The sequence below is a fragment of the Plutella xylostella genome, chromosome 20 (genome assembly GCF_932276165.1).
Source record: "Plutella xylostella chromosome 20, ilPluXylo3.1, whole genome shotgun sequence".
NCBI classification, from domain to species: Eukaryota; Metazoa; Arthropoda; class Insecta; order Lepidoptera; family Plutellidae; genus Plutella; species Plutella xylostella.
The window spans coordinates 3,392,559-3,634,155 of record NC_064000.1 but is presented as its reverse complement, the minus strand read 5'-3'; the positions used below and the strand labels follow the sequence as shown (position 1 = coordinate 3,634,155).

Genomic DNA, 241,597 nt, shown 5'->3' with positions numbered 1-241,597 from the left:
ATGCCAACACAACCTACACCAGTTACGACTGTTAAGAATACTGAAGTTACTGACAATCCGAAAGCGGATAAACGTCCTGACGATGATTTCTCATGGATAATGAACTTCCTTGGTCATGACACAGTTACCATCCGCATCCGAATAAAGTTATAAAAGAATGGCGTCTTTTGATTGATATGTTAACTTCATAATTGAGTAGTCAGGGCAGGATAGAAGTGTGAAAAGTGGCCTAACGGATCAATGCCCATGTACCCGGACCGCCCACTTCGGTGATTTTTACACGTTTTGTCTGAGCTGTGGGATAGTATGTCTCCGTTGTAAATGAAATGAAAAAAATAAGACGAAAAGTGTCCCAGTACTATACTGTAAAAAAATGATTCCAAGTTTAAGAAAACTAACGGCTGAATTGAAAGATGATAACATCATACATTGCTGACAATGATCAATTGCCATAAGTACCATGCTGAACTGATTTTTATAATTGTAGTATTCACTTCCAGAAGTATTTGGCGCCACAATCATAACGTGTTTCCCATCAATGGCCCCAATGCAATGTGGAAAATTCCATCGTATTTCGAATTCACGACTTATTTGTTTCCATTCTTGTTCCGAACTTGGAACCTAAAAAATAAATTAATATATAAGATAATAATTAACAGGTAGATGAAAACAGTGAACTTGAAAGTGGTATGGAGTCAGAGCCATCTCAATCACCAAGGCCGAATGCCACAACATCTACATCTTCGAGGAAAAGAAATAAGACAGATGAATCAAATAATGAAATATCAGATTTTGAATTGTGAGGTTTTGAAAAGTGCTAAAAAAAGATGGATGAAAGGGAGAAGAAACTGAAATAAGGGAAATTGAGAGACAAGAAACAAATAGACTATAGCTTGTCAACGTCGTGCTGACCGCGCCCGCGGGGTGCGGGGGTAGACAGGGACGAGGTCAGACGGTCTCAGAGGGGGGGCATGCGGTATGGCGAGCGAGCCAACCAATTGGACGAAAATCAAAAGAAATTGTGTTCAATGTATATTATGTATTTTAAAGAGCGTAAAAAAGATGTTTCATCGCAAGAATACGAGAATAATACAGTTTTAAAACGGATACAGGTATACTGTCATAACCATGTCTACACTGTTTGGAGTTCGTAGATCGACGACTGACGCAAATAAGACTATAAGATTATTCAATAACCCTAAACAACGTATCTGCACTTGTGCTTCCATTAACCATATCACTGGTTTCTGCTCAGCGGATCATTTTTCACAGTCATTGTTGTCTCATCTCCCAGAGACAGCGGGTTTTGACTTAATTGCCGAGACCGGTGAAAATAGATCGATAACTCGGAAAGTCAACGCAAATTTTGGTGATAGTGTAGCTGCCTCAATAAGAAATGAGCATTGGGAAGAGAAGAAACATAAGCCAGCTAAGAAGCATGCTAAGGCTGGGACTCCCTCAGGTAGGGAGGTGGATCTACTTAAACTCTTTCTTGATAACATGGTTCTTAGGAGTGACCGTCCCAATTAAAGTGCAATCATATCCTTATCCTTATCAACGTGTCGCTTCTTTTAATCGAGCTGCGACAGTTAGCCCTGCATATTTCGAACGTGTTAATGACGATCACCGTTTTGAAGAATTTTCTCGAATGGAAGATGGAGCGGCATTTACGTGTGGATCCAGCCCTGGTACACCGACATATTTTTCAAATATGCAGATGGATAATCCAACTGAATCAGTTTGGCTTAATTTGCCTTTTCAAAAAATACTTACACTCCGGAACTACACTCGCGAGCAACCAAATCGACTCAAGCCTTGACGGCGCAAACATACATTAATACAAGTAAAATTATGAATAGAAATAATAAAAATGATATGTCATTTAAAAGCTTAAGATGTCAGCTTTAATTTGATATCATTATTATTGAAATCCATTCATCATTTTTGAAATAAATGATGTCTGAACGCAATTGTAGGAAAAACGGGAATTTAGGAAAAAAGGGTATGGGTATCGTATTATACAAATTAAACAAAAAATGTTAAGATAAAAATTTATTTATTTAAATCAATACTTTGTATTGCCCCCTCTTGCCCTAATTACAGCCTGCAGCCTGTTTCTCATAGACCTTATCAACTTTTTGACAGTTTCCTGAGGAATGCCGTCCCACTCCTCTAATAAAGCTGTCTTCAGCTCGTCCACGCTTGCAGGGACTGGATTCCTGGCCCGAACTCTTCTTTTGAGCTCGTCCCATAAGTGTTCGATGGGATTCAGGTCAGGACTGAGCGCAGGCCAGTCCATCGTGCGCAATTCCTTCTCTCTCAGAAACTGCCGACTGACTCGTGCCGTGTGGCAGCGGGCATTGTCGTGCATTAGCACGAAGTCTTCACCGACAAATTCTGCATAGGGCACAACATGACCGAGTAGAATGTCGGTGATGTACCGATCAGCTGTTAACCCGCCTCCTCGGCCGCCTCCAGGCACGAAAACAAGTGCGGTTTTTCCCTCTAGAGAAATACCAGCCCACATCATGCAGGAACCGCCGCCATATGCTACTGTTTCAGCGAAACAACATTGGGCAAATCGTTCCCCCGGACGCCGGTAGACCCGGCCTCTCCTGTCACTGCCATGCAGACACACTCTGCACTCATCAGTAAACAGGACCGACCGCCATTGCGCAATGCTCCAATCGAGATGCTCTCGAGCAAACTGAAGACGCGCTTGTCGGTGGCCTGCAGTCAATTTGGGGCCTGATGCAGGTCTTTTTGGTGTCAAGTTGGCTTCCTTCAAGCGTCTTCTCACTGTCCACTCGCTGACAGCCACTTGTCGTACACGTCTCAGTTCTTGCTGCACATCAACGCCCGTAAGGTGTCGATTGCGCAGCGAGGTTGAGACAATGAAGCGGTCGTCTCTCTCTGAAGTGCAGCGGTGGCGGCCCGTTCTTGGTCTTCGATTGAAGGCACCAGTCTCTTGGAACCGTCTGTATACTCGGGATACAGCAGACTGGCTCAAGTGGAGCTGGGCAGCGACTGCTCGCTGACTTAACCCTTGTTGCAGCAAGGCAACAACTTGAGCAGCTTCTTCTGGTGTGGTATCCATGGGTTTGCGAAAACAAGGAATACAATGCAACGAGATGTGTACCGGTCAACTTGCAACAAGCGACTGATAAGGTACACCGGATGTGGAAAGGTTTTATAGCGGGATCAGGTAGCGCAAGGCGTGGATTCCTAATGAGGTAATTAACACTGACGGGCAATTAAAATGCGTCATTAAATCTGCGCTTAGTTTTTTTTTATGGTATTGATCTTAATTGAAAGCCTAATTCTTCAGCTTTCGAATGACATATCACTTTTATATTTACCATTTATCGTTTTAGGAAAATCAATGTATATGTGCGCCGTGAAGGCTTGAGTCGATTTGGTTGCTCGCGAGTGTATATTCATCAGCGATAAAAGCGATTTCAGACTGGGGAAAACCATTTGGACGTCCAATGACGGTAATAGCTCCAACAGAGAGCTGCTTAGAACCAATTGACGAAAGAACTTACGCGCATGCTTATTACCCCAGGAGGGGAGAGATACATCTAAATGGTAATTTAAAATTTGAAGGGGCGCTTGGTGAGCGAGTATTGTTACACGAATTAGGACATTCATTAGGGTTGACTCATTCTGATAAAGTAGAGGATGTCATGTATCCTGTTATGCTAAATGGATATTCTGGATTATCTGATAATGATGTTAAACGGATATCTAATAAATATAAACATCTCGCCGAATTACATGAGCGGAAAACTCGACATCATACTAATATTTTAGATGAGCGGAAACGTAATATGCCAACACAACCTACACCAGTTACGACTGTTAAGAATACTGAAGTTACTGACAATCCGAAAGCGGATAAACGTCCTGACGATGATTTCTCATGGATAATGAACTTCCTTGGTCATGACACAGTTACCATCCGCATCCGAATAAAGTTATAAAAGAATGGCGTCTTTTGATTGATATGTTAACTTCATAATTGAGTAGTCAGGGCAGGATAGAAGTGTGAAAAGTGGCCTAACGGATCAATGCCCATGTACCCGGACCGCCCACTTCGGTGATTTTTACACGTTTTGTCTGAGCTGTGGGATAGTATGTCTCCGTTGTAAATGAAATGAAAAAAATAAGACGAAAAGTGTCCCAGTACTATACTGTAAAAAAATGATTCCAAGTTTAAGAAAACTAACGGCTGAATTGAAAGATGATAACATCATACATTGCTGACAATGATCAATTGCCATAAGTACCATGCTGAACTGATTTTTATAATTGTAGTATTCACTTCCAGAAGTATTTGGCGCCACAATCATAACGTGTTTCCCATCAATGGCCCCAATGCAATGTGGAAAATTCCATCGTATTTCGAATTCACGACTTATTTGTTTCCATTCTTGTTCCGAACTTGGAACCTAAAAAATAAATTAATATATAAGATAATAATTAACAGGTAGATGAAAACAGTGAACTTGAAAGTGGTATGGAGTCAGAGCCATCTCAATCACCAAGGCCGAATGCCACAACATCTACATCTTCGAGGAAAAGAAATAAGACAGATGAATCAAATAATGAAATATCAGATTTTGAATTGTGAGGTTTTGAAAAGTGCTAAAAAAAGATGGATGAAAGGGAGAAGAAACTGAAATAAGGGAAATTGAGAGACAAGAAACAAATAGACTATAGCTTGTCAACGTCGTGCTGACCGCGCCCGCGGGGTGCGGGGGTAGACAGGGACGAGGTCAGACGGTCTCAGAGGGGGGGCATGCGGTATGGCGAGCGAGCCAACCAATTGGACGAAAATCAAAAGAAATTGTGTTCAATGTATAAATTATGTATTTTAAAGAGCGTAAAAAAGATGTTTCATCGCAAGAATACGAGAATAATACAGTTTTAAAACGGATACAGGTATACTGTCATAACCATGTCTACACTGTTTGGAGTTCGTAGATCGACGACTGACGCAAATAAGACTATAAGATTATTCAATAACCCTAAACAACGTATCTGCACTTGTGCTTCCATTAACCATATCACTGGTTTCTGCTCAGCGGATCATTTTTCACAGTCATTGTTGTCTCATCTCCCAGAGACAGCGGGTTTTGACTTAATTGCCGAGACCGGTGAAAATAGATCGATAACTCGGAAAGTCAACGCAAATTTTGGTGATAGTGTAGCTGCCTCAATAAGAAATGAGCATTGGGAAGAGAAGAAACATAAGCCAGCTAAGAAGCATGCTAAGGCTGGGACTCCCTCAGGTAGGGAGGTGGATCTACTTAAACTCTTTCTTGATAACATGGTTCTTAGGAGTGACCGTCCCAATTAAAGTGCAATCATATCCTTATCCTTATCAACGTGTCGCTTCTTTTAATCGAGCTGCGACAGTTAGCCCTGCATATTTCGAACGTGTTAATGACGATCACCGTTTTGAAGAATTTTCTCGAATGGAAGATGGAGCGGCATTTACGTGTGGATCCAGCCCTGGTACACCGACATATTTTTCAAATATGCAGATGGATAATCCAACTGAATCAGTTTGGCTTAATTTGCCTTTTCAAAAAATACTTACACTCCGGAACTATATTCATCAGCGATAAAAGCGATTTCAGACTGGGGAAAACCATTTGGACGTCCAATGACGGTAATAGCTCCAACAGAGAGCTGCTTAGAACCAATTGACGAAAGAACTTACGCGCATGCTTATTACCCCAGGAGGGGAGAGATACATCTAAATGGTAATTTAAAATTTGAAGGGGCGCTTGGTGAGCGAGTATTGTTACACGAATTAGGACATTCATTAGGGTTGACTCATTCTGATAAAGTAGAGGATGTCATGTATCCTGTTATGCTAAATGGATATTCTGGATTATCTGATAATGATGTTAAACGGATATCTAATAAATATAAACATCTCGCCGAATTACATGAGCGGAAAACTCGACATCATACTAATATTTTAGATGAGCGGAAACGTAATATGCCAACACAACCTACACCAGTTACGACTGTTAAGAATACTGAAGTTACTGACAATCCGAAAGCGGATAAACGTCCTGACGATGATTTCTCATGGATAATGAACTTCCTTGGTCATGACACAGTTACCATCCGCATCCGAATAAAGTTATAAAAGAATGGCGTCTTTTGATTGATATGTTAACTTCATAATTGAGTAGTCAGGGCAGGATAGAAGTGTGAAAAGTGGCCTAACGGATCAATGCCCATGTACCCGGACCGCCCACTTCGGTGATTTTTACACGTTTTGTCTGAGCTGTGGGATAGTATGTCTCCGTTGTAAATGAAATGAAAAAAATAAGACGAAAAGTGTCCCAGTACTATACTGTAAAAAAATGATTCCAAGTTTAAGAAAACTAACGGCTGAATTGAAAGATGATAACATCATACATTGCTGACAATGATCAATTGCCATAAGTACCATGCTGAACTGATTTTTATAATTGTAGTATTCACTTCCAGAAGTATTTGGCGCCACAATCATAACGTGTTTCCCATCAATGGCCCCAATGCAATGTGGAAAATTCCATCGTATTTCGAATTCACGACTTATTTGTTTCCATTCTTGTTCCGAACTTGGAACCTAAAAAATAAATTAATATATAAGATAATAATTAACAGGTAGATGAAAACAGTGAACTTGAAAGTGGTATGGAGTCAGAGCCATCTCAATCACCAAGGCCGAATGCCACAACATCTACATCTTCGAGGAAAAGAAATAAGACAGATGAATCAAATAATGAAATATCAGATTTTGAATTGTGAGGTTTTGAAAAGTGCTAAAAAAAGATGGATGAAAGGGAGAAGAAACTGAAATAAGGGAAATTGAGAGACAAGAAACAAATAGACTATAGCTTGTCAACGTCGTGCTGACCGCGCCCGCGGGGTGCGGGGGTAGACAGGGACGAGGTCAGACGGTCTCAGAGGGGGGGCATGCGGTATGGCGAGCGAGCCAACCAATTGGACGAAAATCAAAAGAAATTGTGTTCAATGTATATTATGTATTTTAAAGAGCGTAAAAAAGATGTTTCATCGCAAGAATACGAGAATAATACAGTTTTAAAACGGATACAGGTATACTGTCATAACCATGTCTACACTGTTTGGAGTTCGTAGATCGACGACTGACGCAAATAAGACTATAAGATTATTCAATAACCCTAAACAACGTATCTGCACTTGTGCTTCCATTAACCATATCACTGGTTTCTGCTCAGCGGATCATTTTTCACAGTCATTGTTGTCTCATCTCCCAGAGACAGCGGGTTTTGACTTAATTGCCGAGACCGGTGAAAATAGATCGATAACTCGGAAAGTCAACGCAAATTTTGGTGATAGTGTAGCTGCCTCAATAAGAAATGAGCATTGGGAAGAGAAGAAACATAAGCCAGCTAAGAAGCATGCTAAGGCTGGGACTCCCTCAGGTAGGGAGGTGGATCTACTTAAACTCTTTCTTGATAACATGGTTCTTAGGAGTGACCGTCCCAATTAAAGTGCAATCATATCCTTATCCTTATCAACGTGTCGCTTCTTTTAATCGAGCTGCGACAGTTAGCCCTGCATATTTCGAACGTGTTAATGACGATCACCGTTTTGAAGAATTTTCTCGAATGGAAGATGGAGCGGCATTTACGTGTGGATCCAGCCCTGGTACACCGACATATTTTTCAAATATGCAGATGGATAATCCAACTGAATCAGTTTGGCTTAATTTGCCTTTTCGAAAAATACTTACACTCCGGAACTATATTCATCAGCGATAAAAGCGATTTCAGACTGGGGAAAACCATTTGGACGTCCAATGACGGTAATAGCTCCAACAGAGAGCTGCTTAGAACCAATTGACGAAAGAACTTACGCGCATGCTTATTACCCCAGGAGGGGAGAGATACATCTAAATGGTAATTTAAAATTTGAAGGGGCGCTTGGTGAGCGAGTATTGTTACACGAATTAGGACATTCATTAGGGTTGACTCATTCTGATAAAGTAGAGGATGTCATGTATCCTGTTATGCTAAATGGATATTCTGGATTATCTGATAATGATGTTAAACGGATATCTAATAAATATAAACATCTCGCCGAATTACATGAGCGGAAAACTCGACATCATACTAATATTTTAGATGAGCGGAAACGTAATATGCCAACACAACCTACACCAGTTACGACTGTTAAGAATACTGAAGTTACTGACAATCCGAAAGCGGATAAACGTCCTGACGATGATTTCTCATGGATAATGAACTTCCTTGGTCATGACACAGTTACCATCCGCATCCGAATAAAGTTATAAAAGAATGGCGTCTTTTGATTGATATGTTAACTTCATAATTGAGTAGTCAGGGCAGGATAGAAGTGTGAAAAGTGGCCTAACGGATCAATGCCCATGTACCCGGACCGCCCACTTCGGTGATTTTTACACGTTTTGTCTGAGCTGTGGGATAGTATGTCTCCGTTGTAAATGAAATGAAAAAAATAAGACGAAAAGTGTCCCAGTACTATACTGTAAAAAAATGATTCCAAGTTTAAGAAAACTAACGGCTGAATTGAAAGATGATAACATCATACATTGCTGACAATGATCAATTGCCATAAGTACCATGCTGAACTGATTTTTATAATTGTAGTATTCACTTCCAGAAGTATTTGGCGCCACAATCATAACGTGTTTCCCATCAATGGCCCCAATGCAATGTGGAAAATTCCATCGTATTTCGAATTCACGACTTATTTGTTTCCATTCTTGTTCCGAACTTGGAACCTAAAAAATAAATTAATATATAAGATAATAATTAACAGGTAGATGAAAACAGTGAACTTGAAAGTGGTATGGAGTCAGAGCCATCTCAATCACCAAGGCCGAATGCCACAACATCTACATCTTCGAGGAAAAGAAATAAGACAGATGAATCAAATAATGAAATATCAGATTTTGAATTGTGAGGTTTTGAAAAGTGCTAAAAAAAGATGGATGAAAGGGAGAAGAAACTGAAATAAGGGAAATTGAGAGACAAGAAACAAATAGACTATAGCTTGTCAACGTCGTGCTGACCGCGCCCGCGGGGTGCGGGGGTAGACAGGGACGAGGTCAGACGGTCTCAGAGGGGGGGCATGCGGTATGGCGAGCGAGCCAACCAATTGGACGAAAATCAAAAGAAATTGTGTTCAATGTATATTATGTATTTTAAAGAGCGTAAAAAAGATGTTTCATCGCAAGAATACGAGAATAATACAGTTTTAAAACGGATACAGGTATACTGTCATAACCATGTCTACACTGTTTGGAGTTCGTAGATCGACGACTGACGCAAATAAGACTATAAGATTATTCAATAACCCTAAACAACGTATCTGCACTTGTGCTTCCATTAACCATATCACTGGTTTCTGCTCAGCGGATCATTTTTCACAGTCATTGTTGTCTCATCTCCCAGAGACAGCGGGTTTTGACTTAATTGCCGAGACCGGTGAAAATAGATCGATAACTCGGAAAGTCAACGCAAATTTTGGTGATAGTGTAGCTGCCTCAATAAGAAATGAGCATTGGGAAGAGAAGAAACATAAGCCAGCTAAGAAGCATGCTAAGGCTGGGACTCCCTCAGATAGGGAGGTGGATCTACTTAAACTCTTTCTTGATAACATGGTTCTTAGGAGTGACCGTCCCAATTAAAGTGCAATCATATCCTTATCCTTATCAACGTGTCGCTTCTTTTAATCGAGCTGCGACAGTTAGCCCTGCATATTTCGAACGTGTTAATGACGATCACCGTTTTGAAGAATTTTCTCGAATGGAAGATGGAGCGGCATTTACGTGTGGATCCAGCCCTGGTACACCGACATATTTTTCAAATATGCAGATGGATAATCCAACTGAATCAGTTTGGCTTAATTTGCCTTTTCAAAAAATACTTACACTCCGGAACTATATTCATCAGCGATAAAAGCGATTTCAGACTGGGGAAAACCATTTGGACGTCCAATGACGGTAATAGCTCCAACAGAGAGCTGCTTAGAACCAATTGACGAAAGAACTTACGCGCATGCTTATTACCCCAGGAGGGGAGAGATACATCTAAATGGTAATTTAAAATTTGAAGGGGCGCTTGGTGAGCGAGTATTGTTACACGAATTAGGACATTCATTAGGGTTGACTCATTCTGATAAAGTAGAGGATGTCATGTATCCTGTTATGCTAAATGGATATTCTGGATTATCTGATAATGATGTTAAACGGATATCTAATAAATATAAACATCTCGCCGAATTACATGAGCGGAAAACTCGACATCATACTAATATTTTAGATGAGCGGAAACGTAATATGCCAACACAACCTACACCAGTTACGACTGTTAAGAATACTGAAGTTACTGACAATCCGAAAGCGGATAAACGTCCTGACGATGATTTCTCATGGATAATGAACTTCCTTGGTCATGACACAGTTACCATCCGCATCCGAATAAAGTTATAAAAGAATGGCGTCTTTTGATTGATATGTTAACTTCATAATTGAGTAGTCAGGGCAGGATAGAAGTGTGAAAAGTGGCCTAACGGATCAATGCCCATGTACCCGGACCGCCCACTTCGGTGATTTTTACACGTTTTGTCTGAGCTGTGGGATAGTATGTCTCCGTTGTAAATGAAATGAAAAAAATAAGACGAAAAGTGTCCCAGTACTATACTGTAAAAAAATGATTCCAAGTTTAAGAAAACTAACGGCTGAATTGAAAGATGATAACATCATACATTGCTGACAATGATCAATTGCCATAAGTACCATGCTGAACTGATTTTTATAATTGTAGTATTCACTTCCAGAAGTATTTGGCGCCACAATCATAACGTGTTTCCCATCAATGGCCCCAATGCAATGTGGAAAATTCCATCGTATTTCGAATTCACGACTTATTTGTTTCCATTCTTGTTCCGAACTTGGAACCTAAAAAATAAATTAATATATAAGATAATAATTAACAGGTAGATGAAAACAGTGAACTTGAAAGTGGTATGGAGTCAGAGCCATCTCAATCACCAAGGCCGAATGCCACAACATCTACATCTTCGAGGAAAAGAAATAAGACAGATGAATCAAATAATGAAATATCAGATTTTGAATTGTGAGGTTTTGAAAAGTGCTAAAAAAAGATGGATGAAAGGGAGAAGAAACTGAAATAAGGGAAATTGAGAGACAAGAAACAAATAGACTATAGCTTGTCAACGTCGTGCTGACCGCGCCCGCGGGGTGCGGGGGTAGACAGGGACGAGGTCAGACGGTCTCAGAGGGGGGGCATGCGGTATGGCGAGCGAGCCAACCAATTGGACGAAAATCAAAAGAAATTGTGTTCAATGTATATTATGTATTTTAAAGAGCGTAAAAAAGATGTTTCATCGCAAGAATACGAGAATAATACAGTTTTAAAACGGATACAGGTATACTGTCATAACCATGTCTACACTGTTTGGAGTTCGTAGATCGACGACTGACGCAAATAAGACTATAAGATTATTCAATAACCCTAAACAACGTATCTGCACTTGTGCTTCCATTAACCATATCACTGGTTTCTGCTCAGCGGATCATTTTTCACAGTCATTGTTGTCTCATCTCCCAGAGACAGCGGGTTTTGACTTAATTGCCGAGACCGGTGAAAATAGATCGATAACTCGGAAAGTCAACGCAAATTTTGGTGATAGTGTAGCTGCCTCAATAAGAAATGAGCATTGGGAAGAGAAGAAACATAAGCCAGCTAAGAAGCATGCTAAGGCTGGGACTCCCTCAGGTAGGGAGGTGGATCTACTTAAACTCTTTCTTGATAACATGGTTCTTAGGAGTGACCGTCCCAATTAAAGTGCAATCATATCCTTATCCTTATCAACGTGTCGCTTCTTTTAATCGAGCTGCGACAGTTAGCCCTGCATATTTCGAACGTGTTAATGACGATCACCGTTTTGAAGAATTTTCTCGAATGGAAGATGGAGCGGCATTTACGTGTGGATCCAGCCCTGGTACACCGACATATTTTTCAAATATGCAGATGGATAATCCAACTGAATCAGTTTGGCTTAATTTGCCTTTTCAAAAAATACTTACACTCCGGAACTATATTCATCAGCGATAAAAGCGATTTCAGACTGGGGAAAACCATTTGGACGTCCAATGACGGTAATAGCTCCAACAGAGAGCTGCTTAGAACCAATTGACGAAAGAACTTACGCGCATGCTTATTACCCCAGGAGGGGAGAGATACATCTAAATGGTAATTTAAAATTTGAAGGGGCGCTTGGTGAGCGAGTATTGTTACACGAATTAGGACATTCATTAGGGTTGACTCATTCTGATAAAGTAGAGGATGTCATGTATCCTGTTATGCTAAATGGATATTCTGGATTATCTGATAATGATGTTAAACGGATATCTAATAAATATAAACATCTCGCCGAATTACATGAGCGGAAAACTCGACATCATACTAATATTTTAGATGAGCGGAAACGTAATATGCCAACACAACCTACACCAGTTACGACTGTTAAGAATACTGAAGTTACTGACAATCCGAAAGCGGATAAACGTCCTGACGATGATTTCTCATGGATAATGAACTTCCTTGGTCATGACACAGTTACCATCCGCATCCGAATAAAGTTATAAAAGAATGGCGTCTTTTGATTGATATGTTAACTTCATAATTGAGTAGTCAGGGCAGGATAGAAGTGTGAAAAGTGGCCTAACGGATCAATGCCCATGTACCCGGACCGCCCACTTCGGTGATTTTTACACGTTTTGTCTGAGCTGTGGGATAGTATGTCTCCGTTGTAAATGAAATGAAAAAAATAAGACGAAAAGTGTCCCAGTACTATACTGTAAAAAAATGATTCCAAGTTTAAGAAAACTAACGGCTGAATTGAAAGATGATAACATCATACATTGCTGACAATGATCAATTGCCATAAGTACCATGCTGAACTGATTTTTATAATTGTAGTATTCACTTCCAGAAGTATTTGGCGCCACAATCATAACGTGTTTCCCATCAATGGCCCCAATGCAATGTGGAAAATTCCATCGTATTTCGAATTCACGACTTATTTGTTTCCATTCTTGTTCCGAACTTGGAACCTAAAAAATAAATTAATATATAAGATAATAATTAACAGGTAGATGAAAACAGTGAACTTGAAAGTGGTATGGAGTCAGAGCCATCTCAATCACCAAGGCCGAATGCCACAACATCTACATCTTCGAGGAAAAGAAATAAGACAGATGAATCAAATAATGAAATATCAGATTTTGAATTGTGAGGTTTTGAAAAGTGCTAAAAAAAGATGGATGAAAGGGAGAAGAAACTGAAATAAGGGAAATTGAGAGACAAGAAACAAATAGACTATAGCTTGTCAACGTCGTGCTGACCGCGCCCGCGGGGTGCGGGGGTAGACAGGGACGAGGTCAGACGGTCTCAGAGGGGGGGCATGCGGTATGGCGAGCGAGCCAACCAATTGGACGAAAATCAAAAGAAATTGTGTTCAATGTATATTATGTATTTTAAAGAGCGTAAAAAAGATGTTTCATCGCAAGAATACGAGAATAATACAGTTTTAAAACGGATACAGGTATACTGTCATAACCATGTCTACACTGTTTGGAGTTCGTAGATCGACGACTGACGCAAATAAGACTATAAGATTATTCAATAACCCTAAACAACGTATCTGCACTTGTGCTTCCATTAACCATATCACTGGTTTCTGCTCAGCGGATCATTTTTCACAGTCATTGTTGTCTCATCTCCCAGAGACAGCGGGTTTTGACTTAATTGCCGAGACCGGTGAAAATAGATCGATAACTCGGAAAGTCAACGCAAATTTTGGTGATAGTGTAGCTGCCTCAATAAGAAATGAGCATTGGGAAGAGAAGAAACATAAGCCAGCTAAGAAGCATGCTAAGGCTGGGACTCCCTCAGATAGGGAGGTGGATCTACTTAAACTCTTTCTTGATAACATGGTTCTTAGGAGTGACCGTCCCAATTAAAGTGCAATCATATCCTTATCCTTATCAACGTGTCGCTTCTTTTAATCGAGCTGCGACAGTTAGCCCTGCATATTTCGAACGTGTTAATGACGATCACCGTTTTGAAGAATTTTCTCGAATGGAAGATGGAGCGGCATTTACGTGTGGATCCAGCCCTGGTACACCGACATATTTTTCAAATATGCAGATGGATAATCCAACTGAATCAGTTTGGCTTAATTTGCCTTTTCAAAAAATACTTACACTCCGGAACTATATTCATCAGCGATAAAAGCGATTTCAGACTGGGGAAAACCATTTGGACGTCCAATGACGGTAATAGCTCCAACAGAGAGCTGCTTAGAACCAATTGACGAAAGAACTTACGCGCATGCTTATTACCCCAGGAGGGGAGAGATACATCTAAATGGTAATTTAAAATTTGAAGGGGCGCTTGGTGAGCGAGTATTGTTACACGAATTAGGACATTCATTAGGGTTGACTCATTCTGATAAAGTAGAGGATGTCATGTATCCTGTTATGCTAAATGGATATTCTGGATTATCTGATAATGATGTTAAACGGATATCTAATAAATATAAACATCTCGCCGAATTACATGAGCGGAAAACTCGACATCATACTAATATTTTAGATGAGCGGAAACGTAATATGCCAACACAACCTACACCAGTTACGACTGTTAAGAATACTGAAGTTACTGACAATCCGAAAGCGGATAAACGTCCTGACGATGATTTCTCATGGATAATGAACTTCCTTGGTCATGACACAGTTACCATCCGCATCCGAATAAAGTTATAAAAGAATGGCGTCTTTTGATTGATATGTTAACTTCATAATTGAGTAGTCAGGGCAGGATAGAAGTGTGAAAAGTGGCCTAACGGATCAATGCCCATGTACCCGGACCGCCCACTTCGGTGATTTTTACACGTTTTGTCTGAGCTGTGGGATAGTATGTCTCCGTTGTAAATGAAATGAAAAAAATAAGACGAAAAGTGTCCCAGTACTATACTGTAAAAAAATGATTCCAAGTTTAAGAAAACTAACGGCTGAATTGAAAGATGATAACATCATACATTGCTGACAATGATCAATTGCCATAAGTACCATGCTGAACTGATTTTTATAATTGTAGTATTCACTTCCAGAAGTATTTGGCGCCACAATCATAACGTGTTTCCCATCAATGGCCCCAATGCAATGTGGAAAATTCCATCGTATTTCGAATTCACGACTTATTTGTTTCCATTCTTGTTCCGAACTTGGAACCTAAAAAATAAATTAATATATAAGATAATAATTAACAGGTAGATGAAAACAGTGAACTTGAAAGTGGTATGGAGTCAGAGCCATCTCAATCACCAAGGCCGAATGCCACAACATCTACATCTTCGAGGAAAAGAAATAAGACAGATGAATCAAATAATGAAATATCAGATTTTGAATTGTGAGGTTTTGAAAAGTGCTAAAAAAAGATGGATGAAAGGGAGAAGAAACTGAAATAAGGGAAATTGAGAGACAAGAAACAAATAGACTATAGCTTGTCAACGTCGTGCTGACCGCGCCCGCGGGGTGCGGGGGTAGACAGGGACGAGGTCAGACGGTCTCAGAGGGGGGGCATGCGGTATGGCGAGCGAGCCAACCAATTGGACGAAAATCAAAAGAAATTGTGTTCAATGTATATTATGTATTTTAAAGAGCGTAAAAAAGATGTTTCATCGCAAGAATACGAGAATAATACAGTTTTAAAACGGATACAGGTATACTGTCATAACCATGTCTACACTGTTTGGAGTTCGTAGATCGACGACTGACGCAAATAAGACTATAAGATTATTCAATAACCCTAAACAACGTATCTGCACTTGTGCTTCCATTAACCATATCACTGGTTTCTGCTCAGCGGATCATTTTTCACAGTCATTGTTGTCTCATCTCCCAGAGACAGCGGGTTTTGACTTAATTGCCGAGACCGGTGAAAATAGATCGATAACTCGGAAAGTCAACGCAAATTTTGGTGATAGTGTAGCTGCCTCAATAAGAAATGAGCATTGGGAAGAGAAGAAACATAAGCCAGCTAAGAAGCATGCTAAGGCTGGGACTCCCTCAGGTAGGGAGGTGGATCTACTTAAACTCTTTCTTGATAACATGGTTCTTAGGAGTGACCGTCCCAATTAAAGTGCAATCATATCCTTATCCTTATCAACGTGTCGCTTCTTTTAATCGAGCTGCGACAGTTAGCCCTGCATATTTCGAACGTGTTAATGACGATCACCGTTTTGAAGAATTTTCTCGAATGGAAGATGGAGCGGCATTTACGTGTGGATCCAGCCCTGGTACACCGACATATTTTTCAAATATGCAGATGGATAATCCAACTGAATCAGTTTGGCTTAATTTGCCTTTTCAAAAAATACTTACACTCCGGAACTATATTCATCAGCGATAAAAGCGATTTCAGACTGGGGAAAACCATTTGGACGTCCAATGACGGTAATAGCTCCAACAGAGAGCTGCTTAGAACCAATTGACGAAAGAACTTACGCGCATGCTTATTACCCCAGGAGGGGAGAGATACATCTAAATGGTAATTTAAAATTTGAAGGGGCGCTTGGTGAGCGAGTATTGTTACACGAATTAGGACATTCATTAGGGTTGACTCATTCTGATAAAGTAGAGGATGTCATGTATCCTGTTATGCTAAATGGATATTCTGGATTATCTGATAATGATGTTAAACGGATATCTAATAAATATAAACATCTCGCCGAATTACATGAGCGGAAAACTCGACATCATACTAATATTTTAGATGAGCGGAAACGTAATATGCCAACACAACCTACACCAGTTACGACTGTTAAGAATACTGAAGTTACTGACAATCCGAAAGCGGATAAACGTCCTGACGATGATTTCTCATGGATAATGAACTTCCTTGGTCATGACACAGTTACCATCCGCATCCGAATAAAGTTATAAAAGAATGGCGTCTTTTGATTGATATGTTAACTTCATAATTGAGTAGTCAGGGCAGGATAGAAGTGTGAAAAGTGGCCTAACGGATCAATGCCCATGTACCCGGACCGCCCACTTCGGTGATTTTTACACGTTTTGTCTGAGCTGTGGGATAGTATGTCTCCGTTGTAAATGAAATGAAAAAAATAAGACGAAAAGTGTCCCAGTACTATACTGTAAAAAAATGATTCCAAGTTTAAGAAAACTAACGGCTGAATTGAAAGATGATAACATCATACATTGCTGACAATGATCAATTGCCATAAGTACCATGCTGAACTGATTTTTATAATTGTAGTATTCACTTCCAGAAGTATTTGGCGCCACAATCATAACGTGTTTCCCATCAATGGCCCCAATGCAATGTGGAAAATTCCATCGTATTTCGAATTCACGACTTATTTGTTTCCATTCTTGTTCCGAACTTGGAACCTAAAAAATAAATTAATATATAAGATAATAATTAACAGGTAGATGAAAACAGTGAACTTGAAAGTGGTATGGAGTCAGAGCCATCTCAATCACCAAGGCCGAATGCCACAACATCTACATCTTCGAGGAAAAGAAATAAGACAGATGAATCAAATAATGAAATATCAGATTTTGAATTGTGAGGTTTTGAAAAGTGCTAAAAAAAGATGGATGAAAGGGAGAAGAAACTGAAATAAGGGAAATTGAGAGACAAGAAACAAATAGACTATAGCTTGTCAACGTCGTGCTGACCGCGCCCGCGGGGTGCGGGGGTAGACAGGGACGAGGTCAGACGGTCTCAGAGGGGGGGCATGCGGTATGGCGAGCGAGCCAACCAATTGGACGAAAATCAAAAGAAATTGTGTTCAATGTATATTATGTATTTTAAAGAGCGTAAAAAAGATGTTTCATCGCAAGAATACGAGAATAATACAGTTTTAAAACGGATACAGGTATACTGTCATAACCATGTCTACACTGTTTGGAGTTCGTAGATCGACGACTGACGCAAATAAGACTATAAGATTATTCAATAACCCTAAACAACGTATCTGCACTTGTGCTTCCATTAACCATATCACTGGTTTCTGCTCAGCGGATCATTTTTCACAGTCATTGTTGTCTCATCTCCCAGAGACAGCGGGTTTTGACTTAATTGCCGAGACCGGTGAAAATAGATCGATAACTCGGAAAGTCAACGCAAATTTTGGTGATAGTGTAGCTGCCTCAATAAGAAATGAGCATTGGGAAGAGAAGAAACATAAGCCAGCTAAGAAGCATGCTAAGGCTGGGACTCCCTCAGGTAGGGAGGTGGATCTACTTAAACTCTTTCTTGATAACATGGTTCTTAGGAGTGACCGTCCCAATTAAAGTGCAATCATATCCTTATCCTTATCAACGTGTCGCTTCTTTTAATCGAGCTGCGACAGTTAGCCCTGCATATTTCGAACGTGTTAATGACGATCACCGTTTTGAAGAATTTTCTCGAATGGAAGATGGAGCGGCATTTACGTGTGGATCCAGCCCTGGTACACCGACATATTTTTCAAATATGCAGATGGATAATCCAACTGAATCAGTTTGGCTTAATTTGCCTTTTCAAAAAATACTTACACTCCGGAACTATATTCATCAGCGATAAAAGCGATTTCAGACTGGGGAAAACCATTTGGACGTCCAATGACGGTAATAGCTCCAACAGAGAGCTGCTTAGAACCAATTGACGAAAGAACTTACGCGCATGCTTATTACCCCAGGAGGGGAGAGATACATCTAAATGGTAATTTAAAATTTGAAGGGGCGCTTGGTGAGCGAGTATTGTTACACGAATTAGGACATTCATTAGGGTTGACTCATTCTGATAAAGTAGAGGATGTCATGTATCCTGTTATGCTAAATGGATATTCTGGATTATCTGATAATGATGTTAAACGGATATCTAATAAATATAAACATCTCGCCGAATTACATGAGCGGAAAACTCGACATCATACTAATATTTTAGATGAGCGGAAACGTAATATGCCAACACAACCTACACCAGTTACGACTGTTAAGAATACTGAAGTTACTGACAATCCGAAAGCGGATAAACGTCCTGACGATGATTTCTCATGGATAATGAACTTCCTTGGTCATGACACAGTTACCATCCGCATCCGAATAAAGTTATAAAAGAATGGCGTCTTTTGATTGATATGTTAACTTCATAATTGAGTAGTCAGGGCAGGATAGAAGTGTGAAAAGTGGCCTAACGGATCAATGCCCATGTACCCGGACCGCCCACTTCGGTGATTTTTACACGTTTTGTCTGAGCTGTGGGATAGTATGTCTCCGTTGTAAATGAAATGAAAAAAATAAGACGAAAAGTGTCCCAGTACTATACTGTAAAAAAATGATTCCAAGTTTAAGAAAACTAACGGCTGAATTGAAAGATGATAACATCATACATTGCTGACAATGATCAATTGCCATAAGTACCATGCTGAACTGATTTTTATAATTGTAGTATTCACTTCCAGAAGTATTTGGCGCCACAATCATAACGTGTTTCCCATCAATGGCCCCAATGCAATGTGGAAAATTCCATCGTATTTCGAATTCACGACTTATTTGTTTCCATTCTTGTTCCGAACTTGGAACCTAAAAAATAAATTAATATATAAGATAATAATTAACAGGTAGATGAAAACAGTGAACTTGAAAGTGGTATGGAGTCAGAGCCATCTCAATCACCAAGGCCGAATGCCACAACATCTACATCTTCGAGGAAAAGAAATAAGACAGATGAATCAAATAATGAAATATCAGATTTTGAATTGTGAGGTTTTGAAAAGTGCTAAAAAAAGATGGATGAAAGGGAGAAGAAACTGAAATAAGGGAAATTGAGAGACAAGAAACAAATAGACTATAGCTTGTCAACGTCGTGCTGACCGCGCCCGCGGGGTGCGGGGGTAGACAGGGACGAGGTCAGACGGTCTCAGAGGGGGGGCATGCGGTATGGCGAGCGAGCCAACCAATTGGACGAAAATCAAAAGAAATTGTGTTCAATGTATATTATGTATTTTAAAGAGCGTAAAAAAGATGTTTCATCGCAAGAATACGAGAATAATACAGTTTTAAAACGGATACAGGTATACTGTCATAACCATGTCTACACTGTTTGGAGTTCGTAGATCGACGACTGACGCAAATAAGACTATAAGATTATTCAATAACCCTAAACAACGTATCTGCACTTGTGCTTCCATTAACCATATCACTGGTTTCTGCTCAGCGGATCATTTTTCACAGTCATTGTTGTCTCATCTCCCAGAGACAGCGGGTTTTGACTTAATTGCCGAGACCGGTGAAAATAGATCGATAACTCGGAAAGTCAACGCAAATTTTGGTGATAGTGTAGCTGCCTCAATAAGAAATGAGCATTGGGAAGAGAAGAAACATAAGCCAGCTAAGAAGCATGCTAAGGCTGGGACTCCCTCAGGTAGGGAGGTGGATCTACTTAAACTCTTTCTTGATAACATGGTTCTTAGGAGTGACCGTCCCAATTAAAGTGCAATCATATCCTTATCCTTATCAACGTGTCGCTTCTTTTAATCGAGCTGCGACAGTTAGCCCTGCATATTTCGAACGTGTTAATGACGATCACCGTTTTGAAGAATTTTCTCGAATGGAAGATGGAGCGGCATTTACGTGTGGATCCAGCCCTGGTACACCGACATATTTTTCAAATATGCAGATGGATAATCCAACTGAATCAGTTTGGCTTAATTTGCCTTTTCGAAAAATACTTACACTCCGGAACTATATTCATCAGCGATAAAAGCGATTTCAGACTGGGGAAAACCATTTGGACGTCCAATGACGGTAATAGCTCCAACAGAGAGCTGCTTAGAACCAATTGACGAAAGAACTTACGCGCATGCTTATTACCCCAGGAGGGGAGAGATACATCTAAATGGTAATTTAAAATTTGAAGGGGCGCTTGGTGAGCGAGTATTGTTACACGAATTAGGACATTCATTAGGGTTGACTCATTCTGATAAAGTAGAGGATGTCATGTATCCTGTTATGCTAAATGGATATTCTGGATTATCTGATAATGATGTTAAACGGATATCTAATAAATATAAACATCTCGCCGAATTACATGAGCGGAAAACTCGACATCATACTAATATTTTAGATGAGCGGAAACGTAATATGCCAACACAACCTACACCAGTTACGACTGTTAAGAATACTGAAGTTACTGACAATCCGAAAGCGGATAAACGTCCTGACGATGATTTCTCATGGATAATGAACTTCCTTGGTCATGACACAGTTACCATCCGCATCCGAATAAAGTTATAAAAGAATGGCGTCTTTTGATTGATATGTTAACTTCATAATTGAGTAGTCAGGGCAGGATAGAAGTGTGAAAAGTGGCCTAACGGATCAATGCCCATGTACCCGGACCGCCCACTTCGGTGATTTTTACACGTTTTGTCTGAGCTGTGGGATAGTATGTCTCCGTTGTAAATGAAATGAAAAAAATAAGACGAAAAGTGTCCCAGTACTATACTGTAAAAAAATGATTCCAAGTTTAAGAAAACTAACGGCTGAATTGAAAGATGATAACATCATACATTGCTGACAATGATCAATTGCCATAAGTACCATGCTGAACTGATTTTTATAATTGTAGTATTCACTTCCAGAAGTATTTGGCGCCACAATCATAACGTGTTTCCCATCAATGGCCCCAATGCAATGTGGAAAATTCCATCGTATTTCGAATTCACGACTTATTTGTTTCCATTCTTGTTCCGAACTTGGAACCTAAAAAATAAATTAATATATAAGATAATAATTAACAGGTAGATGAAAACAGTGAACTTGAAAGTGGTATGGAGTCAGAGCCATCTCAATCACCAAGGCCGAATGCCACAACATCTACATCTTCGAGGAAAAGAAATAAGACAGATGAATCAAATAATGAAATATCAGATTTTGAATTGTGAGGTTTTGAAAAGTGCTAAAAAAAGATGGATGAAAGGGAGAAGAAACTGAAATAAGGGAAATTGAGAGACAAGAAACAAATAGACTATAGCTTGTCAACGTCGTGCTGACCGCGCCCGCGGGGTGCGGGGGTAGACAGGGACGAGGTCAGACGGTCTCAGAGGGGGGGCATGCGGTATGGCGAGCGAGCCAACCAATTGGACGAAAATCAAAAGAAATTGTGTTCAATGTATATTATGTATTTTAAAGAGCGTAAAAAAGATGTTTCATCGCAAGAATACGAGAATAATACAGTTTTAAAACGGATACAGGTATACTGTCATAACCATGTCTACACTGTTTGGAGTTCGTAGATCGACGACTGACGCAAATAAGACTATAAGATTATTCAATAACCCTAAACAACGTATCTGCACTTGTGCTTCCATTAACCATATCACTGGTTTCTGCTCAGCGGATCATTTTTCACAGTCATTGTTGTCTCATCTCCCAGAGACAGCGGGTTTTGACTTAATTGCCGAGACCGGTGAAAATAGATCGATAACTCGGAAAGTCAACGCAAATTTTGGTGATAGTGTAGCTGCCTCAATAAGAAATGAGCATTGGGAAGAGAAGAAACATAAGCCAGCTAAGAAGCATGCTAAGGCTGGGACTCCCTCAGGTAGGGAGGTGGATCTACTTAAACTCTTTCTTGATAACATGGTTCTTAGGAGTGACCGTCCCAATTAAAGTGCAATCATATCCTTATCCTTATCAACGTGTCGCTTCTTTTAATCGAGCTGCGACAGTTAGCCCTGCATATTTCGAACGTGTTAATGACGATCACCGTTTTGAAGAATTTTCTCGAATGGAAGATGGAGCGGCATTTACGTGTGGATCCAGCCCTGGTACACCGACATATTTTTCAAATATGCAGATGGATAATCCAACTGAATCAGTTTGGCTTAATTTGCCTTTTCAAAAAATACTTACACTCCGGAACTATATTCATCAGCGATAAAAGCGATTTCAGACTGGGGAAAACCATTTGGACGTCCAATGACGGTAATAGCTCCAACAGAGAGCTGCTTAGAACCAATTGACGAAAGAACTTACGCGCATGCTTATTACCCCAGGAGGGGAGAGATACATCTAAATGGTAATTTAAAATTTGAAGGGGCGCTTGGTGAGCGAGTATTGTTACACGAATTAGGACATTCATTAGGGTTGACTCATTCTGATAAAGTAGAGGATGTCATGTATCCTGTTATGCTAAATGGATATTCTGGATTATCTGATAATGATGTTAAACGGATATCTAATAAATATAAACATCTCGCCGAATTACATGAGCGGAAAACTCGACATCATACTAATATTTTAGATGAGCGGAAACGTAATATGCCAACACAACCTACACCAGTTACGACTGTTAAGAATACTGAAGTTACTGACAATCCGAAAGCGGATAAACGTCCTGACGATGATTTCTCATGGATAATGAACTTCCTTGGTCATGACACAGTTACCATCCGCATCCGAATAAAGTTATAAAAGAATGGCGTCTTTTGATTGATATGTTAACTTCATAATTGAGTAGTCAGGGCAGGATAGAAGTGTGAAAAGTGGCCTAACGGATCAATGCCCATGTACCCGGACCGCCCACTTCGGTGATTTTTACACGTTTTGTCTGAGCTGTGGGATAGTATGTCTCCGTTGTAAATGAAATGAAAAAAATAAGACGAAAAGTGTCCCAGTACTATACTGTAAAAAAATGATTCCAAGTTTAAGAAAACTAACGGCTGAATTGAAAGATGATAACATCATACATTGCTGACAATGATCAATTGCCATAAGTACCATGCTGAACTGATTTTTATAATTGTAGTATTCACTTCCAGAAGTATTTGGCGCCACAATCATAACGTGTTTCCCATCAATGGCCCCAATGCAATGTGGAAAATTCCATCGTATTTCGAATTCACGACTTATTTGTTTCCATTCTTGTTCCGAACTTGGAACCTAAAAAATAAATTAATATATAAGATAATAATTAACAGGTAGATGAAAACAGTGAACTTGAAAGTGGTATGGAGTCAGAGCCATCTCAATCACCAAGGCCGAATGCCACAACATCTACATCTTCGAGGAAAAGAAATAAGACAGATGAATCAAATAATGAAATATCAGATTTTGAATTGTGAGGTTTTGAAAAGTGCTAAAAAAAGATGGATGAAAGGGAGAAGAAACTGAAATAAGGGAAATTGAGAGACAAGAAACAAATAGACTATAGCTTGTCAACGTCGTGCTGACCGCGCCCGCGGGGTGCGGGGGTAGACAGGGACGAGGTCAGACGGTCTCAGAGGGGGGGCATGCGGTATGGCGAGCGAGCCAACCAATTGGACGAAAATCAAAAGAAATTGTGTTCAATGTATATTATGTATTTTAAAGAGCGTAAAAAAGATGTTTCATCGCAAGAATACGAGAATAATACAGTTTTAAAACGGATACAGGTATACTGTCATAACCATGTCTACACTGTTTGGAGTTCGTAGATCGACGACTGACGCAAATAAGACTATAAGATTATTCAATAACCCTAAACAACGTATCTGCACTTGTGCTTCCATTAACCATATCACTGGTTTCTGCTCAGCGGATCATTTTTCACAGTCATTGTTGTCTCATCTCCCAGAGACAGCGGGTTTTGACTTAATTGCCGAGACCGGTGAAAATAGATCGATAACTCGGAAAGTCAACGCAAATTTTGGTGATAGTGTAGCTGCCTCAATAAGAAATGAGCATTGGGAAGAGAAGAAACATAAGCCAGCTAAGAAGCATGCTAAGGCTGGGACTCCCTCAGGTAGGGAGGTGGATCTACTTAAACTCTTTCTTGATAACATGGTTCTTAGGAGTGACCGTCCCAATTAAAGTGCAATCATATCCTTATCCTTATCAACGTGTCGCTTCTTTTAATCGAGCTGCGACAGTTAGCCCTGCATATTTCGAACGTGTTAATGACGATCACCGTTTTGAAGAATTTTCTCGAATGGAAGATGGAGCGGCATTTACGTGTGGATCCAGCCCTGGTACACCGACATATTTTTCAAATATGCAGATGGATAATCCAACTGAATCAGTTTGGCTTAATTTGCCTTTTCAAAAAATACTTACACTCCGGAACTATATTCATCAGCGATAAAAGCGATTTCAGACTGGGGAAAACCATTTGGACGTCCAATGACGGTAATAGCTCCAACAGAGAGCTGCTTAGAACCAATTGACGAAAGAACTTACGCGCATGCTTATTACCCCAGGAGGGGAGAGATACATCTAAATGGTAATTTAAAATTTGAAGGGGCGCTTGGTGAGCGAGTATTGTTACACGAATTAGGACATTCATTAGGGTTGACTCATTCTGATAAAGTAGAGGATGTCATGTATCCTGTTATGCTAAATGGATATTCTGGATTATCTGATAATGATGTTAAACGGATATCTAATAAATATAAACATCTCGCCGAATTACATGAGCGGAAAACTCGACATCATACTAATATTTTAGATGAGCGGAAACGTAATATGCCAACACAACCTACACCAGTTACGACTGTTAAGAATACTGAAGTTACTGACAATCCGAAAGCGGATAAACGTCCTGACGATGATTTCTCATGGATAATGAACTTCCTTGGTCATGACACAGTTACCATCCGCATCCGAATAAAGTTATAAAAGAATGGCGTCTTTTGATTGATATGTTAACTTCATAATTGAGTAGTCAGGGCAGGATAGAAGTGTGAAAAGTGGCCTAACGGATCAATGCCCATGTACCCGGACCGCCCACTTCGGTGATTTTTACACGTTTTGTCTGAGCTGTGGGATAGTATGTCTCCGTTGTAAATGAAATGAAAAAAATAAGACGAAAAGTGTCCCAGTACTATACTGTAAAAAAATGATTCCAAGTTTAAGAAAACTAACGGCTGAATTGAAAGATGATAACATCATACATTGCTGACAATGATCAATTGCCATAAGTACCATGCTGAACTGATTTTTATAATTGTAGTATTCACTTCCAGAAGTATTTGGCGCCACAATCATAACGTGTTTCCCATCAATGGCCCCAATGCAATGTGGAAAATTCCATCGTATTTCGAATTCACGACTTATTTGTTTCCATTCTTGTTCCGAACTTGGAACCTAAAAAATAAATTAATATATAAGATAATAATTAACAGGTAGATGAAAACAGTGAACTTGAAAGTGGTATGGAGTCAGAGCCATCTCAATCACCAAGGCCGAATGCCACAACATCTACATCTTCGAGGAAAAGAAATAAGACAGATGAATCAAATAATGAAATATCAGATTTTGAATTGTGAGGTTTTGAAAAGTGCTAAAAAAAGATGGATGAAAGGGAGAAGAAACTGAAATAAGGGAAATTGAGAGACAAGAAACAAATAGACTATAGCTTGTCAACGTCGTGCTGACCGCGCCCGCGGGGTGCGGGGGTAGACAGGGACGAGGTCAGACGGTCTCAGAGGGGGGGCATGCGGTATGGCGAGCGAGCCAACCAATTGGACGAAAATCAAAAGAAATTGTGTTCAATGTATATTATGTATTTTAAAGAGCGTAAAAAAGATGTTTCATCGCAAGAATACGAGAATAATACAGTTTTAAAACGGATACAGGTATACTGTCATAACCATGTCTACACTGTTTGGAGTTCGTAGATCGACGACTGACGCAAATAAGACTATAAGATTATTCAATAACCCTAAACAACGTATCTGCACTTGTGCTTCCATTAACCATATCACTGGTTTCTGCTCAGCGGATCATTTTTCACAGTCATTGTTGTCTCATCTCCCAGAGACAGCGGGTTTTGACTTAATTGCCGAGACCGGTGAAAATAGATCGATAACTCGGAAAGTCAACGCAAATTTTGGTGATAGTGTAGCTGCCTCAATAAGAAATGAGCATTGGGAAGAGAAGAAACATAAGCCAGCTAAGAAGCATGCTAAGGCTGGGACTCCCTCAGGTAGGGAGGTGGATCTACTTAAACTCTTTCTTGATAACATGGTTCTTAGGAGTGACCGTCCCAATTAAAGTGCAATCATATCCTTATCCTTATCAACGTGTCGCTTCTTTTAATCGAGCTGCGACAGTTAGCCCTGCATATTTCGAACGTGTTAATGACGATCACCGTTTTGAAGAATTTTCTCGAATGGAAGATGGAGCGGCATTTACGTGTGGATCCAGCCCTGGTACACCGACATATTTTTCAAATATGCAGATGGATAATCCAACTGAATCAGTTTGGCTTAATTTGCCTTTTCAAAAAATACTTACACTCCGGAACTATATTCATCAGCGATAAAAGCGATTTCAGACTGGGGAAAACCATTTGGACGTCCAATGACGGTAATAGCTCCAACAGAGAGCTGCTTAGAACCAATTGACGAAAGAACTTACGCGCATGCTTATTACCCCAGGAGGGGAGAGATACATCTAAATGGTAATTTAAAATTTGAAGGGGCGCTTGGTGAGCGAGTATTGTTACACGAATTAGGACATTCATTAGGGTTGACTCATTCTGATAAAGTAGAGGATGTCATGTATCCTGTTATGCTAAATGGATATTCTGGATTATCTGATAATGATGTTAAACGGATATCTAATAAATATAAACATCTCGCCGAATTACATGAGCGGAAAACTCGACATCATACTAATATTTTAGATGAGCGGAAACGTAATATGCCAACACAACCTACACCAGTTACGACTGTTAAGAATACTGAAGTTACTGACAATCCGAAAGCGGATAAACGTCCTGACGATGATTTCTCATGGATAATGAACTTCCTTGGTCATGACACAGTTACCATCCGCATCCGAATAAAGTTATAAAAGAATGGCGTCTTTTGATTGATATGTTAACTTCATAATTGAGTAGTCAGGGCAGGATAGAAGTGTGAAAAGTGGCCTAACGGATCAATGCCCATGTACCCGGACCGCCCACTTCGGTGATTTTTACACCTTTTGTCTGAGCTGTGGGATAGTATGTCTCCGTTGTAAATGAAATGAAAAAAATAAGACGAAAAGTGTCCCAGTACTATACTGTAAAAAAATGATTCCAAGTTTAAGAAAACTAACGGCTGAATTGAAAGATGATAACATCATACATTGCTGACAATGATCAATTGCCATAAGTACCATGCTGAACTGATTTTTATAATTGTAGTATTCACTTCCAGAAGTATTTGGCGCCACAATCATAACGTGTTTCCCATCAATGGCCCCAATGCAATGTGGAAAATTCCATCGTATTTCGAATTCACGACTTATTTGTTTCCATTCTTGTTCCGAACTTGGAACCTAAAAAATAAATTAATATATAAGATAATAATTAACAGGTAGATGAAAACAGTGAACTTGAAAGTGGTATGGAGTCAGAGCCATCTCAATCACCAAGGCCGAATGCCACAACATCTACATCTTCGAGGAAAAGAAATAAGACAGATGAATCAAATAATGAAATATCAGATTTTGAATTGTGAGGTTTTGAAAAGTGCTAAAAAAAGATGGATGAAAGGGAGAAGAAACTGAAATAAGGGAAATTGAGAGACAAGAAACAAATAGACTATAGCTTGTCAACGTCGTGCTGACCGCGCCCGCGGGGTGCGGGGGTAGACAGGGACGAGGTCAGACGGTCTCAGAGGGGGGGCATGCGGTATGGCGAGCGAGCCAACCAATTGGACGAAAATCAAAAGAAATTGTGTTCAATGTATATTGGGTGAAATCGCCAAAATTTGTACATTTTTTGTCCATTTCTCTTGGTTGCACTAAAACCTACTAAATGAGAAAAATATAACAACTTCACATAGAAAATTTTGGTAAATCATATTAGTAGAATAAATAACGTATTAAATTATTTGTATTTTATCATATTTTGTGCAGTGGTTATTGAAATTTACATAAATTTAAATTTTAATAAAAATATCATATTTCTTTGTTATGCTCTTTGTAACAGTATTTTTTGTATAAAATAGTATTAAATCTAAATTATTTTACTGGCATCAACACGAGCAAAAGTTTTCTTAGAAGTGGCGTTAGTGTCGCGTCTCTGCCATTTTGTTTGTAGTCGTTATCGAAGTTATAGTGAACTCGGAAGAAAAAAGACTTTTCAGTGTTCCCCTTTGTAACAACCGACAAATTAAGTTAAAAGAAAGTATTTACAAAGTAATTCCTGCACGTAAAATGATAATTTCAGTCTGTTTACTATGCAGTTAGTCAAATTTTCGAAAAACTAAATCCACGTGTGTTAAAATATTTTTAGCTTATGAACGTAAGAATTTTTGCTCCATTTTGTTACAATTTTCTTTGTAACGTTACAAAAAGGAAAGCTAAGGGCACATTCAGACTGACAAGAATGTGATGACATTTTTTAAACTAATAAATTACAAAAACATATTAGTTGTACAGAAGTTTAATTTCAATTATCATAACTAGTGATACCTAATACCAAAATAATTAATAATTCAATTAATAAAAAAAAACCTCATATGTAGATACATATATTTTTTAAATATTTTTGTTCAAAAATTACGAATGTTTTAATTATTGAATAGGTACCGGTCAAAATCATAACTCTCCTTTTCGCTTCGCCGTAGAGCTGATTAAATAAAAATTGTTTTATTTATTCATAGTAGTGTGATCGAGTCCGTATAGTTCCTTTTTGTAACATTTTTGTAACGTTTCCTTTTTGTTACGTTTTTGTTACGTACAAATTTTGGCGATTTCACCCTATTATGTATTTTAAAGAGCGTAAAAAAGATGTTTCATCGCAAGAATACGAGAATAATACAGTTTTAAAACGGATACAGGTATACTGTCATAACCATGTCTACACTGTTTGGAGTTCGTAGATCGACGACTGACGCAAATAAGACTATAAGATTATTCAATAACCCTAAACAACGTATCTGCACTTGTGCTTCCATTAACCATATCACTGGTTTCTGCTCAGCGGATCATTTTTCACAGTCATTGTTGTCTCATCTCCCAGAGACAGCGGGTTTTGACTTAATTGCCGAGACCGGTGAAAATAGATCGATAACTCGGAAAGTCAACGCAAATTTTGGTGATAGTGTAGCTGCCTCAATAAGAAATGAGCATTGGGAAGAGAAGAAACATAAGCCAGCTAAGAAGCATGCTAAGGCTGGGACTCCCTCAGGTAGGGAGGTGGATCTACTTAAACTCTTTCTTGATAACATGGTTCTTAGGAGTGACCGTCCCAATTAAAGTGCAATCATATCCTTATCCTTATCAACGTGTCGCTTCTTTTAATCGAGCTGCGACAGTTAGCCCTGCATATTTCGAACGTGTTAATGACGATCACCGTTTTGAAGAATTTTCTCGAATGGAAGATGGAGCGGCATTTACGTGTGGATCCAGCCCTGGTACACCGACATATTTTTCAAATATGCAGATGGATAATCCAACTGAATCAGTTTGGCTTAATTTGCCTTTTCAAAAAATACTTACACTCCGGAACTATATTCATCAGCGATAAAAGCGATTTCAGACTGGGGAAAACCATTTGGACGTCCAATGACGGTAATAGCTCCAACAGAGAGCTGCTTAGAACCAATTGACGAAAGAACTTACGCGCATGCTTATTACCCCAGGAGGGGAGAGATACATCTAAATGGTAATTTAAAATTTGAAGGGGCGCTTGGTGAGCGAGTATTGTTACACGAATTAGGACATTCATTAGGGTTGACTCATTCTGATAAAGTAGAGGATGTCATGTATCCTGTTATGCTAAATGGATATTCTGGATTATCTGATAATGATGTTAAACGGATATCTAATAAATATAAACATCTCGCCGAATTACATGAGCGGAAAACTCGACATCATACTAATATTTTAGATGAGCGGAAACGTAATATGCCAACACAACCTACACCAGTTACGACTGTTAAGAATACTGAAGTTACTGACAATCCGAAAGCGGATAAACGTCCTGACGATGATTTCTCATGGATAATGAACTTCCTTGGTCATGACACAGTTACCATCCGCATCCGAATAAAGTTATAAAAGAATGGCGTCTTTTGATTGATATGTTAACTTCATAATTGAGTAGTCAGGGCAGGATAGAAGTGTGAAAAGTGGCCTAACGGATCAATGCCCATGTACCCGGACCGCCCACTTCGGTGATTTTTACACGTTTTGTCTGAGCTGTGGGATAGTATGTCTCCGTTGTAAATGAAATGAAAAAAATAAGACGAAAAGTGTCCCAGTACTATACTGTAAAAAAATGATTCCAAGTTTAAGAAAACTAACGGCTGAATTGAAAGATGATAACATCATACATTGCTGACAATGATCAATTGCCATAAGTACCATGCTGAACTGATTTTTATAATTGTAGTATTCACTTCCAGAAGTATTTGGCTCCACAATCATAACGTGTTTCCCATCAATGGCCCCAATGCAATGTGGAAAATTCCATCGTATTTCGAATTCACGACTTATTTGTTTCCATTCTTGTTCCGAACTTGGAACCTAAAAAATAAATTAATATATAAGATAATAATTAACAGGTAGATGAAAACAGTGAACTTGAAAGTGGTATGGAGTCAGAGCCATCTCAATCACCAAGGCCGAATGCCACAACATCTACATCTTCGAGGAAAAGAAATAAGACAGATGAATCAAATAATGAAATATCAGATTTTGAATTGTGAGGTTTTGAAAAGTGCTAAAAAAAGATGGATGAAAGGGAGAAGAAACTGAAATAAGGGAAATTGAGAGACAAGAAACAAATAGACTATAGCTTGTCAACGTCGTGCTGACCGCGCCCGCGGGGTGCGGGGGTAGACAGGGACGAGGTCAGACGGTCTCAGAGGGGGGGCATGCGGTATGGCGAGCGAGCCAACCAATTGGACGAAAATCAAAAGAAATTGTGTTCAATGTATATTATGTATTTTAAAGAGCGTAAAAAAGATGTTTCATCGCAAGAATACGAGAATAATACAGTTTTAAAACGGATACAGGTATACTGTCATAACCATGTCTACACTGTTTGGAGTTCGTAGATCGACGACTGACGCAAATAAGACTATAAGATTATTCAATAACCCTAAACAACGTATCTGCACTTGTGCTTCCATTAACCATATCACTGGTTTCTGCTCAGCGGATCATTTTTCACAGTCATTGTTGTCTCATCTCCCAGAGACAGCGGGTTTTGACTTAATTGCCGAGACCGGTGAAAATAGATCGATAACTCGGAAAGTCAACGCAAATTTTGGTGATAGTGTAGCTGCCTCAATAAGAAATGAGCATTGGGAAGAGAAGAAACATAAGCCAGCTAAGAAGCATGCTAAGGCTGGGACTCCCTCAGGTAGGGAGGTGGATCTACTTAAACTCTTTCTTGATAACATGGTTCTTAGGAGTGACCGTCCCAATTAAAGTGCAATCATATCCTTATCCTTATCAACGTGTCGCTTCTTTTAATCGAGCTGCGACAGTTAGCCCTGCATATTTCGAACGTGTTAATGACGATCACCGTTTTGAAGAATTTTCTCGAATGGAAGATGGAGCGGCATTTACGTGTGGATCCAGCCCTGGTACACCGACATATTTTTCAAATATGCAGATGGATAATCCAACTGAATCAGTTTGGCTTAATTTGCCTTTTCAAAAAATACTTACACTCCGGAACTATATTCATCAGCGATAAAAGCGATTTCAGACTGGGGAAAACCATTTGGACGTCCAATGACGGTAATAGCTCCAACAGAGAGCTGCTTAGAACCAATTGACGAAAGAACTTACGCGCATGCTTATTACCCCAGGAGGGGAGAGATACATCTAAATGGTAATTTAAAATTTGAAGGGGCGCTTGGTGAGCGAGTATTGTTACACGAATTAGGACATTCATTAGGGTTGACTCATTCTGATAAAGTAGAGGATGTCATGTATCCTGTTATGCTAAATGGATATTCTGGATTATCTGATAATGATGTTAAACGGATATCTAATAAATATAAACATCTCGCCGAATTACATGAGCGGAAAACTCGACATCATACTAATATTTTAGATGAGCGGAAACGTAATATGCCAACACAACCTACACCAGTTACGACTGTTAAGAATACTGAAGTTACTGACAATCCGAAAGCGGATAAACGTCCTGACGATGATTTCTCATGGATAATGAACTTCCTTGGTCATGACACAGTTACCATCCGCATCCGAATAAAGTTATAAAAGAATGGCGTCTTTTGATTGATATGTTAACTTCATAATTGAGTAGTCAGGGCAGGATAGAAGTGTGAAAAGTGGCCTAACGGATCAATGCCCATGTACCCGGACCGCCCACTTCGGTGATTTTTACACGTTTTGTCTGAGCTGTGGGATAGTATGTCTCCGTTGTAAATGAAATGAAAAAAATAAGACGAAAAGTGTCCCAGTACTATACTGTAAAAAAATGATTCCAAGTTTAAGAAAACTAACGGCTGAATTGAAAGATGATAACATCATACATTGCTGACAATGATCAATTGCCATAAGTACCATGCTGAACTGATTTTTATAATTGTAGTATTCACTTCCAGAAGTATTTGGCGCCACAATCATAACGTGTTTCCCATCAATGGCCCCAATGCAATGTGGAAAATTCCATCGTATTTCGAATTCACGACTTATTTGTTTCCATTCTTGTTCCGAACTTGGAACCTAAAAAATAAATTAATATATAAGATAATAATTAACAGGTAGATGAAAACAGTGAACTTGAAAGTGGTATGGAGTCAGAGCCATCTCAATCACCAAGGCCGAATGCCACAACATCTACATCTTCGAGGAAAAGAAATAAGACAGATGAATCAAATAATGAAATATCAGATTTTGAATTGTGAGGTTTTGAAAAGTGCTAAAAAAAGATGGATGAAAGGGAGAAGAAACTGAAATAAGGGAAATTGAGAGACAAGAAACAAATAGACTATAGCTTGTCAACGTCGTGCTGACCGCGCCCGCGGGGTGCGGGGGTAGACAGGGACGAGGTCAGACGGTCTCAGAGGGGGGGCATGCGGTATGGCGAGCGAGCCAACCAATTGGACGAAAATCAAAAGAAATTGTGTTCAATGTATATTATGTATTTTAAAGAGCGTAAAAAAGATGTTTCATCGCAAGAATACGAGAATAATACAGTTTTAAAACGGATACAGGTATACTGTCATAACCATGTCTACACTGTTTGGAGTTCGTAGATCGACGACTGACGCAAATAAGACTATAAGATTATTCAATAACCCTAAACAACGTATCTGCACTTGTGCTTCCATTAACCATATCACTGGTTTCTGCTCAGCGGATCATTTTTCACAGTCATTGTTGTCTCATCTCCCAGAGACAGCGGGTTTTGACTTAATTGCCGAGACCGGTGAAAATAGATCGATAACTCGGAAAGTCAACGCAAATTTTGGTGATAGTGTAGCTGCCTCAATAAGAAATGAGCATTGGGAAGAGAAGAAACATAAGCCAGCTAAGAAGCATGCTAAGGCTGGGACTCCCTCAGGTAGGGAGGTGGATCTACTTAAACTCTTTCTTGATAACATGGTTCTTAGGAGTGACCGTCCCAATTAAAGTGCAATCATATCCTTATCCTTATCAACGTGTCGCTTCTTTTAATCGAGCTGCGACAGTTAGCCCTGCATATTTCGAACGTGTTAATGACGATCACCGTTTTGAAGAATTTTCTCGAATGGAAGATGGAGCGGCATTTACGTGTGGATCCAGCCCTGGTACACCGACATATTTTTCAAATATGCAGATGGATAATCCAACTGAATCAGTTTGGCTTAATTTGCCTTTTCAAAAAATACTTACACTCCGGAACTATATTCATCAGCGATAAAAGCGATTTCAGACTGGGGAAAACCATTTGGACGTCCAATGACGGTAATAGCTCCAACAGAGAGCTGCTTAGAACCAATTGACGAAAGAACTTACGCGCATGCTTATTACCCCAGGAGGGGAGAGATACATCTAAATGGTAATTTAAAATTTGAAGGGGCGCTTGGTGAGCGAGTATTGTTACACGAATTAGGACATTCATTAGGGTTGACTCATTCTGATAAAGTAGAGGATGTCATGTATCCTGTTATGCTAAATGGATATTCTGGATTATCTGATAATGATGTTAAACGGATATCTAATAAATATAAACATCTCGCCGAATTACATGAGCGGAAAACTCGACATCATACTAATATTTTAGATGAGCGGAAACGTAATATGCCAACACAACCTACACCAGTTACGACTGTTAAGAATACTGAAGTTACTGACAATCCGAAAGCGGATAAACGTCCTGACGATGATTTCTCATGGATAATGAACTTCCTTGGTCATGACACAGTTACCATCCGCATCCGAATAAAGTTATAAAAGAATGGCGTCTTTTGATTGATATGTTAACTTCATAATTGAGTAGTCAGGGCAGGATAGAAGTGTGAAAAGTGGCCTAACGGATCAATGCCCATGTACCCGGACCGCCCACTTCGGTGATTTTTACACGTTTTGTCTGAGCTGTGGGATAGTATGTCTCCGTTGTAAATGAAATGAAAAAAATAAGACGAAAAGTGTCCCAGTACTATACTGTAAAAAAATGATTCCAAGTTTAAGAAAACTAACGGCTGAATTGAAAGATGATAACATCATACATTGCTGACAATGATCAATTGCCATAAGTACCATGCTGAACTGATTTTTATAATTGTAGTATTCACTTCCAGAAGTATTTGGCGCCACAATCATAACGTGTTTCCCATCAATGGCCCCAATGCAATGTGGAAAATTCCATCGTATTTCGAATTCACGACTTATTTGTTTCCATTCTTGTTCCGAACTTGGAACCTAAAAAATAAATTAATATATAAGATAATAATTAACAGGTAGATGAAAACAGTGAACTTGAAAGTGGTATGGAGTCAGAGCCATCTCAATCACCAAGGCCGAATGCCACAACATCTACATCTTCGAGGAAAAGAAATAAGACAGATGAATCAAATAATGAAATATCAGATTTTGAATTGTGAGGTTTTGAAAAGTGCTAAAAAAAGATGGATGAAAGGGAGAAGAAACTGAAATAAGGGAAATTGAGAGACAAGAAACAAATAGACTATAGCTTGTCAACGTCGTGCTGACCGCGCCCGCGGGGTGCGGGGGTAGACAGGGACGAGGTCAGACGGTCTCAGAGGGGGGGCATGCGGTATGGCGAGCGAGCCAACCAATTGGACGAAAATCAAAAGAAATTGTGTTCAATGTATATTATGTATTTTAAAGAGCGTAAAAAAGATGTTTCATCGCAAGAATACGAGAATAATACAGTTTTAAAACGGATACAGGTATACTGTCATAACCATGTCTACACTGTTTGGAGTTCGTAGATCGACGACTGACGCAAATAAGACTATAAGATTATTCAATAACCCTAAACAACGTATCTGCACTTGTGCTTCCATTAACCATATCACTGGTTTCTGCTCAGCGGATCATTTTTCACAGTCATTGTTGTCTCATCTCCCAGAGACAGCGGGTTTTGACTTAATTGCCGAGACCGGTGAAAATAGATCGATAACTCGGAAAGTCAACGCAAATTTTGGTGATAGTGTAGCTGCCTCAATAAGAAATGAGCATTGGGAAGAGAAGAAACATAAGCCAGCTAAGAAGCATGCTAAGGCTGGGACTCCCTCAGGTAGGGAGGTGGATCTACTTAAACTCTTTCTTGATAACATGGTTCTTAGGAGTGACCGTCCCAATTAAAGTGCAATCATATCCTTATCCTTATCAACGTGTCGCTTCTTTTAATCGAGCTGCGACAGTTAGCCCTGCATATTTCGAACGTGTTAATGACGATCACCGTTTTGAAGAATTTTCTCGAATGGAAGATGGAGCGGCATTTACGTGTGGATCCAGCCCTGGTACACCGACATATTTTTCAAATATGCAGATGGATAATCCAACTGAATCAGTTTGGCTTAATTTGCCTTTTCAAAAAATACTTACACTCCGGAACTATATTCATCAGCGATAAAAGCGATTTCAGACTGGGGAAAACCATTTGGACGTCCAATGACGGTAATAGCTCCAACAGAGAGCTGCTTAGAACCAATTGACGAAAGAACTTACGCGCATGCTTATTACCCCAGGAGGGGAGAGATACATCTAAATGGTAATTTAAAATTTGAAGGGGCGCTTGGTGAGCGAGTATTGTTACACGAATTAGGACATTCATTAGGGTTGACTCATTCTGATAAAGTAGAGGATGTCATGTATCCTGTTATGCTAAATGGATATTCTGGATTATCTGATAATGATGTTAAACGGATATCTAATAAATATAAACATCTCGCCGAATTACATGAGCGGAAAACTCGACATCATACTAATATTTTAGATGAGCGGAAACGTAATATGCCAACACAACCTACACCAGTTACGACTGTTAAGAATACTGAAGTTACTGACAATCCGAAAGCGGATAAACGTCCTGACGATGATTTCTCATGGATAATGAACTTCCTTGGTCATGACACAGTTACCATCCGCATCCGAATAAAGTTATAAAAGAATGGCGTCTTTTGATTGATATGTTAACTTCATAATTGAGTAGTCAGGGCAGGATAGAAGTGTGAAAAGTGGCCTAACGGATCAATGCCCATGTACCCGGACCGCCCACTTCGGTGATTTTTACACGTTTTGTCTGAGCTGTGGGATAGTATGTCTCCGTTGTAAATGAAATGAAAAAAATAAGACGAAAAGTGTCCCAGTACTATACTGTAAAAAAATGATTCCAAGTTTAAGAAAACTAACGGCTGAATTGAAAGATGATAACATCATACATTGCTGACAATGATCAATTGCCATAAGTACCATGCTGAACTGATTTTTATAATTGTAGTATTCACTTCCAGAAGTATTTGGCGCCACAATCATAACGTGTTTCCCATCAATGGCCCCAATGCAATGTGGAAAATTCCATCGTATTTCGAATTCACGACTTATTTGTTTCCATTCTTGTTCCGAACTTGGAACCTAAAAAATAAATTAATATATAAGATAATAATTAACAGGTAGATGAAAACAGTGAACTTGAAAGTGGTATGGAGTCAGAGCCATCTCAATCACCAAGGCCGAATGCCACAACATCTACATCTTCGAGGAAAAGAAATAAGACAGATGAATCAAATAATGAAATATCAGATTTTGAATTGTGAGGTTTTGAAAAGTGCTAAAAAAAGATGGATGAAAGGGAGAAGAAACTGAAATAAGGGAAATTGAGAGACAAGAAACAAATAGACTATAGCTTGTCAACGTCGTGCTGACCGCGCCCGCGGGGTGCGGGGGTAGACAGGGACGAGGTCAGACGGTCTCAGAGGGGGGGCATGCGGTATGGCGAGCGAGCCAACCAATTGGACGAAAATCAAAAGAAATTGTGTTCAATGTATATTGGGTGAAATCGCCAAAATTTGTACATTTTTTGTCCATTTCTCTTGGTTGCACTAAAACCTACTAAATGAGAAAAATATAACAACTTCACATAGAAAATTTTGGTAAATCATATTAGTAGAATAAATAACGTATTAAATTATTTGTATTTTATCATATTTTGTGCAGTGGTTATTGAAATTTACATAAATTTAAATTTTAATAAAAATATCATATTTCTTTGTTATGCTCTTTGTAACAGTATTTTTTGTATAAAATAGTATTAAATCTAAATTATTTTACTGGCATCAACACGAGCAAAAGTTTTCTTAGAAGTGGCGTTAGTGTCGCGTCTCTGCCATTTTGTTTGTAGTCGTTATCGAAGTTATAGTGAACTCGGAAGAAAAAAGACTTTTCAGTGTTCCCCTTTGTAACAACCGACAAATTAAGTTAAAAGAAAGTATTTACAAAGTAATTCCTGCACGTAAAATGATAATTTCAGTCTGTTTACTATGCAGTTAGTCAAATTTTCGAAAAACTAAATCCACGTGTGTTAAAATATTTTTAGCTTATGAACGTAAGAATTTTTGCTCCATTTTGTTACAATTTTCTTTGTAACGTTACAAAAAGGAAAGCTAAGGGCACATTCAGACTGACAAGAATGTGATGACATTTTTTAAACTAATAAATTACAAAAACATATTAGTTGTACAGAAGTTTAATTTCAATTATCATAACTAGTGATACCTAATACCAAAATAATTAATAATTCAATTAATAAAAAAAAACCTCATAGATACATATATTTTTTAAATATTTTTGTTCAAAAATTACGAATGTTTTAATTATTGAATAGGTACCGGTCAAAATCATAACTCTCCTTTTCGCTTCGCCGTAGAGCTGATTAAATAAAAATTGTTTTATTTATTCATAGTAGTGTGATCGAGTCCGTATAGTTCCTTTTTGTAACATTTTTGTAACGTTTCCTTTTTGTTACGTTTTTGTTACGTACAAATTTTGGCGATTTCACCCTATTATGTATTTTAAAGAGCGTAAAAAAGATGTTTCATCGCAAGAATACGAGAATAATACAGTTTTAAAACGGATACAGGTATACTGTCATAACCATGTCTACACTGTTTGGAGTTCGTAGATCGACGACTGACGCAAATAAGACTATAAGATTATTCAATAACCCTAAACAACGTATCTGCACTTGTGCTTCCATTAACCATATCACTGGTTTCTGCTCAGCGGATCATTTTTCACAGTCATTGTTGTCTCATCTCCCAGAGACAGCGGGTTTTGACTTAATTGCCGAGACCGGTGAAAATAGATCGATAACTCGGAAAGTCAACGCAAATTTTGGTGATAGTGTAGCTGCCTCAATAAGAAATGAGCATTGGGAAGAGAAGAAACATAAGCCAGCTAAGAAGCATGCTAAGGCTGGGACTCCCTCAGGTAGGGAGGTGGATCTACTTAAACTCTTTCTTGATAACATGGTTCTTAGGAGTGACCGTCCCAATTAAAGTGCAATCATATCCTTATCCTTATCAACGTGTCGCTTCTTTTAATCGAGCTGCGACAGTTAGCCCTGCATATTTCGAACGTGTTAATGACGATCACCGTTTTGAAGAATTTTCTCGAATGGAAGATGGAGCGGCATTTACGTGTGGATCCAGCCCTGGTACACCGACATATTTTTCAAATATGCAGATGGATAATCCAACTGAATCAGTTTGGCTTAATTTGCCTTTTCAAAAAATACTTACACTCCGGAACTATATTCATCAGCGATAAAAGCGATTTCAGACTGGGGAAAACCATTTGGACGTCCAATGACGGTAATAGCTCCAACAGAGAGCTGCTTAGAACCAATTGACGAAAGAACTTACGCGCATGCTTATTACCCCAGGAGGGGAGAGATACATCTAAATGGTAATTTAAAATTTGAAGGGGCGCTTGGTGAGCGAGTATTGTTACACGAATTAGGACATTCATTAGGGTTGACTCATTCTGATAAAGTAGAGGATGTCATGTATCCTGTTATGCTAAATGGATATTCTGGATTATCTGATAATGATGTTAAACGGATATCTAATAAATATAAACATCTCGCCGAATTACATGAGCGGAAAACTCGACATCATACTAATATTTTAGATGAGCGGAAACGTAATATGCCAACACAACCTACACCAGTTACGACTGTTAAGAATACTGAAGTTACTGACAATCCGAAAGCGGATAAACGTCCTGACGATGATTTCTCATGGATAATGAACTTCCTTGGTCATGACACAGTTACCATCCGCATCCGAATAAAGTTATAAAAGAATGGCGTCTTTTGATTGATATGTTAACTTCATAATTGAGTAGTCAGGGCAGGATAGAAGTGTGAAAAGTGGCCTAACGGATCAATGCCCATGTACCCGGACCGCCCACTTCGGTGATTTTTACACGTTTTGTCTGAGCTGTGGGATAGTATGTCTCCGTTGTAAATGAAATGAAAAAAATAAGACGAAAAGTGTCCCAGTACTATACTGTAAAAAAATGATTCCAAGTTTAAGAAAACTAACGGCTGAATTGAAAGATGATAACATCATACATTGCTGACAATGATCAATTGCCATAAGTACCATGCTGAACTGATTTTTATAATTGTAGTATTCACTTCCAGAAGTATTTGGCGCCACAATCATAACGTGTTTCCCATCAATGGCCCCAATGCAATGTGGAAAATTCCATCGTATTTCGAATTCACGACTTATTTGTTTCCATTCTTGTTCCGAACTTGGAACCTAAAAAATAAATTAATATATAAGATAATAATTAACAGGTAGATGAAAACAGTGAACTTGAAAGTGGTATGGAGTCAGAGCCATCTCAATCACCAAGGCCGAATGCCACAACATCTACATCTTCGAGGAAAAGAAATAAGACAGATGAATCAAATAATGAAATATCAGATTTTGAATTGTGAGGTTTTGAAAAGTGCTAAAAAAAGATGGATGAAAGGGAGAAGAAACTGAAATAAGGGAAATTGAGAGACAAGAAACAAATAGACTATAGCTTGTCAACGTCGTGCTGACCGCGCCCGCGGGGTGCGGGGGTAGACAGGGACGAGGTCAGACGGTCTCAGAGGGGGGGCATGCGGTATGGCGAGCGAGCCAACCAATTGGACGAAAATCAAAAGAAATTGTGTTCAATGTATATTATGTATTTTAAAGAGCGTAAAAAAGATGTTTCATCGCAAGAATACGAGAATAATACAGTTTTAAAACGGATACAGGTATACTGTCATAACCATGTCTACACTGTTTGGAGTTCGTAGATCGACGACTGACGCAAATAAGACTATAAGATTATTCAATAACCCTAAACAACGTATCTGCACTTGTGCTTCCATTAACCATATCACTGGTTTCTGCTCAGCGGATCATTTTTCACAGTCATTGTTGTCTCATCTCCCAGAGACAGCGGGTTTTGACTTAATTGCCGAGACCGGTGAAAATAGATCGATAACTCGGAAAGTCAACGCAAATTTTGGTGATAGTGTAGCTGCCTCAATAAGAAATGAGCATTGGGAAGAGAAGAAACATAAGCCAGCTAAGAAGCATGCTAAGGCTGGGACTCCCTCAGGTAGGGAGGTGGATCTACTTAAACTCTTTCTTGATAACATGGTTCTTAGGAGTGACCGTCCCAATTAAAGTGCAATCATATCCTTATCCTTATCAACGTGTCGCTTCTTTTAATCGAGCTGCGACAGTTAGCCCTGCATATTTCGAACGTGTTAATGACAATCACCGTTTTGAAGAATTTTCTCGAATGGAAGATGGAGCGGCATTTACGTGTGGATCCAGCCCTGGTACACCGACATATTTTTCAAATATGCAGATGGATAATCCAACTGAATCAGTTTGGCTTAATTGTCTTTAACTGTAGCCTTTTCAAAAAATACTTACACTCCGGAACTATATTAATCAGCGATAAAAGCGATTTCAGACTGGGGAAAACCATTTGGACGTCCAATGACGGTAATAGCTCCAACAGAGAGCTGCTTAGAACCAATTGACGAAAGAACTTACGCGCATGCTTATTACCCCAGGAGGGGAGAGATACATCTAAATGGTAATTTAAAATTTGAAGGGGCGCTTGGTGAGCGAGTATTGTTACACGAATTAGGACATTCATTAGGGTTGACTCATTCTGATAAAGTAGAGGATGTCATGTATCCTGTTATGCTAAATGGATATTCTGGATTATCTGATAATGATGTTAAACGGATATCTAATAAATATAAACATCTCGCCGAATTACATGAGCGGAAAACTCGACATCATACTAATATTTTAGATGAGCGGAAACGTAATATGCCAACACAACCTACACCAGTTACGACTGTTAAGAATACTGAAGTTACTGACAATCCGAAAGCGGATAAACGTCCTGACGATGATTTCTCATGGATAATGAACTTCCTTGGTCATGACACAGTTACCATCCGCATCCGAATAAAGTTATAAAAGAATGGCGTCGTTTGATTGATATGTTAACTTCATAATTGAGTAGTCAGGGCAGGATAGAAGTGTGAAAAGTGGCCTAACGGATCAATGCCCATGTACCCGGACCGCCCACTTCGGTGATTTTTACACGTTTTGTCTGAGCTGTGGGATAGTATGTCTCCGTTGTAAATGAAATGAAAAAAATAAGACGAAAAGTGTCCCAGTACTATACTGTAAAAAAATGATTCCAACTAACGGCTGAATTGAAAGATGATAACATCATACATTGCTCACATGAGTATTTAAGGAAGATTCTTCGTGACTTGGGATTTAAATTTCTAAGTTGCCAATCGAAAAGAAAAATGATAATCGAGCGACACGATATTATGGCCCTGAGGTGGAATTATATTCGTGATATAAAAAAATATCGATCCGAAGGAAGGCCAATAATTTTCTTGGATTAAACATATGTAAACCAGGCTCATAATGTTCGAAAATGTTGGCAATCCAAGGAAGAACGAGGTGCTACAAACGCCATCGGCAAGGGGCCTCGCCTGATCATAGTCCATGCTGGAGGCCGTGATGGATTTGTTGATAATGGCTTACTTATCTTCAAGTCACACTCGAAGACAGGGGACTACCACGGTGATAATTATGAATGCCGTGAACTTCCAAAAGTGGACCACCAAAAACCTTCTACCTAATATTCCTCAGAATTCGGTCGTTATAATGGATAATGCCGCATACCACAGCACCCAAATCGACAGGAAACCAACTATGAGCTCTCTTAAGATCCACATGCAGGAATGGTTGACGCGGAAAAATGTTCCATTTAACGAATCCGCACGCAAATGTGACCTCATGAACTTGATAAACCAGTAGAAGATTGAGAAGCAATACCGGATCGACGAAACGATTAAGGCAGCAGGACATACAGTTCTACGCCTTCCACCGTATCACCCGGACCTTAACCCCATAGAATTAGTGTGGGGAGACATCAAAGCTAAATTGGCTAGGACAGCCATTGATTCAAATTTAGATAAAAAGAAGGAAGTGCTAATTTCACTCTTCGCTAATGCCGACTGACAGCGCCCTACGCTCCCTCTCTATGTCTGCTCGTCAATTACTCGGCTGAAAAATGGTGTAAATGCGACGACCACGTCATAATACAATGTAAGAAAGAGTGAGCTGCTGGTGTTCCGGGCGGGACGACGAAGTCCTACATCTGTACCGCCCGTAACATTGTGTGGCTCCACAATGAAGAGAGTCACAGAATTTAGATATCTCGGTCACCTGGTGAACGAGGATCTTCATGACGATGCAGACATAGAGAGGGAGCGTAGGGCGCTGTCAGTTAGATGTAATATGGTAGCTTGCAGGTTTGCTCGGTGTAACAGAGAAGTCAAAGTGTCACTCTTCAAGGCATGCTGCCAAACATTTATACCTGCAGCCTGTGGGTGAAGAACACACAGAAAGCTTACAGCGCCCTGCGCGTGCAATACAATAACTCGTTCAGAATACTGTTGCGGCTCCCCAGGTTCTGTAGCGCGTCAGCGATGTTCGCCGACTCCCGCACGGACGGCTTCCACGCGATACTGCGCAAGAGAGCAGCATCCATGATGCAGCGTATCCGGTGCAGCTCCAACAGTATTCTGAACACACTCTGCAATCGTTATGATTCCCCGATATGGCAGCACTGGGTGGCCTTGCATGTTTAATTTAAGTTTCTACCTATGTTGTTTTTACCTTGTTTTAGTCATTTAATATTTGTTTGTTGTTTTTTGTTTTTGTACCTGTCTTACTAATATTTATATTTTAAGAAATTTATGTAACTAACTTTTTATGGACTTAAAGTCTGCAATAAATGATTTAATAATAATAAAGAATGAACAAGCATATTATGAGACGGACAGAATGTTTGACGACGAAGTTGACCGGTTGGTGTTTTTCTTCATTATCATTTTTATCATCAGCAGAGAGGATCAAGCGCCAAGAGTCACGATCATATAGGTAAGTAAGTACATATCAAATCGACCCCGACGAACGACGTGAATTCTAAGACCGCCTATCTGAAATGGGACTGGGCGGGGCACGTCTGTCGTATCCAGACAGATTGGTCTGTGGGCTAGCCACCGAATGGATACCCGATAACGGCCTCCGGCGCAGGGGCAAACCCAGAAGTTGACGGGGTGTCCTGCTAACCTAGCACAGGGCGCAAGAGGCGCATGCCAAGACATGATAAAAGTTTTCCGTGGCGCCTAATCACGAGGCCGCGCGATGTGAGTAAGCGCGATGCAAAACGTTTGTCACGTCTTGACTTACGCGTCTTGCGCCCCGTGCTAGCCCTAAAGCCATACATAATTATCATAGTCGGTTTCCAGACAGATAGGCAAATGCCTTGCCACCACTCGCGGCGCTTTCTCTAGGAATTGCTGGCTCCGCTGAGAACGAAGCATAATATACAGGGTGTTGCAAATAAGGTATACTATGCAGAAAGGGAGGGTTTTTTTTTCGTGTTTTTTTTAAACTAGAACAAAATTTGATTAGAATGACCCCCTGATTCACCCCTTTTCGGCCCTTTTGTAACATTCTGTATAATAGGTAGTTTATGAAAACAATAGCTCGACTTGGTGGGGGCACTACCGTGCCCCCAGATCAATATGCTTTATCAATACATAATAAATCAGTGAAATTATGCTTACATGATATTTAATTAACCTCCAAACACAAAACAATGAAATAATAATAAATTACTACAAATAATGTCAGATCATAAGGCATATCTTTGAAATTGCAACATTTATTTTGCATCAGGTAAAAGATGATCCCATCAGCATTATGAACATCATCACTGCATTACCACAAAAACTTAAAACATTGTTTAACAAGTGCTTAAAACGAAATTTGACAGATTAACTAGGCGTTTGACAGCGCTAAATCTGTTAAATACGTCTAAGTTTTTGTGGTAAGGCCCTCACGTCAGCGTCCAAAATTAAAATGGACTTGTTTCTGTTGCAAACTTATCGGATGTCGGACTCTAAATTGACAAATTCTGAACGGTTCATCAACAGTCGATTGTCCTGCCAATAGAATGATACGTCACTAAATCGCGGAACAATCGACTGAGATTGTATCTGAGATTGTAAAACAGACTTTAAGACAGGATCGTCTACCCAAAAAATATCAGTCTAAAATGCTATTTTGGTAAGAATAGATTGATAGCGAACATTACCATAAATTACTGGAATGAGACCATCATAAGGGGAATAATAGCCTTACACCTTTCGATGTGTTAGGACAATTTTTGTAAGGAGAGAACTTTTGAGGAGTTTTCCTGGGTGACCTTCTTGGACTATGGAGCAACTCTGTCTTAGATTCAAGTCTGGATAGTTCTTCTAATTCCTTATACGCTATTTCTAGAATCCTCTGTTTCCAGTCATTGTATGGTTCTATTAGCTGAGGTCCATCCTTGTTCTCGTTACATGCTACATCCATTTGTTCTTCGTTCGGTGCATCTGTGAAATTAGGCATTGTTAGTTATGGTTTGTATAGAAACACGGATCAGATAATAGTTACTATTACTGGAGATTGTTGGTTAAGTAATTCTTTATAATATGATAGTAAATTAAATTATGGCTCAGGCAAAGTATTGTAACCGTCTCCAATAGCATCACCATTTTGAAATGTGTACATTCTGCCTCGTGTATGATGATGATAATACAAAAAAAAAATATAGATACAGATAATTAAATCCATAGAGTGACATTACAGATCCTAAGTATTTCTTTTGAGAAAAAGCCATTATAGTTCATAGATGAGGAACATAAAATTGAATAGAATGAGTTCTTTTAGTGTGATTGAAGATTTGGTTGGCCCTGTGAGTCATAATAATATAGGCTATGCATGGCTATAATATGTATGATTAAAATTATTGTCGATCATACCTTCCACAGTAACATTCTTAGGTGGTCTTCCTCTCTTCTTTTTAGCAACACTGGCAAAGTGTTCGTCCACAAACTTTGTCCAATCACTATCCATTTTAGTCCACTGTCCAGGTTTTATCCTTGACTTTTCTATGACTTTACTCTTCAATACCTTTACTTTGTTCAGTCTGCATGCTTGATATACTGCCATACAAACATACTGAGGTAAATCTAAATCAAGTTCCTGAAAAAAAAATTATCATAATGTTATCAAAGTTTTGAATACTTTATCCCAGCATAACCTTTGACTTTCTGAACCATATTAAAACTTACCATCTTTGACTTAGCTTGATATTCTCTCAGTATGTCCTCCGCTGCGGCCTGAACACCACTGCACTGTAGTGTCAGGCATAAGGCAGGAACAGTGAGCCTCTCAGTATTCAGTTCTAGAAGATTCTCAACCATCTTCCGATTGTTCAGGTACGAAGGTGCCTTGAGGCCAGAATACTTGATTGCCATTTTCTGAATAGTAAAACACTTAAAATTAGATATTATCTGTACTACCACAAAAAACTTAGCAAGTGTTTAAAACGAAATTTTACACACTTTGTGTTTGACAGCCCTAAAATACTATCTTAGTTTTTGTGGTAAGGCCCTATGTGGCCATTGGCAATTACTTCTTCTATGTATTGTGTGATTGGGTTTTTGTCACTATTGTGAAGGCTGAAGTTCAGATAAGCATCAATCACCAATGTATATTGACATCAATGTAAATATGCAGTAGGTTATGGAGCTAATATCATAGCACCACTTTTAATAGTGGCATTTTATTAGATGAAATGAGATGCACAAAATAAGCATCTATCAAATAATAAAATTCAGTTTATGCAGTGAATAACAAAATGAGTAAAACCTACAATATGACTGAGTAAATTGAGGAGAATTGGGTGGCAACTGATATTAAATTTTCCATCCATGTGAGCTTTTGACAAGTTGAATATTGGGAATTTCAATATAGCTGTATAATGGAGCTATAAGGTAACAAACAAACCAAAAAAAATACACATGTACCCATTAGATATTCTGAAACAGTCAAGCTTATGGATAGTAACTTACCACATTCACATCTACGCCACACAATGAGGACGCCAGGTCGAGGCAAATAACTGCCTTGGCTGTATCAGTTATACTACTGCCCGCAACTGTTTTATTTAGTAACAACCGCTCCAGTTCTGCTGCTTTGCTGCAAAAGTAAATTAATATTAGATTTATAGTCAAAGCGGTTAGTAGAGGTAGTGGTAGAGGAGTCACTCTAGCTTCAATGATATATTATAATGAACATAAACAGCTCTTATACTTAACAATAATATAAAAAATTAAGTACGTCAAGGAAAAGTAGGTACAAAAAAATACCGGCAAAGGATTTAGATGTAGTATCGGTGAGGGTAGCCATCCTCTGGCTGGGAGAGCTTTACTGGTGGTACCCCACTGTAACAACACTGCTTTTGCTTACCTTACGACTTTCTCGTTTTCGCCTAAGTCCAGTTTTGCAGCCAGAAGTTGCATGGTTTTTTGGACTGCCATCTTGGTTTTTATGAGTTCACACTTAGTTCACGTCGCAGCCACAGGTGGTATCCAATATAACCAACCTGGATCAATACACGACAATTAGTTTTTCTTAATAATTTACTTATTGACCGGTAATCGGGTACAGCAGTGTTTGTTTTAAATGGTTTTAAATTAAATTAATAAAAAATGACGTCGAAACGAAATTAACGAATTCCGTGATATGAATGAATGAATATGAATGAAAAAATATGAATTGAATATTGAATGAATAAAAAAATAATCTGTGCTGCCAGAGATAATTTTGGAAAATCCCGCTATAAATTTTATTACTGTACGAAATAAGACTAACAATGGTTTTACTACAATTAATGGGCAATGTCCGAAAAAAATCGACAACGCTCATAATTTTTCTGATGATAGGAATAACCCTCCGTATCATCCTAAAAAAATCTCAGATTTTTTCTGTGCGTTAGTAATTTTATGAAAATAAAAACATTTAAAGTTAACAATGCTTCTGAGTGGGATCAGGTTTATCTGCCCCTTACTGTACGCTACTGCGATAAAACAGCGAGTGTAGCTGCGTTCGCATTCGCGCGCCGCGTACCCTTTGTCGCGGGCCAAAAAAAACGCCACTGGACGGGAAACAGCGCGAACCGCGAGCGCTACACTCGCGTTTTGCGTTTTCGCGGGCGTTCCTACCTACATATATCTACCTACCTACGTAAATTGTGACAAAATTCCACCCAAAGGGGGGAATTCACCCCGATCAGAAACACTGAAAATAAAATGAATGAACGAAAACTTTCAACAGTGTTGTACTTGAAACTCATCAAGAACAAGACATAATCGATCGATTCTTATTTTGTTCTTTCTAGTTTTACCTTATTTAGGGTGGGGTTTATGCGGCATATTGATGGCATGTCCCCACATATACACAGACATGTTTAACTCTTAACACCCCTTTTCCTCAAGGGGTTTAAAATTAGTTGTTAAAAATTATCCCTTCTTCCGAGGACGTAATAACGGCCAAAACTGTCAAAGACAGTCAAAGAATATTACTCTATGATTACAATTTGTCAACTGTCATATATCCGTCAAATTGAGGTCGAAACGTCGAATTTCGCTCACACAAGAGGTCTGAAAATCTTTGTTTAACGGCGCGGGGAACGTGTTTTATTTAAGAAGAATAACTTTGTAATAGTGTATTTGAAAGTATTAACTAAAACTCGGAACAGCTATGGAGGTTACTGATGAGAATTTGGCTACTCTTGCTAATTACTTGCAGCAAACTTTAAATCCCGATCCAAACATTCGAAGGCCCGGTAAGCGTTTTTTTGTAATAGTTTAATATTTATACTGAAGATCTGTACATAAGATCCACATTCCACCGATGCGCAGACGACACGAGCGGAGCGGGGATGTTTTTTTCAACAACCAACAATTACATTTAGGTTGTTGTATAGTTGTAGACCTAATGTTACCCCAAGTGTTCTTAGCTTTATTTTATCAAAATCGGTTCAGCCGTTCCAAACCTGCCCCCAAGATGACCCACTAACCAACGCATGCATGGCATTGGAGCACAGCACATCTCTGCTGGAGAAGCACCCTAGATAATATTGATAGAATTACAAGAACATATCACCCCAATAATCTGCATCATCATCATCAGCCAATAATCATCCACTGCTAGACATAGGGCTCTCCCGAGGAGCACCACAACATTTGGTCCTCGGCCTTCCTCATCCAACCACTACTGGCTACCCGGCAGATATGACCAGCCCACTGCCACTTCAGCTTGCATATTTTGACAGCGATCCAGCTGATTTGATTTTGATTTGATGATTGCTTCAGCGGAGAAGTTCCTGGAGGGGGTGGAAGTGAACCAGAACTACGCGATCCTGCTGCTGCACCTCATAGACAAGGATGCTGTGGACCAAACCATCCGCGTGGCGGCCGCCATCGTCTTCAAGAACTATATTAAAAGGAACTGGCCTGTAGTATGTATTGTTTATATGTTTAATCTTACAAATATGTAATAGTATATATTATTATTATAACCTCTAGTATTCATAGAACATAATATTTTGAATTTTGACTTCTTCATATTTGTGTTTCAAACTCTTTGTAATTTATATTTTTGTGAAATTAGGGGTTTGTATACTGTCTAGGGTGCCTAGGTGTACGTAGGTGGTCTGAAAAGTTTCTGACCTCAACGTGAAGATGGCAGCACACATCAATTAAAGTCAGGGAATGTAATGGTGCATCTTTAGACAGCAACACTTCAAAGTTTCAGCGATTTTTTACATGCGGTTTTTATTTGACAGTCGCTTGAGTGAGTCGATGTGAGTGGCCTCATTTGCAGAAAAAGAAAATTCTGTTTCACCAAAACAACGCCCCGTCTCACACCTCAACGGTTGCCATGACGAAAATTCATGAATTACGGTTTTCTTTCTCGGAGGACAAAGATTTTCGACTTCGAGATCGACTCACTCAAGCGACTGACAAATAAAAACCGCGCGTCAAAAATGGCTGAAACTTTGAAGTGTTGCTGTCAAAAGAGGCACCATTACATTCCCTGACTTTAATTGATGTGTACTGCCATCTTCACGTTGAGGTCGGAAACTTTTCAGACCACCCACGTATAAGTGTCTCATTACTGTTTCAAACATAGCTCCTTTTGTACACTCCATAGTGACTATTATGGCATGTATCTTTGCACTACTTGCAGCTAGCTTGATGACAACTGAGTGGTGTAGTGGTTAGTGACCCTGACTGATATGCTGAAGGGGTTCAATATCCTGCCAGGGCAGATATTTGTTTGAAAGACAGATATTTGTACTGGGGTCTTGGGATTTAATATTCATAATTTATGTGTATCTGTGTAGGTATATCAGCATTCTGATACCCATATTACACAGGGTCTGCCTAGTTTGGGGTGTGATTGCCATGTGAAGATATCCCATATTATATAATTATACTTTGCAGGATGAAGATGGCGTGGACCGCATTCACAGCTCCGACCGCGCCACCATCAAGACTCTCATTGTGACGCTGATGCTCAAGTCTCCTGAGTCCATACAGAGACAATTCAGCGATGCCGTCTCCATTATAGGAAAATGCGACTTCCCAGACAAGTGGCCATCTCTCATTCCTGAAATGGTTGAGAAGTTTAATACAGGTATTCTGAATGGGTAGTTTTTGTGCAATTCAAGTTTTCTGAAAGGTTATTAAGTACAAAAAGAGCTATATCATAAATGAATTACAAATAAATGGCTGTTTTAAGCCTTTTCTATTAATAGACTCTAGGTACTAACTACACTATATCCTCTTTAATATGCTTATTATATATAAGTAACGTGGTATGTATTTTATTATATATTAATATATATTTTAATATATTATATATTATGATGCTAGGTATATAAATTATATATGTAAATATATTGTAGGTAGTATGTATTGGTATATTAAATATTTATGGTATATTCTTTATTCCTAGTACACTTTACCCTTCTTTACATCTAAATATCCTTCCACCCAAAGGTTGTCTGGAAGAAATCGCTTTAAGCGATAAGACCGCCATTTGTACATATGTGTTAGATTAAGTTTTGTATTGTTGTCCATATTTTTGTGTGCAAATAAAGAATATCTTATCTTATCTTACTATTGGCATGTAGGTTCTAAAAACTAGAATTAGTTTGTCAAGATTTTAAACTGAGGTTATGTATTTTTTTAATTTAAGGCGCTAGTTATAGCCTTTAAACCAGTTAGCTGCTATTAACGCCCCTAACCATCCTATATTTGCTGCCTTTTAGATGGTCAATAAATGCATTTCTGAGACAGTCATAAGGCATTATTGTCACCACCTGATACATATACCTAGATATGAATACAAACAAAGGTTGGTTGGAAGAAATTGCTTCTTGGCAATAAGCCCGCCTCTGTATATACTTACTACTTTTAAGTCCATTTTTGTAACTGTTTTTATTATTATACAATAAAGTGTTTATAAATAAATAAATACTATGCTGTCACATAGGAGTGTTCTTAGCTCTTTCTACACTATTATAGTATTTTAGTTAGCCTTAACTATGGTCTGTTTTTTTATCTCAGATGCTAAAGTGACAGATTCTGAATGGTTCATCAACAGTCGACTGTCTTGCGATTAAGTTCTATTGGCGGGACAATCGACTGTTGATTCACCATTCAGAAGGGCTAGTATGGGGCGCATTTAGGACGTGACAAGAGTTTTGCATCGCGCTCACTCATATCGCGCAGCCTTAAGAGCGAGCACGACGGAGAACTTTTGTCACGTCTTAATAGCGTTGCGTGCTACAGGGCCAGAATCTGTCAATTTAGTATCTGAGATAAAGAAACAGACATTAGTTAAGGTTAACTAAGATTCTATAATGACGGTTAAGGTTAACTAAGATTCCACAATAGTATGTATGTATTGCACTAACCCCAGCCAGGAGTTACCCTGCATCCTGGATTACGCCAGGCCAACCAGGCAGCACATAGGTTTTTTAACTAAGATTCCACAGTAGGGTAAAAAATAATTTAAAAAAAACCCCGTCATGTCTTCCAGGAGACTTCCACGTGATCAACGGCGTGCTCCGCACGGCACACTCGCTGTTCAAGCGCTACCGGTACGAGTTCAAGTCGCAGCGCCTGTGGGAGGAGATCAAGCACGTGCTCGACAACTTCGCCAAGCCGCTCACCGACCTGTTTGTGGTATGGGAGCTATTGGATATACAATTTTATTTATACAGGGTGTTGCAAAAAGGGTATAGTAAGCCGAAACCTACCTGTGCAGCGTGGTATATCCAAGCACGAAAATGAAATCAAAATTTCAAAATTAGCGAAAAAAAAAACATTTTCCATAGAAACTATGTTGGTCACGTGACTTTCTACTTTCGGCTTACTACAACTTTTTTTCGGCTTTTTGCAACACCCTGTATACACTTTGTTGCACACAAAAACAAAATTTACGCAGAAGCATATGAAAACATATACTTACATAATTTGCGCACAAAGACGGACTTATTGCTAAAAAACCTTTTGTTTTCGTAAAAATTTACAATCTTAAAATAATAATTACAAACATAAATAAAATCCACTACAAGTTTCATCATTATTGGATTGTTCATGATACACTCACGAACACCGAAAAAGATCCACTTAGGTACAAAATATCAACACCAATTTTTTACTCGTAAAACATTTAATTTAGAATTTGATAAAAATATTTGTTTGTATGTTTTTACCAAAGCGACGTCTATAAATTCGTTTAATGTGCGTTCCACCAATTACAGCGCCGTATTTATAGCGAATCGCGATATTATCTACGGCGATAACGATCCCGTGCAGAGGCAAAAGGTATATAAGCTTCTGTCAATTAAAATATCTTACAAAGTATAGTAACTACCTACAGTAAGTCGACAAGTACAAAGTGCCATACCTTATCCACCTGTCTATTCCACAGGCCACCATAGACCTGGCTTCGAAGCACGCAGACAACCCGCAAGCGCTGCGAGTGATCTACGGCTCTCTGGTTCTCATCTGCAAAGTGTTCTACTCGCTGAACTGCCAGGATCTACCAGAGTTCTTTGAGGACAATATGGGCATCTGGATGCCGAACTTGCTGAACCTGCTGCAAGTCAAAGTGCCCTGTTTGGAGGATCCTGTAAGTGTGTTTGGTATTAGCAATATTATTGTAAGCATTTAGTGTCAGGCAACAAACATAAAATACATAGAAGATGAGGCTGTGTGGCTTATTGCACGATTATTATTCTGAAGATCCGAAATCAAAATGAGATGTCTCTACAACATCATCATCATGAGCGAATATTTATCCACTGCTGAACTTGCGTCGGCGTCTCCCAAGGAGCGCCACAACACTCGGTCCTCAGCCGTCCTCATCCAGCCACTACCGGGTACCCGCCTAAGGTTGTCGACAAGGCAGTAGGGCGTCCCACGCTGCGTTTACCTGTTTGTGGTCTCCAATCGAGAAATCTTCTACCCCAACGGTTATCAGTTCTTCGGCAGATACGACCAGCCCACTGCCACTTCAGCTCGCACATTTTTACACCTTAGTCCCCTGACGGAGAATCTCATTTTTGATACGTCGCCCCATATTCGTGACGGCACCGTAGCATAGGCGGTAGTGAAGCTGCTTCCGAAGCTTGGGGCCGCGGTTCGAATCCCGCCCAGGGCAAACATTCGTGTGATGAGCACTTGTGTTTGTCTTGTGTCTGGTTGTCGTTTATCGATTTAATATGTATCTATCTATGTATCTGTGTAGATATATCAGCTGTCCGACACCCATAACACAGGTTCTGCCTAGCTTGGGGTCGGATGGCCGTGTGTGAGATGTCCCCATATATTTATTTATCATTATTTGTGCAGCAAGAGGACGAGAAGCCCGGCGTGCTGGAACAACTTCGCACGGAGATCTGCGAGTGCTGCGCGCTGTATGCGCTCAAATACGAGGAGGAGTTCACTGCGCACGCGCCGCCCTTCGTGACGGCGGCGTGGGGCGTGCTGCTGGCCACCACGCCGCAGACCAAGTACGACGCGGTGAGTACAAGTGCGACGCGGTGAGTACAAGTGCTATGCGGTGAATAGGTACATTACCACCATCAGTAGGGTGATTCAGCCTAAATTCCGCCCGAGACGTTTTTAAAGTAACGATTTTTTTAAATATTTTTAAATTTAAAATTTAAGATAGTTTCCCTCTAGGCCTTGTCTAACTTATCTTCCTACTATTCTGTATACTACTTACATTCGAATTTTAATTTATATCTGTATTTTTTTTTTTTTTTTTTTTAAGATTTTATTATCACTCTACAGACTTTATGTCCGTGCCTTTTTGAGAGATCAATATATTGTGAGAGTTTGATTGTTTTTTGTCTTCATCTTTTAACTACTCACTACTCAATGTGGAAGCTTATAATATATATATTTTATCTTTTATATATATATATGTATACGTATATATTATTAATAATTTTTTTTTTTTGCACTCCTGGGGGAAAATCTACACAGACACCTGGGAAGGGGACCCAGGTAGTGTCGGCCTTTAACCGACTAAAAACCCCCAGTTGTGCATATCTTGTTTTTTTTTTTTTTTTTTTCTTTGTTTCACACAATCACACTTACAATTATAATGGCAACAAACATTTGAAGGGTAGGGCCAGTGTCAGCTGTCTTCAGAGAACTTAACAGACGCCTGTCAGTGGCCACACACTCCTTTTGTCATCGCTGTTGTTTTGCCTGGTGTTAATGTGTGACAGTGTTCTTAAAACTATCTTAATTTTATTGGTTAGTTCTTATACAGATAATATTAATTCATGATATACTATACAATACCTACATATCAAAACTATACAATACATGCTATATACTATACATAACAAAACTATAAAATACATGCAATACTGTTTGGCCGTCAATATAAAATTAAAATCAAAATTCTCCTATTCCGCTCCATTTTGCGTTGCCAAAAGCCTTGATTGCTGGGCAACGACCTCTTTGTCCCGATTTTTTATTGCCATCTTTAGGTTGTACTCGAGGATCCGTTTCTTCGGTGCTGTTATTGCCGTTTTAGCGAGGTTGCCGATAGCGTCCTCGGTGTCATCCGCATAGTAGGTGCAGGCGGAGGTGTGCCTCGACAGCGCCACTACTGCGTGAGGTATGCTATCGTGCAACTTTATTTTATCTTTTGTTTTTATGATAATGACGGATTCGTACGTCAATCCCTGTGCTTCGTGTATGGTTAAGACGCGTGATCCCGTTCCTTCTCCAAACCCTTGGCTGGTCAGGGTCTCTTTTTCTTCCTGTGTATGCGTCAGGAATATAGTGTTGGTTTGGGATTTTGGAATTGCTGCGTCTGTAAACCTTTTCAGCTGCAGAGATTGAATACGCGCTGTGGCTGCGTATATGCCTGAGTATACTTCTCTTAGGGCGTATGCAACATCCATGGGGTTTCTGTATGAGCACAACAGCTCCTGGGTGATGTTTGCTACCAGTGTTGGGCGACTGTACCTTAGTTCGAATAGGTTCTCTCTGTCTATGTACGGTAGCTGGTTGATGTCTCCGATTAGAGCAATATCACTGGCACGGGACAGGCGGGCGGCAATTACGATTGCCCCGAAATGGTTCATCAGGGCCTCGTCAATTATCAGGCGTTGGCATCCGACATGTTCTCTAAAGCCGTTTACTAGGACTGATGCCATCGTACGTACCCTAGTTCTAACCATGTCCCCGATCCTATGCGCTAGCCTGTTTCGTATATCGACGGCCGCCTCAGTTGTCGTGGTGATAATGGTGTCTTTGCTCACATCGAAGTTATTTACCACCCAGGTTGTCTTCCCACATCCAGGTACCCCGTTCACCCAAGCGATGGTGGGCATCGTCCAGCTATTCCAGGTAGCGTTAATGGTTTCCGCTTTTGCTAGGATTTTGTCCTCTAGCATAATCCTGGTACACTGAGCTACGACCACCATTTGGTTGTTGTGTGGGAGAGTGAGTTTCGGGATGTTGCGTTCCCAGGGCACGAATCCGCATTCCTCGCTATAAGCCGCCATATACGCTCCAGTCATTTTGCCTCTGAGGACTTGGCAACTACTGTTATCGTATATGCAGGCTTCGGCCTCCTCGAGTAAAACTTTTAGCCGGCTTTCGTTCTCTTGCCTGTAGGTCTGCATGATCGTTTTGCAGGACAAGAGATTTACCTGCTTTGTGGCGGTTGTAATTGCCATAAATTCGATGGCGGCATTCTCTAGATGGTCGTTTGAGGTGGTAGCTGTTTTCAGCTTCGGTGGGACCACCTGGCCCATATCCGCTCGAGTAATTTTCCTCTGGGCAAGCCTTATTCCAGTTTTAGGTTCTCTGGAGATTTGGCGCCTCTCGGGTATCCTCTGTGGTTTTCCTATAAGGCTTGAGGCAGCTGCTTTAAAAGCCTGGAGGAACCCTTGGACACGCCCTTGCGATGTTAAATTGTGCATCCTCCTTTCCATGTTCCGTTGTTCTGAAGCGGCGACAGCCCCAGCGGTCATCCTCTCCTGTAGGCGTTCAGATCCAGTGACCAAGTATTCGGCTTGTTGGTGGCAGTTGTCAATGCCCCTCGCAAGTATATGACCTTTGAGAAAGCTTAGATCTTCGCTCTGTCCTCGTACACCACTATTTCATGATGTTTTGAGGCTTTTAGGCAACCCAGCTGGTCAACAATTTCGCCTTTCCTATACTCGATCACCATTGCGTCTACGCTTATTATCCTGGGGACGTTACTGTCTAGCGCTATCTCTCCAAGCTTACTGAGCCATGAGCATGCCTGAACGAACGGGGTGTCGTCGGCCCACTCGAATAGTGCGATGGTCTTGTTACGCCATCGCACTAGTCTGCAGGGCTGATTTCCCACTAGGGTTACTGGCAATGCGTCGTAGGCTTTATTTATTTATTTATTTATTTATTTGATACTTTATTGCACAAATATGAAATATAAGTGTACAAAAGGTGGACTTAATGCTAAAAGCATTTTCTACCAGCCAACCTACAGGAGGTACAGAAAAACTAGTAGAAAGGTGCAACAAAAAAAAAAAAAAGTAGATATTAAATTTACGCTTCATGGTAGCCTTCGATGTGCTCCCATTTAGGAGAGAGGCTAGGCCGGGTGATATGGCCACGCTCTTTCGCGCCCCTGAGATACAGAAGCTGATGCCAAGTCTTTCACTGCTTCCGTCCATGAACAGAGCCACGCTTCGGAGTCTTAGTCTAGCTTCTCCTTTTTCTCCACAATCCAACAGCTGATGTGTTGCTGTTTCTTTAGGAGTTGCTTGTGGTGGTGCTGTGATGGTTGTGACTGAGGCTTGAAATACTGGTATTGATTGCGGGTCGGGGCGGGGTATGGTGCTGTTTCTCCTGGCTGCTACTCTGAAGACACGATCTGAATATGATAGAAAATGAGGTCTATGCTTGGTGTCTGCCAGAATATCGTTTAATTCTGACTCCACCAAATTCCTGTCTATCAATGTCTCCAGATCTTGTCTTGCAGCAAGGAAACGGGGGCAGTCGAGAATTATATGCCAGACCGATTCAATGATGTTGGGGTCGCATTCACATTCTGGGCTTTAAATTTATATCTGTATTTAAATTTAACCTTTTTATTTTACAGCTGGTATCAAATGGCTTGAACTTTTTGGCCAAAATAGCTGAGAAGAACATCTACAAGAACTTGTTCGAAGACCCGGCGACCCTCAGTAGTATCTGTGAGAAGGTTGTCATCCCAAACATCGAGTTTAGAGGTAAACATTATCATATATTTATTACATATAAATGATGATCTATGACAGTTTTTCATGGTTCTTAAAATGTGGATATTCTGGTCCTTAGCATAGGTAATCGTTTATAGTGAACTAACTTTCTTGAGAGGACTAAAATGTAAATGTAACAGTGGTCTTATCAGTTTGGAAGACTATTCTTCCTGTCTGATAAAACCGCCTTTGAAAACTGTCCCTCCAAATCACCTTTACATTCAATTTTACCGCACATCATTCGAAGTTATCACACCGCACATCATCAGTGTGTTCTTTTCTCTATGTTATCAGTCGTTAATCTAGAGTCTATGGAGGATTAGGGTTGGACCCCTACGCCTCCATAGATTCTAGATTAACGCCTACTCAACTAATCTATATATAAATAGAAAAGATGCTTAAACCAAACCATACCGCGATGTACAATCGAGACGACACCGCCATCTAGTGAAACGCATAGGTAAACAGTCGGGCGGGTTCGAATCCCGGCCAGGGCAAACATCCGTGTGATGATCACTTGTGTCTGGTTGTCGTGAATCTATTAATTATGTATCTATGTAGGTAGATATATCAGCTGTCCGACACCCATATCACAGGCTCTGCCTAGTTTGGCGTCGTACGGCCGTGTGTACGGTCTTCCAACATATTTATTTATATGCTGGCCTTGTGTGAGATGTTCTCACATATTTATTTATATTTATACATATTTATTAATACGCCATAAGAATGGCAGTAAATGATTTATTCATTCAACAGAGTCAGACATGGAGCTGTTCGAAGATAACCCCGAAGAGTACGTGAGGCGAGACATCGAGGGCTCTGACGTGGACACGCGCCGCCGCGCCGCCTGCGACCTCGTCAAGACACTGTCGGTGCACTTCGAGGCCAACATGATGGCCATATTCGGCCAGTATGTTCAGGTGAGGGCTTTACTAAATATAACTGATGCTGCTGATGTAGAGGTGATGAAGAATAATACTTGGTCTTTCTGGTATATTGCACATGTCTAACAGCGTTCCTCCTTCCTTTTGACGGTCGAATAGTGTTGTGGTTAGTGACCCTGACAGCTATGCTGAAGGTCCCAGGTTTGATTTGAAAATTATATATATATTTTTCGCGAATTTTGAAATTCTGACTTAATTTTTGGGCTTAGATATAACACTGCTGCACATGTAGGTTTCGGCTTAGCATACCCTTTTTGCAACATGTTTCCGTGTAGATATATTAGCTGTCCCATACCCATATACCTTTTTGACAAACTGGGGCGCTCTCGTGAGCCACCCCTTCACTTTACCCGAGGATCCCTTTATATGATAAAAGTACCCAAGCATAAAACTCAGGCATTCCGCGGAAGTTTTCGATATTTATCATCTAAATGCTGGAATAATTTACCTCCACCAATTAGACGAGCTAAAACCAAAAGTTCTTTTAAATATCTTCTTAAAAAATACCTTTTATCCCTTCAAAAACTTTGTAATACGTCACATTCCGCAACATATGCCAAGTCATATTTATTATTTTGAATTTGCTTGTACCCCGTCTAAAACTGTCGTTTAATAATTTGTAAACTGTATGTCTATTTATTTTTATATTGTTGTTATGCATTACTATTCTTTTGGTATGTTACTTAACTGTGTGTGTTTACCTAGTTGTGTTAAGCCATCCTGTTTATTCTAAAATATAAATTAAGTATTATAATATTTTTTTTTACACTGCACCGAGCACGACTCGCGGCCACCTGATGAAAATCAGCGTCACAGGCTTCTGTGACATTATGTTGAGACGGTGACCATTTTGTTTGAGACACTTTGTAACCTAGTGTATTTTTTTATTTGTTTTATTTATATGTTTTGTGTCTTGGACGAAATAAATGCCTTTTTCTTTCTTTCTTTCTTTCTTTCCATATTACAGGCTCTGCCTAGCTTGAGATCGGATGGCCGTGTGACATATTATTTACTAATTAATTCCCCGTCCACAGCTGATGCTGCAGAAGTACTCTGCGGAGGGCGCGGCCGCGTGGCGCTGCAAGGACACGGCCCTGTACCTGGTGACGTCGCTGGCGGCGCGCGGGGCCACGCAGGCGGCGGGCGTCACGCGCGCCTCGCCGCTCGTTGATCTGGCGCAGTTCGCGCAGACTAATGTGGTGACAGAGCTGCAGGGGGCAGGTAAGACATTATAGGGTTACTAAATAATTAAAATATACGTACTAGACGGTGTCTCACATACAAACACAAAGGTAAATGCTTTAAATCTAGTCTAATGGCAATAGATTGGACCCAAATAGCATCCTCTAATGATTTGGATATTATAATTAATAAATTTAACAGCACTATATTATCCCTTTTTGATTTTTATGCCCCTGAAAAATCTATAAAAATTCGAAAACCGAGTATTCCCTGGCTCACAAGTAACGTACGTTTTATTATGCGACTAAGAAACGAAGCACACGAAAAATACCATAAATTCAACTCTAATGAGCACAAAGAAGAATATAAAAAGCTGAAACACCTTGCCAATATTAGCATCCATTACGAAAAACAAGCGTACTTTAATCAACACATTAACAAAAATATAAATAACCCTAAACAACTATGGACTAACCTAAAAAATACTATAATACCTAATTTTAAAAATGAATCCGAACTACCGGAACATTTTGCGGACCCTGACATAATTAACAATAACTTTCTTGACATTCCCGGACATAACATAGTAGATCAATCTGAGCTACTCTTCTTTAATACACATACTTTCTCGCAAGCAAAATTCGACCTTAAACAGGTAACCGAAAGTGTCGTAGCAAAAATAATACTAGGTCTTAAATCAAATGCACAGGGTATAGATAAAATCAACTTAAACATGATTCTCATGACTCTCCCGTTTACCCTTACCATAATAACATTAATAATAAATAAGTCGATAGAGCTATCAGTTTACCCTACAGACTGGAAAATTGCTCTAGTGAGACCAATCCCTAAAATAAACAACCCTCATACTCCTAAAGACCTAAGACCTATTTCTATTCTCCCATACTTATCAAAAATTTTAGAAAAAGTGGTACTCGACCAGGTAAAAGAATACGTGGAAATAAATCAGATCTTGCCTAGTCTCCAGTCTGGATTCAGAAAGGGTCACAGTACAACGACAGCGTTAGCAGATGTGACCGATAATATCCTAACGTCTCGTGATGCTAACAAAGGTACCATTCTCACTCTTCTTGATTACTCAAGAGCGTTTGACTCGATAAATATGGAACTTTTAATTTCAAAGCTATCATATTACGGTTTTCAGCCACAAACTCTGACCTGGTTCCGCAGCTACCTAAACAATCGCTCTCAGAAAGTAGCGATAAGTAAGTCGGACGGATCGCTCCTTATCTCTACCACAAAACCTTTACAGAGAGGAGTGCCTCAGGGCGCTATTCTGGCACCTCTATTGTACTCACTGTATACAGCTGACCTACCGGGCTGTATTCAGAACTGTAGATATCATCTATACGCAGATGATTTGCAGCTGTACATCTCGGCCGAAATTAATGGCATCCCACAGGCTCTGTCAGACCTTAATGCCGATCTACAGCGAGTGTCTGAATGGTCTTATAGAAATTGTCTTACTCTCAATCCTAACAAGTCCAAGTTTATGCTTTTAGGAACATCAAAACAAGTTCAGAGTATGGCCAGACTGGACCCCATGATAATGGTGTCAGGCACTCCTATCGAATGTGTCAAAGAGGCTCGTAATCTTGGTCTAACTATGGACAGTGAGCTACGTTTTGAGAAGCATGTACTGGAACTTGTTAGAAATTGTTTCTACAGACTAAGAGTACTATATAATATCCGCAAATACTTAAGCGAGGAACTAAGAATTAGCCTCTGTGAGTCCTTAGTGCTGTCTAAACTCAATCACTGCATTTCGGTGTATGGGCCCTGCCTTCTAGAGAGGTCGCAACGACTCATCCAGCGAGTACAGAACGCATGTGCCCGGTTCTGCTTTAGCATTCCACCACGGACACATGTCTCTCCGTATCTCAAAAAAGCCGGAATCTTAAACATGAAGCAGAGACAAAAGCTTCACCTTGCAACATTGCTATTCGAAGTGGTACACAAAAAAACTCCTATCTATTTGTACGAAAAGCTCGACTGGCGATGTAGCCGAAATGCAGCAAGGTACCACACGCCACCTCTTGTATTGCCACAGAGTAAAACTGCAGCCTTCCGAGGCAGCTTTAAGTACCAGGCGACAAAGTGCTGGAACAATATTCCCCCTCCACTGCGCAAACTTAAGTCCAAGCACCTCTTTAAGATTAAACTCCGCCAGTACCTAACATGTATTTAAGCTTCCAGCACTTATCGCCTTATCCTGTATTTTATTTTAATTTTATACTATTTTTTATTGATTAAGCATCAACCTTTTATGTATATTTATACAAATCACACTTACCCTATTATATTATGATATGTATATATATTGTTTTAAACTATTAACACAAAGATTCTAATTTAAACATAAATCTTTCGGAGCAAACACAGCACGTTTATATCATATTATATTTTAGCCGCGTACCACCCTAACTCGCTGGTTCTGGCAGAATTACCAGCGCTGTATACTTTTTTGTACAGCACATGCTGAGTCAGAGCCATTTTACTGACATAATACACACCACAATTATTGTTATTCATTATGCCACTGTACCTACATTGTTGTTTTGTATTTGTGATGTGTATTTTGTGAGTGAATAAACGATGTGTCTATGTCTATGTCTATGTCTAAATACTGTTCGCATATTAAAAACAATACGAACTAGAGGCTGCATCACACACAAACGCAAAGCTAAATAATGACCGCGTTTTGTTTTTCGGTCGAACAGAGATAAACCAATAAATAAGTCACAAATCTCTCTCGGAAAGTGAGATGTTATTAGTCGAGACGTTTCTCTCACAACGACACTTCCCCTAGCTCGTATAAGACTGCGTCAACAGTAGGGTGACTTTCCGCGCGTGTGCTGGTGACGTCACTGGCGGCGCGCGGGGCCACGCAGGCGGCGTCACGCCGTTGTTACCTCTTCACGTCAAAACGGCTGAAATGACTTTAATTAAATTTGGCATGGAGTTAGCTGACACCCTGGATACCTGACACATATACTACTTTTTATCGCGGAATTCCCACTGGAACAGCTAGTGTATCATAAACCTTATATTAAAATGTATTTTTGTGTTAATCTCCAGAGACGCAGCTGCCAGTGATCCGCGCGGACGCCATGAAGTATCTCATGACGTTCCGCTCTCTGCTGCCGAAGGAGCTGCTGGTGTCCACCATCCCGCTACTCGTGAGTTATAAAGATAGATATATAGAATACACTTTATTGCACGCAAACAGGATTCACATTCGAATAATAGAAAATAAATAAATAGCACAGTTATCTAGATAAAGACTCCTTTCGCTGAGCCAACGGAGTAAATCAAACTCTGTAAGTAACTGTGTAAAGTGCAAAGTGGCAGTACCTCATGACGTTCCGCTCTCTGCTGCCGAAGGAGCTGCTGGTGTCCACCATTCCGCTTGTTGTGAGTTATACAGGGTGTTGATATTTATTGACTACCCTTAATCTTGGAAATTGTCGAGGAAGGCAAACTCTGTAACTGTTTTAGTGCATATCTAAAAAAAAAGAATAGAATAGAATATAATTATCTTTATTGAACACCACAAATGAAAACATACAAAGATTACTTATAAACTAGGAACAATGAACAATAGGCGACCTTATCGCTTAGAGCGATCTCTTACAGGTAACCTTAAACATAAAGAAATAAAAGTAAAGAAAAATTAAGTTGATATATACTCTATTTTTTTTTTCAACAAATGAATACTGAAACTGCGTTGCTATTGGTCCACGTAATTTATTACTGTGTTGCTATTGGTCCACGTAATTTATTACTGCGTTGCTAGTGGTCCTAACAATGACCCATCTCACTCTGTCAATATCGGAAATGTGCGAGAGACATACTCAGTAGTCAGTACTCGTTTGTAAAAAAATCAAAAATCGGCAAACAAAATACTTTTATCAATCAATTTAATATTCCCACAGATAAACCACATAAAGGTGCCGGGAGTGGTGTGCACGTACGCCGCGTGCACTATCGAGAAGCTGATTGGCGGAGGCGTGGCGACGCGCGAGCACATCGAGCCCCACGCCGCGTCGCTATTGGCCGAGCTGCTGCAGGCCATTGAGCCGACGCACAACGAATATGTCATGAAAGGTATGACGCAAATTGGTCGCTATTTTACTAACGTTAAAAATTATACGCATTATGGTGTAGATGTCGTAGGTGGATTTGATAACTCTAAAATACTAGGGATATTACGAAACCCCGTATAATAATACAATATTGATTATTTAAAGTATCTGTACATCTGTGTACTTATTTATCTGGTAGCTTGGTTCCTGAACGTTTAAAACCGATTTAAACTAAACCGATTTTTTTCCGGACCATCATATTGTTTCTCTATTTGTGGTAGCGTAGTGTAAGGCGGCCCTGTTCTACTCAATCAATTTAAAGGTAATATAAGTTGTGTGTTTTGCATAAAATTGTATTATAGCTACCTCACGACTCACGGCTGAACCGATTTACCTTGTTTTTCCGTGATCACATTCTTTCCTCACCCGCAGCCTTTCTCCGCACGGTGACGTGTCTGGGCGACGTGTCGCAGCATTCCTCACTTATGTAACCATTGTCATGTCATGACATGTCACAATTTTGTCATTGTTTCTTTATGTACGGGCGTTACACTAACCTCCCATAACTCCTATCCTAAACTATGTCTATCTATTTATCATTACAGCGTTTCTCCGCACGGTAAAGTGCCTCGGCGAAGATTCGCTGCATTCCTAACTTATATTTACTATCCCCCTCTTTTAAATAGGAGTGTTATAAGTTTAACGTGTCTGTGGTAGCGTAGCTTCCTCACGGCTGAACCGATTTCACGACTTCAACTAATCAAATCTTTCTTCACCCGCAGCGTTCCTCCGCACGGTGACTTGTCTCGGCGACGCATCTCTTCAATACCTGGGCGCGGCGCTGCCGGCGCTGGCGCGGCTGCTGGCGCAGGTGGCGAAGAACCCCAGCAAGCCGCACTTCAACCACTACCTGTTCGAGACCCTGTCGCTGAGCGTCAAGTCAGTACACACTAGCACAACATTTAAGACTGCAATAGATTTAAATACGTTTGAATATTTGGTGCAAGTCATCCATACACTACAAATAAGTTAATCGTAATGGGAGGGGAGGCGATATTTTAGATAGTAGGTACATACGGGTGTTTCCCCCGAAGATATATCTACATAGTAGTGACTTACTGCCAGTTTCTATATCTCTATCTATCCATAACTGGTAGTTACTTTCATACGATTTTGACATAATCAAAAGTAAAAATCTGTCAAAATCGTATGAAAACTATCAGTTATAGATAGATAGAGTTATAGAAACTGGCAGATAATCAAACAACTCGCCAGTAACGAACCACCTGCCTGTAAATTTAAATTATATGTATTATATCTTCATATCCTCGCAGGTTGGTGACGAAGGCCAACCCGAGCGCGGTGTCGGCGTTCGAAGACGCTCTGTTCCCTATCTTCCAAGAAATCCTTCAAAATGACGTCCAAGGTATGATTTCCTCTAGATTTTGTACTTAGCTACTTTTTGGCGCCAACACAATGAATGCGTTCGTAGTTTATTTCAAAGTAGAGTTTTAAAACCTAGTCCAAGTTACGAAACTAAATAATGAATATCCATATTTCCTAACTATTTTCTTCAAGTTTTTAGTGTCCGCTTTTACATTTAAAAAATTCATGTAGCCTATTTTCTCACACGTCTTAACATTCGTGTCTTGCGCCCCGCTAAACCTTCTGTTTATATCCCTTAACCAATAAATACATTTTTATTGCATGATGTGTTATGTACCTGTTGTGTGATGCCAATAAATAAATAAATCTCTCCCCCAGAATTCATGCCGTACGTGTTCCAAATGCTATCCCTGCTTCTCGAACTGGGCGGGGGCGCGGGGGCGTCGGGCGGGGCGTACCGCGCGCTGTGGGGCAGCGTGGTGGCGCCGCCGCTGTGGGAGCGCGCCGGCCACGTGCGCGCGCTCGTGCGCCTGCTGTGCGCACTGGTGGCGCACGACACGCAGGCTGTGCGCGAGAAGGGGAGGCTGGTAAGTGCGCAAAATAGGTGTTCGACACGGAAACACGAGACGAGTCGTCATTCGTCATCGATAAATACAGTGACGACCCACTCCTAATACACGATACGATATTACTTTAGTTAGCATGAATTTTAATAATAATGAACACTCAAAGAATATAACCTGGATGAAGAATCAAACCATACCGCGATGTACAAACGTGACGACACCGCCATCTAGTGACTCATATAGGAAATAGAATCAGCGTGGTGGCGCCGCCGCTGTGGGAGCGCACGGGCCATGTGCGCGCGCTCGTGCGCCTGCTGTGCGCACTGGTGGCGCACGACACGCAGGCTGTGCGCGAGAAGGGCAGATTGGTAAGTGCGCAAAATAGGTGTTCGACACGGAAACCACAAGACGACATCGCAAATTTAAGCGACGATCCACTCCTATTACACTATACTCACTCAAAGAATATACGCTGGATGAAGAATCAAACCATACCGCGATGTACAAACGGTGACGACACCGCCATCTAGTGACACACCTAGGAAATAGAATCAGCGTGGTGGCGCCGCCGCTGTGGGAGCGCACGGGCCACGTGCGCGCGCTCGTGCGCCTGCTGTGCGCACTGGTGGCGCACGACACGCAGGCTGTGCGCGAGACGGGGAGGCTGGTGAGTATCCGACGGTACAGATGTATGTCGATAGTAACTAAGGGCCAGTTTTTTGATCCCTAGTTAACTCAACCATTGGTCAAAAATGCCTACTATTAGTTAAAAACCAACAAAATTCGTATGCAGATGTCATGCTTGACACGTGACTTGACTAATGGTTAAAGATGACCACGGATCAAAAAACTGGGCCTAAGTCCGGCTAAGATGACTGAGTGCCTTTACGCCACAGATCACCCCCAATAGATTCCGCCTAATGCGACATTTGCACTGGCCCGAACTCACCAAATTTAGAGGAAGGAAGGGTGTGCGGGGAACAAACAAGCGGGCGTGTGATTGGCTAATTCAGAATCGCGCTAGAACGCATCCACGATCTAGTGATGCGACACCGAAATCACAGAGTTAGCAACTAATCGATAGATAGTCATAGCGAATCAATTCCAACGAAAGACCTGTGATTTTCCGAACTACAAATTTAAAGTCACAAAAATGATATAACAGTAAAGTAAGGTTAAATAATTTTTTTTTAAATTAGAAAATAAAAATGTTTTACTTGAGAAAATTATTTATTTACATAATCTTAATAATCTATATAATAAAAATGAATTGCTGTTCAATGGGTAGAAATTGTCTTCACTAAAATGCTTTGAGCAAATTACGCTGAACTTTGAGGGGAACCAAAGGTCGCCACGATGTGCTGCATCTATCCATTTGCTTTTTCTTTCAGGGCATTGCGGAAACCTAAAACAAACGATTACAATAATGTTCCGCATTAATCTTGCACTTTAAAAATAAGAAAATTTGCCGTGTAAAATCCCAACATCATTTTTATAAAAAACCCCCGACCCAATAAATATACTCTATAAACTAACAAGTTGTATTTTGAAGCTATAATTATTATTATTATCTTTACATGTTAATTGAAATATGTTAAAATGATCGATAAAAACTTGAGCGCGGAACTCGGCGCTACACAACACTAGTAGTGTCGCGTGATTTTGATAAAAAAGGACAGGTAATACTCATTACCGCAGGTGAGAAAGAGACATTTTCAAAAGACATCAACGCATAGCGTAAGTTCTATTATTAATAAACCATTATATATTGACCTTTGCTTCACTAACATAATAAAATATTTTTTTATGATTTCACTTACCGGTGGAAAGTAATTCCATCTTTTTGGAAGTTTGAAGTATTAGAAGACTTCCCACACCACTTTACACCACAAAACGGCATTAAAATGTCATATGTTTTCGTTGGAAAAGATTTTTAACAGTTTATTATTCCACACTACGCGCGGGTCTGAATCTTGGTCAGAACTGAAGGAGCGCTGTCAAGCTTTATTTGTATATTACTTATTGAGCTAATGCGTGGTGCGCGTCGCTTGCCTTGTAGGCGGAATCTATTGGGGGTGATCTGTGCTTTACGCAGTGTATACCATACCATATGAGCTCTCTGTCGCATGTAACCTGCTCCTCCGTCGTTTCAAAGATCATTTGGGCACGTCGTCGCCTCTGCTTATGCGTTGCCGTTTTGTAGTATGTTATTAATAAGTATCGACGACGGAGCTTCACCACTCAGTCGGCGCAGAGGTAACACAACACACACAACGACTGTGTGGCATTGTTCTAACATCAATAGGTCGTTTTCGCGGTACAGTTTCGTATTGATAAATTGCAATACATTACAATGAGCGCCGTGATCATAAGCCTGTATTGAACACAGCGTAATTGAATATTGAACATATAAAATAATAGAAATGTATGTTGGTTGCAGAGCGCGGTGCTGGGGGTGTTCCAGAAGCTGATCGCGTCCAAGACCAACGACCACGAGGGCTTCTACCTCGTGCAGACGCTGCTCTACAAGCTGGGAATGTAAGTTTCATTTACAAAGCTGCTTATAGCACTTTATTTTAATGACCATTTGAATCTACTATGCATTTTTTTTCAGACTCTTACCATCTTATTTATATAAAAGTTATAGGACGTTTTACCTATTGAACTGTTTTGTCCCTCTCTACCAAAGAATAAATTAAAACGTCCTATAACTTTTCTATGAACCAGGGGGTTACTGTGTCTCTTTTATTTTAAAACTTATACTGTGCTACCACAAAAGATTTAAACACTGTTTAACTAGTGTTTAAAACGAAACTTGACAGATTTTGTAGGCGTTTGACAGCGCTAAACACCAGTTAAATATTGTCTGTTTTTGTGGTAAGGCCCATAAATTCTAAAAGAAAGCCACATACAAACTGTATTTGCTTTTTAATTTTCGTTTTGACATCACTATAATCCTGTATTCTTACCGAATTTCTCTATTGTTTCAGGCAAGACCTGGAGCCTTACATAAAGCAAATAATGACGCTGCTATTCCAGAGGCTGTCTTCATCGAAAACTACCAAATACGTGAAGGGCTTGATCGCTTTCCTCGGGTTCTTTGCGGCGCACTTCGGGGCTGACAACCTTATCGAAATAGTCGAGTCAGTTCAACCAAAGTAAGTTGTTACATTTGTTAGTTAAACACCTTGTTTCATTATCCAAAAGCTCTAGTGCCTGAAAAGAGTGGTCCCGTCATTATGTTCAATATTTTACACCTTAGTAGGTACATAAAATATAAATTACATTAAAAAATTTATACTTTATGTATGTATTATATGATATGTATATTTACTAAATAACATATAAGCACAGTCTACGTATGTAACGTTTAGGTAATTAGGCGCTCTAATATCGGGAGGTGTTGCCTCCGTGGCGGCTACCGAACGACAGAGCGCCGGCCGCATCTGCGCTGGCTTTTTATAGGAAAAGTCGGTTTGCCACAACGTGCGCACTGACCAGTAGGGCGATCGCCATCGTTGTCGACTTAAGTCGATACAAATTCGATAGAAAAGTCAATGGAATTTGTATGCGTTTTACTAGTTTGTAACGTTACCGTCATGGGCGCTGGTCAATCAGGTTGTCATAAAATTGCTATCAAATTACGGTAGCGACTTGAGTCGACAGCACTTGTGATCGACCCGCAGTAGTTTCATGAATTAAACATGATATTAACCCTTTGTCACACTATACTCATAACATAACCTTTTTCAATTAATCCTTCGCCATTCATAACCTATTTTCCTGCCCCCCAGTATGTTCTCAATGTACGTGCAGCGCATCCTCATCCCGGACATACAGAAGGTGTCGGGCGCACTGGAGCGCAAGGCGGCGGCCGTGGGCTGCGTGAAGCTGCTGTGCGAGAGCGCCGCCTTCCGGGGCCCGCTGGCGCCGATGTGGACGCCGCTCATGCAGGTAGGGGGGCCACGCTGAGGTTATATGATGACGATATTTGTGTAGTCATGTTCTGGGGATCTATTGGTACAACTGACGAAAAACATATAGCCTCTGATTTGTCAGGACCTGACCTATCACATAATAACCTGACACGAAGGTGGAAATCAATTAAACCTTGATGTAGTGGTTGTTTTCATTTATAAGGCATTTGACAGCCTATTAAAGCAATTAGCATGTCTCGAAAGTTTTGGCATTTGGCATGTCTCTAATAGTGTTGCCACGAATAGTGAATTGGCCGAATACCGAATACCGAATATTCGGCGACGCTGCCGGCCGAAGCGCCGAATATTCGGCCGCCGAATATTCGGCGCTACAACCTGTTTTTTTTGTTCCTGGAACTGCTTTGAAGAAGTCGCTACAGATTATATGAGAAATGCTAATTATTAGGAGGCAGAATGCTGTGGAAAACGAGTTGAATTTTTATTTGATAATAGTTCGCCTAGATCGGATGGCCGATGGATGGTGGTTAGCAAACAAAAAACAATACCCGAACCTTTTGAAATTTGCAAAAACTTATCTTTCTTCACCTGGAAGTAGCGTTTATAGTGAGAGGTTATTTTCTGAGGATGGTTACAAAGAAAAGCGCAATCGTGGGCTACCAAAAAATGGTGAAATGCTCGTTTTTATCCAGCACCACTTACTACTGATTAATTTTAAGTACTAAAATGTTGTGATTTGGAAATAAATACACAATTTTGATTAAAATAACAAGTAATTTTTTACATGATTTCCTATTCGGTATTCGGCCCGAATAGTACGCACTATTCGGCCGAATACCGAATACTGAAAAAACTGGCCGAATAGGCCGAATACCGAATAGTTGCCGAATATTCGTGGCATCTCTAGTCTCTAAGTTTTGATGATAAGGCCCTAACGCTGAGTTGCAGAAAGGTACTTTAAGCTAATGTCGACCTTAAATGACTAGCTGCCCTGCTTTGACAGTATACGGACAGAAAGAGACAGACATATATTTAATGCCGACATTAGCTTAATGTCCCTTTCTGCAACTCAGCGTATATGTCTTGTTTGTATATTTAACATAAGGCTCAAATCTAAAGCCATGACTATAATTCTTCAATATTATCTACAAGCACAAACAACACCTTCTCCCCAGGCTTTGATCTCCGTGTTCGAGCTCCCCTGCGACGAGTCGTCCTTACCAGACGACCACTTCGTGGAGGTGGACGACGCGCCCGGCTACCAAGCCGCCTACAGCCAGCTGTCGTGCGCCAAGCCGCCCAGCCAGGACCCGCTAGAGAGTGTGTACCATTACTTATACAGGGTGTCCCAAAAGTCAACGTCATCCCTTAAAGGGCTGATAGGTCAGCTCATGAGAGGCCAGAATATCAGAATATGACCTTAGTAAAAACTCGATAATTTTCGAGATATTGACACTTTTATAAATTTGCTGAAAATCGACACCTTGGATCAGTTTTTTGCGTGTCGCCGGTACAAAAATCCATATTGTTAGAATTTGTTTGGTGTTGCATCACCCTGTATAGCCCTGCTATTGATCGCAGTCAAAAAAAATATCGAGTAATGCTGTATGTTTAAAAAAAACACGGTTTTCAAAGTCATAAAAGGTAATCGTATTTTTTTATAAACAACTTTGACTCTACATACTGTAAAAAAAATATACCACGCAAACCTGGCACCTTATTTGAAAAGATTGCTCATTTAATGCAGTTTCCAAAATGGTATGAAACGTTGCTATTGTTTCAATTAACAAAAAAGTTATTGCTATTTTAGTACAAAACGACCTCGATGTAAAATTGTTTGAAGGAAATTTATCTGACTGAATTTACTAAGGGTAAGTCATGTTGGAATGAGTAAATTAAAATAGGTGGTGTACCCGGGAGTGGGAAAAGAGACAACGTTGTCACAGAATTAAAAAAACGCATTTTGTGTATCTTTCTCGAAAAAAGTGGACTATAGCAACTCCACATTCCCCATAAATGTAGCGCATGGTAACGTACATTCCTGAGTAGTGCTAATGTGTGATATTGTACAAGTAAAACGTTTACACATGTACATTGTACACCCACAGTATCCAAAAAAGGGACAGATCAGTTTGTCATTAACATTACCTCTAATTACTTGTTATTTATTTTAAAGTTATTGTTAAACAAAACCAAACTCTCAAAATTATGATTATGACCATTAATGAGTATTATTTATTGCTGATTATGTACTAAATATAATAATGTGGTGTTATAATTTTGAGAAATAAAAATAAAAGTCAATAAATGTTTGTTTTTTTTAAATAAGGTGTAAAAAACACAAAATATGTTTTATAAGAGTTTGGTAAGATTTTTCTTAGCTATTTTTGCGTCATCTATGTTGCCACGGCTGACCCCACCACCTCTTTTACTTTTACTCATTCCAAAATGACTTACCCTTAATAAATTAAGTCAGATAAATTTCCTTCAAACAATTTTACATCGAGGTCGTTTTGAACTAAAATAGCAATAACTTTTTTGTTAATTGAAACAATAGCAACGTTTCATACCATTTTGGAAACTGCATTAAATGAGCAATCTTTTCAAATAAGGTGCCAGGTTTGCGTGGTATATTTTTTTACAGTATGTAGAGTCAAAGTTGTTTATAAAAAAATACGATTACCTTTTATGACTTTGAAAACCGTGTTTTTTTTAAATATACAGCATTACTCGATATTTTTTTTGACTGCGATCAATAGCAGGACTATACAGGGTGATGCAACACCAAACAAATTCTAACAATATGGATTTTTGTACCGGCGGCACGCAAAAAACTGATCCAAGGTGTTGATTTTCAGCAAATTTATAAAAGTGTCAATATCTCGAAAATTATCGAGTTTTTACTAAGGTCATATTGTGATATTCTGGCCTCTTATGAGCTGACCTATCAGCCCTTTAAGGGATGACGTTGACTTTTGGGACACCCTGTATATTACTAGCGTAAGGACAGGCCTAGCCGCTGCAGAAAATGTCACCCTCGCGTTGACCCTAAAATCTCATAAATCTGTCATAATTTGTATGAATTAGGGCCAACGCGCGGGTGTCATTTTCTTTAGCCAAAATGTTCTGACAGGCGCATCGTTCCTTTTAAAATCATTGGTGTGTACTTTATCTGCAATGTAATACACTTTATCACCACCAGAAACTCTGTAGACATCTCTGCTAGGCAAACCAGCGTGGTGGATAATGGCCCAAGCTTAGGAAGGCAGTTTAGCATTGGATATTCACAAAGGTTCCACTCCAGAGCGCGTATTGTATCTCTCCTGCTAGTTATACACTATAATACACTTTATCGACAGGAGAAATTCTGTAGTAATCTCTGATAGGCATAGGGATTATTTTCAGAGAGCTTTTATGTGGTAAGGGTATACAAATTATACAGTCACCGCAACCTTCCACTGTCGATGCCTTTCCCCAAGGACGAAACTTTAGGGTCGACTTTGTGTAATACGCCTCTGTCATGCTTTCATTCACTAACGTGTCCAAACCAAGGCTTAAATGGCCACCTATCTGTGGACTAAGTATCTATTCAACATAAATCACTCAAAACTTAACTTAATCTTGCCGAATAACAAAAGTATAACTTACATTACCCTTTCTCTTCTAGGCATATCGAGCCCCCAGCAGTACCTAGCCGAGAGCCTGGGGGCCATGGCGCGGTCGAACCCGGGACTCCTGCCGCAGAAGCTCTCGGAATTAGAGGAACCGCACCGCGCGGCGCTACAGATGTACCTCAACAAGTACTCTGTGCAAGTCTGTTGATAGTCGTCTAGGGATAAGGTTTGCGTGGGTTTACGGCCGGCCTAAAGTTTTAAAGAAAGAAAGTTAGTTAGAAATTGGTTAGGAATACACCATACTTTATGACCATTTGCTTCTGGCTTATCAATTAAGACGTGACAAGAGTTCTCCGTCGCGCTCGCTCTTGAGGCTGCGCGATGTGAGTGAGCGCGATGCAAAACTCTTGTCACGTCTTAAATGCGGCCGTACTAGCCCTTCTGGTCCTGTAAAAATACCATTTATTTCCCAACCTTACACAATCGATTTATTGTGAATTTTCTTTAAATTTACGATTAGTATCTAACTTGTATTTAGGTCGGGCGTAAACAGCGCAACTTCGTATGTGATCTGTTATGTGCTATATGAGTGAATCAATGTACCTACTATAAGGAAATCCCAGGACACTGCTACCGTGAAACCAGTAAAACGCACAAGTATAGGTAAACCGTTATTATTTCAAATACTTTGGCCAGAACTCAGACGTCTGTTCTCGTTGCGTGCTCCAAACAAAGTGAGCTGCCAGCCAATCGTTCAGCCTTTATATAGCAAACTCTTCGCCGTGCGATATTGCTGTTAGCTTTATTTTGTGAACAAATACAGATGCTTAAATGAAAAACAAAGTGTGAAATAGCCTAAAACCTAACATTCGACCATCCTGACGACATGCTTGTCCCCAAGCATGCTGACAGGCCTTGTCAACCTAACATTCAGTCACTCAATTAGTTGGATGCACGCAACAAGACTAACAAAATTGTATGTAAAAAAAAATCACAAACTTATGGTAACTTCCAATCTCAATAAAATAATAGAAGAGAGTAAAACAAATAAAAATAAATTGTTTCTTTAAATTACTAACAAAATATAGAAAAACCTCTATTAAACCTCTTTAACTCCTCTACATTATAAAAACTTCACTCTTACAAGATTATAACACCATTAATACATTAAATACAATATAGGTATATCACAATTCAATCATTTGCTCCGCTGATGCCTGCGAACCCTCCTTCTCACAGGCAACAACGAAACAATCTTGTGAACCCTCCTTCTCACAAGATTAAAATTATCATATAATAAATCAATCGATTCACCACAGTCAGTGAGCCTGTTTTGCTGATACCCATGAACCTTCCTTCTCACAGGTAACAGTCAAAACATATCCCGTGAACCCTCCTTCTCACAGGATTACTACACAATACTCATCATGAATCAACCGAACTACTAAAAATCGTCCTGCTGTCACCCATGAACCCTCCTTCTCACGGGTAACAACAAAACAATCTTGTGAACCCTCCTTCTCACAAGATTTCACACATATCAACGACTGCAGGCAGTGAACCCTCCTTCTCACTTGCCTACAATAATCAATATTTAGCCAAGAATCAAAATCACAAATTATCGTTTAAGTTATTGTAAGTAGGTAATCTGAGTGAAGTATATATAGATTAGTCTAATAAAACATCAGTACATTAGTATAAAGAATAAGTAAATCATCTGTTACATACTATTTACAATCAATCTTATTTCTCCTATCTTATCGTGGTTATTTCTACTAGGTTACTACATATAAAAATCATTTACTTATCACTTAAGTTATCATCCTGATCACTTTCCTCGCCACTCTCATTGACATTCAAAGCAGCCACATGTACCCAGGGCATCATTCGATCGGAGGCTACTGTAGTCTTGCGCTTGTTTTTGGTGCTGTTTAAGCCGGGTATAGCAGCAACCCTATACCGGTCGTTACCTAACGCTGACACTACCCTAAACGGCCCTATGTATGATGGAATGAGCTTTTTGCTCTTTCCATCGTTACTGAACGAAGTTCTAGTAATCTTCACGAGCTCTCCTTCGCTGTAAATGCGAGCAGGGCGCCGGTTTTTGTCATACCTTTGTTTTTGTTTGTGTTGGTCATCGTCAATTTTATCCTTAACGTTTTCACGAATAGTTGTTAAATTTTCGTCTTCCTGAGCCTCACGAACAACTTCATTAAGTATCGGTCTTATTTCTGAATTCATTTGTGGCCCAAACATGACTTCAGCCGGCGTCCTCCCCGTAGCTTTGTGGCAAGTATTATTAATACCCCATTGCACCCTGCCTACTTTATCATCCCAGTCTTTTTCATCAAAATTTAGGTTTTGCGCCGTTAAAGAGCTTAAAATTGTACGGTTATATCTCTCCACCTGTCCGTTAGCCCGTGGACAGGCGACCGCGTTTAGGACATGTCGTATACCCTTCTCCGAGCAAAAGTGCTTGAAGGTGTACGAAGTGAAACTTGTACCGCGGTCACTGATAATTCTATCAGGATTCCGGAAAGTATAAAATATGTCATCCAGTACTCTTATTGTCGTTTGGCTTTTTGTATTTCGGACTGGCTTAATGAAGGTGAACTTTGTAAACGAGTCTACTATGACCAACAAATAACAGTTTCCTCTCTTTGAGCGTACGAAGGGCCCAAGGTGGTCGATATGTAAGGTATTGAATGGTACTTCCACTTTGTTAATTGAGTGCAAAAGACCTTCGTTAGTACTACATTTCTTAGAGTAAGCGCACTCAAGACAAGCTTGAACGTACTTTTTGACGAACTTGGACATTTTTGCAAACCAGTATGTCTTTTTTATGCGTTCTAGGGTTTTCTCCACGCTAAAATGTCCAATTTCGTCATGATTCATGCGACAAATCTGCCACCTTGCACCCTTTGGTACAACCCAGCGTATATTATTTTTGTCACCATCCAAGTATCTGTATAATTTATCATCTTTAATAAGATAATTGTCTCTTATATACTTGAGACCTTCTGCATCCATATCATGGCTTAGAATGTCACGGATTCGGCTCAGTTCCGAATCTCCCAATTGTAATGTTTGTAGCCAGTCATCGCCACTAATGGTCATTACGCTGGGGTACGTGTCGCTAACCGCATCAGTGGTGGAATCGTCAACAGCAGGATTTCGTGACAGAGCGTCCACATGGGACATTATGGCACCGGCCCGATATTCTATCGTGCACTGATATTCCTGGAGGAGTAACCACCATCGTGCAATCCGTGGTATCAGGTCACGTTTGGAAAACGTTGAGCGCAGCGCGCTACAGTCCGTTACAACTTTGAAACTCTTGCCGAGGAGATACACTCTGAATTTCTTCAGAGAACTCACCACGGCGAGAGTCTCAAGTTCATACGCGTGGAAGTTCTTTTCTTCAGGCGATGTTTGTCGGCTGTAATAGGCGACGGGTCGAAATGTATCGTCACCATTACGTCGTTGCATCAGTATACCACCAACGCCAACTTTGCTGGCGTCGGTGTGCAACTCAGTCTCGGCTTCGGGATCATATATTGCCAATATTGGCCGACCAACTAGCTGGTCCTTCAGTGTCATGAACGATGTCTCTTGCTCATCCGTCCATGACCAATCAACATCTTTCTTTAAAAGTTTGTTTAGTGGAAAAGACAACGCAGCAAAATTTCTAATAAATTTTCTAAAATATCCGACCAATCCTAAAAATTGACGCACTGAATGTGGGTTAGTTGGGCGAGGGAAATTCACAACGGACTCAATCTTTTTGTCTCCAGGGCGAACACCAGCGACACTAATTTCATAGCCTAAATAATTTATTTGGCTTTGGAGAAAATCGCACTTGGCTAGATTTAGAGTGAGATTTGCCCGCTCTATTAATTTCAAGACATTCTCCAATCTTTCCAGGCACTCCTCAACGCTTTTCCCGTATATGAGGACATCGTCTATGTAAGCAGTCGCCTCGGTGAACCTGGAGGATCCGAGCACTTTGTTCATTAACCGCTGGAACACGGCCGGTGCGTTTGCCAATCCGAACGGCATACGGTTGAACTCATATTGACCGTCCGGAGTGACGAACGATGTAAGAGGCTTTGACTCTTCAGCAATAGGGACTTGGTAATATCCCGATGCCAGATCAAGAGTTATAAAGTAGGCTTGTCCTGAGAGTCGTGCAAGCTCATCCTCGATCACTGGCATAGGGTAACGTTCTTTAACGGTTACAGAATTCAAAAGCCGGTAGTCTACACAAAGTCTCTGTTTTCCGTCCTTTTTACGTACCAAAATTATAGGACTGGCGTACTCTGAGACTGACTCTCGGACAATCCCCGCGTCAAGCATGTCAGCCACCATTGTCCTAACTTGATCTCGCTCCTGGTGCGATAGCCTATATGGGCGGTAGACAACGGGGCGCTTGCTATTTAACTCTATATTCATTTCGGTTAGACTTGTACAGCCCAAATCTTTCAGGGACTCTGCAAAACAATGCTTGTATTTCGTCAACAACTCAAGAAGCCGTTGCTTTTGGTTACCATCAACCCCGTCACCTACATGTACCTTACTGGAGTCTATAGTAGACCCTTTATGCCCCGTCAAATCTGTAGGATCCGAGCAAATTCGTTTAACAACTTGAATTCTCGTTCCTCTACTCAATACATCGCCTTCGCCAATGACACAGGACTCAGTTAAGGGAGTGAGATGAACATACAACTGCCCTAGCTTAACCTGGTATACTCCACCAGTAAGGGCGAACTCATGATTGGGTTTTCCCACTACCCTGCCACTTAACAGTATGTGTCCGTCAATGGTGGTGCTGGCAGATGCTTTAACCATAGCGGGTCCGTATATCTTAGTTGTTGATATACTTGAAATGCTCACGTCAGGGTTATCTAAATCTTCACACCGTGCAAATGGTAAGTCATTGTTAACGCAATAGAATTTAAGATTGTCGGCGCTCTTTATGACAAGTATATGGGGTTGCTCGGTGAACGTTTGTCCAATTAGTAAGGGACAGTCCAGAAATTTATCTTCCACAACGTGACATATTATATCCGCATTTACGCCATCAACGCCCACAGTCACTTTTACACCGCCAAAAGAGCTGACAACGGTATTGCCAAAACCCTTTAATGGAGTTGGCGGTTGATCACAGACAAGCCCTAAAGACTTTGCGGTAGTATTCTGGATAAGTGAAACCTCACTTCCAAAATCTACGAAGGCTTTTGTCGGTACTTCATTAATCAGGCTCTCCTTAACAAATTTGGAATTAGATTCGGATGTCATTATACGCATGGTTTTAGGAGCATTACCTTTACCGTCACTCTCCTGCTTGTATGTACAAGTATCTACGTTATGGCCGATCCGGCGGCACTTGGTGCACATATTCAAGGGTTTTGGACACTTTAAATATGGGTGCCCTTTTTCTTTACAATTAAAGCAGAAGAGTTCTCGATTTGAATAAGGTGCGCTCCTATATTGTCTTTGATTTGTTTGGTTATTAGTGAACGATTCGACATTTTTGGATTTAAAATTAGAACGATCAAAATTTTGTGGCGCAGGAGTCTCCTTGTTTGTCATCAGAAAGTGAAGAAGTTGATCAGGTTGAGTACAACATAGAGCGTTAGCACTAGATCGCATAGTTTTATCATTTAACCCGTGGATAATACATTCCACAGCGCGCTTGCCTTCAATATCACACCGATTTAACAAAGCCAACTTTTCGTAGTAATAAATCTCTAGGGGTTCATTGAATTTACTTCTTCTCTTAAGCATGTCCTCCAGGGATTGGCCATAATTCTGCTCAAACGGGAAAGCGTTAAGTAATTTTTGTTGCCATTCGGCCCAGCTGAATAGTATAGAATTGAGGCTTTCATACCACAACTTAGCCAATCCTTGGAGCTTCTGCATTGAGAAATGTATGGTCGTTTTCTCATCCCAGCCATAGACAGTGGCACACTCATTTACTTTTTTAATCCAAATATCGATTCTTTGACCCTTTGACGAAGGGTCAAAATCAGGAAGGATATTTTGGTGATTGATATTATTTGAATGTGATGAAGTCGGCACGGTCAATGGCTGGGATTGCCTGAATGAATTAATTATGGACATAAGGTCCTTAGAGGTAAACGTTGGACTATCTGACCTGCCGCAGCCCTTCAGTCTTGGTGTGCGATGCTCGTCGCGCTGATCTTCTCGGGAGCGTTGGATCTCCGGTTCACGCTCGCGGAGGTTGCTTCTCTCGCGGACGCTGTTGACATGCCCTGCATCACGCTCACGATGACGCACTTCCTCACATCGGTGACGGCTGCGTGACTCTCTTTGCGTCACGCTTTCTCGGCGGTGACTGCGCTCTCGACGCAGCTCATCCTCGAGTGTGCGTACTCGTTCGCGCTGCAACTCCAGCTCTTGCAGTCGCCTCAGCTCAGGGGTACGCAGCCGGCTGCGACTTCGGTAGTCTTGGCTTGCCCGACGGGTGCGGCTGCGACTGCGCCTCTGGGACTCCCGGCTGGGACCCGCTTCTCTTCGGTCAGGCGTTGTTAGGCGCCTCCGCGAAGCATCGTCGCCTTCAGGCATCGTATTCGGCACTCGAAACAAAGAAAAACAAACGATATTGAGTAAAAAAAATAGGTTAATCACGCAAATTAGCAAAAGTGTGGGTATCTCGAAAACGGTGCGTTGTAGCTCAAAAATAATGAAATTTTTGCCCCCCTTTTGCAATCCCCCATATAGCAATCGTTACCATAGAATCTGTCATAAAAACTGTCAAATGTCAAATATTTAACAAAAGTGCGGGTATCTCGAAAACGGTGCGTCGTAGCTCAAAAATAATGAAATTTTTGTCCACCTTTTACTATCCCTTTCGTCATAAACCATATAATATGTCATAAAAACTGTCAAATGTCAAATAAACTGTCTATTAACTTCAAAGAATGGACCTTTCTCAGCTTTGCTCAACCACGTGTTTAATTTCGGTATATTGAATTGTCAAAACTAATAGAACTGTATTTTGCAAAAAGTGTAAAAACATAATAAAATAAACGTGTGTACTTACCACTTCTGAAGTATAAGGAAATCCCAGGACACTGCTACCGTGAAACCAGTAAAACGCACAAGTATAGGTAAACCGTTATTATTTCAAATACTTTGGCCAGAACTCAGACGTCTGTTCTCGTTGCGTGCTCCAAACAAAGTGAGCTGCCAGCCAATCGTTCAGCCTTTATATAGCAAACTCTTCGCCGTGCGATATTGCTGTTAGCTTTATTTTGTGAACAAATACAGATGCTTAAATGAAAAACAAAGTGTGAAATAGCCTAAAACCTAACACTACTTATATGTAGATAAAACTGTATGAAACTATACTAGTAAGTTTTATTTTTATATGAATGTTTGTTATTATAATTTTGAAATCATAGTATGTTTAACATAATTGCATTTATATTGAACTTACTTATGACCTCTCTGATCCACTCATTTAGTACAAAAACATTGTATAATAGGAAAATAATGGCTGTGTTGGATAAATCTTAAAGTTTTTTAAAAACTCGAGAATATCAACATTCAGCCTAGACTGCTAGGTATATTTCGCATATTTAGTATGTTATTTACCGCCTTTTATAATAGTAGTGATTCTGATGGCATTTGGTAAAAAATATTTTAACATTCATACTCATTTTCTTTGCAACTACTGGAAATAGGCCTCCACAACACTGCCCTCGGCCTTACTCATCCAGCCACTATCGGCCTCCTGTCTAAGGGTGCTTACATAGAGAATCGGGTTCCCTGTATCTACCTGTACCGGTAACCTGATTATGCGAAAGCGCTCACTCACGGAGCATTTCCCGGATTTTTAAATGTCATGAGCGCTTTCGCATAATCAGGTTACCGGTACAGGTAGATACAGGGAGCCCGATTCTCTATGTAAGCACCCTAAGGTAGTCGGCCCAGCGGGCCGGAGAGCGTCCCACGTTCGCTTGGCTGTTTGTGGTCTCCACTCAAGAACAGGCTTTGATATTGCTATAAGATTTCGATTTAGTGTCTTCAGAATCGCTACTATTGTGGAACAGGCTTTTACTGTAACTTGTGCCTCCAGAGTTAGTACCCAGTACAATAATGTAATTATAATGTTGTGTAAAATTATTGCATCCATCGTATTATTTGGAAGAAATCTAAAAAATGCCGTCAAAAAATGTTTTGCTATTTGCTGTAAAGTCTGTTGTAAGTTAGTAATTGTTAATATTTCCTATGTTATGTAATTGTTTTCCTTTGCTTTTCCTTTATGTTAACAATTATTTGTTCAGTTTTGACACCTTTTCCTGTTGTTAGGAAGTAAATGTTTGTACTGTAATTATTAAATAATAAAATAATCTTTGTACATAATAATGAGTATTTTACTCTAACTTTCGTGTCAAATTTTGCTGACGATAACATTTTTAAATGCCGAGATTCTCACCATACTGCAGGGCATGATAACTATTGATATAAGATAACTATGTATTTCGAAGGGAGCGTAAAGGATTAGACTAAAACAATTGTTAAATTCCAGAAATTTATTCAAAATTCAACTTTCTACGAACAATTTTTATTTTGCTAAATGCAACTAACGAATGAAGCTTTACTTTTGAAAACAATACTAGTCCAATACTAGGTAGTTACAAGACCAAAATGCGATACATCTTTAGGTAAGTATATGAGTCATATATTTAAATACACATAGGCAGTTTCTGTGACTACAATAAGGTAATTCAAAGTGTATGATAGCGTATAAATGATCTATATTTTTCTATTGGTGATGTTACTTATGCCTTAAAAGGACAAACTGTGATGAAAAAAAGCCAAAAACCACAAAATTCTGAGATTTTCAAAACGAAAGTTTAATTTACTAATAATATAGTAGGTACATCGCCTAAATAAGTACATTTTAGACAAAACTCGAACAAGATAAGTACAAACATAATCGTGAAACACGACCAAATTGCTATCAAAATAATAATAATAATACAAGATTGTTAAGACATTAATGATTATCTTTGTATAGAAAAAAAACTCTAAATTGACAAACAAAAACATATAATTTGTAAATATAAAAAGATTAAAATTTATGGATAGAATTCGGAATTCATTTTCACTCGATTTTAATACATTTATATCCCGAACACCTCGATATATTTCAAACAATGTTAGTACATTAGGAACCAGTGGAATCCAATATAATTACAATACAAACGTTAATTAACGCTACTAAAAGCGATATATGGTAACCAATTTTGAATTAATAGAAACTACATCACATGCAACATGTTATGTGGTACACAAGAGCAATGGAAATGGTTGATGCATGTACAATCAGCTGCATAAGTAGCTATACACTTTCGAACCTTGTCAATCTAACAAACCGCCTATCCATTCATTGAAGCATTGACGTTTCGTCAGTTTGACAAGATACAGAAGTGTATAACAACTTATGCAGCTGACCGTACATACCTTGATAATATATTTTTTGGTGATACATATTTCATATTTTTTACTCTATTATAAATAATAATCCGAAAACATGACTGGTTCTGTGATGGCACCACAGCGATTGTTTGAAAATGGCACTAAAAGCAAGTTTATTCATATAAGCCGAAGATATTGCTTTCAATACACAAAATTTTACAAGTAACCATCAATTTAAAATAATATTTATAAGCCTCAAAAAATCGACTCACCACAACTTCCACAAACAAAGTACAATATTTTTCCCGAAAAACTTCACGGTTAAACCGAAATTATAAATAAATCTCCACTGGCAAACCCAAATAAAATGATAATTCGATTGCATAAAGGGGGGGTAATGTGTTTTTCATACAATGTTCCAACTATGTTTTGGTGTCTTTGGTAATGTTGAACCTAACTCGACTATTACGAATTAGCGTCAGCGCACACCGAACTGCAAAATGCTCGCGCATGGTCGAGCAAAATGTAGAACGCATACTCGAACATTTACTAGAAAGCTCGAGCATGGTCGAGCATCAAGTTGGGACGTGTATTCAATTTTGAAATGTATGGAATTATCATAAGATTAATTTTTCAATGATTTCACAATATGCTCTGCTCTGCTCTGCTCTTGGTGTGCGCTGAGCCTTAGATGGATATAATACCCAATCAACCTTTCAGGGGGCTTTAGCATATTAGTTTAAGATGCATTAATGTTTCTTTGATACCCAGAAACATTCCAGCCATTTAAAATAATCCAGCACCCATATGATATAGCCATTTACTTTATATTAAATTGGATTCGAGTTACATTTATACAATTCACAGCCAGATATGTAATTGCTATAATAAATAAGGTATTCGTACTGGATTTAATTTATCTTTTCTAGATTTTCCAATTGATGTATGCTCGTCATTCGTCGTTCGTTCGTGAAAACCAGACACCGCAAACAATTTGTATGAAAAACTACATATTTAACCCGATTCTAAAGGCACATTTAACAAATATAGAGCTGGCAAAGACAAAAGCTTACGTAGAAACCTTGGCTTTGATAGCTTCATATTAGTAATAGGTAGAAATTTAAATCCACCACAGTCACACTATAGTGTCACTTGTTAGTAATTTACATAACTACTAAAAGCTCCACTTCTAGCTTGACAATTTTTTACGTAGTGGTTTCAATATCATCCAAGTTAACTAACGATATTAATTTATGGGTCAGTACGTTTGGCAACATTATTGCCTTTAGAATCGGTCACAGTCACAGATATAGATAGCACAGATTCCACAAGTGCTCCCAACTTGCGGCTAAACATAAGTGTATTGCCACAAGTCGATAGACGCAACTCTGGTTAGGCCAGTAAACGTAATGCTGCTACCCGTGGCTATTAGTATTTGCCTAAACTTTCATGTGTGGTCAGTAACTATACTTGGTATCCACCAACCCACACTAGGCCAGCATGGTGTACGCCTAAACCCTTCTTTCAATGTCCGGAGACCCGTAGATTGGACGTGATGGGTCGTAATAAAGTGAGGTAGCAGCATAAACATACACTCCTCAAAACAACTCGCGTAATCTGTGCAAACCTATACCTATGGTCTCCCCCCTTAACACACGGCTAGTGGTCACTTGAGCGCGCACTCGACGAACACGTCTTGGTGCGTCGGCGGCGGCGGCGACGGCGGCGGGGTGGCGGCGTCGGGGAGCTGCGGGCCGGTCAGCGGCGCCCCGTACATGAAGTGAGCCTCGGTTAGCGGCCAGAGGTCTTTGAGCAGCTTGCTGTGGAGGAGAGAGGTCAGGGTGAGTCGATGATTCTACAAGCTTGTATTTTATTCGGGAGCATTATAATTATGGTCTTATAGCAAGTAAAAAAATAATGTGTTTATAATAAAAGAGTGGGTATTTTTTTAACGGCTCTATCGATTTGGTTGATCATGCTGCATGACAAAGAACGGCGAGAAGCTTTTCTCTAGACAATGCTACTCGCAATAATCAAAGTTACGCTGGAGTCTTTTGCGACAACCCGACGCAACACAGCGCAATGGGGCCTCAGTGGCCGCACCCTTATCATGTCTAGACTGATAAGGATGAATGAAAGAACTAGCTGTTTTAGGGCGAAGCTCAATAGGTGCGTTGAGTCTTTTACAACAACGCAATGCAACGCAGTGCTTCGAACCAATGGGGCCTCGCCCTCAGCATGTCTAGACACCAGAGCCGGTCCAGGCGGCTACTTCACTCATGCATGTGTACCTACCAGTGAAAAACATTACAGTTGGGCTATAATAAGACACCATTCACGCGTGCTTATAATCGCCTGTAGCTAGTAACGCATTACAGCTGATTTATGCATTTAGTCACGATTTCGATCTTCTTAGCTTACCAGTGAAAAACACTACAGTTGGGCTGTAAAAAGACACCATTATGAAAGTATTACTTGATCCACTCACGCCTGCTTATAATAGACAGTAGCTATGAAAAACCCTCCAGTTGGGCTATATTAAGACACCATTATGTAAGCACTAGTAGCTAGTCCACTCACGCGTGTCTGTGGTCGAGGAGCGCGCGCACCCTCGGCAGCGGGAAGCCGTTGAAGGCGCTGGCCACGGGCAGCGTGTAGGCGCCCATGTCGCGGAACACGAGCCAGTCGCCGGCGCACAGCGGCGGCAGGCGCGCCGCCCCGCACACCAGGTCCAGCCCGTCGCACGACGGGCCCCAGATGGAGCAGGGGAGCGGTTTGGAGCCCGGGTATGTCTGCGGAGAGGGGAAAGAGTGGTGGTTAGTTGTGTTGCTAGTTTGTTTTTTTTTTTGGTGGGAAAAATATTTAGTGCCAACTAACCGACAGGGATTGATTTATAAATTAAACGTCATCTACATATAAAATTCATGACAGATGTGTCAAAAGTTAACCACTACTCCCTGGTTATGCTTTAACCGACAATGGAGAAATTGGCACTTAGTATAATGACTTATTAATTTAAATTACAATTTGATCTTATTACATCAAAATCGCCAATATTTAATTAGGTCAATAGGTTCATACAGATTATAACATTGAATTATGAAATCTTAATCGATTATAAATGTTAAATCTTATCTATAGAGCTTCCACTATGTTATTGTATTTTAGACGTTTCCTTATGTCTAGTAAGTAAAGTTGGTTTTCCTTTGCAGTCATCAAATATGTAGGTACAGTGCCACAAACTTATCTGTTCCGGTGAGAGCTCACGTAAATCTCTAATATTTCTTTATTCTTAAAGATTTTAAGTTGGTCCGTAGTAGTAATACATCCTTGCAGTTTTAATAAACCCATCTAATCTATATCAATATATAATTCATTTGTAAATAATGAGATATGGATCAACTTAGTTCGCTCTCACCGGAACAGATAAGTTTGTCACACTGTACGGGATTTCGACTGTCAAAAAAACAATAATATAATGGACAGAGTATAATTTATTTATATGTAGTAAAAGACAAGAAATCTTAATAACGTAGTAAACGAATGAACGAATTGAATGAATGGATGAATGAATACCTTGAGCGGCTCGGCGTCGACGATCCCTAGTGAATGAGTGAATTAATTAATAAACAATTGAATGAATGAATACCTTGAGCGGCTCGGCGTGCACGACCTGGTGGTCGTACAGCACGCAGTTGAACGAGCCGTACACGCCGTCGTTCACGAAGTACATCGTGTGCGACTCGCCCGACGACTCCTTCGGGATTATCTGAGAATAAAAAATATAGATAGATTTTATTTAATGCTAATTGTAGTACGTGCATGTCATAATTTTGGTACATGGCCGCCCTTTAATTTAATAATATACCATGTTTTGTCTGCTATAAACAATGTACTTTTGAAATTAAATGACAACAGTCGGAAACTGTGTGGGCATAGAACCGTGCAGTTATTTAGACCGGAGGTGACCGGAGCAAAACAATCACAATTAATTTTTTCACTTGAACATTTAGGCTAATTTCTGCGACGCCATAATGTGGGTAGGCTATGTAGCAGTCATCATGATCATCACGACAGGACCCATCAGTCCCCACTGCTGAGGCACGAGTGTCCTTCCAATGAAGGAAGGGTTTAGGATTAGGTAGCAGTAGGCATTGAACATTTTCTACTGATTGAAGTATCTGTTACGTAGTTACTACTACGCTAACTTGTAGTACAGGCACGTTACCTCTCTCTTAGCATGAACCATGACGGCTAGCGTGTAGGCGGCGGCGGCGAAGTACCGTCCCGGCTCCGCGATCACCTGCACCGACGGGTCCGGGAAGTGCTTCTGGAGAGCCGCGTTGATTATTGCGGCCACCTGAAGAGGAAAATGTAAGGGTGTGGAATATGGTTTGGGGTTTCTCTTTTCTTTTATTTAAGTTATTCATTCAGTATAACAAAAACAAGTAACAAAAAACAAAAACGCCAAACTGTACAACAGTTTACAACTTATTTCACCTAAGACAAAGAGCCGCTTATCAGAACGGACAGTAGTTTGTTAAAATTTACGTTCATCAGAAAATTTTATATTTATACGATGTATAAAAACATTTGACTTTGACTTATAACTGTTTGGTAAGGTAAGTGGAAGTGCTTCTGAAGCGCCGATCGAGGCCATTATTGCAGTAACCTGATGAGGATATTGCTGATTATTGATGTGGTTAGGGGTTTTGTAAGGTGGGAGTGCTTCTGAAGCGCGGAGGCCATTATTGGGGTCATATTGATGCTAAGAGTGTTGAATATCTATGCACCTCAGTAAGATCCGATCCAGAGTGTCCCGGGAACCCCCCGCCTATGTCCAGCAGGCGCATCCCTCTATGCCCCACGCAGCCGCCGAGGTCGAACAGCGCGCTCGCGAACTGGATCTGTCTCTCTCTCTCATATAGTATACAGTGAGACAGCTTGACGGTGGCGTATAGGTATATCATCGGGCATTTTTATAGAGCGTAGGGCGTATATATAGCGCGTCGGGCATATATATATTGCGTCGGGCTTGTATATAGAGCAACGGGCTTCTATATAAAGAGCGTCGGACGTATATATAGCTCGTCGGGTGCTAGTTTACCTCAATTTTTTGGCGTGGACTCAATTGGCTGTTAGAAATATCCTTCTATTTAGTCATAAACTGTTACGTACCTCAGTAAGATCCGAGCCAGAGTGTCCCGGGAACCCCCCGCCTATGTCCAGCAGGCGCATCCCTCTATGCCCCACGCAGCCGCCCAGGTCGAACAGCGCGGGGAACTGGATGTGTCTCTCTCTCTCTCTTATCTCGTGTCCGGTGAGACAGCGCGACTATATATAGTGCCACGGGTGTATATTTAGCGCGTCGGGCATACATATATTGCGTCGGGCTTGTATATAGAGCAACGGGCTTGTATATAAAGAGTGTCGGACGTATATATAGCTCGTTGGGTGCTAGTTTACCTCTATTTTTTATTATTGACTCGTTTGGCTGCAATAAACGGCTTTTTATCAACATACCTCGGTAAGATCCGAGCCAGAGTGTCCCGGGAACCCGCCGCCTATGTCCAGCAGGCGCATGCCTCTGTGCCCCACGCAGCCCCCCAGGTCGAACAGCGCGCGCGCGAACTGGATCTTTCTATCTCTCTCTCTCTCTTCTAGTATCCAGTGAGACAGCGTAACGGCGCCGCGACGGGCGTATATATAGTGCCACAGGCGTTTATATTGCGCTTCGGGCTTGTATACAGTGCGTTGGGCTTGTATATAGAGCAACGGGCTTGTATATAAAGAGCGTCGGACGTATATATAGCTCGTCGGGTGCTAGTTTACCTCTATTTTTTGGCGTGGACTCGTTTGTTATGGCTTTTTAAATTAACTATTACATACCTCAGTAAGATCCGACCCAGAGTGTCCCGGGAACCCCCCGCCTATGTCCAGCAGGCGCATGCCTCTATGCCCCACACACTCGCCCAGGTCGAAAAGCGCGCGCGCGAACTGGATCTGTCTCTCTCTCTCATCTAGTGTCTAGTGAGACAGTGCGACGGCGGCGTATAGGTATATCATCCGGCATTTTTATAGAGCGTAGGGCGTATATATAGTGCGATAGTGCGTCGAGCTTGTATATAGCGCTTCGGGCGTATATTTATAGAGCGTCCGTGGTATATATAGAGAGTCTGGCTAGTATATAGTACGTCGAGCTTGTATATAGCGCTTCTGGCGTATATTTATAGAGCGTCCGTGGTATATATAAAGCGTCTGGCTAGTCTGGCGTCGATGGTATACATAGCGCATCGGGCTTCTATACAGCCCGTCGGGCTTGTATACAGCGCATCGGACGTATATATAGCGCGTTAAGCAGACTTTTTATCAACATACCTCAGTAAGATCGGACCCAGAGTGTCCCGGGAACCCGCCGCCTATGTCCAGCAGGCGCATGCCTCTATGCCCCACGCAGCCGCCCAGGTCGAACAGCGCGCGCGCGAACTGGATCGCCTGCGCGTACACGGCGAAGTCTCGAGCTCCGGAGCCCACGTGGAAGGATACTCCTACTACCTGTGGAGGGAAAGGGGTTAATTTTATATACTTATAAACTTGTGTTAGCATAAGATTTTCATGATGTGTATACATACCTAGGTAGTTAATATAGTTCTTAGTTATATATATGAATACCTCTTCTCATGTTACGATTAATTGCTGTTTTGTGTACCATATTGTTCAATAAAATAAAATAAAATTTAAACAGGGATTAGAAGAGATTTCGATGTCACTTTTAGCGATAAGTTCGACTATAAATAATAGGTTTGTATGTTTTTATAAAGTTACATCAATGTATTTTAATATTTGAATTAGAATAATATGAACACTTTCAAACTGCATGGTATTTATGGATTGTGCTTGTGCAATTTATGTAGGTATTTAATTTACGAATGCAGTGTTGCTGTGATTAATATTTAAGAAGAAACCAGTCGGAAACGAATGTCATGGGCTATTGGAGTAAGTCGCAATGCTGGTCTACCTGTCTAATCCTTTCACCTTAGACCTTAGGCCTTACGTAGCTGGATCGCCTTTCATTTTCTTCTGTTTCGAGCTCGTTGACACAAGAAAAGATAGGCGATCCATTTACGTTACGCTTATATGTATGTGTCCCTAAGAATTGTTTATTGCTAATTTGCGGTGGTGGTACGGTAGCAGCTCTAGCCTCAGTGCAAGTATAGTGACTAGTATACTCACATCTAGCTGCAGCACGGCGGCCAGCTTGAGCAGGCGCGGCGCCTCGCTGGCGGGGTCGCAGCCGAACTTGATGCCGAGCGGGCACTGCGCCTCCGCCGCGTCGCACCGGATGCGGATCACCAGTCTAGAGACAAGAGGGGGTTATTATTAGAGAGAGCAATCATGACATCATCATCACGTCCCCACTGCTATACCTTGTTTCACGGGGAACGACATCGGACAGAACCCTTAATACATTCGAATAAGGGTAGTTTTTGTTTGTATCAGATGTCTTTCCCTGTGGAATGGAATATAGGGTATGGGTCTCCGTTCCAATGAAGGAAGGGTTTTATGCCTAGTCCAAGAGATGTAATAGATAGCAGGATACCGGACTATCGGCCCACCAAGTGGCCGGATGGCCAGATATCCAGCAGCCAGATATATCTGACACCGATATATCCTTCAGTCTACTTTTTGTTTCGGAATTCCACATATTTTTTAAAGGCTTTACGAAGCTCGCTACTTTCTATCCCGGAATTCCACAGCAAAAGGCTTTACGATTCTCGCGGTCTAAAGCTACTATGTACACACAACCAGCAACACATACTTGGCATTCGGCATGAGCTGCTTGATCTTGAGCAGCTCGGTCTCGGAGTCGAAGGTCATGGTGGTGACGCCCGCCGCCGCCGCGTGCCGGATGTGCGACGCCATCTTGGCCGGGTTCGCGAAGATTATGCGTCTGGAAGTAGGGTAGAAATAGTTGATATTAAAGATTATATGAAGACAGGGATACTCAATCATTGTTCGCGATTTATTTTGAAAAATAATTCGTGAGTCGACGTGTTATTCCCGCGCAACGCCGCCTCAAAGTGATGTATCTTGACATCCTAGATTAACATAGGCTTTTTTTAACCATGGAAAAGCTAGCAAGCTTCCTACAGTATGCATGGAAACGGACCAGCTAGCCTAGCCTAGGGCGCAAGACGCGCGCATAAAGAAGTTTATGAAATGTTTCACACTAGCTAGCCCCATGCTAGGTGTTCTGGCTTCTGTCAGAATACTCAGAATATGTTAACACACTAACGTAACCGGTCTATAACATTGTCTGTAGCTAGTTAACCCACTTGTTACGAGAAAAAAAAAGTTGTTTGTTTATTACAATTTTTATATATCGAGTTTATATACGAATATGAAACATAAGAAAAATATGAAAAAAAATGTAACTGTCCTGGAAAAGCGTAAAATGAGTGGTCCTTTAAAGGACCGCTAGTAATATCCACTACTATTAGGTATACTTATGCGGGTTTTATAAGAATTGCCATTTTACGTTGTTTGAGTAGAAATAAAACAAATATTATTGCAAATTTCACATGATTTATTAATTATCAATTTTATATATAAAAAAAACAGTAACATTATCCATCAATCATCACTAGTGTGGTATTTTTCGAAGCATGGGCATGCTACAATCGGTTGCGTTTTCCCAGTACATATATCTTCTAGGCATATTTACATAGCCACTCAACAGGAGAACTCCCAAAAAACATTTCAGTTCATTGATTGTTACGTTGCCAACGTTGTTTTTCGTAGCACAGTATAAATTGGTATACTTCAAAATTATGTTAGGGTATCCTCATCAAATAGGCAATCAAAATAATACAGTGGCGTATTTATATTTTGTGGTCCTTGCTTTTCAATCCAGGGTCTTTGAATAGGCCGTATATCACAACTGTGACATATACAACATATGTGGACATATAGCTTTTAGTCTTTGATACGACTGGTTTTTCAGGGATTGGTGAAGTTGGAATATTGGGCTGATTTTCCTGATCAGATGCTGCTATCTTCCTCCTCTTTGTTAGTTGAGTTGGTGGCTGGTGAGATGTACTGGGCATATTCAAAACATCCTGTTCTGCGCCAATCCGACGTAGTTTTGCTAGGTCTGCTAAGGACAAGGAATCCTCGTCATCATCAGATTCTGAAATGTCAGGCTCATTATAATGAACAATAGGGAATATGCATTAATTTTTTTTATTTTCTTATTCGATAGTTTTACATCGCTTTATTATAGTTAAAAAAAATTCAACGCCAAAAAAAGTAATTTAAGGTACTTTAAAGAAAGTTAAAAATTTATAACCGACACGTCCATTATAAACGGCCAAAACTTTGTGTGAAGAGTTGTGACGTCATAATTTAGTTTCACGGCTAGTAGAATAATGACGCTCACCAGTCGCGCCGACGCTCAGTTCTATGGGCATAGATTATTTTGAGATTGACATTATCGTCACATCCGCTCTAAGAAAATCCGTCACGTTTCAAAGATTTAAAGTTACCGAAGTTTTTTTGTACTTTTCAACAATTATTTACTCGCTCAAAAATGAATTATAATCAAAAATATTGATGGAGGCGTAATTCGGAAATAACAAAGTTTAATAAAAATTATATTAGACCTTTATTTGAATAAGACGCATATTCCCTATTGCTTGCACCCTTAGTTGTGACCCTGGCAGGTTCTTCTTCCTTTCTTCTTCCGAATCCTTCCGGAATTTTCTGGTGGTAGAATTGATATGAAGTCTGGTAATGGCTCATCCTCGGTACATTCTAGCTCCTCCAATATTTCATTTAACCTCAAATGTCTTTCGCGGCGCCTAAAAACAAAAAAAACATAATGCTATTATAGTACTACGACATGGTACTGGATATTACTAACGGTCCTCTAAAGACCCACAAAAGTTAATTATATAATTTGAATTCATAATATTGCTCATTCAATATAAATCTACGTTAGATAAATAGTACACAGTATGATCTTTATTATATAGATAGGAAGGAATACATTATTGTAAATAAACTAATATTACATACCTCTGTTTATCCATGCTAAAATATTCTCGAGTTTTCAGTATTCACTAAATATCACAACACCTCGTTAGGTCTCAACGAATTTAAAAAATAGCACACACTATCAACTGGTTACAAATAGAAACCAAAGAAAGAAAAACTACCCACATTTAAGAAATATTTTTTTTATCTGTTTGGGTCATTAAAGGACCGCTAGTAACAAGTGGGTTAAAGTGACTCACTCGGGGCGCACTCCAATGTTGGACACGAGCTCGATCTCGGCCTTCGATGCGCAGTCGAAGCCCGCGCCCAGCGCCGCCAGAGCTGTTACAAGCAGCTTGTCGTCGTTGCACTTCACCGCTGGAATAAACAACCATTTGTGAGCCATGAGCTTGGGAGAAGGTAGCAAGATGATGCCTGGGGTCGACTTTTTGGTATAAGAGGTATCTTTTCAGAGTGACTTATCGATTGTATCTAATAGAAGTCCAGCGCACCCTGGAAGGTCAGCGAATGACAACTAATCTGACTGGCTAATCGTTTCGGTACTGTGACAAATGCTGGTCCAGCTCTAGTGTTGGTCACCGACACGCTGATGATGATGATGATGATGGTCACCGACACGCTAAGAGATAGGCCAAGACGTTTCCATACTTGGTATCGTTCTATTAACTCCAATACCTAACGTTATTTGTGTTTAAAAAAGCGTCACTGAGTGTTATAACTGTTATAATACCATAACTTATGTCTAATAAATAGAAACCATCTCAACACTCACCATAAAACGGCTCAACTCGCGGCAGCAACTCCTTCCACTTGTTGTACCTCGCGATGACCTCCCCCAGGTCCATCACATAGAAGGGGTCCTCCTGAGTGCCGGTGTCCACGATCTCCTGGATCGCCCCCCACACGTCCCAGGACCCCTCCATCACTCGCACTCGGTCTTGTTCCTCTACTACCTTCATCCTGCTTGGTTTTGGTTTACTTAGCAGGTTCAGAGAAAAGTCTTTTGACAGTTGCTCTGTGTTGAATCTTTCGATTCAGTTTTCAATCTCTCGATTTAGCTTGCAATCTTTCGATTTATTTTGCAATCGATCGACTGAGTTCCCTGGTGAATCTGTCGATTTGGTTCGTTATCGATTCAGTTTTCCGTGAAGCGGGCTTCTTCGGGTCAGTGAGGGAGCGTGGTCGTCGGTGGCCCGTGTAGTCAGTTCCCGGCGGTGGAATGGGGAGCTAGGCGGCGGCGGCGCGCGCGGCCCGCTCGTCCGACGGCTGCTGTCAGGTGCCCGGTGTTAGGGGGCCACACGCGTTAGTCCACAGGTGTCAGCTGGAAATGAGAAAACTGGTTGAAAGGCGTGTTGATAGGAGATAAACGGTTTTGAGTCTTCGGAAGATTACGTTCAGAGGCTTCAATTAAATATTGAAGATTATTTCTTAGTCAGTATGGTTTTATCAAGCTCAGCCGTATATTTGCCAAAGTTAACCTCTATTAGGAGAGGATTATGTGAGTCACAGGGCTCTTTCAACGGCCTCTATCACTACAGGCTTCTTTCACAGGCCTCTATCACTAAGGCTTCTTTCACTCACGTGTGCGTAGTGTGATGGCAGCGGCCAAGCCAAGGCAGATCAGCTAAGCAATATAATTATTTCAGCCTCTACTTATTATCTATTACCACAGGCTTCTTTCACAGGCCTCTATCACCAAAGGATTCTTTCACAAGCCTCTTTTACTACAGGACTCTTTCACAGGCCTCTGTCACCACAGGATTCTTTCACAGGCCTCTATCACTACATGATTCTTTCTCAAGCTTCTTTGACTCACGTGTGCGTATTGTGATGTCAGCGGCCAAGCCAGGGCAGATCTACCTACTAAGCAATAGAATGCTTGTAGTGAACAAGCTTCTTTCAGAGGCCTCTTTCACCACAGGCCTCTTTCACAGGCCTCTTTCCCAAGCTTCTTTGACTCACGTGTCCGTAGTGTGATGTCAGCGGCCAAGCCAGGGCAGATCTACCTACTAAGCAATAGAATGCTTGTAGTGAACAAGCTTCTTTCAGAGGCCTCTTTCACCACAGGACTCTTTCCCAGGCCTCTATCACTACAGGATTCTTTCACTCACGTGTGCGTAGTGTGATGTCAGCGGCCAGCCCAGGGCGGGTCGACGTTGAGCGCTCGCCGCCAGCAGCGGGGCGCGGCGCGGGGGCGGGGCGCCGCGGGGGGCGCGCGCCGAGGGGAGCGTCGCCCGGCGCAGGGACCTGTCGCGCCGGACTCACCCGGTGCACCCTGGGGAGGGAAAGAGGTTGGTTAGGTATGGAAGGTTTGAAAAAGATTGGATAACTGTTATTGCTTCATAGTTAGATGAGGATGTGCTCGTCTCGTTAGAGCAGTAGTAATTTTCCTTGGATGTGCTACTATGACAGGTGTTTTTTTATAAATATATGTTATTATTCGACACCATACAACAGCTAAAACTGGGTAAGTACCTAACTTAGGTTTCCCAAATGGAGCGCCACTGTGTTCGTTACCTTCCAATTATTAAAGTGTATCTAATTGGATGTTTATTTAATAAGTGGCAACTTTATCGTCCAAAAATTATAATAATACGACATGATAAATTTTATCAACTGCTTATTTACAAAATAAAGATTGTGGTTCCAATACGTGACATCAATATTATACTTATTTAATTAGCATACAGTATATACAAATTCAGGATAGATTATAAATACACTATACACCTATAGTATCTATTATATGAAACTCAAATTCTTTATAATCAACTACGTCTAAATATCTGTAATAATCTGGATAAACATTTTATAATCTTAATTCAGTAAGATAATCGCTGTATAAATGTAACTATAGTAAGTTCCTATGTGCCTAGCCTTGAACCAGACGGTAAGATAATATTGTTATCTCTTACATGTACAGAGTTATCTCAAATAAAGTCCACTTGGATACAAGATAGATATAACAATATGATAAAGGTAGATATAGCGAAACATCTAGACAAACTGTGTCATAAAACTATCAACGGGACGTTTGTGTATTCGCAGATTAGCTAAGATTTATAATAAACTAGCTGTTCCTGCGCGCTTCGCTTCGCCTTAAAAAGATCTCCCGCGGGAATTCCGGGATAAAAAGTAGCCTATGTTCTTTCCCAGGGTCTAGACCGTATGTATACCAAATTTCATTCAAATCCGCTCTGTACTTTTGGTGTGAAAGAGTAACAGACAGACAGACAGACAGACAGACAAACAGACACAGTTACTTTCGCATGTATAATATTAGTTAGGATTAGGATAGAGAGAGAGAACTGAAGTCACCGACATAGCTCACCGAGTTAGTAAGCTTAAGTGGCAGTGGGCTGGTCACATCTGTCGAAGAACCGATGACCGATGTGGTAAACGTGTTCTGGAGTGGAGGCCGCGACTAGGCAAACGTAGGGAGGGACGCCCTCCGGCTAGATGGGGTGACGACTTGCGAAAGGTGGGGCTAGATATTATTGGATGCGGAAAGCTAAAGATCGCATCCAGTGGCGTGCTTTGGGAGTGGCCTACGTCCAGCAGTGGACTGCTATAGGCTGATGATGATGATTATGATAAATATGCTTGAGTCTTAATTAATTTAAAGATTCGGGAACAGCTAGTTAGAATATAAATCAGTGCCGATCCCTTTGAACGGATACATACATCACATATTTATAGTTCCTATATGTAAATGATCGGTCTCCTACATTCTTTCCAATCAAATCAATCAATTTGAGCATGGTGACGTCACGAGACGCCATGTTGTTATGTTGCGCCGGCGATCTGCGTGGAGGTCAATGTTACGCGCTCACTCAGGTAGGTAATCATGTGTGTAATGTTTGTGTTACAGATTTTCATAAAGTATTTATATGTGTTCTCCTAACTCCCTTTAAAATTGAGTTTAAAATATAATTGCTAACCTAAACAAATGTTTGTGTAGAAAACTACTCTAGCATGTTTTTGTTACATAGTTTTGGACTGTTATTTACATTAAGATCCACAAGCATGAATTTATAAGAATTTGTTAATAACAATCTGTTTTTGTAACTTATAAATAAATAAGTAGTAACTATGCGTAACGCTTTTTCTTTTGATTTTGTGTAACTATTGATTTTATTGTTATGTTATGTTGTGTGAGACTTGTAAGCAGGTATACTGAACGTAAAGGTATGTTTGTTATTATGTCTCAATATGAATGCTAATATAAGTTAGAATAAGTTTTTCTCTGTATATAAGCGGTTGAGTTTAGTACCCCTGTATGTAGTAGGGTATCCCTGTATGAGGCATATGTGATGCATCTAAAATAAGTACCTTTGTAGAAGTAAATAAATGCATTCATTCAAGTGACCAGAAGCTTTTTAATGAAACTGTGTTAAATTTCAAAGACTACACAAGTGCACATTAATAACTAAATTGTACTGAATGGCATGATGACATTTATGAGAGAACATGAATTTCTAACTTGAAAGATGCTTGAAAGTAATGGAAAGTTAGTTAACATGACTAATTATGACATCAGTATTTTGCACATTTTCCGTGATATGGTTATTTATAAAAATCTAACAACGTACCTATGACGCACTTAAATTTTCCACATATAGAAGTGAAAATTTACTTAACAATTGGAAATTTATGGACATAGTGACATTAATTGTTATCTATTGAAATAATTAGTCTATTTAATTTCTACTTCTTTCTATTGTTTTTCAAATTGTTTGACCTTCAAGGTTTTCACTTTCCTTGATCGTGACTTCTATCCATTGTCATGCATGATTATAATGGTAAGATAAATAGGTAAGAGATGCAATATATGATGTTCTAAATGGCAGTCTAGACTCTAGCTGTAAAGTAAGCTGGCAGATGTGAAGTGCTGAAGTAAGGTCCTAGGAGATGAGTGTGCAGTCTCCCATCCTACCGTTGGATGAATAAATAAATTATGGATTTGCATCTAGCGTACCCACTAAATAGTAGGTTGTAAAGGAGCTGTGAGCCGGTAACAGCTGCTAAAGCTACCGGCCCAGTATGCTGGGGTAACACGTCCTGGAGTTTAGACCAAATATAACTGTAGCAAGGAGCCGGCATTTGCTTAGGACGGGCAATGTCCAGCAGCGAACGGTTATGGACAGATGATGTTGAGTATTATGTGAAGTTAAAGCAGCCCTTCTGTCTAAGATTGAGATGCAGTATTCCACTAGTATACATGAGAGATTAAAACCAAGTTAGTTATTCCGGAGCCAAACCGTTGGATCCAATATAGAATAGGAAGACTTTATTCGACACAAAAACAACAACATGAACAGTAAAACAGGTTACAAAAATACGTAATTACTAGAAATAACAATGTTTTATTTCAGAAGAACTAAGTCATATACATATATAGTATAATAGGTAAGTAAGAAGTAAGGGATTTTTAACTCACCTTTAAGAGCGGAATTCTCAAAGCTTTTGGGCACTCCTAAGCAACAACCTCTTGGTTGTTGCTAAACGATCTCCTCTTAAACTGAACACGAAACTTAGCCACTGTGAAAGGCCGATCCAAAAATTATAATCAAGAGATGTTTTCTCAAAACAGAGAAAAAGATTCAAGCAAATGAGCTAGAAGACGAAGTTTAGAAATTCTGAACGCAGCGGAGCGAACTGTCACTGGAGCAGTAGGCGGCAAACTGATAAAAATGGCGCCTGATTCGAGACTTTATACAGCTCGTTATCAAGTAGGCCGAAGCTCAGATTCGCGGGATGCCATATACTCTCCTAATCTCCGTAGTTATCTTGAGAACATAATAATTTAGTAATGAGCAGGAAGGGGGCCGTGGGGAAGCCTGCGCCACCCTGTGCGGACTGCCGCGAACCGCTTTTTTATGACGCAAGAACACGAGAATTGTCCGCCATTTTGGATTAGCGATAAAGATGCTGTCAATAGCACGCGTACAGAGAAGTGGTTTCTTGCACGCGTGCCCTAAAGTAAATAGTACAAACTGTTGCTTGCTCAGGAAGATAAGTTGAGGAAACTAGACTTTGATTGGAGATTAAATTGTTCAAACAAATTTTGTACGAAGGCACGTTCCCTGTTGTTTACTGGCACGGGACTTGTCGGTAACCCTTGGTCTAGATTTCCTTCTGCGAGATAACCCAGGGTCCGTGCCGTCCGTCAGTGTCGCGAGGTATCAGTGTTTACTCGGCTTCTCGGCTGGGGGTAAGGTCAGCGCGACATGCCCTGTGGACTGCTGATTCTTGCGCTGATTAAATAGGCAATTGCTGCGTTTTCCTGTTATTTTTTAATTGGGGAGCGTCATTTATTCCAATTCCATCATCAGCCTATAGCAGACAAAGGTGTGTCTCCTCGATAGGATATGACTCTATCAACGGCCGGCAACGACAAAATTGTCTAGTTGCGGTGTCCACTCACGAATAAATAATGTTATCAATACACCTCTATCGGTGTAAAACTTATATTATAATAAAGTATCTATATTGTATACTCTTGTGCATAAGGGTGCTTTTCCACCAGAGATGTGCTATGCAGCTATGCTGCGAAGATGTGATATCTACGCTACGAAAATATGTGACCGTTTCCACCAATACTACGCTAGGTAGCTGTGCGAGGAAGATGCGCTACGAAGATGCGCCGCCGCAAAGTAGCTGATACAAAATAACTTTTTGCTTCCACGATGGCATGTCTACTTTCAGTGAAAAACGCGGGCAAACTGTAGGTCTGCTCTGCACATACATAGCTACACCACTCGCGATGGTCCATAGCACATATCCATAGCACGCATCCATAGCACACATCCATAGCACGCATCATTCCATACAAAAAACATATCTTAGTTGAATCCGTTTCCACCAGTGCTAAGCTATGTGCACCAATAATATGATTGGTGGATATCAAACGCATCCATAGCTTCGTAGCATAGCACATCTCTGGTGGAAAAGCACCCTAAAGCATTCATGATAGAATTTTAATAGCCTATTTTAAATTCTAAGCAAGCTTTTGGGATAATGCTGGTGCCTGAGTGTGAATTCTGATCCATTATTTATCACAAACATAACAGTAATCATTATTATGTGAATCTGATACGAAACCGAAACTTGAAGCACCCAAGATAAGTACACTACATGGCGACAAGCTTGTATATAGGTACGAATTATATAATGTTTGTATCAGTTTACTAAATGGCAATGAACTTCTACTATGACCCGACATTTCAGGTCATGCAAAATGTAAAACAAATTGGGTTGATAATATTGATAGTACCTGCTAACATTTTACGCGCTAATTAAACGCCTGTAAAGTTCTGTTTTTGTTTTGAATGTGTAAATAAGTACCTACTAATAAATCTCAAGAGATAGAAGGTTGAATCGAAGAAGAAAATCTAAGGGTGCTTTTCCACCAGAGATGTGCTATGCTACGATGCTATGGATGCGTTTGATATCCACCAATCATAATTATTGGTGCACATAGCTTAGCACTGGTGGAAACGGATTCAACTAAGATATGTTTTTTGTATGGAATGATGCGTGCTATGGATGTGTGCTATGGATGCGTGCTATGGATATGTGCTATGCTATGGACCATCGCGAGTGGTGTAGCTATGGCGCCGCCGCCCCCGTCGTTTCCCTACTATCGATACATAGCATAGCTCGAGATGCGCATCTTTCTCGCACAGCTACTTTGCGGCGGCGCATCTTCGTAGCGCATCTTCCTCGCACAGCTACCTAGCGTAGTATTGGTGGAAACGGTCACATATTTTCGTAGCGTAGATATCACATCTTCGCAGCATAGCTGCATAGCACATCTCTGGTGGAAAAGCACCCTAAGAATCAACTTCTAACAAAGCTATTTATATCTTCATAGCATGTTTCCATACACACCTACTACCCTACCCAGAATACATTTGGTAAGCAAAAGAAAAATAAATAAGTCCAAGAGAAGGTTCGAGCTTTTTAACCCCCGACGGAAAAAGAAGAGTGTTCCAAGTTTATCGTGTCTGTGACTCTATGTAAGTACCTATGTGTGTATCTGTCTGTGGTAGCGTAACTCCCAAACGGCTGAACTGATTTTCGTTTTGATTATAAGAATGATTTTCACTGCTCGATCGGTAAATCAAGCCCTACACTCTCTCAATGCCCTCTGTGCAGGAGATTTTTCATCTTCCCCTTGTTGGTATTCTATGAGCTGGCAAGATGTGTAGAACTTGGCAATCTTTAGACGTGCACTTCATCGATAAATAATTATGTAAGCGCAAATAATAAAAAAATACAGGTGATAATAATTACATAAGAACCAAAAGAACTCACTCAATTCACAGCTGGCTGGTAACTATAATGTTTAATTTTAGATATTTTTTTCGACACACATGTAGGATGTAGGACCTACTTCAGATACTCGCGATAATAACTGCCTCAAAGTCTGCATTATCAAAATCGGAGATCGATATCTCCACGACAATATTTTTATCAATTCTTGAATTTATATTTATTTACGAGGTAATTTCTACATTTCAGTAACATGAGTTATTTTTAAATCTTGTGTTTAGCTCTAATGTTTTGACCAACGGAGTCGGTAATTTCATACTTAGGTATTACTTTAAAGCACATTAATGCATCTAAGGTCTAAACATACTAAATATACTAATAAACAAAAAAAATAGTCTAAAAAAAAGTAGCTAGTAGACCTACTAATGTTTATTTTAGAGAAATTGTTTTTTCGCTACATCAGCAGATTTACTAGATTCTTATTTCTGCACCCAATTAGTCTTTGAAACTTGTAGCTACCCATACTAAATCAGATAAAGAAGTAGAGTAATTAATTGTGTCGTGCATGACGAATACACGTGAATTTACTCAAAGTGATAATTCCGAGTGAATTGCGCCCAATAAAACAAAATGATGCTCTCATCATTTACTCAGACGAATCTTATCCGGCAATATAAGTGACTAAATCATCACCCTCGCCATAATTCCAACAAGTTTAATTGTGAGTATATTAGATGTAGATAATCCATGTTTATTTTTCAGTTATCTAAGTATGAGAGTAGGTAGGTATTTTTGCAAATACCTACACTGAAATTTACCTTACGGAAAACCCCGAAAAATACTTATTAGTCAGGTAAAATACGCCATCTTGTTGATTTGGTCTTGATTTAGTGATCTAGGTACTAGTAGGTACAAACAAGCTAAAGATTAATTCGTGACATCAAAATTAAGGAAAGAGAATATTCTTTTCGAAGCGAATATTTTTTTTATTACCTGCACCTGGCTCACTCGAATGGGACTATTGTGCATAAGTATCCCTTATGTATAATCAAAGCTCCCTTTCTAAGGACACCTATTTCAGTAAAAAGTCACGTGAGGAGTTCTATACCAAACACTACACTTACCTACTCTAGTCTAGTCTTATTTTGCGGACATTATAATGACGTTTTGTGATAACCTGATAACCTTTGCTCTAGCGAGGGGTACGGATTACGGGACTGCAATTTAAAAAAAAAAAACACTGAAATAAACTATTAGCATAAATATTATTAATAACGTTGCTTGTAAAGACAACATATTATGCTAACCGTGAAAATAGTGACCTAACTTCTATCACTGATATTTTCCTTAGGAGGGCCTAGCCGGGAACATTCCGAACCGTAAGTCTAGTACAGAGTACAGCCCGTCTAGTAGAGGCGCCACTTTGTATGCTAGAAAACGTAAACTTGTATAGTTTCCGTCAATCTATAACATACCTCTACTGGTTTGATAGATTGACGAAAACTATAAAAGTTTCAGTTTTCTCGCATACAAAGTGGCGCCTCTAGCGGAAACTCATGAAACTTTTGACAGATAATGTATGCAGATGACAGAAGAAAAGCAAAACTTTTTTCGTTTACGTAAATTGCAAAACCCGTACTAGAGGCCCCGTTCGAGCATGAAAACGAAGTAACCGTGGTAGTGCAGAGCATCTACCGGCAGGTGGCGACTCTCTCGTACTTTACAAAATCGATTTTAACACCGCTCAACAGGTGCAAAAACTCGCACTTCGCATGCAGGTTCTCTAGACTCTCTAGACTAGAGGTTCATAGATACAGTCAGCAAAATACCTATATGCAAACTTACTGACAATCTCTCTATAGATGTTAAGTATTTTTATACCTTGTATGACACGTCTGTGGATGTGAAAATTAAATGTTTTAATGACTAGAGATACCTACATTATTTACGTACACCTCAAAGATTCTGATATATAGGTGTAGAGAAAGAAAAATCTATGAATCTTTTAAGCATATTTAATAGTGAGAAAAACAGTCATAAATGCAAGTTAAAACAATCAAAAACGGCACATGCCTGTCAAAGCTTTTCAACTTCTAAAGTTAAAAAAATAAATGCAACTTTACATTGACCAAAATAAGAAAAAAGCAATTTTAACCTAATCAGTTCTCAATTTTATTCATGCCTACAAGTCTTTAACTACAAGTTTATTTAGATTTCTGTATTTTCTCTAGCAGCAGTTCCATTCTTCCGGTCATGACTGGCTGTCCCTTCTTGGTCTTCTTACTCAACTTCTTGAATCGTTCTTGCTTCTTCTTCTTGTATTCATGCATCTTCTGCTTTTTCTCTTCTTTAGCCTTCTCAATCTCTTTTTGCTTATCAATTTTCTGTTGTTTTATTTTTTCGAATTGCTCCTTTGCTTTGGAATACGGATCTTTTTTGACTGGCTTAGTGCCATTGGTGGCCACATTTTCGGCGCTGCTGACTTTATTGATAGCATCAGGATGTCTTACGAATTTTCCTACTTCATTGCTGTCGACTTGGTCTTCATCAAAGTTAATTGGTTTGTAAGAGCCACTGGCGGGATCATTCTGGATTTCTTTGTAGTAGTTGTGCAGCAATTTCTTCTTACGCTGCTCCTCCCATTGGTCAAGCTTGTACTTCTTACTGTACTTTTTCAAGCGATAAGTCTTTTTATCAAATGGTTTTTTCACCTTTTCCTCTCCATTTTGCTCAAGACCCGGCCGGTTTTTGTTGAAGTTGTCTTGTCTTTTTTCCTTCTTGTAATTTTCTTGTGTTCCTTCCACTTTATTCTTCTTAAAGGTTCCTTTGTTTGCCTTGTCAGCCTTTTTCTTGTTGGACAAGAAGAATGAATCCCGTTTTCCCTCCATGATTTTAGTTTTAACCTCAGACCTATAATGAAATGAAAAAGCGTGTTTGAAATAAAAAGGAAGCCTTATTAAGATAATGATAAGTGTAACATGCAAATAAAAGAGATGAAGTATAAATAAAAAATGTAGAAAAAGAAATACAAAACACGCTTTTTCATTTTATTATGGCCACAAGGTACTCTACACTGTATCAGCTACAAAGCTGATAAGAGTAGAGAATATGTGTGGATATTCACTTTAGTGTAGTGGTAGACTTAGAACATAATTTTGTACCCTGATGAAATATTTGCATGAAACAGCAGCGACCACAGCTTTAGTGCAACGTATATGACAACATGTCTTAGTAAGTAGTTGCTTATAAAAGATTATCTTACATACATGATTTTCATTTCTGGTCCCTTTAATTTAGAACAATTATTGAAATAATCAATGCATATTATCTTGTAATGGGCAATCATTGAGTACACCAGAGTATACCCGAGTCTGCATTGTTCTAGTTATGTGGGCAAGCAATGTTTGAGTGTTGTTTCATAATATAATTACAATCAATGAGACATGTCATAAATAATCTTACTCAATAAACAGACAGCCTTGAACGCCACTGAAGCATTCCTGAATTTAGTTGGTTAAAATGAAATGGAATGCAATGGCTGTGTACTTAATAATAAGGGTAAATCTTGCAGTTGGTTTTTGTTTTTAGTAGCAAGATTGGCATCTAATTTCGTATAACACCTACATAGGTCGCTGTTGTCAAATTTATCCAGAAGTAATGGTGACGTAAAAATCGTCACCATGAAATAAAATGTATAGGCTCAGAGGCAATGGTCGGAACGGAAAACAACTAGAGCTGAATTTACACAGCTGTTTCTAGAATCTTAACCTTATTTTGAGTGTCTTTATAGCTCTCAGAACAGACGAATCCTCATACAGACGACGTAATAACCTGATGTTAACTAGCTAACATGGCCTGTGTTCATGATCAAATTTCACTTTGTTATGCAAATAATATGAACTTCGAAGGGGTAAAGCAGCTTCTCTAGGCCTTGAACAGGATTTATAGCGGTAAAATATGCAGTTTTAATGCGAAAAAAAGGTTAAGATCTCACCTGAACAAGCCACCCACTGGGTAGGCTTCGGTTTATCGACGGAATCTTGATAGCTTAGAAGCACTTGGCACGAAAAAACTTAATAACGTTAATAGATTCACGGGTTTTTAACAGAACAGCTGTACCGACCATGCCCTAACGCGGATTTTAGGATTAATTTTCACAAAAAATCGTCAGAGACGATTTGCAAAATGTCACGGTACGGGGCAGGTGAGGGGTGCGGGCGCGGGGGGAGGGAAGGAAATGTGGTTAGCTCAGCTGCGCCATCTGTGGCGAAATTACGCATTTACGGGATCAATAACTTTGCTCATGTGCAGTGCACTCTTCAGTGGATTTACAAATTACTATTTTCTAAGCCCCTATTATTGATAATTACGTACAATTCTGCAAGGTTGACTTCCTCCTCCATCCTACATACGTACTCGCCCATTCCAATACTTAATGCTTTTTTGCGTGTAAAGAAACATACGAACAAGTGCTGCCCTCTAGATTAAACTTTTCATGACAACTGATGACTACGAATTTGATTTCTGCATTTGATTGATTGATTAGAATGATTAAACAAACCTATACGAAACTTATAACGTGGGCTGGTCATATATCTATCGAGTTCCCTCCTGCCCGCTGGACTGACGACCTTAGGCGGGTAGCCGGTAGTGGTTGGATGAGGAAGGCCGAGGACCGAGTGTTGTGGCGCTCCTTGGGAGAGGCCTATGTCCAGCAGTGGATGATTATTGGCTGATGATGATACGAAACTTTGGCATGGCTTGATGTTAGTGTAGGTATTGAGATACTTTACTCTCATAACTATTGTAAAATCACCGCGACACTTCTGGGCAATAGTTCGAATAACTTTATGATAACAATACGGTATGGTATGGTAGTTAAACGTTACTATTACGGCAAACGTAATGCTTGACGGCTTAACTAAATTCGGAAACAGTACGTATTTCTTGTAAAAAAAATAACGAAAATTTAATATGCAACTCTGCGTAGGTAACTATTATTCTATATCTAAACATAATATTGAAATGCTTGTGGGTTACGTTAGCGTCAGGGGTTAATAGAAGCGGACATAGAAAGAAAATGTGGTTAACTGTCCCGTATCGCGAGCTAACGCAGTCTGCCGTCTTGCTACGCGTATTGAGTTACATGAATGTACAGACGGGAACAAAAATCCAGTGAAATTTTATTAAGTAACTAACACCCTCTTCTTTCTTACATTTTCAGACATGGAATTAAAATTCACGACCGAATGGCGTAGTGGTTAGTGACCTGACTACTGAGCCGATGGTCCCGGGTTCGATTCCCGGCTGGGGCAGATATTTGTTTAAACACAGATATTTGTTCTCGGGTCTTGGATGTGCCCGTAAAATGGCAATAGGCCCGCCCCCTATTACATTGGGACTAACATAACACTCTGGCGAAAAGTGGGTGCAGCAATGCACCTCTGCCTACCCCGCAAGGGAGTACATTAGTACAAGGCGTGAGTGCGTGTGTTTTTTAAAATTGGAACCTATTTAAGTTCGGCATACGTTAATATTAAGAATGCATATCAAGTGTGTGTAAGTGTGTTGTGTAAGTATATCTATCACCATCGATAGTACCTACTTAATCGAAAGTAAAGTGTGCACCTATATGTATAATGGTCTAGTTAGATACACCCTCTTTCTTTCTGTAAGTAAGAAATAGGTATTCAGCTGAACCAGTCAATAATATAAGAAATAAGGATCTCGCAGCCGCCACAGGGCCCCGTATGCACACGATTGCCAGTCTTAAAGCCCTTAAATTTAATAACTTTAGTCGCTAACTGTACTTACCGATGATATTATTAGGCCTATTACCGGACAGTACACTCGCCGACGGCTTATCCAACAGTCGATAGTTTGAACTACTTAACTACAATACAAAGCAAGAAACCAAATACGATACAGAACTTCAATGAACCACCCTTAAAATGTGCAGTGAATATAATATGTCTCGGCTAAATTCAATCTAGATGATTTAACTAATAAAAAAAAAATTGAGTGCAGTTTTATAAAATTTAAATTTAATAATAATGTGCTTTATAAAAATAAGAAAACTTTCTGCAGCTCTCTAAACTTTTTCCAAAACCTCTTTGCTGTCATAATTTAAAAATGAAACTCCCGCGTTTCGTCGATTCTTGGCAAGGCTTAGGCTCATCGGCTTTTAAGCCAACAAAATTGGTGACCCACCATGAACAGTATACTGTGGGGGAAACCACCGGTGGACTGAGTGTGTTATTTACCGTGCTATGTATCGTGGATTTATTCGGCGTCTTCCCCGTGGTAGCTCTGCCAAAGAGCATTATTTCTTGTGGTAAGTGTTTTCCACTCATCTAGTTCTGCTGTTTCAAAGATTAAGACCGGGCAGGTATGTACAGTCTTCGAAATATAATAGGCCTAACAACTGTAACTGCCTAGTTGCCCAAGTTCGAATCCCGACAGGGGCAGATCTGTGTTCAAGATTTCTTCATATTCCATACTCAACCATAATGTCGTCAACCAACCTCATTACACCGCATAAACCTTCTTATTCCACGGCCTACACAAAATCCCTTGCCAGGTCTCAGAATAATAACCACCTCTCTTCGCCGCAGGTATCTACGGGGTGCCGCTAGTGCTGGTGGTGTTCGGGCTGCAGATGTACACGGCCGTGCTGCTGGGCCGCAGCTGGCTGGTGGCGCAGCAGATCGCGCCGCAGATCGGGGAGAAGGACCGGTGGGTATATTATTATAGCGCAGGAATAGGGTAGTTTTAAATGTGGCGCCGTGTCATGGCTAGCCAAGAAATATAGCGGCAGCGTTGAGGTACAGGGGTGCATGGGCACGGGAATATCTATGAAATATCTGTGATAGGTAGCTGCGCTGCTGGGAAAGGCGAGCGTAGGGGTAGAAGCGGGGTATAAATGAAAGGTATGTGAAAGGAGGCGAGGGGAGAAACGATATATACTTACTGGAGATGACAGGAGTCCTTCAGGGGAAAACCCTTCTAAAGGGTGCTTACATAGAGAATCGGGTTCCATGTACCTACCTGTACCGGTATCCTGATTATGTAAAAGCGCTCATGACATAAAAAAATCCGGGAAATACGCCATTCTGCCCTTTTATAATTAGTACCTACTGCCTTCATTACAGGAGGTCCCCATACGCGGCGGTGGCTGAGCTGGCGTTCGGGCCGCGCGCCCGGCGGCTGGTGACTTTCCTGATCGACGCGACGGTCTTCGGGGCCGGAGTACCCAACCTGCTTGTCGGTATGTATAGGTAATAGATGATAGAATTCAGTAGTTTATAAGTAATTTCAGGAAAACCTGTCATTTCAATATATTGAAAGGTGTTTTGTCGATTTGCTTAAAAAAACACACGTTAAGTATATTATTAACGTTATAGTTGTGTATTCGTGTATTCACAAGAACACTAAAAGTATCTTTCACTTGTTGGTAAAGATACTGTTAACTAGATTATCTGCTCATTCAGCTTCTGTAACTGGCAGTCAGCAGTCTCAATGTAAATTAGAGCAGCTTGATTGGCCAATGGTTATTAGTTAATAAAGCATGCATCTCCGGATGCATAACTACGATATGCAATATTAATACATACCTACACATAGAATGTCTACTAGGTTCCCTATGATCAAGCCAATTGCTGCACTTTTAAAGTGATAGGACCTGTATACCTAAAAAAACTAGCGATTATAAAATGGTCAAGGAGTCTTCCACGCAGTCTTTAACCGTAAATGTACAATTTTATGATCACAGCGGCTCCTCTACTTTACAGTTAGAGGTAGGCCTAGACTGTATCTAGTTTCATGGTTTATTATCTGTAGGAAAGAAGGAAACCGCACAAGCGCGGTATCGTGTGTCCATGTCCAGGAGGGTCACTCTCTGAAAAACACAAATGCAACGCTAACCACGACTCTATTCCGTTCTACTTTAGCGTGCCGATTGATTGAGAATTCTCGTCCATCGTTCGTTGTTTCAGAGAGTGACCCCGCAGTCTGGTGAACCGTGAGGCAGTAGGCGGGTGTTAGGTTGAAACTGTTACCAAATACGAGCTCCGGTTACTGTTAGCTTGGTGCGAAGTGGAAATGGAAGGGTTTTAATTTACCGTATAATATAAAAGTAGGTACTTATAGCTTAGATTTAGCTTATGTACTTAGATAATTTTGCTTGCAAGGTACTAAAAGTGTGTAAGTATGTAGTACCTTAAGCTCCAATTTATCTATAGTCGGTTAGATTGTAACCAGCAGGGAAAGGTTGATCAAATACGTCAGTCATCTCCATATAAAATTCTTGACAGATGTGTCAAAACGCTAGCAATAATGGTTATGCTCTAACCCACTATGCAGAAATCGGCACTTAATGTGGTAAAATCGTACGGTACACGTGGCAAAAATAATATTATGAGAATATCGTGTAAATTTTCGACCCTCTCCCAAAAACCATACTTACATAATAATTATTTCATTCAGTTAATGTTTCCACCCCCCAGCGTCACAGAGCCTGCAGCTGTTCTGGTGGAAGATCACGGGCGGCGGCGTGGGCGTCTCCTACTGCGTGTGGATGCTGCTCATCGGGCTGCTGCTCTGCCCCGTCATGTGGCTCGGCTCGCCCAAGGACATGAAGTGAGTGTGGTGTTAGGTACTGAAGACTGTGTTAAAATCGGTTCAGCCAAACGGCACATACAAGTAAACTGAGAACGGAGTTTTTTGAAGCCGCAGCCAGTTAAAAAGTTGTATAGACTACACTACTAGGTTATATAAACATAAGTAGTTAAGTCTACACTACACTGAACTTTTGATTCTCGTTTATCGAATACAGTAGAGCTTTACAATCTTTACAATGAACCATTGATACCTATTAGTTTTTTACCTAGGTAGGTATACCCCTGATTACATAAAAGATAAAAGAATACTATGTAACTAAATGTTGCCTAGCTGTTTTTAAACACAACCTGAACACCAACCTCTGCTCAACTCCACCAAACCTATTAATCCTTCATACTCTCTTCTTCCAGACCTCTGGCCTTCTCCTCGGTCTTCATCGTGAGCACGGTGGCCATCTCGACGTGGACGTGCATTCTACTTGATGTGCAGTCCCCGCGCAGCCGCGGCGGCGTGCTTGACCACCAGCCCGGCACCCAGGACTTCCTTATAGCCTATGGGATTATCGCGTTTCAGGTGCGATTCATGGACTGTTATTATTCGGAGCGATTGCCCTGAGTATCCGACAGACTGAGCATTAAAATCGGGGAAAAAGTATGTTTATTGTAAGTCAGCCAGCAACAACTTGGTTAAAGGAGTCGATGGCAATCGCTATCATATTTTTTAAATCACATTTCACACTTAGCCCTTTACTTTATAACCATTCAAGCGCACTCACTCTAAATTCACTCCACCACGTTTCACTCTCCAGTTCAACATCCCCAAAAACTCTCTACATTTAAACCTCACTCTAAATTCATGTCACCACGTTTCACACCCCAGTTCGACATCCACCCGATGCTGCTGACCATACAAGTGGACATGAAGGACAGCACTAGGATCAACCGCGCCGTGTTCCTTGGCTTCTTCTTCACCGGCACCATGTTTGCCGTGACGACCGTGCTGGCCGCGTACAGATATGGACTCGATGTGGATTATAATATTTTACAAGGTATTTATCAATGTTTAATTATGAATTATGTAGTGAGTTAACAATGCTCCTGTGGTCCTCTACTGTTTTTTTATTACTGTCCCAACGATTTTCGTCCTCGTTATGACCCCAACTAATATACTTTTAAGTAGGTACTTACATGTATGATATGTTCGCGAGGGCATTAACTCATACATAATACGCTCACTCCTGACTCCCAGAGGGGTAGGCAGAGAATATGCCACGAACCTGTTGCCCGAGCACAGGATTCGAAACCTCCGTTTACGTTGCGTATCGTCAAATGTCACTGTCAAAATGTAAGGCAAATGTGTTAGTTCCAAAAGTGGCATTTGTTTTTTCCATGTTAAGTTGAATTTCACCAAACGCTAAACGTACTTAGTAGCCTGTCATACGTCTGTCAGTTAGTACAAAATGTATTTAAAATATGATTTAAATAGTTTAGCGTTTGGTATAAGCGACCCTTCGTGTAGATTCGAAAATAGTATCGAATCCTATGCTCGCGCCTCTGATATACTTCTTTCGCGTCCTCTATATTCACAAGTCTCTTCATAAACGCTCGCCGCTTTCAGACACCTCTACTTGAGTACATCGCCTATTTAGTCGACCTACATTGCCTAGGACGTCTCCTACCGACACAAACACAGGCAGTACTTTTAAGTACTGAACCAAGTATTGACCAATATGTATGTAATACGCCCACCTATCTATGTATTCCAGGTATACCAGCGTCGATCCCTCTCTACGTGGTATCATTGCTGGTGACACTCCAGCTGTGTCTGTCGAGCGCGGTCGGCAACTCGGCGCTGTTTCAACACGTCGAGGATCTACTGAAGATACCCAGACGTATGTTGCAGTGTTTTATTAATTTATAATTATAGATAGCTAGCTTATTTCGCTTGGTATTACTTACTGGTACCTACATTGTCTACGCTGCTGCCGCTACTCGGGTTCGTTACCGATGTGGATAAACTCGTTTAATGCCCGTTCCTCCAATCACAACGCCGTATTTATGGCGAATCGCGTTAGAGTGACGTTTATTAACGTCGGTATCGAACCAGTATAGTGGCAAGCTATGTTTTGCAAATTTCTCATTTCATTTCAGATTTCTGCGTCCAGCGCTGCATGCTACGGTCCGGTATCGTCGCCTTAGCGGTCTTCCTGGGCGAGGCCGTGCCGCGGTTCGACGTGGTCATGGGCCTGGTCGGGTCCACCCTCACCGGCCCGCTCATGTTCATATTCCCGCCCCTATTCTTCCTCAAACTCAGCTACATGAAGAACTATTTAGCCGAAAACGACCCCGACTTCCCTTTCAAACCGAAACTAATGTTGTCGTCGGAAACGGATGTGTACCAAAATGGCGACAACGAACTGTCACTGTCACTGTCAAAAGTCCCGCGCACGGTTAACGGTGCGTTCAAAAGTTATAAAACTTTTGGTGTGTACGAAGATTTGGACGTGGATTTTAGGGCTGAACGGATAAAATGGTACGAAGTTGCGTTGTCTGGTACGGTGATGGTTATGGGTATATCTGCGACGGTCGTGGCTACGTATGTGAGTTGGTCGGATGCGATACGGTATGCCACGTTTACGCCGCCATGTCTTGTTAATGTGACCGCCGCGGCGAGGTCGTTTTTGGAGGTTACGAAATCGTAAATTTATTATTGCATTTGTTACACTTATTCGTAAACTTAATGTTGAAGATATATTCAAATTGTATCGTAGCAACGAAAGCGTTTGCTGAAGAAATTACTTACTTGTATAGGTATTATTAGTCATTTAACATCCACTGCCGGATATTGCACTACAATAAATTATTATCTTTGCCAGAATAATATTTATTTATAACATATTATATATTTAAAAGTATGTATATATTTAAGTATATAAGTATGTTGTATGTAGTTTATATTACCTATTACTAGGTATAGATTAGGTATCATTTTATATAATTGTTAATTTTTCCTTTTATAAGTTATGTTTGTAATTTTTTGTACTTTCCCCTTTTCTTTTGTATAATTTCTCTCCTCCGAGGTAGTCTGGAAGAAATTACTCTTAGTAATAAGGCCGCCATTTGTACCGTCTATGTTGTGCATATTCTATTGTAATTTCTGTGTTTGTGTGCAATAAAGAATTATCTATCTATCTATCTATCTATTGCCTCTTTGTTCTCAAATATAAATAGTTGTAAGTTGGCTGTATTCATTAATAACTTTGTATTCAGTTAATGTTTAAAACTTAAGCGTACATTATACCTAACCTATGACACTAAATAAAATATTTGAGAAGTGAATGATATGTATTTTATTAACAAATATAAATTAGTATTAAGTATAACAACGAGAACATAATAACTATATTAACTGTTACGGCACAATGTGCGTTAAAATAAGGTTTGGTTCATTGTATGTACCTATTTACATTAATATAAATAATAAATGGAAGAGCATAACACAAATATTAAGTACCTAAGTACTTTAAGAAAAGTTCTATAGAATGTACTTTCCCAAAGATCTTCTAATAATTAGAAGACATTATAAGTACGATTTTCTATGCATGGCATGTGTGTTGGTCATTTTATAAAAATACAAGTAAACTATAGTGGCGCCATCTACGGCATAATATTCAATATTTTATCATAATTACTTGTACAGTCTGACTAGTTTATTAGAGTATTGGAAATTATATTCAAAAATAAACAAACATTTTCCACCTCCACCACCTCACTCCACAAAAGATAAATGCTTTCAGTCATATGTAAAAAAAACATACTTATTCATTAAAAATCCCAAAAACCCTGTTACAAAATCATCCAATTACCTACATCACTTACCTGCCCTTCTTCAAACCTAACTTATCCGCGTACTTTTGCCGGATCACCTTCTTATCCAACTTGCCCATCACATTCCTGGGCATCTGTTCTACCACCAACATCGTCTTAGGCAACTGGTATGGCGCTAGCTTCTTCCCCGTATGTCTCTTCAACTCACCCAACGTCAACGTCTCATTGGGCTTCAGTTGAACCACAGCTGAGACTATCTCCCCATACGCCGGGTCTTCGATACCCAGCGCCGCCGCATCAGCCACACTTGGGTGTTCCAAAATGGCCGACTCGACTTGCAGAGCAGAAACCTTATAACCTCCAGTCTTAATTATATCCATGGACGTTCTACCCATGATTTTGAATTTATTGTCTTCGAACGCAGCCGTATCGCCGGTTCTAAACCAGCCGTCAGGGGTGAAGTCTTTGGAGTTCAAAGATGGCGGCCTATTAAGATAGCGGGAGAATATGCCTGGTCCTTTCAGCAGTAATTCTCCCTGGTGAGTGCCGTCGGTGGAGGCAGTGTGTTCCGTGATGACGGGAGGTTTCCACTCGAAGTTGTCCGACTCTAGGGGAGGGTCGTTCGATGCGCCTAATCTTTGCAGGCAGATCTGGAAGAGGATGGTTAAATTTAGTAAGTTGGGAGGACACAGGTCATCAAACTTTTAACCCCGTAAATGCTATTGCGCCGGACGCTTAGTCAAAATGATATACAATTTGTGCTATGAAGATGTGGCTTCTTCGATACAAGTCATAAATCGTAAAAGCTTCGTCAAACAGAAATTAATTGCATACTGCTAGCGCTGGCGCTCTGTTAGACGGTATCTTGCTATAGTAGTACAACACATCTTAGCGTCATAGCGGCATCAAGTTAGCGCTCTAACGCGCGCTAGTAACGCGCTCTGTTTAAAAAAGCCTTTATTAGGGATATTGCTTACGGTGAACTGTCAATGCCAGGCGCTATAGCATTTTTCAAGGCTTAAATCTATAAACAATTCTTCTATTTTTAGGTTTAAAAATACAAACCTGTGTCTCACACATAGGCGTCTCAACCGTCAACAGCGGCTTCATCTCCCCGTCCACTTCAGTCGCCAGCCTGGCGGCTATGCCGGGCAGGGGGTGTCCCACGCTGGACACGGTGCGGCCCTCCACAGGCGTGTAGGGGTTAGACAGCGCCATGCCGGCTTCTGACATGCCGTAGCGCTCGAGGAGACGGATGCCGGTTATCTGTAGGGAAATTGTAATTGGAGTTTTCATAAGTTATTGTTTATTTATTAGCAGGGCAGTCAGCAACAGAAGCAAATCTGAAAAGCTATACCTTCCAGGTTCAGGTTTTTTCTCGCTAAACTTTTGTAGTAAAAAATAGCGTTTCAAAACAGAAATGTAGCTAATGTAGCCGATTATGACAAAATTTTATAACATTTAGAACTGACAAATATATTTCTTGGCCAACAAACAGTTAAATTAATTTCATGAATCAATTATTTCCAAGAGAAAATTTTGCAGTATAAGTTGTCGTAGAATCGGTCTCATTCATTAATTTACTAATCTATATTTACCTGCAAACAATAAAACCACAACACACACTCACCTCAAACCACGTCTCAGCCAACGTGGACGGCAGCGGCGCGGACCCGGCACACATCAGCCTGACCCTTCCCTCTAGCGTCCCCCTAACATAGAATAGAATAGAATATTACTTTATTGAACACCACATATGTCAAACATACAAAAACATACTTACACAGGGTATTGCAAAAAGGGTTAGTATATTAAGCCGAAACCTACTTGTGCAGCATGGTATATCTAAGCCCGAAACAGAAATCAGAAATAATAAAAAAATACATTCTCCATATTGGAAAGTCACGTGACCAACATAGATTCTATGGAAAATGATTATATTTTCGGGAATTTTGAATTTCTGGTTTCATTTGGCGGCCTCATCGCTGAGAGCGATCTCTTACAGGCAACCTTGTACGTATACCTGACATAATCCGTGGTCTTCCCATCCCCAAACATCTTCGTATGCGCGGCGACTAGTGCCGCATACATGGCAGGGACGCCGTGGAACACTGTGGGCTTGACGTCGTCGTTCATGGCCAGCAGGCGAGCCCAGACCGTGTGCGGGGCGAAGCGGGGTAGCATGTTGATTCTGGAAGTTTCGAGGAGGTTTAATATATGATTGCTCCTGTAGGTGGGTGGTAGAAAATGCTTTTTGAAGTCCACCATTTGTACTTTTGTTTTATAATATTTGTGCAACAAAGAATTGAATAAGTACCTAAGTTAGTAATAATAATAATTCGAATTCATTAATTTCATAAAAGTAGGTAACTCAACAACAGCCAGTTTTTTAATATTTTTTATTTAACTCTTTATTGTACAAATATTACAAAAGTACAAGGGGTGGACTTAATGCTAAAAGCATTTTCTGCCAGTGGAGGTACAGGAAAAATATGTAATAAGGTGTACAAAAAAAGAATTAAAAAAGGAAAAGAATATAAAAAACTAAATACAGGTAGATAAGGTACAGAAACACCCGTTTCTGCGTTATTCTATGGTACCTACTGGAACAAAATATACAGTACTATAAAGTTATACAGTTTGACTTAGCACATAAGGGGCTGGCGTGATAATGGCAGTTATTTATATTATAGGCGTCTCTAAGCGCATTATTCTAGGTATACATAGACATGTGGGCGCTTGAGAAGTGGGCGTGGTTGTTAAGACGCGACGGCAACGATAGACGACGGCCAAGATATGGTACACGTAGTAACTACTTTGTAATCAGTGATATGCTATGCTCCCAAGTGCGTCATAGTAAAAATGCTCTTGGGAAATCCCATAAATTTATCAATTTATCATAAACAACATTTTCGAAGAAGGTACACTGTTACGTAAATGATAAGGTAAATGAAATATTCCATTGATCGATTGCGTAGATCACTTGACATCAATCAATGATTTAATGATAAAATTAATATGACATCCATTTCGACAAGTAGGCATAAACAAAGTTAATACCAAATAAGCGTAGCACTTTCACCACACATAAACGTAACGTAAACGGATCGTCACTGTATCTTTCACCTGAGCTTGTCCTGAGGTCAGACGACTACGTTACGATTTCCATTAGTTTGCTTTGCTTATGAAACTCCCTACAGATTCATACAAAGAATACTGAATGGCTCGAGTTGATACGGTTACGATGACATTACGTTACGTTACGATACCTTAAATGACAAAAAATGAATCTGTATGTAACTACATCGGGTTTGAAGCAACAATAATAAACTATTAACAGCTTCACGCATTTTCATGCAGCAATGTAGCTAATGAACAGATCACACACATCCAAATTATAACACCCCATACCTTGCTCCGGAGGCTAAACTCGCGTTCAAAGAGTTCAGTTGTCCGTGTATATGATGCAGAGGCAGTGTGTGTAGAACGACGTCTTCTGCTGAGTAGCCCCAGGCCGTGTGTAGGGCTGCTATCTGCGTTTGGAGCATGGTGTGTGTGAATATCACTCCTGGGGAATAGAAATAAAATAATTATGTAACTATGGGTCTATTGCCTGAAATAAAGAAATTTTTATTTATTTATTTTTATTTTTATTGTATAGGCTGTAGTGTTAGCTTGACACGCTGAAGAAATTTCTATATAAATAATTTGAAGTGAAGAAGAAGAAGTCGAGCAGCAGAATGTGTATTGGTTGCAAAAGTGGTAAGTATATTAAACCGAAAGGCTTCAGCGGGCTCACACTCAAGTGGTCATCCTAAACAGCTTTTGGAAATATCACCAAAAAATATGCTTCTCCATAGAAACAAGGTCACATGATTTTTTACTATAAAAACTGGTTTTTTTCTCGAGAATTTTAAAAAGTCGTACTACAAAAGTTGTTCAGGGTGACCCCAGAGTCGTCTTGGTAGGTATGCCACTTTTGCAACAATACTGTAGAATACGAATGAAATTAAACCTTACAGGAATCAGTACCTAAAAACTTATTATATAAGTGCCTATTTCAACACAATACTAACCTTTAGGCTTACTAGTCGTCCCACTAGTATAAATAATGAGTGCGTCCTGGCCTCCATACCACATATTGGACCTCCCCAAATCCTCCAAGCTACTGGCCTCCTTCGTCTCGTTAGATTGGCAGACCTGCGCGGATACCTCCTTGTCTCTGGTCGATATCAAAAGAGGTTTGGACGCGTCTATAGCCACAGGTCGAAGGAGTTTTTCGAACTCTTGAGTGCATATTACGAGCTTTGAGTCGCTGTCTTCGAGGAAGTATTTGAGCATGTCAGCAGGGTGCAGCGGGGTCAAGGGTACAGCTGAAATATGAAATGGTTTTTTTGGAAATTTCTACACAGAGGGGTCTATCTATATATTATGATGAAAAAATAAGTTTACCAGCGCTGCTGCGCGAGCCACGACACTATGGCCCGGGTCTCCTATTTACGCCGTAGGTCGCGACCAGCGTCACGCCGTAGGCCGCGTCACGATGCTCATATATATAGAAATGTACTGATGCGGTCTCCCTCACACGCCGACGTTGGCGCGTAGACGTAGTGAGCATCGTGAGTCGTGACGCGGCCTACGGCGTAACGCTGAACGCGACCTACGGCGCCTAATAGGAGACCCGGGCCTATCTAGTTTTCATGTTGTACTAAACGTTGCGATTGCATGACAGCTCTCATTCGTTCGTTTTTCGTCAGTATAGAGTAACCCTCCAGTTGCATATTACACCTAACCCAAGAAGCGAGATACCTTTAAATTTATTTGACCGTAACATCACATTTTACAAGTCACATTGTCAAAACTTCTAAAAGGAATTCGAAATCTTGCTTTAGTGATGGCCTGAATCGTTCTGAGGACTCAATTCTATATAATTATATGTATTTAGTAATCAATGGTTACTCCACAATCCACAGGTCCTTTTATTTGAGTCTCTGTTTAATTAATTTTGTAATATTTGTACAATGAAACGTTAAATAAAATAAAAGCAAGAGCTCACCAATGTTCCCCGACATCCATATGGCCCACTGCACGGTGACGTGGGCGGCGTCGTTGCCGCACATGTAGGCTATGGTCCGCCCCGTGTCGCCGCCTGGAACCATAGACATTTAGACACACATTCCTAGTGCAGAAGACTAATGAATAATAATAATCTTTTTTGGAGTCAAACAGGGTAAATACAAAACAAGAAAATCCTGACTCCCATAACTACTATGTAGCCCTGTATGTTGGGAACCAATGACTTCCCAGTCATTGAACATTATTATGTAGGTAATAATTAATAGATTGAAATTGTTACTATACAGGGTGTTGCAAAAAGGGTATACTAAGCCGAAAGGGGGTGACTCTACTCTAGGGGTCATTCTGAACAACTTTTGTTCTACGAGTTTTGAAAATTACCGAAAAAAAAATTCGTTCTTCATAGTAAAAAGTCACGTGACCAACAAAGTTTCTATGAAAAGGATTTTTTTTCGTGAATTTCCAAAACTCGTAGAGCAAAAGTTGTTCTCACCCACTCACTCACCCCCTTTCGGCTTAGTATATCCTTTTTGCAACACCCTGTATAATAATATGCACATTTTGTACAATGCTGCTACCTCCGTTTCAGGCACACATACATTTATTTTGCCTTAAGGGCCTGAAGCGTCCGTGGTCGAGCGGGCCTCAGTGATCGTAACTGATCGCTGAGGTTAAGCAACAACTGACACGGTCAGCCATTGGATGGGTGACCAATTTCAAGTGGTGCTTTTCTGGACGCTTCCGTGCTTCGGACGGCACGTTAAGCCATGGGTCCCGGTTGCTGCTTCGGCAGCAGTCGTTAAGCCTAGTCAGAGGCCTTCGGGCGGCTTGAAAACATCTGACAGTCGGGTTTGCCCACTTACCCGACAACTTTCTCAGCACAAGCTTGCTTGTGTTGGGGTCCACCAACCCGCACTTGGCCAGTGTGGTGGACTAGGCCTAAACCCTTCCTTCATTGGAAGGAGACCCGTGCCCCAGCAGTGGGGACGTAATGGGTCGTGTTGAAGGGCACAACACTTACAATCCTGAAAGGCATTACTAGTTGGGATAACTATTGCTGAGAAAAAATAAACTTCTTGACTTTATATTTTATTCATTTTTAATCAGTAATCATTTAGATCATACCCATTTTATGCACCTGCATCAAGTAGGACATGTAAATAAGTACTTGTATTTACTTAATTACATAATATTATCAGTGTATGTGATGGCATAATTTATACAACATAAAATGATCTGTGGTAAACCAATATTATGATTATTTTATTATATGTATAATTTGTAACAACTAGTACAAATTATTATTCTCTCCTACTTTATTAACTTAAGCAGCCTTCCTCAAAATACTTTTTATTGGTTGTGTATTATGTACCTTAACTCAATGACAAAAGATTACATTCATATAGGTATCCTTTCGGTTAAATTCTAATTAAACTGTTTAAACTTACATAATTGGGCAGCAATTTCTTTGCTCAAGGAGGTGGCAGCGTGGTGCAGGGCAGCGTATGTGTAGACACCAACTTCATCCTGTAGAGCGATCCGGTTCGGGAACAGCAGGGCTCTTCGGAATACTGGCACTACTCCTCCTGAGGGATAACAGTTTAATGGACCAATTATAATACAGAAAAACAGAGTCGGTATAATTGGTTATCATAAATAACTAGCCAAGTTAAAATAAAGCTTATCTATTATGTATATGGCATAATCAAATAAACTAAAAATCTGTTGCAAAATGTGTTTTTAACTAAAATCTAGAGACAATTTGAACTATATGCTATTCAATAAGGGGAGGGGGGTTGCAGGGACAGCTAAAATAAAGTAATTTATAAGTATGGTATTGTGCATTGTGATAGTATGAATTAATTAAATATCATTCCATGTTTAAATACAGAATTTCTGCAATGGGCGATTATTGGCTGATGTGAAAGATGTATGAATGATGCATTTACAACTCAATGGATGTATGAAGGGAATTCTTACCAGCTTTTATGTCCTTATTATATGAGCTAACAAGCTCAGAGTTGCGTAATTCTTTGACCGCCGTGCCGGCAACATGTCTGTACGAGAATGTAACTGTAGGCCTCAAACAACGAGCCCAAGAAAACACCGGCCGCACAGCAAAAACCATTTTTAACTTTTCACACAAGTTTATCCTCTTAGCGAGGGACGTAAAAGACTAACAGTTACCCGCAGTATTATCTTTACTAGTTCACTGGAATTGAGTGATAATGGGCATTGATACTGTGTGATGTGATAACTGATAAAACTGTTTCTTTTATTTGCCAAAATATTGAAAAATATTTACTAACTTTTTGACGCATGACACGTGACGTATTTTGACATTTGCCGTTTGCCAGATTATTAATCATCAAGAATCAGCTGTTTTGGTTATAAAGAAAAAAGTGTCCCTTTTTTCTTGAATTTCTTCTCTATGGATATTTCTGCAGTGACCGGAAGCGGGTATTTTGAACTTTTGAACCCACCTATATTTTGAAGACGATTCTTTCTTCTATTTTACTGCAAAGATTCCACCATTTATTATTGTTCCACAGGAGAGCCAGGTGTAGAAATTTCGTCCCCTCTCAGAGCAGAATAGAACCCCCCTCAGGGGCCTCGGGGACTAGTCTCAAGATTCTAGCTAGACCATGTCTAGACTTAACACCATATCTACCTACATAGGCTTTTTCTAAAGGGCTCCGCTGTGCTAAAGGGTGTTCAGTCTACATATTGTCAGATCTGAGTCAGAACAACACACTATAAAGGTCTATGGGCATTGGGCAATACTTAAAGATATTACGTAATAAGTACATAATAATATATCGTTCTAGAGTCTAGACTATATCTAATTTCTATTCTAGTTTATATTATGTAAGTAATAAAACATATTATAGATTAAAAACAATAATTTATTCATATCTTTTATTATAAGTAATTAATGCAAATAAAATTACTAAAGCTAACATTGGTTTATTGGTTAAAGATCACAGTTTGGTTACAACACGTGGTTAACAACATTTCGCCATTCGTACTGCTTTCACACCCACATCATGAGAAACAAATAAATAAAATATTCATAAAATTTTAAAGCTTTTTACCATTGCAATTTTACCCTTTTACTGTATATTACCAATTCCTGAGAGTTGTAGTGCTATTGACACCATATCCGCCAACTTTTTCTGTCTTGAGCAAGTCATACATAAGCCTAGTCAAGGATATTGCTGAATGTAGCCTATCATTCTGATGCAGGCAATTATTTAACAGCTTTTGCAGCTTGGGGGTCGATTGCATTACTCGCTTTGGAATGGGTGTCAGTAGTGGATTGTCATCCCCAGCTATAATGTAGCATGCAGCCCAAAGGTTGTGATCGCTGAAGTGGTATTTGCAGATATTTTGTATGGAAAATGAGAATCCTGGTGTGTCCTCGTGGCTGTGACGTTTGGTCCAGTCCAACTTGCCAACCTTTGGTGATACATTCTTGTCCAGGACAATAACATCTTCCAAGTCAACAAAAGTGATGATATCTCGATGGTCAACTACTATGTTGTCAAGAGACCAGTCCATGAGGTAGAAACGGTATCTGAAATGACATAATAATAATAAGGTATACCCTTATTTATGAAAAGACAGGGTGTTACTAATAATAACATGTTAAAACTACAAGTAAGTACTGAAAATAAATTATGAAAAAAAACCTTTTATGTTTTAAAGTGAAGTCAATGCCAGCCTGTAGTATTTGTAAAGAATAATACAGCTTCCGATACCACTGCACATGGATCATGTCGCTGAGGGGCTTCCCCTCATATGTCACCACCTCCAAGCGGCCGCAGACACCTGCATAGCCTGGCACCAGCCAGCCTTTGCTTTTTCTTAATACCTAGAATTTAAATTTAAAAACATGAATCAAATGAAGAATACCATCAGATAGATCCATCCTAACTAACATTATAAATGTTAAAGTAACTGTGTCTGTCTGTTACTCTTTCACACCAAAACTACAGAACGGATTTGAATGAAATTTGGTACTTATACAGATGGTCTAGACCCTGAGAAAGGCAAACTTTTTAATGCGAAGCAAAGCTAACGGGAACAGCTATAGTAGTCCATAAATGTGATATTATTATAATGCTACTGTACCTTTAGAATAATAGGTTCTGGGTTAAGACTGAGCATCGTGTAAATATTCATCAGCTCAGCTTGATGGTTGCCATTCATAGAGAATACTGGTGCAATGAAATTAAAAATGCTGTCAGCATTAGGACACATTATGAGCCCTTTCCTCGGCTCTGACGGCGGTGACTCCACATTGTACTCAACAGACTTAAGGATCTTTTCTTCCACACCTACATTTAGCAACTTACTCGTGCATGGGGATTGCAAGTTGAACTGTCCACACAAAGCTCTGTCAAACTCTTTAAACTCACTATGATGAGCCAACTTTTTTAACACAAAGGAGCTGTTGAACCTCGTTGATCCGTAGAATACGTTTTTGGCGTTGAACCATTTGCGGTTCTTTGGGTCCAGCTGGATTAAGTTGGAATAAAGTTCAGGACAAACTGAGGTGCCGTAGCAGGCCGGACATGTGTTCAACTCGGCGAGGCGCCACAGGGAAACCGCATCACCATCGCCAAAGAACAGGAGAAAGCAAATGTACATGGCCAAAATAACTATTGCGGCTATAAACAAGGTGGGTCGGCTGTACCGTCGCCGTAAACGAACTAAAAATCTTCGGAAAGGGCTTTGAGACATTGTATAGTTTAATATGAATATATATTATGTTTTTTAAATAAAATAAGTAACTAGAAGTAGAAAAAGATGTAGATTTTCTGGATTTTTGAAATACTTCTAGACAGTTTGGTTTTTATTTATTTACAACATTGTTGTGTTGACATTGGTAAGGTAAAATGAATGTCTAAAATAAAATGTCACTGTCTGTCACAATTTTTGACATTTGTTCAGACTCATAAATTTAAGGCTTTCTCCTCACTCTTGTGGATAAATTTTTTTCTAAATTAGGTAGTTCATGGTATTAAAAATAGATATTGTATATTGTGCAATAAAATAATAAATAAATGACAATGGGCGTTTTGGGACCTATTTCCAATAAAGATGAGTCCTACATCGTTGGATAGCTCTTTTCAAGTAAGCAAAAATATATTTTAACGACAAATCCGTATATGTATAAGTCTCTCTTTCTCTTCTGACAGTTAAGGCGTAATGCACGTAAACACGTATTATTAAAAGGGTAGCAATAAAACGAGTGACTGTAAATTACCTACAGTTCTAAGTGTCAAAATTAATTAATTTGGGTTATAGAATTACTAAGTGAGCGACTGACTGCGAGTGACGAGAAATCAACAGAACAGCAACTTACAAACATTAATTTGAGTTACTTAAAATACAAAATGAGCAGCTTCATAATATTTGAGCGACCTAATATTTGTTTGAGTGTCAACGTTACGTCCTGCATTTTTTTCAATATTTGGCAAATGTATTTTTTATACTGAGCGGCATTTTATCTTAAATGAAGTGTTTCGAATACAAAAACCACTTTGAAAAATACACTAATGAGCAGAGTATAATGAGCTCACATTTAAAAAATAAAAATAAAATGAAATAACTATTTGAAGAAACACTATTCTATTAGTTGAGAAATTGTATTATTGAAATATAAGGGTAATTAAATAAAACAATGTACTCCATAAAAATAAAGTAATATGCATGCATTTATTTCAATAAAATGAACAAAAATTTAAATAAGACGCTTCAGTCAACTAAAAAAAAAACTTGTTATTAATACTAAGAAACATTGATAGGTATGAGGAGCCCACTACTCATCGTCACTGGTAAATAAGTGCGGGCTTGGACTTATTGGGCCGGCCTCGTTTTCTTTTTTGTCCAATGGGTATCATTTTGCTTCCAGTGGTGGTGTTGTTACCCTCAAATAGAATATCAGTATCCAATAATCATTAATAAAGCAGCATACAAAACTTTGCTCAAAGTGAACTTTTTAGTAGTTCACTAAGTATAACCTCACTTAGAAAAATCGAATATATCTTAATATTGAAGTTGCCCTCTCTGTATTTCCAGTCGCTCACTTAGTAATTAAGTCGCTCGGATAAAATTTTAATATCTGAAATGGATTTATCACAGTCCACTTTTTGTAAGCTCTTTCTGGATTTTATTATAAATCAATATTCGTCGTCAGTTTAGTTAATTTTTCGCTTACTCAAATTCAAGTTATTAAAACAGTATGTCATCATCAGTCGCAAAGTTTTTTTTTGTTCGCTCGTTTTATAATTCCCCTTATTAAAATTGTATAAATTACTTTCAACTGGTTTTATTTACTGAGATAATAAACAAATATTATATTATAATGAATGATGGTCATTTTGTTATAAAAATTCAAAATGAATGTGAAAAAATAACAAAAGCATTAAAATTACAAAAATTAAATATAAAAACTTTCAAGGTACGATTATTCTAATTGGACAGTAAATCAGGACTAACGCTTCCGTAATTTAAATTTTGCAAAAAAAAAACCTTTTCAACGACGTATCACTCATTTCTATTGGGGCTGGTCCCAGCTTCCATAGATTTGTGACCATCATCATTTAAGGTACTTACTTCACTGATAAAATTTCACAATGCCTAGGTGGACTGAGTGATGTGGGTAAATTTTATGAATCACACAACAGCATACAACATAAAACATGATCTAGATAAATTCTATTATGTAAACACTATAAGTTATACCATAACTATCTATGTAAGTACCTACCTACGTGGTTTAAATGTAGGGAGTAAGTCAAGTGTTTTCTTAAGTATATATTTTTATGAAATATGTACCTACTGCAATAATTTGCATAACATATCCTTAAGGATATAATGTACTATTCATACATATATAGTATGTATACTCACTTCCATAGTCAAAGATTATAAATATCATAATCAGAAGCGATAGTCGTAGGTAGTTACAATAGTTATTTTATAATCATACAGTCTACCATACTAAAACCACACATTACCTAAAATTATCAAAATGGACCATTGAAAGTGTTTTTATTTCAGTAGTTATTATGGTAAGACGGTAAGATCTAACTATTTACTTTTTTTTTAAAATTGGGAGATATACTCGGGATGCACGGATGGTAGTGCATTATTCATTTTCAAAGAAAGAACTAAGTATGCCAAAGTCTGCATCTTTCGTATTTAAGTACTATTAATCTATAGTGAATTGAACTTCTCTAGATTGCCCCAGCGAGAGCCAGCCTGCCTGACCAGTTTGTATTGGCATTAAGTGCAAAGTGGTTGTGTATCGAGACAACTTTTGTACTAGCTTTTTTCATCAATACCTATTGCTTGGATAAACATAATGGGTAAGTCAATATGACTGGAAAAAATGTGCTAACATAGTTAGTTACCTATGAAGTTTTTTAACTAAATCATTAATCATCATAACCACTGATAAATAACCGCAGTCTTGGTTGTTTTCCTTATAACTAGTACTGTGGTACTCCTGACATATTATATAGAATGTTGAAAAAGCGGTAGAGTAACCCAAAAAGCGTGACCCAGAGGGTCATCCTAAACAACTTTTATTCTATGACTTTAGAAAAGTGTCGGAAACGATTTTGTTTTCGCCATAGAACCTCTGAGACCTGCGACTTAAGAAAACCTTTAAGATTTTTTTTTAAATTTCCATTATCATTACTGCTACTGATAGCTATAGTTTGTGGTTGACAAGTTAAGAATGGGTAAAGTATTAATAGGTAATTATAATGTATTACTGTACCAAACATATAATAATATTATATAATATCATATGTAGAAACCGCTTGATTATTACATTTACGTATAGTTAGGTACTTACTTACTTGCCATTTTAGTGCCATTGATCTAACAATAACTACCTCGTTAAGCCATGGTATGGTAAGAACGATAAACATAGCCATTATCCAATTCTCAGGTCCATATAGGCCAGTATATCTATAGGAGAACTAGGTAGGTACTCTAGGTGTTTATCACAAGTGACTAGAGGAACTAGTTACCTGTATCTAGTTACATTGAACCGTGGTTACCATGATAGTTAGGTAGGCATAAGACGTCTACGACTTCCTTATTTATCACTTAAGTCTTTCATTCACCCAAAGGAGTAAAGTTTTTCAGAATAGTTTTTCGTCTGAGTCACCCCTTTTTGGCTTAGTATACCAGTTTTGCAACATCCTGTATAATTAGGTATTTCGTCCAACAGACACAGGTAGCTCAAATAAATAAATTGCCAACATCCTTCGTTTAACTATTGTTAAAATTTGGTAGTCAGTATAGATCTACCGATTCGTACCTACACTGCTTACCTTCACAACCATCACAGAAAGTAAGTGCTAAGATAAAATATTGCGCAAACATACACAATATCTCTCACTTTATAGCGTTTGGGTCAAGGATCACGCGCTGTAAATCACACAATATCCTTATTTACCTACTTACATACTAAGTAGGCAGGCCATTATTTATCGTGTGATTCATATCAAGTATTTGATTACCCCAACAATCAAATAGTTTCTTAGTGAATATTAAGCAACGACCATACCATTTCCTACCATGCCTACACCCCAAAGATCCCATGATTTAAGTACATATACTTACATATACATTTTTAAGATAAGTTCTACAAACCTTAATTTTATTTTTATTTCAGGCAAATACACTATGATAATCTTAGCGGCCATGGCTGTCGCTTTTATCTTCACTGAAACTGATGCAGGTGGGTACTGGGTATTTGAAATTACCAGTCATCAAAGTCATCATCATCCATCCTCGTATTTATAAGTTGTTCTAAATTCGAACTCTGCCTTTTTACATTCAGCTAATGTCGATTGGCAGATACCTAAGTCACTGGCCCAGATAACATCAAATCAGGCAATCATAGGCATAGGCCTCTTCTTAGACAAGTGTGGCGAAAGCCACCCTTGGTAGATTATGTAACCATGGTAGTTTTTAATACAATTCATCTGGCACACTTTGTGTCGCCCTGTGGCCACCCTAGGCACAGCGGGATACCCAAGGGCTCGCTCTCTTCCCGCGACATCACCGGCCCGATCGGACGTGCTCATTTTCACTTGTGCATGTAATTAGTGTTCAAATAAATGGACTTGATATAGTAACTACATAGTTTCAGTTACATCAAATAACTCCATATTGGTGACCCCGACGTGATCTAAACGCGATTAATTCAAAACATTAATTACCGCCAATTTTAGTGCAGTGAAAGTAAAAGTGAAGTGCCGAACTCTGCGTACGCGTCCCGCTATATCGCGCCATCCGTGTCTATATAGAATAGAATAGAATAGAATAGAAAACATTTATTCAACACATAAACAGCAACATTATCAACACACATTACAATTAAACACTTAATCTAAACCTAATCTACTGTTAGTAATTAAAATTTAGAAAATATTTAGTTTTAGGTTAGTAATAACGTGTACATTTAAAATTATATAAAAAATAAAAACAAGTAAACTAAACATAAAATATCCAAATAGTAAAAATGCAAGTTGCTGCGTAGTGTCGAAAAGGACTCCAGACTCAGCATGTGCTATAATCCAAGGATTATAGCGCTGGTTTTCAGCTGGAGCCTTTGCAGTGACATCACGAAGGGACTGGACAGGAAAGAGAGAAATAGGTAAGTAAATAACAAATAGATATTAAAACAATTACAAAATACATAGATACAACATACAACTTGTGTATGAAGTTTATATTAAATATCATTAATAATAATTTATAAACTGTTTAAGTGAGTAGTGGATAAAATAATATGAAATAGAATGATGATGACTATGACTTTGTGAATTTTATGTAATTTTTTATCCAGAAGATTTTTATTTTATTTTTTATGTACCTTAAGCTATTATTTTTAGTTTGATTTAGATCTTTGTTTTATAATATTTTATATGAATTAATTTGTAATTTAAATTATATTATATTATATTATAAATTATATTATATTATATTATGGCTGTAATTTTTGCAATGTGATCAAGTGTAACTTAAGTCTTTGCTTGAAGGTGCTGGCTTTTTTTAAGTCGCGAATAGGAGGAGGGAGATTATTCCAACATTTGCAGGAAGCGTAGCGAAAACTGCATCTAAAAGCTGCAGTACTGTGCTTAGGAGTAATTAATAGATAAGAGGAGGCCCTAGTATTGTGTTTATTAAATTGACGTGACCATGTGAGCTTCTTGAAAAGATACTCAGGGGTTTCGTTCCTAACGACACTGAATAATAAGGTAGCAAAGTGCAGCTTCCTTCTGCTTGATAGCTTCAGTAAGTTGGATTTATTGAGGAATGGGGTCACGTGTGCGCGAGGAGGGACATTGAAACAAAAACGTGCACAAGCGTTCTGGACTCTTTGAATAAGGCTCTGCGTTTTAGCATACAGACAAGGACCGTAGACAGTATCCGCGTAGTTTAGCCTGGATAATACCAGTGCTTCACATAGTTGAATGCGTAGCTCCTCATTAATGTAAGGCCTTATCTTGTATAGTACTTTAAGTTTGTAAAAGCAGCTTCTTACTACATTTAAAATGTGTTTCTCAAAGCGCAGGTTTCGTTCAAAGAGTACGCCAAGATTACGGGCCTCAGTAACCTCTTCCACGCTTGTACCGTTAACTTTTATGTCGGGGTTTAAATCTTTAATTCCCTGAATTTGATTTTTTGAGCCTAATATCATAAATTTTGATTTAGTGGGATTAAGTACCAGACAGTTTTTATTAGACCAATCCACTATTCGTTCCAAATCCTCATTAATCTTGTTTACTGTATCCACACAATCCTCCGGTGAACAATCAAGATATAATTGTAGGTCGTCAGCGTAGATGTGGTATTTGCAATACTTGATACATTTGATTATATCGGAAGAATACAAGATGAACAGGATAGGACCGAGAATTGACCCTTGAGGGACGCCTCTCGTCACAGGTAGCAAAGAAGAAGAGAGGGTTTTCCCATGAGTGCCTGTAAACACGACCTTTTGCGACCGATTAGTGAGGTAGCTTCTGAACCAGTTGATTGTCGAGACCTCAAATCCATAGTATGACAATTTTGCCAATAACAGGGAAACATTTATAGTGTCGAACGCACGGGAAAAATCAAGCAGCGTTAGCAGTGTTCCCATGCCTTTATCCTGAGAAGCAAGTATGTCGTCTACGACGCTCAGTAATGCAGTTGCTGTGCTTCTTCCCTTTCTGAACCCGGACTGAACCATTGGCAGGATTTTATTAATTTCAAGGTACTGTGTAAGTTGATTGTTAACAGCTTTTTCCAGAATCTTTGAAAGACAAGTCAGTAGAGTGATTGGTCGTAGCTCATTTTCGGATGCAGGATTCTCTTTTTTTGGAATAGGCCTAACGATACCAATTTTCCATAGATCCGGAAAAGTGCTAGTTTTTATTGAGACGTTTATAAGGAAAGTGATTATTTCTAACGTACGCGGTAAGGTTAAGACAATCATGTTTAACGCTATGTTGTCAGCTCCACGGGCGTTTGACTTAAGGTCGTTTATGATTTTGGTAACAGCTTCTTCATGGATAGTCAAAAGATTGAAGTGAGAGGCACCAAGTTTGTGCGATTCGTAGAAGTTGACGTCCGTTTCACTAACCGAGCTATTACCCGGTAGATCCACAAAGTGCTGGTTGATTTTGTCAGGGTTTTGTAGATGATTAGGAAGGCCTAGCTCTGTGTGACTGCGAAGGGCGGTGTTCTTTAGGTTTTTCCAGAGTGTGGCAGAGTTTTTAATATTTTTATTAATATTATGTTCAAAGTAGGCCCGCTTCTCATTATAAATTGCACAGTTAACCAGCCTTTTTAGATCTAAGTAGGATTGCTTTTGAGTATCCGATTTTGTGATTCGGGACTTTCTGTGCGCAGCGTCTCTTAGCTCCATCATATCTTTAACAGTGTCTGTTATCCACGGATGGCTGTTATTTTTTATAAGAACGCGTTTTTCTGGTGCGTGAAGGTCAAAGAGCCTAACAACAGAGTCATTAAATGTATCAACCATGCGATTTAAATTGTCAAGCGTTTTAATATCCTCCCAGTTAATGCTGTTCAGATCTGAGTCAAACTGAGTAATATCAATATCCTGAAGTGGACGATAAACAATCCATCGTGGTTTAGGCTTGGCTTTTTTAAGATTTAGTTCTACACAAATAAAAGCATGCCTGCCAAGGGGGGGAATATAGTCCACCGTAGTGCGACGCGTCTCAATATCCGTGCAGACGACATCTATCAGTGTCTCACTGTCATCATTGGCAAAATGAGTCGGCTCGGTGACCAACTGATTCAGGGAAAGGCTAGATACAAACTCATTGAAAGTTTGCGTGTAGCTATCATGATTCTGTATATCTACATTAAAATCTCCTAAAAGTATAATTTTATCGTAGCCAGCCAAAGAAGTTATTGTGTCAGTGATGACGTCGAGGAATGAGTTTAAATTTTGCCATGGTGGTCGGTAAGCTGTGCCCACGAGTAATTTTACAGAATTTATAGTGCACGTGAGCCACATCTGCTCAATATTAGCGGCCACGGGATGAGAGCGAACACGAACATTTACACCATCGCGGATGTAAAATCCTACTCCACCGCCTCGCTGGCGCTGCCCCGGAACACGCAGGCGCGGCGCGTGGCGCAACCGGTAGCCGGAGACCACGGGTGCGCGCTGATCTTCGCCCACGCTCAACCATGTCTCGTTAATAGAGACTATATCCGCACCGTAGCGCTCCATGACGGCTATGAACTCATCATGGCCGGTTCCCAAGGATCCCGCGTTAAAATGTCCAATTGTGAATGTTTTTGTCTTAACCATCAGTCATATATATAGGAGAAAAAAGTATATCATACGAAATAAATATTTGTATGTGCGGTGTAATTTTAAAAGCAAAATGTGGGGCAATATGTAATAGCTTGGGGCGACAAGGTAGAACAATGTAAACTATATAAAGGGAGTGATTTTTATTGATGCGCGTAGGTACCAAGCATAAGGTATGCGAGTAGGTACATATAGAATTTAAAATACGACACGGCCAGAGCGGCAGGACACTGAGCAACAACCAGCATAATACAAATGTAGTTGTTCGGACCAAACAAAATAACAACATTAGTTGCGCGCAGCGCAGATTCAACAACACATACAAAGAAAGTCTGTCGCCTTTCAGGCACGGTAATACGGTATAGAATAAAATGACATTAATTGCTATGAACATAAGTTTGCAGAGACGGTTATTAAGATAAGCTATAGGACTATGATAAATACACCGTGAATTTAAATTTGTTCTCACTTTAACAGTAAAATTAACGCTTAACATATTGAAATCACATATATTTTTTTGTTTAAAAATTAACATTAATTCCTTTGACACAGAGATGAGTATCAAAATAGAAATAAGCATAGTTAACCTATTTATTGATAGGGGGTTCGATAGCCGACCCGAAAACACGAGTCAAATCTGCTTCAGTGCGGATCCAGTGGGCAGCCTTATCCTGGGCCTGGCGCGCATAGACCCTGCCTTGTTTGGTCCATACGAATCGCCACGACAGTCGGCGTTGAGCTTCACGCGCCTTGTTAAACAAAAACCTGTTGTGTTTTGTTAGGCGTTCGTTGATGTAGAAAGGGCGTGGGGCGGCGGACAGACCCAGGTCGGCGGTGGTGGCCCCGCGGCGCACTCGCGCGCTCTTTGTCAGCTCATCCTTGAGCGCGCGCCGCGTCACACGCACTGCGAGAGGCCGAGGACGATCAGCCCCGCCCGCCCCCGCGCCCTCCGTGCCCCTGCCATGTCGTGAACCCACCCGCTCGGCGCTCACAATGTCGCGCTCCTCTAGTATCACACCAAGCTTGGCCGCGACTAACGTGACAAGATGGATGGGATTTTCTCCGAGCTCTTCTGGCAGATTAGATATATCTAAGTCATTTGAAAGCTCCCTTTGGTCCCTTTCCTGGAGTTCGAGTTTCAACTCGGCAACGGTACTCTCGAGTTGGCTGGTCTCAGGGGTATCTTCTACTTTTTTTTCCAATCTATCCACGCGAGAGACTACGCTTGCCAGCCGGTCATTAGTGTCAGTGAGAGACGATTTCAAGTCGAACATTTCCGCACGGAATTGTTGTATTTCGCCGCGCGCGGCTTGAAGATCCTCTCTCAGTTGACGGATCTCCAGTGTCAGTTCCAGCGTCATACTTTGGGCGGCGGGACTTGATGAAGAATCACCCGAGGTAATGAGAGATCCCTTAGCTGTGGCTTCGCTATCATCACCGCTAAGTAGGCTCTTCACCGGGGTCTCCGTGCGGTTGCCCCGCGGGACGAGCCGCTTGCAGGCATCGCACTCCCACGATGAGGAAACCGAGGCCTTGTTGGATGGTCCAAGACCCAAACAAGCGCGGTGGTAATGGGTGCTGCATTTGCTGCACTTAACGCCATCTGTGAGGGAGAGGAACTTCTTGCACGCGCCGCATGACTTGGTCATTGTAAGTTATTCCGTATCGTACAATTGAGTTCCGCAGAAAACCGTTAGATGGCGCGTGAAAAGTTGTATTTATGCGCTCACGAGATGTCACCAATGTGCCGATAATATATGGTGCACAAAGTGTAAGTGTCGGGTAAGTTTCACTCACCTCACCAAATATTTTATAAATTTGACCGCTTTTTCCGTAGATATTCACAAGATATAACGATAGGGGACGTTAGTTGTGCAACGAATAAACTTTAGGTAAACTTTGAGAACCGTAGGCGCTTTAGTTATTTGTTTACGATCGTAAATACGGACAGCTGATTCACTATCGCAGACGCTCGTGACGTCGATCCACTATCGCAGACGCTCGTGACGTCGATCATATATCGATATCTGCAGTGCTACCAGATTGTACATCTCATCACTTTCTCGTCGTTTTTCCGAACCGTGCTGTGTTAATTCATCAAATTCGTGGTCGCATAACTCTGAGACCACACACACTCCACCGCGTAATTTCGCGTCGCGTACCCACGCCGCCGCCACCGCCGCCGCCGCAGACCCCGTTGACGCCCTTGCGCAACATCTGGTCAAGTTCGCACCCAAGCCGACTGACCGACTACCTGCGCCGACCCAAGCCGACCCGCCGCTCCGACGCGACCCATTGAAACAATAGAACAGTGCAGTGCAAGTGTTTTAGCGGACTTTAAGTTACTTTGTCCTACTAACTAACTAGCTAACTACTCCTTTTACTGTTTTAATATGGAGTGTGCAAATGCTTTAAAAAGCCTTCTTGACAACTTCAAAAAGCTCATCAACATTGATGGTATAAAATTTGATGTCGATTTAAAAGCTCGGAAGGGCAGCTCTTTACCAAATCAAACCGCCATTCTGGCGACGTTGTAAATACCCCCAGTATAGCCGTTCAAACATCCCAAAGCAGCCTCTATGCCATGTCTTTTGACTTCCCTTCCGCATCTCATATCTCATTAGCCACCTGGAGTCAACCAGCCAGCGCCGGTTTCAAAGGGAATCATGACCATCAGCATGCAGCGAACGCGCATACCTGGTCACACCCTCGACCGACGTCACCTACTTGGTTCAGCACACTGCACTTCGACCGGTCAGCAAGTAGGGCTATCCTCTCCTGGTCGACGCAGCACCGAGCCACCATGCTGTACTGCAGTCTCCCGACTCACCGTGGACATCGCCACTGCAGCAGCATATTACCCCGACTCACTGGGGTTCTCTTGCCGTTTTCAGTCCCGACTCACTGTGGACTACGCGGCATCCTCTGGCTGGCACTTAAGACTCTTGGCTCTATTCATGAAACCTGAGATAGGAACGGACAGTATTTGCCCGCTTATTATTTGTTTATTTTATATTTTCCCTGATTCTGCTGCCATTTTTACCAGCAATCAGGCGCCTCCGGCTATACATACTGATAATTCATTCGTGCACTCCCATCTCCAACAGCCATTTTTTTTTCAAGTTTTATTAATACCTACGTATTATGGTAGGACAAATTAGGTTCAAAGACATTCTAGACCTAAGTATATTTTTTTTTTTATACAAACTATTTATCATTTTGTATCACAATACGAATTTCATATGTTTTATAGAACATGTTCATTTTATTGTGTTTATACAATTTGTTTATACTAATAAAGACGATAAATGCATGATAATTTTAAGATTTATCTCGTCTTCTTATCTAATTAACCAAAGTATGTGCCAACTCTGTTAATCTTTAAGGTGTAACTTTTACTTGAATGTTGTAACATTTTTTTTTGTAGCTCTTTAAATAACCTTTTTTTATTTGCTATGAATTTTTTTTTTTTTTGTTTACCTAAGTACCTATTTTACCCTTGCCATTGTTTAACGGTTTGTGCGCTATTTACTTTTGTACTTAATTTGATAACTTTTTCTGTCTGTATTTTCTTTTTGATATTTAACACATGTTAGAGTTAACATCTAGGCATTAGTTTGCATTTACTTAAACGTGCGACCTACTTAGACTTAGCGACAATTGTACCTACATAATCATATTTCAGTGTTCAATATACCGTTCACACAATACGACGTCTTTTCATTATCATACGTCACGCGGCGGTTCGGCACTCACCCTATCAAACTATCAATTATCAATTACTATCAACCCTGTTGTTGTGGGCATCAATCAACCCCAACATCGTTTTGGCCCTTCGAGCCTTCGGAACAGGCGGGATCAGTCGCGAGTGTCGTGAATCTTAGCATTTGTGCTTCGCGAGTGGTTTACCTATTGTTTTGCAAGGATTTATCATTTGGAGACCTGTGGAGTCAGGGAACCATCAAACTATCATCTTCAGCCAGCTTTATCAAGTAAGATCTTTCCTTTTTTTTTGCTTGCTCTCAACTTAAAAAATGGAAGTCAAGATGGAAGACATCCTAGCTACGCAACAGCAAATCATTGATGCTATGGAAAGTCTCTATATCAACTTTAAAAAAGACCCCAAGGATCGTAAATCAAAAACTGATTATTTCAAGCGGAAATTAGATGTGCTCAATAGTTATTGGGGCGAATTTCAAAGTAATCATATTAAGTTATGTGGATTTGACGACAAATCGCACGAATATTTCGTCAACAGCGTCTTTGAGGCAGTACGCGTTCGTTACGAATATATCATGAATCAAATTAAGGAATCAAAATCATCAGTATCAGCACCTTTTATGAAACCACCCGTCCTAAAATTGGGAACGGGAACAGCACAACAGCATGAGCACGTCGATGAGGCGTCAAGGATGCAGCAGCCGGCCTCAGCAGCACCTGGAACTAGTCGGGCGACGGATTCGGTACCTGTTGACAGCATGAAAGAGTCAGGAGCCGTACCTCGGGACACTTCAACATTGACCCCGGCACCTATCAAATTCAAAGTGAAGACTAGTTCACACGACGCCGATGACGATCCCTCAGAACAGATGCAGCCAGAGAGATGCTCTGAGAAACTTATCAAACAAAATAGCAATTTTCGAGCTTTAAACAGAACATTATCAAGCATTAATTTAGACGATTTATCAGAAAGATGGGAATTGGAAGATTGTCTTAAGACGCTGCAAATCAGGTGGCGAGCTATTGATTCTCTTCATTGGGAGTTGGATGGAGAATTGAACGGTCAGAATCTGGAGTATGAAGAAGCATTTTCTGAGTACGAGCAGTGTTACAATGAGATGAAAAAGCCATCAATAAGAAAATGTGGAGCACGCAGCATCGTGAGAAGTCTACACCAGTTCTGGACATTCCTCAATTCCACGGAAATTATCACTTATGGACCTCATTCAAAGATCTCTTCATGGAGGCCATACATAACAACTCATCGCTCTCTAATGCGCAGAAGATGCAGTTCCTGAAATCTAAAGTTAAAGGTGAGGCGGAGCGCCTTATACAACACCTCAAAGTAAGCAGCGATAACTACGGAGCGTGCTGGGAAATACTTAACAATAGATATAATAACCGGAAGCTCATCTTCTCAGCTCATATCAATATCATGTTAAATCTACCATCGATGCAAAATCAAGCTTCTATCAACCAGATCAAGCGACTTCATGACGTCACCATCGAGTGCCTGAACGCAGTCAAAAATCTAGGAATCGACACTGCCACTTGGGACCCATTACTAGTCCACATTTTGTCGCAAAAGCTAGATGCGAGTACAAATGAGGCATACATCGATTCTCTCCAAAAACCGTTTGAGTTACCCACCCTTGCGGAATTTTTATCATTTCTGGAAGGCAAATTCAGGAAAATGGAGTCAGCCTCCGGAAAAACTAAGATCGAGGAAAATATCACCCCACAAAAATCTAAAATATCATTTATCAAGCCAAAAAATTTCAACAAAAATTACCAGCAATCATTTACGTCATTGAATAAAAGTAGCGCACGTCCGGTCTACAATAAAAACAACAACTTCGCAAAAAGATGCCCGATTTGCGACACATTCGAACACGCGTTATTCTATTGCCCTCAATTCTTAGAAATGGACAATAAATCAAAATTAAACATCATCAATAAGCATGAGTTATGCAAAAATTGTCTGTATTGTCACTTTGGAAAGCCGTGTATATCAGAAAAACGCTGTCAAAAATGCAATTCAGATCATAACACCATCTTACATGACGCATTTTCGCAAGGCCATCAATATGGCCAAACAGCATCGCGACCGACATCATCGAACATCAAGTTTGAGCCAAATAGGAATAAAAATACTCACGTGTCACTACAACGTGATGTTCCACCCGAAGTACTGTTGGCCACAGCTATGCTAAAAGTAAAATCAGCGGATGGTACATATCATACATTAAGGGCACTTATAGATCAAGGATCACAAACATCATTAATCACAGAAAAGGCAGCGCAGGCATTGAGACTATCGAGAAGCAAATTCCACGGTATCATATCAGGAGTAGGTACTAAGGAAAGTACTTGTAAAGGTATCACCAAAATCTGTTGCTCATCAATGGACAACAATTATCAATTCGAGACCGAGGTGCTTATCATGAAATCTCTTATCAAAAATTTACCCAGTGTCTCATTTAATGAACCAGAATGGTCATTTTTAAACAATATCAAACTTGCTGATCCACAGTTTTATATAAGTCGGCCAGTCGATTTACTGCTCGGCGCTGATATATACTCTATCATTTTGTTGGAAGGAATATGCAAGCAACATGAGAACGTACCTATAGCCCAGCAAACACAGCTGGGTTGGATTTTGTGTGGTCATGTTAAAACATTACAATGCAACGTAACATTATGCGATATTGACGAAATAAAAAGGTTTTGGGAAATAGAAGATATCACCGACAAATCGCAACTATCATCATCAGAAGAACAAGTTATCAATTTTTATCAAAAAACAACCCGGAGATTAGAGGACGGCAGGTATGAAGTGAGGATACCAATGAAGGAAAACTTCGAGGACAAACTCGGGACCTCCAAAAATAAAGCTGTTGCTCAATTCCGTCAATTAGAGCGAAAATTCTGTAAAAATAAACAAATGGAATCTGATTACAAAGCATTCATTCATGAGTACCTATCGCTCGGTCACATGAAACTATCAACATATGACGGCAATATGAAACCTACCTTCTTTTTGCCGCATCATAGTGTCACACGCGAAGAATCAACAACTACTAAGACTAGAGTAGTATTTAATGGGTCAGCACCTACCTCAACAGGACATAGCCTTAATGACCTTATGGAATGCGGGCCCAATCTTCAACAAGACCTTCAAACGCTTATCATTAAATGGAGGCAATATCAAATCGCGTTCACAGCCGACATAGAAAAAATGTATAGGCAAATCTGGGTGCATGAAGAAGATCAGAACCTTCAAAAGATCATATGGAGAGATTCACCAGAGCATGTACTCCAGGAATATCAACTAAGATGTGTCACCTATGGACTCCGCTCATCACCGTTCCTTGCGATGATGACACTGCGGAGACTAGCGGCAGATGAAAAAGAAATCAACCCAAACAGCATTGCAGCAGATGTCATTGAGTCCTGCTTTTACATGGACGATCTCGTGCATGGCTGTCATACAGCAGAAGAAGCTGAAGAACTGGAAGAAAACCTTATGTCGGTGCTCCAGAGTGGAGGATTTAACCTGCGCAAGTGGAAATCAAATCATTTACCTATATCAACCACATCAGAATCAGAACAAACAGAATTTGACTTTAAGCAAGCAGAAACATCAAAAACTTTAGGGTTAAGTTGGAACCCCATTCAAGACTGTTTCACATTCCAATCAAAAATTGAAATATTTATTTATTTATTTATTTATTTATTTACAAAAAACTAACACTATTATTACAGTTACAACCAATTCAATAGTGTAGCTACTTAAAATAATTTTATATACTTAATAATAATTTAAGGTCTAGAGCTAGACCCACAAACAATAACATTTAAAAACAAACAATTAAAATAAATTAAAATACAGGAGCCTCCCTATCCGTAACAGATAACAAACAAAGCAACTTTCGTGAATTCACTCAGCGGACAATGATGAATGTCCGTCCTATCATCGATCCTGTTCAAGAGGTGTATCGCGCGGGTGACGGGCGCCTGCCGGAGCAGGGCGGTCCTGCCGCAGGGTGCAGCAAACGTGCGGGATTTACGCGATCTTAAAGAATTGCTAGGCACCGTCAGCCGCAGCTGCTGAAGTATACTGGGATTGCCAGTCTTTCCTCTCCATATCCTAAAAAGGTATGATGTCAACGCCAGATCACGACGAACTTCCAACCTATTGTAACCTACCATTCCTAGCACGAATAGAGTTGGGTACAACAGTGGGTATCCGGGATAGACTCCGTACAGTTTCATGTAGAGAAAACGTATGAATTTATTCTGAATCTTGTCAATCATGCTACTGTACTTCACTTCACTAGGAGCCCACACTACGGCGTTGAACTCTAGTTTGCTACGAACTAAAGCATTAAATAGAGCTTTAATGGCCGTGATATTTTTAAAACCTCTAACTGTTCTGAGCACAAAACCCAAAGTCTTAAACGCTTGTTTGCATACTCCCGTTATATGTTGCTTGAACGATAAATCCGAAGTCATTCGCACGCCGAGGTCCCGTACCGAGGTTACTCTCTCCATTGGGCTCCCCCCTAGAGTGTATTGATGTTGTACCGGATTTTTACTTCGACTGAAAGTAATTACGCAGCATTTGGAACCATTGAAAGACAGTTTATTCTCACGACTCCACTCCTCGACATTGTTAATGTCCTGCTGGAAGCGAATCTGATCATCTTGACATGAAATTGGGGCGAACAACTTGAGATCGTCTGCAAACAATAGACAACCCGAAGATTGTACGACTTCAGGCAGATCATTGATTAAAATGATAAACTGCAATGGCCCCAGGTTGCTTCCCTGACTTACTCCGGATAGCGTGCGGTAAGGGTCTGAGTAATGGTTTCCACATTGTACGTACTGTTTGCGATCTATTAAATAGCTCGCAAAGAATTCCAGCGTCTTCGGAGTGCATCCTGCTCTTGCCAATTTTAGAAGAAGCACGTCATTATCAACTAGGTCAAAGGCCTTACAAAAATCGAAGTAGGCCGCGTCGACCTGCACCCTCTGATCTACTTGTGGTGTTATGGCAGTGACAAAGTTCAGAAGATTCGAGGTAGTGCTACATCCTGAGCGGAAACCGTGCTGAGCATCACTCAGTTGTCCTTTAATCTCTGTATAAATAACCTTATATAGAGCGGATTCGAAGACCTTAGAAAATGTGGAAAGAATAGCCACCGGTCTATAGTCTTTGACGTCAGTTCCTCCGCTGCCCTTTGGCACCGGGATGACTCTAGTCAATTTCCAACAGTCTGGATACGTGGAACTCTCTAAACATATATTATAAATGTGACAGAGCGGGCCCACCAGCACCTCGCGGCAGTCTCTAACTAGGTATGGTGGAATGCCATCCGGTCCAACCGCTCGCTTGGGCGCGAGCGCCCGCAGAGCGTCGCTCACGGCGGCCGGCGCTAGCGCCTGCAAGTGCACTCGCGCCGCGCCCTCACTGCCGCCCGCGCGCGACGCCTGCGACGCTGATAATTCAGGCGCTCGATCACAGTAAACTGAGTGAAAGTACCGAGCGAACTCAGTAGCACACTCTTCGTCGTTTAAAGCCGTCCCATCCTTTTCAAGCCTAGATTTATTTGAACTTTTACTCCTAGATTTAACAAACCTCCAAAAGGACTTCGGTTCGCGTGCAAATTCACGTTGTAACTTATCTTGGTATGCGCTATAGTCCCTATGTATTTTTTCCTTAACTCTGGTTCTAACCTTTGCAAAAAGAAGATAATCTTCTTTACAACCGCTGGCCTTATATTCTTTGTGAAGTCTCCCCTTCATCTTAATATCCTTGATGAGGTCTGCTGTATACCAATCAGGGTAAATATATTTATTTTTGTATGCACCTAACCCTTTTTTGGGCACGAACTTATCTATTTCCTTGTTTAGCCTAGAATACAGAACATCAACCGCCTCATTAGCATCCCTTATAAGATATAGGTCAGACCAGTCAATATTAGCAATCGCAGAATACAGTGAACGGAAATCTGCTTTGTAAAAGTTCCAAGATTTACAAAAGGAGTCGCGGGAGGGGGCGAGAGGCGCGGCAGGCGCGGGAGGCGCGGGGCGCGCGGGCGGGCGCAGGCGCAGGCGCACTGCGAGCGGCGGGTGGTGCGCGTCCACCGGCACCAGCGGCTCCTCCGACAGACCCACCGTCACCGACGCAATACCCCCTGTACTTAAAACTAAATCTAAGCAACGGCCATTACTGTTACGAACAAAGTTATGCTGAGTGAATCCACAAAAGGATAAAAAGTACTCAAAATTATTCATTGTTTCTAAAGAGCAAGAACTCATATTAAAATCACCTATAAATATCATCAGAAGTGGTGACAAAGAGATCATTCCTATCAGACCTTTCGAAGATCTTCGATCCCATCGGATGGCTCTCCCCACTAACTACAAAATTAAAAATTATGTTCCAGCAAGTATTCATGTCACAGATTGGATGGGACGATCAACTACCAAAAGATTTAACCACAGAATGGATGGTGCTTAGAGAGGACATCATAAATATAAACTATTATCAAATACAACGATGGCTTGGCACTGTAAACGGCGACGAGATTGAGTTGCACGGCTTCTGCGACGCGTCTCTGAAAGCTTATGCGTGCGTCATCTACTGTAAAATCAAGAGAGGAGACCATGTATCAATCAACCAAGTAACTGGAAAGGCAAGACTAGTTCCAGCTAGCAGCACCAAAGAAGAAAAGGTATCATTACCTAGATTAGAGCTATGTGGCTCTCTTCTACTATCAGTTGTTATGGAGAAAGTCATACAATGTCTATCAGAAGACTATAAAATATCAGTTTACGGATGGTGCGATAGTAAAATAGTGCTAGGATGGCTGCAGGGTGAGCCAGCACGTTGGAAAACTTTCGTGGCCAATAGAGTATCAAAGGTGGTGAAGACCATCCCATCAGACTCATGGAGATATGTGGCATCAGCAGATAATCCGGCAGACTGTGCTAGCCGAGGACAATCAGCCACAGAACTCAAGAACAACGCCCTCTGGTGGTGCGGGCCGGAATGGCTTCGAGAGTTCGAAAAAACAACCGCTGAAAAGGAAACATATCAAACCGATCAAGAAATCAAAAAGATAAAACAAGTAAACGTCACGCAGCAAGACAACAATGACGTCATCAATAAGGTCATCAACCGTTTCAGCTCCCTGAAAAAAGTTGTACGTTCAATCGCATGGTTGAAGCGTTTCGTGCAATATTTATCAAACAAACATCACAAAAAACAGCAAATCTGGAAACCTTATCTGTCCATCAGCGAACTCAGAATCAGCAAAATCATAATAATAAAGCACACACAGCAGGCTGAGTATAGCAAGGAGATAGATAAATTACAATCAGGCCAGAGTATCAGCGGAAAGAGCAAACTGTTGTGTCTTACGCCCTTTTTAGACGAGGAAGGTATCCTCAGGGTAGGGGGTAGATTGAAACACGCTAACATGCACCCCGATATGAAGCACCCGATCATCATACCAGAAAAGTGCAGATTATCGGAACTTATCATAGATCAAACACATAAACTCACATTCCACGGTGGACCTAAAATGACTACAGGAGTAATCAGACAAAAGTACTGGATTATTGGTGGTTACCGTGTTGTAAAAAAGCAAATAAGATTGTGTGTTAAGTGCAGAAAGCACTCACCATCAAAACATCAACAACTAATGGGCGACCTACCGGAGCCAAGAATCAACACCGCTCGACCGTTTTATCATACAGGTGTCGATTACACCGGCCATCTTTATGTCAAAGCTAGTAAAGGTCGAGGCACCAAAACATCAAAAGGATATGTTGCGGTATTTGTATGTATGGTCACAAAAGCCGTGCATCTCGAATTAGTTTCGGATTTATCAACATCAGCGATGCTCGCAGCCCTAAAACGCCTATCAGCAAAAAGAGGGACACCTGGGCACCTGTACAGCGATTTTGGATCCTGCTTCATTGGCGCTGACCGAAAACTGAAAGAAGAATACGAACAGATCAAAGAAACATTCGGTACAGAGTTCATGAGCGAGATAGCTGATATGAATATCGAATGGCATTTCCAAGGACCATCATGGCCGTCAGCAGGAGGTTTGTGGGAGAGTCAGGTCAAACAACTGAAACATCACCTAAAGAGGGTTGTCGGCGATCAAAAACTGACATTTGAGGAGTACTCCACGTTACTCGCTCAGCTAGAAGCCTGTTTGAACAGTAGGCCCCTGTGCCCAATCACAGAAGACCCGAATGAGCTAGATTGTTTAACACCTTCGCACTTTTTGGCAAGCGGTCCTCCTCTAAACGTGATTGAAACGGAAGAAGATCATAGAAGTAGATGGTATCATACTCAAAAAATATTCAACGACATCTGGAGGCGATGGAGAAATGAATATCTGACGCAGTTATCCATCAAGGGTAAATGGCGTAGCCCTCAACCAAACTTCAAGGTCGGAGATATAGTTATCATAAATGACGCGAATTTGCCGGCTGGGAAGTGGCCAATGGGCCGAATCTTAGAGGTCCATCCGGGAAAGGACGGATACGTGAGGGTGGTAACTGTCAAAACGAAAAACGGCATAATAAAACGTCCTATCGTTAAATTATCAATACTGCCTGTAGAGCAAAATTATCAAACTATCAACAACCAAGCAGCAGAAAGCGATGACTCATCAAATGCTCAACGCAACTTGCCTCCCACTGAACAAAACAAAAGGCCAAAAAGAACAATCAAAAAGAAGAAACCATTCAACCTATCATTACTCGTATCAGCATTATTGTTCTTCTTCAGCCTAATATCAAACTCCGAATGTACCTACAACTATACAACGTTCAAAAACAATCAATCAGTCTATTTTGACAAAATATCAAACGCACAATTAATAAGAGATGAGTGGCGGCTTATCGTTTATTATGACATGAACCCATACCGAGACGGCTTGTCGACAATTACAGAGTACTTATATTACATAAACAAAATATGTACCAAGATAAGAAGTCAGTCACACTGTGAAGAGATCATGTTACAACTGCGACACGAGTTCGGAGAAATAAAGCACTACGATGGTGTACTATCAAATCAACAGACGGTGAGGCGCCGGCGCAGACGTGGCTTAGTCAACCTCGTGGGAAACGTAGCTAATACCTTATTTGGTGTACTAGACAGCCAGTTTGCAGAAAAATATGAGAATGACATCAACCTCATCAAGCAAAATCAAAATCATTTAGCAATGTTGTGGAAAAACCAGACATCGATAGTTGAAGCAGAGTTTAACTTTATCAAAAGATCTGAGGATATTATGGATAAACATCATAAGGCGATCAACAAGAGACTATTGAATTTAGAACAGAATCAGAATAATATTCAGAAAGACTTGAACAGCATATCATTAATCAATGACTTCACGATGTCTGCTGCTATAACCAGTAATTTAATATCAACATATAACACGAGCTCAATATCATATCATCTCATCTTACCAAGGACCTTACACTGCCTGGTGAAGACTCAAACTTAGCGAAAATTTATCATCTATTAAAAACTAGAGCAAAACTATCAAAAAACTATATCATCATTGAAATAACCATACCCTTAGTCACCAGAGACTACTACGAGATTTTAAAAATAATACCGATTCCCCATCAAATACAAAATCGTAAAGTCAGCATAGTTCCAGTAGCAAATTACATTGCTATCAACCTAAGAAAGGACACGATGATTCGAGTGTCTCAAAATGAATTACAGTTATGTATGGAGAGGGATCAGTCATCAATCATTTGCAACTTAAGGTCTCCAGTATATTCAATCAAAAGTGACGAAGATGTGTGTCAGAAGAAAAATGGGTCAAGTCTATGTAAAACAGCTGTCCAACTATGCGACAACGAATGGATAGAGCTGAGTCAAATAAATACATACTTTTATTTCTGTTGCGATAAATGCCCGATTAAATTATTATGCCCAGATCAGATTACATCATTACAATTACAATCAGCTGGCATGTTTGCTGTCGGAACCGATTGTGCTATAAAATCAAAAGAGTTTACATTATACTCACACAATCAGAAATCCAACAAATTAGTACTGCACTCAGAAATAGAACTACCAAAAATGGCTGCTATTAATCACATGTTTAATATAACGCTGCCATTAGAGAATATCACCACAGAATCAATATCAGACCAAGAGCACCAGCAACAATTATCAGAAGTTCAGAGACAACTGGATGACATGAAGCAGAGAGTACCTCTGGTATCAAGCAGTATGAGCAATCATGACATTCATCACTACGTGGCGGTGTACGGGATAGTAGCGACCCTGGCGATCGTCGGCGCGGCGGTGGCGTGGCGGCGAGCGTGCGGCGGCAGGCAGCGCGCCCGGGCGCCGGCGGCCCCGGCAGCCCGCCCAGTGGCCCCCCGCCCGGGCTCTCCGGTCCTGGTGGGCCACTCCAGTGTGTTGTGTAGTGACAACATTCGATTGCAAAATCTCTCTTATGAGTGCAGTGATAGTGGTCATAAAATACCAGTAGTATGTGCGCGTAAAAATAAGTACAATCGATCAATGTGATTGGACAAAATCATTTTCTAACTATCATTAGATTAACTGTTAACTTTAGATTAATTCTATTAATATTATAATTTTTGGAATAACTTCTATTTAAGAAATGTATCAATTTCAGATAATTTACTTAGTCATTACCTTATCAGTAGATCATGTATTCAATTTTATCATTTCGTTTCAATATTATCTTCTCTCGTCTCTGAGTGGGGAAGATGTTAGAGTTAACATCTAGGCATTAGTTTGCATTTACTTAAACGTGCGACCTACTTAGACTTAGCGACAATTGTACCTACATAATCATATTTCAGTGTTCAATATACCGTTCACACATTACGACGTCTTTTCATTATCATACGTCACGCGGCGGTTCGGCACTCACCCTATCAAACTATCAATTATCATTAACTATCAACCCCGTTGTTGTGGGCAGCAATCAACCCCAACAACACATTCTCTTATTTTTGTATAACTTTCTTTTCTCCGTAGGGGGGTGATGTGGCGAAAGCCACCCTTGGTAGATTATGTAACCATGGTAGTTTTTAATACAATTCATCTGGCACACTTTGTGTCGCCCTGTGGCCACCCTAGGCACAGCGGGATACCCAAGGGCTCGCTCTCTTCCCGCGACATCACCGGCCCGATCGGACGTGCTCATTTTCACTTGTGCATGTAATTAGTGTTCAAATAAATGGACTTCATATAGTAACTACATAGTTTCAGTTAGGTACATCAAATAACTCCATACAAGTAAACCACTATCTCTGGCCTCTTCCAATGACTCTGTCCTCGGCCTTGTTAATCCGAACACTTATGTCTATATCCCCGGTCTATCATCGTTACTATGTCTGTACGTCGCTAGCTAGCCTAGCACGGGGCATACGCGCCAAGACGACGTGACAAAAGTATTGCGTCGTCGCGCGGCTTCGATTGCTACCCCTTTTGGAGATTTTCCCTGTACTTACCTATTCAAAACACTCAAGTGATTCCCACACTGCTCCTCATTCCAGCGGGCAGCTGCCCCCTCCCGTCCAAGACGTTCAGCTGCAGTCCCAAATGCAAGGAGCAGTACGACTGCAGCCACGGCCGCCTGTGCTGCCCCAACTCCTGCAACGCCAAGTCGTGTGTGGAGCCGGCCGGGAACAGCGGGGCTGGCGGGAAGGATAAGTATTCTTGTGAGTGCAAGGCATACATAGATAGATAGATAGATAGAATATTCTTTATTTGTACACAAGAATAGATTATACAAAGCTTAAATATAAACACATAGGTACAAAAAAGGCGGTCTTATCACTAAAAGCGATTTTTTCAAGACAACCTTTACATGTGTAAGATTTTGTCTTGATCAGTAATCATCCAATGGGTGGTGCACGAAAGGAGCCTCGTTCAGTGAAGTATTGTGACTGGTACTAATCTGACTGGTCAATCTTTTCACTATTGTTTATTAACGACACGCTGCGGAAGGTCTTGCCGCTTTCGTATCGGATATAGCCACGAAAATGTTAGTCCCAAACACTCATGATCGAGATCGTCTTGCTGAACATAGGTACCTTCTTTGGAATAGCACAAAACTCTGTCCATGGTCTTTCTCATCTTAACACACCCGGCTCTTGTAAATGTTGGACTCGTATAGCTTGTCTTAAAAAAAGTCTCAAAAATAATAAAGACAAATGCAGATTATATACCTATTTCAAAAAGTGTTTCAGGATTTGTCACCCACTTTCGAGTTACAGCTTTTGCAACACCCTGTATTTGGTCTTAATAATTTACAATGCACTTTGTTCGCAGCCGGCGGTCCTGGCAGCTACTGTGACAACGTGAAATGCAACTCCTTCGAGGTCTGCAAGCCGGACGCCTCAGGGAGGAAGAAGTGTCAAAGGGCATAGTTCTTGCTTGATTGACTGAACTTATGTTATATGCCTATAAGATTTAGGTTGGTATTTTATGTTATTTATGATCAAGTTTGGTAACGTAGGTTCATAATAAAATAATGCCTACAAGTGTAACTATTAAATATGTAGGTAAGTACCTACCTACCTACTATTAAAAAATCATAGGTATTTTTATTTCTAAACTATTCGACAAGTAGGTACATGTTTGTAGGTATATTTATTTCAAAATATTATAAGTTAATAAAAATATTGTAATAAATTCGGCAAGCATTTTATTTAACTACTTTTGACGTGGGTAAGTTGGTATAATAGACGCATTTTTCCTGAAATAAAAATGACATATTATGTATCTAGCCTATCTGAAACCTAGTTAAACATTGTGAGATATGGCGTTTCGACTTTCTCCGTGTTCGGCATCATAAGGGTCACAGTGACAGTTATAAATAAAGTCCATTTTTCTCTCCACCTTTAATTTGCAAGGTGCGGGTGCCTATATAAATAGAGTGAGTCGCCCGCGCGCCTCAGTTGTAATATCACCATGCAGAAATGACTAGGTTTCAGATAGGCTAGATACATAATATGTCATTTTTATTTCAGGAAAAATGCGTCTATTATGTAGTCTGAGCCTATCTGAAACCTAGTTAAACATTGTGAGATGTGTTTATTATCGCATGCTGGAGAGAAAACCAACTGTGACCCATTATAAGCTACTGATGAGTATATCAGTAGATAAATATTTGAATCTATAAATTTATAATGCATAGATTTCTAGGTAATAGATATACTAAAAAGAAAGGTATAAGTATACATAAGACTTAAGTACTTCCTTATTATTCCTGACTTGTCAGAAAGTTATGGAAGGTATGTACCTATACATATAGGTAGGTATTTATACATATGGATACACACAGTGCCTCTTCGAAAGCAATACTTATAAGTAATTATTGATCAAAATCTTGTTATTGTCAAGGCAATATTTTTAACATACACTAGCCGAATGGATGGAACCAGTGAAATACTTTGCAACAATATTTAAAAGCTGTAAAATGTAGAATATCGATCCAGGCCGCTGGGGCTCAGGTCAGCACATGCTGACTAGGGTATGTAATTCTGGACTGACCTCAGAAATGCAGCAGCCGACCTTGGAGCCTCGAGGACCTGCTCAGTCAGCCCCGTACGACGACACGGCCTGCAACACCTGGCGCGGCATCTAGTCCTTGGAACGAGGAGTGGTGCTTGAAGGGAAGATAATTTTACTAAATATCTCAGCCTCATCAGCTACTGGAAAAGATAAGATGAAGGCTGTGACACTGGCGGATAACTAAGTAAGTATTCAGTTTTTCAAAACATGATGCAGGTCACTATATTCATATTCTAGATTGACAAGTAACACACAGTCTAATTTTGTATTCTAACTAACTCGGCGGTTAACGAGTTCCTGTGCAGTCCTACTAGGAAGGAAAGTTATTTTATAAGCCTTTGCACCGATTTTGTGGGCTACTATCATTCTGTATCATCATGTGTGAATATTATGAGCTCCGGCAGCATTCCTTGGTAGATGACATCAATTAATAAAGATTGATTAACACAACCATACCAATTGTAATAGTTGATAAATGAAACCCGGCTAACATGTCTTAGCTGGGTAAGTAAATGATCAGTCATGCCACCAGGATAAGTAAAATGATCAGTACTTCATATGAAAAACATTAACAAGGTCACCTTTAGGTATGTTCGTCAACACTAAGGGCAGATCTCGGCCAAAACCTTAAGGCTTCGCCTTGTTGCAACTTCAAAGGTACGTAGGTAGGTACCTACTTACATTGTTGTAGGTTCGATTTTGAAACCATTAAGTCAACCTAGATAAAACAAAATAAAATAGCTCGATTAAATAAAGATGGTACGTAAAGATGTTAGTTGTACCTGATCAGACCTGATGCAACGACAGCCAACATAGACTCTCTAATCTGTGGAAGCAACAATCATGGTGGCGGGAACATGGACAGTTGGACGAGCCACCTCGAGCCTGACTTATCAATCAGAACTGACAGTTCGCCAACAGCAGATAGCTTGCGGCTATCTATAGGTAAACTTAGGTAGTTAGCTATACCCAAGAAAAAGTCCTTGGACATCGATATGACAGTTGAACGACGAATAACTGTGACACTCTTTAAAACAAAAAGGCTTGTTGTTGTCCAGCTAAGGAAGGTTACCTACTTCAGCGACCTGGTATTGCATTCTGAAAGAACTGCGAAGAGTTAATATTATGACTAATAATTATTACTTATTTAGAAAGTTTTCAGCAAACTCTAATAAATCAAGCAGCTACCATGTCACCGCTGCCCGGTAACTCTGTACTAGCTTAGTAGATATATATACCAGTTTTAGCCTTCAGCTAGAGGCCAGAGAGCTCCTAAATGAGATGCGAGTACGAGCATGACACAAGTTATTTTTTACTTGGTAACTAGTTACGTAACTAACTGAAAGATCCATAAAACAGTTGAGGATTACTCAAAATGGAATTGTGAAAACGGCACGTCTGCATGTTAACCAGTCAGTCTAAGTAGTTTCAGCAGATACAGTGTTGAAAAATAGTAATGAAACGTTTGCGCCAGAATCGAATTAAAAATACATTTTCATTAGAGAAGCCGTTTAGGCATGAATAGGTACTTTCACCCTTTGGATTGTGCTCCAAATGATGACCTTCGAAATTCATAATAATAATATAATAATAATAATAAATAATAAAAATCTTTATTTTTTCTCTCACACAGATGTTTACAGAAAATGTATAGGTTGTTATGCTAAGATTAGATTGTACATTAGTTTTGATCTATGTGAGAGACTGGTGTCCGTACTAGGAGACCTGTATGACGGATTACCAGCCTCTCCTACTCTGAACCATGTGGACAATGGATACAATGCGTCTTAACATAGAAATTTAATGACGACTGCCATTGTTTATTATCTAGCCCCGTACATTGAGTAGGGCTGCGGCTACACGTGATGTGATACACAGTACACAGTAGGTATATGCATGTTCCCAGAATAGTGGAAGTTATAATTTTACCAAAAGGTAGTCGTCTCGTGCAAGAGCACCGTTACTCGATTTATTCGATACACAACTAGTAGACAGCTGCTGCGTAGGAGGTTCACGCATTTTTCAACAAAGAGCTCGGATACACACTCACAATCCACTGGGACATAAGGAAGACAGCTAATATGGTGCCACTAAGAAACCGCGATGACACTCCGATCATGATCACCCGACAGTAGGATCATAATAAATTCGGTAACTTGTGAAGCGGTATGGTATAGCAACAGCGACTTTCACGAAATCAGGAATTAGCTCAGTGCTTTTAGGTTGAACACTCGCCGGTGGGATTCACTTTGTGCACGGCCGAGAAAAGAAAAGACTCAAAGCTGGAATCTGCCGATGTCATGACACTTAAGATAGTGTCTGGGGGGTCACTTTATATGACGAAAAACGAACTTTCAGTGCACTGCGGCGCGAGCCGCTCTATCTGTTTGTATGTATTAAACGTGCCGATTGCACGACAGCTCTCGTTCGTTCGTTTCTCATCAGTATAGAGTAACGCTCCTGTACTTACCGTGCGTCACCATTCCCATGAGCAGTCCAATGATCTTAAGGCAGTTTAGAACAAAAGCTGCATTAGACAGTTTCTTCAGCAGAGACATCGAAATAAAAAAATTATTGCACAACTATCCCCAGGAGCAGTCTACAGGTCACTTTGGGCAGTTCAGAAGAAAGCTGCTTTAATAGAATACCCTACCTCAGCGGAGGCATCAAATTGAAGTAGGTACTATAACACTTTTAGAAGCGGTGCACGTTACCCGATTTGTCGTCATCCATGCCGATGCGGCTACGGCGACTGCAGGTGATTACTCAGGCTTCCTTGGTGTGCCTCCCTTGTATGGCTAACATGACCAACCTTGGCAGTAATCGTTCGTCTGCATATGCCAAAATCACTGATGAATAGCGCACGTTACTCGATACCTTCTAAATAAGTCACTCATAATGATGGCTGATGATGATGATGACCGTGCTAGCAATAGTGCAGGCGGTTCCACTGAGCATAAAATCTCTTCCCAGACAGGGGGCGTTTGGATCTGGCAACCAGAACAGGAGTGCCAGGTGTGCGCAGCGATGCAGGTGGGACAACACAGCCGCCAGGGCAGGAGTGCATGGCTGGGTCTATGCAGCGATGCAGGTAGCACAAACCGGTGGCCAGGGCCAGGACCGAGTGTACGCTGCGATGCAGGTGGCACAAAACGGTGGCCAGGGCCAGGACCGGGTGTACAGCCGCCAGGGCAGGAGTGCATGGCTGGGTCTATGCAGCGATGCAGGTACCACAAACCGGTGGCCAGGGCCAGGACCGGGTGTACGCTGCGATGCAGGTGGCACGAGACGGCGGCCAGCGCAGGAGCACAGGGCCGGGTGTATGCTGCGATGCAGGTGGCACGAACCGGTGGCCAGGGCAGGAGCGCAGGGCCGGGTGCAGGTTACACGAAACTTCAATTTCACCGAATCGGCCTGCCTACCCTCAGCGGGTAGGTACCGGCGGATCACATTACTCGCCGCACATGCCACAATGACCCAACATACTGAAACTCGGAGCCACGTGCTTCCTGTAAAAAATCCTATGACGGTCCTGGAAAGCTCCTGTTTGTAAAGCCTTACATAAGCTATAATCAAGTGCATTATTGTAATAGCAAAATTTTTATCAACTGTTTTCTAAAAATATTAGAAATTGAGGGTAGAAAAATATATTTTTATTATTTTTTCCTGTATAAAATTAACATATGCTTTACTTAAAGCGGTAATTAATGTAAGTATCTAGCTCAAGCGCCATCACGACTATTGAATCGGACCCTACTGCGTGGGATAAAAACCCCAAGCGCCGGAGCATTATGACCAGTGGCTGAGCTTTTAAAAGCAGTAAATAATAGCATTTTACTCACGGCTTATCAACTCAAACCTTCGTTGCGAAATCCTCAGCAATGGCTGCGTGCGCAGCAGCCGGCAGGCCCCGCGCCGCCTGGTCCGCATCACGCTACAGCTCCCGGCAGCGAGGACTCCGCAAATTCAATATTATATTTTTCCCCGTCGGAGCGAAGCCGACGAGAACCGTGGCTACATTGAGCCATTTTGCCGAAGTGTTCACTTCAAAAATCAAAAACCAACTGAGGCGCGCGGGCGACTCACTCTATTTATATAGGCACCCGCACCTTGCAAATTAAAGGTGGAGAGAAAAATGGACTTTATTTAACTGTCACTGTGACCCTTATGATGCCGAACACGGAGAAAGTCGAAACGCCATATCTCACAATGTTTAACTAGGTTTCAGATAGGCTCAGACTACATAATAGTGCAGGACGCACTATTTATTACTCTAAGGTATCCCTATATTTGATAAGTATATTTAAAAAATACGCTCCTTGACTTAAATTTCTGACGTGGCGCACAGACCGCAAAGCTGAAGTGGGCCTGGGCAGGCCACGTCTGTCGCATGCACCCGGACCGGTGGGCCAGAGTTGTCACCGAGTGGGTGCCCAGTGACGGACGTCGGCGTCGAGGAAGACCTAGGCGGAGATGGCGGGACGACTTGGATAAGTTCCTACCTGAGTGGTCTGAAGTGGCGGAGGATCGCGATCGTTGGACCAAATATAAGGAGGCCTTTGCCCAGCAGTGGGACACAAATTCGGCTATTAATATAATAATAATAATATAATAATTCTTTATTGCAGGTGTATACCCATATTTAAAATTAAATAAGTACATAAAATTCACAAATAATGTACAATAATATGGTCAAATTATAAAATTAAAAATACACTATAAAATATAAAAATAAAAAGCTTAACCTAAATAAAACTTAAGATGTAGGTAGGGTCATTTGCGATTTGCGGTCAGCTGTACAGAGAGCCAATGTTTTAGGATTGGGCACCTGTAGTCATTAGCAACGTTCATTAATATTGCATTCCCAGCACTGCGCAGCCTGTGCCAGAACGAGGCGATCCGGGACCTCATGATGGCGAAGAAGTCGGGCACCCTCGCACTGCAATACCGCGGCTGCCGCATGAGGATGCGGTATGCGTCGTTATACTGCACCCTCATGGCACTCATTGATTTGCGTGTAAATTTGGTCCACAGGTGACAGGTGTACATGTTTTGGCAGTAAGCCCTAAAGAGTGTGATTTTTACATCTTTATTGCACCTGTGGAACCGTCTAGCGAGCATGTTACACCTCACCGAGAGCGCCCGCCGCTCGCGCTCGATGTCCTGGTCGTCGGTGAGGTCCTCAGTCAGGAGGTGGTCCAGGTACCTGAACTTCCGCACCTGCTGCACCGGTGATCCATCAAGAGAGATCCCTGGAACCCTCTCCGGACCCTTTCCTGCCTTGAAAACCATGAACTCCGTTTTTTTTGACGTTGTATTTCAGTCCATGAGAATTAGCATAATTCTCACAGACCGAAAGTAGTTTACGTAAGCCATTGATCGAGGGACTGAGTAGCACCATGTCGTCCGCATAGCTTAGGTTGTTTACACAAACACCCCTTACATGACAGCCGACACCAGTGCCCCTCAGCTCCCCGATGAGGTCATTTATATAGGCATTGAAAAGGTCCGGAGAGGTCAGACCCCCCTGGCGCACCCCGCAGTCTAGCCTATATTCGCTAGAGGTTTAAATATATATTATTATCTTCGAAATATAATTGGCCCGTTTGGACAGCTACACAAATTTGCTATTTAATCTTGATTTACTTGTTAAAATAGATAAAAAGACACATAATCTGGCTTATTTTTAAACGGCTGAAAGAAAAAAGAACTTTTGAAGCACCAAAAGTTTATAATAGTTTAGATTTTTTATGATTTAGGTTTGACACCACCTGTAATCCCATACATTTTCGAGCTGTCCAAACGGGCCTTTTATATTTCGACGACTGTAAGTACATATACTCTTTTTTTTAAATAATATTCCAAATTTAAAATAACTTGAGTTAAAGCACTTTATTCACGTTGGTCGTTCGTCGTTATGATGCAGCAGCACACAGAGCACTAAAATGAAAACATATGGAAAAAGAGCTGTCAAAGCCACAGAATAAATTCATCTTTGTCAATTTGCAATCTAATCTTTGAAATCTTTGTAAAGTTAAAGTTTGCGAATTTGTGTTGTTTTGCTAATTTACTCAGCACCTGGCTAAAAAAATTAACTTAAAACGTGATCTTTGTTTAGATCTCATCGGAGTATTGTTTTAAGTATTATTAGTTGACGTTAATTTCATTAGCATAATTATATCTCCTCTTGGTTTGTGATTAATATTATATTCATTGACCAAAATGAAGGAGATACTAAGTAATTTTATGGACAACTATTCTACAAGCTTCTATGATATTATTGGTAAGTAACAAATGCTTTGTTATTGTTTATAAAGTACAAGAACCCAGTTTTTTTTTTGTAGGTTACATTTTTTTGCTTATTGTACAAACTTAGTAATTTAACTATATGACGGAAATGTGATAACAATAATTTAGGTACATTAAAATATATTATAAGACATCACACTTAAAGTAACTACCAACGTTTCCTAAAATTCCTACTGAAAAGTACCAAATACATATTATATGCATATTGTAGTTTATGAGCAAAAAACTGAAGTTTCAATAATTTAGTATAAAATTCTATGGATTTTAGTCATTATTGAGACATGGAAAACCGTAATTAACATAAATAACTTAAGTAGTAGCTGCTCTTGTTTTTACCCACATACAAACCATTTCAATCTAATCATAAACATATTTCATATCATTGTAATAACGGGTTTAAATTTTAGTATATCTTTTTAAAACTTTATTTACCACTTTATTATGAATTCTGACTGCTCTTCCAATTAACTATACAGTCCATTGGTCTCATAAACATTATTGCAACAGGATTAATGCTCTGACAGTAATAATGATAGAGTTATGTATTATTATTATTTATTATGTAGTTTATCATTATATTGTAATGGAACTTTTTACTTCTCTTCGTGCAATATTAGATGTAAATGCGTTACATCTAATATTGCACTTGCAGTCATACATTTTAAACTTAAAGTAAAATCATAATTTAGAATAGTGAATAGAGGAGAATTTAGAATAAGAAAAAAAACTTATTTATATTCTAGGTACAATGAACAATAATGGTATAAACTTTGAAAAAAGTACAATGGCTATAACACTAATTTAAATGTATCTCTATATGCAGTTTTAATGATAGAATAGAATACTGCAAAATGTGGTAAAAAATTTAAATTCTTTAAAATTTGACTCGCTGAGTGTTTCTAATTTTTCACTGGCTAATTTTATGGTATGACAGCTCAAGCGCTATGATTTATTAGAATTTGTGCCTTCTTAATCAACATCAATATTGATATTCAAGGATCCTTCATAATTTTTGTCCTTATTTCACAAAACACATTTTTTTTCATATTCACATTTATTAGTTAATTGTAAAGTGAAGTAATATAATTATAAATAAACAAAAAACCCGACTGCATGCTAAAAAGATGAAAACAAGCCCCAATGTTAATGGAAAGTATTGCAGGCAACCAACAAGACAACGAAAAGGCTTCACCATTTCTTATTATTTATTTATTAAGCTCAATGTTACTTAGATACCTTGTGTGGCAGTCAAGTTGGTCCACGCCATTTTATCTTATAAAACCTCTCTTTCGTCATGTTGAGGATTAATAATGACCCTCTTTTCTGTATTATGTATACATATTTAACATAACTCTATTAAACACCACTTAAATTTAACATAAATCCCCGTATTTGTTGCTAGGAAATGTTAATGTAGAAGGTGTTATCGAAAGTAAAAACAGTTACAGTGATATTAACAGCTTGGAAAATTGATTATTACTGCACTAAAATTAATATAATAAATAATATAATTTAATGTAAAATGAAACTTAGGGTAGACGAGACCCATTTTTCAGCAGTGTTTTGTTGTGCGCCTTTACAAATGAGCACTTTGCTGTGAAAAGGGAGGCGTCCACTTTTAGGCATAGGCTACGGACGCATCGCATTCAGTACCTATTCTTTGTATAGAAATTCACACAAGTGCGTACACTTCATTGCCGACACGCCGCGCGCCGTTTCTCCATACATTTATGACAATCCGTTTGGTGCGATACGTACGATGTCGATAGGTGAACGCTTACCTATTTACAACCAACAGTCGACGAGTCGGCGTATGTTGCTGTCGTCGTGACGACAGCAATCACCAATATACGCGCTACACATTGAATTATTACTAGAGTAAGGACAGGCCTTACCGTTAAAAAAATGGCACCTTCGCGCTGGTCTTAAAATCTCATATATCTGTCATAATTTGTCCAAATTAGGGCCAGCGCGCGGGTGACAATTTAGGTATTTAGGCTAAATGCGGATCCTTCCTATAATTATTGTCAGTCGACTTCTATACGGTAGAATTATGTGCAGCGCACTAACATTTTCTACGAAAAATCTGGATTCTGAAAATTCAGCTAAAGTATGGAACTGACAGCGGCGCTAGTATCAGCTAAGAGCCAGACCTCAGTCGATAATTTTTTCTCGGTGGGAAACCGTTCTCTACAAAATATTGTTTAATTAAAGGTAGACCCTCCCTTTCTCAGATATGACGAAAGCCATCTATATTTGAATAATTATTAAAAAATAATAATTATTTAATTATATGTATATCAGAAGTCGATAAGTACTTGGCGGAATACAAAACCGAATTAATAATTACGTCAACGTGACTATTTTCCATTCTAACCTTATTTGTGTCTACGAGTATCTGATTGTTAAACGAGTTTGATTCTTATTTCCCCTAGGATAAGATGGTCCGTTGGAGTTTCCTTTACGGTCCTTCTATCACCCATTGTTTATATCATAAATATAGCCAATCATGTGCAATCTTGAATGTTCTACGACTATGATAGCAGGTATAAGCTTACCTTTTTTGTTTCACTCTTCATAATACACTCGTGAGCGATGAAAAAGTTTCGTGACATAGTATATCAAATTACTCCTAAGCGGAAAAGGCTAGCTTGATGACGCCGCCGTCTGCAAAACAACGCATCAGAATATAACCAACCAAAAATTAAAATATTGTGTTAAAATTATAATTAAATATACGGTCTAAAGAAATTAGGGCATTTTTTGTAAGTGGAACCTTTTCATTGCCCGATACCTACGTCCTACTCATAATTTAAACCTTCATAAGAATATTATATTATTATCTTGTAAGTATCTTAGTTTCACGGTTCAAAGTAGGTATGATTGTTCAGTCCTTAAATTGTATCTGACATGGTTCTTAGGATAGGTCTAATTTAATTAAAATGTTCTAAGTAACTGTAAACCCTGTGGTCAGGCGGTTAGGCGTAATGTTACGTAAGTTTTGAAAGTAGGCTATCGTTTCTTATTATTTTGCTATAGCCATGACTAATTTTATTTATAGGTAGAGTATGCCTTTACGAGAAATATTGTTATTATACAAAATTATTAATCATTGTATTTCTAGGTATTCTTCGGCCCAAACAATTTGATAGTTCTGAAACTAAAGCATTAGTTATTATTCTGTGGCGTTGTTAAAGTAACAGACATTAGAAAGAAATAGGCAGAAATCAAAGAAATATGTGGTTTGCAAGGACTTTGTAGTTATCATACAACGTCCTTAATTGTTAGTTTGACAAGGTACGAAAGGTTATTCACTGCATACTTCCGAACTATCACGTTATTTAGACCGAACTGTACCATATTTTCATTGCGGATACGTTCTTTTAATCGTCTTTTTTCATTCAGGGCCCAATTTATTCTTTTATGCTTCAATCGCTTCGACATAATTTTTGCCTATAAGTACGTACATACCTTATGTATTTAATTTATGTATGCTTAGGTATAAGTACTATCTGTAAGTTTCACACCTGAGAATGTGGCGCTTTGTGTATCGTCCAGTTGAACTTAAGTTCCTGCATAGGAAGATTTACTCCAGTGAGAAACGGGGCCTATATACCGAGATTACTGTTGGCATAGGTCTTATCCGGGGTCAGAAGGGTGACATATTGCACTAAAGGTCAGAAAGTTAGATAATAAGTTCATGTAACTTACTATAATTGATCATGTGGTTGTTAGGTGATACATTTTTCTATGCACTTGGGTCTTAGTTCGCTTGCACTAGGATCTTTAGATGTTTGGTTCACTGTGTTGTGTAATGCAATATTATACATATTATGTAAATATAATGGGCTCTCATCGGATTTAATAAAAAAAAAAATCTTCTATAGTAGTAGGTAGTGTTATTTATATCCAGGTAAGTTATCAGAACACTTACAACATAACCCACACTAATTTACAATATTTTAAAAATGTATTTGGCACTGGAGTATGTAGAATCGTTTCAGTTGGCTATGTTCACAAACATACATACATACAGGTCAAACTGAGAACCTCCTTTAAAATAAGTAATGCGAGCATAACATGGATACTTTACAATATAATGATTTATCGAGACAATTGATTGACTTTGTATTGTGCTGATGAAACGGTTTCGTCGTTTCGCATCATGTTATAGTTATTGAGTTGCTTTTCTCTCTTTCTCACTTGATTATTAAAGGTAGTAAGCAATAGCTATGACGGTTAGCTTGTGGCTTACCTGCAATGTTACTGACTTGGCATAATATTGCAGTTTTCCTCGTTTGTTGTGACTGCGTGCCCTACTTTACCTGTTTTCGAAAGAATTTAGGCGACAAAATAAACACTTATGTTTAATTATTGTAAAAATAAGTTTAGCTGCTACGGAACTTTGTAGTTCCACGGCATGCTAACACAGAAGTCAGAAGCGGTCGCGATAACAGACAAACGGACAAGTTAATATTGAGTGTAAACATATAAATGACAGATAATGGGACTAGGGTTTAGCTCGTAGCGACACCGGCCGGCGTTCCATGTAGGCTGTATATCATTCACAGTCCAGGCACTGAGCTCTGCACATGTTTGAAAAAAAAAACTAAATTAAAAAAAAAAACTTTTTTCTTAACTTCGCGCGTTTTCGATGCATCTTTAGATTCTTGTTGCAATTTCGGCGCGTATCTTGAGGTCGGAGGTTATCGGTGCAGTGTTGAAGTGATTATTTGAGGTTTTTTGTTCGTCGCAATGGGGGAGAGTGAGTGCGGGGCTCGGACTGTGAAGGCGTACATTATGAGTGATTTGCTGAAGAAGGTCGACTATGAGACTAGAAATGAGTTCGTCAAGATCGCGGTGGCTGTCGCCGGCTTCTACATGGGCATTTTCTATCGTATGTACAAACTCTATGGTGTTTTTAAAAAAAATATATTGCTGTATTTGTATTATTGCATTATTGGATTTAAAAAGAGATGGTTGCGATCCGTCTATAATCTATATCTTTGGAATATGATAATCAATGCATACAAAATCGGTTCATAAACGGCGGAGTAATCGGTGAACATACATTTAAAAAAAAATATCCCGACGAATTGAGAACCTCCTCCTTTTTTTGAAGTCGGTTAAAAACCATACGTGTATCGTATCGTGGCAGGTTAACTCGTAAAGTATAAAAACCACATTTTCTTCTTGTTTCTTGAGAATCTATCCTATCGTTATCTAGGTCAGTAAATAAAAAAAAATTCTTAATTTCAAAGTAAACCTGCCACACAATACAGTATGAATTTTATTATTAAGTACATCTTGAATGTAAAGTAAAAGTCCTCAGTTGAATATTTTAAAACTGCTATCGTATAAATTTGAAGTAAGAATATATAAGTAATTAAATTGCATATACGTACATACTTACCAATTAATTTTGATGCAAGTACACTTGTCCAAAATTAATAATGCACATGCAGATCTTCACACCAGAATCATTAAATCGTAAGAGCCTTAAAAAAACACTTGCATTTTGCATCTTGTTCAAAAGAAATAGAAGTCAATATCATGTGTCACATAATCGAAAACAACCGATCTGTCAAAGATTTCTATGCGCATTATCAATTTTGGAGCACTGTAAGTACCTACCCAACTACTATTGAAGTGCTAGAAGAATCACAACGACTTTTAACTGTGTTTTCGTCATAGAATAAAAACATTGACGTCTTATTCATTAAAAACTCATTTTATAGTTAATTTCTTGTTAGATCTAACTGACGATGTAAGGTTTTATTTATTTATTTATTGACATCAGAAAATTGATAAATAATGATTATTATGTTGTCTTAAGTAATTATAATGAAGAACTTCGTTTAATTAAATTTTCAATATAATTTAAAATTACTTTTCATATTTAACAGGCAGTGAGCGTGTATACGTCTGTAACTTGTTAAATCATAGGGTTGTATGAGGTACGTATATTTTTTGGAACGACGCGACATAGAAATCAGGCTAGTCTAAATGTTATCCCAGAATGCCAGAACTCAACAGATTTGATTCTTTAACTTATTTAATAAACGTTTATAGAAACTTGTGACTCACAACATGAAAGATAACTGCTATCATAACATTACATAACAATATTATTTAAAGAAATGGAGATAGTATTTCTAAACATTTCGATAAAAAGATAATGCAGGTCAGGGGTTCATAACATTTGGTAATTTTTATATTTCATAGAAAAATAATAATTAATATGGTTTTAGTTCTAAATTATTATTTTGATGCGTATTTGTGTAGGTACAAATAAACTATACCTGCTCTCAGTAGCAATGAGATTTGCATCGCTCTCACTCACATCACGCATCTTGTCTTGAGAACTTTTGTCATGTCTTAAATGCCCCCCGTGCTAGCCCTTCAGGTTTCTGCGCAGGCCACTGTACCTATCAGATCTGTCGCTACAAAAGTCTGAAAAGTATGAGCCGATCTGCGGGGAGACCACCAACACATTAGGAATTAAAATACCTTTGTCAAATCTGACGTAACTTTTATGGATCTAACAGATGTGTTACTGCTTATGGATTGTTAATTGCTAATTTGTCGGTGGTGGTACGGTCACTGATTTAAATGTGGTTATTTCCTTGAATATTTGATTGAATCAAAAGGCATGTATATATGCTCAAAATAATTAAAACTTATTTTACTTGCCACGATGTATTAGATTCCCGGGGTTTGAAACTTTTACAAAGGTTATTTGAAATAACAATTATGCTTGCGACATTATGTTATAAATGTTTTTAACTATTGTTTCTGTGTCAATGGAACGAGTGACGAATTATCTGTAGTATGCCAATTGTTATGTGTGCTGTGAAATGACTTGTTAACTATATACAGGGGGTTGCAAAAAGGATAATAATAATTCGAAATAAGTGTAAAATAAGCAGGGTGTTGCAAAAGTGGACATAGTAGATGACAAACTTCAAGATCCACACTGTTTGATAGGTATTTGAGTAAGGCCTGGGTCTCCTATTTACGCTGTAGGTCGCGTCCAGCGTCACGCCGTAGGCCGCGTCACGATGCTCACTATAGAAATGTACTGATGCGGTCTCCCTCACACGCCGACGTTGGCGCGTAGACGTAGTGAGCATCGTGACGCGGCCCACGGCGTGACGCTGGACGCGATCTACGGCGCGTAATAGGAGACCCGGGCCTAATAAATAACTCTCTACTATTTTTTATGGAAATGATCCCAGTTGTCCAGGTTTCACTGCACTTATTACTTAGTTTAATTCATAAATTAAAACAATGGGTATGTTCAGTGACCGATAACGAAACGATAAAAAGATAGTCGTATTGTTATTTTTCACTCGTTCATATCTAACAAAATATTTTTGAAGAGAGATTACTCTTAAAACAAATAATATTCGCTGAATGATCATGAACTTGATTGTAAAAACATGCCGGTCAAACACAGCCCAATGTCATGGATAGGAAAATATCTGGATATATATTATCTGGAACTTGGGAACAATGACTTGAATTGTGTAACATATTTTCTTCTTACGTACCGTATTGATGACGACCACGTCATTATACATAGTAACATAGATAATAACGTAGCTTAGTAAAAGGCGTGATTAATTTTAAAATGCGACATTTGAATGTCCGAAAATAAAAATGAATAACCCTGAATATTTTTCCGAGGATATATAAATATAAACACTTACACCTTGTACTAATGTACTCCCTTGCGGGGTAGGTAGAGGTGCATTGCTGCACCCACTTTTCGCCAGTGTTTATGTTAGTTCCAATATAATAAATACGTGATGAAATAAGCTCCCTACGGTGCTCAAAAACATTCTCAATATTTTAATCGCCACTATGTATCGAGTGCTTGTATTCCAAGAAGAATACTTACAGCGACAGTCGCATTCATGTTGGTAATTCCAATATTATGTAGTTCAGGGTCTTAATTATCTTTATTGACTAGACTAATATTAAAATTAACAGCACTAATGTCAATATCAAAATGGCAATGACCTGTTAAGATCATTGCAATTTACAATGAATACAAGTAAAGTACTATTATTGTATCAACAAAAACCGTTGCGTTAAAAAATATTGAGTAAAAAACTTGCAATGACTTACACTCACGGGCACTGAAAAGGTTCCACTGAGAAAAGCACCAAATTACTCCTAAACGGAAACACTGCAACATTGAACTACATTTAACAGAGCATCGGGATATTACCAACTAAAAACGTAAACATTTTGTTAATATTTTAAATTAAATGTTTTAAAAAAATGGGTTAGTTTGGTGTCGGCATTTTGTGAGTGGAACTTTTTCATTGCTCGTGAGCGTATTTGCATTTTTCAAATGTTTATATAAGAATACCTCACATATACAGGATGTTGCAAAAAGGGTATACAAAGCCGAAACCTACATGTGCAGCATGGTATATCTAAGCCCGAAACTGAAATCAGAATTTAAAAATTCGCGAAAAAAATAATTTATTTTCCATAGAAACTTTGTTGGTCACGTGACTTTTTACTATGGAGAATTATAATATTTTTTCGCGAATTTTGAAATTATGATTTCAGTTTCGGGCTTGGATATACCATGCTGCACATGTAGGTTTCGGCTTAGTATACCCTTTTTGCAACACCCTGTAAATGTAATGTATTCTTGTCCAAATACATTTACAAAGCAAGAAAACACGAGCATCCGATACTTCCATCGCGGTAAATGGTAGGTAGAGTCCACATTGCTACGTAATTATGGCATCGATCGCCCCGCATCTTAGATTAATGATATGCGAACTAGATGGAGAGTTAGTGCAAAAGAAACTTCTCGACAAATAACCACCGATTTCTACCACTGAGATCTTATTTTGAATTAGTGTAGGAGATTTGTGACTTTATTTATTAGTACAATGGTTGCCATTACGTTGAACTTAATTTTGCTTTGTTTTTGTATGTGACACACCATCTTGTTCTTTTTCGCTAATCTAAAGGCTTCTAATGTCACCAATTTTTTAATATTATTATGTACTTGTACAGTGCTCCAAAATTAATAATGCGCATAGAAATCTTTGACAGATCGGTTGATTTCGATTATATGACACATGACATTGACTCCTATTTCTTTCGAACAAGGTGCAAAATGCAATTGTTTTTTTAAGGCTCTTACGATTTAATGATTCGGTGTGAAGATCTGCATGTGCATTATTAATTTTGGACAAGTGTACCTAGATGGCTAGAATCTTAGCCGTAAAAATATATGGTCTCAATATTAGGCGGTTCTCTTACGGCCCTGCTTAACGCTGTGTGTGAAACCTCTTTACTGTAGGTACTACGTCATTATCATCAGTTTATCAAAATCTTTTATCAAACTGTGTTGTGCCAACCCTGGGCTAAAACAGTAGGCTAGTACAATAACTACACCATGTTGCTAATTTTAGAAAAAAAAAAACACTCGCACCTGCCCTGGCATAAAACCGGGCATTCCAGGTTAGGTCTCTGTAATAACTAGGTCTCATGGTGTGTAGCTAGCAGGTGACCTATTACTAAACGGGCTAACATGTTTGATGTAAAGATAATATGCTTTTTACCCTGGAATTTCGATGAGGCCTTTTATAGGCGAAGTATAAAATATTTTAAATAGTTTAGCTAAACACGGCCATCCGACCCCAAGCTAGGCAGAGCCTGTGTTATGGGTATCGGACGGGAACACCCAAATATTCCGAAAAACTTTTTTCCGAATTTGATAATTCCGAATATGTAATTTACGAAATATTGCAATACCGATTTTTTAAAATATCGAATTATAAAAATTACGATAATTATAATTTCGAATATTATAATTACGAATATTGTTATTACGATTATTAAATATACGAACGTGAAAAAATACGAATACTTTAATATACGAAAAATAAAATACCGATTTATTAAAATCACGAAAAATTAAAATCCCGATCGGAAATATGATAATTCGTGATTTTGACAAAAATTAATCATATAATATGCCATTTATTTCCAAACTAAAGTGACTTAAGTATTAATTTTATATAGTTTTACATTTTACAATTTAACATTCTATATAAAATTTTTATCAATTAGCTTAAATTCATTATGATGCATTATTAATTATTAACTTTACTAAATTGATTACATTTCTAAAACTAAATATACATTATTTATTAATTTAACCAATTAATATCAGTACTTACTCTATTTTTATTACATTACTAGCTGTTCCCGCGCGCTTCGCTTCGCCTTAAAAAGTTTCCCCGTGGGAATTCCGCGATAAAAAGTAGCCTATGTTCTTTCCCAGGGTCTAGACCGTATGTATACCAAATTTCATTCAAATCCGTTCAGTAGTTTTGGCGTGAAAGAGTAACAGACAGACAGACAGACAGACAGACAGACAGACACAGTTACTTTCGCATTTATAATATTAGTTAGGATTAATTTAAATTAAGATAATTTCATTATTAATTTTACTAAATTGATTACATTTGACAAAAATACATAAACGTATTTAAAACTTCAGAACCAAAACCAAAAGATAGGTGCGACGACGAGCAAAGCGAGGAGGAGCGTGTTAGGTGCACATAGATATCGAAAAACAAAGCGGAGCGCAGCGAAGCGGAGCGGAGCGTTTCACATAATATAGCTTAAAAATATATTGTGTAAAAGATTTAGTTTCCCATGGATTTTGCTAGATGGCGCTGTCGTCACCATTCTACATCGCGGTATGGTTTGGTTTATGCTTTGATTTGGGGAAAAGTAAATAAGATTGTACCATTTAAAATAATTGCAATACAATTGCTCGGATTTTTACGGTGGTTAACCTTAAAAAGCTTAGGACCCAAACCTAAAGATAGGTGCGACGACGAGCAAAGCGAGGAGGAGCGTGTTAGGTGCACATAGATATCGAAAAACAAAGCGGAGCGCAGCGAAGCGGAGCGGAGCGTTTCATATAATACAGCTTAAAAAATATTGTTTGTATACGGATTATGCTGTTAATAAACATACTCGTACTATTCGTAATATATGACTATTTCTTGTTCACTAAAAACATTCGGGAATTTGTATTTTCGGAATATTAAAAATTCGGAATTCGTAATTTTAACAATTCGATATAATAAATAATCGTACTTTTGAAACATCGAAATTATAATATTCGGAAATATGACTTTCGTCATTTTAATTAATCTGTGGTTTAAAATTTCGTTTATTATACTATTCGTGATTTTCGCTATTCGGAAACTTAAAATTCGGGATTGTGAATTATTCGGAACTACGAAATTCGTAATTATGAAAATCGTTATTTTCATATTCGTAAAAAAGTAATTCGAAATTCTGTAGTGTACCCGTATCGGACAGCTGATATATCTACACAAATACACAAACAGATACATATTAAATATAAATATCAACACCCAAGACCCGAGTACAAATATCTGCCACAGCCAGGAATCGAACCTGGGACCTTCGGTATAGCAGTCAGGGCCACTTACCACTACGCCATTCGACCGTCCGACTTAATATTTTATCTTTAATGGTTCCTTCGGTTCTTAGCACTTTCACTCACGTGATAAAGTTATTCTTGCACTGTATCCACAACAATACTTATTTTGGTATTTTGGACTTTACCCTATTAATAATAAATAAATAAATAGGTAGCAAAATTTTATTGAGCAATTACCCAAAATGTAAACAACCAATTAGGAATTATCTTTATCACGTGAATATCCATGCACTCTTCGTCTGTTAAAAATATTATCTAATTTTATTAATTAGGTCGGGTAGTCAACCCAATAGTTAATTAGTAAGTAAGTATGTGCTAAAATGATAATTTTAATTGAGTTTAGTCTAGCTTGCGTCTGGGTTGAGATGTATGTACTTACATGTATGTGTTCACTTAAATGCTGTCTGTTTATGTATGTAAGTACACTCAGCAAAGGATATCTCTTCTCCTCCAGGCATACAGCTTTATATTGTGATGTATGGACGTGCACAATTACCATAGAGCTTTTTGTACAAAAACTCGTTTACGTATTGTAGAGGATCTGTGAGTTTTTGGTTAGAAACAGTTTTATGGACTCTTAGATGTAGATACTCTTATTCAACTTTATTTTCATCGAAACATATCGAAATAAATAAAAAAACACTGGACCTACATACATACTGTGGAGTTCCTATAATCAATCTACACGCACAAAACATTTAATTATCCTAAATTTTTGGTCAGTTGCTAAAAATAGACATTCAATAAACATCCCGTAGTCACCCTGCACACGGATGCACAGCAGACGGCCGATAGACTGACATTATAAACTATAAACGAACAGATAGCATAATACGACGTGATAACCTCACGTAGAGGTTGGGGCATTAGCTGTTGCCATGCAATTATTGCAATTTATAACTTGTGAGCTAAAATTGCAACGGTTTTAGGCGTTGTAGAGTGGTTAAAGTCGTTTTTTATTTCTAGGTTCTAAATTGTGTTGGCTAGCAACATTAATTGTCTATTCTAATTACAGATTCTGAACGATTCATCAACAGTCGATTGTCCCGCCACCAATACGAATCCACTATTGATGAATCGTTCAGAATATTTTAATTTAGTATCTGAGATTAAAAACAAACTTTAGTTACTTGTCTGTGTAAATGTGACGCCAAAGTTAAAAATATCTATTAATTCCCATAGCAAATATTTACTAGCCAGAAAAATTATAAGCATATAAGATTATAAGCTATCGTATATTGAACTTTCAATCAAATGCATTAGTTTGATGTTATCGTTCCTCTATAGTTGCTTATGTATATTGGGTTGGGTTATTGGCTTGTCTGTCTGTTGATACATGTTGTCGTTCGCCGTATCCTGTTTTTTGTGATTGCGATGTTAGTTTATTTATAAATATTTTATAAATTTTCCGGATGTATTCACTTTTATGCGTCGCCCAGTAATTTAGATTAGAAAAGTTCAGACGATACCGATATGTTATAAGTTCAGTTTAGGTTACATGCGTTAAGCAACTCTATAAGAGTGGTTTTGTCTATTATATTTGTGCTGTACCCCTCGTTACCCAATCAATAACCCTCAATATCCCTGTAACAACATGACCCTCATTCCAGCCCACGCCCTTGGTTCTGACTAGCCCTTGCGCTCGTGGCTCGGCGCCCACTGTATTCAGGGGCACCTCGTCTACTTTCCTACTTGGTCTACTGTCCTACTTCGTCCACTTCGCCTACTTTTCTATTTCGTCTTTAGTCTACGTTCCCACATCCTCCACTGTCAGTCAGCATCATTAAACCCCTTCTAACAGTGGACGCCCTCATTCCAGTGGAGTATGTCGACGCGGAATACAGCCTCTGGCTGTCGTGGTTCCTGACGCCGGTGGTGGTGACCTTCCTGCTGCCAGCCATGATCATCGTGCTCATCTACATCAGCAGCGTCATGTTCCACTTCTATCGGCTCTACAGGTATGCTGGAAAACTGCCTTAAACTCTGATTACACCTACCGGGTAGAGTGGACGAGACAGTATCCTCGGCCAAGCACTCGGATAACTGCTAACCGTCCATTGGTCGAGGATCAGCCGAGGATACTGTCTCGCCACCCTACTCGGTAGGGAGTCGCCGTAACTCCCTTGTTGATTTGATTGTTGAACTCCCGGGTTGATTAATGAGTGCCGAATGGGTAAACGTGTTTGTGGTTTCATATTGGAACACCTCTACGGAGTGATAGATTTTTTATTTCATTTGCATATCTTCTTATTATAAATACCATACCTAAATACAAACCCATGTCTGTAATTAGATTTACCAGTCAATGGTCATGGTCATCCATTGGGGTGCGTAACGCTGTTTCCTAAGATTTCGTCATGCAGTTATTATTGGCTACTTGTCTAGGAAACCACGCGCTCGCCGAGTTTATTGTATTTATACTGTCTGTCGTGATGATGAGTACTGTCTTCTGTGCCCTATGACCCCCAGCATGGTACAGGGAATGCAGAAGTGGGGCAAAGAAAGTACATCCCGTGATGAGTATCTAGTAGAATACTAATGATAAATATGTCCCTTATTCAGGATGCGAGTAGTGGACGGCGTGCAGAGCGACTGGCGGCACGCGGCGCGCCTCGCCGTGTGCGCGCTGTGGGACGCGCACGGCTGGCTCTACCACGGTAAGATATCATGTGATCCTTGCAGGGAAGCCTATGTCCAGGGGTGAAAGATTAAGGGTGAGGATGATGCTGATATTGCGACATTATGCCTGAACTGAGAGTTCAGTGGTGAATATTGCTTCTTTTTGCTTTAATTCTGTACGTATAAACATGTAGTTTGTAGAGGCGGCATTAGACTAGGGCTTGTCACTGTGCCGAGGTGATTAGATTAGCCAGTCAGGTAAGGAGACTAACTGGCTGCATAGTCATTACTATTAGTGAGTACTATTACTATTAGTGAGTATTATTATTGAATTTAACAGAACTGGCGAAAGCTGCACCGCTTACGAACTCATGAAATCCCTGGATAATGCGCGTCAGGAAAAGTGGGAAAAAATGGTGGATGGCATGAATTTTACGCACTCTAGTAAAAAAGCATGGCACACTCTACGAAGGCTAACAACAGGACAAACACCCAAAAAATGTCAACCCCAAGTTAACCCAAATGACATAGCGAGCCGGATGGTCCACCTTTCAAAAGCACCAAACTACAAACCTCACACACGCCAAATCCTCCAGAAGCTAAAGACAGAAAAATCCCAGGCAAATAATAACGATGACTACAGCGGCCCCATCAGCATCGCCGAAATCAAAATTGCGATTAACCACATTAAAATGAATAAGGCCTGTGGAGATGATGGCATTTTTCCCGAGTTTCTGAAACACTGCGGCCCTCGCACACAGTCGTGGCTTGCGGCTTTCTTCACAAACATCATAAGATCTGGAAAAATACCCGCAGAACTGAAGCGATCCAAGATAATCGCCATACTAAAGCCTGAAAAGCCGGAAGACAGACCTGACAGTTACCGACCCATTGCACTGCTAAGCATTGTCTACAAGCTTCTCGAACGCCTAATATATAACAGAATCTCCGATGAAATCAACGAGAAGATTCCACAGGAACAGGCAGGATTTCGACCAAAGCGTAACTGCTGCGATCAAGTTCTTGCCTTAACGACCCATATAGAAAGTGGCTTCCAGAGCGGAGTGAAGACATCAGTTGCATTTGTGGATCTTACTGCCGCATATGACACTGTTTGGCGACAGGGACTGCTCTACAAATTCCTGAAAACCATCCCATGCATGAGGTTATACAGATTGCTGGAAGACGCTCTCACGAACCGGCCATTTCAAGTCTTTCTGGGGGACAGCTCTAGCAACAGAAGAGTCTTAAATAATGGACTACCACAGGGTTCAGTGCTGGCACCACTACTTTTCAACCTATACATACACGACCTTCCAAGTACCACCTCGCGGAAATTTGGCTATGCAGACGACCTTGCACTTGCGACCCAGCATAAAAGCTTTGAAGCTACTGAGGTAATACTGGAGCGAGATTTAAAGGAAATGGCAACATACTACCGAAACTGGCGTCTCTGTCCTAGTGCAACAAAAACAGAAGTCTGCTGTTTCCATCTCTGCAATAAGCAAGCCGATAGAGAGCTTAAGGTGAGTTTCCAGGAAACCATCTTGCGACACAATTTCTACCCTAAGTACCTGGGGGTAACCCTGGATAGAAGTCTCACCTACAAACATCACCTAGAGAAGTTGGCAGGGAAACTAAAGAGCAGGAATAACATCATCCAAAAACTAACAGGCACGACATGGGGAGCAAACGCTGCATGCCTTAAAACCTCCACCATGGCTCTGGTGTACTCAACGGCTGAATACTGTGCACCTGTGTGGAAGAACAGCACACACGTCTCGATGGTGGATGTCCAGCTGAACCACTCAATGAGGCTTATATCAGGCTGTCTAATGCCCACCCCTGCATATTGGCTCCCGGCCCTGAGCCACATTGCCCCACCCCATATTCGCCGTGAAGCCTGCCTCAACCGTGAGATGGTTAAGATCCTGGGAAACCCTACCCTGCCAATCAACGAGGATCTTGAGCCCTTAAAAAAGACACGGCTTAAGTCACGTGACCCTCCTGCCAAGAGCTTCCACACATACAACCCTTCGTGGAAAGCTGGCGATGCGTGGAGAAGTGAATGGAGCGAAAACCCACCATCTCGCAAACTATTTGTACCAAGCACAACCCAACGCCCAGCTGGCTTCTGTGAACCGCGGAGTGTCTGGTGCCGACTTAACCGCCTGCGAACAGGAGTAGGCAACTGTGCATACCTCTGGCATAAGTGGGGGTGGAGCGAGTCAGCAGCTTGCGAATGCGGACACCCACAGCAGACCATAGACCACATCGTCTTCGAGTGTCCTATCACAAAATATGCCGGACCTGCCGATGACTTCACCAACCTCACCAGCAGCGCTACTGCATATTTAAATAATTGTAGTTTTTAGTGACGTCTATAAATTCTTATTTTAATATTATTTTATGTACCTAACCAGTAAAGCCATACGATAAATAAATAAATTACCTAAATATTTATTTGTGAAATATACTTATCGTTTTCAGCGAGTTAAGGACTTAAGACTAAATCATATTCAACTTAATAACTTCAGTAGATACAATAAAAATGCAGTTTTTATCATAAACGTATGAATTCATATACGTACATAGCACGTGTAGTGTGACCCCCCGTGTCTAAGTATCCACGTAATTATCCGTACTTACATACCACCTTGCTACGTAAAGGGCGATCTTTCACCTGCGATGATCTTTAGATAATTGTTAACTGCATTTTGCGTCCTTTAAACTAATCTATTCTTGCCGGGTCTAGTTATTTTTAATTTCATAGAATTTAATGTTCTTCATGAAATATTAATTTTATTAACTGGATACTGAATTGAGGTGGTGTTCATTAGTTGTCGCTCTTAACGTAAGGGATATTAATATAAAAATGAATATCGGATATGGCCGATTGAGGGTTAATTTGGCTAAGGTTTCATTATATTTCATCAACCAATAATCGTCTACAATTGGATATAGGGCATATGCTTATCACTGTGTCATCATCCCTCCACCACTAGGGTCATCATAGAAAGAGGATTGGTCTGTCTGATGGTCAGTAGCTGACTGAGGGTGTCCAAAAATGGTATAGTAAGTCAAAAGGGGTGATAAAATGCTTTAATATAAGGGAACTATAACTCGTTTCAATTAAGATGATTCATGTGACAGTTTATAATTTTCCGAATCACGCACAAATACTATTGCGCAATCTGTGTGAATTAATTACATTTCATTGGATACGACTCATGCAAATAAGTCGATAGACAAAATATAATATATTTATGTCTAATCTAAAACCAAATCGTCACAGATATCATCCTTGCCTCCTATTAGAAGGCGTCACACAGTATTTCAACTTATTAAAACCTCGTTATTTCCCCCCAGGCTACGAGATCCGCGGCATGGAGAACCTGCCGTCAGGAGCGTGCCTCATCATCTACTACCACGGCGCGCTGCCAGTAGACATGTACTACTTCATCGCCAGGAACTTCCTGTTCAAGAAGAAGATGGTGCATACGGTTGGAGACAGGTTCATGTTTAAGATTCCTGGTGAGTTGTTGGCAGCATTATTTGGAGATGAAAAGACAGTTTATAGAGATAGAGAAAGTTTATAGATTGATAAAAATTCTGCCTCCCCCCTTTCAAAATGAAACTTTACGCTCAAATAGCACGGTAAATCAACATTATTATCATCTTCAGTCCGTAATCGTCCACTGCGGTACATACCTTAGGTCCCTTCCAAGGAACACTTTGGCCTCGGCTTTCACCCAGACACTACCAAACGGCGTCAATCGAACACTAGACTAATGTCATCGGACCAGCGGGCCAGGTCTTACGCTACCCTTATCTTGACACTACAGGGTGTTGCAAAAAGGGTATAGCCGAAAGGGGGTGAGTCAAGGGGACATTCTGAACAACATTTTTTGTGGATTTCCGAAGATTCTTTTGTTTGAAGTTCAGAACAAAAGTTGTTCAGAATGACCCTCTGATACTCCCCCTGCCTTTTCGAATTAGTAGGTACTTATACCCTTAAATATAAACCAAAAGAAAATAAAAAACTCGTGTTTCCCTTTAGGTTGGAAGTCCCTACTCGAAGGCCTCTGCGTGATCCCAGGCACAGTGCAAGAGTGCGCGGCGGTGCTTCGCGCGGGCGACTCGCTCGCCATCTCGCCCGGCGGCGTGTACGAGGCGCAGTTCGGCGACCACTACTACAAGCTCAAGTGGAAGAATAGAGTAGGCTTCGCGAAGGCCGCCATTGAGGCGAAAGTCGTGAGTTTTTATTGTTACTTGTAGGACACTTTAGTCAGTCTATGGAATGTCAATCGCTTTTTGAAGCCTTCTATAGGTCCCCTTGCGTCAAGATAGAGTGACGCCATTGGTGAGCGCTGTGCTGCTTCGCCGCTATTGGTCGGTTGCAGCATCGACGCGCTTCGATTGGTGTTTTAAACGGCTGCTATTTTGGCAACATGAAATGTCGTGATTTTCCTAGATAAGTACCTAAATAGGTTTTATTTAGTACTGTGCATCGCTGGAGCGTACATATACAGAGTGCAATTTTATCAGTGAGCACCGACGTTGTCGCTATTCACCTGTTTATTAAAGCGCTGCCACAAACTAGACGTCCGCCATTTTGTCGCCAAAATTGCCACAGTCGTAATTTAGTTACCAATAGCTTTGATATCGTCGGTGAAGCGTAAGTCCATAGGGTGCAGTGTGATCAGTGGGCGCGGCGCAGCGCAGGCGACTCGCTCGCCATCTCGCCCGGCGGCGTGTACGAGGCGCAGTTCGGCGACCACTACTACAAGCTCAAGTGGAAGAATAGAGTCGGCTTCGCGAAGGCCGCTATTGAGGCGAAAGTCGTGAGTTATATTATTACTATAGGACGCTTCAGAATGTAATATGAAAATATTTTGGAACGCGTCTATAGGTCTCTTTGAGTGAAAACAGAGGGCGCCACCGTCGCACCGCAAAGTCAAGTTTACGAGGAAGGAATATTAATTTTAACATAAATAATAGTAAATCTTTATCAAAGTGGTATAAAGTGACAAATATATTATAAACATTCATCAATAAACCTCATACAGTGTTATCAAACAAAAATATTGCGGAATAAAGTATTTAGAAGTGACACAGTGAACTAAACCAAAATAACTAAAACCATAATAAATGTTAACTTGACTATACGAAAAATCGAAATTTGGAAGTGTGTGTGACAAAACGGCACAAGTGTAATCAATTAAAAGTGAATTTGTTATCTTTTAGTGCACTTTATGTTTTATCTAACAATCAAGGGATCAAAGTCTACCAACGGACATACACTATATTTATGTTGGAGATGACCACATATTTCACCTTGTTCTCCTAATGAATCGTGGCGTAGTCGTCTAAGCACTCGAAACTATCTCTCACGAATTGAGAGCGCAGGTTCGAACCCAACTGAGGCCAGATATTTTTGTTTATTTAAAACTACTCTGGCGATAAATTAATGAAATCAATAGAGAACCAAGATCGAGACCAGCAAAAAAGACAAAAAGAAATAAAAATCAGTGTCGCCACCTAGCGGTGATTCCAAACCAAAATAAAAAATGAGTTTCATCACATTCCGAAGACGTCAAAGAACTCAATCAGAGTCTAAACCGGCAGAGGATGAAAATAATGCAAGCAAATCAACACTAGATGGCACCACTAGTAGTATGCCATCATTCTCAGAAGAGGAATACGATATTATAAAATAATTAAAAACAAAAATAGAAATACTCAATCGAGACTTAAAAGCAGCACACGATGAAATAACAAACCTTAATCTAGAAAACACGGAACTCAAAAATACTGTACAAAGTTTACAAAAAGAGAATAATATGTACAAAAAGGTTACCAACAGTCTCAAAAATGACCTAGTCACGCCGAAGAAAAAGCGCGAGAAATCAACTTCGACAAAAAAAACCCCCAAGTTACAGTCACTTCCGTCCGACATAAGTGCAAATGAAAATGTAGTAGAAGCCTGTAACTCAACTTCAATCTCTACATCTGTTCAAGTTCACGCCACAGGCTCTAAATATGAACCGAACATATCGAAACCTACTGACAGTATTAAAACTAAGTCGAAACCAAATAAAATTGTAATCATAAGCACGAATAAAAATAATAAAATAATGGAAATAGCGGAAGAAACTTATCCTAATAAGTATAAGTTAAGTCACCTTCTCTATCCTAACATTGGAACCAAAGGTCTTCTTCAAAAGCTGGAGCAAAATGATATTAAAAGCCTGACGCTTCATGACATGTGTATCATCCTACTTGGAGAAGAGGACTTTACGACCACACCATACTACTTCGATTTGGTTTTACATATAAGACACGTCACACAATCTATCGAGAACACTAACATACTGATATGTCTCCCAACTTATAAATATGGAGAACATAAAATGATGTATAACTGGAGAATTGAAACTTTTAATAATTTAATGTATTTTGATGTGTTATCAAACAAACATGTATTTCTTATGGACCCTAATGCAAACTTATCATATAATATTGACATGTATAACAAATATTCTGGACAAATAAATGACATGGGAATGCGTGTAGTCTTTAAAGATATATTGCAAGCAACCGATGACATTTACTATAAATTAAACATGCTTGACACTGGTAATGAACCGACTAAACAACTGTATAATAATGATAATGATCTTTTTCGTATATAAACAAGTCAATATACTCCACCAAAATATCGATGGACTCATTGGAAAATTGGATGAGTTATCTATACATATTGACGAATTATCTAATAGCGGTAAACAGTTGGATGTCATTTGTATAACGGAACATAATATGATTGAAGATGACTACAACATATTAAATCTGTCCAATTATAAACTAGCTTCAGCTTGTTCTAGGAAAACACGACACGGAGGAGTATGCATACTTGTGAATGTAAAACATAGCTTTAAAACGTTAGATGTAACTCAATTTGTTTTACATAATATATTAGAGTGCTGTGCAATAGAACTTACAGAACATAATATTATAATTGTCTGTGCTTATAGAGTTACTCAATATACCGTTTCAGCATATACATTATTCTTTAAGAAGCTAAATGAGTTGCTAACAACACTTTGTAATAGTAACAAAAAAAAAGTAATTCTATGTGGTGATTTTAATATCGACATGCTAACAAAAACTAAAACTACGGATACTCTTAAACATATTTTACAAAGTTATAACCTAAAAATTGAAATAAACGAACCTACCCGCCTAGCTAGTGGAACATGCTTAGACAATGTCTTTCATAACATGCGAGGATGTACTAGTAAAGTTGTCGAATTAGCCTTGTCTGATCACTGTGCACAAATTCTTACCTGTCCTGTAAAAAAATCATATACGTTCAAACATTGTTATGTGGTTAAAAGAGATTATAGTGAGGAAAATGTAAAAAAGTTTGAAGAGTACTTAAAATCAATTAGTTTTAATGAAGTCTATGCATCAGATGATGCAAACGAAGCATTTCAAAAATTTTATGAAATTTTCCAACTTTTGTACCTTTTATGTTTTCCTAAAATTAGAGTAAAATTTTCAACCTCTCTCAAACACAAATGGTTATCGAAAGGGTTGAAAAAATGTTCTAGGAGAAAACGAGAACTTCTGTGGAACTATAGACGAAGTCACTCAAAAGAATCAAAGATAAAATTCAAAGAGTATGCCAAGAGGTTTAAAGCCATAATAAAACTAACCCAAAAATCACAAAATAATTATTTTATAAACACTTCTGACAATAAATGCAAAGCTACGTGGAATATCATAAACAAATCCAAGTCAAGAAATATGAAGGAATATATAAACAAAATAAATGATAACGGACATATAATTACTGACCCACGTGACATATCTCAATCTTTCAATAATTACTTTATCAATCAAATTTCATTAACTGACATAAATACAAATTCTAATAACTCAATAAAATTCAATACAAATAATAATAATTCTAATTCTCTATTCATGAAACCGACAACTCCAGATGAAATATTTACAATAATAAAATCATTAAAAAATACAAAAAGTACAGGCTATGACGAGATTACTACTGATATAATTAAACGTGTTGCCCCTGTTATTGCGCCAGTGCTAAGCCACAGTATCAATATTTGTATAAATGAAGGGACATATCCCGATGAACTAAAAGTTTCAATTATAATACCATTATTTAAGAAAACAGACAAGGAAAATATGAACTACTATAGGCCCATAGCATTGATACCTATATTATCGAAAATTTTTGAAAAGGTGATCTACCAGCGATTGAATTCATACATGGAGAAATATGAAATGTTCTCACCAATGCAAATGGGATTTAGAAAAAACAAATCAATAAATAAGGCAATATATGAATTTTTAATGACTGTACTAAATAGCATGGATAAACGTATACCTGTAGCAGCCCTTTACATGGACCTAACAAAGGCTTTTGACTATGTGAATCACGACATTTTACTGAATAAACTAGATAAATACGGAGTGCGAGGAAAAGCACAAAATCTAATTAAATCATATCTGACAAATAGAACACAAAAGACCCAAATCAATCGTATATGCACAAAATCTAAAACTGAAACAGCTTACTTCTCAGATAGTAAAGAGAATAGATTAGGCGTCCCACAAGGTAGCGTATTAGGGCCATTACTATTTATCATCTACATCAATGACCTACCTCAAGTTACAGAACACCCAATGGTTCTATTCGCTGATGACAGCACAGTACTATTTAAAGATGATAAAGAATCAAATTATGAAAATAACATAAATAATACTCTTACAGACATAATTCATTGGCTTAATAACAATAAACTATTAATTAATCTGGGCAAAACTAAAATAATGACATTTAAACAACGGATAAATAATAAAACTATTGACATAAAATACAATGATAATAAAATTGAAGAAACAGAAGTGACAAAATTTTTGGGGCTTTATATTGACAGGAACATTACTTGGCAAGCACAAACTGACCACATTTGCTCAAAATTAAACACGTTTTCGTACGCCCTACATAATTTAAGTAAAGTTGTAAGTGAGGGAACAGTAGTTACTGCCTATAAAGGGTATGTAGACTCCATTCTCCGTTATGGAATTATATTCTGGGGTAATGCGACCAACAAAGATTCTGTTTTCAAATCCCAAAAAAGGTGTATTCGCGCAATAGGAAAAATTACAAGCACAGAATCCTGTAAACAATTGTTTAAAAAATACAAAATTCTTACATTTCCCTCTTTGTATATATTAGAAATGGCTATATTTGTGAAATTAAATTTTAATAGTTTCGGTCACTTTAGAAGCCTGCGTTACGGTAGCAAGGTGAGTGCTCCTCGCCATGTTACAGCCTTATATAGGAAAAATATTTTTGGAATGGCTCCCACTATTTTCAACAAGCTACCTAAAGCCATAAGAGATGCACAGGACATCCAACTGTTTAAGACTAAACTTAAAAACTATTTACTGGACAAAATATACTATAGCGTTAACGAATACCTATCCGATACACAATGAGTAAATCGAAATTATAATAATGGACCTAATTATAATTATTTTTGAAATCATTATATTTAATTAATTATTTGTTTCTGCATGACTGCATGATAGATATAATGAAGTACTTACTATACTTATAATATTTGTATGCCATGTTGGCTGATTTACGGTGAAACAATATTTTTGTAATTTTACACCTTACTTCTGACCTGTGAATCACAAATAAATGACTTTGAACTTTGAAGATCAAGAGACGCCATTGGTGAGCGCTATGCCGCTTCTCCACTATTGGTCGGTTGCAGAATTATGCACTTATTGACGTGTAATAAATCCCTAATTACCATCTCTCTGTCGTCCACAGCCAATAATCCCGCGCTTTATATAACTTTTTTCTATTATCTATTCCTCTGTCCACAGCCAATTGTCCCGATGTTCACTCAGAACGTGCGCGAGGCGTTCCGCACAGTGGGCTGGCTGCGCGGCATCTGTCTCCGCATCTACGCCGCCACCCGAGTGCCGCTCGCGCCAGTCTACGGGGGATTCCCAGTGAAGCTTGTGACGCATCTGGGGAAGCCGATTGAGTATGATCCTGCGTTGACGCCCGAGATGCTGCAGAAAAAGGTGAGGCTTTAGTGCCGTATGTAACTGTTTTTTATGTTTCTTGTTCTACTTTAGATTTGGACTATTCAATAGTTGTGCGCTCTGTCGTCGCCATTAGAAGGTAAGCATATCTAGATGGTCTCTATCTCTGCCTGCGCATCTACGCCGCGACCCGGGTGCCGCTCGCGCCCGTCTACGGGGGGTTCCCCGTGAAGCTAGTGACGCATCTCGGGAAGCCCATTGAGTACGATCCTGCGCTGACGCCTGAGATGTTGCAGAAAAAGGTGAGGCTTTAGTACCGTATGTAACTGTTCGGCAAATGTTTTTTTTAAAACAGAGACATCTGCACTTCGAGAGTTTTTTGAGGTTGCGATTTTTTTACAGTTCTAGGTTACTACTTACCACTGATTCGCGATTGGTGCGGGAAGCCGCCCAGCTGTTAACAACGTGCTCCAAATCCTCACTTATCATTGTTTCATAAATGCAACACATGCGTCATATCCGTTATTTTAGTCAATATATATTATCCCTGTAATAACACGGAACCTATATGTTTACTTACAGGTGGCCAGTGCAATAGAAGCCCTCATAGAAGAGCACCAGCGAGTCCCGGGCAACATCCTGCTCGCTCTCACAGAGCGAATCTACGAAATGCCCAAAAAGTCAACAAAACTCGAAGAAACAGCTAAAGAACCAACGACTAATGGAAAAGTATCGAACGGAGCAGTCAACATCGAGAACAGCGCCCCGAGCAACCAAAGTGATAATCAGAAGGCTAAAGTGTCATAATCCATGTACGTTAGATGTAAATTTCTGTGTATATTTTGTAAATGATGGACTGGGATGAAGTACATAGGTAGGTACATTTGGGGACTCGCTAAGGTCAACACTTTGGAGTATAAAGCGATCTTAATAAAGATCTGTAGACAGTTTAGAATTGCAAGTAAAGTAAACACATTTAATTTTAGCACTGTTCAGTTTCCATGAATACATAAATTTCCACAATGGATAAACTTTGGCAACTATACCGAAGTAATAACTAATCGAATAACAAGGTAGATTTTTAATAATTTCAGGGATTTGACTGTGCTAAATTTAAAATCTCTACCAGTGTTGCATTTAGGATGGAGGCCCATTGCACCAAGTACATAATTTAACTTGTTGCAGCTGTATACTTTGTCCCGCCAGCATAAGTCCATATTTAGTGGTTTCTAAGAAATCACTAATATAGTGAAGACTTTATAATATAACTATTGCATATTACTAATAGTACATTATTAGCATATTTCAGCTATGCTGTCTTGTATGTCTATATAAACTTTTTACGAAGCGTAATTTCAGTTCTGGTGTTTTTTTTTTACACCAACGCCATATTTTTAGAGACTATTGAATGCCATACCGCATACAAGTTAATGTATCTTAAAATTTTTGTTTTTTTGTGAGGGTTAAAATATTAAAAAACGTGCAGAACTTTATAGCTTTTAGACCACATAAATAATTTTAACCTTGTAAATTTGACTTTTATGTTATTGTGTTAGGTCAGATTTTTAAAAGTCAGATATAAGTAAGTTATCGGGGGAATAATGTTGATGATATCTGTATTCTGTATGTATGTGTTAGAAAGAGAAAGTAAATATTATGTTCGACTGATAACGCCGGCTCCATACGTTGGCCCCAACGCAGGTCCCAACGCTACTCGTCCAACGTATGGATCTAGAAAATTGCATTGGCCCCAACGTTGGGGCGAGCGTTGGTAGTTGGCCGGCTCGTGTCGGTTTTATCAAAGGAATCTGCGCCAACGCTGGCAGTCACGCCCACACGTTGGCGCTTTGCTCAGTCCTGTTGCAACATGCAACGAGTGCGGACGTCAAGCGAGAATGGATTTCTCATCCACAAAATCATCACCTTTATGGAAAAATTAAAAAGTTACAGATTTTATTGAACTTAACAACAAGCACATCCAATAATATGAGATGAAACTCGAAAGGAACATAAAAATCAAAATGTATTAGCTGATGCATGGCGCAGCATTCATCAGAAGATGGGCATGATCTTCTCAATTGAAGATTCAAAAAAGCGGGAATCATTAATGAGCACATATTTATCGCCTCAGAGCAGTTAAAATCTTAACTGCTCTGAGGCGATAAATATGTGCTCATCGGACTCATCTGTATCGGACATCTTTACGTTGGCCCTGCCGGGACACAACTAGTTTATTAGCCAACGTATGTACGCCTCACCCAATTTGCAGTCCAACGTTGGTACGAGCGTTGGGGCCAACGTATGGAGCCGGCCTAACATTTATCTGACTATTGAAAACTAAACCATAGTGTGATATTTTTTTATTTGAACATTACTTGAGTTAGGTTTTAAGCTTTAAGTACAGCTTGAGTTTAAAAATATAATAAATATATTTTACTATTTTAGTATGTACCTATTCCTAAATTATATTTCTTCTTCTTTATAAATGCATTCCTTTACTGTGTATTTATTTAAATATTTTAATCCATTTTTAAGTAAATTACTAAAGACAAAAAAACTAAATCGAAAAACTTATAAATAACGATTTTCGTGTGATGTTATGCATTTTAGTGTGTTAGTAGTACACGATTTATTTACTTATATTAGTTTTTTTTATGTAAATTAAAATAGATTGCCCATCTCGAATAAAATGTAAAACTATCCCATATATTTCTATGTATGCATTCTTATTTTCTTCTATATTTTCAGTTTGTGTTAAATGTATTGTACATTCGTGAAGCATTTTTTAAACATTATTATTAGTATGAACACACTGGTGAGGTTTAATTTAAGGAACTTAATATTAAGCTTTTGGCACTGAGTGCTAAGTGAAAATAATACTTAATATAATAATTATAATTATTATTGTGATTAGACAACGTTAGCTAAATATTTAGACTGTGTCGAGATATCGTGTGTACGTGTGTGGTATCGTCTTATTTATTGATAAACTTTATACTTAATTTGCGAACAGAATGTTCAATAAATAAAATAATAAGATATATTTTTTAAAACATTGTTTTATTTCACTGTTTTCTCTTCCATACAATTTAAATTAACTAGAGTAAAGTTGTTAGAAAAGATTATAATAAATGGTTTTAATGGAACCACAATTTGTGAATGGAACCGACCGTGGGTGCCAAACTTCTACTATCGCCATCATCATTCATTATCCACGATTCTGAATGTTCTATGTTTCTGAATGAGCTCTCGGAAACATTCCTTTTACAGATTTAAGTAAGTATACTTACATAAAACTACTTTCATATAAACACTATCTACTTCAGTCATTAACCGATGGCGACGATTCATACATACTTTAAAAGCATATCACCACACACTTTACTCCATTTAGGACTTCGAGGCTTCGTGTTATATTATTTACAAATATTGATTACATGAAATCGTAATTTGCAACATCTTCAAAGGGCTGTGGCTGCGAGGGCGGCCTGGCGGGGCCTCCAGGCCTGTACTGCGGTTGCTGAAAACATACATTAATTTATACATTTGATGCTTAAATTTGGCTATCATGAACACACAGGGAGAAAAGATTTGTTATAATATTTTTGCAGTACCTATCTAACTGCTAACATAAATAGTAACGATTTATAACTTTTACTAAGTTTAGTAACTATCACTGTCATAATGTATACTATACAAGTATACATTATACATCATAAAAGGATATCTATACAGGTACCATGGTCAAAGTAGTTTGTACCTACCTACCCCTACTATCAACTGAAAGGATCCCGTCTACTTACCAATAACCCTATATAGTATAGATTATATACCGATGTAAAGACGTGATAGATAGTGAGATATAATGTTTGATGAAGATTTTCAAGCTGTCAAGGCAAGCTAAGGGTGACCAAAGGTTAAAATGGTGGAAGTAATGTACAGACAGAATAGGGACTAAAAGTACCATGCATTAGCTTAATATATTGAATCAATAGTAAGTACCTTGATTTAAATCAAATCAACTTTAGTTCAGACGATTATATTGTTCATTGTTCAAGCCATAGAGAAAATTAAAAGGATAGCCCAGTGCAGTGTATTTTATACCTACAGAATTTCCAGAAGCCGTTTTTCGCTGGCAATTTTAGATATCCCAGTAGTTATTTTAGTAGTATAAGTTTTGATTCAATATATTACAGAAGTAAGAAAAAACCGGCCAAGTGCGAGTCGGGCTCGCGCACAAAGGGTTCCGTAGTTAAATCAACCTATCTCAAAAACTATAAGAGATACTTTGATCAAACCAAAAATCGTTGAAAGAGTTAATTAGCATGCATCACCTCTATTTTTTTTAGAATTTTATACCCCGTAGTTATAAAAATAGAGGGGGGGGGGGACATACTTTTTACGACTTTGAGAGCTGATATCTCAAAAACCGTTCACTTTAAGAAAAATGTTTTTTAGAAAACTTTATATCATTTTAAAAGACTTTTCCATTGATACCCCACACGGGTAGGTACATCGAAAAAAAAAAATTCATCCCTCAGTTACATGTATGGGGGGCCCCACCCCCAATTCTTTTTTTTACTATTTAGTGTCATATTTTTGTAGCGGTTCATACAACACATATTCCCATCAAATTTCATCACTGTAGTACTTATAGTTTCCGAGTAAATCGGCTGTGACAGACGGACAGACGGACAGACGGACATGACGAAACTATAAGGGTTCCGTTTTTGCCATTTTGGCTACGGAACCCTAAAAAGTGCAAGTTGTGGAGTCATGTTATTCTATTAACTATGTCATTTTTATTAAGTATCTTATTATTCTCTCATTTCCCGGAACATCATCCACAGGCTAATTGATGACCAATGTCAAAGACCAAAACTGAACATTTAATTTGAAAGTAGCGGTCAAATAAATTGAATGATCTCTGGAATAACATAACTCCACAACCAAATGGTATATAATGAGAGGTGTATACAAGCGTACTTGTGTGGGTGTAGTCTAAGGCAGTGTTCACATGTGGGGCGGTCGGGCGCCGCGGGCCGCCGCCTGCTGCTGCTACAAAAACGATAGTGTGGACGTGGCTTTATATTATTGTTTTACCTTTATTGCAAAAAATACGGGTTGTTCGTAGCTATGCTCGCTTTAGAGCAGGCTAGTGGAATTAGATACGTTTTATACCAAAATATGTTCAGCCTAGGATAAGCTGTTATCTTATAATCGTCGGGTGTGTGGTTTGGGGCCTATATCACAATGCCCAGACATTGTAATGGCTAGCTGTGGGATAAGACATGATACCACTGTCTAAAACATAATTACAGAGAGTAACAGCATGTCTTTTATTCCCTCGGTAGCTATGATCAAGACATTGTGAAACAGGTTTTGTACTGTACTGATATAGGCAACTTCTCATCATAATAAAACTAATGAAATCACTAATAAAAGGTTAACATTATAAATAAAGCCACGTGAATGCTGGAAGGCGGGTTAATAGCAGATGTTAATTAAATGAATGCTAGAAAGTAAATGCATGGATTAATGGAAAATTATTAAATGTGGATTACATTTTAAATGTCTATGATTATTGAGCATGACAGGAAAATTTATAAAATGAATGTTAGCAGCTATGGAAATCTATAAATGAGTGCCTAAAGATGATTGAGATGACATATGTAGGTGTAATATCCACAAGTAATATCATCAGAAATACCTAGGTAGTTTGTTATGTTATGATAATCATCTTTATTCACCACTTCCAATAAATGATAAAAGGCTTTTAATTATGTCTGTAAAATTAATGAGAAATGATGTAGATTCTTAATTATAGAAGAACAGTTAGTGACTTATAATTAACTATAAACATACTCAAACTTTCAAACATTGGTAGTGTACTTTCCAAGCCTTTTAAAAATATTTAATTAACTATTAGCAAATAATTATGTACAATAAATTATAAAAAGAATGATTGAATTTCAGAGGGTCCATTTAAGGAGATTCTAGCACCAGTAACAGAAAAAAACTTAAAGGTAACTTGATTCATCAGAAATTGTACTTTTTAGTATTTTTCTAAGTACCTACCTATCAAGTTCTAGCTAAGCTAAAGCTATGCAACGCAGCTCCGAATACTTAAATATAGGCATCGGAAAACTGCATGTATTGTATGCTCTCTTCTATTCAATTCAACATAAGCTAAAGCTATGCATTTCAGGTTTAAATAATGATATCCAGGATTTGGTAATTAACAAAAATAAAGTTCTAAAAACCAACTGTACCTTCAACTTTAGCTATGCGAAGTAGCTAAACTACTATTTCCCTACCCTTAAGCACGCTCCAGACTCACGAAAAAACTACACGAAACGAGTAGTATTATCTAATAGTAAATAGTTTTGTGGAGGCACGAGCCAAAACATCTCGTACAGAGCATGGAGCGGCGGGCTTAACTTCTTCCTCAAGTTACACTACCTGTTACACCGCATGTTACGTTACTTGTTACACTGTCACGTTACCTGTTGCAGCAGATGCCTGAGGCCGGGGTTGTTGGGCGGGATCATGGGCCGCATGCCGCGCGGCGCGCCGGCGCGTAACTGCTGCTGCAACTGTTGCTGTAACTGGTGTTTGCGCTGCTGCTCCTGTGGGATGTTGCGGGGTGTGTTACAGATGATGTTACAGGTGTTGTTGAAGCATGTATTTTTACATGGTACTAAGCCGAAAGGGAGTGGCTTAGGGGGTCAGTACTAAACGACGTTTGCTTACGATTTTTAGCAATTCGCTAAAATACATGTGAGAAGTAGTAGCACAAAAGTTGTTTAGATTGACCCCGAGGCAGCCCCTTTTTATGTAGTATACCACTTTTAAAAGACCCTGTATATAGTTGTATGTATACAGTTAGAGCTATTACACCGTTCGATCAGTTACAGCATTTTTATGGCGCGGTACAGGCTTTGAACTATCTAAAAGGTATAAAAACACGTTTGCTTTGCCACTGTTTGAACGGTGAAAACTCTAATAACAGTCAACCTGTTGAGAAGCTGTTCAGTTGCAAGTGTAAACCAAACCGCGACGTGCAGTAACCATGTAGTAAAATACACTCATGAGTAATGAAAAAGTTCCACCTGCCATTGGCGTTCCGTATGTCAGTGGAACTTTTTCATTGCTCCTGACTGTATTACTATCATAGACGTATAGATAACGCAATGCCATAGAATTGAAGCGCGCTTTTCTTTCAAAGACTTTTTCAGTTAACAGATGGCGTTAGTACGGGGAAATCTCGGTTAGTAAGAAGAGTTTCTAAAAATTTGCATGAAACTTTGAACAGGTGGTGCCCAGCAGAGGAACTAACATTTATTTAGCATTAAATTAATAATAGATAATATTGTAAAAGATATTTAGAGACACAGCATCTTATAATTGAAAAATTAAATGATAATCAGCCTTATAAACAAAAAAAAACAGCATATTACAAAGTGAATTTTTTACCCGCTCCGAAATATAAAATAAAACTTTTTAATAGACATTCCTGCAAGAGTAGAAACTTAACATAGTGAATATGAACCCAACTCCAAAATTATGATTACATATGATCCCAATACAACCCATACAATTTATACAACGCTATACAGAACATATAAATGACAGTTTTTAATAAAATAATTGTGAGACCCCATACAAAACCGAGTGATAGAAAGCTTTACAAAACCCGACTCCAACATTGCAAATTACAATAAAATGTTGTCAACTTTTACCCGCAAACGAGAATAAGGCAATGTTGCCAGCTAAAACGATTACCCGTAAAATATAATATCACCGACTTTACCCTTAGACTTTTACCCGTAAAATATAGTACTGCCAACTTCACCGTGGTCTTTTACCCGTAATAATGAGAATATAATGGCATCCCTAGATGGACTTGGACTTACTTCTAACTGCTTATAATGCTGTTCTTGCTGCTGGGCCGCTTGTAGATGCGACATTAAATCCATCTGCGAACGCAACCCGCCGTCAATATATGCACCTTATGTTGCTAACTTTGTATGTGTGTAAAATTCATAAGTTGTTGTAGATGTTGTTAAGGGATATTAATGAATGATATTCAGTATTTTACATGTTATTTAGGCATATTCATTAAATAGATTTATTGTATTTTACAGTAAATTATATAATTTAACTTTGTATTACATTCATAAGTTGTGGATGTCATTTCGGGAGATTGTTGAAATATAGGTAGATTTATTGCATTTACAGCATATAATAGATACCAGGGAAGTTAAATATGTACAAATATTTATCTATGTATGGATTTGCTTACTAATCAGTAATTGTATTTAGTTATCTGAGCTGGATCAATAGTTTGAAAAGCAAGGAATTTCAACTACAGTGGAAACAATACACAAAATGAAATAATTACTAATAACAATATCTAACGCAGGGATCAGATATGATCAATAGCAAACAAACAAACCTATAGTTTGAAGTCAACTTAAACTGCCTTCTATCTCCAGAATTCTTAAGGCTTTTGTTTTACATCCATGCATCTACATCAGCTTAAACTGCATTTTTTACACTTGACCTAAAATATAAACAATCTTGATCTGTTTTTGAGTATTGTATTTGAGTGTATAAACTATGTTTAAAAATTAAACGTAATAATCCAATAACAATCAGTATGGTTACTCAAAGCATTTTTTCATGTGTCTGGCAATCCTTTCACCACAATTAAACACCGTCCCATAGCTAATATTCATCACGACTCATAAGAACATGATTATTGAGCAATATCAGCATCAAGATACCTACATTCTAGGTCAAGCCGTAAAAAACGCACTTCCCACACCAAAAACCCTCACCTCAAGCTGTTTATAATGCTGCTCCTGTTGTTGAGCCGCTTGCAGATGCGACATTATATCCATTTGCGATTTGAACTGGGCTTCTTGTTGATGTGCCGCTTCCAACGTCTGTTGTAACTGTTGTATCTTCTCTAAGTTCTGTTGTCTCGCTGCCTCGAGAGAGTCGAGTTGAGGGCGCGGGCCTTGTTGTTGAGGCTTTTGTTGTTGTTGCTGCTGCTGTTGTTGCTGTTGCTGCTGTTGTTGTTGTTGTTGTTGCATGTTCATCATGCCCATTGGTTGCTGTTGGGTGAGAATTAGTTGGTTAATTTATTATAGTAGGTATGATTTATTTATTTAATTACTTTGGAGTACCAACAACATGCACATAAAATCATCTTATGATGTGAAAAGTGTAGTGATAATTTTGAATAAATGGATGAAAGTCTGTAAGCTGAAGTGGCATCGAGGCAGATACACATGAAAAGGTTGGGAAAGCGAGTTATCGAGTGGCGACCACGAACACACAGACGTAGCGTGGGAAGCCCTCCAGCCTGCTTCAGTCACTAGACAGATGACCTTAGCCCATATAAACCCAGAGGGGTAAAGCCTATATCAGAGTAAATTAGATTTTCACAAGATTAGACTAAAACACATACCTGTGGATGCTGCATCTGCTGCTGCATCATCTGCTGGGCGGGCGCGCCGCCCATGCCGCCCTGCACCATGGGCGCCGCCATGCCGCCGCCGCCCATCGACCCGCCTAGGAGATGGAGAATTCATTGTTACACTTGTTACATTTTATATCTATTGTCTCACTTTTTACATTGAACGTTGTGTACAATTCGTTGTTACACATTTTACAATATGGTTAAAAGGGTATATGGTAATGGTAGCTCAGTCGGATAAGAGAGTGGTGGTAGCTCAGTCAGGTAATCGCCTGCTTCTCATGCCAGAGAGCCGGGATCTCATCCCAGCGCTGAGTTGTACCAATGAGTTCTTTGGAATTTAACTAGGTACAATATACATTGCCTTTACGGCGGAGGAAAACATCGTGAGAAAACCTGCACATCTAGATAGTACATGTGTACTCTAATTGCATTGTACTCATTCAAAAACGGCGATACAGCTCGCGACCTATCACGTGAGTACAAATGTACAGCGAAAAGCGGGTGAGTCATCTCTGACTACCCCTTCGGTGATTACAGTCTTGAACATATGAATGTAGGTAGTATATCTGACCTCCCATGCTACCTCCGGGCATGCTGCCGGACGCCATCGCGCCGGCGCCCATCGGCTGCCCGGGCGCCGGCAGCTTGTTGATGATCTGCGTGATCTTCTGTTGCTGGATCACCTGGAATGTAGCACATGCATTGTTAATTATTTGATATTTAAAAAAAAACCCGGTCAATGTAAAAGTTCCACTTACAAAATATCAACACAAAACGACCCAAATTTTTAAAAACATTTTATTTAGATTTTTATTATCAAAATATTTGGGTCCAGCCAGACTCATCCCATTCCACACTCGACCCGGCCAAACTCGACCCGAATTTAATAATTTCGATAAGGTTCATTTTTGTTTGTATTTTTTTTCTTATCGCAAAGTACAGTCGACAGAAAATATTTATGGATTTCTTAATTGATTGCATATAAAGTGATTATCACTTAAATTTAAGAAATATGTTGACTAAACTAGCCTAAGTTTGACCTCAGTAACAGAGAGAGGTAGTTTACCCTTCTCATTGTTTTAGCCTGAAATAAACGGGTTATCGATAACAATGGTCAAGATTTGGATGGCCTGCATCCATCTCTTACGCGCACTTACTTGTATTGTAATTTATGCATTTGATAAGCAAGGGCTACTGCGAAGTAATTATAATTTTATAAACAGCAAACGGATTTTATAAAAAGGATTTTATACATATTTCATTGTAAAGATATTTTGTGTAACTGTGATTTTAGCACACATAATTATTAATAGTTACTTATTTTGTTAATATTTATTATTACTTATTACGTTTATAATTCAAACATGTGTTACCTACTAATAATGTTTATAGAAAATGATAAATTAATGATTAAAAGTACAAATTATTACTTTTGTTTGAATTAATCTGCACATAAAACACCTAACCATAATTTCAGTAAAAAAACTCTTGTGGCTGACAGTACATTTCATACATTTCAACAAAAGTACCTAGACATTATCGTATTTTAGAAATTCGGGTCGAGTTTGGCCGGGTCGAGTGTGGAATGGGACGAGTCTGGCTGGACCCAAATATTTACGTTTTTAGTGGGTAATATTCTGATGCGCTGTTAAAATTTAGTAGAATATTGCAGATGGCCTCATTGAGCTAGTAAAGTCTTTTCCGTTTAAAAGTAATTTGGTGCTATTGTCACTGGAACTTTTTAAATTAATTTTAATAATTTTAATTTTAATTGGTCATGAGTTTATGTTTACGGGCCGCCAAATGGATTCACATAAAATCGATATGAAGAATATTCTATTAGTATTTTTGTTATTTGTTTATATAATTTTGATCTCACATTCCGCAGTCTGTCGACGAAGGTGGCCTGGTTGTTGGGGATGAAGCCGAGGAAGGCCTTCTTATCGGGCGTGTACAGCAGGATCAGCACCTTGATGTCGCACTGCGGCGTCGCGGCGGCGGGAGAGTGTGGCCTCACCAGCTTTATAGAGCCTTTAGTATCATCCGTGGCATGTCTAAGAGCGCTTTTAATGACATACGGAACGCACTAAATTTGCCGCAAATAACATATATGAACCAAAACGTGTGGATCAAGGATACTGTTTTTAACAAAATTTGCGTTCTTTACACGCTTCAGGGTGCCATTAATATCTTTTATAGCATCCCAAAGAATGCTTTTAAGAAATACGTACGCGGAACGCGACAAAATGGCCACCAATCTAAGAGCGCGTACCTAAATACACCTTAGGGATGAATCCTGTTCCTGACGAATTTTGAGATGCACGAAAATTAGCCGCTGGATTCTTGCTTTTGGCTCTGATCGCTGATCTATTACCTGGATTGTTGGATTCGTGTTTTTCCCCTATTCCCCTCTAGATAAGCAGTAAGTAAATGACTTACATTCCGCAGTCTGTCGACGAAGGTGGCCTGGTTGTTGGGGATGAAGCCGAGGAAGGCCTTCTTGTCGGGCGTGTACAGCAGGATCAGCACCTTGATGTCGCACTGCGGCGTCGACGGCATCGGGGAGAAGTGCACGCAGCCAGCCTACCGACAATAATAACTTTGATTAATAATTAATAATAAATAAAATAATAAAGAAGAGCACGAACCAATATACTTGCGATCTATTCTAAAGAAATAAACGGATTTTGACTACTTTTTATCCCGGAATTCCCACGGGAAAAACTTTTTATACCGAAGGTGAAATCACGAGAAAATCTATAACTTTCTATTAAATTCTTGGTATACTCACAAAGCCATTAACCATGACCTTGGTCAAGGCATCCAAGGCCTCGTTGGGCTGCAGATGGAACAGCACGGACTTGCTGTCCTTCAGGTACTGCCCGCCGATGGAGCTGATGAGCTGCTTCGGCATCAGCTGCATCAGCAGCTTGCTCGGCCAAGCGTCCACTTTGAGCTCGGGCTCGAGCTCTTTGGAGTTTGATGATACCTGGGAAGGAGATATGGTGATGATAATAATATAGTAAGCCTAAGTGTGCCTTAAGCTGTATTCGCATAGACAAACTACGCACTTATTAATAGACGCGCGTGAAACTACTGCAGAATGAAAACTACATTTATTAAGTACTTCAGTGATAAATTAAAGTTTTGTATGTAAATACCTTTTACAACTGCTTCCTTACAAATATAAAAGATTCTTCTTCAAATAATTGTATCAGAAACAAGGTTATTTGTCAGAGTTCTCGACTGAAGACCTTTAATAAACAAACATAGCGTGGCAAAGCACTGTAAAATAGTAATTATAAAAGTATTTTTTCAAAAATTAAAGTTTGCCGAACATCATTAAAAAAAAAACAAAAAAAACACACACTCACGCCTTGTACTAATGTACTCCCTTGCGGGGTAGGCAGAGGTGCATTGCTGCACCCACTTTTCGCCAGAGTGTTATGTTAGTCCCAATGTAATAGGGGGCAGGCCTATTGCCATTTTACGGGCACATCCAAGACCCGAGAACAAATATCTGTGTTTAAACAAATATTTGCCCCAGCCGGGAATCGAACCCGGGACCTTCGGCTCAGTAGTCAGGGTCACTAACCACTACGCCATTCGGCCGCCAAAAAAAAACAGATAGTACAAACTCACTTGACACGGCAGATGTTTGGTGACCTTCTGGTCCTTAGGCCCCTTGCCCTTCTCCATCCACTCGAGCACGCCGCTCCAGATGTACGTGCGCAGCGGCGCCTGCGCGGCCGTGCCCGACCCTGGAGTGTGAAATGTGCGGTTTAAAATTTAGAAGGTTTGTAGAGAGGTTTTGGGAAATTTTTGATTGCACTTTATACACTCATGTCTTGTAGTAATGTAACCTTTGCGGATTTAATTAGATAGCATACATGCGACAAATGTATGAATTTCGCGTGCCTCGTTTATGAATTTTATGCTTAATTAACCTAGCTGTGAGTTTGGGCAATATGATAAAAGATGCGGCTACGAATGAGTCTCTGGTTAGAGCCAGAGGGTAGAGGTCCACAGTTGACTTGATTTCATTACAAATTATTGATATTACGATTAATATGTAATCTGCGTTAAAAAAATCTATGGTTGTGGGGCAGACGCCTTCTCGAAAGTGTAATGTCAACCGCAGTTGGCTATGTTTGCAAGCCTATTGCCTGTGGTACCTATAACTATGGGACAACCTCTACACGACTAACCTGAGGGCTGCGCGGCGGGCATGGGCGGCGCGGGCTGCGGCGGCAGCGGCTGCGGCGCGGGCGGCGCCCCCGCGCCCGCAGCCAGCATGCCCGGCATGCGCTGGAGAGACGACTGTGAAATGTGTAGTTATAGGTTATTTATTTATCATTAGATAGATAGATAGATAGAATATTCTTTATTTGTACACACACACATAAAAGAAACTTACAAAACTTAAATACTAACAAATATGTACAAAAATGGCGGTCTTATCGCTTAAAGCGATTTTTTCAAGACAACCTTAGGGTGGAAGGATATTTTGATTAAAGAAAGGTTCAAGTGTACTAAAGAATTCTAAAGGAAAAATGAAAATAATGATTTAGTTATTATATTATAAGTCCCTACAAACTAAATTAGATATAAGAATATAAAACACATACGTACATAAATCGATAGCAACCTTTAACTAGAATGCATTGGTAGTATTTTTTTCATTTCATACAGTGGGGAAATTATTTGTTACTCTATTTAGGTCTTGGTCTATCTGTTCATGGTGAACCAAGCCAGCTATTTAGAATGACTATTTAGTGATTGTATCGCAATATAGTGTGACAGACCGCGGTGGCGGGAAATACACCGACAAAAGGAGAAGAAGCAGCATAATAAGTAGTAAAATGGAAGCACCATAATAGTAGAGGTATCCATAAGCTATCTAATTGCATTGCTCTACAAAGTAACATACCTGTTGTGGCTGCACGGGCGGCGGGTTATACGGCTGAGCGAGTTGTGCCAGTAGCGGCGAGTTGCCCGCATACAGGGTGTTCCGGGCAGGAGGCAGCCAGCCGGCCCGGGCGCGCGGGAACGAACCCACGCCGCGCGCCGCGCCGCGACCCACCCTGTAGAAGGGGAAAAATGGGTGAGTATGGGGAATTTATCGTCGGCTAGCGTTTCTGCGCGCAATTAGCAAATCTATTCGATCACGCATCATACTCACACTTATTAGGTACATACAAAGTACATAGGTACCCTTACATGTCAGTCTGTATCTCGCTGCGTACCATTTCAACAATAGTACCATTCACAAATAGATTCCATCACTTATCACACTCACCCTAATTACATACAAATAAACCCTGCTCAGTACATACCCGTACATGTCTTGCTGTATCTCTGGCGCGGGCGGCGGCGCGGGGCTCGGCGGCCGCTCCTTGAGGCTGTAGCCGCGGAGCAGCACCAGGTGACGGGGGTCCTGGGAACAATACATAATGAAATGAAATGAAATATTTATTTACAGAAAAATGGATACATTTGTCACACAGTACATCCTTATTTCAACTAAACATAACTAATGAGACTATTTGTGACAAGTAATGTAGCATCTGCTGCTAAACTAAGTATGACTTATATTTTAGCCCGCAGCGCCCGTTACCCGTTGAAATTATTATGCTGAAATTATCTGATTATTAATTATGAGTACTGTAGATAAAATATATAACATACAAAAAAAATACAAAATACAAAATCATTTATTTCCTTTAACAAAATAATCATAACATTTACAAGTAAATGGAGTCTCCTTTTAAGTAAACAATACCTGTATCAGGAGGCTCCGCTCTTCCACAATGGTTACAATATAAGAAAATATGATTTTTATAAAGGAAGTTTTAGTTAGTAATTTAGTTTTGATAAGTGTAAGTGTAGTTTTGTAAGTAGTGTGTGTTCGTGCGTGTGTGTGTGCGTGTGTGTGTGCGTGTGTGTGTGTGTGTGTGTGTGTGTGTGTGTGTGTGTGTGTGTGTATGTGTGTGTGTGTATGTGTGTGTGTGTGTGTGTGTGTGTGTGTGTGTGTGTTTGTGACTGTGTGTGTGTGAATGTGTGTATGTGTGATAGCGGGTGTCTGTTACGATTTGAGGGTTTAGTACATGTAATATTTTAAAAGTTTTATCCAGAATTTAATAGAATTGTTTCAATTTGCTCATATGTATGCGTTTTTAACCACTTTGTTACACATTTTTTACATTCGTAGCAGTTCATTGGATAAATATGTATGTCTTTATTAATTAGGTTATATAAGAATGCAGATTGTTTACGATATTGTCTACTTGCATAAGTAGAATTTACAGAAACTACAGGGGCTACTATATCTTTCCTTCTTTTGTTGAGGATACGAGGGTCATAAGTTAAAGTTTTGTGTAGTTTTAAAACAGCGTGCAGGATATAAAGTTTTCTAATGGTAAGTAAGTCACAAATTTTATATAAGTTTTCAGTTGAAAATCCCAGCGGCTTAAAGTACATAATTTTCAAGAGCGACCTTTGTGCCCTCTCTAATCCAAGAAATTTGTCTTTAGTTGCCCCACCCCACACAGGTATACAATATATTAGGATTGATTGGGCCAAAGTGATGTACATTTGGTTGAGAAGGGTTGCTGTGGCTACGTGCCTTAACGTTTTAAAAATCCACATCAGTTTTCTGATTCTGCTTATAACCAGTTCTAGGTGAGAGTGCCAAGATAAACGCTGGTCTACCATTATCCCTAGATATTTGGTTTTTGTAACCCTAGCAATTAAACCACATGAACAGTTAGTGTTTTGAAGATTCTTACAAGTATGAATTTTAATTTGGAAGTCGTACAACGGTTGAGTACTATTATATTTTGTAAAACATATATAGTTAGTTTTAGACAAATTTAGGGTTAGTATATTTGAGTTAAGCCAGTGAGCAATGTGGGCAAGTCCCTTTTCAGCAGAGCCACGTACATCACTCCATGTCTTACTAGCAAACACAACAGCAGTATCGTCTGCATAGGAAAATATGTGTCCTCTTTCAATTTTCATGTCACATAAGCTGTTAATATATATTAGAAATAAGGTTGGGCCCAACACACTGCCCTGTGGGACACCATATGTAATGTTCGAATTTTCACTAACATATTTTCCTATTTTAACGCTTTGTTTGCGACTTACAAGATAATCTTTGAAAAGTGCCAAAGGGACGCCTCTAATGCCGATATTCTCAAGTCTACGCACAAGGATTGGGACAGAGACAGTATCAAAAGCTTTCTTCAAATCTAGAAAGACTGTAATACATTTTTTACCTTTATCTACGTGATCCACAATAATAGAAGTTAGTGCTGTTACGGCATCTTCAGTTGATATACCTTGTCGAAACCCATATTGCGAATCGGATATTATGTTGAATTTGTTTAGGTAACCTACCAGCCGAATGTTAATGACTTTTTCTAAAATTTTGGATATAGAAGGCAAAACAGATATAGGCCTATAGTCGCTAGGATTGTCTCTGTCACCTCCTTTGTATACTGGGGTGATAATAGCCTGTTTAAGACATAGATATAATAAATAAGATACTAAGGGCCTGTTTTACAATGTCTGGGTAATGGCTACCTGTGGGATAAAAGACATGATGTACTGTCTAAAACATAATTACACAGAGTGATAGCACGTGTTTTATCCGATAGGTAGCCATTATCAATTAGATTGCAAGATTCCTAAAGCGTTATATTTTTCTCAACTGAGTCTTTCTTCAAAGCCAGAACGGAAAGGTCTACCTACACTATTGGACACTGACGGTTGCACTGGTCTACCGATTTAAAGTCTCAAGTGCTATGGAAAGAGATGCAATGACGACCTTACACAAGTAGTTTCAATGCATGATTAAGTCAGAAGACAGACGCCGTTCTCTGGGAAGATACCTGTCATCATAATCATCAGCCAATAATACCAATACTAGGTCCTCTGCCTTAGGTCGTCAATCCAGGGAGCAGGAGGGCGTCCCACGCTGTGTTTGCCTGTCAGATTCAGAAGGCCTAGCATGGGGCGCAATTATGACGTGACAAAAGTTATACATCGCGCTCACTCTCATCTCACAGCCTCAAGAGCGAGCGCGACGGAGATGATAAACTTTCCCACATTCATCGCTATACCTTGGCATAGTTCCTCTGATGCTGCTTGTGCAAGTCCCCGCCGCCCCCACACCAGAGACAGCTGCACCCCGGCCTCTGACAGCTGGCTCCACCGCCGGGGGACCAGGGGACCCACGCCAGGGACAGGTAGATGGATAGGTGTCTAAATACACCGCGTCTTTACTTACGTAGCGATAAACAGATTGCTAGCCGCCGCGAAACTTTGTAAGTATGTTTGTTACTCTTTCAAATTAAATTATTGGACAGATTTTCATGACATTTGGTGTAGAGAAAGCTGAAACCATGGATTAACACATAGCCTACTTTTTATCACGGAACTTCAGGGAAACACTTTTTGAAGCTACAAAATTTAGTTATAAGCTACCTTATACACCAGTGGCTGAGTCCTATAACAGTGATATAGTATATATCAGTGGTTCAAGTATCTACCTTGGCATAGTTCCTCTGGTGCTGTTTGTGCAAGTCTCCGCCGGCGAGCTCGTAGAGCGGCGGCAGCGCGGCGCAGCGCCGCCCCGACACTAGTGACAGCTGCACCCCGGCTTCGGATAGTTGGCGACAAGCTTGCTCCACGGTCGCTGGAGTGACCAGGGCGCGGCGCCAGGGATAGATACATGGATAGGTTTCTAAAGAAACCGTGTCCATACTCATACCAAATAAACATACTGCTAGCCAGCTGCCGCGAAATTTCATGAGCATGTTTGTTACTCTACAACGTTAAAAATACTGGACGGATTTTGATGAAATTTTGAGTACAGAAAGCTGAAACCGTGGAGGATTTTTTATCACGGATTTTCCATGGGAAAACTTGAGTGACAGCTAGAAAAGTTAGTTATAAACTACCTTATTACCCATTGGCTGAGTCCTATGTCCAGCAGTTATTTTAAGTATCTACCTTGGCATAGTTCCTCTGATGCTGCTTGTGCAAGTCTCCGCCGGCGAGCTCGTAGAGCGGCGGCAGCGCGGCGCAGCGCCGCCCCGACACCAGCGACAGCTGCACCCCGGCCTCTTGCCAGCTGACGACACGCTTGCTCTACGGTCGCTGGAGTGACCAGGGCGCGGCGCCAGGGATAGATAGATGGATAGGTGTCTAAAGAAACTGCGTCTATACTTACATAGCCACTAACAATCTTTAAGTAAACGCCTTGTTCTCGAGTAGCGTATCACCTGCTGTTTTACCACCACCGACATTTATTATATTAGCAGCTGCATCGTTTACCTGTCAAAAATCTGTCAGATTCATACAAATTATAGACAGATAAACGATTCTCTTGATACTAGGTTAGCCAGAGTTTGACACCGACACATTCATGACTATAGTCTACCTTGGCATAGTTCCTCTGATGCTGCTTATGAAGGTCTCCGCCGGCGAGCTCGTAGAGCGGCGGCAGCGCGGCGCAGCGCCGCCCCGACACCAGAGACAGCTGCACCCCGGCTTCGGATAGTTGACGACAAGCTTGCTCTACTGTGGTTGGTGTGCCTGCGGGGAATAATTTTGAGGTTAATTTCGTGGAAGAAGATTATTTAAGTTTTTGGGTGTGTAGACAAACTGTGTGTGTAGGCAAAGGTCGTGTAGTATCAAGAAATAAAGGAACTGGCTTATGGCAGATCGCGGTGGCGGGAACTACACCAACAAGAGCAAGGCTTATTTAAAAAGAAGATGATAAATTGATAGATGATTGAGTGTCTCTGTGCGCTTTGCTTTCAGCTAAAACCACCATGTATTAAAGCATCAAGATACAGATATGCAAAGTATGTCTGCAATGAATTCTTAAGAAATAAGGAATTTAAATATATCCTTTAGTTTGGTTCTACAACAACTGCTTATATTATCTCACCCTAAGGCAATAAGGCTTGACTGCTTGATCCCCTGGTTTTTCCAAGTGCCAAGTTAACCCAGTGGATTTTATGAAAGTAGTGTTGAAATGTTGAAAGCATCAGAATTTTTATTCCATAGTTTCTTCCATTGATTAGCCCACACAGATATCTGACAGTGTTATACTATCGCTTTTCATGCTCGTTTCACATTCTTTCTGTATACATGTACACAGTGTCCCCCCCACTAGCTCACCCTGAGGCAGCAGCGGGCCGGCGGCGGCGCAGTACGGCGGCTGGCAGCACAGCAGCACGGCGTGGCGCGGCGCGTCGCTGCGGCCGAGCTGCTCGAAGCACGCCACCGCTGTTGTGAGCGCTTCTGTGATGCACGCGCGGCTTTCTGATGCTCCGCCTATGAACCTGAGGGAGAGATGTTTGTGGTCAGTCAATGATTTCAAGGACACATTAGATAGAGAATAAACTGTGCTTGTGCTGGTAATCTTAATTTTAAGCATTTATAAACTTCTGAGATAACTGTTGTACCTAGTAATATTTAGTTTTTATGCATTTTAAGTACCTACTTCATGGTTTCAGGTAATCTAGGTTTTAGGTATTTCACCCAAAAGGGGTTATTTATTGGATAATTTAATGGAATACATACAGAAGAAGATGCCCTGAGTTGCTTCCCTTTTGGTCTGCTTCAACAAACACTTTTCGCCTCTTAATTTAACTGTACCTATCTTATTTGTTGTACTCATATGTGCTATGTTTAAGTGGAGCAAATAAATGATATTCTATCTATCTATAAAAAAAATGCTAGTTAGAGCCAAAATACAGTAGAAAAGATAGAGCAAAGGTCAGATTATACAGACAAAGACAGATTATGTAAATGATAGTAGTCTGGGGTGAAATGGGCTGTGGAGATGAACCCACATATTATGTAGCTCTAAGGACAAACTTGATGTAAGCCTCTTCCTTTGTAACAATTTCAGCAATGTATTAAAAATAATGTGTGACATTCAAAGATAAAGCTAAGCATGCAGGAAAAAGTTACGGCATGATTTAAAGAACACACTCTGCTGACCCATTTCCATGGGCCACCCTGTATACTTACTGTAGCTTATCAACAGTCTCAATGACGCTCTGTGGGCAGGTGAGGGGTCCGTACGTGGCGACTGGTTGCCCAGGGTGGCAGTCTGCTGACAGGTATGTGACCACACCGTACACTGACCCGTTCCCTCCACCCTCCTCTAGAGGACCTCCATGGAAATATCTGAAGAAGTTGGTTTACTTGAGTTTGGATGGGATGGATAGAAGACTTATTTATGATTGATCATGGATGTTTCTACCTTCAAAGGTTTTATGGAGCTAAATATATTTTTTGTAAGATGAACTTTGGAAGAAGTGAACCGGGTATGTCTTGTTAGCAAATTTGTACTGATAAGTCTCTTACTACTCTTACTTCACCATATCTCTATATTTAAGAGCTATAGACTAATGAGTAATGAGGTAAAGGTCACTGTAAAGCTACTTTTTGGTATATAGTACATAAAATATTATGATAGTCACATTTTTATAGAAAGCGGTTGGTGCTATACGTTCGCCCATAGCCTCAGACCACAATAATCAGGTTACTGCAGCTAGACTATATGATGATCCTTAAGAATTAATCCAAAATTACTGAGTGATGATAAAATATGAGCCAAACTTACTCGAGAGTTGGTATAATATAATTTGTTTTAAGCTCGTTTATGTATGCCCCATTAGCAGCTGTAGCTTCAATTATGAATATAACTTGAGCCTGCGAAGGCGTCTCTGTAGCAGTCACTACCATGATTACTCTTTTAATATACCTAATTTAATAATTTAAAATAAGCAAACCAACAAAATACAAACACCAAACTCTAGCTTTGACATTTTTTTTTTGCGGTCAAATTCATAGAGGAAGTAGAACACCCATCTATCCATTCTATTTATTTTATCTGTGTTAAATTTCTTTGCAACTGTTAATATTCTGAGCTATGACACCCATTTATTTCAAAAACCTCAGAATAAGGTCTTCCTGGACGCATTTTGATCTCTGCGGCAAAGTACCGAAGTTTGTGCGCAGTTACAAGCAGCACTCTCTTCAGGTTATTAGCCTTAGTTAGCCTTCAATGTTTGATTACCGGGGATCGCAGTGATCGCACCTAACACATCCGGGCAGGGTATTGAAGTAGCTTCTTTTTACCACTACCACAACCACTAGAGACTAGACTATGGTATATGACTATAAGACCAAAGGGGCAGTAATATCTCAGAGCCTCAGAATACTGCTTCGCCAGAACAAAGAACTCAGAATAATGTATGAAAACTCCAAGATACAGACAGACTATAGAAAATAGAAGACGTCAAAAATATGTTTAATCTGTGTCAGTGTTTTCCGAAAAAAACTGTCTTATATTTTTAATGATTTTTATCAATATTTAGCGTGAATTTAATGTAAAGAACTAATTTCCTTATTAAATTCTCTATTAAATTTAGATCTAAAAATAGTTTCAGCTGCCTAACCGCCAAGAGAATCCCCAGAATTCATCATGAGTGATTCGGATGATGATGATAACATTATTCGGTTTGGTACTCCCTTAGAACCCATCGATGAAGGTAATTTGCCTTTATATACTCATTTTTAGACTATATCCTTATTTCCCTCACGCCTTACTAGGTATAGAAGCCCTAAATAATTGAAATATATTTTCTAACCTCCACAGATGAGATTCCATCAAAGAGGAAATTTCAGAAGGAGAGTTCAGATCAGTTTGCTCTGGATGGTGAAGGGCGGCGCCGGTTCCATGGGGCCTTCACTGGAGGCTTCTCTGCCGGCTTCGGGAACTCCGTTGCTACTCCGGAAGGGTTTACTCCGGCTACATTCAAAAGTACCAGATCTGAGAAGGCACAGAAATCTGTGAGTATAATGGGGTTGTATTGTAGCATATTATATTATAATTACTTTATACATGGTTGTTGGAGGGCCAAAGTTGTATATTTGAAGTGGTAGTACAGGATGAGACAAAAACTGCACAAATCTAAGCTAAATGGTTTCAAATTTTTACAAACATAAGTTCACATTAAGTGATATAGACAAGCAAATGGTTTATTGACTTCAAGCTGAGTTCCAGCTACTTTCAATCACTACAAAATAATTTTAAAGTTAAAAAATTTAAGATCAACTCTTGAATTTACAGAACCAAAGGCCCGAAGATTTCATGGATGAAGAAGATAGGGGTGAATTTGGCATAGCACCACGGCTCGTGCAGACTAACAGTGACTTCTCAGGACAGAAGAGACGCAGACAGACGCGCTACCATGATGGCCCTATACCAGGTGACTTTTTATTAAGTTATTAAGAACTGGCTGTTGGTAAACATGTTATTATGTGAGTCAGTTTAAACAAGGGATTGCTGCCTAACTAGTTTTTCTTGGATTTATATGATTCTTAATGTACACTGCCTATGAGTTTAAATCTAGAATAGGCACATACATTGAAATAAAGAAGATGGATGGGAATAAATAAAGTAAATTGATGCATTTTTTGAGACCTGGGCAGTTTTGGAATCCTTGCAGAGATGCCAAATCGATTGGCGCTATATCGAGGTGTTGAGATGTCTGTACTATGACTGTCCAAGTACAGGACCACAAGACAAGACCTATCCAACTGCAACGTGGAGTGAGACAGGGGGATGTGATATCTCCGAAACTGTTCACCAATGCATTGGAAGATGTCTTTAAGACGTTGGACTGGAAAGGACATGGCATATGTATAAATGGCGAGTACATGTCACACCTCCGCTTCGCGGACGACATCGTTATTATGGCAGAATCTCTGCAGGAACTCAGCTGGATGCTAAGTGGCCTAAATGCTGCTTCCCGACGTGTAGGCCTCGGAATGAACTTGGACAAGACGAAAGTCATGTACAATGCTCACATCAACCCGGTGCCGGTCGCTGTTGGTGAGGCAACACTCGAAGTTGTGCAAGAATATGTCTACCTTGGGCAGACTATTCGGCTAGGCAGAAGCAACTTCGACAAGGAGGCTGCAAGGCGCATCCAACTGGGTTGGGCTGCATTCGGGAAACTTCGTCACATATTCTCCTCGGCCATTCCTCAGAGCCTGAAGACAAAAGACTTCAACCAGTGCGTCCTGCCAGTGATGACGTATGGTGCAGAGACGTGGACACTGACGGTAGGACTGGTCCACCGATTTAAAGTCGCTCAGCGTGCTATGGAGAGAGCTATGCTTGGGGTTTCTCTGATGGATCGTATCAGAAATGAGGTTATCCGTCAGAGGACTAAGGATACCGACATAGCTGTCAAAATATGCAAGCTGAAGTGGCAGTGGGCTGGTCATATCTGCCGAAGAACCGATAACCGTTGGGGTAGACGAGTTCTCGAGTGGAGACCACGAACAGGCAAACGCAGCGTGGGACGCCCTCCTGCCCGCTGGACTGACGACCTTAGGCGGGTGGCGGGTAGTGGTTGGATGAGGAAGGCCGAGGACCGAGTGTTGTGGCGGTCCTTGGGAGAGGCCTATGTCCAGCAGTGGATGATTATTGGCTGATGATGATGATGATGATGCATTTTTAGTTTAATACAACACAAGCCCAATCCATATAGCCTCTGTTTTAGTATATTTACCTACCATCAACATCATACTTCACATTTTTATATTTTTTTTATTCTTCCCTAGTTCACCATACATTTCGTTCACAATTTTCCAGGAGAGCCAGTGCTAGAGCAGCTAATCCGGACGGTGCACGAGACAGCGGCGGTCCGCCTGCTGAAGGCCATGGGCTGGAAGCCGGGGCAGGGCGCCGGCGTGAGGGTTAGCAAGAAAGAGAAGAAAGACGAGAGACAGAGAAAGAAGGTGTATGGGTGTTATATGCCTGAGGAGTTGAGACAGGTTGGTGGTGTTGTTTATTCCTAGATTTTCCTCTACAAAAATTATACCTATATGCTTTATTCTTATGTATAAGATATGTTGTGGTATTTTAATTATTTAGTAGTTTAGTCTTGAATCATTTTATAATTTGTGTGAAAACAAAGATGTATAACTCCAATGGCATAGTTTGTGAGTTTTGGTGTTAGTTGACAATTTGATATCTCTTCTATTTGTGTAATATTCAAAAGGGGTGTGTCAATTTTCATTTTGTGTTGTCTAGTTACAAAAAGCATCTAATATTAATACTTACAAACTTTATTTATTTTCAGAAAGACCCCCAACCTGAACCCCAAGACACCGACTCATCGGACTCCGAGTTCGAGTACGACTCTCTCTTCGCGCCAGACGACTACGAGCCGTATCTCCTGCGCACTAAGAGCGACCGCTTCGGGCTGGGGTACCAGGCGCTCAGCCGACACAACGTGCTGGGGTCCCTGGTGGGGGAGTATGGAGGGAGCGGGTCTACTAGTCATCTACAGATGAAGGATAAGGGGAAAAAGGTTAGTACTTGAAACTATCCAACAGGCAGCCCTATAACCTCCTGACCCCGAGAGGTATAAATGTATTCACTGTTATTAAATTTTTAAAAAAATTAAAAAAATTACTTCTGAACTGTTTTGTCACTTTGTCAAAGAACAAATTGTTTAAGGGATAGGTACTTTATAAAACTTTAAAGGAATAACAGGGATACTCTATAAAACTTTTAATATAGGTATTTTTAAACTATCCTAACTAATATTATAAATGCGAAAGTCACTGTCTGACTCTCCTACTATAGAATAGATTTAACTTATTAGGTTTTGTATTTATTTCAGACAACTGAAAAACTTTAATACCGCGATGTAGGATCTTCATACTAATTGCCCTCGGTTCCATACAAGCTCTCTGTATTGCGCTTTTAATGCCATCTGTTGGTTATATCCGGAACTGTCTGTCTGTCTGTCTGTCTGTTACTCTTTCACGCCAAAACTACTGAACGGATTTGAATGAAATTTGGTATACATATGGTCTAGACCCTGAGAAAGAACATAGGCTACTTTTTATTGCGAAACGGAGGTTGTAAGGGTTTAAAAGGGGGGGTTAAAAGTTGTATGCGAATACTTAATTTTAAAAGATAAAAATCTGGCGTGGTGGTTAGTGACCCTGACTGCTATGCCGAAAGTCGCGGGTTCGATTCCCGGCCGGGGTAGATCTTTTTTTAAATAAACTTTATATTTAAGCACTTGATGAGCAATAATTAAACATTTTGTTCTAGCGTTTTTGAAACTTCGATCTGTGAGTGGATAAAATAGGGGTTCATATTTTGTAAGAAGATCGTTTTGAAGATAAAAACATTATATTTTGTATTTAGGCACTACATAATCACAATAAAATAATAATCACAAAAAAATAATAATTAGCATATAAAAAAAACCCAGTGTGGGGGTGTAATATAGGGGTTGAAAGTTTTATGGGTGTTGAGTTTTAGAAGTTTAATTTATATAGTAGCTATGTCCGCTCCTAGATGGCGTTGTCGGATCGGATATAGATCGCGGTATGGTTTGATTTTAGCTAATGTACTTTAGTTTGTATGTATTTGCAGTAAGATTTAAGGACATCGAAAACAACTCAATAAACGACTGTACTTTCTAATACGAGGTATTAAGGTATTATTCATTGCCATTTGGTTCTTATGCATCATCTTTGAAGATAAAATAAAACCATGAAACTTATTACGTAGGTGTTTTAGGAAAAAGTGCAGAGATTTTCTATACGGAATTCCCATGACTGACACGCACAGGCTAAACGTAGCGTAGGCACTTGAAATTTGGAAGGGACGTAGCTTAGGTACCGTATTTTCCCACAAAAACCGGAGTTATCGGTTGAAATTCAGCATTAACTAAGGCTGTTTTTAACAGCATGCGGATTTGATCACGCACGCGGGATTTCCCCGCACGCGTTCATACAAGTATTCATTGTAACGCGTGGAATATGCACACGAGATGCGGGAAAATGGCGTGCTATCCCACGTGCGTGATGAAATCTGCATGCTGTTAAAACAGCCGTAAAGCTTAGTTACAATAGGATATTGCAAGATACCTAGATGTTTTCAATCTAACATGTCTGCACACCTTAGTAAAGTTATGTTTTTGTTTTGAAAAATGGGAGTTAAAGTGAAAAAAATAAGTAGTATGAAAAAAACCAAAACTACATAAGTTAGATGCTTAAAATTAAACATTTATAAATTACTATTCTGCCATTGCTATACAAGTCTTTGCTCAATGAAGTCATGAAAATCATTTTTAGTCAAGTATCTTCGTACTCATTTGTCGGTAGTTCGGGAGTCGTCCACGGAAAAATAATTTTAAGGCGAAGCGAAGCTCGCGGGCAACAGCTAGTATAATATATTTTTTTTCAATGTCCTACTCATAGCACGCCAGGTGTCAGGAGGATAAGCAGCTTCTTTTCCAGCCATAAAAACTAAATTTGATGTAAGCTGCTTTGGATTAAAACGAGGGCTATTATACGTTTGACGTAGAGAATCTATGTATCATTGTGATGCCTGTCCACATACGTCCATGTATCTGAGAAGAAGAAAAAACACTCTACAACTACTCACTTAAAACAGCACTCTATTCACAACTCTACTACGTGAAAAGGATTTCAATTTTCTCATGGAAATATAAATAAAATAGGTTTACAGTGCTCCTAAATTGATAATGCGCATATAAATCTTTGACAGATCGGTTGTTTTCGATTATGTGACACATGATATTGACTCCTATATCTATCAAACAAGGTGCAAAATGCAAGTGTTTTTTTTAAGGCTCTTACGATTTAATGATTCGGGTGTGAAGATCTGCATGTGCATTATTAATTTTGGACAAGTGTACTTATTATATTCACTACATTGTTTATATTTTATTTATGTTTCTCCTAAAATAAGATTACAAAGTCTAGAAAACAAGTTTAATGGAACCATAAAAAACCTCATGTTTTACATTTATATCTTTCTATTTCCTGTTTCCAGCTGTCAATAAGGGGCCAAGCGTTCGGAGTAGGGGCCCTAGAGGAGGACGACGAAGACATCTACGCGACTGAAGACATGTCGCACTACGACTTCAGTCTGGGAGGGCCTAAAGTGGATGAGAAGGCTAAAAAGAAGGGGAAAACTTCTACTGGGGTGAGTATTTTGCAGTAATTAACACACATTGTCACGCCTTGCCGTAATAATAATAAATCCATTCATTGCAGGCATCAATGGCCCATAGAATAAAATACACAAATACATTTTTAAATAAATCAAACAAAATTAATATATACTTTTAACAAACATGTAAACAAAAACTAACTAACTCTAGCACTATACTAGGTTAGGTAGAGGTGTATTAGTCACTATGCACCTAATAGGAATCAGATATTAACGTAAGCCTAACAAACGTTTACAGCTGGAAGTATGGCATTGATTGATACACCTTTTACTCCATCTCAACAGTTTGAGTTACTTCAGTCTACACAAATAGGACCATATCTCGGTGTCTAATATTATGTTAGGTCCCTATTTGAGGAATATAGGAAATCTATTGATATCGTGAATAAAGAAGCAACAACCATCGAGTATACCTATTCTGCGAGTTGACTGGTACATAATGCATTAAATAAATACATCCTTTATACAACTATATATTTATATAAATATATAGTTGCTGCTATGCCGAAGGTCCCGGGTTCGAGTCCCGGCTGGGGCAAATATTTTTTTAAAGACAGATATTTGTACTCGGGTCTTGGTTGTTGATATTTATATTAAGTATATATATATATATATATATATATGTCGCAGGCAACTGGTTTAATCTCCTGTTTGATTGAACCACTAGCCCGTTCATTGGATGGCGCTATTCAGTTGTATGACTAAAGGACAACTCGTCAAGTCGTTGATTGTAACGTTCGACGTCTTGACTGAACGTCATTCAGCGAAGTCGTTGAATGGGATATAGTATAGCAACTTTGTAATGTCTGGTTAGGGTGAACATCACCAGACAAGAGTCAACAAAAAGACTATGTTACAAAGCTCTTATCTCACAAATTAACTAAACAATAACAATAAACGTTCCTTCATATTGTTGTTCATAATTATCCAGTTTCGCCACTTTTTTTCTTTGAAACTATCCGCTCGCGGCGTAATAATAGGTAAATCCATGTTGTCACACTATTTTAACAAAAATAACGCACTTTAAAGCAAATTTATTTGCAAAAAACTAACAATATAGGTGCTTTTTGTGTCAGCTGTTAGCTGTTAGACGCCATATTTGTTTTATTCACCACCTGACTGATTTTAAGTCAGCTAACTAGTTGGACGTTTTGTGACGCTTGTTCAATCAACGTTCGGCCTAGTCATACAACTGAACAGCGCCATCCAATGAACGGGCTAGTGGTTCAATCAAACAGGAGATTAAACCAGTTGCCTGCGACATATATATATATATACGAACCCAGGACCTTCGGCATAGCAGTCAGGGTCACTAACCACTACGCCATTCAGCCGTCATTCAACTGTGCTAAAGATAAAGATAATCTTCTTCTTCTTCTTCTATCGTGTAAAATGCACTAAGCTAACTTCCTCCAGTGTTTTGCTACTCTTATTGCGAGATCATTGGCCTTCATCAGGTCTCCTTGACTGCATTTTGGGGCATTAGGACACTCTATAAGGTGTGACGTTGTCTGGAGGCTTCCGCAACTGCATAGAGTGCTGGCATTGGCTGGGAGCATATCCCATCGCCTTAAATTGTCCTTCGTCCGGGCAACGCCAGCCCGGAGGCGGTTTAGAGTTTTCCATACAGACCACTCTTCACCCCCTCCAGCAGGCAGCTCCTCGGCTGGCTGGACAAACTGACGCAAGTGGGAAGTATCGGCTCTCCAGCGGCTCAACCTGAACTCCTGCGCTGTCTCGTTAGTCAGCGGTTCGGTTGTGACGAAGCTTCTGCGTGATTTAAGGCGCTGCTGCACTGGAACATGACCATACAAAGGATGGCGCAAGTCGTTCAGTTGTTTCCAGCGCTCTTTGGCCGCAGCGGCCTGTCTGCGAACCGCTGGCGGTGCTATTCCAGCGAGCAGGTATAGCTTTTCAGTCGGAGTTGGTTTTAAGCAGCCTGTAACCAGCCGACAGGTCTCATTAAGTGCGGTGTCAACCTTCCCAGCGTGAAACGAGTTGCTCCATACTGGGCATGCGTATTCTGCCGCGGAGTAACTTAAGGCTAGGGCTGACGTTCGTAGGACATGCGGGCGAGCCCCCCAAGTTCTACCGGTCAGGCGACGAAGAATGTTGTTTCTTGCGGCCACTTTCATCTTTGTGTTGGTGCAATGGGCTTTGTAGGTCAAGGATCGATCCAAGGTAATGCCAAGGTATTTAGGGTTCGGGCAGTTCTCGAGCCATTGATAAAGATAATGAAATAAATAAATATACTAACGGCTCAACCCATCCCCAGGTGCTCCCCGGCTTCGCCCGTGCATCAAGACCGCAGCCGCCGCCCCCCGCGCGCCCCGCGCCCGCCCTGCCCCGCGACTACACCCCCGCCTGTGTCACTACCAGGTTCCAGAGCACCGATGTTGTGCCTAGAGATCAAGGTATGATCATTAGTCAATGATTGACTACCGACGTAGGCTTCTCCCAAAGAGTGTTGTCTTGCTACTGTACCGTAATAATATTATGGTACCTAATAATGCTCAAGTAGCATCGCTTATCTGTCAAAACTGCCATCGCTTGGATGGATCTGACAGATATTTGACTTATAAGCGATGCCGCTGTATTATAGATTGCTAATGTGCCGGTGTTTCTAAGGTAGCTTAACAGAGTATTGTGGCGTTCTTTGGGAGAAACCTATATACATATTATCTAGCAATGTATGAGTTTACCCGTGTAAGGTGGTCGGTCGCATAGTAAGTTAGAGCCCGCAGCCGCCGCCCCCCGCGCGCCCCGCGCCCGCCCTGCCCCGGGACTACACCCCCGCCTGTGTCACTACCAGGTTCCAGAGCACCGATGTTGTGCCTAGAGATCAAGGTATAGTGGTCAATAGTATTAGTAGTCAATAATCATTCATATCTGGCAAAATATGGGCTCTCCCAAAGATTGCTGTCTTGCTACCGTACCGTAAGTATGCTCAAGGCTAATCAAATCTATAGCTTAGCTGTCATAATTTGTATAGATCTGACAGATATTTAATATACAAACGATGCCGAGGGATTATATGTAGATTGCTAATGTGTCGATGGTAAGACAGCTACCCTGTGTAAGGTTGTTGGTCGACTTGGTCGGGTAGTAAGTTAGACACCGCAGCCGCCGCCCCCCGCGCGCCCCGCGCCCGCCCTGCCCCCGGATTACACCCCCGCCTGTGTCACTACCAGGTTCCAGAGCACCGATGTTGTGCCTAGAGATCAAGGTATCATCAGTCATTTGTCTACTATAGGTTTCGCCATAACACAAGTTACTTTGCTTCCCAGTTTGATAGGTCCTACGGGATAGAGGGTGTCCCACGCTGCGATTTCCTTTTCGTGGTCTCCTCGACTTTATAACCATATTAGGGTACTACTGGGGTGGCCGTTGAGACCACTCACCTTATTTATATATTTTCACCTTAGTTAGCAGAGTCAATCCCTCATTCCTGAATTGTCATCACCGGCAGAACGCCATGATTGAAGAACTTTATCAAAATTTCAAAAAGTGATATCAAAATACATATTCTTATTTCATTCCTCAGGTCTCGGTCGCCACGAGTTATCCGCCGCTGCCAGAGGTTCCCTTTTAGGGGAAGCCCCAGTCCCTAAACCAGTCGAAGAGTTGCCTGGAAGAAATGAGCCCGCCGCCCCGCCCAAAGACCCTATAGCCGAGCTGCTGGGAAGAAATGTTAACTTTGTTTCCACTGGTGAAAGTAGTGAGAAAAAGGAGCTGGATTTTATACCTATTAGTGGCGGCACTAGTGATAAAGTGCCTAAGGTATGTTGGTCTTTCATTTATTTATTGTTCATAACATACAAAAAAAAGTACGGGCTAGGTATTGGATGGTTAGGTCTTTATAATCATCGCCTTTGAGGGTCATCCTTTATTGTGATCTAAAATTATGGTGCTGAAACTGTTTTATGTAAAAAGCAGTAAATAGGAACCAAAATAACTAAGACTATTCTCTTACAGCGGATAATTTTATTAGTGAAGTACCTATTGCCCAATCAATGTGCATTTTAGCAAAAATAAAACAAAACAGCTAGAAATTAATTTAACGTTTTCAGATTTTACTAAAGATACACCTAGTATACACATTATTACAGTTTTAATATAGATTTTCATTACGTCAGTAAAAATAATTTTACTTGTGTACTTTTTTCTTGAATTTGCTCTAATTTGTCGACAAGAGAAGATTTTATGTTTTCGTATTAACCTTTCTCCCCCCATTACAGGTATTCAAACCGTTCGCCTCCAACCCAGAAAAACAATCACGATACGAGAAGTACCTTGCAGACAAGTCGAGCGTGCTAGAGCGAGACAGCAGCATGGACCGCATGGCCGCGTGGGAGCGAGACAGGGAGCGGCTGGAGTTCCAACAGGCGGCCAAGCTGTATAAACCGCTCACTGGGTTTATGAATGATAGGTGCGTTGGTTACTAGTTTATAAAGTGAAGAATAGGGAGTTATTAATTTAGGAACAATATAAGGGATAAATAGGGTGGAATATTTTGATTTTGCGAGTATTTAACTCTAATATGTATAAACATAAATAATTATAAAGATAGCAGGTACACTAATCAGCCATCAGAAATGATACTGGCAAAATTCAACCATGTTTTTGTATGAACGACGTTGCAATTCTCTAAATGGGCATATTTAAATGCTTGTTTTAGCTTTAGAAAGGTTAATTACAGTTATTTATATTAGTTAAGTGGTGTCATAATATGGGATTACGAGAAGTACCTCGCAGACAAGTGGAGCGTGCTAGAGCGAGACAGCAGCATGGACCGCATGGCCGCGTGGGAGCGAGACAGGGAGCGGCTGGAGTTCCAACAGGCGGCCAAGCTGTATAAACCGCTCACTGGGTTTATGAATGATAGGTGCGTTGTTTTGTAGCTTTTAAGTGAATAGTAGGGGTTGTTATAAGTTATAATATCAGATAGGAACCATATAAGGCATAAACAGGGTGGAAATATTTGATTTAGTGGGTATTTTATCTATTAATGCACTCACGTGCAATGAAAAAGTTCAACATGCCACTGACGTTCTAGAAGTCACTGAAACTTTTTCATTGCGCGTGAGTGTATAAATTATATTAATCGGAAAATTCACTGACAAAATTCCGCCTTGTTTTTGTATTAACTAGTAATTCTCTACAAGGGCATAACATTTGATGTTTTTTTAGTAAGGTACAGCTGTCGGTAGCTAATTTAGTTCCGGTCCTAGCTGCAAAACTTCGGTTATAATGTGGCCATTTTATTTATCATCTGTGACTTCTGTTGCTCATAAATATACAACAAAAAGCTCCCACAAACCGGCAAAACCCCATGCCTGTTTACTAAAAAATATATTTGCATTTCTCGTCAGATTCACACACGCCTCGCAGCCTGATGAGCAGCCCACCAACCCGCTCGCCGCCGTCGCTAGAAGCAACAGCAACAGGGGACTCGCCACGCAGGAACAAATAGACGTAAGTATATAGAGCATGATGTAGAGGAACTTAGCGTGGGACACCCGCCAGCCCGCTCGCCGCCGTCGCTAGAAGCAACAGCAACAGGGGACTCGCCACACAGGAACAAATAGACGTAAGTATATAGAGCATGATGTAGAGGAACTTAGCGTGGGACACCCGCCAGCCCGCTCGCCGCCGTCGCTAGAAGCAACAGCAACAGGGGACTCGCCACACAGGAACAAATAGACGTAAGTTAAGAGCTGATGTAGGGACACTTGGCGTGGGACTGAGGACCTTATGCTGCTTAATCACTTGGCTATTTGTTTGTTAAAACTGTAATGTGTGACCGATTATTGTACCAGCCGTTGTATTTTCAAAACAAAGTATTATGTGTAATGCTGTAAAAAAAGGCAATAAGCCGTTTGAAGCTGACTTAATATCTATCGGAATGATCTACGACTGAGTCCATTTTAACAAAAGACCACTGAGTATTATGTCTCTCTTACATTTCTGATATTGACACATTGAGATTCGTCAATGTTAAAACGTTGTTAAAACCGATAGCAACGCAGTAAAACAATCTCAGTACTTGTTAAAAAATACACTATACTATAAGTTATTACCCAACTAACATCGTAGCGTTAAAAAAACTCTCATATAACTTGTATAATGGTTCCATTCGAAAATTAAAGTGTTAAGACATAGCTGTATAAGAGTGTAGGAGAGTGCTCTAACTCACTTATAACCACGAAAGAGGCCCACGATTTTGAGAGTAAAGGCTTTAGAAAGTCTGTAATACGGTGTCATTGAAGTGTTTAAGTTATAGAAAGCCTGTAGTACGGTGTCATTGAAGTGCTAAAGTTACTATAGAAGAGCGTTTAATCACTCTCAGCTAGAACTTTTACCGGTATAGTTGTAGTTGTAGAATGGTTATTTGACACCCTGACTCTTATTTGTTTGGTAAAAAAGGGTTAAGTGAGTATGTTACCGTTTTTCGAATACACTTTTACCATACAAGTTGTATGTGTTTGAAAATAATAGTGTCAACAGCAATCATACGCGACAGTATTAGAGTGACAGTATTGATCATAACTAAATAACAGTAAATATAATATATTTACTTGACTTAACTTGTTTTGTGAATTGAAAATAATATGCCATTGTAATTTTACTGTAATGTATACCATATTTCCCACATCAATTTTAATGCGCTCCGAATTTATTAAGGATTTCAAATGAAACATAAGTAAATATAAAATAGACGACTCAATTTTGTATTTTTTTGTATCCTTGCTGTATGTCCATTAGTTTCATAAATCGATTGGCATGACTGGAATGACAAAATTCACATAAATAAGTAAGTATTTTAAAGCAAAATATTGTTTATCCCAGCAATTTATAGGTTAGGTCGTCAATGCAAATGGCGAACTTACATTTAAGACATATAGACTCACCTAAGTCATCTATTACACTTTTTGAAATAGAACATCCTTAGCCAAGGGTATTATGCAGTCTTAGTCGATCCGCACAGTCTTGCTTAACACCGTTACTTTTACAGTCTACTTGCCTAACGCAATAAGCGTAAGTTAAGTGAACCTTAAAGATTAAAACTGCATTGTTGAGTTTTCCAACACTGTAAGAATCTTGTCTTACTGCACTCTTGACAAAATCTCTTTTATAACCAATTCCTGTAGCCTAAATTCAATATGACACCTAAAGATTTATATGAGTATTAAAGGAAACCACTTAACAACCATAAGTATTAACAGGTGTCAGTGAGCACTCTTGTATAGCTTTAGGTTCTAGAAACAGTTTAAACCTTTAACATCTTAATTATAATTGCTTTGACTAATACCATTTTAACACTTAAACCTGCTGTTAACACTAATTTCATTTGTTAACTCATCTTTATCGCTTTATGTTAGAACTGAGATAATTATAACACAGTTATACAGGTTAAAGTTATAAAAATAGCTGTAACTGAGGGTAAAATGTTTGTTGGGTAATTTAATTATATCCAACTCTCCTACAGGCCGCAGCAAAAGGACTATTCGGCGTGATGACTCGCAGGAAGAGCGAATGGCGCCCCGAGCCGCTAGTATGCAAGCGCTTCAACGTGCCCCACCCCTCGCATGTCGCCAGGTATGTATTACAAACCATAAAATAATAAAAAAAAAAAAAACGTTTATTTGAATAAGACGACCAAATGGCGCAGTGGTTAGTGACCCTGAGTACTGAGCCGATGGTCCCGGGTTCGATTCCCGGCTGGGCCAGATATTTGTTTAAACACAGATATTTGTTCTCGGGTCTTGGATGTGCCCGTAAATGGCAATAGGCCCGCCCCCTATTACATTGGGACTAACATAACACTCTGGCGAAAAGTGGGTGCAGCAATGCACCTCTGCCTACCCCGCAAGGGAGTACATTAGTACAAGGCGTGAGTGTGTGTGTGTGTGTGTGTGTGTTGAATAACCAACAAAAACACATACAAATTGTTAAAACCTTGGTCCTCAAACTAGGATTCCCTGTGCTATGAGAACCATCGAAGTAGAAAAAAAGGCGGAAGGAAGCTCGCTAACTAAAAACTAAGGATGGTCACAGTTTGAATTAACTACTACTAACTTTTATGCTTGACTTCCCACTGAAAATATGGCGTATTTCATTGAATAGCATATACCACATAACTTACCGGTTGCGATGCCATGGAAACTATCCTATAAAATCTTTATGGGCATGATAATTAAATTAATAATGAAAAAGTTATTTCCAACCATAGATACATCGCTGTGATTAACATTATTTTTTTCTTATTACAGCGTCGAGCCGCAAAAGGACGAGAAATCCAAGGTCTCCTACTCCATATTCAACTATCTGGAGACCTCAGTCCACGACAAAGCGAGCTTCGCCAAGGAACAAAGCACATTCAGCGGCACCAACTCTCAAGCTGAAGAAATAACTAAAGAAGCACCAAAAGTAACGCCTACTAACTCTAGATGGGACAAACCATCTACAGAAACACCAAAACCAGTACCAGAGATAAGTAACAAAAGAATGACCGTAGCAGAATTGTTTATGAAAGAAGCTGAAAAGGAACTTCAGAATACTCGGAATAAGGATACGGTAGCTGTAGATGAAACTATAAATAAATTTGATAAAATGGAGCTTTACAAATCGATATTCCTCAGTGACAGCGAAGATGATGAAGCGAGGGAAGAAACAAATAAAAGTGATGAGAAAGAAGTAGATTTTAGAGATACACCTAAGAATATTGAAAGGAACACTTCACCCCCAAGAGGTATTTTCGCTAATATAGACTTTGACGAACTGAATTCTTGGACCAAAACACCTACACCTGAAGTAAGTAAAAAAGAAACTGATGTAACACCATCTACTACTAAAAATAATAATATGGCAGCTACCAAAGAACAAATACACAATGATGTTGGAGAAAGTAGCCTGTATGGACCTAAAATACCGGAGAATCTTCAGAAAAGGTTAGAAGGTAAATCGGAAAGCACAGAAATAGAAGTAAATAGTTTCAAACCGTCTTTCAGAAGTAAGAATGAAAGGTTAGAAGGGAAATTAAATAGCACAGATAGAGAAACAAATAGTTTCAAGCCGTCTTTTAGAAGTAAGAGTGAAAGAGATAACACCATACAAGTGGATTCGTCTTCCAGTTCAGACTCGTGGGTAGAAGAAAAAGAGGTCAAATCGAAGAAGGTTAAAAAGAAAAAGAGTAAAAAACACAAACATAAAAAATCAAAACATAAGAAGAAAAATAAATGATGGTCTTAGTAATAGCGTTTTTTGTTTTATTCCTTTTCCGAATATTATAGTGGTTATTATAACTGATTATAAATGAGAGTAGTAGCACTCTCTGGTCCTATATCCATCATGACTTAAAATGCATTATCGTCGCTTCTTATGGCTCATGGATGATATCGAACTTTAAATCTCGCACGCACTGTACGTTCCCCAAATGACCTTCGTGCATTATTTTCTTTTCTACGACTAGCCGCTGTACCGCCGCCGTGTCAAATGAATGATCAAAAATACATGTACTAATACAATGTAGGTATTTGTGATATGAACAATGTATTTGTGATATAGGAGGTTTGGTTAGAGATCACTGTTTTTTTTTACTAAAAAAAATAAGAAGTAAATTATAGATGGCAGCAGTAGTAAAAACTTCACACGAAACCATTACCTTATACCCGAGTCCGCGTTTTTCTATGCTTTCCAATGCTTTCTGTACTGGAATCGTATGAAGGTTTTACTAGCGCCATCTGTGATTCACTTACATACTTATATATTTTCTGCGCTGTCAGATTATTATTCTGAGAAAATAGAGCATTGAAGGTTACCAGTATGAGTGCAGTAGAAATATATGAACGCCCCGTACTAGACAGAGACCGATATAAGAAAGCAGTGTAGGCAACGTAGCAAAGTATCTGATTATGTCTAGAGGTTGGTACGCATGCGTCATTATATCTTACAACAGGATTGTATTCAGAAAAAAAATATATAAATATATTATGAGTATCATGCAAATTTTTTTTTTTACTGTCGTTGTTATTGTATCTTTTTAGTATTCAAAATAATACGATTAAATATTTAGCATTAATAAATTTTGATTTGAGTAGGCATTTTCAAACAATATAAAACGCATAACAAGATTTAAGGCACTGACTGATTTGAGTAGGCATTTTCAAACAATATAAAACGCATAACAAGATTTAAGGAACTGACACACTAGCGGACGCGATAATGTGCACGGTCATTTGGGACAGTTCGTGCCAGATCGCTCTCGGACGTAAGTCGCGGACGTAACCTTGGGCTGACCTTCAGCTTTCAGACGTCCAAGAGCGATCTGGCACGAACTGTCCCAAAAGACCGTGCACATTATCAGTCGCGGCTGACAGCCGCGTCCGCTAGTGTGTCGGCGCCTTTAAACGTAATGAAAGTCCGTCGTCATTTAATACCCCATCCACACGCTCGGCGAACAATGGCAAACAGCAAACAGCAAACACTGACGTATGGATGGGTGTTTGTCGTTGTTTGCCTGTTTGTGTTTGTGTTCGCCAGTGTTCGGCATCGGTGTCGGTTTTTCTTGCCAGATCAAAGGATGTTCGGCAAACAGTTTGCTACGTATCCACACGTCTGGCAGCGGTCTGTATGCGCGCTAGCATTGCGGGAGGCGGACGTATCAACTTACACTTTGTCGTTGGCGCGCATTTTTTTTTTATGTATGTTCACCGATTACTCCGCCGTTTATGAACCGATTTTGAAAATTCTTTTTTTTTTTGTATTGGGTTGAGCTCCCAGGTGGTCCCATTTTTGTTTTCAGAATTTTATCTCACCCCTAAGGGTGGGTAAAGGGGTAAAAACAGGGTATGAATTTCCATTTTGGACACATATTAACCGATTCTAATGAAATTAAAAACATAAATATAGTTCTTGTAACAAAAAAATATGATGGTGACCTTGAGCTGATCTGATGATGGAAACGGAAGGCAGTCAAGGGAACTCCTCAACGGTATATAGCAACTACCTCGTGTTTAGGCTTGAATGATTCGTATTGATTAGTAGGACTTTTTGGTATCATTTGCATCTTACTTTTAATTAAAAATTATTGCAAATAAACTAACAACTATAAAATAAAATAATAATTAAAAAGAAGAAGTCAGTTTTTTTTTTAATTATTATTATTATCCCACCATCGTCTTTGCTTTCTTCTTATTTTACTTTTTTCTTTCTCTTGCTTTAATTTATATAATAAAAATATGTCAACCCGAAAGTAATAGCTCGTCGTCCGCCGTGTTTGCCGGTTCGGAATGTTATGAGCGTTCGCCGTAGGGATGGCGAAATAATATCGATGTATCGATATATCGATATATTTTTATAAATATATCGATATTTTCCGACGATATATTGTAAACCGATATATCGATACATCGATATAAATAATCAAGTATCGAAAAAGTATCAAAATCGATATATTTTTCATTTAACAATAAAATAACCTTAACAAATACCCTTTTGTTTGCGTCACAACGCAATGCGGCGATACTAGCTCGCAACCGTGTAGCGAGCGAGAGTGTAAATACATGACACTGGCACAAAGTGACAGTTTAAAAAATAGTTTTTATTTTATAATAAAGGAATTTGATTTCGCAAGGTTTTATTCCTATTAAGCTACCGATATATCGATATATCGATATTTTTTTTTCGATATATCGATTTCAGTAACGATATAAAAGAAAATATCGATATATCGAAATATCGATATTTTTTTTCACTTTCGACATCCCTAGTCGCCGAGCATGTGGATGGCTGTTTGTGTTCGGTGATTGTGGTTGGTGTTTGTGACTTTGTTTGCTGTTTGCCGTGTTTGTGACAAACAGCAAGCGTATGGATGGGGCTTAATAGTACGGCCCTGGCAATATACAATCAGCTGTTTATAGTGAAGTGACAGTTCGCTGACAAATACAAAATGGTTGAAAACTAAAGTTGGCAAACAAAGAAAGAAAACGTAATAGCGTAGTTTAGGATAAAATAACAGTTTTTGAAGTGAAAGTGTGATAAAAAATAGTGTAATCAGTGTATCTGGCACAATGTTGGACCTGGAAATAGTCCCCGAGCGCTCCCTGGGCTGCGATTCCTGGGAATTTGTGCTCGGTAAGCGAATGCCCGTAGATGTTTTCACGTCAAGATTTTGCGTTGTATTTTCACCGGACGCGTCTTACGCAATTGTGTTTATGTTGTTTTTATCGTAAAGGTGGTCAGTCAGGGAAATAGTTTCATCATACATTTCGCATGTTACACTTGGTTAACATTGATTTTCAAGAGTGGAAAGTCAGAGGGGCGACGCCAGCCTTTGTTGTGTTGCTCGATGTTTATTTAGCTTTTATTGTTAAACACAGTGTCATAGTTGACCGTGAAATGCGCGTCGTTTTTGTGAAACCACAAATAGTTTTCATGGTTTCTATTTTGGTGGCTTTGCCTGAAATTCCTGAAATATTTTCCATTCATCTAATGATTAGGTATTTCATCATCTCTACCTTTGCACCAAACAGGTGAAAATATCGAAATTTATGGCGAAGGTTGCTGTTTAACTTAAATAGGTACTTTGATAGTTTTCTTTAATTGCATCATGCTATCATTTTATATTTATGAGATCTTTATACTTAGTAAGTAGTTGTACCTATGACTAATGGCTAATAATTACCTATATCAATCAATTTGTTTACACATAAAAACTATAACTTGATTATTTTAATGGATCTAACCTGAACCACACTAATAGAATGTACACCATCCATATATTCCAGATAAAGGCTTTAAAGGTTTTCATAAAATACCTAAGGTCTGTTTTTTTATGTCACATACTTAATTGACAGATTCTGAACAGTTCATCAACAGTTAATTGTAAACTTAAAAAATGTGCAATATTTGGCCTTTTTTAATCTCTTACCTTTGTAAAAAGATGATGATGGTATTAAAAAGAGTAATAAATAAATACTCTGATAGGTACTTAGATGGGTAGGTAGTGGGCAGTAAACACACTCAATTACAAGGAAAGTAAATGTATAATGTTAATTTAAAAACCAATTGATAAGAGGATAATGACAGAGGCTATTACACTTTTAAAACTTACAAAATAAAAATGTAACTTAAAATCACATAATCAGCCATTTTGGACTGTCTCACAGTGTAATAAGAGTTAAAATGGTTTATTTAATTTTTTCTTATCAGCCAGACTTGCTTTACGACACATTCAATTAAATTAATAATATATATTTATCATGTATTTTTCTATATAAACATATTCTATGGCTAATTTATATGTTTTCTATTTCAGTATGTAGATATAATTTAATTTAATTTCTCATAAAATTTGCCTAATGCAGGTAAATTAGGGTAATTCATACTTGCAATAAATATGTTGACCTTTCATTGCCGACATGAATACAACTACAACAACATGACCCGCAGCTGTTAAAACATAGACAAAACAGTTTTGTAGTATGCTAGATACTTGTTTACATTGTGTAGTATTTATTACTTATGCACATGTACGTCAAACCTGTATGAGTTATACTATGCAGTAAGTAGGCACTTGTGAAGTATACAGTATAATACACTAAATTAAACTTACAGTAAGCACTTGTTTCCTTTAAGTTTGTTGTCAGATGTTATTCTTTTAACCATACAAACTGTTAAAGTACTTACATTAATACCTACTAGTATTCAGATACGAGTGTGTAGACATTCTTTTATTTTTAAAAGGAATAAAAGTGCTTTTTACTTTGTTCTCTCTTTTAAACATGACTTTGCTATTGGATAACTGGAGCTGGCTATATGGGATATGCGAAACAAAACTATATTTTTAATTTTCAGTCCACATACATTACATTGCAACAACAGTTTGTGCATGGTGTAAGTCACCAACTGAATAGTTCCTGGTTCGATTCCTGGCTAACTCACTATCTGTAACCTTTATCTGATAAATATCTATCTGAAGATACAATATCTGTGCCTGAGAGAATATACTTAATAGAATAGAATGTATTTTTATTGGTCACCATACTTAAATATTAAAAACATACAAAGAATACCTATAAACTAGGAGCAATGCACAATAGGCGGCCTTATCGCTAATAGCGATCTCTTACAGGCAACCTGAGAGATCCTAATCCTAATTGCGTCATAGGATTACCTAAAGTAGCACTGAGCACAACAAGACAGATTTCCTCATCATGTTTTCCTTCACCTAAATACAGTCGATGCCATCCGACATTGACCTTGAAGGAAATGCGTAGGAGTCGCGTAGTGATAATAATAATAGAATTAAGCGATTCGCGAAAAAAATATACTTCTCTATAACGTAAACAGGTTGTTGACATGAGATAGTTGTTTTGCGTAATCCGACCTTGAATATTATCAGTCAAAATAAAGTGTGATATAATTTCGATTTAGTTTCGATACTTAGTAGGTATGTAGCTGATTTAGCTATGACTGATCGTGGTTTTTTTTTACCGATATTATCCGAATTCTCTAGTGTAGACCGGACAGATAAAAGTAGCGTGGGACGCCCTCCACTACGTTCTCTTGACCGACCGAGTTTCACTACATATGAAATTGAATGCAACGCTGTTGAGATGAGTTGCCTTGTCCCAAGTGATAAATGAGGCGAGACAGGTAGCCGGTGGGTAGATGAGGAAGGCCAAGGACGGGGTGTAGTGTGGTGTCTGGGAGGTCCTCCAGCAGTAGGTGATCATGGACTGATGATGATGAAGTCGAAGTTATCGTTAAATGTATTATTATTATTTCCTACCCACTGGCGTATCGAGTGAGATCACTTCTCTCTCAAAGTAAAGAACGAGGGTTTGAATCCCAGCGTATTATACCTTCGCACTTAACTACCAGTGTAATCTAACTCCTCTTCACCATGGTACCAATTTATTTTATTAATTTAGAATTGAATGCGTGCATGTGTGATTTTATTTATTAGATAGGTACACTGCCTGTAGAAATCCGCCCAGAAGACCATTTTGTATTATTTTGCTCTATGTCAATAAAATGTTTGTTTATGTTCCAGGGATGCATTTCTCGCAGTCGGTGGCCATCATACAGAGCCAAGTGGGCACAATCAGAGGCGTACAAGTACTTTATAGTGATCAGGTAAGACCATTTTTTCAATCATTTTGAAAGTATTAGCCCCAGTTTCATCATACTCGATTAAGGGCTGATTTTTCAATGGTCAGATAAACGTTATCTGAGGAATAAAATTGACAACATTTCAAATAAAATGCTCACCGATTTTATTTTATTTTCGACGAGATATCACAAATTTAGATGACCCGTATTTTTTTATTTCTTAATATTTCTATGTTTTAATATATTTTTTTAATTTCAAAGTTCAAAATATTTATAGTATGATTGACGTCACGTCGAGGCTTTGGATAAAAATATTTTCGTTGCCTGCCTAACCTAAAAAAAAAAGTTGGATGACATTAACTTGACATGAACAAAGGACCAATCAACTTCAACTTCAACTTTATTTTGTGGCAAGGACCAATCACAAACTTCCGTCATTGACAAGGACACATAAAAGTGACAGACATTTGAGTGACGTTTGTCATTGTCATTGTCAAAGTGACATAACATGTTTTTTTTTGTTCATGTTTTAGAAGTAAAAGCGCGTTTAATTATTATGCCACATCGTGATGTCACGAATGATAATTTAGATTTTTATGTTTTTCTCTGAAATAAATCAATAGAAAAATCGGAAACATTTTTTTTTGTGAATATTAGAGCCATATCTCTAAATGGTTTTCGAATTTCAACTGTATAAAATTTTGAAATGTTGTCAATTGTTGCTGTCACTGTCTAATACAAATATTCAGATGTGACAGCATAAGAATTATTCCTCAGGTAACGTTTATCAGCCCTAAGTAGATCATAACATGGGATAAGTTCATCAATTATACGTCATCTTGATATTAAATTCTTGACAGATGTGTTAAAAGTCAACAAGTAATCCCTGGTTATGATCTAACCGAGTATGATGAAACTGGGGCTTACCTAAACTAGCTCCAATCGTCGATAGCCTAGGATGCGCCGGACGTAAGGTGAAGTGCGGTAATTGCAACTAAAAATATTGAAGTCGTAACTTCATCATCTGATAATTCTTTATATATAAGGAAATAGTATTACTGTAAAATCATGCCAAAGTCAAAATTTTATGTAGATTTTATTCTACTATCATGACAAAGAAAAACTCTGAAGAATAAAGAGCTATTGCCAAAAGTTCCGGCAAAGGCAGAAATAGTTGCAATTACCCCTCCTGGCGGGTAATTGCAACTAATCGTTTTATCTCCATATTTTTCTATGTGTGGTGTATATTGTGTATTTGAAACACAAAGACTAAGAGAATATTCATAGGATTGTGGCACTTATCTCCTTGTAACTACGACCAATTTCGCATGAAACTACTGTTTAGCCGTGGGTCTGGTAATTGCAACTAATTTCTCAAAAATAGTGATGGGAACTTTATCGTAATTTTATCGACAGTCATGTAGTGTCTGCCATCGACAAGCCAAGAAGACCATGGTAGCAGAATAAAACTCGGGGATAAAAATTAATAGCTATATTTTTATTAATCAACATTAAATATCTTACTTATGTTTAATCAAACAGCCTTTTTACAATTTTTTTGGAAAGTTTTCGGAATTTACCGCAGGCAGGATGCCGGGTGGAATTTTGCAGGTTTTCTAAAAAAATGTATGCTTAACTTTTATTCTTATTTGTGTGTTATATTATTAGTGATTGTATCGATATATTCATGTTCACTGCCCCATCACTGGCTTTTTCCAATTTCATACAAAAATTGGCAGCTAATTGTAACCACCCTAAAAACTGCAAAATAGTTGCATTTACCAGACTTTGCATTTTTTGTCTGGTAAATGTAACTACACAGAAAACTCGGAAAACAATCGTGTTAGAATAAAACAAATACATACAAAATGACTTACCGTTATTAGTTTTTACTTTTTTTTGGAAAAACCTTGCGAGGAACCACTAAAAACTATTTTATAAAATAAAAATGCACGCCATGTCCATCCGACTCCAGCAGACTCAGAATGGCCGATGACAAAAAGCTTTATAACTCCCACAATTCTTGAGCTATCAGCGCCATCCACATTTTTGGGTAGAACTTTTATGATGTAAAATTGATTTTAGTCTGTCGTTTTACAATGAAGTAACTCTAGAGGGAGTTATTGAAGTTAGTTGCAATTACCGGATAGTTGCAATTACCGCACTTCACCTTACTTAATACACTTTTAATGTACACACAGCTAATGCGTCACTCTTTTCGTACACGCCGATGCAGTGACGAATCATAGCACGGGTGTAATATCCGCGTATACATGTACCTATATTGATGTTAGAAGTTGCAGATTTTTTATAACCAGATAAAAATCTGGGGAATAAGTTATGATGCTGTCGTGTCTGAAGACAGTGATACCAACAATTTTATTCGTCATATACCTAACATTTAACTAACCATTGTAAAATCCGCCTTAAGCAACATATTTTTCAACAACGTCACATTGCAGGAATCAGCCCATACTTCCGCATTCCATCATTTCTGCCTATCCAGCATCAGCATAAATCACCTTGTCTAAAAATCCTGTCCTCTTCATTCCCAGAACCCTCTAGCAGTAGACCTGGTGATCAACATGCCTCTAGACGGGGTCCGCCTGATCTTCGACCCCGTAGCGCAGCGGCTCAAGATGATCGAGGTCTACAACATGAAATTAGTCAAACTTAGATATAGGTGAGTTTTTTAAATACTTTCCAATGCCAGTAGGGATACAGCGTTCCTAGCGCCATCTAGGGATAAGATATGCGATGATTGTAAATGGTAAAGAAATCAATGTAAAATATCCACCGGTACATTAGTAGAAGCAAAGACAGAGTGACGGCACCAGTCTTCCGTCATTTTAGATTTTAATAATTTTGTATTAGCATGACTTCACTGGAAGCTTGTATACCTTAATTTGTACCCGCCTAGATTTTATAAATAAATAGCTCTTTTAATAAAACAACTCGTAAAATGTTGCAAACTGTAAAGTTTTTGTCAAAAATGCATATTAATAAAGATAATTCTATCAGTCTACATGAATAAACTTGCTAAATTAATCTCCTTTCCGCAAAGCTCTATTAATCCAACCTCTTTTTTCCCCAGCGGCATGTGTTTCAACTCTCCCGAGATAGCGCCATCTATCGAGCAAGTAGAGCACTGCTTCGGCGCCACGCACCCCGGCCTGTACGACTCGCAGCGCCATCTGTTCGCGCTCAACTTCAGGGGACTGTCGTTTTACTTCCCTGTTGATAGTAAATTCCAGGTTTGTTTGTGGTTACTATTTGTTTTCGTCTTGATCTGCTACTGTTATTTAACGTTTTTTTTACATATTGTAGTAATAACTAGTGGAGGTAGTAAATATATTCACGAGCAATGAATAAGTTCCAGTGACAATAGCACAAAGTTATTCCTATACGGAAAAGACTTGAACCTTAATGATGCCATCCGCAATATTGAAGTACATTTAACAGCGCATCAAAATATGACCGCGGTCATTTTGGTATCGACATTTTGTAAGTGGAACTTTTTCATTTCTTGTGAGTGTATTTAGAAATATTAACTTCAGCTCAATTTTATACCTACCAAACCAACTACTATCTGTACAAATGACTACAATTACTAATACAATATAAATATAGGTTTAATTAGAGATTTAAGTGACAAATGTGTAACAACTTTTTTGGAAATAAAATAAATTATCATTTATCATATTAATTAATAAATTCTTTACTACACTTGACCCTATCTGAACATAAATATTCTTCCACCTAAAGGTTGTCTTGAAAAAATCGCTTTTAGTGATAAGACCGCCTTTTTTTACCTATGTGTTTATATTTAAGCTTTGTATTATCTATTCTTGCGTACAAATAAAGAATATTCTATCTATCTATCTATCTATTCCCCAGCCCGGCTACGCACACGGTTTAGGCTCGCTTCAATTTCCGAACGGAGCCTCCCCCGTCGTAGCGCGCACCACCATCTACCACGGCTCTCAGCACCAGGTAACATTCTCTACATACTAGCTCTTAGCAATAAGACCGCCTATTGTTCATTGTTCCTAGTTTATAAGCATTTTTTTGTAAGTTTTACTATTTGTGGTGTCCAATAAAGTCATATTCTATTAATTCTGTACAGTCTGCGACGAAGAAACTTGACCTCCTATTCTGAGAGGGGTGTATGAACATAACTATATCCATTTGATGATGTCTATCTATATCCATATTATATCCGTAGGGGCGTTATAACAGCCAGTCTTGGACCTTTGTCATCCAGTTACTATCCACGGATCCACTGTGGGTTAGTGGCCTCCCACATCTATATGTGTAGGCTACCTCACTATGTTTTCCTTCACTGTTAAAGGATGCCTTTGTTATTCTTAATTTTCTTCTTCACCACAGCTCTTGCCATATTATACCCCTATTCGAAAACACAGTAGTAAATTAGTAAATTATTTAATATCACAATACACTTACAGCTTATTTTCTCCTACCCCCAGTCATCATCCCTGCAAGCGGGCCCGCCATCCGCGCCGCCGCTGCCGCTGTCCTGCTCCCGGCAGCAGCTGCACCTGCGGCGCTGCGACGTGCTGCGATCGGCCCACGCCACGCGCGCGCTGCGCCTGCACATGTTCACCGACGGTATGACGTAGTTCCCACACGGGCGTGTAGATGGCGTTGTTATACATCTTCAGTGATGTAGATTCTGAAGGCAGAAATTCTAATTTTAACGCTGTCAAACTAAAAAATTTGCTAGCTAATGACATTTTATGTCATTTACGGAAACAATAATAGAGTCGAATTTTAATAAAGAAATTAAGGTTTTGACAGCTCTAAATTTAAAATTTCTGCCTTCAGAATCAACATCAGTATCGTATCTTCACTGAAGTTACGGTGTAGTTCCGAGACGGAGAGATAGATGGCGTTGTTATTAATTCTTTTTTGGTTTTTTGACATCCGAAATCCCATACATATTTGATGACTGCAAAGGAAAACCAACTTTACTTACCAGACATAAGGAAACGTAAAAAATACAATAACATGGTGGAAGCTCTGTAACAGTATGAGTATGAAACACGATGGCGTTGTTAATTTGTTATGCACATGCACAATCATGTTCATTGACGGTACGGTGTGGTTCGCTGACCATATTCAGTTTGACTGTATGTTTTCTGACGGTACGGAGTAGTTCCGAGACGGTTACATAGATGGCGCTGTTTCATTCACATCTTCACTTACGGTATTATGTAGTTCCGAGATAGAAACATAGATGGCGTCGTTAGCCACTGAGTGAGAGTACGATGTAGTTCCGATAAAGAGTCATAGATGGCGCTGTTATACACAACAATCTTCGATGTATACCCGTTTGCAATAGAATCCAACAATCACGTAAACAAATATGGCTATATAATATATACAAGTGTTTAGCTCTCATCTTTACATTATTAATTGCCTTATATTACATTATTAATTACCCCCAATTCCCCTCCAGGCACAAGCAGAGCCCTAGAGCCCGTCAAACTTAAGGTGACCCGCGTCGTCCGTTTCGGAGACAGCTGTGAGGCCGTGGCCCGCGCGCTCGGCGCCCCCGCGCGGCTGTTCTTCAAGGCGGAGGACAAGATGCGCATCCACCGCCCCACGCCGCGCCGCCGCGCCGCCCCCGCCAGCGATTATTTCTTTAACTACTTCACACTGGGACTGGTAAGATATTTTATATTGATAACTAGCTGACCCGGCGAACTTCATACCGCCTCTTACCCTATCCTACCCTACCCTACACTACCCTACACTACACTACACTACCCTACACTACCCTACACTACCCTACACTACCCTACACTACCCTACACTACCCTACACTACCCTACACTACCCCACACTACCCCACACTACCCCACACTACCCCACACTACCCCACACTACCCTAAACTACCCTACACTACCCTACACTACCCTACACTACCCTACACTACCCTACACTACCCTACACTACCCTACACTACCCTACACTACCCTACACTAACCTACCCTACCCTACCCTACACTACCCTACACTACCCTACACTACCCTACACTAACCTACCCTACCCTACCCTACCCTACACTACCCTACACTACCCTACACTACCCTACACTACCCTACACTACCCTACACTACCCTACACTACCCTACACTACCCTACACTACCCTACACTACCCTACACTACCCTACACTACCCTACCTTTCTTACCTTTTAAACCTTCCCTGGACTTCCACGAATATTTCAAGACCAAAATTAGCCAAATCGTTTCAGCCGTTCTCGAGTTTTAGCGAGACTAACGAACAGCAATTCATTTTTATTATATAGATGTGACGGGTTATCAATTTGGAGTACCTACGCGAAAACATTAATAAATTAGAAGCTCCCGGGGGTGACGTAGGTAGGTACTTATATCCATTATTTATTTATTTATTTATATTTTTAGGGTTCCGTAGCCAAAATGGCAAAAACGGAACCCTTATAGTTTCGTCATGTCCGTCTGTCCGTCTGTCCGTCTGTCACAGCCGATTTACTCGGAAACTATAAGTACTACAGTGATGAAATTTGATGGGAATATGTGTTGTATGAACCGCTACAAAAATATGACACTAAATAGTAAAAAAAAGAATTGGGGGTGGGGCCCCCCATACATGTAACTGAGGGATGAAATTTTTTTTTTCGATGTACATACCCGTGTGGGGTATCAATGGAAAGGTCTTTTAAAATGATATAAAGTTTTCTAAAAAACATTTTTCTTAAAGTGAACGGTTTTTGAGATATCAGCTCTCAAAGTCGTAAAAAGTATGTCCCCCCCCCTCTATTTTTATAACTACGGGGTATAAAATTCTAAAAAAAATAGAGGTGATGCATGCTAATTAACTCTTTCAACGATTTTTGGTTTGATCAAAGTATCTCTTATAGTTTTTGAGATAGGTTGATTTAAGCTACGGAACCCTTTGTGCGCGAGCCCGACTCGCACTTGGCCGGTTTTTGACATTAAATATCCCATACATATTCGATGAGTGCAAAGGAAAACCAACTTTACTTACCGGACATAAGGAAACGTCAAAAATGCAATAACATAGTGGAAGCTCTATAGTTACATTCCCGTCGTCACGTCAATGTACAGCTCGGGGCAAAGAAATGTGACCTATCTGAGGTAGCATTATATTTTCAAAATGGACAGATTTATCTGCTCCGGACTGTACCCGATATACTGAGCAACTTACCACAGGCCAAATTGTCCCGACATTGTGAAACAGGCCTTTACTTACTTACTCACTGCTGGCTCAGCGACCCAAAGTACATAGATCTTGGGCTCCGACATTATAATGCGTCAATATTCTCTATTCTGTCACAAATCTGACCAGTCGGATACTTCCAGAAGGGCTAGTACGGGGCGCATTTATGACGTGACAAAAGTTTTGCATCGCCGCCACTCACATCGCGCAGTCTCAAGAGTGAGCGCGACGGAGAACTTTTGTCACGTCTTATTAGCGCCCTGTGCTATATGGCCAAAGACAAAGACAAAGACATTTATTTGCGTCAAATGTGGTTCATACATATGATGTTACATTTTATAATCAGTTCAGCACATTTCACCTTACAGGCATGCAAATATTTAGGCCAATAAAAATGTATTAATGAAATTTTGCAAAATACAATAAATTGAAACTATATAATAAAATTCTAGACCCAATAAAATTACAATAAATTAATTTATCTGTATACTGATAATAATTATAATAATAATAATATTGTTGATTAAAAAATAAAATAATTCAAATTTCAAATTTAGTGCATTGCAAAATTTCCTATTGCCAGCTCTCTCTAATCTATGATAATTCCACCCCCAGGACGTGTTATTCGACGCGCGCACGCACCAAGTGAAGAAGTTCGTGCTGCACACCAACTATCCGGGACACTACAACTTTAACATGTACCACCGCTGCGAGTTCCAGCTGCCGGTGCAGCCCGACAAGTGAGTCTGAGCTCTATTGCACTAGGCACAAGGTGTAGTTTACTTCAACATGTACCACCGCTGCGAGTTCCAGCTGCCAGTGCAGCCCGACAAGTTAGTTTCAACACCATTTTACATAGCAATAAATATTATTGAATCTTTCAATGGCTGGTTAATGCAAAGATAAATAAACTACCTTATAACGATGTTAGTCATGCAACATTTATTTACTGTTTATAAGACAACAGTGAAAACTGCCATTTTAGATTCATTAGTGCGGCTTAGTACAATCGTGGGCAGATAAACCTTACCCCTCCCAGCATCATTATCATCTATTCATTACAAACCTTTTCCATAGATGGCGTTAATCAAAGTTCCGCCAATCTCTTATCACACTAAAAACCTAAATAAAATAATATAAATCGTTATTCGCTACCACTAGCGGTAACAATAGTCTACGTCTAATAGTCCCACTAATACTGCTATCCACGACGGCAATAGATAATTTTGCGGTTTGTTAAAGCCCTTACAATTGCCCCACCTCTCTCTAAAATTCCAGATCGGACCCGAACTCTCTCGTCGACACGGTCAGCAGCCCGGTGACCATCACGGCGTACAGCAAGTGGGAGGCCGTGTCGGGCGCGCTTCGGGTCTGTGAGCGCCCCGTGGTGCTCAATAGAGCCTCTTCCACAAACACCACCAACCCGTTCGGATCTACCTTCTGTTATAACTACCAGGATCTTATATTTGAGGTGAGAATGAGTAGCATGCCAGTGAAATCTCAATATACTAGAGCGCATCCAGCGTTTGTAACCTATGTGAAAGTATTAGCTAGAGCTAGACAGATGATAGTAATTTTTTTTGACAAACGAGTACCAAAACTTTATTTGGCTACGTAATTTATTACTGCGCTATTTGGTCCTAACAATGACCCATCGCAATCTGTCAATATCGGAAATGTGCGACATACTCAGTACTCGTTCGTTAAAGAAAGTTAGTTAGTTCGTTAGTTTTCAGTTACTCACTTTCCAGGGTACGCGGTACGTATAGAACATTCAGTTGATATATCATTCGAGAAGTAGGTTTCTTTCAAGCACTCCTTTTATGGTAAAACGGTTAGGTTTACCTTACCTTTCCATCTTACTCCTACTTATATATAATAGATATAGAATCATTATAATATGAAAAATAAAGAAGTGTTAACTTAAATTTTAATTTGTGCCAATTTCAGGTGATGTCGAATAACTACATCGCGTCGATCACTCTGTACCAGCCGGAGGGCAGCCGGCCCTACCGCGTCAACTCCATAGCGTGACGTCATCAGGTCAGTTTGAACACCCTGTATACAGGTAGCATTTTATCTCTGACAAGAATACAATTTAATGATTTTGCTGTTAACATAGTTTTATACAGGGTGTTGCAAAATTGGTAATAAATTTGTATATAAAAAATATTCATTCTCCATAGTAAAAAAGTCACGTAACCAACTAAGTTTCTATGAAAAATGAATTTTTTTTTTCGCGAATTTTGAAATTCTGATTTTAGTTTCGGGCTTAGATATAACATGCTGCACATGCTGGTTTCGGCTTAGTATACCCTTTTTGCAACACCCTGTAGAGTATGCTACATATTAGATTTGATCGCGTATTAAATTTCAACATGTATGTTCTGTTATTTTTTGTGATGTATGCTTTTTTTAAAGGCTGGTACTAAAGTAAGTTTATTTGTTTTCTAGGATACTTCAAACCTAGGCAAGTACACATCCTGAAGAAATTGCAGTTTTTCTCCAAAATTTTCATTCGCGTTGAGACAAACATGGCTTGAAAATGTCGCAACATGCAAAAGAAAAATTACATACGAAAGTGACCACATATCCCGTGAAAAAAACACCCAAAAGGATGCAGTATTTATAAAAAAAAAATGTGATAAAACTGTGAAAAAAAAACTAAAAAAAATAAGTGAGTGACAGATCTCATTTGGTGTGTAATATATAAGTTTATTTAATCCGAAATGGACTTTATAATACACGCACGCACTCACGCCTTGTACTAATGTACTCCCTTGCGGGGTAGGCAGAGGTGCATTGCTGCACCCACTTTTCGCCAGAGTGTATGTTAGTCCCAATGTAATAGGGGGCGGGCCTATTGCCATTTTACGGGCACATCCAAGACCCGAGAACAAATATCTGTATTTAAACAAATATCTGCCCCAGCCGGGAATCGAACCCGGGACCATCGGCTCGGTAGTCAGGGTCACTAACCACTACGCCATTCGGTCGGACTTTATAATAGTAAAGTGTTATTTTTTTATCAAATCATTATAATATTAAGTTGTATCCTTTAATAATGGTAAAGGACACTTTTTTTATACATATAATATTTTAATCATATAAATTAGAAAAATATGTTAATTGTGAACGATATTTTTTGTTATCAAAAATGACCTCATATATTTTTTAAGATACCATTTGCGCAATACATTTAAAGAATCAAATGTTTTTTTTTTCTGAAAATTCCCATTATGTGTGTACAACTGTACATGGTTAAGGTAAATGTTTATCTAAAACTTTTTTGTACCACATATAATTTTATTGTTACCCTGAAAATAAATATGTCTGAATTTAGCGTTAGATATGATATATTAGAACTGTTAATATTCGTCTAGCTCTAAATTAGGTATATATTATTATCATAGGTGAGATCTTTCATATATTGTGAATAATCGTATACATTATGGGTCACAATATTTAATTTATTTGTTTAAAATGTGTTGTTTTATGTTATCATATCATCATTATGAATGAAAATCATCACGCTTTCTTATTTATAAACATTTAAGTAATTAATTATTTTAAACAGTGCTATTTCGAATAACTTTACCGAAATTTTATGTTGAATCGGAAAGTACCTACGTTTTTTATCGGTTATAGTACTACATATTTTTGTAATCATGGTAGGTAATTAAGTGAGAAGATGTATAGTTCAATATTACTTACGTGCAGATGTGTTCTTTGTAAATATAAATAGTTTTTACGTAATGTCTGTAAGTAGCTCCGAATATTTGATATCACGAAAATTCGCACCCTCAGCTATACACAATTTATAAGTCTTTAATTTTCTTAACACACTTACCTATGTCTACCCGAAGTCAATTTATTGTGTTAATCAATCAATCAATCAATTTCATTGGTTTCCACAAACTGTTCATCCGTATTTATTTTAAATGACGTTCGACTACTTAAACCAACTGGGTCAGATAACTGCATGGCAGACTGTACGGTCATGTGCAGAGAACCTGACCCCCTCTCATAGTAACAATGCTTCTGAGAAGGGTCAGATTTCTCTGCCTTATACTGCATAACTGTATGGCAGACTGTACAAGAAAATTAAAAACTTATACTTTGAAAACAGAAGTGAATGGTTTGAGCTTAATAAGTTTAGTCTCTAGTTGGTAGCACGGTTGTGATATGGCTCTGTAATTTTTTGGACTAAACAATTTTGGCTGTAGTTTTTTCAACTTCAGTGTTGAATGTATTAAAAATATACACACTTTATAATGTAGATGAAGTCGTATTTGCAATAAAACCTAATGATATTATGACGACTTTAGGCGAGGCGATTCCAGTAAAAAACCAATAAAAGTGATTTTGAAGCAACCATCACAACCACCATCTAAAATACTTTGTTAAATAATCGACCATTGTAAATTAATACATACTTTTAACAAAGGGGAAATTTTAGTTTTGAGATAGCTAATTTAAATTTTGTGGCGTACCAACCGCTTTTTGTGACAAAAAACAAATGTTTTTATTATGGAAAAATAATTTCACGCACATGCCATTCCTGTCGTATGGGACTTGTATTGAAAACGTTAGATTTTCGTAGATTTTACTTATTTATATGCACAATTTAAGTCGTGTGCTTATGGCTGTGGTGCCATAAAAAAAATAAAAAAATTGACAAATACAATAAAAAAAGAAATAATTGTAAGGGAAACGTTTTTGCTATTTGAGTTGATCTTATTAATTGAAAAGATTAATTTAAATGGCAAAAATCGTGATATTTTTATATTAAATTACGAATAGCTTATTTTGGTCGCTGTGTTCACAGGAATGTTAGTGTAAATGAACTTAAAAAAAACATAAAAATGTAAACTAACACTTCTTTATATTTCACTTAGTCATAATCTTGTTTGTATGTATCGTAGGGATGTGTCAGTCTGCTTTCTTTTAAAAATATATAAAATTTTAGTTAAAAACCAAGTCTTTCAGTAAATAAAAACATATATTATTAAAGTATAATTTTAAGATTTTTACTTGTTGTAATTAATTAGTATTAATTACACATACATCTGTAGTAATAAAAACACAATTCATGCAAAAAAAACTATCCAAAAAGCGTTTTTAATTAAAAAATATCAAAATCGGAGGCTGACACATACAAATTGTATAATAATATACGTGTAGTGATACGTTATTTTATGCATTTAGTCATACATATAGCGACTTTGTTATGATAAGTGATAAAAAGAGACCGATTCGACCAATCCGTGATGGTGTGAGCGTTGACATGACTATCTCAAATGTGGAAAATGAAAATAAACTACTTCACATACTAAATACTTAACCCCTTATTCATAAAAAAGTAACTGGACGCTTCAGCTATTGAAGTTCTCTGACAGAGAACAATTTGTTCTTTAAATAAACTAACCCCCTTATTCATAATCATTATCATTTGTCCCTCTCTGTCAATGAGCAAATTGTTCTCTGTCAGAGAGTGACAAAACAGTTCAATAGCTAAAGCTAAGTTTCTTAAGAATGAGGGGGTTAGTTTATTTAAATTTATTCTTACTGAAGGAAGCTTTCATTTCATTAGCCCTTATTTAATGTCGACACGGTCTGGAGTAAGGAAAACTGACGCCTCTCGGAGTGACAAATCTACTTAGGGTGAGGCCACACGAGCGTAATTTTGTGAGTTGTGCGCGGCAGAAAAGTGTGCGCGGGGATGAGGGGGCCAGGGAAGTAACTCGCTCCCCTCGTCCCCGCGCACCCCTTTCTGTCGCGCACAACACAATGCACAACTCACACTCGTGTGGCCTCCCCTTACAAAGGTCAAGTGTCTCTGCCCCCAACTGCAAAACGCTAACACCAACGCGCTTACGCATTCGATTTAAATTGACATGAAATTACAAAGTTTAGTTTCTTTTATTAAGTTTATATATTTTTTATAACTATTGAAATCATGTGAACGATATACAGCGTGTTGCAAAAAGGGTATGTATAGTGAGCTGAAACAGGGTGATTCGGGGGTCTAACACCGTTTTTGCAACACCCTGTATAGTGAGGTTTTGTAGCCCCGTTTCACGTTTGCGAAATCAAAAGGCATTGAATTGTAAAGTACCTAATTGTATATTTTATTGCAATAGACCGCCAAAAGGCAGAGTTGAATAGTACCTATTGAATATTTTTAAGTAGACACAATTATTATATCGAGGCATAATATAGATTATTAAAATAGTTTTTTTTAATTGAATTATTAATCCTTGGCATTGCCGTATCTGTTTATTAATGTTACTTTTCCAAGACTACGTAAACAATACTTTTTGTTAACCGGTAGAGAAGATAAAATATTTTATTCGGACCTTTAGGTGGTTCTCACACTGCTACGCTGCGTGTTGCGTGAAAGGGGAGAAAAACTAAAAGCTAATTACAGATGGCGCCTTAGGCGAGTCGAGTGTGCCTGATTTTCCAGTTCTAATTAGTTGGTTCAATCGCCATTTTTTCTCCCCAATAATGTAATTTGTCAGAACCTGAAAGGCACACTCGATTGTGCTGCCAAAGTTTCCCTTGGTTTTCTTCCCCATTGTATGAACGCGCGGAGATGCGTTTTCTGTGTGTTGGAATGCACTTTTCAAGCAACTTTTGGCACGCATTTACGCAACATGCAGCGTTTTGCTTGGTACTCGCAGTGTGAGAACCACCAGTGATAAAGTTTCACCTTTTGCATCCTGATCGCAATTGATTTTTATTGAATCTGATTTCACGGTTAAAAGGCAATTCCTGATTTGTATTGTGGACGTATTTCAGGAGAAAGAGATAACTGATAAATACAATTGAAAACACCTGAAAAACATCAAATCCCTTGAAATGGAAAGGTCCTACTGCCAACGATAATTTTGTACCTACTAAACAAACTTTAGAATTAAATGAAATTTTAAATATCGTCCTTTTTGTCTTTTCTATTGGGAAATAAACTTTTCTTTGGAGTTAGATTACTGTTTATGTACATGTATCTAATGTATATTTATGTGTGTCTTAATTTCAGAAAGATGTTTATATGGTCCAGTTAGCGTTGCTATGTTTTTTGTAACAGTTTGTTACTTTCATGTTTGTAACATACAAGCTATTCTACAGGTGTTACTAAAGTGCATTGACTTATATATTACTAGCGTAAGGACAGGCCCAGCCGCACTAGAAAATGACACCCTCGCATTGACCCTAAAATCTCATAAATCTGTCATAATTTGTATGAATTAGGGCCAGCGCGCGGGTGCCATTTTCTTTTGACAAAACGTTCTGACGGGCGTATCCTTCCTTTTGAAATCATTGCTAAAGTGTAATTCTATTTTTTTCTGACCCTGAGGGACCCTTTTACCTGACTATACCACTTTTGCAACACCTGTATATAATATTGTATACTTACTCCAAAAGAAGTTGGTACAAAATAAAAGAAATGATGTCTCAAAAAAATACCAAAAAAACAATAAACGATTTCGTACACATTTCTGTGTTTGTTTTATCCCTTAAGGGCGTCTTGCACAACAAAGTTAAATAAAATTAAATCTATGACCTCTTGCTCTGACATTATACTGTCAGAGCATGAGACAAACTATTTAATTTTATTTAACTTTGTTGTGCAAGACGCCCTAATTCATCAGACTTTCGTTATAATTACAGCTAGTGCAGCGCGAGTACCGCTAGGTGGCGTCTCTCCCGCACAACACATATTCCTGTTGCAAAGTCCACTTGGTTCCACTCTACCTGCCTACGAAGACCAAACTGATCATAGGATAAGTTTTCGTAAGTAGGTGGGTAAGAGCTTGTTAATAATATCAAAGGTTAGGTTAGGTTATAGGTGGTATTAGGAAATCAGAAACGAATCAACCGAGTCTAAACTCCATCGAGTCGGTATGTCGTATAAATTACTTAGGTATATACCTTACTGGCTTCCTATGGCCATTTTCCAGCTCCATCCCTGGCTCTGGATACTATTCTAGCATGGAAGTATAGTTAAGAGTACTAAGGTATGTTCTAGTCCAGATGAACAGCAAAATAAACTCATTCACTCAAGGGCTAATGTTAAATAACTAATGTTATACCATAGAACAACTCGGACTCGGGTGTTAAACTTATACCTACCGTTAAATTCGCTACCTTCAAACTCAAGAACAATACCTATATATTTTGTACTTATGTATCTACAGGCTACCCATAACTTTTTCTTAAACTTAGTTTCAGATGTTCTCTACGACACATTAGCTATGTAACCTGCTCGACCCTATTTAATTGAGAACATGGTGTCAAATTAAAATTCCTGTCTTGCCATCAATTAATTGAGCTATGAACTACGACCTATGCCTTATCTAATTATTACATAGCACGTACCTACTAACTACTAACAGGTCTTATGATGAGTCATGATCATATCATAACGCAAAAGTGATAAGAATAAAAAAACGTGGCATGATGGTGGCATGATTGTTCAGCGTCAGTCATTGGCCAAGAACGAGTTCTATTCTTGTTTTGTATGGCATTCTTTTTAGTGTCGGTGACAAAAACGAAAGAGACTAGGGTTTATCACCACGGTGAAAGGATTGACCAGTCAGATTATTTTTTTATTTATTTATGCTTTTATTGCACAATTTACAAAAGTAGATGTACAATTAGGTGGACTTAATGCTAAGAGCATTCTCTACCAGTCAACCTGCAGGAGGTTCAGGAGCAGAAAGTAGGAAAGTGCAAAAAAATAACAAAAATCACAATCAATCAATGAATCTCACAAAAAAAAAAAACACAAAATCTACCATAATTATACATACATATATAAAAAAAATATATAAACCTATACCTAACATTCTAATAATATATAATAATACATTTATATATACTTATACATACATATATATATATATATATATATACAATTATATCCTAACTTGTTGAGGATTAGCAGTCGCTGACTGCCCAGGGTGCACCGAACTTATACCTATGTACTTACCTACCTGTGATTTGTCAGTCGAGGAGGCTATTTTCGTGGTAGGTTCTATTCTATTCTATTCTCTGTAGGGGTGTAAGTACCTGCACCTGGCTCTCTCGAGTGGAACCTATGTCAGCGCCGGGATTCGAACCCGCATCTCTTGCGTGAGAAGCGAGCGCTTACCCGACTGAGCTACCTGCACCGCTCCGTGGTAGGTTACTAAGAGGAAGATTTTCAGGATTCTCTGATCATCTTGTTTGAGATGTGCGGATCTTTGAGGAGTGCGAGTTTTTACCCCATTTAAGTAAACGCGAATAAATCGTGTCCACCCCAGAAAAATATTGTAGGTATGTACTTATAACTAATTTCTCACAATATTGTTCTGTTTGTCGTAGTTACGTAATGTAGGGTACTTAATACGGAATTCCCCCGTTTCAAAGTTAGCATTGTTTGAGTCTACTCAGGTTTTTGATGTGAACATCAAAGTTCATAAATGGGCCATTATTTTATTTTAGGGACCATTGTCGGTCCCCTACAAAGAAACATTTTTTAAAAATTAAATAATGAAATTCAGGAATATAGCTACCGTCTGTAGCAATTAAATAAGACACCGGTCACAGAAAATATAATGAATTTATGTGAAATACTTTATTTATTTACAAATTACGGTAACTCTGTTGTTGTTTTTGGTAACGCAATTGTTTTTCATACAAAAATTGTCTGTCCCTCGGAGCGAGTCATATGAAACAAGCACAACGTGTGTAAAAAAATATTATGGAAACAATTTTTTTGAATATTATAACGAATATGTCATTATTTAAACTTTACTTCACGGTAATAATCATGATTTTATATGAACATATTATGGGACAATTAATATTCCTGGCCGAGTCCCCAAGCCTAAGCAAAAATACAGCTACACTAGGTTACCCTAGGAAACTCAATCATAAATAAACTTTTTTTCACTTTCTTACACCTAAGATCATTTGAATGGCTGTGTATTTGTATCGGAGTGCAGGAAGGAGAGCGGGACGGATAAAATGACCAAGTCTTTCGGATGAGAGTCCTGGAGAGAAGCGCGTGTATTTATTGTGACGCCACTGAGTTACCGGCGACATACGGTGAGTTTTATAGATATTTATTATTTTATTTCATCCAATATATGTAATAATTAGTAACAATTATGAGGGCATTTTGATATCCCATGTATGTGTATTCATTTAAGTACTAACTTCAAATAGGTTATTGTTTTACAACTGCGTTACCGCTACACTTCGTTACTTTTTCAGTAACGCAGTTGTAGCTATAGTAACTCAGGGGTTTTTCTTATAGTTTTCAGGTATCTGTTACTCAATTTATGGTACAAATATAACATTTGAGCATATTATATTGTTACAGTATAACATTTCAGACTCAATGGCGTAAACAGCGGCTGAAATACAACGGCTTTATAGGCAAAAAAAATGAGAAATATTTCTTAGTATTAAGTTGTTATATTTTCAGCGATTTTAATATTTGTTATTAAACAAAGAGTTCTGTTAATTTTAGTTTGATAGTTTTTTTCACATTATGATTAGTTTTAATTGAAGAAAGTATAAAGATTGTGATTGAAATACCACTGTGTTACCAATTAACCACAGCGTTATCCATTTGTCCCTCGCTTCCTGAGAGTATTCACAAACATTTTAGCTACTCTATATTAGAAAGAATGTTAAACTAAATATAATAATTATAATTTACCTTATTTAGAGCTATTTCTAAAACCTTGAGCAAAAAATTATGATTATTTTGTCCTTTTTTCGAAAAGTATTGCATTAAAACTTATTGATTGGTAACGCAGTGGGAAACTTTATTATAGAATGAATAACAAAACTGAGAATATTTTGTAATTTAAACTGTTAGATTAATGTTTTTTTTCTTACTTTTTATCTGGTATATGTTTACGAACCAAAATATATGTTCCTAACAATAAAACATA

General features: G+C 39.3%; 12 protein-coding genes across 24 annotated transcripts; 6 read left to right on the top strand and 6 right to left on the bottom strand.

The window, feature by feature from the left end:
* Window positions 1-45,705: 45,705 nt before the first annotated feature.
* LOC105383559 (origin recognition complex subunit 6) lies at window positions 45,706-48,762 on the bottom strand. Of its 2 annotated transcripts, none has more exons than XM_038109530.2 (5): window positions 48,520-48,762; window positions 48,123-48,249; window positions 47,340-47,543; window positions 47,028-47,250; window positions 45,706-46,598 (listed from the first exon to the last, which is right to left on the bottom strand). In XM_038109530.2, exons 1-5 carry the CDS (start codon window positions 48,588-48,590, stop codon window positions 46,339-46,341), a joined length of 885 nt encoding a protein of 294 aa, XP_037965458.2. In that variant the 5' UTR covers window positions 48,591-48,762; the 3' UTR covers window positions 45,706-46,338. The 2 variants fall into 2 exon arrangements, with proteins under 2 accessions (XP_037965458.2, XP_011551928.3); XM_011553626.3 differs by having other exon boundaries at window positions 47,340-47,528; window positions 48,520-48,759.
* Window positions 48,763-49,671: 909 nt separating this feature from the next.
* Window positions 49,672-75,223, top strand: LOC105383560 (exportin-2). Its single transcript, XM_048628133.1, has 19 exons — window positions 49,672-49,897; window positions 50,427-50,572; window positions 51,561-51,753; window positions 53,164-53,309; window positions 54,061-54,261; window positions 54,984-55,154; window positions 58,750-58,879; window positions 59,645-59,808; window positions 60,867-61,053; window positions 64,114-64,214; window positions 64,971-65,142; window positions 65,903-66,059; window positions 66,455-66,546; window positions 66,885-67,093; window positions 69,513-69,610; window positions 70,063-70,230; window positions 70,867-71,026; window positions 72,183-72,327; window positions 74,675-75,223. Exons 1-19 carry the CDS (start codon window positions 49,813-49,815, stop codon window positions 74,827-74,829), a joined length of 2,880 nt encoding a protein of 959 aa, XP_048484090.1. The 5' UTR covers window positions 49,672-49,812; the 3' UTR covers window positions 74,830-75,223.
* A 9,579-nt stretch (window positions 75,224-84,802) lies between these two features.
* LOC105384590 (ornithine decarboxylase 1) lies at window positions 84,803-102,568 on the bottom strand. Of its 3 annotated transcripts, none has more exons than XM_048628126.1 (11): window positions 102,447-102,568; window positions 96,239-96,402; window positions 94,900-95,448; window positions 94,367-94,484; window positions 91,891-92,022; window positions 91,305-91,428; window positions 90,450-90,626; window positions 88,300-88,431; window positions 87,721-87,840; window positions 86,652-86,863; window positions 84,803-85,891 (listed from the first exon to the last, which is right to left on the bottom strand). In XM_048628126.1, exons 3-11 carry the CDS (start codon window positions 95,084-95,086, stop codon window positions 85,738-85,740), a joined length of 1,356 nt encoding a protein of 451 aa, XP_048484083.1. In that variant the 5' UTR covers window positions 95,087-95,448; window positions 96,239-96,402; window positions 102,447-102,568; the 3' UTR covers window positions 84,803-85,737. The 3 variants fall into 3 exon arrangements, with proteins under 3 accessions (XP_048484083.1, XP_048484082.1, XP_048484084.1); XM_048628125.1 differs by lacking the exon at window positions 102,447-102,568 and adding an exon at window positions 99,568-99,922; XM_048628127.1 differs by lacking the exons at window positions 96,239-96,402; window positions 102,447-102,568 and adding an exon at window positions 95,709-95,730.
* Window positions 102,569-104,403: 1,835 nt separating this feature from the next.
* On the bottom strand, window positions 104,404-106,636 carry LOC119690290 (thyroid transcription factor 1-associated protein 26). Its single transcript, XM_048628128.1, has 2 exons — window positions 106,399-106,636; window positions 104,404-105,314 (listed from the first exon to the last, which is right to left on the bottom strand). Exon 2 carries the CDS (start codon window positions 105,290-105,292, stop codon window positions 104,609-104,611), a length of 684 nt encoding a protein of 227 aa, XP_048484085.1. The 5' UTR covers window positions 105,293-105,314; window positions 106,399-106,636; the 3' UTR covers window positions 104,404-104,608.
* A 1,864-nt stretch (window positions 106,637-108,500) lies between these two features.
* On the top strand, window positions 108,501-113,745 carry LOC105384617 (probable sodium-coupled neutral amino acid transporter 6). Its single transcript, XM_048628134.1, has 8 exons — window positions 108,501-108,738; window positions 109,019-109,139; window positions 109,556-109,671; window positions 110,909-111,041; window positions 111,434-111,596; window positions 111,903-112,071; window positions 112,789-112,914; window positions 113,174-113,745. Exons 1-8 carry the CDS (start codon window positions 108,537-108,539, stop codon window positions 113,722-113,724), a joined length of 1,581 nt encoding a protein of 526 aa, XP_048484091.1. The 5' UTR covers window positions 108,501-108,536; the 3' UTR covers window positions 113,725-113,745.
* Window positions 113,746-114,353: 608 nt separating this feature from the next.
* Window positions 114,354-122,187, bottom strand: LOC105384618 (malonate--CoA ligase ACSF3, mitochondrial). The gene is made up of 9 exons (XM_038109750.2): window positions 121,907-122,187; window positions 121,375-121,512; window positions 119,907-119,999; window positions 118,927-119,223; window positions 118,262-118,418; window positions 116,874-117,041; window positions 116,481-116,562; window positions 115,916-116,116; window positions 114,354-115,500 (listed from the first exon to the last, which is right to left on the bottom strand). The coding sequence occupies exons 1-9, from the start codon at window positions 122,052-122,054 to the stop codon at window positions 114,898-114,900; spliced, it is 1,887 nt and encodes a 628-aa protein (XP_037965678.2). The 5' UTR covers window positions 122,055-122,187; the 3' UTR covers window positions 114,354-114,897.
* An 860-nt stretch (window positions 122,188-123,047) lies between these two features.
* LOC105384589 (divergent protein kinase domain 2A) lies at window positions 123,048-124,827 on the bottom strand. Its single transcript, XM_011554853.3, has 3 exons — window positions 124,061-124,827; window positions 123,619-123,800; window positions 123,048-123,503 (listed from the first exon to the last, which is right to left on the bottom strand). Exons 1-3 carry the CDS (start codon window positions 124,670-124,672, stop codon window positions 123,050-123,052), a joined length of 1,248 nt encoding a protein of 415 aa, XP_011553155.3. The 5' UTR covers window positions 124,673-124,827; the 3' UTR covers window positions 123,048-123,049.
* Window positions 124,828-127,164: 2,337 nt separating this feature from the next.
* Window positions 127,165-170,896, top strand: LOC105388873 (WAP, Kazal, immunoglobulin, Kunitz and NTR domain-containing protein). 3 transcript variants are annotated; one of them, XM_048628364.1, is made up of 7 exons: window positions 127,165-127,305; window positions 128,628-128,693; window positions 148,110-148,274; window positions 148,888-149,010; window positions 151,556-151,557; window positions 156,275-156,282; window positions 170,882-170,896. In XM_048628364.1, the coding sequence occupies exons 1-4, from the start codon at window positions 127,302-127,304 to the stop codon at window positions 148,983-148,985; spliced, it is 333 nt and encodes a 110-aa protein (XP_048484321.1). In that variant the 5' UTR covers window positions 127,165-127,301; the 3' UTR covers window positions 148,986-149,010; window positions 151,556-151,557; window positions 156,275-156,282; window positions 170,882-170,896. The 3 variants fall into 3 exon arrangements, with proteins under 3 accessions (XP_048484321.1, XP_011558202.3, XP_048484322.1); XM_011559900.3 differs by lacking the exons at window positions 151,556-151,557; window positions 156,275-156,282; window positions 170,882-170,896 and having other exon boundaries at window positions 148,888-149,064; XM_048628365.1 differs by lacking the exons at window positions 128,628-128,693; window positions 151,556-151,557; window positions 156,275-156,282; window positions 170,882-170,896 and having other exon boundaries at window positions 127,223-127,305; window positions 148,888-149,064.
* LOC105388872 (transmembrane protein 68) lies at window positions 156,150-183,735 on the top strand. Of its 3 annotated transcripts, none has more exons than XM_038109403.2 (8): window positions 156,150-156,415; window positions 169,782-169,920; window positions 170,525-170,619; window positions 173,951-174,115; window positions 174,642-174,716; window positions 175,307-175,425; window positions 180,518-180,721; window positions 181,265-183,735. In XM_038109403.2, the coding sequence occupies exons 1-8, from the start codon at window positions 156,355-156,357 to the stop codon at window positions 181,487-181,489; spliced, it is 1,083 nt and encodes a 360-aa protein (XP_037965331.2). In that variant the 5' UTR covers window positions 156,150-156,354; the 3' UTR covers window positions 181,490-183,735. The 3 variants fall into 3 exon arrangements, with proteins under 3 accessions (XP_037965331.2, XP_037965330.2, XP_037965329.2); XM_038109401.2 differs by lacking the exon at window positions 156,150-156,415 and adding an exon at window positions 160,992-161,338; XM_038109402.2 differs by lacking the exons at window positions 156,150-156,415; window positions 175,307-175,425 and adding an exon at window positions 160,988-161,338 and having other exon boundaries at window positions 174,642-174,835.
* A 344-nt stretch (window positions 183,736-184,079) lies between these two features.
* On the bottom strand, window positions 184,080-202,012 carry LOC105388887 (mediator of RNA polymerase II transcription subunit 25). Of its 4 annotated transcripts, XM_048628361.1 has the most exons (17): window positions 201,823-202,012; window positions 201,225-201,383; window positions 200,367-200,530; window positions 199,621-199,775; window positions 195,509-195,609; window positions 195,103-195,256; window positions 194,381-194,492; window positions 193,815-193,933; window positions 192,964-193,161; window positions 192,612-192,755; window positions 190,744-190,855; window positions 190,161-190,264; window positions 189,526-189,804; window positions 188,599-188,661; window positions 187,189-187,311; window positions 185,669-185,740; window positions 184,080-184,202 (listed from the first exon to the last, which is right to left on the bottom strand). In XM_048628361.1, exons 1-16 carry the CDS (start codon window positions 201,942-201,944, stop codon window positions 185,696-185,698), a joined length of 2,154 nt encoding a protein of 717 aa, XP_048484318.1. In that variant the 5' UTR covers window positions 201,945-202,012; the 3' UTR covers window positions 184,080-184,202; window positions 185,669-185,695. The 4 variants fall into 4 exon arrangements, with proteins under 4 accessions (XP_048484318.1, XP_048484317.1, XP_048484320.1 ...); XM_048628360.1 differs by lacking the exon at window positions 185,669-185,740; XM_048628363.1 differs by lacking the exon at window positions 188,599-188,661.
* Window positions 202,013-202,566: 554 nt separating this feature from the next.
* LOC105388886 (G patch domain-containing protein 1 homolog) lies at window positions 202,567-217,536 on the top strand. Of its 2 annotated transcripts, XM_048628287.1 has the most exons (13): window positions 202,567-202,753; window positions 202,861-203,054; window positions 203,335-203,473; window positions 204,868-205,049; window positions 205,358-205,588; window positions 208,099-208,251; window positions 210,554-210,692; window positions 211,823-212,058; window positions 212,517-212,566; window positions 213,023-213,163; window positions 213,651-213,753; window positions 215,768-215,877; window positions 216,552-217,536. In XM_048628287.1, exons 1-13 carry the CDS (start codon window positions 202,687-202,689, stop codon window positions 217,519-217,521), a joined length of 2,715 nt encoding a protein of 904 aa, XP_048484244.1. In that variant the 5' UTR covers window positions 202,567-202,686; the 3' UTR covers window positions 217,522-217,536. The 2 variants fall into 2 exon arrangements, with proteins under 2 accessions (XP_048484244.1, XP_048484243.1); XM_048628286.1 differs by lacking the exon at window positions 213,023-213,163 and having other exon boundaries at window positions 212,517-212,707.
* A 2,643-nt stretch (window positions 217,537-220,179) lies between these two features.
* Window positions 220,180-233,205, top strand: LOC105388885 (PHAF1 protein CG7083). 2 transcript variants are annotated; one of them, XM_048628146.1, is made up of 11 exons: window positions 220,180-220,413; window positions 223,337-223,419; window positions 225,951-226,078; window positions 226,490-226,649; window positions 227,293-227,388; window positions 227,883-228,024; window positions 228,875-229,083; window positions 231,261-231,385; window positions 231,924-232,116; window positions 232,596-232,688; window positions 233,100-233,205. In XM_048628146.1, the coding sequence occupies exons 1-10, from the start codon at window positions 220,350-220,352 to the stop codon at window positions 232,677-232,679; spliced, it is 1,284 nt and encodes a 427-aa protein (XP_048484103.1). In that variant the 5' UTR covers window positions 220,180-220,349; the 3' UTR covers window positions 232,680-232,688; window positions 233,100-233,205. The 2 variants fall into 2 exon arrangements, with proteins under 2 accessions (XP_048484103.1, XP_048484104.1); XM_048628147.1 differs by lacking the exon at window positions 220,180-220,413 and adding an exon at window positions 220,457-220,859.
* Window positions 233,206-241,597: the final 8,392 nt, after the last annotated feature.

Excerpts from the sequence above, each read along its gene's own strand:
- LOC105384590 (XM_048628126.1), bottom strand. The coding sequence starts at position 95,086 with ATGAAGGTAGTAGAGGAACAAGACCGAGTGCGAGTGATGGAGGGGTCC. Across the intron at positions 92,023-94,366 it reads AACATTGGAGTGCGCCCCGA|ACGCATAATCTTCGCGAACC; the intron begins GTGAGTCACTTT and ends CCCTACTTCCAG. Across the intron at positions 90,627-91,304 it reads CCGCCGTGCTGCAGCTAGAT|GTAGTAGGAGTATCCTTCCA; the intron begins GTGAGTATACTA and ends TTCCCTCCACAG.
- LOC105383559 (XM_038109530.2), bottom strand. The coding sequence starts at position 48,590 with ATGGCAGTCCAAAAAACCATGCAACTTCTGGCTGCAAAACTGGACTTA. Across the intron at positions 48,250-48,519 it reads GAAAACGAGAAAGTCGTAAG|CAAAGCAGCAGAACTGGAGC; the intron begins GTAAGCAAAAGC and ends TTACTTTTGCAG. Across the intron at positions 46,599-47,027 it reads TAAGAATGTTACTGTGGAAG|ATGCACCGAACGAAGAACAA; the intron begins GTATGATCGACA and ends CTAATTTCACAG.
- LOC105388873 (XM_048628364.1), top strand. Across the intron at positions 128,694-148,109 it reads CTTCACTGAAACTGATGCAG|CGGGCAGCTGCCCCCTCCCG; the intron begins GTGGGTACTGGG and ends TCCTCATTCCAG. Across the intron at positions 148,275-148,887 it reads CGGGAAGGATAAGTATTCTT|CCGGCGGTCCTGGCAGCTAC; the intron begins GTGAGTGCAAGG and ends CTTTGTTCGCAG.
- LOC105384618 (XM_038109750.2), bottom strand. The coding sequence starts at position 122,054 with ATGGTTTTTGCTGTGCGGCCGGTGTTTTCTTGGGCTCGTTGTTTGAGG. Across the intron at positions 121,513-121,906 it reads TAATAAGGACATAAAAGCTG|GAGGAGTAGTGCCAGTATTC; the intron begins GTAAGAATTCCC and ends GTTATCCCTCAG. Across the intron at positions 118,419-118,926 it reads GACGACTAGTAAGCCTAAAG|GAGTGATATTCACACACACC; the intron begins GTTAGTATTGTG and ends TCTATTCCCCAG.
- LOC105388886 (XM_048628287.1), top strand. The coding sequence starts at position 202,687 with ATGAGTGATTCGGATGATGATGATAACATTATTCGGTTTGGTACTCCC. Across the intron at positions 210,693-211,822 it reads TGTTGTGCCTAGAGATCAAG|GTCTCGGTCGCCACGAGTTA; the intron begins GTATGATCATTA and ends TTCATTCCTCAG. Across the intron at positions 212,567-213,022 it reads AAACAATCACGATACGAGAA|GTACCTCGCAGACAAGTGGA; the intron begins GTACCTTGCAGA and ends GGATTACGAGAA.
- LOC105384617 (XM_048628134.1), top strand. The coding sequence starts at position 108,537 with ATGAAACTCCCGCGTTTCGTCGATTCTTGGCAAGGCTTAGGCTCATCG. Across the intron at positions 108,739-109,018 it reads AAAGAGCATTATTTCTTGTG|GTATCTACGGGGTGCCGCTA; the intron begins GTAAGTGTTTTC and ends TCTTCGCCGCAG. Across the intron at positions 111,042-111,433 it reads GGCTCGCCCAAGGACATGAA|ACCTCTGGCCTTCTCCTCGG; the intron begins GTGAGTGTGGTG and ends CTCTTCTTCCAG.
- LOC105388885 (XM_048628146.1), top strand. The coding sequence starts at position 220,350 with ATGTTGGACCTGGAAATAGTCCCCGAGCGCTCCCTGGGCTGCGATTCC. Across the intron at positions 220,414-223,336 it reads TTCCTGGGAATTTGTGCTCG|GGATGCATTTCTCGCAGTCG; the intron begins GTAAGCGAATGC and ends TTTATGTTCCAG. Across the intron at positions 229,084-231,260 it reads ACTACTTCACACTGGGACTG|GACGTGTTATTCGACGCGCG; the intron begins GTAAGATATTTT and ends TTCCACCCCCAG.
- LOC105388872 (XM_038109402.2), top strand. The coding sequence starts at position 161,197 with ATGGGGGAGAGTGAGTGCGGGGCTCGGACTGTGAAGGCGTACATTATG. Across the intron at positions 161,339-169,781 it reads CTACATGGGCATTTTCTATC|TGGAGTATGTCGACGCGGAA; the intron begins GTATGTACAAAC and ends CCCTCATTCCAG. Across the intron at positions 174,116-174,641 it reads GTTCATGTTTAAGATTCCTG|GTTGGAAGTCCCTACTCGAA; the intron begins GTGAGTTGTTGG and ends GTTTCCCTTTAG.
- LOC105384589 (XM_011554853.3), bottom strand. The coding sequence starts at position 124,672 with ATGTCTCAAAGCCCTTTCCGAAGATTTTTAGTTCGTTTACGGCGACGG. Across the intron at positions 123,801-124,060 it reads CAGAACCTATTATTCTAAAG|GTATTAAGAAAAAGCAAAGG; the intron begins GTACAGTAGCAT and ends TTTAAATTCTAG. Across the intron at positions 123,504-123,618 it reads TTCACTTTAAAACATAAAAG|ATACCGTTTCTACCTCATGG; the intron begins GTTTTTTTTCAT and ends ATGTCATTTCAG.
- LOC105388887 (XM_048628360.1), bottom strand. The coding sequence starts at position 201,944 with ATGGTAGTGACTGCTACAGAGACGCCTTCGCAGGCTCAAGTTATATTC. Across the intron at positions 189,805-190,160 it reads AGCAGATGCAGCATCCACAG|CAACCAATGGGCATGATGAA; the intron begins GTATGTGTTTTA and ends CTCACCCAACAG. Across the intron at positions 184,203-187,188 it reads TCAGGCATCTGCTGCAACAG|CAACCGCAGTACAGGCCTGG; the intron begins GTAACGTGACAG and ends GTATGTTTTCAG.
- LOC105383560 (XM_048628133.1), top strand. The coding sequence starts at position 49,813 with ATGGAGGTTACTGATGAGAATTTGGCTACTCTTGCTAATTACTTGCAG. Across the intron at positions 51,754-53,163 it reads GGTTGAGAAGTTTAATACAG|GAGACTTCCACGTGATCAAC; the intron begins GTATTCTGAATG and ends CATGTCTTCCAG. Across the intron at positions 53,310-54,060 it reads CGCTCACCGACCTGTTTGTG|GCCACCATAGACCTGGCTTC; the intron begins GTATGGGAGCTA and ends TCTATTCCACAG.
- LOC119690290 (XM_048628128.1), bottom strand. The coding sequence starts at position 105,292 with ATGGAGGGAAAACGGGATTCATTCTTCTTGTCCAACAAGAAAAAGGCT.